Source organism: Tiliqua scincoides, chromosome 9 (genome assembly GCF_035046505.1).
Source record: "Tiliqua scincoides isolate rTilSci1 chromosome 9, rTilSci1.hap2, whole genome shotgun sequence".
Classification (NCBI taxonomy): Eukaryota; Metazoa; Chordata; class Lepidosauria; order Squamata; family Scincidae; genus Tiliqua; species Tiliqua scincoides.
In genome coordinates, this window is record NC_089829.1 from 22,260,474 (window position 1) to 22,519,648 (window position 259,175).

The following is a 259,175-nucleotide window of genomic DNA, read 5'->3' on the forward strand; positions in this document are numbered from 1 at the left end:
CGCCCCCGGGCCTGGCTAGGTCCGTGCGGGTCGCGCAAAGACTGCTCAGGGCTGCGGCCGGGCGAGCGCAGGGGAGCCGGCGCTGGACTCCTGGCAGCGGCGGGGACCGGGAGCACAGAGAGCGGACGACGGTGCCCTCTACCGGGGACGCGGCGCGGGAGTTCTCCGCCAGGGCTTTCTTGGCAGCTCCTCCCGAGCAAGCCGCTCTCTCCTCCCCCAAGCGCGCTCGTCTTCGGGATGGGGGAAAGGGGGACGCACTCCGCACCGCGCCCCCCAGGCAGACTCGCGACCCCCGCGCAGACCCCACTGCACAGGCAGCCGAGGGGCACCTTCGCGCGAAGAATCAGTGGGGCTGAGCGGGCCGGGATCCCTCTGCCCCCTCCCCCCCAGCAGGCAGCTGCAGAGGACGGGTGGCTCCCCGTCCTGCCAAGCCCCCTCCCCTGCACGGGCGACCCCAGGTTTGGCAACCACCTGGGGGTAGGAAATGGACCCTGGGAAGGGCAAGGAGACCGCCGCCTCCTGCTTCCAAGGCCGGCACCGGTTCGCTTGATCTCCTTCCCCCCTTACACCAGGCCAGCCACCTGTAAGCAGCCCACAGGCCCAGCCCCCATTGCCAGACCGCACCTGGCTCCCAGCCGGCCAGTTCCAGTCTTACAAATGCTCCCTGGGTTTTCCCCCCAAGGGTTGCTCTTCAGTTGTTCCTGGGGCAGTTGCTTCTGCCTCCTCTCTGGCCCTGGGCTGGGCTGGGGGCTGCACCTGTCCTCAAGAGGATGCCTCCAGGCCAGTCATTTTCAACCATTTTCATCTCACAGCACACAGATAAGGTGCAAAAGTTGCCAAGGCAACAGCATCACTTTTTTGACAACACACACCACACTGCTGGGATCACATCCCCCAATGGCTGTACTAATAAATGACCCACAGCACACACTCCCACTGTACACACCTGTGAACCCTTCATGGCACATCAACTGAAAATTGCTTGTCTAGACGCTGGCCTGAGCAGGAAAGAGGCCCCAACACAGAACCTCACAGATCTTTCCTAAAGTGCCCTAGACTTTGCAAGAGCCTCTCCCCCCCCCCCGCCTGCCCTTGCCTAAAAAGAGCAGGAAGAAAAGTGGAAGGAATGTCTAGACCAGGGGTGTCAAACATAAGGCCCAGGGGCAGGATGCAGCCTGTGGAAGCTTTTTATCCGGCCCTCGGGCTCCCAGCTGTTGAGCAGTGCTGAGGTGACACTGCTGAAAGGACAGCCTGCATGATAACTGGGCTCTCCCACATCTTGAAATAGATTTGCATATTTTGTCTTCTGCATTTGCAGCTAATGTGTCCCAAAGTGAGAAAAAAACTGCTTATTTCTGGTTATGACCACTTTAATGACATCACTTCCTGCCTAATGACATCACTTCCAGCCTTCAGCAGGCATCATAAATGCTATTCGGCCCCACTGTATGAAACAAATTTGACAGCCCTGGCCTAGACTTTTAGGCAGAGGGCGCACATGGCCTCTCCAGTCTTAAGGACAGTGGGTGGCGGTTGCATCAAATCCATGGGAAGAAGCCCAGTGTACCTTGGTGCTTTGGCCTGCCCTTCTTCCTGCTGTTTTCAGGCCTCATTCACCAGAAGTTTCTTCTGAGAAGGCCCAGACACATATGCATAGACGGTGGCCTGGCTGGGCTCCTGCACACCTCCATTCACTTTTGTGGGACAAGGGTACCAAGTCTTGGGGATCATACCTAGGTCTTGTTTCCTCCAGTGATTTGTTTCTTTGGTGGATGCTTAAAATAAGTGAGGCTTTGCACATGCGATGTTTAAAAAAGCTACTCTGCTTACATGCTTCCAACCCAAGTATTGATACAGAGGAGACAAGCAGGGTGCCTGGTGAGGACCCCCTGGGAGATTATAGAAGGCGTCCCCTTAGGTGCCATTTTCACCTCTTTAAATTATCCTTGCAAGTCACTGGAGGTTTCTTGTTGGACTGGTCATGATGCTGTAGCAGTCACTAAAGGAGAGCAGAGACATTTCCAGAGGAGAAAAGGAGAAATGCCCTGGGCAACCATGAATTCCAGGCCTTGGGAGAAACATGAAGGTGACAAAGGGAAAGGCAAGCCAGGAAGACAAAAGAACAATGGGAAACCAAATGAGGATAATATTCTGGCCTCTTTGAAGAGCTCTGCCATTATACTCAGAAAGGAGGGAAAGCAGCTAGTGCTGGGAAAGCCCAGGAACTCTGGGGAGGCCGAAACACACAGACAAAATCAGGCTGCAAGAGGCTGGAAGGGGGACAGGGGAAATGCCGACTGAGCGCCTAAACACCTCCAATGCTGCAAGAGAATACAGCCAGTTCACAAATGCCTCTTTCCTTGGATTTTGTCTCCAGATCACACAATCAGAAGTGTCATTCACAGCTCTGCTGTGCCAAATCAACCCCCTTCAGAGCAGGGAAGCTACACCTCAATCAGACCCGGGGCCCCCTAATGTAGCATGACCCACTAACTGCACACTCCTTTCACCAACACCTAGGGTGCTGCAGCCCACCCTACAGAAGTCTGGGAAGGAGAACCACACCTTTAAGGTGCTAGAGAAAGGCCGGCCAAGACTGCAGAAGTCAGTGTGCTCTCCACAGCCATTCTGGTCTCAGCATTCTTCTACAAGAGGGAACAGAGAGAGTGGATCCACCTAACCAGGGCTTCTTAATTTTGGCAGTTTGGTTTGGCTTATCGTTTAACCAAAGTTTTAACCATTTACATCAAACTGCTGTGGGGGACAGCCCGGCTTGGTCTCCAGTCGCCCCCCCCATCAGATCCAGTTAGACCTTGCGATGGATGCCTTTCTCGAGGCGCTGTACAGCCTGCTCTCTTGAATAAGCCCTGCCAGCACCTTTACTGAGGAATTTCTTTAGCTTTAAAGAGAGCCAGGCCACACATTCTCCTTCTGGCAGGGCATGTCTCTGAATGAACAGGCTGCTCTGCTTTAAAGTCCCACGACTGATACCAGAGCAACCAGGAATTCTGTTCTCTTTCCATTCATAAAATGGATGAGCTGCACGACAGGTGGGCTGGAAGCTGTACACTTGGTCATCACCGACATGAAGAGATGGTCAGCCAGTGCCTTCGTTAGGAAAGGCTACTGCAATCTTCCTCCAGGACTGTCTCTTGAACATCACAAGGGGAAGAGGTAGGGAGAAACAGACAATGGAAGCAGGACTAGCCAGGACCCCTTGCACCAGCGCTTTTCCGCATAGCTGAGAGCAAACAGGTTTTCTCATGGGGGGGGCACAACTCCTGTGTTTTACACCAGAGGATTTGAAGAGCTCTCCAGGCTCAGTGGCCAGGAGCTCAGGAAGTGGTGTCTGCTGTGCAGATCAGGGCCAGGCCCAATTTTAAACTGTTTACATTTCAGCTCAGAGATGGGCGAGAAGAAGATTGTTTCCCCCTCTTATTTGCCATCTTTCTCATTCAATTGATTGCCAAACTGAGTGCAATAACTCGAGTGCCACAGACATTCCTCGCTATTCCTATGGAGAGGACTCATCCCCTGCCAGGAACACCTGGAGCCTTCCGAGGGGTGAGCTCAGGGATGCCACACACTCCTGACCTTTAGGGTCTTACATGGTCCTGTTCTTAAGAAAGACCTTTTGTCAAAGCCCAACAGAGGAGGGGGGGCATGAAGGAGCTCAGGTAGCATTCACCCCTCCTCCCAAGAAATACATTTACTTTAACATCATGTAAAGAGTCTGGTAGTTGCATGTAGTTTATCCAGAAGGGTCCCAGGCCATTTCATTGTGACTCTCTGCAGTTCCAGGACTTGCCAAGTAGGAGACTTAAATGCTGCCCAGTTGCCCGGCATGGACTCTCATCAATGTCAGCTGGTGACCTTTGGTCACCAAGTGTGCCTTTCTAGACAAACATGGACTAAATGACTATTTTGGGTGAGGATCAAAGTGAAACGGAGTAGTGGGGGAGGGCAGGCACAATAGATCCTCAGATCTTGAAAGAAAGAAAGAAAGAAAGAAAGAAAGAAAGAAAGAAAGAAAGAAAGAAAGAAAGAAAGAAAGAAAGAAAGAAAGAAAGAAAGAAAGAAAGAAAGAAAGAAAGAAAGAAAGAGATTATTTGTTCTTTCTTTCCTTCTTTCTTTATCAGGGGATCTGGGTCTCTAAAAATTATTCAGCCAGTTGAGGGGTAGCTCCGGTCAGCCTTACAGATATGTCTCTAGACTAAACATTTTGCTTGAATCAAAGGACGGTTATGTTCACAGTTTCTATACCACAAATATAATAGTAAATATTTAAAAACAGAGTAAATATTAGCAAATATTTAAGAACTCAGATTAGGGGAATCTGAGCCCAAAACATTCAGATTTCAATGTCCTAAACTGAAATTATCCTTTGAAAAAGTATAGTGTTTTATTTACTGGGTTAGCGTAGACAATGCTTAGCTACGGCAAACGGCACTGATACCCCCATTGCACACTGCTGCAAATGATACATTGGCTGACGCACAAAAAGCACCCAGACACAGGCAGGTCCACAAAATCCTACACAGAGAGGTCTGAAAAAGTGTCATCTCGCATTTTTAGTAAGTAATACTGCATGAAAATACCACCATCTCCAACCCCGCTCATTACCTGGTGTACACTTCTCTGTACCCATCTTTGCAAGGCCCCCCCTCCATAGTTTGTCCGGAATGATGATTAGCACAAGGTTGAGAAAACATTTTTCAAGAGAAGGGGGGATGGGGGGTGAGCAGGAATTTCTCCTGAGAGAATCTGCACTGTTAGGAGTGACATTAGGGAAGGGGGCGGCTGTTTTGGGGAGGGAGGCATGGGTCCATTATAAATCTGAGATTATTCTGGGCCTCCTATAAATCAAGCTTCCTTTTGAATTCCCCCGCACAAGTGTTAAACGGTACCAGGCTGTCACAGCTGTTACAATACATGAACCACACTTCGGCTGAGATTTCGTTCCACATTTTTGTGGAGCAGTTTCCATAGTGCTGTGACCGGCTCTGCATTCTTCAGCCCCATTTGCTTTCTCCGCTTTTCTGGGGCTTCGGCTTTTTTGGAAAAGCAAAAGACCAGGCTGAGCAGCCCCGGCGCCAGCCTCGCACCCATGTTTGCAAACAGGAATGAGCAGCAAGGAGATGGCGAAGCAGCGTCTGTCGGGACCCAGCATGTTCCCCCCCCCCAGTTCAGCAGAGAGTGGGGTTTTTTTCCCCTTTTTACTACCCAGCTTGGTCAGTGCAGCAGGGTGGCCAGGACACCTCTTTGGAGTCACTTCCTTTACCAAATGGCATACTGAACTGACATCCAGCAGCACACAGGGATTCTGCAGCCACACCTGCTATCATTTCAGCAGCACAAGGGGGCATTTCCAGTCCCCCTTTGAGAAGGGGAACATCTCCTCCAAGGGGAAGGGCAGCTTTAGAGGAACCCAAGCAGAGGAGACGATAGAGAGGTGGCAGATTGGGGCCGCCCGTTGGCTCCCCAAGAGCCCATAGAAAGTACTTCCTTTCAGAAGCCAGCTCCTTATCTGTTGTGCCTGGTCTCCTGCCCAGAATTAAACACTGGCTGCCTTGCTCAGCTCTTGCCAGACAGTTTGCCTGCACATGTTCGCTGCAAGCCCAAAGCTCCAGTGGGGCCTGAAGAGGCTCCAGAGCAGGGGATAGCCTCCTGACCTGGGCCCTTCTCTGCAGCATTGCAGGGAGTGCCTGCATGCTGGCACCTTTGGTTCCAAGTTCAAGGCCCTCCAATGAGCCAATTCAAAACCAGTAACTTCTACCAACGGGTGTGACATTCAATCTTAATAAGAAACAGAGCCATCTTCCTTCCCTCTCTCTGTCCTCTCCCTCCCGCATCTCTGAGAAGGCTGCTGGTAAAAGGAATGAAAATCTGGAAAGAATTTGGGGTGACTGGCCAGCCCCCCTTTCATTTCCTTCAGATGTTTATAATCTAGCACCTTTCAGAAGACAAAAAGCACTGGTGGAGCTGGGGTCTTTTTCTCTGCCTTGACTGAAGGGTGACAGGAGGGGGCATAAAAAACTGATCAATGTAATTTTTTCTTCAGAAGTATTTGCCCATCTGTGGAATAATGTAATTTCAGGGTTGGGGTGGGGAGAACTCTTTTTATATGGCATTCATGATTATAGCCCAATCTGAAGAATTATTCAAATCTCAAATTAAATGTTCAGGAGCCAGCTGTGCTGTGGACACTTTTGCCCTCGGCCAGCTGTGCCTCAAACACCTCTCATTCTGTCAAAAGTGAATGGGGGACCCTTTTCAGGTGCGCTTTCTGGGTCACATTTCTAAGCAGTGTTTGGGTCGCCTACATTTCGTTTGGTACTGATTACCATCCCGGCAGTGGGGTATGCTTTATCTTACTGTAGGAAAGAGAGAGAGAGTGTGAGGAATGTACATCCAGTGAGCGTGCTCCATAAATTATATTGTATTTTATTATCTCGGGGCTTTGAGGGGGAAAAATTGGCTCTTAAGGAAGGTGGAAAAACCTTTAAAGTGAATTCTCCTGTTTGGCTAAAATTACTTTTGATTTAATATGATCCATCTGTAATCAGTACCTGACATACCTCCTTTTCTTCCCTGCTAGCTCTCCTCCCCCACCAGCTCCGTTTGCCTTCCTGTCCCATTCCTCGCCCCCCCCCCCAGTAAAAGCCAAGGGCTGAACATGAACATTTAAAAAAAAAAAAAGAGGTGAAAGAAAATGGCTAAAAGGAGCTGAATGGAAGAAAAGGGAATTTCCCCATCCAGGTAGAAGCCACAAGCTCCTCCATTCACTTTTCCTCACCCTCCTGAAAACCCTAACCCACCATTGGAAAACACACATTTTGTCATCATCCCCCATCAGGAGAGAAAACCAATTTGGAGAGCAGCCCAGCTTCTGAGATTAAGGTGCCCTCCATGTTCTCCTCCACACTGAGCAGACGCCACCACAGCCAGCCTGCCTCAAGCCCAGTCGAACAGGGCCATCTCACTGGCAAAGAGGCTCTACACGGAGGGAGCACAGAAGGAACAGGCTCCCTTTAGTACCCTTCTTAGAATTGTTCTTGCAGCCAGCCTGCTTTGCAGGACCTGACACTGAAATGCAAAGGTTGGAAATTGTGTACTTGAGAAATTGCACAGAGATTCACACGTAGCAATCAAATATTTTAAAAAGAAGGGGTGGAGGAAAGAAGCCCTGAAACCATTGTGAAATAAATAATAGCCCTTTGGAATGATTTTACAAAAAGACAGCAGCATCTGTAGGGAGAGGAAGAATTTTTTTTAAAAAAAGGCAAAACGAGAAGATCTGGTTCCCTCGCCGCCGAGAGACGGACTTTAATAACACTTAACAGAATGATGCGCATTAATGATCTCAGAAAGCACTCCTTATGCCTCATCCATCATGCGGAGGAGAAAATGAACCCTTCGACAGCATTAGGAATTATTCTAGATCTTGTCAGTAATTCGCACCTTCTCTGTAGCGTCCTAACACAAATTTGTGTGTATGAGACACTGACCATTAATCTAAGGGCTTTTTCCTCTTCTCTCTCTCTCTCCAGCATGCTGAGAACACATCAATTGTTTCATGGAGAAATTTCACATATGAAACCCACCCTAAACCAAACTGACAGATGGGCAGAGAGATAAACAGAGGGGCGATTTGTCATATTTAAAACAGCACCATCAAAAACCATTCAACAGCCTCAGGTCTCTAGCTGGCAAAAAATAAAGCCATCCAAAACTTGAAATGCAAAGTCAGTGGCACTCAAATGTTCTTGACAACCATCCTCTTCGCGATCCAATTTGCAAAGGTTTGGGGAAGAACTATCAGAAAATCCTGGATTTCCCACCAGAGAACGATGGATTCTCAGCCGTATTAAGGGGCACTCTTCACAACAAAAGGAACAACAGCCTTTGTCAACATTTATTTCAAGTGAAAACTCTGCTTGTAAAAATATTAACAACTGAAACATACACTCTGGAATTAGAAGAGTGAATAAATAGGTATCTATAAACTAACTGAAGTATGTTTTTAAAAATACACTCTTGCTGATTCCTGTCCCTGCAATGTAAAGATCAAAGCTTGCTGGGTGTATGCTGGCCTACAACAAATTAAACAGATTTCTCTCCTAATAGTCCCAGAGACCAAAGGGAGAGACTTGGGAGGGAAATGATCAACCAATTGTCAGATCAAATGGGAATCCCATCTCTCTAGAAGTGGACAAACCAAGCAGTCGCAAAGGATGAGGTAATAACAGATCATGCTCCAACCTCCTGAGATCCTGGTTAGTTCTGTTTTGTTTTTTTGTACTCCAAAAGGTGGTTTACAACCAAAACAGAGCCAGAGAACAGGGGCAATATGAATGCCTTCTAGCTAGCAGCAGGAAATTATCCTTTCCCCCCCACAACCCAATCTTCAGCTGCATTCACTGCATGGAGACACTGGGACTAATACTATTATTAGACTGGGTTTGAAAGTCCTGGCTGACTTGGTGGAGAAGAGGTGCCAGCAGGATCAATTTGGAAGACACAAACTACAGGCACCTACATCATTCCTCCAAGCCTGGAGACCAGCAGGCTTTGAGAGACTGTGAGAGCTTTTGACAAATTCCTCCAAGTCAAAAGCGGGTTAAAACAGCAGCCCAACTTGACCCCTGGAACTTGCAAGGGGGGATGCATGTGGGGGGGCCCATGGTGAGGGGGAGGGAGGCATGAGTGACAACAGAAGACCCACACAAAAAACATCTAGCAGCCAACGCACTGCGTTCCCCCCAGTTTTGCAGCCCCATCAAATGAAACCTGATGTGTCTTGCCACACACATCCTCATACAATACAGAAGAATGCAGGCATACATGGGGATACGCAGGCGGAGACCAGGTTGTGTTCTGCCCCCATCCAGCTGGACAAAACCACAGCGAGAGCTCTGGCCTGGAGCAGAAGCGCTTTCTAAGAGATGGGGGGCGCTTTTCAAACCACTCCAGCCATGCCAGAGAAAATCTAAAACTGTTGTAAAAAAAAACAGAAGATGATCTGGCATAGCTAAAGGGGGTGCAAAGCAATAAGTCTTGGAGTCATGGGGGGGGAGCAAAATGAAGGCGCACACCTCCAGGATGGCTCCAAAGGGAACAGGGAGAGGCCGCTTGCACGCTGCAGGGAGGCTCCCTGCAAGACTTAGCGCTTTGCATCCCTTCTGGCTACGCCACTGTTTGAAATGATCTAAGAACGGGACCCGAATCGCTTCCGACTCAGCAGGCTGGGAAAGGCTCTCTCGGCCCAGGGCGACCAAGGAACCTGCCGGGAAGGGGCGTTTTTGCACAATGTGCTTGACTGGGGAAGACCCCCGGCTGGAGCCAGGGGGTGGCTTCTTTCCCTGGTTTCTCCTGAGCTCCCACTGGCGGGGGGGGGGGCGGTGCGGACGGGCCCAGAAACTCCCTTCGAACTCAGTCCCAGAGGCGTCAGCAGCAGCAGCCCGATTTCGGACACAGCAAACCAAAAGGCTACAACTCTATCCCCACTTTCCTGGGAGTAAGCCCCATTGGCTATAATGGGACTTACTTCTGAGTAGACATGCCTAGGATGGGAGTCAAGTCAGCAGTGGGGCTATCTGTGCCCGAGGGCATCCTTTGCAGCCCGCCTGCGACCGAACTCCCGTTCCACTCATCAGGAACCTCCATGCTCGACCATCGAAGCGGGGCAAACGGGCCCGGCTTCCCCAAGAAAGTAAGGACCGCGGGCGGCTCCCTGAGTCGTAGCGCGCCGGGGGTGATGCCCGACGAGCCCCTGGGGCGGATCAATCGTCGCGATCCTCGCCCGCCCGCCTCTTTCCCTTCCCCGTTGGCCCCAAGTGCAGCCCCTTGGCCAGCCCTGCGGGGTCTGCAGCCAGACAGGCGCTCGCCCCGAGGAGCCTGCACGCTGCGCTCAGGCCCCTGCCCCGCCAAGAAGCGCTCCGGGGAAGCCCCACCAAGCGGGAGGGGCTGCAAGAAAGCGAGCTGAGCTGTCCACGACCCCCCCCCCCCGCAGCCCCTAGAGGCGGGAGGGGGAAGCAGCCGCCTTTCCCCTCTCCCCGCAGCTCCTTCTGCACGCAACACCGCGCGCCCCGCCCAGCGCTCCTCCCGCGGTGGGCAAAAGCCGGGCGGGCTCCGCACGGAGGGGAGGGAAGGAGGGAGGGGAGCAGACACGTGTCAGGCAGACCGCTCATTTGCATATTCACAGCGGCCAGGAGCTTGCGCGCCAGCCGCCCCCCCCCCCGCCCGCACGCCCTCTTACCTCGCGGGGCTGGCGCTGGCGAGGAGGTCCAGGAGCCCCGGCGGGCGGCTGCTGCTGCTGCCGTCGTGGCTGGCGACTCCGAAAAGAGAGAAGTCCATGTTCAGGCGACGGCAGCGGGGAGGCGAGGGGCGGGGAGCCGGGGGAGGAGGGGGCGGCGCACCAGCAGCTCCAGCAGCCTGGAAGGAGCGCACGACCCCAGGCGCGGGCCACACCGGGGCAGGGCCGGAGCCCCGCAGAGGAGGGTGTCCTGCGCTCACTCGCGCCTTCCCGCCCGCCCCCGCTGGCTGGGCAGAGTCGGGGAGGGATTCGGGCGCGCCCCTCCCGCGCCAGGAGTTCCCTTGCCCAGCTCCAGTCAGCTCTCCACGCTGCAACCCTGTCCACACTTTCCTGGGAGTAAGCCCTGTTGACTTTAATGGGACTTGCTTCTGAGTAGGCATGAACAGAATTGGGCTCCCAGGCCGGTGGGTCCCGCCAAGGGCCGGCACTCCCGCGGCCACGTTCCCCTCCCGCCGCCATCCCAGGCAGGAAGCGGACCGAAGTTTGCTACGCGAGCCCCCCCCCCAAGACTGCAGCAGGCTGCCAGCCCCGCCGGCCACCTGAGCGTCCCTTGCGGACGGCCAACAGTTCACCGGGCCAAAGAGCCGGCGTCCAACCCCCCCCCCCCGCGTTCTGCCCAGGTGCGACCGAGGAGGTCTGGGAAGAGCCTGGAGACCAGCAGACAAGCAGTGGCCGGGGAAGGCCACGGTCCTTTGGCTAGTTTGTAGCAGCGAGTTTCTCTACGTGAAAAAGCGCGCGCGTCACGTCTGAACCCGGAGTGCGCTTTCCCGGAGGGGGGTCAATAAGGCTGGGTGCTGCTGCCTGAGGCTGCAATCCTATCCACGCTTACCTGGGAGTGAGCCCCACTGGCTATAATGGGGCTTACTTCTGAGTAGACAGGCATGGCCTTGGGTTCTGAGGCACGTGGAGAGGGGCAGCGCTCCGGGTGCCCCGCTTGGCGCCTTTGGCCAGCCAGGGGAAGGCCCCACCGGGCAGTGGCCCGCGTGGCCCACAGAGGGTTGCGCGGAGGCTCTCCTTGGCATGGCCCGAGCTCCCCGGCCTTGGGGGCTCTTGGTAGGCCGAGCGCCCAGCCGACAAAGCCACACAATTGCAGCGCGGGGGGGGGGGGCGCCCGAAGAGCCGAGGCAGGAACAGGCCACGATTTCCATGTGAATGGACCGTGATGCCGAGCGCGACCGTCATCCCAGGGTCGCCTCCCGGCCCCCCGCCCGCCCCCCTCCCTGTAATAGAGGTCAGTCGGGCTGAGGAGCGGGACCCCGGCGCGGGCGAAGGCGAGCGCTCCTCGGGGTCAGCCGGTGCCTGGGCTGGCCTCATAAAAAATACATCAGCCGGCAGCAGAGCGAGGCGCTCCCTGCATTCATTTCGGGGCACTGGAGAGGGAGAGGCGGCGGGGGGAGAAGAGCTGGCGGGCCCGACCTGGAAGGGGGGCGCGCGTGGAGTGACGGCAACCCGAGTGGGCTCCGCAGCAGTGTGCCCCGGCTGGTCCTGTTGCTTCTCGGGCCGGGAGGAAGGGGTGTGCGTGTGAGTGTGCAAGCTGTAGGCACAGGGGCTTCAGTTCCCCACACTCTCCTGGGAGTAAGCCCCATTGACTGTAATCGGACTTACTTCTGAATAGGCGTACATAGGACTGGGCTCACAGGCTGCACAAGGCCACGATCTCGCCTTGGCGCCTGCAGGAGCCAGGCCACCATCCAAGCGGGAGAGCCTGGCTTCATAGGCATCCCCGCCCCGTGGCGTGCGAACGTTGGCAATGGAATGGGCGGCACACAGAGAGACCCTGGCGAAGGCCCCCCCCCCGCGCGACACTGTCTCTGTCTTCACTCACTCCGCCGGGGAGGGGGCTGTCCTGGGTTCCTCAGGACTTATGCAGACTGGAGCGCAGGATGAGGCGGGGGCACAGAAGCTGCCCGGGAAGCGCCAGCCAGAGGAAGAAGAGAAGCGCTCCCCAAACACTACCTGGAGACGAGTGACCCTTCCGGGGTGACCCGATGCGAAGCAGCCTGTAGGAACTGGTCAGGTGCGCGCCCAGGCGACTGGCAGCGCGGACACGGCGCGCCCCCAGCCCCTCTTCAGCTCTGCAGTTACTGCCCCCCCCCCCGCATTCTTGAAGAGGCGGCCAGCCTGCACGGAGAGGGCAGATTTGGCGAGGATGAATAACTGGGCAGGGGGTGGCTGGGTGGGCGAGAAAGGCCGGCCTGCGCTCAAGTCTGCAGGGTGAATCGGGGATGTTTCTTGCTGGAACCGAACGTGGGGCTTGGAGGAAGGAGCCCTTTCCTGTCGCGGACGAGCAGAGGAAGAGAGATGAGTGCTGGCTCCCCCCCTCCCGTAGTTGTGTGCGGTGGGTGGGGAGGCAGGTGAGGCAGAGCCTTCCCACAGGAATCCTTCGAAAAACGCGGCGCCAGTGAGCCACCCAAGCACCCACGATCCATGCGCTCTGCTCCCCCCCTCCTCGCTGGGTTGCGGGTGCTTGGGCGCCTCACGGGGCGTCGCTTTTCGAAGGACTCCCGTGGGGAGGCTCTGCCTCACCTGCCTCCCCACCCACCCCACGTTCCTGGTTGTTGCCCATGCGCAGCAGCACAGCCGACCCTTGTGCCCTTCCGGGCCCCCCCTGGAGACGACCTCGCGGGCTGAGGGCCCTTCCGAGGTGGCTCTCCGAGTCTCTGATTCCCCCCCCCGGGCAGGCGCCCGGGTCTCTCCCTCCCGCCGCTCCTCTCCAACGCTCCCCCATCGCCGCTCTTCCAAGGACAGGGAAGCCGCCTTGAAGAGCAGCACACGGAGTCCGGCCCCCTCTGTCCGTAGTGTCCATTGGCACCAGCAGGGCTCCGGGCAGTCATTGTTTTCTGCCCTGCCTGCCTGGAGTTGCTGCCGGGATCGAACCGCACCCTCGCGCGCGCCAAGCAGGCGCCCCCCCTCCCTGTCCCCGTGACCCCCTCTTGCCGCTGCCACATTTGATACAATGCTGAATGTGCGCAGGTTCGGGGCCAGGGCGGGAAGTCACAGATTAATCCCAGTGGGCTGGGTGCGCAGGGGAGTTCTTAGGATTCACGAGCCTGGAGCAGGAACTGGAAGAGGCCAGGAGGGAACCATCCACACGCAGGGAAGTGCGGTGGGTGGGGAGGCAGATGAGGCAGAGCCTCCCCACTGGAGCCCTTCGAAAAGCACCTCCATCACGTGAGGTGCTAAGGCACTCTCAACCCACCTGCTCTTGCTTGCGAGCCTCGGACTCCCATAGGGAGGCTCTGCCTCACCTACCTCCCTACCCACCACACATCCCTGTCCTCACAGAGGGACAGAACCCCATCTCCATTTTGTCTGTGTTCAAGTTTTCAGAAGGCGCAGGTCAATATCAGCCCGAAAGAGGGTCAGCCCTGGAAGTGGGGGCTGCAAGCGAGGGTCAGATGGAGCAGCTGCCATCCTTCCTAATGGCTCCGTCAGCTGGCCCAAAGCAGTGGGATGGAGAGAGCAGAAATGGGGGGAGGCGGGTGTGGTTGCCAGAGAAAAGCAAGGAGCAGAGGAAGGACAGCCATGCCGAGGGTGTGGGCAAAGCTGGCCGATTGTCATTCCTCCCCCATGGTGATGGGTTGATGCGAAAGGTGTTAGCAAACTTTTTTGGTGGACATTCTTTACTGATCGTTGCTCCAAATCTTAAGTCACAGTGTAACTTGGTTGTGGATCACTTTGGTCTGAAATGTTTGCCCACCCAACCCTGCTCAGTGAAAATAAGCAGGGTTTTGGAAAGTGTGAGACCATAGAGTGGGTTCTCACTTCAAGAGTGAGGCCATAGTGGGTTCTTTGGTGCAAGTGTGCCCTGAACTGAGCAGCTGTGGCTGTGACCAGAAGAGGGGAGAAGAAAAACAAGGGCCAAGGAGGCTGTCTTCTCACACACACACACACACACACACACACACCCCACACACAGGCAATCAGTGGCAACCAACAGTCTCTGTTATGGCAAGGCTGGTGAAAGAGGCCCCACAAGTGATCAGTCCCAGGTAAAGAAGCAAGATGACTGTTGGTGAGAACAACACAGGGGAAGGCCAAGGCCTGCTGGATCTGAAGAGGGCAACATAAGTTCACCCTAGAAATGGTCCAGAGCATTTAGGAAGTCTGTCCCATGCGGTGTGCTTGCACTGATATCTCGTCTACACAGGCAACCTGGTGAAAGGTCCTCTCAAGAGAGGCCAGCCAACCACCCCACCCACCCACCCCCGGCTTGTTTCCAGGTGGCAACCTGGTCTTTTTCAGAAACCTTCTGGGCTGCATTGATGCTGTCTCTGCTCTCTTAGGGTTGATTTTGCTGCTCTGCTGTGTAGATATATCTTCTTAACTGCTCTTTTGTCAAGTTTTCAATTAGCTTTGTTTTTGTTGCTTTTGTTCCTTTTGGTTTTATTGTGTTGATGATTGTTTTCGTAATTGTTATATGTCATCCACTTTGAGCTTGTCTTTTGACAAAGAAAAACCAGGATATAGTTTTTAAAAATAAAATTCATCCATAAAACCCTCCACACCTCAAGAAACCATGACTCTTAGGGAGAAAGAGAAGGAGTCAGAATGTGGTGCCCCAACACCAAACTTGTGGGATGCCCCACTTCAGATCACTTAGTTTAGCCCTCTGGAAGAGAGGGCCTGGGGCTCTGCAAAATACACAGCTTCCTTTTCCTCTCTTTCCTGCACCCTGTTTGAGCTCGAGTGAAGGTTTAATGTCCATTTACAAACCATGAAACACAATGTTTAAACAGGCCCTCTTGAGACCCAATTATGGCCGCAGTAATGAGCTCTCCTTCTTCTAACAAGGCATCCGAACTTAGGCATGAAAATAATGCTGCAGCTTCTGATTGTGAGGCTGCTGTTCTGCCATGTAATTCTTCACCAGTCTCACATAAGCAGAGGTGCGTCCTTGGCCACCCAGAACGCTTTGCCGGTCAGCTGGGGTGGAGGGAGATGATGAAGGAACTTGCACTCAAAAGGTGGCAGCAGCAGGAGTAAGGCCCTCTGCTTGACAGTGATCAGTTGGGTTTGCTGCTCCCTCAGAACACACCTCTCAATGCTACTTCCAGGCTGTTTGGTCCAGAGGCTGCCACCACCTGCCAGACCCTGCCATTTGTATCTGGCCCTCAGAACTCAGGGAGAGCCCTTCTGGACCAGCCCACAAACCCCACCTGGGCCAGCACTTGCTTCCCTCAGGAAGTACACAAGCAAGGTATAAAGCAGGATCCCTGCCCTGCTGCCGTTCCTCAGCAAGTGGTGCTTAGAGGTGGTCTTGCCCCTGAACCTGGAGGCTCAACAAACCTGGCAGGCAGGTGACGTGTCCTTGAGACTCAACCCCTACCCCAGTAGGTCATCATCTTTGTGTACCCCACACTTCACCATGCCCAGCTTTCTGCTTAGGCCACGGCAGCATCCACCTTCGCCCATCTTTTCCTGGCCTGGGAGCAGGGTCAATCAGCCTGTAGTGTAAGAAAATGGCTGACAGATTTTGTTTTCTGTAAAATAAAACATATGTTTTCATTCAAAATACCACTTGCAAGTAAAGGAAAAAAAAATCCTGACAAAATAACGCAAAGTTGGGGAAACCAGAAACAGGAAACAATACCTTCTCCCAGGCCAGCTTTGTTGTATAATTCAATTTCTTGAATGAACTTGAAAGCCCCTGGACCCCAGGCCTTTCTTTCAGGAGTGTGGGCTGCAGGGAGTAGTACACCCTCAGATCTCCTCCCCAGATCCAACTGCAAGGTTTCCCCACCAAGTCTTCTCTGTAGTGCTTTGGGAAGGATGCAAAACTGGGGGGCCTGGATTTGGGTGGAAGCACTTCTGTCAACTGCAGAGGATGTGAGAAATGTTGCCATAAAAATAGTCTGATGGGCCATGTTGACATGATGGCCACATGATAACCACTAGGTTCCATTGCTGGTGAAATGAGAAATCTACCCCCATGAGGAGGAGTGACTTGAGCCAAGTCACCATGCCAGGCAGGCAGTCTGGGGCATTCACACTAGGCTGATGCCCGGGGGGGGGGGGCAAAGCAGTCCGTCTGGGGTCTGGAGCAGGACAGCCAAGCCCTATGCTGAGGTCATTGATGTGTAATGGGGGTGTGTGTTAAATTTGATTAGAACAGCACAGAAAGGGTAGAGGTTTAAGAGCAATGGCCAATTTTTATCCAGTAAAACATTTGGCACCAAACCTCCATTGGGAATGAGAAACCCTCAGTCCTCCTTTTCCCATCGGATTCTGCAATGGTGAGAGCCTGAGTCAACAGTGCATCATGGTAGCTGTTGGACACCTGCTGGATTCCAGCTATTTGCAGGCCACCAAGGCTTCTTTGGAGGGTGGGGGATGGGCTTCATTTTTGTTCTGCCCTGGGCAGCATCCCACATTTTTGTTAGCCAGCCCCACGTAAAGCCATGAATGTAGGACTCAGAGCACACTGAGGTCATAATATGTTGGTACAACCATGTGATGGATGCTCCAGTGCTCCCTGTGAGCAAGGGGTGTCCTGTTGCTCTCAGTGTCAGCTTCCAGCCCATCTGCAACAGCTCAGCCTGCAGTGAGCAGAAAAGACAGAGACAAGAGTTCTAGAAGGCCAGATAGGCCCTTATTGGCTTCTTGGCTCACCTAACCCCACTGGGTTTGAAATCTGAAATACCCTTTTTGGCCATCTGAAGTAGTGGCATTGTAGAGCGGCAGAGATGAATCTGTGCTGTCCTCTGTCTATCAGCTGCCCGGACAGTGCAGTGTGCACAGCATCTGGTCATAGCACCATGCCCCAAGTCCTCCCACTAAGACCTCAAGCACCTGACAGGTGAAGACAGGACAAAGTCCACTCGAAACCAAGGTCTAAAGTCAATCTATTCTTGGGGGGGGGGGTGTCATTTAATCCAAGCCCTGCCTCTCTTGCATAGCAAAACAAATATGCTTGGCAAGGCACTCCCTTGCGACAGGAGCTGCAGGGGCACATTTCCCTCCCTCCGCCTTGTCTTCTTCTGCAGTTTGATTTCTGGTACACGCAAAAAGACAGAGGGAAGCCAACGTTGCACCAGAGCCTGACCGGTTGACTCTTCATGAACAAAGAAGAGCCCAAATTCATTTCTGTAGCCCAGGGAGTGGAAATTAGTGATGCTCAGGGGCCAATGATTACTCCAGCCTCCCCGTGTCACAGGCAACACTCATTTCTGGCTAGCTTTCCACTCAGCCTTTGTTTTCCCCCTACTGTGTTTGTGAGGAAAAGAGCCGGCTCCCCAGCCAACCTCCAGTGCGTGCAGCAATCATGCATCCCATAGGTGTTCTTCTCAGCATGCAGCAACAAGTGACAGTTTTGGCTTCTCTTATTCCACTCCTCAACTGAAGGCCACAGCAACTCTTGGCAAGAGAAGGCTGTTCCTCTTAGACCCAACCTGAAGGGCTGGCTTCCTTTTACTCCGGACTGTGCTGCACTGCCCTCCCCTCCCCACTGACAGCGGCTTCAGGAAGGGTTTTTTGGCTGACTGCATGGGGCAAGACATGGCAGCGTGGAAGGAAAATCAGTGTTTGTGTGCAGCTTCCACAGAGCAAAGTATCGGCTGGCAACACAAGTACCCGGCAACACAGAGGTGTCCAGAGCCTCTCCTGGAGCATGAAATATCTCAGATCATTTTGTTTTCCCTTAACAAAGATGCAAAGCCCAGGCAAAAGGACACACTTGCGGCAGAAAGAGCCCCTCACTCTTGGCCATTCTGCTGATTGAGGAAGGACACCACCTGGATAACTTATCTCAAAATATTTCCTCTTAAAGGGGGAAAGAGGAAAAATAATGGGTGGGGGGGGAGAGAAGGCATTTAAAAACAGATTTTACTGTCCCAGGGAGAGCATGACAGCAACAATTTACAATTTTCTGCCAACCAGCCTCCCTCCCTCCCTCTCTCCTTCCATGTGTGTGTGTGTGTGTGTGTGTGTGTGTGTGTGTGTGTGTTCGTCCCTGCCTCTCCCCATATCCATCCTCCATTTCCTGATAACTTCTCATCATGTTTGTTCATGCCTGGTATAAAATGGTGGAGTATAAGAAATGGAGTGAAAGAAAGAAAGAAAGAAAGAAAGAAAGAAAGAAAGAAAGAAAGAAAGAAAGAAAGAAAGAAAGAAAGAAAGAAAGAAAGGCTGGGGAGGCATTAAGATTGGGGGCAGGCAAAAGAGACAGATTGAGAGAGACAGAGAGAATGTCAGCGCTCAAGTCTGGCATTTGCCTATTTAAATTCAATCATGCAGCCCTCGCCGGGCTGAGAAATAGATGGCCTGTATTATGAATTTCTGATCAGACGACTGATAGGTTATGAGAGGGGACGTAATCCCATCGAGGAAGGCTTTTTCTCCGCACAAGGGCAAGCAACAACTGCCCTTCAGAGACAGCTCTGTGCTTTGCCCTTTGTGAAATTTCCCCCTTCCCCTCTTTTTTCCTTTTATAAAGCAAAGTCCAAATAAGTTCGTTTTTTATCACGACAAATATTCCCCAAGGATTGCCAGGGCCCAACTCTGTGCCTGCACAAATCAAAGGCCATAAAAAAGGAGTGTTTTGTTTCTTTTTCAACCTTCTGAGAATTCTCCTGACTCATTCTGTAGTAGCAACAGGACGATCTAAAAAGAATGTGGAAGCCGTGAAGAAGACCTCCAGGGAGACTGAGGCTGGAGGCTCTCCGGGGCTCTTGCAGGCTTTCCCTGCCTTGTCAGTTTCCTTTCCTCAACACTGTGTGTTCACAGATCCAAAGGAAACCAACTCCTGTTTCCCTGACAAACAACATGCATAATATCTGCAAACATGGAAACAACACCCCAATCATGTAACGTTTCGTGCTTCTGCACCTGCATACCACACAGCATATCTTTGAATATTAATTACAGGCCACGCCTCTTTGCTACTCCAAGGTTTTCATTATCAGCACCCCTCAGAAATGTCATTTCAAATGTATGATCAGCACTTTGATTTTAGTTCTAGAAGCCAAGCCCTGACAATGCTGCTTGCTTTTACTTTAAAGAAAATGAGAGAGAGAGAGAGAGGAATCAACAGCAGATCTGCGACTTGGAGTCAAGTATATTATCAACGCTGTAGCAACTCTGAAATCACGCCTAATCTCAATTGATGAGCAGAGCAAAGTCACCAGGGAGTGGGATCTGATTCCAGAATCACATTAGCAAAATGGAGAAGAAGCCCCAGCCTGGCGGAGGCTTCTGCAAACAATCCAGGGAGGGAAAGTAAGCCAAATGGGACTCAAGCGCTCAGCCCCTGGTGCTCAATGAGAGTGCCTGAGATTTTGGCTTCCAGGGAGCCTTGAGTGGCATCTGGCCAGCAGCCCTGGGTTTGACTAGAGTTCGGCAGTTCACAGAGAGGGAAAGGAGGGTGGAGAGGTCTCCTGTTTTCACTGTGTTTGCGGCATTTGTGGCAAGACTGACTAAGACTCAAGCTCATGCCTCTGCCTGCTGTAAACTGGTGGAGATGTGTGTGTTTGCAGAGCCAAAGAGCAGATATTCACTAGCATGTCTTTCCCAGTTCTGCTTTGTTATTGTCTAACACAGGGGTGTCCAAACATTTTGGCAGGAGGGCCACATCATCTCTCTGACACTGTGTTGGGGGGGGCGGGTAAAAAAAGAATTAATTTACATTTAAAATTTGAATAAATTTACATAAATGAATATATTAGAGATGGAACTTATATGAATGAATGAAGGTCTTGCAGTAGCTCAAGGCCTATAAAAGGCCTTGCACAATGCAAGGCCAGCCTTTCCTTCTCTGCTACTGCTGCATCACAGAAGTGAAACACCAAATAGTGGAGGGAGTCCTCGTCCCATAGCTCAGATGAGAGGTCGAATAGTCGTCCTCACACTGAGAGCAGTTGTGTCGGGCCAGTACAGGCTCCAGCAAGTCTCTGGAGGGCCAGAGGCTCATTGGAGTCTGGGGGCTCCCTGCGGGCCGGATTGGGAGCTCCCGAGGGCCGCAAGTGACACCCGGGCCAGGGTTTGGGCACCACTGGTCTAACATAAGAGTAACAGAATTCCTCCATGTTTCAAAGTAGGGGTCTTCTTCATTTCTGGCTTGCCTCAGCAACTTCAAGAATATTTCATTTTTCTGTTGACAACAGATTCACTGTAATTTGATAATTTCAAATCATTTATCTGGTAGGAAAACATGAATGTGCGTCATTTTGGCTGCCTCTCATCGGGAGGAAATTTTCTAAAAGAAAATGCAAGAGTCAAGGAAACACCCCATTCCAGAATCACCATGCACAGTCGCCTCTCAGCCAGTGCCTCCAGTGATTCCATGCCCTCTGCAGTATATGCATTTGTCAGTCCTGTCAGTGAAAAGTTTAATCTGATTCACTGCAAGTTTTATTTCCATTTGCCAGTCTAATTGAGAAAAAAAATCTAAATCTTTTCTAAACTGAGAAAAGTTCAAAGTTTTTCCTGCTCTAAACAGTTTACATAAAAGGTGCATGGAAACATTTTTTTTTTTTTGTAATGGATCATTTAATTTCCATGACTAAAGCTTCAGAGCAAGCACATTGAAGCACATTTTCTCATGTGTCTCTGTGGAAATGCTGCCCCCACACTGCCCAGGAGAGAAACTGCACTGCTATCCCAAAGACTTATTTTAAAAAGTCGCAACAGCTAACAAGGAAGTGGAGAATGAGAGCATAGCCACAGACTAGGCCCTGGGGAGCAGGGTTTTTTTTTTTTTTTGGAAAGCCAGCAATTGCATTTTGGAATATCTGGACCAGTGAGGCAGATTCTGTTCCAAATATGAGGCCCGCACACATGAAATGATTGCTGGCTGTCCTTACAAGTGGCACTAACAGCCATAAGAACATAAGAAGAGCTCTTCCGGATCAGGCCAAAGGCACATCTAGTTCAGCTTCCTGCATCTCACAATTGCCCAGCAGATGCCTCAAGAGGCACACAAGACAACAAGAGACCTGCATCCGGGTACCCTCCCTTGCATCTGCCATTCTGAGGCAGCCTACTTCTAAAATCAGGAGGTTGCACATACCCATCAAGGCTTGTAACCTGGGATGGACTTTTTCTCCAGAAATTTGTCCAATCCCCTTTTAAAGGCATCTAGGCCAGACGCAATCACCACATCCTGTGGCAAGGAGTTCCAAAGATTAATGACACGCAGGGTAAAGAAATACTTTCTTTTGTCTGTTCTAACTCTCCCAACACTCAATTTTAGGGAATGTCCCCTGGTTCTGGTGTTGTGTGAGAAGGAAAAGAACATCCTTCTATCCACTCTGTCCATCCCCTGCATAATTTTGTATGTCTCAGTCATGACGCCCTCAGGCGTCATTTCTCTAGACTGAAGAGCCCCAAACACTGTAGCCTTTCCTCATAAGGGAGGCGCCTTTTGGTCACTCTCTTCTGCACCTTTTCCAGTTCCACTTTATCCTTTTTGAGATGTGACGACCAGAACTCCGGGTGGCCTTTCCATTGATTTATACAATGGCATTATAATATTAGCTGTTTTAAACCTTTTCTAATGATCCCAAGCATGGAATTAGCCTTCTTCACCACTGCCGCACATTGAGTTGACACTTTCATCGAGCTGTCTACCAGCACCCCAAGATCTCTTGCCTGATCTGTCAAAGACAGCTCAGAACTCATTAGCCCAGTGTTTCTCAAACTGTGGGTTGGGACCCATGGGTCATGAGCCAATTTCAGGTGGGTCAATCTGTTTTGCCATGCATGTTGGGGGAAGAGTGCCAGAGAGGCAGTTGGCCCACTGAACAGTGAGGGAGGGAAAGGAGAGATGAAAGGGAACTTGGAGATTGGGGACTTCAGGCCTGGCTGGGCCTGCGCCCATCCTCAATCTGATTGCTTGTGCTTGCCCAGCAGGGACTTGCAGAGGCCATGCAGGTGGCCTCACCCAACACAAAGAGGAGGCGCCTCTGCTGGAAGGCATCTTCTGCTCCACTTCCTGTGTTTGTACTCCTGAAGCTGGTGACCCGCTATCTGGAGCCTCTTAAAGGTTGAGGGCTGCATAGCCTCTGTTGCCCAGAAGTCTTTCATGAGGAATGGCCCCAACAATGACAGCAAAGCCCTGCTTTGTTGCAAGGCTTCCTGGTTTTCCTGTGTCAGGGAACGGCAGCTTCCTCTATGCCTCATTGAGGAGGCCCTTCTCTTATGGCGCAACAACTGTTGTCCAGGAGCCCGACAGTACAACTTCCATCATAGTTGCAAGCAGGTGGGAGGAGCAACAGGGAACCTTTCTTCCAATGGATGCCTGTGGCACAGGCCCCATGGCCCTCATGCCAGAGTGACCTGCTTCACCTGCCTTGAAGAATGAGCCCAAGCAGCCCTCCTTGCCAATGATAGGCCCCTCCAGATGCCTTATGAAGGGTACCCATGGCTCCCCCTTGCTTAATATGCATGAGATGTGCACACGAGTCCTCTTAAATCCAAGTTCCAACCCCTGCCTGTTTAATAAATCTCACCAGCCCTCCACTATTAGACAGGGGATTAAAACTAATCTATCAATCCCAAAACCAAGCATAGAGTGGATTAAGATGCAGAACATAGGAGAGTATGGAGATGCCTCTAATGCTAAATAACAAACATTTCAATCACAGAAATCATTTTTATCTTCTTGTTTATGCTAAGTAGATACTATTAGACTTAATGTCTGTATTAACACAAGTGGGGGAAAGAAACAATTTTAAGAAGACCTAAATACTCGACTGCCCTGGTATTGCTCTCCAGCAGCATCCCCATGGGGGGGGGGGAGAATATGCTCTGTGGCATGTGGAATAACTGTGTTCTTCATGAGGTCAGCTCAGCCATGCCCGATCTTTCCTCAGGTGCTGGAACTCAGTGCTGGGCACTCCAGAGAGCCTTCATGAAGACAAACCAAGTACATTCAAGAGACCTGGCTCAGGACTCTGATTAGAATCTGGGAGCGTCCATGGCTTTTCGTCAGCACGTCAGCCTTGAGCCCTAGATAGTCCACTGGCTTTGGCCACAGAGAGACTGCTTTTCTATTTTGGAAGCAGCAGTTGACGTGATGCAATGATGGCAAGTGTAGCTCAGAAGGCCGAGGCTGGAGGGCCCTCATTTACTTAATCGCGCTTGACACAGGTCGGTTCCTACCAACGTGCTTCCACCGGATGGGGGCACCATGTGAGCAGGGTGTCAGGAATGTGGCTTCCCATGTCCTTCAATTCAGTCACATGGCAAGTCTCATACATTCCCCCGAGGCTGCACTGGAGACCTCCCAAGAGCTCAAGTGAGCTCCAAGTTGGGCTTTCACAGAATGGCCAAGAGGAGAGACATGTTTTCCACTCTGGCATTCTTCTAGGTAAGTTCTAGATTGCTTATTTTGCAGGGAGCCTTTTAAATGCTGCTTAAATGAAATGAACTGCTCAAAGTTGTCCCTGCTCCTTGTACTGGAGAAGCAGGTCCTGAACCCTTTGCAGGGTCACAGAGATTGTTGGGTGGGGCAACTGCAGCTCCTCAGGTCTGCAGTTGGCTTTTATCTCCTCACCAGGTGTTGCTCCGGTCCTTCTGTTGGTCCGCAGTCACCACTGCTTTTTCTCCATGCCCACTGAGCAAGGATCACACAGTTCAGGGGACCCAGATGCTTGGGGTCCTGAGGATGTGGTGCCACTTTTTTGATCAGACAGGGATTTTCAGAAAGGGGGAGGGAGAGATTTCACACAGGCACAGTTTGAGTCCGAGAGCCTTTTGCAGCAGGCCAGAGGTGCTCCCTGTCAGCCATTCCCAAGCATCATTGTTCTCTTCTCGCTGCCACTGACTCTCCGACGAACACAGTGTAGGCATCACTGCTGAGCCTGCATGCCACAAACTAAAGGCCTTGTCCAAAGGCATTTTGGGTTCAGAGTGCAGACGTCACGGCAGCAGGCGAAGTGGACCTAGAGTGCTTCTCAGTCCAGCCACAGCCCAAGCAGGTGCTAGATCTGTTCTTAGTGCTGCATTTTCATGTAACAGGGCTGAGGACAAAGGGGAGTGAATGCAGGCCAGCCATGTTGTTTCGAGATCAGGGAGAGGAGAAGTGTGTGGAGATTTATAAGATTAGGTCTTATCTCCCTGGTTGGCTCTGGGTCAAGGCAAGTCAGAGTTGTCACTCAACCAACTCTGTGGATAATCTGCCTTTATTACTAGCAATCACACTAAGTGTCTTCGGTCCATTCTGTGGAGTCTAACTTATGAAGGGGGGAGTAATTATTGCAGTGCCTGATTGCTGAAGAGTTGGCTGTAGCAAACTGCTTGGAAAAAGCAGCTGGGACATTTCTGCATTGATCATGACAAAATGTTTTCTCTATTGGGATGCAGGCGGCCAAGCAAGCATTTCAGGTGAAGGAAGAGGACTTGACTTTGTTCATTCTGCTCTTACCTTAAGAGAAGTGACAATCGTGGAGCTGGGTAAAATATCCCATATACAAAGAACATATTGCTTTTGAGCCTCTGGCTAACAATGGCTGCATTTTGGGAGCCCAAATGCTGGTTGCTATGGGACAGACACAGCCTCACAGATCTGCCCCTGCCCTGTACTACAGGACCCAGTCTCCTTTCCTCTCCTCCAGTGATGGATAATATGGCAGGAGATTTTGCTTGCTTTGATTAATTTCAGAGTATCACAGAGAAGCTGTATAATCCTGAAAAGAGCGTGGAGAAGGATGGGGGGTGGTGGTTTATGATGAAGTACACCATAATGGAGAAGAAGGGGCTGCTCTGCCTGTAATAGTCACCCCCAAACAAATGTGGCACTGACCACAAAAAGGGGCTTTTTCTGCACCCTGGAACATATTCATCAAATGGGGAATTTGAGTCATACAGAAGAAAGCCTTTCTAACAGGGAGGGAGGGAAAGGAAAAAGAACAGATCCCTTTTTCCCAGATCACAACAGTTTTTTTTATTTATAAAACCTTTGAATATGGAGGAGGCTATAATTTACCATGGTGCCTGGATGGATGCAAATGGCAAGTGATGGATGAGGGAGGCAGAGGATCCCCTTATTAAAGTGTCAAAATCCTCCCCTCTCAATATCAAAGGGGCAGCTCATCCTCCACTGCTCTCTCTTAATACACAAAATTCACACAAGCAAAGAGTGCTGAATATGGTTCTGACAGAAGATTAAATTAAAAAGCCAATTTTTACTGCAGGAAATATTGTTCATTTGTATATGCTATCAGAACATTTCATTCGATGCAGAGTCTTTCTGTGTGAAAGGAGCATTTGTGAAATCAACATGCACACACACAAAGCAGTCCACGTACAAACAGAACACACTTGATGTCACCCGGAATTGCAAAATGGTTCCATTTCAAATGGGCTCCCACATTTTTTGGGTCACTCATGCTTGGAGCCTGGTGCTCCCTGAATGCAGGCCCTGACTCCCTTTTGTCTCCTCTGTACAGAGAGCCCAGCAGAGCCAGCCAGCCAGTCTTCCTGCTTTTGTGCTGGCAGAGACAGAGCGGCAGTGCCCACTAGTGGATTTGCTGCACAGCTGGGCCAGCTGCCATCACTTCCCAGGTAGTACTAGCCTGGCACAGGTCCTCTTCCAGGCCAGAGTTGTCTCCTCAGCGTGTTTCAAATTCAATAGCTGGAGCTCACAGTACAGGAGAACTGGCATTTCTCTAACCCCTGGGTGGCCCACATCTAACCCTTGGGACACACTCCAAACTCCGTTGCAATAAGCAAGCCCAGCAGTGTGCTGGCAGAGTGTTCTACCCCCCACCCCCACATGGAGATGCCCAGTTACTCTCTGGTTGGTTTTGCCAGCCCACGGAGATATCTTGCTCAGGCTGTGCATCTTCATCATCCTCATCCATCTTTTCAGATGCATATTATAACAGCCAATTAAAAGCAAAACAAACAATTAAAAAAAAAAAGCAAAAGGAAAGAAAACTGGTAAGGAAACCAATAGAACTAAAACCAATAAAAGCAGTTTAAAGGGGCTCAGTTGTGAAGAAGCATTAGAGGCCCAGGGGAACTATGCCAAAGTAACCACGGCACCAGGAGCCTCTGCTAGCAGAGGGAGTGCTGGGGTTTGGGTGCCACCAGTGAGAAGACTCACCTGCCTCAGCCCCAGGAAGCTCCCTGAAACAGATCCATACAACCTCTCAGGGACAGGGACAGATCCTGGCCAAACCAAAGATTGAATTCCAGGCTACATTCCCTCCCAGGCCTTGAAAGGCAAAGGAAATCTTTCAGCCACTGCCCTTGTTCTGGAAGGTGGTTGGGATGCCGAAGGCAAGCGGTTGCTGGTACTATGTCCATCACATTAGCAAAGAAGAACCCTTTAAGAGAGCGGAGAAGGACAAGGAGGAGAGTGACAGGGCGGCAGCAGCCAGGACGCCTCAGCCAAGGCTTCACAGGACAAGCAGCTTTCCACCAAGGACCATTCAGCAGGTGGGCAGGAGGGCTCACACAGGGGTTCTCCTGGGTGCAGTGGCCAGGTTTTGTTAGGAATCATCACACTCATCTTCATCTTCTCAGGGTGGGCAGCAGAAGCACAGGAGAAGGGGCTGCTAGAGGGTGACTCTGCATGGTGCAGAGAGAGGAAGGTGAGAGGGGTAGAGGTGCCAGAGAGACATGGAAGCCTCTTCAGCATCAGCCTTGGGATTCGACTGGAGTTGCCTTCTCCAGTCTGCCTTAAAAAAAGAAAAGAAAAAAAGAACAGACACTCCCTTTCTGGAGACAATTTTCATCCAGGTTTTGATTATTGTCAAAATAAAAAATGTTTTCCTTTGGGGGGGGATGGGTGGATGGATATTTGTGTAGTATCTCAGAAATTAAACAAGTCCTGGTACCCATCACCATGTCAGGTTGATGATAACGTGGAATTTAATAAGTAACATCTCAAAATACCTTGTTCAGTGGTTTGCTCACCTGAGAGATCCATAACTTACCTTGGATCTCAAAAACAGAGATAAATGTATTTTTCAGCTTGCTCTCTGTTACCCTTTGCCTCCTGAAGCCTGTCCCCGCATTTTATATGGTCCTGTATCCCTCCAGTCTGTCTGTGCAGATAATGTACTAGTGATTAAAAACCAGAGAACTGAGCAGGTCAGTCGGTTGTAGAAAAAACAACAAAGTGTCTCCAAACACCTGAAAAACCAGCAGGGATAGAGACTGGCAGCAGAATAGCTCTGTAGAGCCACCAACTGTGACCTAATAATAATAATAATAATAATAATAATAGTAGTAGTAGTAGTAGTAGTAGTAGTAGTAGTAGTAGTAGTAGTAGTACAGGTATTTCTATACCACCTTTCTTGGTCCTCAGATTTCTCCTTAGACTTTATTCAAGGCGGTTTACATAGGCAGGCAAATTTAAATCCCTGTAGGAATTTTTACAATTTGAAAGAAGGTTTCTATCTTTCAAGAAACCACAACATTCAGGTGTTTCTTTCTTGATCTAGTCACTCAGACCTCAGAGGATCAGCTGCATTCGCTGGCCTCTCTTCTTGGCCAAAGAAGACCTGACATGAGACACCAGCCATGATATAAGACCCCTCACCATTGCTGTCTGGGTAGCCCAGAAATGGAATGGCAGCTTATCGCAACAGTAGCACACTTTTGTGGCAAAAGCACAACATTTGGTGTATGACACTCACATTACAACAGAGAGGCACTCCTCTGCCTTCTGTCAAGAGAACCTGAAGCCTAATGGACTCAGTGGGAGTTCCGTCTGCTGAGAACATTAGGAATGCACCCCTGTCTTCTTTGGTGCTTCAGAGATTCCCCCTTTGCAGAGGGCTAGTTTCTGCTTCTAAAGTGGTGGGTCTGCTGCGCTGTTTGCATCAAAGTCAATGTAATGTTGTTGGACATCCATACTTCAGGAATGACAGAGCAGATGGAGCTGCCTCTCTTTGGGGACCTAGACAAGATTCCCCCCCAATGAAGTTGGGGTCCAGTGTAGTGAAGAAAAAAGAGGAGGTGTGGAGCTTGCTGGGCACCAAATGAGCACCTTCATCTTGCCCTTATTGAGGCCACACCTATGGCAAGCATATCACCATTCCACACTGCACTGCTTAGTGGCAAATCCCAATTTTTCTCTCTTGGGCATTGGACAAAAGAGATGTAGGAATGTGGGAGAAAAGGAAACAACAACCCCTCCCCCCCACACACACATTGCACACTGCAGTTTACAGCAGTATGAAGGTCTGGTGCACAAAGATTTGCATTTAGTGAGGTCCTAACTTGGACATGACAGGGTCTAGTGACAACGCTGAGGCAGCAGGAGGTTCCATCACTCACAGGACGCTCCAGTCCTTGCCTGATCTTGGGTCAGGCGCCTCTCCTTGTGCACAGCCCTTACTAAGGTGCAAGACCAAAGACCCGGCCTGGATAGGCCCATTCAAGGACCAGGAAATGAGCATGGAGGCGCATGGAGCAGATGCATCCAGCCAAACCGAGCAGGCACAAGCACTCCATAGCAGCCACAGAGTTATCCATGGGGCCACCAATCCTGGTGGCGCACATGCTCAGGAAATGCCGAGGAATCACCTTCCCAACCATCACCCCTCCTCTGAAGAGGCCAAAACTACACAGAAGGCTCTCAAAGGGAAGGAAAACAAGCCTATAATTACACAATTATGCAGATAGGCTGCCGTTTCTCTTTTATGTGAGCTTTTGTATCTTTAAAAAGCAACAGGACAGAGCTGTGCGCAAGGCAACAGTGCAGATGGGTAATTTAATACCAAATTATAGCCATATTGAAAAGTTTACATGAAGTTGAGAGCAGACAGAGGTCAGGTTTTCAACGGGACTGTCTTTAATTGTGGCCATCAGTTTTTGCAATCCAGATTCCAGGATCAAAGACAGATGTAATGTGTTTCCTCGACACTGAGCAGTGAGAACAGGCAGCATGGCTGCTGGCACTGGAGCACACCACAAAGCTGTAAACTGGATTCCCCAAGAGAAACTAGCCAACTGCACACGTGTTAATTGCAGCCTGGAGGGAGTGGTGGGAAAAGATGCCCGTCCTGGCTGGGTGTGGAGTGCTGGCCTGGCTGCAGAATCTCAGGAACACACTCAGTAGCTGCCCAGACTGGCTCTGGCAAACTGCTCTTCTTCCCACAGAAATGCACCTCGGTCCTTTCCCCCTTTATGCCCAAGACACCTCTGAGTGGCAAGTCTAGCTGAAACCAGCTTGCTGGAGTCTCTGCTCCCCCCTGTAAATGAAAGTGCCTCGTCTTGGCCAACTCTGGAGTGGGGTGGGGTGGGGCGGGGTGGGAGGGTGAGAGGACAGAGGGGCTCCATTGCCGCCCTCACCCCCATAAGTGACCTGGCCCTACATCAGGAGACAGTGAGAGAGAGAGGCTGCCTTTTAAACACAACCAGCGACTAAATACAAAACACATTTTGCTTCTTATGAAACTCCTCCTGTAAGTGGTTCCAGGATCAGCCTCTTAAAAGAAGGGAGCTCAGGGGAGCCTCTGGGAATTTCTCCGGAGTGACTGGAGATGAGGCACAGGCTGGGAGTCTGTGTTGCTTTCATATTGCTTCTGAAGCACAGAAGAAATAACATTTTAAGTCATTAACGTTGACTTGAAGTGGTCCTTTCTTCAGTGAGTCCACCCCCTCCTCTGCCTCCTCTATTAGCCCCCCCTGCTCCCTGTTCCCTCTTGGGAGGATTTGCCTTCTGGAATTTCATCCAAGGGCCTGAACTGAGGAAATACCTAAAAAAAAGATAGGTCTGGCCTTTAGGTACCTTCAGTGGCTACAAGGGAAACCACAAACAGGTTTGTATTAAAAACAAGATGCCCTTAAAGTTGATGGTCTGTGGGCCTGTGACTAGCAGCTCAGCAGGGGATCCTGGAGTGAGGACACTGGAATGTCCCAGATTTTCTCTACTTTGAGTATCTGCTACGGGGCATTTCCATTTGGATCAGGGCCACGGTGTGGGGGAAAGGGGGAGTGTCATTCTTAAGTCATTATTTAAGGGTCATGGTGAACCACACACCCCCTGTAATGACTATTTGCTGTGGAGGTGACCACAAGTTCTCACCTCGAGGGCCTAAGAGCCATTGTGGTGGTGGGGCCCATTTAAATCAGGGAACAGGCACTGGACAAAGGGTTAATTGCCCTTCCCTTGTACACCTTGTTGCTTCCTTCCCTTTTGGATCATTTCCATTCTGCTCATGGTCCAACATCACACATACCATTGGAATTTCATCCCTTCTACATTTAGCCACAAACAAATGTAAATCTCTAGAACAGAGTTTCAAAACCAGTGGCGCTCGTACCACTGGTGGTACTTCGTGTCTGGTGGTACACGTGGGACTCCCAGACCCCCGCTGCCTGGTAGCGAGACTAGCTACAATGCAACAAGCAGCAATAGAAGGCTCAGCTCAGCAGGCAGAGCTCCAGTGAGCACTTTTTGCAAGCTTAAAAAAAGCCCTCCTGTCTGCTCCGAGCCTCTTACTAGTGTTTGTTGCACTGCATCTGATCTCCCAATCCAGAAGTAGGGAGTGATAACATCATTGCCAGTTACCTCCAGTGGTACTTCCAATGGGTGGACCATGCAAAGTGGTACTATAAGGGACAAACATGGAGAAATGCTGCTCTAGAACTTTTTTTTTTTAATAATAAGATGTGCTTTTATAAAGCTGTGGTTCAGAAGAGATTACCCAGCAGCAGAAAGGTGGGCAGGAACACTCTTTGGGGCTTGTCAAGGAAAAGCAGCATGTCTGTCACACTGTTCACAGCCCTGAGTGGTGGGAAGACATGCACCGCAAGGAGCCTTCATGGCTGAGGGCAGTGGAAAGGCAGCTCTGGCTGCAGGGCAGAAACCAGCTACTGCCATTCTGCAGGAAATGATGTCAGCTGCGGACATGACTGCCTTGATGGGTCTGCTTCTGTCAAGAGGTGATGCGTTTCGCTAGCATAGCCCAGAAATTGAACAAACAGCAACAAGCTCTCTGCAACAAATGGACATGTCCCACTATCAAAACCTCACTCTCTGAAATGAATGAGGGTTGAACACCACAAAGGAGCCGTTTGTTGACTGGGTATAAGACTCCAGTGATGGATGTGGTGCACACAAAGACCCTCCCTGGCACATGCTTCCTACAAGAGCCACTTGCCAACCACTTGCAGGTGGCTGTGGGCTACCCAGGGGGCCAAGATGCTGCTGCCAGTCAACAGGGCTGTTCAGCCTCTGACAAACCTGCTCCTCTCCAGGACTCTCATTGTTGAGAAGAGGGTTCTTGTCATGACGTAGCTAAAGGGAAATGTCTGGAATGGCTCAACTGTTTCCTAACTCTTGCAGGCAGAACCCCTTTGCCAGGTGTACATGACTGACACACAGACCACTTTCTGCATTCACTTGATTGCTGGTCATGTGAGCACAGGATGAGCAGCAGCAGCGAGGCACCTGGCAGTAGCCACCACCACCAACTACTTCCTGGGAGCCTAGTTTCAAGCCAATCTGACCCACGGCTGGTCAGTGGTAATGCTCTGCTCACTGTGCTGGAGCATCAGTTACAGAACAAAGTGCTGGCTGCAGCTGTCGGCGGTCTGCTAGCCACCCCAGTGCCTGGTCTCTCCAGGTGTAGGGTCCAATTTGGTCAAATTGGTGAAATTGCTAGCCCTAAAGCTGGCCCTGTCTGGCTCAGTGGTGCTCAGGGTATGCCTCAACCTGCAAGTAAGCATTACCCTTGGGGACCACCGCTGCCAAAAGTGCTGCTACTTTGGTCTCAGGATCCCAAGCAGGACTTAGCCCAACCAGGAGGGAAAGGCAACTGAGCCATGAGGGTTTGGATGCCTTTCTCTGCAAAACTGACTACCAAATTAAATTTTCTGACAATATTCATTATTGCTTTTAAAGAACACTAAGTTACGGCATAGTGTCCAGAGTTATTTATTACCTGCCCTGTGGTTTGAAAAAAAATTGATTTTGTTATTCTGCGCTGTCAAAATAGAAAGCACATCTGGTTCTGGTTGACAAAATTATGCCAAAATTCACTGTACTCTATGAAACTGATTGAAAAGTTTGCAGATGATCCTGGCCCTGGTTGGGGAGGTGGAGATTGGATTTCCACCAAAGACAGGCCAAACATTTCCCCCTCCCTCACCTGGTGCTTCATGGTGCTTCCATGTCCCAGCTTCTTCCTCATTGGACACTTCCTGATGGGCTGCAGCCAAGCGGGTATTCCATTGTAGATGCCTCTCCTGTATGGTTGGCCTTCCACCATATTCTGTTACACGGTTACAGTGAAGCTTTGCTTCGCACCTGAACATCAGGTGATATCCCAAGCATCAAGACAGATCAGCCCAAGTGGGAGCAAAAACACATTTGCAATGCAAGGGCTCCAGAAGAGTTTTCCCTTCAAAATGCAGGCTTACTGAATTTCTTTTTTCATTACATAGTTCTTGAGAAGGTGAGCACTGACAGAAGCCCAGGAAGGAGGGCGTTGAGGCAACACAAGCCTTTGCATTCACAGCCTCTGCTTAACCAAAGTCACCACGTGGAGGGCAACTTCTGGGGTCATTTCTATAGTTGCCAACTGTACACATTATTTCTCAAAACGTATTCATTAATGCATTTGAAATCCCATTCATCCCAAAACGTATTCATTACTGCATTCCAAACATTTGCAATTTCACATTCTCCAAAGCAAAAGAGACAGAAGAAGCAGAAAACATCTCCTTAAACCTTTCACAAACACTTTTGAAATGATCTGGGGGGGGGGGCATTGGCAGCAGCTGACCAGGGATGGCCACCCCCCTCGCCTCAGATTACAGAGGCCTGAATTCCCTTCCATTTTGATGATGATGGTCCCAGTTCAGCTGTGCCAGGTAGGCACCACCTGTGGCAGTGGCTCAAGTCCTTGGTAACGTGACATTACCGCACAGCCTGACAGCATGCCCACCCAGACCCCTCCCTGCCTTCCACCCCCCTCATGTTTAGCCCCACATCTACCCACTTTTGCTTTTGCCTTTGAGTTCTCCATCTGAAATGTTAGCAAGAGGGACAGACAGCCAGAGATAAGGAGGTGCAAGTGCTGCTTTTGGAGGACATCTGGACACTGGTAGCTCTCCCTGTCTTGGCCCAAACATGTTGATAAGTTTTCCAATATGGAATCCATTCCATTATAACAGGAAGCACATGGAAGTTGTGATTCAGACCTGGTCAGGACTGGCTCCTTTTTATCTTCAGGATGATTTGTGAGCTGTGGCCTGGGCTACTGTAAGATGATTTATTTGCGCCTGCTGTGATGAGAGCTCCTGGCTGGTCACCATTCCAGCATGCAGACCCCCCCCCCCACCCGTTCCACCTGCAAGCTAATGAGAGCCAGGCCTAGGGCTCTGCACAGCCCCCCACTCCCTCCGGAGCAGCTCTGGGGGCCTCCTGCCAAACCACTTGTGCCTGAACTCAACAGCGAGGTCCTCAAGCATGCCAGGGAATGGTAGAAAAAGGAAAGGGAATGGGATAGAAACAGGAGGGGGCCCTCGGAAAGGAAAGAGAGGGGTCCTAGTCAGAGGGCCACAGGCTGTGGGACAATGGCCTCTTTTCCTGCACAAACGAAGGCTGAGCAAGATTTCCTGTGCAAGGCTCTCAGAAATGAGTTTGTGCAAACTCCGGCTCTGACTGCGCTGGGATATTGTCAGTGTTTGAGGGTGGAGCCAGAAGAAGGTGAGAATTCTGGAGAGAAAGAAAGAGATACACTAAATTCCATAGCATTTGCAGCCAGTGGCATATTTTAGTCATGTCTAACTCTTTATTCTGCTTGTCTTGTTTGGTCCAAGGCAGTTCACAAAACAGATAGGCCAGGGTCTGGAGAGCCTGCTGAGTAGGTGGGAGACACTTCCACAGGTGTGGGGAAGGGGTTTGGAGTGTCCCTGAGTCTCTTCCTGTCTGCAGCTCCAGAGAAGGTACCACATTGGGGGGGGGGGCTGAAGGTGCAGCAGGATGGCAATCAGGGGCAACTCCCCCCAAGCAAGTGGAGGTGCCCTCGACTCACAGAGCAGGATATTTGTTCCATTTTCTGGTTCAGAGACTCCAGGAAGGTCAACAATGTTGTTGGCAGCCCTTTTGCCTGCCAAGATGCCAGGAGGTCTGTTCCAGAGTAAGGAAGAGTTCTCTAGGGGTTCCTTGGTGGATTCTTGGCTGCAGCTCTGCCCCGTTTGTCACCACACTTACTCAAGAGGCCTTCTGTAAGGCCAGATTCTTTCCCATTCAAACACTAACTGTTCAGGGTGATGCTTAAACTCAGAATCTCCAAGATCCTTTCTGAGTCAGCACTACCAGAGGAGCACAGAGCAAATTTGTTGAGGTTGGCACCACATGCCTGGAAATGGGGCATGAAGACAGCCAAGACAGTGGGTTTTTTTCACTGACTGAAACACTCCTGTTTGCTGCATATATATGCAGCGAACAGGAGGGTTTCAGTCAGTGAAAAAAACCCACTATCTTGGCTGTAGTCATATATATGACTGAGAAAGGATCTTGGAGATTCTGAGTTTAAGCATCACCCTGATATATGTATATATATATATTTTTAAAATCAAGTTCAGGTCAAGTACAAACCAAAAGCAAATGTGGCATTTTCAGGTTGTTTTAATGAAAACTCTCCAGAAAATTCTCCCTTCTGACCCTTCAGGGAGCAACAAGTGAACCTCGGCCTGGAAGGAAATCTCCTCTTGACTCCTGGCTCCTGCAGCTGCATTTTCGTTCAATTTTTATGAGAGTTTTGACGGCAGAGTCCAGAAAGGGGCAACTCCAGCCATATGAGCTCTTTTTCCCCAGGCAGGGACCAAAAGAGGCTCCTGACATTTTACAGGCAGCAAAATGAGCAGGTTTGTAGCACCCCCACTTCCACCCCAAGAACTGGGACCCAAATCTGCCACCCCACCAGACTCTGCCAAACTCCCATTGCTTTGAAACCACACAGATGTGGTATGCTAGGAAATCACAATGGCCCCAACCCTTGTTTAAAAATGAGAGGCTGTGCACAGCATCCAAGTGCCTGCATGCTCCTAGAGACAGAGCATCCTCTTCCTTTGAGTCCTTCACCTATGGGGCCCAAGAGCCTTGAGGCAGGCCCACTCTGGCAGCCCACATGGGCAGACTTCCACCATGTACCCTCAAGGAGCACAATCAGGGGCAGTGACATGTCAGGGCTGGGCACCAGCACACAGGGGCAGTCCCAGCTGGTAGGAGGGGTCAGAGCACTTGGAGGAGATCATTTGCAGGCCATGTGGGAAGCGGAGCACTAGTTCTTGTTTTTGTGACTTGGCTGGGAGCATATCACATAGTGGTGCTGGAAGGGAAGCCAGGGCTCTATCTCTGCATAATCCTTCCAGGGAACAAGCAATGCCAAAAGTGAGCACGGAGGAGGCCCTCCAGGCCTGAAGCTGGGAGTGAGGCCTGAAGAGAGGCATTTCCTGCTATCCAGGCTCACCCTGGACCCCACAATTGCCTCAAAAGGGCTCCTTCTGTGCAAGCAAACCTGTACACAGCGATGATCCATCCTTGGGCTCTGATGAGACATAGAACTTGGCATCTGACAAGGGCCAGCCCTTGGTGTGTGCTGAGCCATCCTGCCAAGTAACAGGGAATCCCACCGAGGAATGGCAGGTGCGGGAGGGTCTCCGCCTGGCATCACCAGGCTTACTCTGCGAGAGCCGGCAAATCTCAAAAGCCTCCTGCAAAGTTCTTAGGTCTGTGAATGAAAGGAGTTGCCTGTAAGTACTAAAGTGGTTAACGATAAAAGGAATTGATTTCCTGCCTGCAATGAGCTCCCTCGGCTCAGAGGGCTGAACGAAGCCAGTGACAGACCCCAGCCGCACACCGGAGCCAGGAGGGGACAAAAATGAGGCTGGGGAGTTTTCCATTCCATGGCTGTTCAGACCACCTGCCCCCCCCCCCCGGCCCAGATTAGGTCGGAGCTACGATTTGAATACTTCCTGGCTCCTCAGATCCTGTGGCAACTTTCATGGGCTCACAGTCTAAAAAGAGGTGCAGAAGAGATCTCTGGCAACAGTCACTAGAACAGACAGTTGCTGGAGTGAAGCAGGACAGTTGAACTCCGCTGGTATAAGAGGAGCACTACCTGACAAAGTTCCCCTGTGTGCAGATAGCTGGACAATGCTGGGCTGGATGATTCTCCCTTGCTCTGACACAGCAGCTGGGCTCTTCAGAGGCTCTGAGCCAAACCTCAATTCCATTAACCCCTGGCTACATCACTCAAACCTGGACATAATTGCAGCTCCAGCTCATGGCCAATGAAGGAAATGCCACCAGGTTTGCTACTGGCAAGAGGCAGCTGCTGGATGTGTGATACAGTCCAAACCAAAAGGTGGTGGAGGGACCACTTGCAAAATTGCTCCTGTGGTAATAAATTATATGTTATATAGTTTTATATTTAATAATAAATAATATAGTGTTTAAACTGAACACATGAAATCAATATACGAGTGTTTTTTGCTTTTATTTTGTCATGTCCTGCATTTTTCTTTGATGTCTTACATTTTGGGGTGTCATTTTGGGGTGTCTTATCCTCCTTTGCAGTTATTACATCTGGTCACCCTGGTCATACCTAAAGGGGACTCCTGCTGCATAGTCTTCTGGGACAAATTCAGTGGTAGACCAAGCATGGTCCAGCTGAACAGGACGAGGCCCTGAAGTCACAAGCAAGAGGCGAGTCACTGCTGCAGCCCAGAAGATTTCTCTGGGGCTAAGGCTTCTTCTATGTACACATTTAAAGGGGACAAACATCCTATGACTGAGGCTTCATGTCACCTCACTTGTGAAGAACTTGTGGAAAAGTTGAGGGGGAGAAGAATCTGCCTTTTGGATCTGCTTCAGATGCTGCTGGGGCCAGACAGGCCATCAAATTTCACACTGCAGTTCTCCAAAGAGAACAGCAGAGCCTGGAAAAGTGGCCTGGTTGACATAAAGCCATCTTCTTCCTTTGTTATATCTCCCCTTGCCTGCCCCTCAGAGCTGAATCAGAGACACAAAAACAGAGGTGGGGTCTCCAGCAAGAATATATTTCCTGTGCCTGGATAAGGGAAGGGCTTGGAGGGAATGGCTGGCTTCCCCCATTGTTCTCCGCTGCCATCCAAAGAGTCCACCTCTCTCTCTCTCTCTCTCTCTCTCTCTCTCCTCCCATTCTTTCCTCCCCCTTCCAAACCATCAGACACCCTCCAGTCTCCGTCTCTCCCCATCTTCCTGCTTATTCCACCCAGGAGCAAAAAAAGTAATTTGTCTGTTTTATTTATGATGCAATGAAGGTTTGCTGAACACATCAGCTAGCCTGACACTGGTCAACCTATCTGTCAGCAAAGAAGAACAGCCTTCATACTCTGGCGAGCGCATAATTTAACTATTTCCCTGCCACTGGGCAACACAAAGCCATGTGTCTGCAAGAGATTTGGTGGTGGTGGTTAGTGCACCCCTTGAAACAACAGCAAAATCTCCTTTTGCCACATCCTGCTATAAAGCTGGGATTTGACATCTTTCCTGTCCTTCTTTTACATGATTGCAAATGGCGATATGTAGAAAGGGCATATGTAACAAGTTCCATTTGCTCAAATACAGCCTCCTCCGAGACATCCAGATGAAAGCTGAGCCAAACCATGCAATAAAGAAGAGACCACATCAGCTCCCCCCTCCCCAGAACCCAATTCCAGGTGGATTTAGGACCCGGCTAGCACCGCAGGACTGGATGCCGGCAATTGTGCTGCTCAGAGTAATGCCTCGGGAGGCTGAGGTTCCCCCTCCTTCAACTCTCCAGAAGCTGCATTTCATTACCACCCAAGGAATGGTGAAAAGCTACGCAGGAGGAAAATGGAGAGCTAAAAGAAAAATGCTGCACATTAAAAGAAGGCGAGATGTTGCTGCTGCAGCAACAGGGCACTGCACAGCATGCAATTGAGTCAAGGAGTCCTTTTCTCCTGTGCAGGTGGGATGCTGTGGAAGCCAGAAGCCCAAGGCTTGGCCAGAGCCACACTTGCCCATGCCCCAAATTGACTCGTCTCCCATTCATTCCTGTTTATGCAGCCCCTGCCTAGGGTTGGTGGGGAGGGGGCCTTTAGCCACAGAGACTCTCCTACACACTTTGAAGCACCCTCCATCCCCAACGGCTTTGCCATCTCCATCCCACCAAGTCTCATTCCTGGTACTAGGCATAAAGAAGCATTTTGGGCTATCCCAGTTTCAGCAATTGAAAACGTTTTCAGGATTAGACCCGGAAAAACCTGAGCTTGTCCCCTGTCATCCTGCAGGGCAGTGTTACCCATGCACAAGTAATTGTGAGGCTTATGACAATATTCAGATTTTAGCAGAGTGCAGAGGAATTCTTGTACAAGAGGGTGAGGGAGAGAAAGGGTGCCTTCGAGATGTAATGTAAAGCACACAGCATGGAACAGAAACAAAGACCCAGCACACCAGGAATGGAGATGAATGAGCTTCGCTGCAGCTGATTTATTTTTGATACATTTCAGCATTTGCCTTTAATCTCCAAATGAAAGGAAAGGGGCAGAGGAAGGTTAAAAAATTGCACTCTCCGTACAAGAGCAATGAATACAGAATTAAACCGGGAAAGCGACATCGTTGGCAGCTGGGGGGGATTTGGACTGCGGGTGTCCTGGGGGTGAGGAGAGCGAGCCTGCAATGGAAATCAGGGGCTAAAGACCGCTTGTGAGCCTTCCTAAGGTCTGCGGCAAAGCAGACCTCAGCTGCAGCCGGTCAGACAGGGCACTGTTAGTTTTGGAAATGACGTTCCTGACAGTCAAAGTGCCCAGGACTGAAAGGCGTTCATTTTTATTGTCATAATATCCCAAATGGGTATTAAACAGCCTGCTTTTTACCTAGTAGGCCGTTATGAGCACTACTGTGTAATGACAGTGGCGATGAGGGTGAGGATGATGAGGATGCTGCAATAGCAAACATGAGCTGTTTCCATCAATCCAGCTGAGATTCCGGATGGGCAAAATCGAAACAAACACGGCCTTTCTCCCACAAGGCTTGCAACCTCTTCCAAAACATCATCAAAGCCCCACATTTTCGGAATATTTGGAAACAAATCTGTTTTTTCTTTTCCAGCCAGGAATCTTCGCTGGTCTGGCTTTCTCGAGGTTTTATTGCTGCACCGAGCAGCTGACTAGCACGCGAAGATCAGCTGTGTCCATGCAGTTGACGTATTTTTGCTGTGCTTTGTACCAGGGCTGTATTGTCCCATGGCCGGGCCCCTAGGCTTTCAGGAATTTTATTTATTAAAAATACATATAATTTGGAATAGAGATATGGACAAAAAAAGGAACTGGTAAACAATATGGCATTAAAGTTGTGTGTGTGTGTGTGTGTGTGTGTGTGTGTGTGTGTGTGTGTGTGTGTGTGTGTGTGTGTGTAAAAGGTGCAAAGAAAACACTTTGCTGGTGTCTCCATTTCAAACATACACGGATCATCTACATGTTCGCTGAACTTAAGCTGTGTTTGGGCTTCCCAGGAGCTGCTGCACTCTGTTTCGTGGGGAAAGGCTGCCCTCTGCAGGCTCACACCTTTCTTGGTGTGCTCAGAGCTCAACCACCCTGGAGTGGTGCACAGCAGGACCCCCGGTCCCTGCCAGGCTGTGGCACTCGTGCCTGGGCTTGGAATACACTGAGCAGCAACCCCTCCCTCTGTGACTGCCCCATTACAGCAGGATGCAGCTGGAGGGGTGCAACGTGCCAAGTTTTGCAGGGATCTCACTGCAGAGTGCAAGGCACCCCTCCACCTCTCCTTCAGTGCCATTATGGCGGTGGAGGCAAAATGGAGGCATTCGCCGCTTGTGGCTTGAGGCCGCTTGCACACTGCGATGAGGCTCCCTGCAAAACTTAGTGTTTTGCACCCCCTCTAGTTACGCCACTGGAGCCCCCACTGAGCATCCGTGCACGGAGTTGCAGGCCCAGCACCACAGCTTTAAGTCATTTGGGCCAATTGCTCCCAACTGGGCTCTGTTCCTAAGGGGCCCCTGCGCCAGGGTAAAAAAAATAAATCAATATTTTTACTAAATCATTTCACAATCAGTAAAATGTAACAATTTCCTTTTCAAAGGTAAACCACAATTTGTTGGTTGGCTGACATGTCTGCCATGTTATATGAAAATGTGCTCAGGTCCATTTGGTCCATTAATTCATATGCACTTTTTAAGCACACATTTTGATTGCTTTGTATTCTACCATAGAGATATAAACTATATAATACATTTTATTTATATCTCGAAGTTTCTACAGCCTTTGGCCCTTGAGTCACTTGGGTCAGTTCTGGGCTACGTCAAGGGTTTCTGGGATCCTACTGCCTGTTGGTTCCTACAATCCAGAGAAGTGCAGTGGCTGGGGGCATGGCCTTCTCCTTCTTGGAACCCACGAGACCTCTCTGGTCTCTCCCTTATTGCTAGAAGAGTTTGTTTCTGGTGAGTAAGAAAGGTTTACAACCTAAGTCTTAATAAACACAGTGGGCTTATTTCTGGGTAAGGTAAATAATACCTGTTTCAAAAACCTCTACTAACTGCCTTTTGGGGACTCAGGAAGCTGCCTCCTTCCAAGTCAAGCCGTTGGCCCATGTAGGCCATGATGATCAACACAAACCGGCACTAGCTCTCCAGTGTTGCAGGCAGGCAGGAAGTCTTCTCTGCACCACCCGAAGGCTTTGCCAGGGCTGAGCCTTCTGCACGCCCAGCAGGGGTGGCTCCGTCATTGAGCCACCTTGGGACAGCCTGATGCTGACCCTGTCACCCCCTCCCCCCAAGCTGTTTGGCCTGTCCACTGCAGGTTGGACTGTCTTGCTAAGAGTCTTCGTGTATTGGTTGCTACGTATTCTGGCTTTGTGGCTTCCTTTGCCTCCCCCTCTTCTCCTGTTCGATGTTGTAGTGTTGAAAGGGGGAAAAGCTTGCAGACACCTGACTTGGATCACAGGAAGTCTGTGTACTCCTGTTCAGCAGGGGAAGCCAGGACGAGAGGAGCTCCTTTCTATTTCTGGGGGTATAAGAAGGGCCCTACTGGATCAGGTCAAAGGCCCATCTTGTACATTTCCTGTATCTCACAGTGGCCCACCAGATGCCACACAAGACAACAAGATACCTGCATTCTGGTGCCACTCCCTTGTACCTGGCATTCTGAGTAGCTCTTTTCTCTTGCCACTCCAGCCCAGTTTCTTCCATCCAGCTGTAGCCTTTACATCCAGTTATTTTCTAGGTGCCACCAACTCTGCAAGCTGCCCAGTGGAGAAAGGCCTGTGGCACAGTCGAGGACATGCTTGCTTCTCCTGGCAAGAGCCGTGGAGCACCCTGGTGCTGGGGAAGAGTGCCGTGTCTCCCCTCCGCGGCTTCCTTTTTTATTCTCTTTCAGAAAAGAGGATCCGCTTCCTTCACAAGCTTCCCCCCCCCCCTTCAGACAGTATCAAAGCAGCAGGGGAGCTGATGAAGTGCTCTCATTTCTTTTCTTTTTTTTGAACATCACTCTTATAAATCGCTCTCCCCATTAATTGTTTCCATGGAAACAACACATATGGCTTGTGAGGGTCTCCTGAATTTTTTTTAATGGGCTTCTTAAAAATGTGCAGGAAAGGGGGGGAGGCAGCTCGTCAGCTGGTTCTCAAGATGGACCTGGCAGAAGTTTTAACTAAATGTGCAATTAAGGAGACTGCTTCTCAAATACTGCTGCCCACTCTGCATAACGAAAAGCAGGAAGCACCAGTCCTCAGCATTGAAGAGCCAGACCTGCCTACATGGCAGCATAGCGCAACATTTCCCAACATCCCCCAGCAAAACAGTCACAAAACCGTGACCAAATCACAGTGTTTAACACCACAGCTTTCACTAATAATTGAAGCCTGAGTGGTCCTTGAGAAGCCACCAGTACCTCCAGAAAATACTCAGCTGCTTCACAAATTCCCATGTGTATTTCTCAGTCACAGGTGTGAATGTGTGTGTGTGTGAGAGAGAGGGACAGACAGACAGACAGACAGACTGTTACAGACACCCTCTTTCCCCAAACACGTGTCCAGTTTAAACTGACGCCATCTTGGTTTCAGAGTTGGGCAGGCCTCCCTGAAGTGCAAAAGGGATGAGATTTTGCTGGCTCCCAAGGAAAGGCCCCTCTATGGTTGATTAAATCTGGGTGCTTGAGGTCTGACAAAGGATAGCTAGCAAGAACAAGCCCTGCCTGAATGTTAAATTGAATTACAATGGCCCAAATGGGTAGTTCCTTTTCAGACTCTAGGCCAAGAAGACCTTCCTGAGATTGTTGCAAGGTGCAAAAACCAAGATGTTACAAGGGATCCTAGAAGATAACACACTTTGCCACACCATTGTTCAGTAGAAACTTCCTGGATGGGCCATCAAGCTCTTTTCTGACTCAATCAAAGCCAGGAAGCCCAAAATGCATCATCCAAGAAGCTCTCCAAACTTCTTTGTCCTGCAGATATTCCTTTGTTTCCTTTGTAAAAAGTCATATAACTTCTCTGCTCTGGAAGCAGATTAGTACAAGGTAGAAGAGAGGAGCAAGATAAGAACTAGTAAACACAAGAAGGAGAGAGACAGACTAGTCAACACAGCAAGAAGAAGGAACAAGACACAAGGACAGAGACAGACAAGACACAGAGCAGAGTTTGTTCAACCTGGGAATTTTGCAGCCCTGCCTTGCTGTTCAAGAAGGACTTCACACTCAAGCAAACCAGCAGACTAGGATAGGTGATTCCCCCCCCCTTTTTTAAAATCTCTCTCTCACTCTCTTCCCCCAAAAGATTATTTATTTAATAAACTCATTTATTTTATTTTTATTTATTTATTTATTTATTTATTTATTTATTTATTTATTTATTTATTTATTTATTTATTCACATTTTTATACCGCCCTTCCTCCAAAGAGCTCAGGGCGGTTTACACAGCTGCTCTTCCTCTCTTTCTTGTCTTCACAACAACCCTGTGAGGTAGGTGAGGCTGAGAGAAACTGACTGACCCAAGGTCACCCAGGAAGCTTTGTGGCTGAGGGGGGATTTGAACCTGGATCATCCAGGTCTAAGTCCACCTCCCAAACCACTACACCACCCTGGCTCTCTTCTTTGAAAAACTCTGTCGTGTGGTTACTGTTAGCCTAATTTTTGAGGCACTTTGAGAATGATTGCACTGCTTATCCATGTCAAGGATCCCAAACCTTGTCACACTGCTAGATTTGACCTTTCGCTAATGTCCCCAATTTTAGTTATGTGCACATGACACGTGTAAGTCACACGTGTACATGTGGAGGAGCAGTGTTGGCAACAGATTGCCGGAGAATGTGGGCATAACAAGACAGACAGACAGACAGACAGAGAAAGAGAGAGATGGACAAAGACACTTTCTCCCTTCAATATATATATTGCTTGGGACAATTTTTGGTTTGCGTGGTTTATTTTTTGGTGCACGGGAATGCATGGGAACATCTGTATGAAAGAATGCAACATGCCATTAGATTTAATTTTGAACGTGTGTGGCTAAATACCCCTTCCGAACAGGGTTTGTTAACAGCTGCAAGGCAGGTACAGTGTAAAGTTTACTTTTCCTCATGTGTGTGCCTGCGATCTCTCTCTCTCAGGACATGATGCAGTCTCTGCACAGTGAAAGGGCTCTTGCTCCAACAGGGTTTTGGCTTGGGTGTGATGCTCCTGTGGGCTTCTTCCCAATGGAAGTTGCACAAGAGCCTGTTCTCAACCAGCAGGTAAAGCTAGTTATTGTGCAGAGGAGATGCTTTTCTCTGCCCCTTGCGCCCAGTGCATCACCAGTACTGGAAGGGCTCAGGGGTCAGCACTGAGGGGGGTGGGATCCAGGCCAGTGTCCAGCCCCTGATGCCACCCTGGCCCTGCTGGACTAAGCAACAGAGAATCAGTCTCACATTCCGCTTCCTTCCCTCAGATGCCTCTGTGAGAAGCAAGGAATGCAGGCCCCGGCTTCCTCTCATGTTTACTCCTCTCCTCCTGAGGTTGCCTCTGAGCCATCAATGATTTGGTGCACCAGGAATCCATCCACTCTTCTTTCAAAGTGATCTCAGCTGTTGGCTGTCACTGCCTCTGGTGGCCAGGAATTCCATTGGTCACCTTCATGTGACGTGAAGTTGTCCAGCCTGTGGTCTGTCAGGGGGTCTCCAGGTCAGCAGGAGGCCCCAAGGCCCAGTGTGATGAGAAAGGGAGAAGAACTGCTCTCTCTGGCCATTTTCTGGACAATGTAGCCCTTTGGTGACCTCTCTCATGCCTCCACCCAACCCTAGTTGTCTTCCTTCTGAACCACAAAATGCCACAAAACCACAAAATCCTCTTAGTGCAGCACCCACGGCTTGCAGAACAAGACCTAGCTACCTCCCAAGCACCTCCTGAAGCATTTGTTGCATGACACAGTGACTGAAAGGTGCTTCACTCATTCTTCCAATCTCTGAGCTGCCAGGAAGCCTGTCTTGTTGTCAGCCTGGCTGAAATGGCAACCCAGGGCAACTGCTTGCCACTGGACGTGTTTCCTCTGCCAAGTTGTCTCATTTTCCCCTTATGTCATGTAGATGCCCAAAGTCAGTTCCAGGCCCCGCTTGCATGTGAACGGACAATGCAAACCAAGCCCCCCCCCCCCCAAAGCGAAATGGGAGTGAGCCCTGCTCAACTCTGCTGCCGGCCTTCAGAAAAAGATGAATAATTGATTGACACGGCCCAGGCCTGGAATGGGCCCCATCAATATTTGAAGGCTTCTGCAATGCACTCTGTTCTTCACACCACTGTTTGGGGGCTCCACAGGGTCCCTTGAACACATCACCTGGTGGAAGGGCAAGAGGTAGTGGGCCTTTGTCTTCAAGGACTGCTGTCCCTCAAGAGCCTGTGCCAAGGCTGGACTGGATTAGAAAGGCCTTCCAGAAGCAGGTGTGGAAGATGGGAGGAGGACAGCCCTTGCAGATGCTCTGTGAATAGGGGGGTCTCCTTGAAAAAGGAGAGCATGAAGGGGGCTGTAGAGGGGAACCCCCTGGCTTGGAGACAATCTCTGTTCCTCCGCTGCAACCACACAGCTGGAAATGTTGGGTCCTGGCCTCCTCCTACCACAGAAATCAACGTACCAGGGTTGCCTCCATGAAAAGAGCCCCGTCCAAGTCGCACACACATACACAGCATCTCCACCTCCAAAGGGAGCTTTGCAAATGGCAATGAACAGTGATGGACAATGTACTGGTTGCTTCTTTTGGCTTGGACAGTTCCCCGACATGAGCCAGCAGATGGAGACATGTGCATGAGTGGGGGAGGTTGGGAGTGGCTGGGGGTTCATGTCCCTGATTAGCAGAAAGAAAAGTGTGTCCTTGACTGCTTTATTTACTCTTCATTGGTATAATGAGGCCGTTTCCTGGGAGCTTAATTACCACAGTGGAGATGATTCATTTCACGTTGCCTTTCCATACTTTAGAGAGAAAAGGCCCATGAAAGGGACAGGGATCCTGGAAGAGTGCCAGGCTGAGTGGTGGTGGCAGAATGGGGCTTGATGGGAATGTGTGCAGTTTCAGGACAAGGCCACGGGTGGGCCAGCCAAGGCAGTGACCCTTTGGCACGCCAGCATGTGTGCTTGTCCCAGCAGACATGCAGGCTTGATGCTCCAGCCGTACCTCTGAGCCAGCACTTAACTCAACCAGACAAGAGAAGCACTCGCGTCCTAACTCTTTGATCCAGCCCCTAAGAATCAGAAAAGGGGAACGGGACACTCCCAAGGAGGGCGTATCAAAATCACAAGCACATGATGAATGTTACAGAAAATGTAACTGGATCTGCTCATCATTTTGCCATTTACAGCTTACTAATGAAATTAGATACAGCAAAGAGGGTTGTTTTTTCATGTCTACAGGACATTTTTCTAGCACTAAATCAACATATTTTCCATTCTTCATTAGGCAGGGTTGGGAAATGTTCCTCTGCTTCTGGTGCTACTCAGAGCTCTTCCCACCATCTTTCTGTGCCATGAATCATCATTTGACACGCTGGCTTTACCTCTGTGGGCAGCGCAGGTGCTGGAGCACAGGGGTGGCACAGCTTCCGTGTGGTGGCTCCACTGGGCTCTGGGACAAGCTTTCCAGTCTCCAGCAAAATGCATACTGGGGGAAGCAGGCTCAGGCCACACAGCTTGCCTTCTCCTCAGGGCCACCCCTCCCCTGGGTAAGACAGCTGCTTTGGGCAATGGGCTGGAAAGGGTGCCCCTGCCTGCTGCCATCCTCCCCAGCTCATGGGCTACTTACCCAGTCAGCTCTTGACCAGGAGTGGCAGCTCCCAGCTGATGAGGCCATCACTCTTAACTTGGCCGAGATCCGGTCACTCTGGAGGCAGCTGTTGGTGCCTGTTTCCGCCAGGGCCTTGGGTGCCTGGGGACCACCCAAGAAGAGTTGGCGGCTGGAGCATTGGCTGGTGCAGCTGGCTACTGCTGCTGCCTCTTACTGCTGGGATCCCAGCACATAGATCCAGGAGAACGCATGAGAATGCACAGATCCAGTCTGCCACTGCAAGGAGACAGTCACACTGGGGCTTGAGCCAGGTCTTGCACCCCAGGGCTAGAGGAAAAGCTCAGAATATGTAGCAGGTGGCAGTGGTGCACGAAGAGAGTGGCTGGGAGCCCCTTGACCCTGGATGCCAGAATGTACGGGGGTGCCTAAGAGGCCACCCCAAGGTGTTTAAACTTCTTTTTCAGAAGAAAACTTATTTATTCAAAATTGTTTATTGGCATGATTATATATACAAAGTTACATATAAATATACAATCTTAGAAAACATCTATTATATATATACAACGTTCAATAAAAGGAAATGTTCACTGTCTGTGCCTCTTCTCTTGTCATTATTATTATTCATTTCATGTTATAACTGTTACTGAAAATAATTTTGCCATGGGGGGGTGCCAAGAATTTATGGGCCCTTGGTGCCAAATGACCTTGGTACACCACTGGCAAGCAGAATGCCAAGGATGGGAGAGCTCACCCTTGGCTGTATCCAATCCACTTTTAGTATTCCTGTAGGTAGGATGGGGCTGTTCACCTGATCGCAGTTTTCCCAGGTCTCAGGTAGAGAGAAGCCTCTCTTGTCAGCCAGCCACTTGAGTCCCCTTGAACTGGAGGTGTTGCCACAGCAAACTCTTCCTGGGAAGCTTCAGTCCCGACAGTCTTTGAGGATTCCAAACCCAACAACATTTAGTGTTCTGAATGAAAACATAAAAAGAAGCCAGTCTGAAATTCTGGCACAGCCAGATATGGCTTTGTTGCTTCTTATGGGACAGCATGAAGCATGCAGAATTCAGCATTGCTAGACTGCTTCTTGGAGACCCACACTGTAGAAAGGACTTCTGTTCATCTGCATTTTGGTGGAAGGGATGCAAGCAGAATGTCCCAGAATGAGAGGTCCAGCTCCAGCCCGGGGTCATAGTTAATCTCCGCGTGCCCCACTGGCCCGCTCTTGTTACAGGGGATGTATACAGGCTCCTTGCATATGCTCAGCAGAAATGACCAGGGGCTGTGCAACAACAGATCGTGCCCTTGTTCAGAAAAGGAATCCATGTACTGAGTGGCCCTGCAGTGATTCAGGACCTCTAACCAAATCAGAGGCTAAATTCATAATGGGGAATGTGGGTTACAGGACATGGCTGAGTATTCGGCATGTGCAAAGAGATGCATTGTCTTGTGTTATTACTTCAGTCAATGGAACCTGAACTCAGAAGACTGTCTCCCAATAAAAATTGTCTCTGTAAAAAAAAAAGAAGAAGGAGGAATTGTTGAACACTCTCTGCTCTTGTTTGTTTTTTTAGTTACTGCCAGGCCAGAGCATCTTCTGAGCCGTTTGTTGCTAGATTTGCAGCGACTGCTTTGAAACAGTGTGGTTCCTTTTAGAGCTGCACGTGTGCGTGTGCAATGATGGGTCCCAAAACATATTTTATATCCAACCTGATTTTTGATGGAACCGGAGCAGCAGGGGGCAACCTAACTTTAGGAAACCTGCTGTGCAAGCAGGGCCAGCACAAGCCAAGCTGCTTTCCCGGCCACTGGGAAAACTGCCACTTCCCCTGAATTGCTGAACATGGTGCTTATGTGTGTTGCAGGTGGGGGGGGGAGCACTGGAGGAAATGTGTTCAGAACAGCCAAAAGCATAGGTGAAGGGTCTACTCTGGAATAAAATAAGAGGAGACACAGGGATTGTTTTTAAACTTCGTGTTGGCAGAAAAAAAGTCTGTGAAGGCACAGTGACTTATCAGGCTGTTTGTGTTCTAACTTTGCCTGAAGGCACTTTCTGAGCCCAAGTAACTGGCAATCTGGGAATAACAGGTGTTTATTGATTTCTTGGGTTTCTTCCCAAAACAAACCAACCATGGTACGGCAAGTGAAGGATGGATGGAATACACACATGGGCTGCTTCAGATTGTGCTAAACCAAGTGACACTGGACGGATAGGCTGAGCAGGGGTGGGTGCGTTTTTAATCTGGACAGAATTCACTGGATGGTTGTCCAAAAAGCAGAAGACAGTGCAAGTGTGGTGTGGCATTCCTACAGAGGGGAAGGGCTCGTCTCACATTTCTTTTCAGCATCCAAATCTTCACCTTACACAAACATAAAACCCTTTCAAACAGCTGCAAAACTGTACCAGATGCAGAGGTGACAGACATTGCCCAATATTACCTCTGATAAATGGGTAACAACAGCAGACAATGCTATGCTGCTTGTTGCATTTCAGGAGATTTTGGCTTTTCATGGGACAGCTTGAGAAACCTGGAGAAAGGCTTGGCCGTCTATGACTAAACTGCAATGGGGGGGCAGGGGGGTCACCAGCCAGGACTGTCACCAGCTACCAAAAAAAAAGAGTGCTTCTGAGCATCTGAAAAGTCCTGTTCACTACAGGTTCTGAGTCACTTGAATAATCCAGGGATTTAAAAAAGAGGGAGGGATAATTGGGACTTACAAGTCTGGAGCCGACAAGAAGGCCAGTGACAGTGGCAGGAAATGTTATAAATGTTCAGAGGGAAAGAAAACTCTGGCCATGGGGGGGGGAGCCCCCACTCAAGGGGTGAACCAGAGTGAGCAGGGACTTCAAGGCATTGAACGAAGGCAGACGATCTAGCACCCTGCTGATGCTAAGCAGGGACGGGAGCCAGCCTGCAAGCTCTAATGCAGGGGTGTCCAAAGTTTTTGGCAGGAGGGCCACATCATCTCTCTGACATTGTGTCGGGGGCCGGGAAAAAAAGAATTAATTTACATTTGAAATTTGAATAAATCTACATAAGTTTACATAAATGAATATATGAAAGATTAATTTTTATGAAAGAATGAAGGTCTTGCAATAGCTCAAGGCCTATAAAAGGCCTGGCAAAAAGCAAGGCCAGCCTTTCCTTCACTGCCACTGCTGCATCACAGATGTGAAACAGAGAGCAGTGGAGGGAGCCCTCATCCCACAGCTCACGTGAGAGGTCAAACAGTTGCCCCCATGCTGAAAGCAGTTGCGTCAGGCCAGTGCAGGCTCCCACAAATCTCCAGAGGGCCAGAGTCTCATTGGAGACTGGGGGCTCCCTGAGGGCCGCATTGGGAGTCCTCAAGGGCCGAAGTGGCCCCAGGGCCAGGGTTTGGGCACCCCTGCTCTAATGGAACAAGCAATATAAATGGACAAATTCATCCATAGAGGCCAGAATTGGGTGGGGGTGGCAAAGAGAGGCCTCACCTGGAAGACAAGAGGTGGCCAGAAGAAAGCCACCCCAGTTCCAGTCCATTTCTACCTGGCAGGGCTGTGATGTCAAAGGAATCTGGGAAGAGAGAAAGGAGTGCTCTGCACCCTGAGCTCTGGAGATCTGCAGCAGGGACCTCCCCACTTAGGCTCCTCTTTCCTGGCAGGAAAAGTCATTGATGCATGGATCAAACCCTTCGTCATGGGCCCTAGTTGCAAATATTATGCTCTTGGGGGAAAATGGTTATTATTTAATTATTTTAAAAATCTCTACCCCAGCTTCCCTCCGCAGCATTCATGGCTGATTACAAAATTTAGAATAGCGTAAAAATAAAACAATGAAATGTCAAGAGCAGAAAAACCAATGCCAATTACACAACAAGGATAGAATAAAGCACAACACGATGCAACACAGCAGCAGAGAACAAACTGAACCAAAACACTGTAGAATGTCCCCAAATGCTCATAAAATACTGTAAATGGGTCAGCTGTTCCCAGAACATGGGCAGAAAAGGAGCAAATCTGGTGGCAGGGGGTTCCACAGACGGGGCTCTTCTTGAAAGGCTGTGGCTCTATTGGGAGAAAACATGCCATTCACTGTCCAGGGATAGGTTTCCTGCAGCACTTCTGGAGGAGACAAAGAGACTTCGAGTCTTTCCAGCTGCAGGGAGCCGCACCAGCCTTCAGAGACCCGAATATTCAGGCATAGTTTTCTCTGCCTTCCATTCCTGGATGCTTACCCAGCACAGAGCATTTCTGTTTATTGAATTATGATTTCCAGCAGTCACAAATAATGGAATTCAGCTTGCTGTGGCAGAGCAGGGTTTTCAGGGTGCCGTGAATAGCCTAGCCAGCCTTTTTATGAGAAGCGCAGAGAGGCACCCACTGTTCGCCGCCTATCCTAATCGCCGGCCTCTTGATGAAGTACTTCAGAGGGCTAATTAGATCTGTGCTAAAATAAATCTGTCGTTAAGGTTCAGTGCTCTGGGTGGCTCACTAAAAGCTGGTGCTGTGTCTTACACAGGACTCACACACAGTCAGGCTGTTCTTGCACAGACACCAACTTTGCCTGTTTCCACCATCTCTTGGACCTCTGCAGTGGGCACAGCAAGAGAGGAGGGAGAAGAACTGTGGGCTGTGGTGGTCTGGCTGTTTCTTGCCTCTGGGTTGTCTGCAGGCTGCAGAAAAGAAGCATTTCAAGAGAGGCATAAGAGGGACAGCCAGATCTGCCTGCAGCTGCATCCCTTACGTGGACTCGGTCAGAAACAGCAGATCCCCAGCAAAGGGCCTTGCCTTTACAATTTGCTGTTTTGTATTTGGGGCTGGATTTTTTTTTTCGGTCTTTGCAGGCTGTTCGGCGAGAAGTCTGATAATCCCACTGTTCCCGGCTTGCCTGACAGGCTGTTTAATCTAATAAAGCTATTACGTTGGAATGGATTAAAGCAACATGAAGCGTTTGTAATTTCGGGAGCAGTTAAGGGAGGTTAGCGTCAGCCGCTGGGCTTCCTCTCCTAAGCAGATTGCATCGGAGGCTTGAAAGGGAACCTGCTCTGCGCAGCTTACCAACTTTTTAGGAAAGCCAGCCTCATTTCTTTACAGACATTTTGCTCAACTGTTTGTGAAGAGCAGCTGCTGAGGCCACCAGCAGGAAGTTCTGCCATAACTTCAGAACTGGCAAATGGGTTGTGACCACAAGTGTAGTCATTGTCCCTCAATGCTCTCGCTGTGTGCCGATTCAGACCTAGCACATGAGGCCTCCTTAGATCAGGAAAGAAGTAAAGCTAAACTGGAACCCCCACTTCCTCTTGCCCTGTACAGCAAGACTGGTGCTACCCAGTCAGTGCCCTCCCTGATTGCACTTTGGAGAGTGGGCAAGATGGGCTCCTGCCTGAGAGTGGGGGAGACTGGAGTCAGGGCTCCTGACAACTGGATTTTTCTTGCACCACAAGTCTTCTGGCAGGGCCACTGCAAGGCTGGAGCCAGGACCCCCTGCTCCTGGGTCGGCACACTGGCCTGTCAGAGCATTTTGTTGTCTGACCCTTGAGAGTTGATCCCTGACCCAGGCCCTACATGCCCCACCATCAGAGCTTCCTTCTCAGTCCAAGTGACTTGTCTCTGGCATGGGAGGGGGCTGCCTGAGCTGTTCCCCACTTGGATCTTGAGATCTGACCTCCCTGACCCTCATCTGCTCTTCTGGAACCTGACCCTTTCACTTTGGGGACTATGTTTCTGCTTCTGCTCCATGGAGCTGAGACCCAACACCCTGGTCCAAATTCTAATTACCTGGAACTTCATTCCTGCTAAGGCCTGACAGATGGGCCAGCCCACCCACCCTCTTGGGCCACTGGTCATACCCAAACATCTCACTCTATCCAGCTTTAGCTGGATTAAGACCAAGGAAGGTTCCTCGATGGAACCACAAGCAGGCAAGACTTTCTTCCAGCATTGCTCATAGAACGCATGGGTTAAAAGAAGATGTTTTCAAGGGTATTACCAACAAACAACACAATCGACAGATACACGAATCTCTGCTTGTGCAGCTAATAAGCAAATATCGCAATTAGGATCTGCTTCGTTTGCCATTCTGTAGGTTACAGATGCCAAATTCTCAAAATGCCAGCACTTTGAAAAAAAAGTGCCTTGTCTTCGGTACTGGGAGAAAGCAAATGTAGGCAGGTTATTTACATTTCAAATATTCCTCAGATGTGAGTCACGGCAAATCCCTCAAGGTAAATGATATGTAGCAAACATTTGTGGATCAGGAAATGAATTTCTTCATTCAAAATAGATTCCATCTCCCCTCCCTCTATTGCAGAGCAAACTTGGATTTCTAGAACAACAGTCTTTCTGATGACCCAGCAAACGTTGCAATACAGATGGGAGCATTAAGGGGTCAGATCAATAGCACAAGAAGTGGGTCAAAGTGAGGAAAGAAGAGACGGGTGCTCATCTTTCAAAGCTCAGGAGGCAGAGGAGACTTGGGACACTGGAGGAGGGGGCACTCCCTCCCTTGTGAGTTTCCATGGCCAAAGCACAGGAGGGGTGGAGCAAAAAACAAACTCCCCTCCATCTCACAAAGCATAACCGATGACTTGCTCTTCCACACTATTAGTATTTCCATGCACTGTAATGTGAACGTGAAACTTCTGTGAGAAGTTCTGTGGACTATTTCCAAGGGATTAAACAGACATCCAAAGGGGTAGAAGGGAGTCTTCTGGGCCACTTCACATATTCCATTGCTAAGAACCCAGGAGGCTGCCCTAGAAAGAGTCAGGCTGCTATAGGTTCCTCTGCAACCCAGCATTGCCTACTTGGACTGGCTACGGATCCCTGAAGTGTCAGGGGAAGTCCTTTCCAGACCAATCTGGAAAAACTGCCAAGGATTAAATGCAGAAAGAACCTCCTGCAGGCAAAGCCTTGGAAAAGTTGCAAAAATCTCATGACTAGAGATCAGGTGGGCACTGTCAAAGTGCTCCCCTTCTCACCTGATGGGTTCCAGATACCCAGCATACACTTGTATAACCATTGGCCAATGGGGGGGGGGGGGTCCTGATCCGTGTTCCTTTTCTGCAGTAATAATTCTTTGAAGCATTTTTAGCTCTTTTTATTTATGGCCTGCACAGTGATTTAGAAAAATTTTAAGCTAATGGTAGAGCAAAGGCAAAGATGATAGACATGATTTATAGCTGCATTCGGGGATAAATAAATGATGAGAGGGAATGGTGAGGGAAGAGGAGCAGGCTGGGTGCTTCAGAGAAGCCCATCTGACTTGCAGATGTCTGCAGAGAGACCTCACCCCACTGGCCACCTTAAGGCAGGCAGGTCTGGGCTTGGTCAGCACTTGGACAGGTGAGAACACTGATTCCAAAGACTCTCTGCTTCCCGGATATAGCCTGGGACAGTGAAGGTAACAGCCTTTCCAGTGGATGCCTTTGGCTGAAACACAGCAAGGCCACTGCTGCTGCCAGATTCACATCAGTCTCAGGCGTGCACAAGGCCTGCCCCACACCACCCAGGGCTCGGTTTCAAGCTGGGTCACCCAAAGGCGTCACTAGGGTTTGTGTCACCTGGTATGAGAGCTCATTGTGTCACCCCCATGACAGACCTCCTCCCATACCAGACCATACAAAAAAAATTACACTATCATAGGCACAGCCTAAATACAGTGGCATCACGAGGATTGGTGACACCCCCATTAACTTTATTCATGTATTTATTTAAACATATATAGGTCACCCAGCAAGTCAGTAAGTAACAAAAAACCAGTGGCCAACTTGATGACACTCACACAACTGAATAAGAGTTCTGGTATTAACATGGAACAATATTGACTGGGTCAAATTGTGTTCTGGTCACGATAAGGAAACCGGATTTCTTGACGTGCTAAATGACTGTGGCTTAGAGCAGCTAGTCACGGAGCCCACCAGAGGACAGGTGACTCTGGATTTAATATTGTGCGGTACACAGGACCTGGTTAGAGATTTAAACGTTACTGAGCCATTGGGGAACAGTGATCATGCTGCGATCCGTTTTGACGTGCATGTTGGGGGAAGAATACCAGGCAAATCTCTAACATAAACCCTTGACTTCCAACAGGCGGACTTCCCTCAAATGAGGAGGCTGGTTAGAATGAGGTTGAAAGGGAGGGTAAAAAGAGTCCAATCTCTCCAGAGTGCATGGAGGCTGCTTAAAACAACAGTAATAGAGGCCCAGCAGAGGTGTATACCGCAAAGAAAGAAGGGTTCCACTAAATCCAGGAGGGTGCCTGCATGGCTAACCAGCCAAGTTAGAGAGGCTGTGAAGGGCAAGGAAGCTTCCTTCCGTAAATGGAAGTCTTGCCCTAATGAGGAGAATAAAAAGGAACATAAACTGTGGCAAAAGAAATGTAAGAAGGTGATACTGGAGGCCAAGTGAGACTATGAGGAACGCATGGCCGGCAACATTAAGGGGAATAATAAAAGCTTCTTCAAATATGTTAGAAGCAGGAAACCCGCCAGAGAAGCGGTTGGCCCTCTGGATGGTGAGGGAGGGAAAGGGGAGATAAAAGGAGACTTAGAGATGGCAGAGAAATTAAATGAGTTCTTTGCATCTGTCTTCACGGCAGAAGACCTTGGGCAGATACCGCTGCCCGAACGGCCCCTCCTGACCGAGGAGTTAAGTCAGATAGAGGTTAAAAGAGAAGATGTTTCAGACCTCATTGATAAATTAAAGATCAATAAGTCACCGGGCCCTGATGGCATACACCCAAGGGTTATTAAGGAATTGAAGAATGAAGTTGCAGATCTCTTGACTAAGGTATGCAACTTGTCCCTCAAAACGGCCATGGTGCCAGAAGATTGGAGGATAGCAAATGTCACGCCTATTTTTAAAAAGGGAAAGAGGGGGGACCCATAAGAACATAAGAACATAAGAACAGCCCCACTGGATCAGGCCATAGGCCCATCTAGTCCAGCTTCCTGTATCTCACAGCGGCCCACCAAATGCCCCAGGGAGCACACCAGATAACAAGAGACCTCATCCTGGTGCTCTCCCCTACATCTGGCATTCTGACTTAACCCATTCCTAAAATCAGGAGGTTGCGCATACACATCATGGCTTGTACCCCATAATGGATTTTTCCTCCAGAAACTCGTCCAATCCCCTTTTAAAGGCGTCTAGGCTAGACGCCAGCACCACATCCTGTGGCAAGGAGTTCCACAGACCGACCACGCGCTGAGTAAAGAAATATTTTCTCTTGTCTGTCCTAACCCGCCCAACACTCAATTTTAGTGGATGTCCCCTGGTTCTGGTATTATGTGAGAGTGTAAAGAGCATCTCCCTATCCACTCTGTCCATCCCCTGCATAATTTTGTATGTCTCAATCATGTCCCCCCTCAAGCGTCTCTTTTCTAGGCTGAAGAGGCCCAAACGCCGTAGCCTTTCCTCATAAGGAAGGTGCCCCAGCCCCGTAATCATCTTAGTCGCTCTCTTTTGCACCTTTTCCATTTCCACTATGTCTTTTTTGAGATGTGGCGACCAGAACTGGACACAATACTCCAGGTGTGGCCTTACCATAGATTTGTACAACGGCATTATAATACTAACCGTTTTGTTCTCAATACCCTTCCTAATGATCCCAAGCATAGAATTGGCCTTCTTCACTGCCGCCGCACATTGGGTCGACACCTTCATCGACCTGTCCACCACCACCCCAAGATCTCTCTCCTGATCTGTCACAGACAGCTCAGAACCCATCAGCCTATATCTAAAGCCTTGATTTTTTGCCCCAATGTGCATGACTTTACACTTACTGACATTGAAGCGCATCTGCCATTTTGCTGCCCATTCTGCCAGTCTGGAGAGATCCTTCTGGAGCTCCTCACAATCACTTCTGGTCTTCACCACTCGGAAAAGTTTGGTGTCATCTGCAAACTTAGCCACTTCACTGCTCAACCCTGTCTCCAGGTCATTTATGAAGAGGTTGAAAAGCACCGGTCCCAGGACAGATCCTTGGGGCACACCGCTTTTCACCTCTCTCCATTGTGAAAATTGCCCAGTCAGCCTAACATCCATACCGGGTAAGATGGTGGAATGCCTCATCAAAGATAGGATCTCAGAACACATAGACGAACAGGCCTTGCTGAGGGAGAGTCAGCATGGCTTCTGTAAGGGTAAGTCTTGCCTCACAAACCTTATAGAATTCTTTAAAAAGGTCAACAGGCATGTGGATGCGGGAGAACCCGTGGACATTATATATCTGGACTTTCAGAAGGCGTTTGACATGGTCCCTCACCAAAGACTACTGAAAAAACTCCACAGTCAGGGAATTAGAGGACAGGTCCTCTCATGGATTGAGAACTGGTTGGAGGCCAGGAAGCAGAGAGTGGGTGTCAATGGGCAATTTTCACAATGGAGAGAGGTGAAAAACGGTGTGCCCCAAGGATCTGTCCTGGGACCGGTGCTTTTCAACCTCTTCATAAATGACCTGGAGACAGGGTTGAGCAGTGAAGTGGCTAAGTTTGCAGACGACACCAAACTTTTCCGAGTGGTAAAGACCAGAAGTGATTGTGAGGAGCTCCAGAAGGATCTCTCCAGACTGGCAGAATGGGCAGCAAAATGGCAGATGCGCTTCAATGTCAGTAAGTGTAAAGTCATGCACATTGGGGCAAAAAATCAAAACTTTAGATATAGGCTGATGGGTTCTGAGCTGTCTGTGACAGATCAGGAGAGAGATCTTGGGGTGGTGGTGGACAGGTCGATGAAAGTGTCGACCCAATGTGCGGCGGCAGTGAAGAAGGCCAATTCTATGCTTGGGATCATTAGGAAGGGTATTGAGAACAAAATGGCTAGTATTATAATGCCGTTGTACAAATCGATGGTAAGGCCACACCTGGAGTATTGTGTCCAGTTCTGGTCGCCGCATCTCAAAAAAGACATAGTGGAAATGGAAAAGGTGCAAAAGAGAGCGACTAAGATGATTACGGGGCTGGGGCACCTTCCTTATGAGGAAAGGCTACGGCGTTTGGGCCTCTTCAGCCTAGAAAAGAGACGCTTGAGGGGGGACATGATTGAGACATACAAAATTAAGCAGGGAATGGACAGAGTGGATAGGGAGATGTTCTTTACACTCTCACATAATACCAGAACCAGGGGACATCCACTAAAATTGAGTGTTGGGCGGGTTAGGACAGACAAGAGAAAATATTTCTTTACTCAGCGTGTGGTCGGTCTGTGGAACTCCTTGCCACAGGATGTGGTGCTGGCGTCTAGCCTAGATGCCTTTAAAAGGGGATTGGACAAATTTCTGGAGGAAAAATCCATTATGGGGTACAAGCCATGATGTGTATGCGCAACCTCCTGATTTTAGAAATGGGTTATGTCAGAATGCCAGATGCAAGGGAGGGCACCAGGATGAGGTCTCTTGTTATCTGGTGTGCTCCCTGGGGCATTTGGTGGGCCGCTGTGAGATACAGGAAGCTGGACTAGATGGCCTATGGCCTGATCCAGTGGGGCTGTTCTTATGTTCTTATGGAAATTCTAATACATACATAGAAATGAGAGCTGACACATACTAACACCTTATTGGTTCCCTGATACATCATAACACCCCATTAGCTCTTGGAACAATCAGTCTCATTGGTCAGTTTTGAGTTAGGAAATCTACTTTTTATGATACAAGGCAGTTGTGTTTACCGTTTCTGGTTAATTGGCCATAACATTTGATAGAATAAAGATAATTCAACATCACCTGTACCCTCCTAGCGACACGTCTGGGGTCACCCTATCAGAAATGTCAAAAGTAATAGTCAGGGTAGTGCAACACGCAATGCTCAAACCCAAATCTGATATTTCCACATTTCAGAGGATGCTAAATAATGTATCTCTGGTGACTGTCAGTGCTACTGGAAATGAAAGACCCCACATCCTGACAATCAGGGCTCTCACCCACTCAAACAAGTCTGAGCCAGAGCCAGCTCATCCCACAGGGCACTTCCACTGCTGAACTCTGGGAAAAGACCAACTTCTTGCCTCTGAGACAATGGAAGGAGATGCGTTTATTCCCAGACTGCCAATCTTTGGAAAGAGGGACCTTGCTCTCCTCCTCCTCGCTCTCATGATTGCAGCGCTATCCATACACCTGGCACCTTACAGGGTCAGGTAAAAGGAGAGCCTTCCTTGATCCAAGGGATTAAAAGAGGCATTACTGTGGGGGAGCAACAGCCAAGGGAGTAGAGGGGAAGGGAGCATAACAGGGGCAAGGGGAACAGGGGAAGAGCAACACGCAAACCATTTTGCACCTTAGTGCCAACCAGTGAAAAGGACTAGGGTGAAGTTAGCTTTCCTCCATAATTTTACTGAATGGATGCACTTTATAAAATTTTCCAGTCATTCATTTCTTGCAATGCTTATTTTTATTTGATTTTTAAAACAAATCATCCATTTTTAGATTCCCATTTTCAAAGGGCAAAATTATTTTAGTTGAGAGACAAAAAGAGAGAGTGAGGATTGCATCAGTTACATCAAAGTCATATTAAACAACGAATGCCCACAAAAGTAGGATTTCAGTGTGAGGCAGAAAAAAGTGAAAAGGCTTCCTCCATTTCAATTAAGTGCAATTTCACTGGCAGGGAAGAATGACTCGAGTTGCTTCAAGTCATGATGACAAAAAATGACAAAACAGAACACAGGAAAACTGCTCCCCCCATTTCTTTCCCCAAACCTCATGGGAATAGATCCATCTGTATCTCTTTCTCCAGTATTTGGCCATTTGAGTGCATAAGAAGGACATGTTGATCAGAACCACATTGAGTTAGAATCTAACATTGACCTGGGGGGTGCAGTTTGAATTGACTGAATGATTGATTAGCACCCTTGGTGTACATGGTGCTGTACAAAGCACAAAATACTAGTTCCTGGTCTTGAAGAGCTGACAATCTAAGACTGGACACCGCAGAAGGGTAGGAGACAACACTTCCCAGCAAGGTGGTCTGATGAAGCCAAGCAGTCATGGGTGGGTGGGCCAGGGGAGAGACAAAGCAAGTCTTGTGTGTCAGGCTTATTAGGGAGGCCACCACACCTTCACAGCTGCACTTGGTATGACCCTGATTCAAGGTCCTCTTCAGGTAAGAGGACAGTCTCTGAAATGCAGCACCCAACTATAGTCTACACTAAATGTGCCTCTTTCCTCTTTCCTCCCACATCATCACCTCCTTCTGCAACTTCAACACTTCATCATTTCCTAGTGGAAGACAATTATTCAGAAGCAAACAGGAAACAAAGGCACCCGACCACAGGCTGTGCGGTTTAATGCTATTTCTGTCTATATAGAGTCTTTGGTAATTTGTTTACGACTACCAGATCCCGCCATAGATTTAGCAAATGCAACCCCATTTATGTTAATGCCCTCTCCCTTTTTTCAGATCATGTTCTGAATAAAAATTAGGCAAATACTCTGTTTTGAAAATATATAGAAGATGAGAACTTGCTGGAAAAATCCCAGCAAATGTGCTATCCTATCAACCACATTCTTTTTCCCCCCCACTTAATAACTTAAGTATACTGTTAGTGAAATTACAACCTGCTTGTGACACAATAAATTTACAACAAAATTCATTCCATAAATTATTCAATTTGCTGACTGCAACCAAGGAGAGAAATATCACCATGAGCGGGTGATTAGCATGTGAAAGGGAGCCCATCTCCAAACTGTCACCTCCATTTGAAGCTGCCTGGTGGAGTTTTGTAAAATTACCATTAAGAATACACATTTAAGGCTTTGTAGCCTCCATAAAAGCTCCAACTATTTGATTTACATTAGATTCATTTGTTCTTTCTTCAAATGTCTCCTTCTGCAAACCATAAACCACTTCAATAAATGCTCCCTCAATCAAGGGGTGCATTAAAACAAAAGAATTTAAGTTCTATAAAAGTGATGAATCAGAAACCAAAAGTTAACTTTTCCCTTCACTTTTCTCACCTCTTTGCAGCAAAACAACTGCTATCAGAACTGAAGGAGGCTAATGGGAGAGAGCTGCATCATTCAGCGGTTGACAAGAAGTTGTTGTGCCACATTTAGCTACAAGCATACCATAAACTGTAGAGCACCAGAGGGCACAAACTGGAGAAGCTGGCAGCATACCCCAGCAACACCCTACTCTCTGTGCCAGTGGGACAGCTTTCAGGTGGAGAAAATAGCTTTTCTGAGCCTTGCTGCTCCATAGCATCACCCTGGCCAGTGGCAGGAAGAGAGACAGCAGTTGGTCAGCCCTGAGGAGTCAGGTGACCTGGAGAGCCACAAGGGGCACTGCTGGCCTTATATGTGGAACTCTCCTAGGCTCCCTTCCTCCTGTTGGAGCAGTCAGCCACAGGATAGATACATACTTTGCTTGTCTTGCCTTGCTGTGCCCCACTGCCTTTTGGAATCTGACCACCTACTTGGGCAGGGCCACTTCCTCTGCCTCTGGCCTGCTTTTGGGTTGACCAGAGCCTGCCCTGGACTTCACTGTCTGCCTCCAACCTTGCTAAGCCCTGATGGCACAAACAGGTCACAGCACAGGATCCCAGCCTCCTGATCTGATGACACAAGGCCGCCATTGGTTGCCCGACACCCGCAAAGAATCATTACAGTCTGCCCTTTTCTCTTTCTCAGGCAACCCAAAAATGGAGAAGGAGCAGCCAAAAGCTTGCTCTGGGCTCCCAACTTGTGGGGGAGTGAAAGAGTCACAGGAGGTTTGGTTTTGAGTGAAATGGGGGCTCCTCTAGCACGCTTATGGCTATCGCCTTATTTCCCCACATGTTCAGTGGATGCATGGAACATGGGACCTTCGAGTGAAGGAATCACCCTTCCTCCACAGGGTGCCCTCGGGTGAAGGGCACCCTGGGGTGTCCACTGGGTAGGGACTTTTTGGATGTCCTGAAGCACCCAGGCTGGCAGCAAAGCCTTGGCACACCTCTGGACTCAGATAATGAGCCCTTGTCTCTGACACCAGGGCCAGTGAGCAGCTGCCTCCTCAAAGGGTGGTCAGAAACCCTCCCTGGGCCCCCCAGAGTGGCTGGCTAATTCCGCCTGACAGACAAAATCTTTCACCTCCTTGGATCTGGCGTTCTTTGTCAACAGTCAGTTCTGCTCCTTAATTCCTTCTCAATATCTGTTTTCATTTGAACTCAGCAGCTTACATAATTCATAAGGATAATCAGAAATATGCAGAGAGCCGGGGAGATGTAATGGAGAGGCCAGCTTGTTCCCAAGCAAAGGAGCTGGTGTTTCCAGAGGCTCACGACTTTCCCACGTATCTGGTTGCCTGGGTGGACCTGCAGTCTGGCTACTTAAGCAGCTCCAGCAAGGAGCAAAGTGGGGGGAGAGGGCAGCAGGACACCCAGGCTGAGCTTGCCGCCTTCTTGGCCTGGGACTTGGAGCAACGTTGTCTGCTTCCCTGGACCTTTTCTCTAGAACTGTAGTTTGGTAACATTCACATCGGCAAACACAGCACCTGCAAAGCAGACAGTGACTCTCCAGGAGCATTTGCTGAAGGCTGGGGGTGGGCCAGAGCTCAAGGCAGAAGACCCACTTTGTGTCCATCCCCAGCAGGCAGTGCTGGGAAGGCCTCTGAGCTGAAGCCCTGGAGCACTGCTGCTGCCTGTCAGTGTGGACTGTGCTGGGTTCAAAGAACCACAAGGCACACTCAGTGGGCAGCAGCTGCAGGTGTACAGAAAGCCCAGCTCTGCCAAGCTGTCTGCAGCAGCACCCGTAAACTCTGCACTCACGTGGCTGTCACTGATTCAGAGGCCAAGGAGGTGATTCTGGTAAAGCCCTTTTATTATTTACGTCCTGCTTTTCAACAACTGTACTAATGAAAAAGGGCAGCAATTGTCCAACATACACCTCAGCAGCTACAGTGTGGGAAGCGGCAGGCCATTTGCTGCACAGAGATTTAGTACCCATGTGTACTGGAGAGGATGCATTAACTGCCCACTCAGACAGTTCACTTCTCAAGAGCCTGGGGGGGGGGGGGACAGAAACCTGCACATGAGCAGCATTGTCTCTGGGCATCCTCAAAAGGCCAAAGAGGGACAGTGACTGAGCCCAGAAGCCACAGGCCACACACACGAAGGGCTTCAGCCAGAAAAGCACCACTCTCACCCCCCACAGTTTGGGAGGGGTTGATGGGCGTCTAAAGGCCATCAGGAGAAGTAGCCCCACCCCAGACTGTTCTTGGTCAGCTCCTGGATCACCCACCACAGGCATGTCAACAGGTCATTTCTGACCAGGAGCATGTAGTCCTTTGAACAAAGGCTGGCATCAGCCAGCATCTGGAACTTTTGGGCTGAGCAAAGAATTTCAGCCACAGTGACCTGCGCATGGGTCTGCTGCATATGGCAAGTGAGTCATGCTGCTGAGCTGCTGGGCCTCCCCATTGGGGGATGTTCTCTCCCCAGGAGCTGCCCTCGTCTCCCATTTCTCTAGCCTGGCTGGTGGTGTTACTTCAGGACTTCGCAACCCTGCCTGAGGCTGCTACTGGGGCCAGAACCTGCCTGGACCTCTCTGCCTGCAAAGCCCCTGAGCCACAGTGCTTCGCCTTCCTACACAGGTGCCAGTTCAGCTTTATGGGGGACCACCCTGATGTGGCCAAAGAGGACTTGCATGGGAATTCAAGCTGCCCCAGAGGGATGGCGCAGTGGAGCTGACACAGTGGAATCTCACAGCACAACCAAACAGGGAAAGTACTCCGTGCCATCAAGTCCAGAACAGCTCTGGCACTTTCAGTTGGAAGGCGAACGATGAATAGATGAGCGCAGTGATTGCTCGGATGCAAGGAGGGGACAGGAAGCTCTCTCTCTCTCTCTCTGAAAACAGAGGTCTGAAGCCGTAGGGGACTGGAAGGCCAGGCCTACCAGCACAAGGCTCCACTAAGAGCACAGTGAAGACTCCCATGCGTGGTGTGAACACGGCCTCACGGGAAGGGGGCAGGGTGGAGAAGTTGCCTTCTTTCTGCCCAAATTAATGAAAGAAGAGCTTGGCTCTGCTTTATCCTGCTTCTACCTCCAATCATTTATCATGCAAATGAAAAGCTGTAATGGAAAATGTAAAGAAAACAAATTTTGCAATATATTGAAACCTCTATCCAGCAAGAGATAAGATTGAATATTAGAAGGAAGGGTGCAGAAAATTAGCTGTCTGTACAATAACTGGGAGGGGAAAGCTGTTTTATTTAGCCTGGAGGGATTTTGGTCACAAACCGACTAAATTAAAATCCAGTCTATTAAATCCAGGATCATACTGGAAAATGCCTTCTCTTTGCACTGCTAGATAAATTTCCATTGATCTCATTTTATGCATGATTACATTTTTAATGAGTTGTGCAATATTTCCAAGCTAATTTTAAATCTGCGCTCTCTGTTTTACACCCCCCACCCCACTCCATACTTACTGCCTGCTGGATTAACATTTCTGATAAATTGTTGGACCAGAAAGAAGGCGCATTACCGAGGGGAAATAAATGACTTCCAGTCTCTGCAGCCAGGAAGTGATAATGTGGGGATACAAATGTCCAGTGTCTAATTAGGCCATCTTCCAATTCATTTCACAAAACAGTCATTGTGTTTGGCCTCACATTGCCCATTCTAAATAACTTTGAACACAATTGCGACAGGGGAAGGGGACAAGCCCCCTCCTCAGCACTGACCATGTAGAGTCCACATTCCCCTTTCCAAAGTTGGAAGAAATCTATGTGAAGATGATGATGATTTGAAATGAGATAGGGAAGAGCTGACATGTGATATAAGAGAGCAAAGTGATCTGAAAGGAAATCTAGTATCCAGTGCTCAGTAACACCTGCTGAAATAACTAATCCATCAAATAATTTTCAGTTGTACACTTTGGGGCTCGAGGCCCATAGATAACTGCTGCCTTTTAACAACTCATGTGGTCAAATTTCCCAAAACTCATAAGTAGATGCACAGAATTGAGATGCTTGCCAGGCATGGAGCAGGAGCAGACCAAAGCCATGCATTCCACAATTTGTGAGACACAGATCCTTCCACTGGACTTCAGATAAAGGAATGGCCTTATTGATCAAAACCACTCTGCCAAAAACTAGCACTTCAAGCACAGAGAATTCACCCAACCCTCTTCCTGATGCAGTGGCGTCACTAGGGAGGTGCAGGGGGTGTGGTCCGCACCGGGTGACGCGCACGGGGGGGGTGACGCGCACTTGGGAGGTGATGCGCTAAAATCGCAGTGGTTAGGAGTAACCCCATCATATTATATACTGTTGGATGTGGAATTTCAAGCGGAATGCAATGCAAAAAACCGGAGTGAAATATCTCCTTTCTATCAAAAGTTATAAAACCTGGAGAACAAAAATGCATGGATCGCTATGGAAAGTGAAAGTGAGCCATATCATGCGTTTACTCGCAAGTAGTCAAACTTGCCTTAGTCTGTCAGAGAGGGCAGGCTGAGAGGAATCCAATGACACCAGAATGGTCCTGATCCAATGAATGCAGCCCCCAAAGACACCTGAGAAGGAAGTCCCTTCCTCCAAGCAGATGAATGTATTAAGCCCTATGGAAAGCAAAACTAAGTCTCACGGTCGTGTTCACTGGCGAGTAAGCTAACGTGCCTTGGCTGGTGGTCAGGCCAGGCAAAGGGGAATGTGAGGCCACCAGAATGGTCCTGATTGGATGGGACTGGAGCTCAACAAATGCTCCAGAAGCCCCCCCCCCCCCCCCCCCACTAAAAAGGATCAAAACAGAGGCTTCAGCTGATAAGGTGAACTTTTTTGAGACTTGCAAAGCCAGGTGGATCCTGATAGTGGATCTGGTTTAAACAGAAGTTCTTAAATTGAACTGGGCACTTGGTAGGGCTGAAAACCTTACTGATTTTGGAGGGGGGTTGTTATTGCAGGCAGGCTACAGAAGAAATTCACTTGGTGGACCAGGTCTGGCTTCTACTTATTTAATTATTTGTTTTACTTTATTTATAATTATTTATTTCAATTTGCCTGATGATATTACTTCCACCAGGACTTCACTTCTGGTGGGTCTTGGACAGACTGTCATTCTAAAAAGTGGTACTCAGTGCTAAAAGTTTGAGGACTGCTGCAATAAGGTGTTAGTAAGTTGACACCCTGGGTGTGTGTGTGTGTGTGTGTGTGTGTGTGTGTGTGTGTGTGTGTGTGTGACACCACTAGTGACCCAAATCACTAAAATCACAGTTTGGAGGAATAATACCATCATGTTATATATCAATCAATGCGTCATTTCATGCAGAATGTTTTCTATCTTTGTTCTATCAAAAGGTACAGCCAGAAAACCAGTGGGGGCAGAGTGATGTTACATCACCACATCCACCACCTGGGGTATTGCCCTGCCCACTGCATGGGGGGTGAGGCGCTGGCGTCCCGCACCGGGTGACGCGAACCCTAGTGGCGCCACTGTGTTGATGTGTTTGTTTTCATCATACAGAGAACTTACAACAGACAAGAGCCCAACAACATGGGCATGGGGATGTCCTTCATCCAAGCCTGGGGAGCCGCTCAACATCCAGCCTGATTATGTCAGTGGCTCTTGCTCTCTGGAACTCAGGATCCTTCATGGTTGAGTGAGGGCCAGACTAGAAGGATGGCCTAGCAAGCCCTTTGTGGCTGAAGAGTTGCCTGCCTCCCCCTACTTGCTGGGATGCAGAATGGAGACATTCCTGCACAGTCTTATTGGGACTGTCTGGCCCTGATTCTGGCAAGACCCATCTCCTTTGGATTGCAACACAACCCACCAGATAGCAGACAGAGCTGTGGTCTGACCTCTCCTAGCTCCTGCAAAGACTTGTTCCAGGGGCCACCCCGGTGAGAGAGACAGGACATCACAGGCAATGGGATCATTTGAGCCCTAGAGGGGCTTTGCCATGAGGCTTTGATGAATGAAGGGACGGAGGAATGGAAAAAGAAGGGCTGTAATTCAATTACAGATCCAGTTACAGCACAAGTCTATACATGTTTACTCAGAAGTAACTCCCACTGTGTTCACTGGAACATACTCTCAAGCAAATGTACACAGTAATACCTTGATTTTCATCACTTTGCTCTTTCAACCACTTTCAATTATAACCACATTTCAAATTTCGTCCAAGTACTTTCCTCTTTCATCTGATTTCATCCACAACATTTGTCAACATTTTTCTCTTAATTTTTCTTCTTTTTGTATTGGCAACCTTCAGTCTCGAAAGACTATGGTATCGTGCTCTGAAAGGTGGTTCTGGCACAGTGTCTAGTGTGGCTGAAAAGGCCAATCCGGGAGTGACAATCCCTTCCACACCGGGAGCAAGTGCAGTCTGTCCCTGGTCTGTCTCCCTGGCTATGGGCCTTCCTTCTTTGCCTCTTAGCCTCAGACTGTTGGCAAAGTGTCTCTTCAAACTGGGAAAGGCCATGCTGCACAGCCTGCCTCCAAGCGGGCCGCTCAGAGGCCAGGGTTTCCCACTTGTTGAGGTCCATCCCTAAGGCCTTCAGATCCCTCTTGCAGATGTCCTTGTATCGCAGCTGTGGTCTACCTGTAGGGCGCTTTCCTTGCACGAGTTCTCCATAGAGGAGATCCTTTGGGATCCGGCCATCATCCATTCTCACGACATGACCAAGCCAACGCAGGCATCTCTGTTTCAGCAGTGAATACATGCTAGGGATTCCAGCACGTTCCAGGACTGTGTTGTTTGGAACTTTGTCCTGCCAGGTGATGCCGAGGATGCGTCGGAGGCAGCGCATGTGGAAAGCGCTCAGTTTCCTCTCCTGTTGTGAGCGAAGAGTCCATGACTCGCTGCAGTACAGAAGTGTACTCAGGACGCAAGCTCTGTAGACCTGGATCTTGGTATGTTCTGTCAGCTTCTTGTTGGACCAGACTCTCTTTGTGAGTCTGGAAAACGTGGTAGCTGCTTTACCGATGCGCTTGTTTAGCTCGGTATCGAGAGAATGAGTGTCGGAGATCGTTGAGCCAAGGTACACAAAGTCATGGACAACCTCCAGTTCATGCTCAGAGATTGTAATGCAGGGAGGTGAGTCCACATCCTGAACCATGACCTGTGTTTTCTTCAGGCTGATTGTCAGTCCAAAATCTTGGCAGGCCTTGCTAAAACGATCCATGAGCTGCTGGAGATCTTTGGCAGAGTGGGTAGTGACAGCTGCATCGTCGGCAAAGAGGAAGTCACGCAGACATTTCAGCTGGACTTTGGATTTTGCTCTCAGTCTGGAGAGGTTGAAGAGCTTTCCGTCTGATCTGGTCTGGAGATAGATGCCTTCTGTTGCAGTTCCAAAGGCCTGCTTCAGCAGGACAGCGAAGAAAATCCCAAACAAGGTTGGTGCAAGAACACAGCCCTGCTTCACTCCGCTTCGGATGTCAAAAGGGTCTGATGTGGAGCCATCGAAGACAACAGTGCCCTTCATGTCCTTGTGGAAAGATCTGATGATGCTGAGGAGCCTGGGTGGACATCCAATCTTGGGGAGAATCTTAGCGTTGTAGGAAAGCTGTTTGCCCGAGTTGTACTAAAGAGGCTCCAGGTACTTGCAGAGAGCGTCTATCCAGAATCACAGTGTGGATTCCGAGCCAACAGGTCCACCACTGATATGGTATTCTCCCTTAGACAACTGCAATTTTTCTTCTATGTCTGTTCATTTAGCTCTCGCACACATTCACATTTTTAAAAATAGTTACAGGTTGAGCCTGTTTATCCGCAGATTTTGTATCCATGGATCTGGCTCAACAAGGGTCCCCGGACCCTTGTTGAGCCAGACTTGGCCCAACCTGAACCCTCCAAAGGTGACCAGAGTTGTACTCCAGTTACCTCCAGAGGGCTTTCTAAAGGCTGCAGAGGACACGTGCATATGTCCGTGGCTTCTGCAGGCTTCAGAATGGCCCTTACAGCCAAAAACTGTGACTTCTGGTTTCTCTTGGAAAACGATATTTTAATGCCTTTTAAAGTATTCTGAGACCCAGGGAGGGCTTCCCCAGGCCTCAGAATGCCTTAAAAGACATTAAATATCACTTTTTGCCCACAAAGGCCATTCTTAAGCCTACAGAGGCCGTGGGCACTTGTGCGCAGCCCCTGCAGGCTTCAGAAAACCCTCCAGAGATGACCAGAGTGCAGCTCTAGTCAACTTCAGAGGCTTTAAAGGTGCCAAAACCACAGATTTGGTTATTCACAGTTTTTGGTGGGGGCTCTGAGAACAGATCCCTTGTGGATACCCAGGCACCACCTGTATTTATGCTTTTGGGCAGCCAAAATAAATTTGCAAGCTAAACAAGGCTATGCATTGACATCCATCCATTTTTTACTTTCGTCCATACTCTGGTTCCCAACTAGACGAAAGTGCAAAGTAATGCAGTATAGGACTGAGGTTATCTCAAATAAGTTTCAATGAATCAATTACAGTTTACTGAAGTGTTCAATTTTTCCTTGTTGTGAACTGTCTTGGACAAATTCTGTGGCATGGAAATTAGTGGATTGATTGGTTTAGTGGAAACTGCACATAACTATAAAGCCATCATTTTGAAGAGAAAAGGAGCCTCTTTCCTTTGCTCTGAGGCAGTGTCTGTACCTGGTGCAGAGGCATTATCTTGGAAGAGGCTGTCCAGGATCTGGCCCACTTGCCCAGGGTCGCCTGACACAGCCGGCCAAGCTCCCAACCATGGAGCTTTTCCACAGGGCTGGTAGCAGCAACATGGGGCCTCGCTAGCGGGGCCAGGCCCAAAGAGGCAAGAAATGTGGGAGGCCTCCCCCTTCCTCCTCAACTGCAATCAGGTTGGTCAAGCTACAGTCTAGGGAGAAGCCCAGTCAGGCAACTGATGCCGGTGGCAAGGGGGGTAGAACCACTGTCAGCAGGCTCCAGAGAAGCAGAGGCGAAGAGTGCTCACAAGATCTGGGCCTGGGAGGCTGTCAGGCTGGGCTTATGCAGCCTGGCCAGGAGGAAGGTGTTGAGCAAGGGAGTGGAGATGCTCCATATAACCCCAGACTAGTTGATGATGAAGTCAGTCTGGAGAAGGCTGACTAGCAGATAGGATGCTGGCCAGTCAGTGATCCTGAACAATGCTGCTGGCAGGGAGGAGGGTGATGGAACCCCACCCCCTGCCGCCTGTTTCTGAGGCTACTGGATCCCTTGACAAGCTGGAGGGAGACTGGCCACAACCTTCTCTGGCTCCAGCAGTGACCTCTCATGATGCCCCAATATTGTTAGCCCCAGAGAGGGCAATCCCTCCCCCCAGCAGCAACAACAGAGGCATCCCCTCCTGGGTAGAAACAAAGGGAAGAGATGCCTCTTCTAAGATGGTGCCTGCCAGGTCCACTTTTTACAAGTACCTATTATAACAAATAACAAAATTCACATTTTAAAAAATGGGTTATTTGGGGGTTGGGTTATATTTGGGGGTTGGGTAATATAATGGGTTATATTTCCAGTTGATTAAAAGGGTTTTTAGTGGCTTAATCTCATTGGTGAAGGATCGCAAGTGGCTGTTGAGAACCATCCCCAGTGTCAAGGTACACCCTTTCCAAGGAAACATGTTATGGAAGCAGTCTTCTGCACCATGAGAGGTCTCCTGACCTGCCTTCTGTAGTACCCACATCTTATCCTGCCACCTGGGATCCCCTTTCCACAATTCACTGGTGTGCTCCAGGGGCCTTGATGGGAAGTTTGATTCCTCTGACTGCCTGATCATGGATAACCTGGCACTGAATCCTGGACAGGCGTCATACCTTGGAAAAGAACACCCCAACCCAGAACTGTTCACAGCTTTCTTCCTCTTGTCTTTAACAAAGAGGCTACACACACACACACACACACACACACACACACACACACACACACACACACACACACACACTTTGTGAAATGCAGACCAGAAAGAAGGGGATGCACAGAAGGGTGCTGGCACCTGTGCTCCAAAGGTTGCGTTGAAGAGGGGTTTTCAGTTCATTCACAGAAATGAAAACACCAAGGCTGGGGGGAGGGGTGGAGGCAGATTCCTCTTTTCCCCCACAGTTGCAAGCGGGCATTTAGAACCACCATTGCCAAGCTGGGTGGCACTTTCATTTTTTCCCCTCCCTTCACCTCAGTGTCTCTGGCCAAACAGGTTTGCATGGTGCTTCTGATATGAGGGTCACACTTCAGAAGCCTGCTAAACCCATTCAGCCAGAGGCAGAGCAGGACAGAGAAGTGAGGCTGGATGCCACAGAAAATTAGGTCTCTGGCCTTGGTGGACTCTTGCCAAGCTGAGCTTTGGACTGGAGGCTCCAGGGTCAGAATACCCCCCCCACACACACACACACACACAACAGGGGCTGCAGCCGGTGGGCAACCCTACCTTGCACCCATCCCCCCAGATTGCAGGTTCCTGTTGACCGCACTCTAGATCAGGGGTGTCCAAAGTTTTTGGCAGGAGGGCCACATTATCTCTCAGACACTGTGTTGGGGGCCAGGGAAAAAAGAATTAATTTTCATTTAAAATTTGAATAAATGTACATAAGTTTACATAAATGAATATACTAAAGATGAACTTATATGAATGAATGAAGGTCTTGCAATAGCTCAAAGCCTATAAAACACTTTGCACTTCGCTGCCGCTGCTGCGTCACGGATGTAAAACAGCAAGCAGTGGAGGGAGCCCTCATCCACAGCTCACGCAAGACGTCAAACAGTCACCCTCACACTGAAAGCAGTTGTGTCGGGCTGGTGTGGGCTCCAGCAAGTCTCCAGAGGCCCACTGGAGACTGGGGGCTCCCTGAGGGCCGCATTGGGAGACCTTGAGGGCCGAAAGTGGCCCCAGGGCTGGGGTTTGGGCACCCCTGCTCTAGATGAACAACCAGGATTCACCCTCCAATTGGATTTTGGTGGTGATGGCCTCACTCTGCAGGAATGTCTGCAGCCTCTTCCTCGCAAAGCCATCTGCGTCCTTGGTGAACCAGCCCCTCCAGAGTCTGCTCAGTTGTGTTAGTTTAATAAATCCTTTGCACGCTTTCACCACAGTGTGGTTCACAAGACAAGCAGAGTTCAAAGGGAAAAAAGAGCAAACTAATAATGTTGCTTTAACTCCTGTTTCTCCAGATGCTAAAGCCATATTAGTTTTTTTTACTCCCCCCAAAGTCTCTCAGTGTAAATCTGAAACTCCTCCTGGATTTCTCCTCTAAGTGTATGGGCATGAAAATAACCACATATTGCCCCCCTTCTGCAGCATCGTGTCCCTCCCCCTCCTCTGTCACCTCCTCATGTCTGTGTTACATTGTGAGCTTTTCTGGGCAGAGGCCTGCCTTCTCTCCTACTGAAACAATACAACTGGCCATGTTGATGTCGCTAAGCAAATGAATAAATAATAAAAGGAGAGCTTTGCCGGGGCACCAGATGGGAGTCCAGAGGCATGGGTTCTATGCCTGTACACCTCTTCACTCAGTAAAGGGAGGTTTGGAACCAAGTCAGGTAATATGAATGACTTACAAAACTTTCTCGGGGTGACAGCCCTGCCAATCTCTTGCAGCAAAAACACAATGAGTTTTGTGGCTTAACAGATGAGCACGTTTATTGCCACAGAAGCTTTAGTGGTGCCAAAGCACAGACTTTTGCCTGAAGACTTTTGCCTCCCAGATTCCACCCTGGTAGCATCTTCAGGCAGGGCCGGGAGTGACTCAGAGGGGCATTCCAGTTGGTGCCAAGAAGACTCCGACTCATGACCTTGACCTCAGTGGGCAGCAGCAGCATGCTGGATTCAGCAGAGATGGCTGAAGTGCTCACATGGTGGTTTTTGACTTGTTGGGAAAATGCTGCTGCTGCCACCACTACACCTGGTTGCACACATAGCAATTCTTAACCTTATCACCAACGTTTCCTAGGCACTGTACAAAAAGTAACCTATAAGCCCCAGTTCAAGGAGCAACTGCAAAGCCCTCAGCTCTGCAAGTGTCCAGAAGGGCCCGACATGTGGCAGTGTTTCCCCCACCAGAACTGCAAAGGTAAGGATTAATTTCTCCAAGAGAAAAAAAAAATTTCTCCTTTTTTAAAAAAAAGTATTTCATTCAGTTTTATGTTGTGCACGTTTTCTTTTGTTGTATTCAAAAATGAATTAAACACCTAATGTTAATAAAACCTTAAGCCAAAAAACCTGGAATCCCACATATGGCACCCACATATGTTTGGAAAGCAAATGCTTCAGAAGCCAGCACCATGTGCTCACAGCATGTGGCAAGCCTAGCAGCTGAGACTCCAGCCACACAGCCGCACCATTCCGCCCTCATTTGCAAACACAACTGGGCAGGTAGCCGAAAGGACTTTCACGTGCAAGTCTCTTCAGTTGTGGGGGAGGGGGGCCAAGCCACATCACGCAGCCAGCCAAGTGAAGTGGCAAGTCTTCTGCTTCTGTGGCCCCACCACAAGGGTGGGAAGGAGCCCTGTTGGGCCAGAGCCCAGAAGTGAAGTGAAATGTGCCTTGAGAAGGAAGGAAAGTAGCAATGGAAGTTGATCATTTTGCCTCACTGTGTAATCTGCAGGGCTGGCCCATCCATGAAGCCAACTACAGCAGTTGCCTCAGGCAGCAGACTGGGAAGGGGGGGTGCCCATCTCTGTCCCCCTGCTTGCCTCCACTGCTCCTCCTTTCCTTTCCACTCCCTGGATTGGAAGAGGAAGAGGGCAAAAAGAGGAAATACAGAGGGGAGGAAAATGCTGAGCAAAGGGATTGAGAATGGGAGAAGCAAAGGCTGGTGCATCATCAGGTAAGGGGGGTTGCAGGTGACCTGCCACCACAGGCATCAGCAGGGCTTGGGTGAACCCTGAATTTATAATAACTTTCTTCAATTAAAAAACTTTTTTTTAAAGAAAAAGGCCAGAGAGAGCAGGGCTCCTGGTTTGACCACAGTAGAGGGGAACTCCCCTTTCCAAAGAGTCTGCTGTCTGTTGCAAATCCACTGGCTAAGAGGGAGCTCATATGCCCACACGGGAAGGGGACAAGCCTGGCAGAAAACAGTCCACGTCCACCGTCTTTAGAGGGGACATTCTTTGAATGAATCAGCTGTTGGGAGCGCAGACACTGACAATGCCCAGGCAAGAGCTCAGCCTAGAAAGCCCAGGGGGAAAGGGGGTTGTTCCTCAAGGGCTCCCCTCTGGGCAGTAGCCTGGGGTGCACCTGTCACGCTTGTCAAGTCAGAGAAGCAGAGAAGGGGTTGAGATGTCAGGTGGACGTGCCCCTTGTTCGGTCGTGGCCATCGTCGACTCTCACACCTTTGCAAGGCTGCTTCTGCTTTATCAAAATGCAAAATGCAGCTAGAAGTAGAGACACCAATAAATTCGTCTGCAAAAGTAGATTTTTTCCCCAAATGGCTCCCCAAACACTCCTGAACATAGCTCTCTTACGCGTACTTGACTCTAGTTAACCTTCTTCTGGCGCTTTTTAACATCTTCAAGTCAGGTACTAATATGGAACTAATGTGGGGTTTATGTTCCCTCCAGGAACAGCAGGGAGGGGGCTGCACATGACCACGATCATGCACAGCCCCCACCAGAAACGGCAGGACTTGAGATCAAAGCAGCCATGCTGGAGCACAGGAAAAGAATTTAATAATGACTGCAGAATGAAGGGTGGGCTGTGTGTGTTTTTTCAACACCAGACTCTCTTTATGGAATATTAATCCTGAACAATGTTCTTGGAAATAGGAGAAGAGCAGGAGAGGAGAGTCTAGGCCTCCTCAAGGCCTGACTTTCCAGGCTTTGCTCTTTGGGGCAACAGTGAGGATTGCCCTGAGCTAGACCTGAACCTGGACTCCCCCCCCCGCAACATGAACCAAAGCCACAGGATGGACAATGCAGTCATGTGTGGGCTCACTCTAACCCAAGTCTGGCCAACTGCTCCTATTGCACGGGGCGGCCATGCAGTTCTCACCTGCCCAACAGTGTCTGTCCCACTGCAATGATGACCCTGCTATCACCACCATCACCACCTGCCCCTAGCTGCAGCTCTCTGCTCATGAATGTAGCTGGCAGGCAGGCAGTGTGCTTTGGGAAGAGCCCCTTCCTTCACAGCTGATCCAAACATGGATCCAACCTGAAATTCCACCTCCCAGTTGGCTCCTTCACAGAATTTAAAAATGAATTTCTGGGTTGTGATAAACACCCTCACAGTGGATCTCAGGTGCCAAACAAGAGGTTGAGTACCAGCACTGGCAAGTACTCTCTGGAGCTCCAATTAGGCCCAGTGTTTATTATGGAGAGGACTTACGAGCTACAGATGTTGTGGATGGCACTTTCTGGCCAAGGATTGGGGGATTGGGAAGCCTTTCCAAGGTACTCTGCCATCAGGTATTTAATGGTCCCAAGAAACGCCCTTTGCACACAGCTGCCAAGAGGGGAGAGTCACTTGCCGGGGGGCGGGGTACAGGAAAGAGGCCACACTCCAGCAGGCCTTCATAGGGAAGCCTTTGAGGTCTGAGCCCTGTCAGAGTGTCGCAAAGTTAGGAGGTTTTGGGGTGCTCAGAGTTCTTGGTTCTCGAACCCTAAAGCCGTCAAGGCCCCCTGTTCAGTAGTACTGCCACCACCCTGTACGTGCCAGTGTCTCAGTCCAGGGACACTGAGACCCTCTAGGCTTAATTCTATCCCTTGCAGGCACTGAGCGCTTTCTCAGATTAAAGCTTCAGTCCTCAAGTAACTAGACCTCAATGAGCTCTTGGTAGCTTGCTGAACGGCTAGGCAGGATTCTGAACCTTTGTCCCCAACAGACAATGAAACAACTTAGTAAAAGAGATTTTAGTTTATTAAATACATATGGTTACATAAGGTTACATAAGGCAGCAAATGCTAGAGGCATAAACATCTAGGAAACGTATCAGCAATAAAATAATAAAGCTAGCTGGCTATCTCTATTAATCCCTATCTCTCACCTGGGTCAGTTACTCTTGTAGATCTTTTAGCTCCAGGCTATCTGTGAGGCCAGATGCCCATGGTGGACAAATGGAGCTCCCAGCGTGTAGGATGTTGCACCCAAAACCTCTGTCCAAGATGGAACCCGGACACTCCTTGCACCCTCATTATTATACTTCTTATACTAATAGTACTGAGGTAACTTCATACTTATTTAGACTGTCCAATCAGAAACTTTTGAGGACAGAACCTTCTCGAAGTGGGCCTGGTTGCTAGCCCTCTTAGTTCTTACCCCTCCCAACTGGAGATCCACAGCTGCATTTCATCAGCTTGATAAGGCGCCTTTCTGTCTGCAAAGGTGCTACATTCCAATGGGTTGTAATTCTTGTTGTCTGTCCTTTCTGGCCAGCAAAGGAGAGACAACTATCTTTTTGTTTGTTTACTCACATTCTTGCAGCTAGGAAGTGCTGGCCACTTCTCCATTACTGACTTAGTTTGGTTCAGGCTCCACATGCTAACCAAGGCCTAACATGTATATACTCACAGCACTCCCACTGACCAAGGAAGGCCAGGCTCCTCCATGGGCACCAGGCCACTCTGCATCCCCAAGCCCAACTGCCAGAAGTGGAGGTGGACTTTTGCCTTCCTGTTTTCAACAGAGCAAGTCAAACAGACAGCTTCTTACAAGGCCACATTTGTTTTCCCAGCTTCCCTGCATGTTCATTCCAGAAGACTCTTCCTTGCCAGTGGCTTGACTGCATTTGTCATCACAAATGCAGGGACTGCTCAGGGCGTCTATGCCTGAGATCCTCCTGGAGGACGGAGAGAAGATCTGACTCCATCAGCGCTGAAGAGGAAGCTGTTAACCCTGCTATTCCAGACAGAGTGTTCTGCCAAGTTGTAGAAGTGGAATGCGAAATGCCAAATATTTAAGACCAAATATTTAAGATCCTCAGAACAATAGCAGAGATGAGTGATGCAGGGAAGTCAGGCCAAAGTGAATCTCAAGAGGAGGGAGCTCCTCTTCAGAGCTGTAAAGTGACTTGCTGGGCTGAGGAAAGGGTGCCCTGTAAGCCCTCCCATGGAAGCAGGGCCTGAGCTGTGTCCCCCAGGTTGACTCTCACCTTTGTCATGAATTCTCAATCAGTAGCCTTAGGCAAGCCCTTCCCTCTCAGCTTCAGTCTCCCCCAGCTGCAATATGGGGAGAATAATAACATAAGAAGACCCCTCCTGGATCAGGCCCAGTCTGGGTTAGCCCCCTCCCCCCAAAAAGCTCCCAAACATGGCCAATTCAGATGACAGAAAAAAATTCCTACCCGGTCCTCAAGATGAGTGACCAGCTAATCTCAGACTGTACATTCCCCATCATGGCTTGTAACCTGTGATGGAGTTCTCCTCCAGAAATCTGTCCCAATCCCCTTTTAAAGGCATCTAGGCCAGACACCATCATCACATCCTGCGGCAAGGAGTTCCACAGACTAATTGCATGCTGGATAAAGAAATATTTTCTTTTATCTGTTCTAACTCTCCCAATTCGAGTGGATGTCCCCTAGTTCTGGTGTTGTGTAAGAAGGAAAAGAGCATCCCTCTGTCCGAGAGAAGAGGGCAGATCGAGTGGCGCAGGCACTCCAGGCTCTGCTGCAGCCACCACCACAAGGGCTGCCATGTATTAAGCGTCCACATGACTTCTGGGAGAGGCCCTTCCTCCTCCCTCGCCTCCGTGGCCCTTTTCAAGTCTTTTGTTGGATGTTGGAAGGTCACTACCCAAATGCTTGCATTGCAGCATCCTTCTGTTCAACAGCCATGAGCCGAAGGCTGGCCTGACAATGTGGGCAGGGTGCCCTCATTCCCCACTCCTGTCTGAATCACATTTCAAAGCCTCGCGCCCTTCCCCTCTGTCTTTTGTCTGTAGCTCTTGAGGCAGCAGGCATTGCATTCCGCCCCCCCCCCCCACCTCACAAGGCCTCAGCCGGTGGCTCTTTCTCCAGCACAAGCACCTGCAATGAGGCCACTGAGAACAGAGCCCTGCAAGTTGGAAGGGGTGAAGTGGCCTCCGGGTAGGACACTTGACTGCAGCACTGGAGCTAAGCAGCTCCTTGGCATGACCTGATTGAGGGAAGAGGTCAGGGCACTTCAGCATATGTCAAAAAGTGACAAGACTGGGAGGTGACAGGATAGGTGCCTGGGATGGAGGAAGCAAGGAAAACGCCCAAACCCCACACCCTCCCACAATTGGCCGTACAGAAAGGAAGAGGGGAAGGCCTCTCCAGGTCAAGGTAAGCAAAGCCTCTTGAGGCAGAATTGTGTTTCCCCAGCACAGTCTTTGATCTCTACCCCACAAAAGTCTCTGATCTCCATTATTTGGGGGGAGGGGGATACAATAGGACCAGGGAGTAAGACCCATTCCCACTATGGGCCTGGCTTCTATACTTGAACACAACACGTGGTCCAACCCACAGTCCTCTCTCCCCACTTTGGAGTGAAGAAGTGCAGATTAAAAGGGGAAAGTTCAATGTGTCTCACACAGACTAACTTTCCCAAGAAAGGACTTCTGCTTGGATCATCAAATGAAAAGCATGGAGGGGAAGCAGGGGCCGAATTGGTTGAGCTTCCTGATCAACACATGGTTGTCTGAAACGTACAAGGGACATGAACAATCAGCTGATGAGTTCCACTTGCACACAGGGCAAATCAGCATTTCTCAAAATGGTGAGACAGCCTCATCCTCTTGTCCACAGGGCGGCTGGGACTGACTCCCTGCAGGCTGCCAGCTCTCTGTGATGTCTCGTGGCTTGGCTCCCTGCCTCGGCCAAGCACTCCACAAAGAGGGCTTCTGTGCGAGTCTCAGTGGGGAGCCTGCATTCTACTCTCTGGAGGGCAGACTCCCATTATCATGAAACATCCCATCCCATCCACAGGACTGACCACTGAGGAGGTCCCCTCCCCATGTTGGTTCTGTCCCCACTAGGGAACCCTGCCTGGGAGTCGTTGGGGCTGCTTGCATAAAACAGCAACACAGCTCAGGATTCCACCCCTCTAGTTTTTAATAGAACCTTTTCAGTAGATGGAACTAATTATCACCATCTGCCATTCCCCGCTTCTATTTCCTCTCTAGCAGCTCATTCTTCAAAAACGCAGTAGCTTCCTCCCTTTACATTTGTAAATGCTGTTGACTATGGATAAAATCCATGTTTACTTTGTATTCGGGGCCTGTTTTAATCGTCAACAGATGTTCTGCTCCACTCTGCTTTGCTTGGCACTCAACCTCAGAGGGGAATAAAAGAAAAATCTTTATTTTAAATTTAAATTGTCGATTGTTGCAGACTAAATAAAATGCCAAATTGTTATTGGAAAGAACACAGCCGCTGCAATAACGAGAACTGACATTTGCTTTTCAGGCAATTACAATTTTGTTTTCTGGTGTTGTTTAACGCAAGATGGTTTCCACATTGGGAGAAGATTGGTGTTTTTTTTCCCCTCCAAAATGATTTGCAATGAGGCCACATTCATTTGAAATGTATTTTTATTTAATACTTTCCTATAAGTTTATGAAATACCAGGATTATTATATTATATACAGTAGATAGATTTTTGAATGCACACCACCACTACCCCCTGGACTCATATTTCAATACTTCATTATCCTCTTGAACCCAACCTCTCCATAAATATGCAATGTCTCCATGGACTGATTTGGCTGTACAGTCCTTTTTATCTCTGGTTTCTTTCATATTTATAGCCACCTTTGATGTCCAACATGCACAGCCGCTTCCTCTGGTTTTTATTTATCCACCACTTGTGTCCTTTGCAACTTCCATCAGTGGCAAGGAACGGATGAAGCTGCCCTCCAAAGCCTTTTCTGCTTCCCAGATTGCAGGAAAAAATTACATACAGTGAGCAGTTTGGATACCTGCTGACTAAAGTGGCCCTCTTGCTACCCAACTGCTGTCATTACTGGTTCAAGGGACATCCTGCAATTTCCAGCAGGGCTTGCTGGCAATTTGGCTTTCAGCGCTCAGGGCCATGGTGCAAACTGGGATCCTTTAAAAGCCAACAAATCACCATTACAGCTCCACCATCTTCATGCTGCACATACAGTACACACCTCCCAGTCAAATTTGGCTGCAGAGGGTTGTTTATTTCCCAGTACAACCCTATTTTTAACCCAACAGAAAGCTCCTGATTATCACATTCTGACTTATGGCATTCCTCAAAATGACTTAGCAAAATTACTGGAAGGGAGTCACAGGCTCTTGTCTGGCCGAGCTCCCGCCACCATTCACTGAACTTCAGTGGTGGCAGCAGAACATGGTCCCATCTGACCAAACAACAGTCATACAATGCAGATGGAGCCCTACCAAATGCATCAAGGGCCAAGGCTACATTCCCCCCCCCCCATTTGCCTCCCATTCACAGCACACTGTTGCTTCCTCTTCCAGGGAGCAGAATAAGCAAGTACCCAAATTGCTGCCTGACACACACATCACAGCCCTGTAAGAATCTTTGTTCTGGAATACCACCTCCACCCCTTCCCAATGAGATTTTGTGAGGAGCACAGCAAGTAAATGGCCCCCTACAGGAGAGGTCCTTCTTCCCCATAACCATCATCAGTGCCTCATCTCCAATACTGGGGGCAGCCCTTCAAGTTTAGCCCACCTCCCACCCTCCCACTGTGGACTCTAACCTGAGGAGCTGAGTCCCCTTTCCATTTCACATCTTCCCACCCTGAATCATTCAGGAAGGCAACTGGAGCAATTGCCTCAGGCAGCAGATTAGTGGGTTGGGCACCCACCTCTTTCTGCCTGTTTGCCTCCTTCCCACTCCCTGAATTGGAAAAGGAAGAGGAAATGTGAAGGGGAGGAGAGGTCTGAGCTAGAACACTGGGGAAATGGAGGGGCAGAAGCAGGCACCTTGGAGGTCTTGGTGGTCAAGACACCTTGGAGGTCAAGACCAGGTGGTCTTGGACTGGCCCTGATTGTCTTGCACTGCAGATGTGAAACGAACAGTTACCAGGATTCTCATGCAGATTACAAACACCTTTCTTCCCATTAGCAGCAATGGTCACATGTTCACAAGGGGGAGCAGAAGGTTGATGGAGCTCTGCTGGCAGCTATGGGTGACTGGCAAGGCTGTCCACCTTTTGAGAGTTCAGCAACAGCAGCCACAAGCAGGCTGCAGCCCTTTGCATGCCTGCTTGATCCATGGACAAGCCATCTACCTCTGAGCCTTCATAATTCTCACCTGCAAAATGAGGTTGTGTTTAAGAGGGTGCTGATGCTCTTCCTTAACTTGCTGCTGCTTCAGACTGAAGGAAAAGAGAAAGTCTGCCATGGCTGACCTGCTGCCAATTGCTCAGCTTAACCCTGTAAAACAGGGGTACAACTTGCCTGCCTTTGACCAGGTGTTAGCACCACCCTCTTGGCTGGTTGTAGAATCCCCTGCTTTTCAGTTATTCTGAGGAAGGTTTGGCTGGTTGTAGAATCCCCTGCTTTTCAGTTATTCTGAGGAAGGTTTGCACATTCAGGTCACCCAACTCTGGCTTGTGGAGTGCAGCATGCGCATAGCTCTTCTCTTGCATCATCATTACCTGTCTGACTCTGGCTTCTGCTTCTGGCTGACTGGTCAGGAGGGTTCAAGTGAAAACCAGCAGAAACAGTAGGGGGAAGCCTTTTCTCTTGAACATACTTGGGGTGTTTTGTGTGATGAAGCTCAACACAAAGTGACTGAGGATCACTAATTGCACTTGAAAGGAGCTCTGCTTGCAGGGTTCCATGAGACTTGGCCCCCTGTACTGTATTCAGAGCTGTGCCGCAGCATCACTTCCCCTATTTCAGATCAGCAAAGGTACTATGGTTCTCTTCAAGGTCCTCCTTTCTGTAAGCAGAAATGGGGGGCCTGAGAAGGAATAGATTCCATATCTTTATTAAACATGGGGAAGAAAATCTTCAAGTATAACCAAATGAAAACCTGAATGGAAAGACCACAGTTGTATTTCATATCACAGGTGAATACTGGTCTGCATTAACAGTTCATTAAGCAAAAATCTTTGCAAGCCTGGATTTAAAAAGAAACTCACAAAGATTGTCATATCTAATTTCCAGTCTGTGGATAAATCTACAAAGATGTCAACAGTCTGAGCTCTTTCAGAGCACCAAACAAACAGGTGCCTCTTGGCCTCCTGACCTGTGACATCAGCCACACCATAAAACCCCTCTGTTTGCAGATCGAGCCATTTGGTCTGGGTCTGAGGCATAATACCTGCTTCTTAAAATAAGGAAACATTTATAACAAATGCCTTGTTAAGTCCCAGGAGGAACCAAGCCTTACAATGCAAAGTATTCCCTCCAGGAATCTTGTAAATCATAGAAAAGTTTAACATATCCTGGGACAGGTTTGAAAATCTGTTTGTGGTTTCCAGTTCATTTTAGAACATTATATCTGGTCAAGCCACAAGTAGCAAAAGAAGCCCTCAGCATTTCTGTGCCAGAAGTTTATTTAAATGTTGTTGATGGGATGAATTTACATTCCAGACAATTCTGGTTTCCTAAAGTAAATTAACATTCTAGTTTGTAATATTCCATTTACTCTCTTGTTTGCTCTGTAACCTTTTAAAAGTTAGAAAACAAACAGGTCAGACCTTCCCCAGTCACTGCCTTGCACAGTTTTGTGACACCTTTTCCATGCAGAGGGATCATAAACAATTTCCTCTTCTTTTCTGATTTTTCAGTACTCTGGAATGTTGCAATATGATCAGGAATCTGCCTGGAGAGACAGATGAAGTGACTTTCATCCCGGTTCTACACATGCATGCTGTCCTAGCATAAGTCCTCTGTGTGCTGGTGGTGATACATTCCTCCCAAGCACTTGTGTGCACTAGTGCAGGAAGGAAGGAAGATGGGCTGATCCTCTTGGTGAGGACCAGGGCCCATGAGAAGAGGGTACAGGAGGTTATTTGCACCTAGCCCCAGGGTCAAAAGGGAGGCCCAGGTGCCAAAGAAGGGCCCCAGGAAATTTCCTGGAATCTTAATTTTTCTGATCTCATCTAGATTTGCTGCCTGCATGGGATGCTAGGGGTGCTACCGTGGGTGCACAGCAGCAGCTGCAAGCCATATGTGCCTGGCCAAGGAATGCATGTGTGACACTCCTTCACACAGTGTCAAATCTGGGAGGAAACTGGCCTACTACAGTAGCTCTTTGGCTTGTGGATTCACTTACCATGGAGGGATGTATAGGAGCTCAGGGACACAGCTATAGGGCTATAGCTGCTGCAGAAGTATGTTTTGGTGCACATAGGATACTTCCTTAGTGTGATCCTAAATACGAGTGGTGCCTGATCATCTGCAGATCTGACTCAACATGGGTCCCCCAACTTGTATTGAGCCCCAACCAGGTCCGACCTGAACTCTCTGAATGCAACCAGAACAGTGCTCCGGTTGCATCTGGAAAGTGTTTCCAGATTGAAAAGGGTTTCCAGAGGGTTGAAAATGGTCACTTCAGGTTTTCAGCAGTGCTCCGGTCATGTTCGGAGGTTTGGGTGCCCAGTCCAGTGATTATCTGTGGATGCCGAGGCCCGACTGTACAATGATGTTAATTTTCTGCAGTAATCTTCTATTTTAAAATATTGTAGAGAGACTTAAGAATGTTCCATATTACTGAATCTAGCTGCCAACACTGCACAGGCAGATAGACCTGGGCTCCAAAGATATTTCCGGCTATCACCACCCTCCCCCTGTCCTGTTTAGCTCTATTCACCCCCCCATTCTGCCCACACCTGTTGCCACCCTCCCCACCTTGTTTCACCCCTCCCCTTCCCCTCTAGGAATGAGCCCCCCCAAAACTTTGTACCCCCTGATAAAATAGAGTTGGAAGGGACCTAAAAGGTCATCTAGTCCAACTCTCGCCTATAGCAAGAAATCCTCCTAGAGCATCTCCTGCAGGTGCTTGTCGAGCCTCTGCTTGAAGATTTTCAGTGAGGGAGAATCCACCACATCCCTTGACAATCTGTTCCACTGTTGAACCATCCTTCCCATCAGGAATGGTTGGCAACCTTCAGTCTCGAAAGTCTATGGTAGAAGCCTACAGCACCCGGTATTTCCAGGCAGTCTCCCATCCAAGTGCTAACCAGGCCTGACCCTGCTTAGCTTCCGAGATCAAAATCTCTTATCTTGCAGTTTGTACCCATTGGATCTAGTTCTATTTTCAGAGGCAGCTGTGAACAAATTTGTCCCTTATGACAGCCCTTCAGGTATTTGAAGAGCACTATCATATCCCCTCTTGGTTTTCTCTTCTCCATGTTAAACATACCAAGTTCCCTCAACCTTTCCTCATAAGGCTTGCTCTCCAGCCCTCTAATCATCCTCGTCGCTCTCCTCTGAACCGCTCCAGTTTGACTGCATCTTTATTAAAGTGCCCAGAATTGGACACAGTACTCCAGGTGAGGTGAAACCAATGCAGAGTAAAGAGGAACCACAACTTCTTTAATAATTTCATTTATTAAACAGAATTCTATCTCCCTTTTACAATAAGGGGCCCAAAGCAGATAATCTAAAACAGGGGTGTCCAAACTTTTTGGCAGGAGGGCCACATCATCTCTCTGACACTGTGTCAGGGGCCGGGGAAAAAAGAATTAATTTACATTTAAAATTTGAATAAATTTACATAAATTTACATAAATGAATATATTAAAGATGAACTTATATGAATGAATGAAGGTCTTGCAATAGTTCAAGGCCTAAAAAGACCTTGCACAAAGCAAGGCTGGCTTTTCCTTTGCTGCCGCTACTGCATCACAGATGTCAAACAGCAAGCAGTGGAGGAAGCCTCATCCCACAGCTCACACGAGAGTTCAAACAGTCTTGCTGAGAGCAGCTGTGTCGGGCCAGTGCAGGCTCCAACAAATCTCCAGAGGGCCAGAGGCTCATTGGATACTAGGGGCTCCCTGAGGGCTGCATTGAGAGGCCTCGAGGGCCACATGTGGTCCCAGGGCTGGGGTTTGGGCACCCCTGATCTAAAATATAAGCTATGGTATAAGTTAAAAGCTAAGGCCCATGACAGCCTTGTTTCATTGTCTCCAGGCAGGTGAAATGCAAAGCCCATTTTGGAAAGTATGGTGTTCCTCGATCAATCTAAGGTAGCTCAGAAGAACCTTCAGCCACATTTGGAAGTCGTCCCTCAGGCTTTGCCTTTGGCCTGCTGGCAGCAGGATTCACATACACCACTCAGCTGCTTCTGCTGCCCTGCCCTTGTGACTTTAATCATGGCTTGGTCACAGAATGGCTGCTTCCAGCATGATCCAGTCCATATGCAGACTGTAACAAGGAATACACTTCTGTTACTGCCCCCCCATCATCTGTCCAGGGTCTTCTGGCAGTTAGGCTTCTTGCATTGAGCTGAGATGGAGATACTAAAATTCTATGGTACAAACTTCATTTTGTAGATTTTGCTCACAAAAGCCAGAGAACTGACACAAAAGGCAGATAACTGACTCAGGTATTGCTTGTTTCCTAGTTTTGTCTTAGTGCTTCCTTTCCCCCCACCTGGCCACACAAAATATAGGTGAGGTGCAACTAAAGGCAGAGGAGAAGGCCCCATGGGGGAGCCCCAACAGGAGAAGGAACAGGGGGTGACAGCCACATCACAAAGTTAGATATGTTAGAAGCATATGTTAGAAGCAGGAAACCCGCCAGAGAAGCAGTTGGCCCTCTGGATGGTGAGGGAGGGAAAGGGGAGATAAAAGGAGACTTAGAGATGGCAGAGAAATTAAATGAGTTCTTTGCATCTGTCTTCACGGCAGAAGACCTCGGGCAGATACCGCTGCCCGAACGGCCCCTCCTGACCGAGGAGTTAAGTCAGATAGAGGTTAAAAGAGAAGATGTTTCAGACCTCATTGATAAATTAAAGATCAATAAGTCACCGGGCCCTGATGGCATTCACCCAAGAGTTATTAAGGAATTGAAGAATGAAGTTGCAGATCTCTTGACTAAGGTATGCAACTTGTCCCTCAAAACGGCCATGGTGCCAGGAGATTGGAGGATAGCAAATGTCACGCCTATTTTTAAAAAGGGAAAGAGGGGGGACCCGGGAAACTATAGGCCAGTCAGCCTAAAATCCATACCGGGTAAGATGGTGGAATGCCTCATCAAAGATAGGATCTCAAAACACATAGACAAACAGGCCTTGCTGAGGGAGAGTCAGCATGGCTTCTGTAAGGGTAAGTCTTGCCTCACGAACCTTATAGAATTCTTTGAAAAGGTCAACAGGCATGTGGATGTGGGAGAACCCGTGGACATTATATATCTGGACTTTCAGAAGGCGTTTGACACGGTCCCTCACCAAAGACTACTGAAAAAACTCCACAGTCAGGGAATTAGAGGGCAGGTCCTCTCGTGGATTGAGAACTGGTTGGAGGCCAGGAAGCAGAGAGTGGGTGTCAATGGGCAATTTTCACAATGGAGAGAGGTGAAAAGCGGTGTGCCCCAAGGATCTGTCCTGGGACCGGTGCTTTTCAACCTCTTCATAAATGACCTGGAGACAGGGTTGAGCAGTGAAGTGGCTAAGTTTGCAGACAACACCAAACTTTTCCGAGTGGTGAAGACCAGAAGTGATTGTGAGGAGCTCCAGAAGGATCTCTCCAGACTGGCAGAATGGGCAGCAAAATGGCAGATGCGCTTCAATGTCAGTAAGTGTAAAGTCATGCACATTGGGGTAAAAAATCAAAACTTTAGATATAGGCTGATGGGTTCTGAGCTGTCTGTGACAGATCAGGAGAGAGATCTTGGGGTGGTGGTGGACAGGTCGATGAAAGTGTCGACCCAATGTGCGGCAGCAGTGAAGAAGGCCAATTCTATGCTTGGGATCATTAGGAAGGGTATTGAGAACAAAATGGCTAGTATTATAATGCCGTTGTACAAATCGATGGTAAGGCCACACCTGGAGTATTGTGTCCAGTTCAGGTCGCCGCATCTCAAAAAAGACATAGTGGAAATGGAAAAGGTGCAAAAGAGAGCGACTAAGATGATTACGGGGCTGGGGCACCTTCCTTATGAGGAAAGGCTGCGGTGTTTGGGCCTCTTCAGCCTAGAAAAGAGATGCCTGAGGGGGGACATGATTGAGACATACAAAATTATGCAGGGGATGGACAGAGTGGATAGGGAGATGCTCTTTACACTCTCACATAATACCAGAACCAGGGGACATCCACTAAAATTGAGTGTTGGGTGGGTTAGGACAGACAAAAGAAAATATTTCTTTACTCAGCGTGTGGTCGGTCTGTGGAACTCCTTGCCACAGGATGTGGTGATGGCGTCTAGCCTAGACGCCTTTAAAAGGGGATTGGACAAGTTTCTGGAGGAAAAATCCATTATGGGGTACAAGCCATGATGTGTATGCGCAACCTCCTGATTTTAGAAATGGGTTATGTCAGAATGCCAGATGCAAGGGAGGGCACCAGGATGAGGTCTCTTGTTATCTGGTGTGCTCCCTGGGGCATTTGGTGGGCCGCTGTGAGATACAGGAAGCTGGACTAGATGGGCCTATGGCCTGATCCAGTGGGGCTGTTCTTATGTTCTTATGACGCCAGTGCATGCTCCTTCTCTGGGTTCACCCGGAAGTGACATCACGTGACAATGGGATGTCATACCCCGGGCACCGGGGCTGTTAGTTATGCGTCTGACTGCACTCTTCTCAAAAGCCAACACGTTTACAGGAGGTTTTGGAGAACCGACATCTCCCTTTCCACCCCAGGCCAATCCATGTCACAGGCTTGGGGCCTTTTCCACTGCAATGTTTAGAAATTGATTCCTTCAAGATTTATTCCTCCTAACAAGCACTGCATGTCCAATAAAAGATCAGGTCCCTTCGAGCCGTCATTGTTGTCTTGGGGTTTATTTCACTTCCAAGGAAACTTATTAGAAACCTGCTATTAATGTAATTTAATTGGGGGGGGTGAGGGAGAAGCATTTGTTTCTGATTTTAAAAAATTGGTCGTTTTGAAATCCTGGTCTGTCAACATCAGTTAAAACGTCCCCATTCTGTGCCTCGGCGCAATAAATTAGATCAGCATTCTAATTGTGCCCATGCGTTGCGGTTCCTGGCAGGACAATAAGATCTTTTGTGGATGCACATCCCACTGAGTGATTAATTACCAGTCTGGAAGATATAAATATGCCTCTTAGAGAGGACAGTGGGCCTTCTCGAAAGGAAGCTCTGGCCTTTTACATCTCGGTAGGGCTCCTTTACTTAGCAGACATCGTTTTAATTCAAACAAGATTCCAGCCTCCTGGTCTCCAAGCAGCAGCACAACTGGACTCCTCTGCTGAGTGCCTCTTCAGCGTCACCTGCAAGCTCCGAGTGCAGCCCAGGCAAACTTGGCCACAGCTACAGAACTTCTTCCACAGCCTGAGTATTTGGAAGGGGAGGCAGAAAGGGACAGACAGCCAGGGCAAGGGCCCATTTTCTGAGAACAGTTTGCTCTGACTTTGAGGTACCCACCACTTCCCTGAGAGGCAAAGAGTACCAGAGGCAGGACTACGCCTCTGATTTCTTTCATGCACATTGGGGCAAAAAATCAAAACTTTAGATATAGTTGATTTCTTTAGGAGCCCTGGAAATGTGTGGTGTGCTTTGGGACATTTACTTTATGTACAAATATGCCAACCAATGCTGGGTGGAGGCAAACAGCAGCCCTCCAACAAGACCGTCGTCAAGACCCCTTCTCTTATCAGATTCCCCCAGAGCACAACGAGGAGACCTTTTCAGCCCAGCTCTCTGCACCCTCTGTCTGCCGTTTGCTGCCCCAGATTGTGGGGAAAAAATTTTTTTCTCCCCTACAAATTCAGGAGAGACAAGAGGCTGTCCTCCTTCATGCAGTGCATGGCTGGCCCATGGAATACTCCACTTCAAGTTGTGGTGATGGTTGATGGTTCCTGACTCAGGGGACGGGCTAAATTTGTGGACAAGGAGGAGAGGCCTGCCAATGGCTTCCATAAATGGTGTCCCCAGGCTCTGCGGCCATCTGTTCCAAATATCATTTACTGCAGAGCAATGGCAGAAGGGCGCTGCCTCCAGCTGCCACCAGGATGGGGTGGCAAGCGGCACGTCCCCAAGCTCTGGTGGCTCCCATCCAAGTGCCAAGAAACTGCCTTCCTATCAACCTGTCCCCATTAAGAGAAGGCCTCTTCCAGGGTATTAACCCAACAAAACAATTGTTGGTCAGAAGTGGCAACACCCACCTCCCTCCCTGACCCTACGTGGCACAATGACCAAACCTTGAGCATGACATGCCCAAGAGACCAAGTACAGCTGGCCAAAGAAGCTTGCTGGAAACCTTGTCAGTTTGATCACAATATGTGATGAGATTCCCATTGGTCCAAATACAGACATTGCCCCACTGCAGATAACAGTTTCTCTTCTCCAGATCAATCAAGTTGATGTTTTGTGAAATAAATTGCCCCACTCATCAAGTTTGAGTTCCTTTAAAACGCCATGCAGGGTTCCTTCCAACTTCTCTGCTTTAAAGGCTCGTAGCAAAGACAGAGTGACCAGACGTCACAACTACAAAAGAGGACAAGGCACCTTAAAACATAGGGCAGGCAATAAAAAGGTAGGGCATGACAAAATAAAAGCCAAAAACACTTGTATATTGATTTAATGGGGTTAATTCAAACACTGTATTACCTATTACCAACCCTAGAAGAACTTCACGTGGCCCTGGACTCCTTTGCCTTTGGCAAGGCACCTGGAAAAGACAGCATCCCTGCTGAAGTCCTAAAGTGCTGCAAATAGATCATTGCTACTGAGCTGCATGAAATCCTCTGTCTCTGCTGGAGAGAAGGTGAAGTACCTCAAGACATGAGGGATGCAAACATCATCACGCTGTACAAGAACAAAGGTGACAGGGGTGACTGCACCATGGCATCTCTCTCCTTAGCGTTGTAGGAAAGTTGTTTGCCTGAGTTGCACTAAAGAGGCCCCAGGTACTTGCAGAGAGCGTTTATACAGAATCACAGTGCGGATTCCGAGCCAGCAGGTCCACCACTGATATGGTATTCTCCCTTAGACAACTGCAGGAGAAATGCAGGGAAAAATGACAGCCACTCTTTATAGCCTTCATAGATCTCACGAAGGCTTTCCACCTGGTCAGCAGGGATGGCCTCTTCAAGATTCTCCCCAAGATCGGATGTCCACCCAGGCTCCTCAACATCATCAGATCCTTCCACAAGGACATGAAGGGCACTGTGGTCTTCGATGGCTCCACATCAGACCCCTTTGACATCCGAAGCGGCGTGAAGCAGGGCTGTGTTCTTGCACCAACCTTGTTTGGGATTTTCTTCGCTGTCCTGCTGAAGCAGGCCTTTAGAACTGCAACAGAAGGCATCTATCTCTGGACCAGATCAGATGGAAAGCTCTTCAACCTCTCCAGACTGAGAGCAAAGTCCAAAGTCCAGCTGAAATGTCTTCGTGACTTCCTCTTTGCCGACGATGCAGCTGTCACTACCCATTCTGCCAAAGATCTCCAGCAGCTCATGGATCGTTTTAGCAAGGCCTGCCAAGATTTTGGACTGATGGTCAGCCTAAAGAAAACACAGGTCATGGTTCAGGATGTGGACTCACCTCCCTGCATTACAATCTCTGCGCATGAACTGGAGGTTGTCCATGACTTTGTGTACCTTGGCTCAACGATCTCCGACACTCTATCTCTCGATACTGAGCTAAACAAACACATCGGTAAAGCAGCTACCACGTTTTCCAGACTCACAAAGAGAGTCTGGTCCAACAAGAAGCTGACAGAACATACCAAGATCCAGGTCTACAGAGCTTGCGTCCTGAGTACACTTCTGTACTGCAGCGAGTCATGGACTCTCCGCTCACAACAGAAGAGGAAACTGAACACTTTCCACATGCGCTGCCTCCGGCGCATTCTTGGCATCACCTGGCAGGACAAAGTTCCTAACAAAACAGTCCTGGAACGTGCTGGAATCCCTAGCATGTATGCACTTCTGAAACAGAGACGCCTGCGTTGGCTCGGTCATGTCGTGAGAATGGATGATGGCCGGATCCCAAAGGATCTCCTCTATGGAGAACTCGTGCAAGGAAAGCGCCCTACAGGTAGACCACAGCTGCAATATAAGGACATCTGCAAGAGGGATCTGAAGGCCTTAGGGATGGACCTCAACAAATGGGAAACAAATGGGAAACCCTGGCCTCTGAGTGGCCCGCTTGGAGGCAGGCTGTGCAGCATGGCCTTTCCCAGTTTGAAGAGACACTTTGCCAACAATCTGAGGCAAAGAGGCAAAGAAGGAAGGCCCATAGCCAGGGAGACAGACCAGGGACAGACTGCACTTGCTCCCGGTGTGGAAGGGATTGTCACTCCCGGACTGGCCTTTTCAGCCACACTAGACACTGTTCCAGAACCACCTTTCAGAGCGCGATACCATAGTCTTTCGAGACTGAAGGTTGCCAATACTGTATTACCTATTATTAAATTTAAAACTACATTACATATAATTTATTACATATCATTTATTAATTACAAGAAGGTTATGTGCTGCCTATAGGGGTCTGCTCACAGGGAAAAGGAGGACATTTAAGTTCTTTTCCAGAATATGAGGCTAAAAAGAGGACATGTCCTGGAAAAAGAGGACATCTGGTCACCCTGGGCAAAGATGACATGTAAACAGTGGTGTTGCTAGGGGTGTGTGGGCTGCACCAGGTGATGTGCAAAGGGGGGTTGATGTGCAAAGGAGGGGGTGACACCACTAGTGGCCAAAATTGCAATTTCTAGGAATAATACCATCATGTTATATACCATTCGATGTGTAATTTACAGCAGAATGCAATGAAAGAACCAGAGTGAAATATCTCAATTCTATCAAAAGTAATGCCCAAAAAACCAGAAAACAAAAATGCAACTGTCTTACGTAACAAAAAAATACATTTCCTTATTTCAAAACAGACAAATGAGATTGATTGTTCAAAGAGCCAATAAGATATTATTATGTCACAGCATGGAACCAATAAAGTGTTAGTAAGGTGACACCTTCAGTGGGGGGAATGAGACCACCAAAATCCCTAAAATCACGGCTTGTAGGAATAATACCATGGTGTTATATTAATTATTATTATTATTATTAACAGTATTTATATACCGCTTTTCAACTAAAAGTTCACAAAGTGGTTTACAGGAAAAAAAAACAACTAATGGCTCCCTGTCCCAACAGGGCTCACAACCTAAAAAGATGCAAAAGAACACCAGCAGACCACCAGCAGCAGATATATTGATTGATATATATCAATCAATGTGTATTATCATGCAGAATGCAATGAAACAAACCATGTTGAAATATCTGCGTTCCATCAAAAGGTTTTTTTTGTTTTGTTTGTTTTGTTTTGTTTAAAATAAAAAAGGTATAGCCAAAAAAAAAACCAGTGGGGGGGGCGGGGTGATGGTACACCCAGGGCATTGCCCCACCCACTGCATGAGAGGAGGTCCATCATGGGGGGGTGACACGCTGGGTTCCTGCACAGGATGACACAAACCCTGGTGACGCCACTACACGTAAAACACAGATAGCAAATGAATGCAAACAAGACATCGACCCTGTTTTGGTGAAAAAACTCTCAAGGAGAGAGAGAGAGAGAGAGAGATGAGAGGCCTAGAGTGGCCCTCTTCTCCAACAATGGCCAGTTCAAAACAATTTAGGGGTGAAGAGTTCCCTGACTGCTTGGGATGCAACGACAAAGACAGCAGCATGATGACCCCAGTCAAGTCATGCCAGATCCATGTAAAGGATGGGGTGGACCCAAGATTTAAATACACGTCATGAGGGGGAAAACCATTTCCCTCCCTTATAATGTTTTTCTAATTCATCCTTTCAGGGGTGACTTCCTGTCATCAAGTTCCACTAGAAGACAAGTGGAGGTTGGGAGGGGGTTGCGTTTGGGGGGGGGGAGTGGAATAAAGGAAGCATCCAACTGCCCCCCCATCAGCCCCCTGCTTGGCAGCAGTGCCCTGTACCTGGCATCCAGGGCTGCCTCTATCATCTCCTTTGCACCGTCACTCCCAGTTCAAGCACCAAATGGCTTCTTTATTTGTTATATTCAAACATGGAGCTTGTTGCATGGACATCCTTTGTGCAGTGTACACATTATTGTGTTATTGATCTCGCCACACATACAGTCCTTCCCAGGTGATGCTCCATGTGCGTACAGCAGGACATGTCATTTGTGCAATCTGTTCTCACAGAGTTGTCACTCCCTATTTTGACTTTTCAAATGGCTGCATATACAGACACACAAACTGGGTATGCCCTCACAGACACTTGTGCATGTGCATCATGTAATGTGTGAACAGTCCACTTGTTTCTCTCTAGCCTTAAACAGGCTGGCTATGAAGCGCTTTTGTAGCCATTTGTTTAGAATTAGTGTAGGTCAAATCATTATTAATATGAACTGGGGGTGGGGGGATCAAACGTAATCTTTATTCCTGGTGGCAAGTGAGCTAAAGGACATTCCCAGACATTAGAACATATTAAATGTCTCCCTCGCAACAAGCTGTTTTCCTCCTGTTTCCTCTTGGGGGAAATCTGCTTGGCGAATTCCTCTGCAGGCCAGGCACTGGCTGCCCTGGAGAGGGTGTGTCATTGTTCATCTGCTGGGAAGCTGCCAGCAACACTGTGGTTCCATCCACTGAAGACCAGCTAAGCATGTGAGCAACTAGGCAGGAAAGCGCAGAACAAAGGCCAGCTGGCAGAAGGCCATTGTGCAGGTAGCTGGCCTTGATTGGCCGCGATCAAGAACACTGCAGCTTCAAACAGGCAACTGCTTTATCAACTCCTATCATTATTCACATTGCAGAGAAATTCCAGGAGAGAACAATATTTCTGCATCCAAACTGCACCAGTCTGAGCGACAACCCCCCAAAAAGGAACATTCCCCCATTTGTACGGTTTAAGGTTTATTTCCATACCACTGGAGCCATCTGTGGCTGCAATTAGGAGGAAAACAAGAGGGATTTGCACTAAATCTGGGCTAAAGCTGAAAATTGTTCTGGTGCTCCTAAGCAAGTGTGCTGAATGGCTCGTTTGTTCCTGGGTGAGCCGTAGTTGTGGGTGGCCCCAAAGGCCTGAATGCGGAACGACAAATAGACTTTCAGCCGAGAGGTCCATTTGCCTCCATCTGTTACAGCTGGGCACAGTACGCGTTCTGGGGTCACGCTGCATTCCTGCTGTGAGCGCCGTGCTGCCGCTTCTAGTCCCTGTGCCAGGCCTGTCACCAGGACACTACTGCAAAGGGACTCGGGTGGTGGCGGCTGATGGGGCTGACTAACATCATTTCTGCCCTAAGTCCTTGCCACCACTCCCCGTCCATCTTAGCTTGACTGATGACATCTACTGGAGAACAGAAGCTGGAGAGATGGAGCTGAGCCACCCCTTCCTTCTGTGCACACATTTTAATTTCATGCCCTGCAAAGGGGGGGGGGGCAGGAGAAGGTGGAATTCCCATCAGGCTTAAACACAGTGTTGTGTTTTTCTTTTTTTCATCTTCCCCATTGTGTGTCACTTGCTGCTTTGTGGGCAAAACTGTCAATGAGGCTGCTGCTTGCCCAAAGAGGGGGTGACAGAAAGGAGATGAGGTGGGGTTAGAGCCTGCCCAGAGCCTGCAGGGATCATTTTAAACCCTGAAAAGAAACAAATACCAGATTGTCCAGAAGAGTTGGAAACAACACACAAATTGCTTCTTCAAATACGTTAGAAGCAGGAAACCCGCCAGAGAAGCGGTTGGCCCTCTGGATGGTGAGGGAGGGAAAGGGGAGATAAAAGGAGACTTAGAGATGGCAGAGAAATTAAATGAGTTCTTTGCATCTGTCTTCACGGCAGAAGACCTCGGGCAGATACCGCTGCCCGAACGGCCCCTCCTGACCGAGGAGTTAAGTCAGATAGAGGTTAAAAGAGAAGATGTTTCAGACCTCATTGATAAATTAAAGATCAATAAGTCACCGGGCCCTGATGGCATCCACCCAAGGGTTATTAAGGAATTGAAGAATGAAGTTGCAGATCTCTTGACTAAGGTATGCAACTTGTCCCTCAAAACGGCCACGGTGCCAGAAGATTGGAGGATAGCAAATGTCACGCCTATTTTTAAAAAGGGAAAGAGGGGGGACCCGGGAAACTATAGGCCGGTCAGCCTAACATCCATACCGGGTAAGATGGTGGAATGCCTCATCAAAGATAGGATCTCAAAACACATAGACGAACAGGCCTTGCTGAGGGAGAGTCAGCATGGCTTCTGTAAGGGTAAGTCTTGCCTCACGAACCTTATAGAATTCTTTGAAAAGGTCAACAGGCATGTGGATGCGGGACAACCCGTGGACATTATATATCTGGACTTTCAGAAGGCGTTTGACACGGTCCCTCACCAAAGGCTACTGAAAAAACTCCACAGTCAGGGAATTAGAGGACAGGTCCTCTCGTGGATTGAGAACTGGTTGGAGGCCAGGAAGCAGAGAGTGGGTGTCAATGGGCAATTTTCACAATGGAGAGAGGTGAAAAGCGGTGTGCCCCAAGGATCTGTCCTGGGACCGGTGCTTTTCAACCTCTTCATAAATGACCTGGAGACAGGGTTGAGCAGTGAAGTGGCTAAGTTTGCAGACGACACCAAACTTTTCCGAGTGGTAAAGACCAGAAGTGATTGTGAGGAGCTCCAGAAGGATCTCTCCAGACTGGCAGAATGGGCAGCAAAATGGCAGATGCGCTTCAATGTCAGTAAGTGTAAAGTCATGCACATTGGGGCAAAAAATCAAAACTTTAGATATAGGCTGATGGGTTCTGAGCTGTCTGTGACAGATCAGGAGAGAGATCTTGGGGTGGTGGTGGACAGGTCGATGAAAGTGTCGACCCAATGTGCGGCGGCAGTGAAGAAGGCCAATTTTATGCTTGGGATCATTAGGAAGGGTATTGAGAACAAAATGGCTAGTATTATAATGCCGTTGTACAAATCTATGGTAAGGCCACACCTGGAGTATTGTGTCCAGTTCTGGTCGCTGCATCTCAAAAAAGACATAGTGGAAATGGAAAAGGTGCAAAAGAGAGCGACTAAGATGATTACGGGGCTGGGGCACCTTCCTTATGAGGAAAGGCTACGGCGTTTGGGCCTCTTCAGCCTAGAAAAGAGACGCTTGAGGGGGGACATGATTGAGACATACAAAATTATGCAGGGAATGGACAGAGTGGATAGGGAGATGCTCTTTACACAATCACATAATACCAGAACCAGGGGACATCCACTAAAATTGAGTGTTGGGCGGGTTAGGACAGACAAAAGAAAATATTTCTTTACTCAGCGCGTGGTCGGTCTGTGGAACTCCTTGCCACAGGATGTGGTGCTGGCGTCTAGCCTAGATGCCTTTAAAAGGGGATTGGATGAGTTTCTGGAGGAAAAATCCATTATGGGGTACAAGCCATGATGAGTATGCGCAACCTCCTGATTTTAGGAATGGGTTAAGTCAGAATGCCAGATGTAGGGGAGGGCACCAGGATGAGGTCTCTTGTTATCTGGTGTGCTCCCTGGGGCATTTGGTGGGCCGCTGTGAGATACAGGAAGCTGGACTAGATGGGCCTATGGCCTGATCCAGTGGGGCTGTTCTTATGTTCTTATGTTTCCATTCAGAAACCATGTGATGCAGCAGCAATGGCTGGATGATTTCCCCTAATCCACCTCCTGCTGCCACAGTGTGGAGTTGGCTAACAATGGCTCCTGCCCCACACCACCTTTCGGGCAGGAGAGTTGCTGCAGCAGATGACAGACCTCAGTGGTGTGGAAGCTAATAATGCAGGGCCTTGACTGCTGCAGCCCCAGGTCTGTGGAATCCGTTGCCTTCAAAGGTATGCTGCGGCCTACCCTTCCCTGGGATTTGGAGGAGGCTCAAAATGGGGGAAGAACATGCTGTGTGTCACCAAGGGTTGCATGTTCCACTGCTGGCATTGTTAGTCGGGGTAGACAACACTGGGTGAGAGGGACAAATGCTTTCTCTGTGCGAGCACGAGAGGGCTTCACTTGAAGCACATGTTGCTTTCTTTGCACAAGCATTTCATGAGTTCCAGTGATTGGATTCCTTTTCATTCACAAGTTACACTCATATTTAACTGCAGTTTTATTTTCTCTTAGCTTATCTACTGTTTTCACCCTCTAAGTTGCCCTGATCTGATAGCAAAGACATGAAATAAATGTATAAGACAAAAGCCAGCACAGTCAGTTGTGACTTTTAAACAAAGGGGTCTAGCCTACCTGGAGCCCACACACTCCCTAAGTGTGGAAAACCATCCATACTCTCAGCCATCCACATGTGAGGCAGGATGCAGCTGACTCAGTGGCAACAGCAGTGGACTCTGCACATGGTCAGAGAAACTCACTCCTTTATCAAATGCTCCAGAACTGGGCACTGGCATTAAAAACAGGTCGGGTCCTTGGCTCAAATCAGTAAGAGTTGTACATCGATGGCAACGATCACCTCAAGGGGGTAAGAATGGTAGAGCAGTCTGTGGCAGAGGAGCCAGAGGGCCAAGGAAACCTTCTTGCTACCCGAGAAGTCCCTGTGAGAGGTCTGTCTACCATTGTGTTCTCAAAAAGGCAAATAAATGCATGGCTTCTGCCACTGAAGAGGTGTTTGGCTTTCTTGACTTGCAGCAGGTTCTTTAAAGCCCTGCAGCAGAATGTCCTGGCCCCTTGTGAGAAAAACAGACACCCACTGACTGAACCAGGCCGGTTCCTTCCAGAGAATGCCATTTGTCACTGGGAAGAGATGGCAGCAGCGACATCACAGTGACACTGTTGGGCAAAGAGATTTGGAAGGGGTTGCCTACCAGATGTCCTTGTTAACAGGTTAGAAAATGTGACAGTGTAATGACAAATTAGGGGGACCACTGGGACAGGGTAGGACAGGGCGGGCAGGCTTTGGGCTTCTCCAGTCTGCTTCCCTGAAGCAGATGCAAAATGGTGGCTCACGGGCAGAGCCATTAACTCTCTGTACCCCATAAGCCAGACACTTGGAGGAGCTGCGGAGCTGAGGGCATGTCACCTGGGATTCCAGGACAAAGCTCTCCAAGGCCAATGGAACTGCACAGAGACCTGATCTCAGGGCAGCCAGGTTGCTTTCCTCCCATGCATGTGAGACTGAGAGGTCCACACCAAGGCCAGCAATAGCAGAATTATTCTTATTTGCCATTTTCCTCCCTATTGCTACAATACTGAGTCAGAAACCGTTACCTATGCCTTGCCAACCTGGCATCAGGGCTAGATGCTCCAGGAGTCCCTTCCAATCTCTTTCATGTCACAAAAAGTCCACGTTTCCAGGAAAATCAGAAATGATAGTCGGAATACAGAGGCTGTCGAACAAGCTGGAACTGCAAGGATTTGGGCAATTGCTCAGCGGCCTTTCACTGAGCAAGTGAGATGTGATCTGCGGAAACTCGCCAGTCTGATGCATACTTACTTGAAAGAAAGTAAGTCCTGCTGGGTTCAACATACCTTCCTCCCAAGAACGCCCGCCCTTAGGCATGAAGCTGATGTCTGGAGTGGGGGATGTCGTCTTAGATGTGCGATCTGAATCGGCTGCCATTCTGCTGTGAAGTCATGGAAAGAAAAAATAAATCCAGGATTCCAGAAGGCAAGCTGCAGTCATTATTGAAGTTTATTGATCCGTCCACTTAAAGTGCAACAGTATCATTTCACCCCCTGAACTGCATTAAACATGCTAAAAAATATATCCCTGCTTTAAATAAGAATCCCATTGTGTGACTCGGGGCCACAGAACTGCAAAGCTTCGGGCCTTTAGATGTGCCAAGTGAAATAAATCAAAAGTCTTAAGGAAAATGGATCAAAAAAATAAAGTGAGCCATAAACAGATGGGTCTAAAAGAGGAACTTCCCCCCCAATGCCATGAATTATGTTTGAGTCATCTTTCCTTCCACATTGGCTGCTTTCTTACATCTGCTGTGTTCATTTAGGGTTGCCTTCAAAAGCGATTTCCATACACGTGCTGTCATCTATGTCTCCCAAAGGACTGCACAGCATTAATAAAACAGGTAGAAGAACGAACATTCTGCACAAGACCTGCAATGGAATTATTTTAATGTTCAACCGAAATGGAGCAGATTGGAAAATGACATGTGCACCACCTTCAGGAGATGAGCCTGTGAATGAAACCTGCCTGTCCTTCTGAGTGCGAAGGACAAAGGGGCAGGCAGGGATCTCGGACTCCTAAGTCATTACAGGGGCCTGCAAGCACATGCAAAGTGGAGAGTTTGAGGAACACGTTACAATTCAACAAAAGGGGCTAAAACACATTGGCAAATTTTTCTACCCATCTGGAATCTAGCAAGCCTGAGAAAGAGTTGTGTGTAATTGAAAAGTATGCACTTTCCCCAACCAATAGAAAATGCTACATCTCTTTCACAACCAGCCACACAATAGCAAAATGGGTTGTTACTTTACTATCTCTCTTTTATGTGTGTTGTCCACAGCAGCATTATAAAACAAGTTCCCGTTGAAACAATGTAGCGACATTGTCAATTATATTAAGCCATTCTGCATGATCTTGACAAAGTTGTGTGGCGGTTGGCAAACCACCTTTTGCATATTCAAATCCTTATGAAAGTGATATGCTAAGCTGGGAATTTGAGTGGGCTTCAAAGGAAAAAGGCAGTGATCTTGCAATCAGTCACCTGTGACCAGGTAAAGGATTTTATTTTTTTCAGTTTATATGTGGTAATGAATAACAAGAGATGAATAGGTTTGCAAACATGTAGATTTTTGTATCTGTATTCACAAGAAATGACACAATTTATCTCCAGTCAAATTGTTAGTTTCTGAAGTGATAGTTATTATTGATTAGGTTCTCTTTACAGCCCTCTGCGGAGGTTCTCTTTACAGAATCCTTGCCTCACAAGCCCCAAACAGCCTTGAATCACCATTTTCATCCCCATTTTGCAGATGAGGGACTGAGGTTGAGAAACAGCCATTTGTCCCAAATGACTGAACAAAAATGGCCACGGCGTTCTCTTCGCTAGATGTTGAAAGTGAAGCAGTACGAAGCTGCCTCTCATGTCAGCTGCTGAAAAAACAGGCCCTCCAGACGGAAGCCAACAAAGCAGCATCAAAATCCTCTCTCATTCCCAACCCCTTTGTTTTCGGCTGAATATTTCATGAGAGCTGATGTGGGGCAAATAAAATTTCTTTTTAAAAATGAATAATCAGGAGGAATCCACTGTGATAACATGCTAATAAGTACAGTGCATCCATTTGAGACCAAACACGGAAGCAATAAAGCAGGAAGGAAAATGACACAGCAGGGCGGGTGCTCCCCACACAGAGGCAGTGCTTTCGCCTGCTGTGCAAACGAGGGATTTGTGCCTGTGAATTAACACTTGTTCTTATTTGTTTTCTCACCTTTTAATGCAGCCGCTGCCTTCATCTCCAGTGCACATTAATAAGCAGCGCTAAAAGTCAGGCTCGCTCCGGCTCTGGGAGGCTGGCAGTTCTGTGGGATGCCACAACTTTGTTGGTGCTCACTCCCAGAAGGCCCAGGCTCAGTCTGTGGCAACTCCATTTTGAAAGGATTTCTGCAGGCCTGGGAGGGATCATGGAGAGTTGGTGGGAGTCCAAGGACACCACTCTGGACTGACTGGAAGCTGGTCTAGCTCCACTGCTGAGAAGAGGCCTTGTGTGCAGGGGGCCCAGATTCATTGCCTGGCAGCCCCACTTTGAAGACAAGGCAGGAGGTGATGGTAGGGGCCTCTGTCTTGGAGAGTCACTGCCAGCCGGAGTGGGCCATCCTGGGCAAGGTGAAGCACAGGAATCGATGCTGGCAGCCCCACAGACCCACACAGGAAGACCCACGGCTCAGCCTTCAGCTGTATCTCCTAGGAGCAGGACTGCAAAGGGCCCCTCTCTCTGCAGAGGGCCACAACCAGGCACAGGGGGCTGTTTGGAGGTGGCTGGTCCACGCAGCGAAGGAGCAACTTTTATGTTCCAAAATGCATCCAGCAATAATGAAAAAAAATCCCACTCATAAACAAATGTTCAGATTACACATATGACCAATTTTATCATTTCCTTTTCATTCTGAATGACCCAACTCCCAAGCATCGCAGAGACACTCAGCTTGATCCTGCTAAAAATTTCTTGTATTTTGGAAGTTACTATTACATTATTGGCCATATATTTTGCTTAAGAAGTCAATGGGAATCATCCATATTACTTGGCAATTTCACAGTGACATATTGTTTGTTCTACAAATCTAGAAGGCCTTAATTTGTTTTTTATCTTGGGATAAAACTTCATACAGCTTCCTCTGAATAAAAACATATTTAACAATTATAAATTAGCACATACATATTCTCTAAACCACTTCTGTGAATTGCTCAATGAATTTTCCACCATGTGCCATATTAGTTTTTTATTTTCAAAATACTAATAATTATTCCTATTTTCCTGATCGCACTGGAACTTGCAACTCTTTGCAATGATAAACACAACAACCACACAAGTGCAATGGCTGGTAAATTTTATGCTACTGAGAGCACAATCCTAACCAACTTTCCAGCACTGACATAGCTGTGCCAGTGGTATACACTGCATCCTGCAGTGGGGAGGCAGTCATGGGGGTCTCCTCAGGGGAAACAGTCAAGGGAGCATGTTTGTTACATTGACTTGGGCCTGCATTGTGGCTAAGTCAGTGCTGGAAAGTTGGTTAGGATTGCACCCTGAAACTATTAAATGCATCCAACTCTGGACACAAAGTGCCCTTGGATTCTGGTTTCCAATTCATCTTCCCAGGCCAACATCCAGATTTCACATTTTCAAACTTGGAGTTTCCCCACTAAGAACCCAACATTCAACCCTCAGAATTCCTGCTGAGAACTTCAGTTTCAAAAGCCAAGCAACTCAAATCTGAAAGACAAATCTTTTTTGTGAGATTTGCACTGCATTCCACTTGGATTCTCCTTGTTTTGTTCAGCATTTTCTTCAGCCTAATACACAACATTTTGCCTCTGAGCACTGTCATAAGCAGGGAGAAACAGGAGCCCACCAACTAATCACGTTTTCCCCCTGCACAGGTTCTGCTTTCTTGTTCATGAACAGGGTCAGGTTCTCTCGCTTCACAGAGACACAGTTTTATATGGTTTTACTACAGAGAGGGCACCAAAGCTTACTTCCCAGTGACCTCCTCAACTACTCTGCCCAAAATGCTTTCAGATGAGCCCAGATTGGCACCCACCATAAAAGGAAGAGCATCCATCTATCCCAAATGCTAGAAAAGAAGGGCTCTAGTCACAGGGGAGGAAAAGCCCCCTGGATGTTCAGCTCTCAACAATAACCAAACCTCCAAAGACCAAGTCTCCAGGCTCCTACTCCTTGTAGCAATGAAAGGAAAGGAACTCAGCATGCAGGCAGGATTCTGCTTAAGGGCTCAGCAAGAACTGAAGCTGCCCCTGCTCAGAAGCAGGAGGGGCCATCTGGAATAAACAACAAACAGAAGAACTTTCTTTTATAATAGTAAAAAATAAACATTTTTTATTATTTGAAATCAGGGACATGCTCCAAACACTGGGCAGAGTCACGAGCCGAGTATCAGCACACTCTGTTGCGACTTGTGAAAAATTTCAAGTCATTTCAAGTCGAGTCACAAGTCATTTTGAGAAGTAAGTCAAGTACTTGTACAAAAAAACAAAACAAAAAAAACCATAAGCCTAACTTCTTCCCTCAACCCCCCACCACCACCTCCAAGAACCACATACCCTCCTCCCACCACATCTGCTGCCGCCTTTGGTCTGAAGGCCGAGTTCCAGACTGTCCACAAGATCAAAAACATGAGCAAGAACATACACACACACTAGGTACTAAAGGATTTGAGTCTATTCAAGTCACGATTCTTTTCCGAGTCACTGGCCCTGAGTCTGCAGTTGAGCCAGTCAGTGATGTCCATGACTTGAGTCAACTTGAGTCACCACAAACAGTGTTTTTGGTGACTTGAGTCAATTTGTTTCGAGTTGAGTGCCCATCCCTGCTTGCAAAGCAGTTAACCCATTTCTGCCCAGCCCACAGGTGTACACATTTTATCCCTGTTGCATATAAGCATTGGACAGAAATGGCTTAAAGATCTTGAAATGAATCAGACCACCTGCATGAATGTTCTACAATAATTGCTGCCCCCAGAGGACCCCCCCCCATTTGGCTACAGGTCAACACATTTAGCTACAGGCCTGCAGAAGAGCCACCTTCCCAGCCAGTGTGCTGCGGCCCACTCTGCTTGCCCTTCCTCGGCTTTCATCAGCAGATGCTCTTCAGGGCTGGCCCTGGACTGCATAGAGCCCTGAAGCATCTGTGGCACTCTTTCTGTTTGGATCACCCAATTATTTCCACTGCATTTCCTTCACAACCAACCTGGAGGCATCCTTTCCATGGATGTTTTATCCCCATCATGCAGGTTGATACCTTTGCATACATGGATCTGTAAAATTGCATTTATTCATGCCACTGATGAGCAAATAACAGACAGATGTGTTTAATCTCAGAGAAGTTATTTTCATGTTGGGAATAAGGGGAATGCCTGATAAGCACACCCACACTCCCAGACCAAAGCCAGGAACCACTTGAGATGCCCACTTCCAGGTCCTGCTTCGCATGGCTGCAGAGCAGGAGATCAAGTGTGACACCAGCAGCAACAGGCAGAGAACATCAGGGTGATCCAACTTTGTGCCCTTCAGTTCTGCAGCAGGACAATGTGACCAAAAAATGCCACACACAACAAACAGGAATAAGAATAGTGTTTCCGTTCTCATTCTAAAACAAAACCAGAATATTTTTTCTACAAAAATATGATGACAGAAAGAAGCACCTCTGTAATAAGAGCAAAGGAAGGAGAAGGAATCCAGAGCACAGGAAGGGAAGAGTTTGGCCACCTGTGTTTTTCCCTGTGCAGTAACAGCCTCGAAATTCCTGGAATAGAATCACACCTTGTTTTGTGAACTTCAAAGCAGGCCTGTTTTCTTGACAGGGCCTGAACCTGAGCCACTGATCCCCCTTCACACATTTCCTGTCACATTCAAGGGGCATCAACAGGCACAGAGCAGCCACTGGACATGTGATGAAGGCTGAATGTTAAAAGCCAAGATGCGGGGCTAATAGAATCTGCGGCTGACCTTCCTGCACTTCCCCACCTGCCATAAATTTGAATGAATTGTATCATTTTATCTCTGTTCCCAACTTGCTGTGGTGTCTTCGCATTTTGAAATTAACTCTGCAGGCTGTAATCAGTTCACCTTAATAAACTAACTTACCAGGACAAATTTGATAAAATTATAGGACCCCCTTGTGGTGTTACCTTCATACCCCAATAGGACTTTTGCCTAATATTAGATTTTAAAGTTTCCCTCCACCCGGCTCAGTAGAGAACGAATTAACCTTTTCTAAAATCCAGCAAGAGCAAGGGGAAATTGGAAGGACTATTGCCAGCTTGGAAAATGGATGAGGGGGTTGACATTTCCCCACAAGTGAAAAAAGTCATCTCCAGGAGATACAGCGTGCATTTAGATATCAACAAAAGTTACATCCTTTGGAAAATGACACACATGCGCGGGGGGGGGGGGGGGAGAGAAGGCAGTATCTTGTCCCAGAACACACACACCATGTCAAACAAGTATTCCCCTTACCTCCTTCCTTTCGTTGCCCTTCCTTCCATGTCTGCTCTTTTTCAGTTGCACAAACACATTGAAGCCTGGATTTGACCAACACAAGGAACTCCCAGGGCCAAAAAAGGGGCAAGAAGACCATTTGGGGTCCAAGAGAAGTGACACTTCCTCTGATGAGTCACATCAGCTGTCTATGGTCCAGCCACCCTGCTTGGACTCAGAGACCTGAGTTCAGCTTAGCCCCAGGTTCACCACCCAGCATTGGAGTCTGCTGCAATTTTATGCATGAGGCTTAAAAGGCCCAATTTGTGACCCTCTGATCATGCACAGAATTCTGACCCAGGCTGGCCCAGTAATTTGCACTCCAAAGTGGTGAAAGCAAAGCTGATTTAAGCCTCAAGTATAGACAAAAGACACCTCCCCAGAGCTCAGTCTCATTTTCCCTTCTGAACCCTGAAGGCCTGGCTGGCCACAGTGGGCTTCGGGGAAGGTGATAATCAGTGGTGTCGCTAAAGGGCTGTGGGGGTTTAGACTTCACTGGGTGACACACTCAGGGAGTGGCACCGCTACTGGCCAAAATTGTGAAAATCTTGGTATGTTTGAAAAATACCATCATGTTATACATCATTTGATGCATAACTTATGGCAGAAAGCACTGAAACAAACAGCTTTGAAATATCTGTATTCTATCAAATGTTATAGCCAAGCAGCCAGCAAAAGAAAACACAACTGCCTTATATAACAAAAAGTGGATTTTCTTCTCAAAACTGACCAATGAGACTGATTGTTCCGAGAACCAATGTGGTGTTACTATGAAACAGCAGGGAATCAATTAGGTGTTAGTATAAGTCGGTTCTCACTTCCATGGATCAGAGCTCGTACTAGAACTCTTATTCAGTTGTGTGAGTGTCATCAAGTTGACCACTGGTTTTTTATTGGTTACTGATTTGTTGTGTGAGCTGTGCTGTTATATATTAAAATGAATAAATAAAGGGTGTGTGGGAGGGTTACACCAACCATAGTGATACCCCTGCATTTAGGCTGTGCGTATGATATTGTAATTTATTCTGTCTGGTCTGTTATGGGAGGAGGTCCATCATGGGGCTGATGCAATGAGCTCTTGCACCGGGTGACACATACCCTAATGACACCTCTGGTGATGACCCACCACCTCCCCATCAGCCATGCTGTGTGTCGCATTTACTATCCTTTGCTCTTCCCACTGAAAATTAGGAAAGTGTTGTGTAGAGGGAGGTGTGCAGGATGACAGTGCTTCAGAGCTGTCCCCACTTTAAAATGCCAGCAGCCTCAAAGAAGCTCAGCCACCTCTCACATCAGCAGCAGCTTCTCCAGCAATGAGTTCATTTTTTTCCTTTTCCACAGAAGCAGCTATCAACACATTCTCTCCGCATTTTTCTCTGCCTTACATATTCCTGGCAGCAGCAGCCTGGGATTCCACAGGCAGCCATGATGGTGAGGCAGCAGTGAGGAGGATGCTCCTTTGCACTCAAGAATGGTGCTTCCCCCCCCCCCCCCCATCGCTCTTCAGCCAAATCTCCTTGCAAAATACATTCTGGCTCTTCTTCTCTGAAATCTTTCCTTGATTAGGAGCAAACTCTCCAAGAGAGAGCTGCAAGGAAGCCAGATAACTGCCAAGGAAGAATGTCTCCCTCTTTCCCTTTTATCACCTTGCAGTAATTCACGGCTCAGTGTGACAGACCAGGAAATGCATGGCTGTCCTCCCTTCCACAGTGTGCTTCCAACCATAAGTGTCATCACCCACTGGGGCGGGAGGGGGAAGGAGTCCTCTTCAGTGTCTCTAAGCAAAACACTCCAGTTTTCAACAGCCGCAGACAAGTCATCAGGCAGGCAACTTTGTTTCCATTTTCAAAATCAGTTAGCAAAAATGGACTTACACAGTATTTTTCTGTTCTAGTCATAATTTTTTTGTTCTTGTAAAAGAAAACAAGGTAAAATGACAGCAACATCTGCTCTTTCCATTCTTGTTTGGCTACCTTGGTATTTTCCCATACATGACTAATAGGAAAGACACAAGACTAATAGGAAACATCCCTGCAACCTCAGTGGCGGCTGGTCTCGGCCAACAGATGGTCTTAAGCGATCCGACATAAAAGCATACATTTGTATAAAAACTGACCCCCAAACTGCTTCATAACGTGAAAGGGTTTCAGAGCTTTAAAAACTTTAAAGAAGTTATATGGCCTGAAAGAGGCCCTGGAGTACCAAGAACACTTAGAATTTCCAACTTAAAACATCAGAGACAAAGACCTTAACAATACGATATGCAACAGAAATAACGCACAATTCCCTGCACAGCTATAGAAATGGAGCTCCGTCTCCTGGCCAAATTTTTCCTTCTCTACATTAATGTGCTACCATAAAAACACAGTGAGCAGTTCTGAAAAGTCTCTGTGCCATGGTGGCTAAGACTCTCGATGGGCTGGCTGAAGCCTGCATCTGGCACATGCTGTTTAAGTGGGTGAGGATCAAGAGATGCTCTCCAGACTCCCATCACAACTGGGGCAGTGACATGCTCCAGTCCAGCCACCATCAATACACTGTGGTCCTCCAAACACTTCCTCCAGAGCAGCAGCCATGCTGACCGCAGGAGACAGGGCTGGGATAGTCAGGTGTGGGACCGGCTCTTGCAGGAAATCTCCTGATAAGACTGACCACTGGGCTTGACCAAACATCTCAGCTGCTGCACAGTCACTAAGTGTGTCCTCGACTGACGCAAGCACTGCAAAGCTTGACTGAGTTGTCTGAGATGAACTCTTCCAATTAAAGTTTAATACTTGCTAACTGGGCCAAGAGGCCCATTTCAAAGTAGTGTCCTCTGGTATTTAGCAGGGGAAGAGCAACTGTCCCTCTTCCCCCCAGCACAGTGTCTTTTCCAGGGGCTGTTGCTAGTGTCTCTTCCGTGCTATTTTTTTAGATTGCAAGCCCTTTGGGGACAGAGAACCATTTATTGATTTGTTTTACTGCGCGAACCACTTTGTGAACTGCTCTTGTTGAAAAGTGGTATATAAATATTCTTCAATAATAATTATAATAATGAGGAGCACTTGATCAACTCGGAAGCCTGCCAGGGCCCACTGGCTTTGTACCCATTTGTTATGTCAGAGCAACCAGGACTGAACAGCCACCCACCCCACCCAGTCTACAGTTTAAAAACAGGAGCCAGTTGTTCAGGTGCAGTTCTTTGATTATCATGAAAAAGACCCTCATGGGAAGGTGCGGGACTGCAATCAAGGCTGGAGCCTGCACAACTTTGTGTTGGTTGCTAAAGGCACAGAACTGGGAGTGCATGTCATTTCAGAAAGCCCTGCCTGCACTGAGACTGCTTGCTCTCTGGGCAGCAGTTCCCAAACCTCCATCTACACTGAGCCTTGTAAGCAAACTGGAACATATTTCCAGATGCAAGGACTGAGTGCATATATATATATGTTTATATATATATATATAAACATAAAGGCCAGGACTTCTGTGGCTAATATATATATATTTTCTTTTTTCTTTCCCCTTTATTTTCCTTTATAGTTTTTTATATACATATATATTTTTGCACTTTATGATTCTACCATTTGTATTACATAATTCATCAATAAAGGAAAGCAAAAAAAAAAAAAATTAAAAGGCTGAGCATTTTGTCCACACACACGCAAGACTCTGGCACGTCAGATGCTGTGATGCTGGCTGACATGTATAACTTGTTCACCCACAGACTAATGCAGGAGTCACTTGCCCTGACATTTTGCTTCTCTCATTTGCATCTGATGTATAATGGCTGTTCTCCCTGACACAGCAAAGCCAAGTCACAACTGTGTCAAAAATCCCTGAAAAAAGTCTCAACTAAGAAATCAATTTGCCAAAAATGAGACAAGCTTTGTGTCATGATGGAATGGCCCAATATGGGGAGTGTTTAGCCACAGTTGTTATTTGATATTGTATGGGAATCAGCCATTAAACTGTTATTGGATCTTGTTTTAAACAAAACATGCATGTATTTTTAAGAGCTTATTTCATGTTCTGATGAGCTTCAACTTCAGCCAGTTTACCTTTGGTGCAGTTACTGGGATAAAAGAATTGTTCCACGAACACATTTTGCCAAGTGCAAAGCCTGTACCAATTCAGCAATTTTCTGTTACCCTCCCAAGATATTCCCGCACCTGCCATTACTGGAGGGCAAGAATCAGAGTTATTCGCTACCTAAGAGACAGTCTCAAAATGCAGGACGATGGACACACAAATCAGAACAATGGGATGCACATGAGGATTTTATGTTATCTTAAATCAGAATTATCTGAGTTTTCTGAGGAAAGAAGAAGATGGTTCTCTCTCCCACCCAATTTCAACATGTCATGCAAATGAAATAAAAATCAAGAGCAGAGAAATAAACAAGGCTGGCAACTAACGGAGAGCAGAAAGTCTGTTTGCATCACTTGGAGAATCGGCTGCTCCAGATGCCTCGTCAGCACCTCAGGCATCCATCATTCAGGGGAGAGGGGAGAGAGTTGCAGGAGCCCAGCCTGGCTGCAGCCAGCAAAACCAGAACACACTTTTGAAGAAGGTTATGGAACAAAAGGACTCATTTTATCACTTGGCTTTACCGCTTGAGAAAATGGCTCCTGGTGCGCTGAACTGCATGATAAATGTGCCCCCTCCAGATCTTTATTGCCCCTGTAAATCACGGGACTGACAGCAGTTAATAAGAAAGCTTTTGAGTGGTTTTTGAAGTTTTGCTTTGTACAAATAAAGCTTCATATTAAAAATTTGCTAGTCCTCAAGCTGTGGAAAAGTTATTGCAAGGGAAATCTGTTTTTCAACTGCATGTTTTCTTTTTCGTTCTGGGGGGTTGGGAATTAGGTGTCAAGAACACAAGGTGACTAAATAAAAAGGCATTTCAATTTGCCTTGCAGATGGGAGCGCAGCCCCTCTCTCGGTCTGTGTTCTTCTAAGAACACAAAAAGCAAAAGAAAGCTTCAAATCCCAGAGAGTGTAACATAAAGGCCAGGACTTCTGTGGCTAAAATTGTGTGCAGACAATTGTGTGCTGTATCTTTTGTGACCCAAGCAAATGCTGGTTGTGCATCTATTACAAGTGGGGATTCAATTTACTAGTGGAGACCAGAGAGGATTACGAGGGCTGCCTGCTCACCTCTGGGATGGCGCAACATAACCTAAAGCTACAGAAAGGAGATCTCATTGCAGGCAACAGCCACAAGTGGACCATCCATATTCTGAATTTATATTAGACATCAGCCTTTTTCTAGTTATAGCCTCATTGTGGGCAACACAGAGGGGAAAAAATGGCTCCTCGATTCTAAAAGACATTTACCCCACTCTGGTGGAGGCAGACTACATGTGGAAATGGATTTCTGCTCAGAGATCAACTGCACCAGATGTGCAAACCTTGCTGAGCGGGGGGAGATGGACCGCAGCTAGCAATGTGGTAACATGACATGTGTAACTGCATGCATGGTCTCTGACACTTCCCTATGTGGCAGCTCATGTGCATTCCATGCTGTCATTCCGAACACATAAAAAGAACAGCAATTGAGAATATGACAGCTACTCGGTGTCAACATAGCCCTTCCCCAATCTTGATTAATAACCCATACGCTGTAAAAAAAATCATGGCCCAGATTCAAAGAAGCTCATGCACAACAAAGCATTGTGAGAGAGCAATGAGAGATGCATAAGAACATAAGAACATGCCCCACTGGATCAGGCCATAGGCCCATCTAGTCCAGCTTCCTGTATCTCACAGCGGCCCACCAAATGCCCCAGGGAGCACACCAGATAACAAAAGACCTCATCCTGGTGCCCTCCCTTGCATCTGGCATTCTGACATAACCCATTTCTAAAATCAGGAGGTTGCGCATACACATCATGCAGAACAACCACCAAGCGCAACAGTAAAAACCCCAGGTTTGGATACACATTTTCACAGGGAGGTGCATCATGGGAAATCACATTCTCCTACACCACAGCGGCTTTGCTGGGTGACATTGCACAGCTCAGAATGGACTGCATAGACAGGCCCGTGCCCCCAAACATGAGCCAGGGACTTCATTGCCAAGCCAAGTGAACTGCTGGACAGCATCCAGCCTGTGGCCCCCTGGACCTGCCCTTCCTTGCTCCACCACAGCAGGGTGCAGCATGGGCTTGCACAGGTAGAAAATCTGATTGCAGCAGGTAGGGCAATCTCTGGATCTAGGCAAGTCCATTTGCCTTTGGGCTGCTGAGAAGCAAGCAGTATTACCTTGAGCACACCGTCTGTTGATTCCCATGTTCACTCCTGCATCAGCATGTGCCTAATCATTAATTTCCCCTAAAGGGAAAAAAGAAAAGAAATCCACTGATGATTAAAGCTCTTGACTTTACAAAATCTCATCCCCTATTCTGGTTAGCAGTGAGGTGTTCTGCAGCCACAGAATCCCCGGGAACACTCATCCTAACTCACTTGCCAAATCATGTATCGGTATTGATGTTTGCTGCGCTATAGTTAAATCGCATCAGATGTCAATTTAATCATCTCATTAGCGGCTTTTATTGAGCTTCAAAGCTCACAACATAGTTTTGCAATTCTTTGATTAGGAGGTCTGGAGAGGGCTTCTGCCAATGGAGGAGCCCATGGGGCTGCTAATATGCTCTTCTTAAAGGGGCTCGGGCAGAAATCCCTCCAAGCACACTCAATTTTCTCCACTGGGGCAGAATGTCAGTACGCAACAGGATCAGCCATATTGCTGAGAAAATGGAACTCCCCATATTCCTAAGTTATGGAGCAATTGGAACGAGGAAGAGACACCGCAGGTCGTTAAAATATCCTTCGCCTCTCCCTGGATCGTACCCCGTTAGCAGTCCAAGGGGTTTCATCATCTTCTTTCCATGGATTCACTATATTTTAGACAAATTAGCAACATCCCTTTTCAACTGACTAGTGTTTAATTGTCCAATTAAAACACATATCCCAGTTTTCTCTATACAGATGACATTTAAAGAGCACCTAATGAAGATAATAATTCCTCCCATGTAATTAACACAGCCTAATCTTCTGTTCCAAAAACAGTAGCAGCACAAGATTCTATCATTCACAGCCTCAGCACCCAAAACCCTTCAGCCAAAGACAGCATTGATTTGTCGGATTTAAAACCTGTGTTTTAAACCTGTGATTAATGAATTAATCAATTAATGTGCCGATTAGGTTGACAAATGCTCTCCGCTGTGCTTCTAGCCAAAAACACTGATGTAAGAGCCCCAAAGAGAAGCCGGGTGTGACTGTCACATTCAGAGAGACTGCTTGTGAAAGGTCAGCCCAGCTTACTGGCAAGTTGGCCTACCGCTCTGAATTGTGTGTCTTTTTCTGTCCCTTGGTTATTGCCTGACATGATTTAACAACTGTAATTCCTTATTTAACGATGTCAAAGGTTTTTAGGAAATTGACTGTATTTCACCAACGATATATTTCTTCTTGATTACCGAGTGGTTAAAATGATTTTAAACCAAGACAGCAAAATAAAGCAGTAATAAAATCAATAGAAGGTGCTTAGAACATTCCTTCTATTAGGTAATGGCATTTAAAATATCCGTAGCTTGTAATGGCACTTAGGATATGCCCAAAAATCAATGGGCTAAATTACTTATTGAACTAGTTAATTTGAACATTGAGTTTTATATGTATATTGATAAAACAAGCTCCTCAGCCTGCCCGTGATGGCTCTGTTGTATGGTCAAATGACTCCCTCTTCTGGAGAGAGGCAGAAATTGCATGTGGAAAGGGGGTAGGAGGAGGAAGTGGCACTGGAGGTCACTGGCTCAACATGGGACCTTTGGCATCTGCCATGTGGCCTCGTCTTTCCTGGAGTTTTTGGCAATAAATCTTGGAAACAGCATATAGTTCAACAAGTCTGCTTTGAAGGTATTAAGGGGAAGGTCCAGGACCAAAGCACTGGCAAGGATCTGGGTTGCAGTTCTGCCATGAATTGGCAGGCAACAGTTAGCACTCACCTCCAGGCCTCAGGGGAACTGTGGTTTCAAGCCCTCATTTGGAGGCCACAAGCAAAGACTTGCTGCTTGCAAAATGCAGACACTGGTGCAAACCCCATCAACAGGACTATGGAAGAGGAGGACACAGCTGTTATGGCACTGAAATAGTCCTCTTGTTACAAATACCTGAGTAAAGACTTTTTCTTAATGGTGACCTTTCGTGACCAATTGGATGCAGACCATTCCTTGTTAACTGTAGTTTGCTGTTTTAGATGTCACAGCAAACTAGAGCTAGCAGAAGCCAAGAAGTAGAAGAGGGGACCTGAGGGGCAGAGGGAGCTACAAACCCACGGATTTCCGCATTACTGAACCATGACTTGGCATCATGACTGAACTGAGCCATAGTGTTTTCTATGCAGGCAGAATTCTAGGCACATTCATGTGCCCCGAAACAATAATGTCTTCCAAAATGCAAGTGCAGGCTTTACAAAATGATTGGGCTTGCTCAGAAAAATACATTGTTGAAGTTTCTTCTGCTAAAAAAAATCCCTCCAACCTCTGAAAATTAAAAACAACAACAAAGTTTTAGCCAACATCTCTCACTGTGAGGGTTTTTGAGTAGTACACTCACAGCCCAATCCTATGTATGCCTACTCAGAAGTAAGTCCCATTTGTGTCAATGGGGCTTACTCACAGGAAAGTGTGGATAGGATTGGGCTGTCAGTTCATAGCAGAAACTCATGTAATAACCCTGGAGAGTCAGAACGGTGAAGTCAGAGACATGAGATGCAGCATCAATACACTGCAGCATAGATTTCCTCACTCCCCTTGCTTACTTGCGTGCGGTGCATTGTACCTCCTTCCCCTGTTGGGGGTGGTATGGGAAAGGTTCCAGTCGGAGTCCTCCTAAGGCAAGAAACCTGAAACACGAATTCTGAGAAAAGTGTTAACAAAATATGTTGCTGTGTACATTGTGGGGGACGAGTGGTTATTTGTGCAAAGTATTCCCTTGGTGCACCTAGTGCCCTCTCACCAGGATTCCCATCACCAGAGGTCCCCTTTGTGGGACCCAGAGAAACAGTTCTGGGCTTTGCATATTCTCATCTGAGCTGCAGTCTCCCTGGTAGGTGCTTTAGTGCTGGGGGTGGGTGTGCTGTGGTTGGCTGCTAGATGTGATCTGTATCCACTGCTCCACTGTAGGAAAGTGTAGGCAAGGGTGGGGGGTGGCAGGAGGTGCCATTTCCTTTGCTTACTGAACACGGTCTCCCTATTGGAAGTACCACTGGAAGTAACTGGTGATGACATCCTTGCCACTTACTTCTGGGTTGTGAGGCCGGATGCAATGTGAGAAACACCAGTGAGAGGCCCAGGGAGGGCTTTTTTGCGCACAGAAAAGCATGCTTTGGAGCTCTGCCAAACGGGTCAAGCCTCCTGCCACTGTCTGTTGTGTCCTGCTCCTGGCGTTGCTGCTGGGCAGCAGGTATTCAGGGGTCCTGCAAGCACCACCAGACACCACCTCAAGTACACTGGTGGTGCCCGTACCTCTGGTTGAGAACCACTGGCCTAATGCGCTGCAGATCATGACCCGCCTGGAGTGTGCACCCAGAGACCTGCAAACGCCACCCTGACAAGGGGGGACAGCAGAAAACGACACTGGCCGACCCTGTTCTATTTCTTTTTCTGAGCCTAATCCTAGGCCTGTCTACTCAGAAGCAAGTCTCATTATAGTCAATGGGCTTACTCCCAGGAAAGTGTGGACAGGAGTACAGCCTCAGAGCCCCAGCCTATGCAGGTCTACTCAGAAGTAAGTGCCATTAGACTCAATGGGGCTTACTCCCAGTTAACTGTGGACAGGACTGCAGCCAAAACCGGGTCATTGTTCCTGTCTTATAAAATTTCACCTGATTCAGGCAGCAAGCCTTCCCACACTTACCTGGGAGTAAGCCCCATTGACTATAATGGCACTTACTTCTGAGTAGACGCATAGCCTTGTGCTCTCCTTTTTCAAGTCATCTTTAGCCACAGCTTGGCGGAGACGGGACTCGAACCTGCAGCCTACGAGCCCGGGCAGACATGCGCGGAAGCACTCCCGGCGCCGACCTCCCCAAGATGGCGGCTGGAGGCGGGCACAGCAGGCAGAACTTCCGGTAGAGACCTAGATCTCCCTCCCCCGTGCGAGGGGCGGGGCCAGGAGTCAGAGGGCTCAGCGCGGGGCATGCTGGGACGGAGCGTGCGCCTCCCTCAGAGCCAGCGGGATGCCGGAGTTGGCGGTGGAGCGGGTCGTGGTGCACCCGTTGGTGCTGCTCAGCGTCGTCGACCACTTCAACCGGTGAGGGAGCTGCGGAGGCGCGGGCGCTCGGAGGCGCGGGCCGGCTGCCTGGCGGGTTGCCGGGCTGCTGAGTCACGGCCGGGCCGTCGGGCGCCTGGCTGGCTGCCTCGCTGGGCCGTCTTGGCCCGCCCTGCGCGCGGTCCCGGCCCTCACTCCCTCCCACGGCCTCCGAGAGGAGCGTCACCAGTGTCTCTTGGGCCCCTTCCCAGAGGGGGCGGCAGCAGCCTGTCGGTGCCCAGGCCTACCCGCCTTCCCACTGCAGAGCCCTGGTCTACCCACCTGTGCGCCGGGGCAGAGGGGGGTCGTCAGCACTACCAGCTCCAGGAGGGTAGATCTGGGCTCCAGGCTGAGCCCGCTGGCCTCTGGCCAGGGTGTGCTGGGTTCCTGCCTGCACTTGGAGCCCAGGTCTCCCCATCTGGTCCAAGTCTGGGCAGGAGCCAGGTCTCCCCAGCCGCTAGACCTGTGCTCCCATTCCAGCCTGTTGGGCTGGTGCCTGCCTAGCGGGTGTTCCTCTAGCACCCAATTCCGCCCCCCAGCCCAGCATAAGAAGAGCCCCACTGGATCAGGCCAAGGGCCCATCTAGTCCAGCTTCCTGCATCTCACAGTGGCCCCCCAAATGCCGCAGGGAGCACACAAGACGACAGGCACAACCTGCGTCCAGGGCCCTCCCCTGCATCTGGCAATCAAAGGCTCCTGCCTCGGAAACCAGGAGCTTGCACATGCCTACTATGATGCAACCCCTAAGGAACTTCTCCAGAAATTGGTCTAATCTCCTCTTAAAGGCATCCAGGCAAGATGCCATCACTACTTCCTGTGGCTAGGAGTTCCACAGACTAATTTCATGCTGGGTAAAGAAATATTTTCTTCTGTCTGTCCTAACTCTCCCCTGTTTTCGTGGATGTCCCCTGGTTCTGGTGTTATGCAAGAGGAAAAGAAGCGACTTTGTATCCACTCTGTCCATCCCCTGCATGATTTTGTATGTCAGTCATGTCCCTCCTCAGGCGCCTCTTTCTAGACTGAAGAGGCCCAAACGCTGTAGACTTTCCTCATAGGGAAAGTGCCCAGCCCAGTAATCATTTTGGTTGCTCTCTTTTGCACATTTTCCAAGCGGGCACCCCTGCCTGCTGGCAGACAGTTTGGGGGTCTTGGATTCAGCCCTGCCTGTGCAGCATCAGCAGCTAGACACAATGTGGAAAACCAACACACTCCTGAGTCGCTCTAAAATCTTTTAAATATAGAAAACCATTGCAGAAAATGAGCATCATCTTATTGAGGCTCTCACCAGAATGGGCAGTGTTCTTGGTGTATCAAAACTTATTTCTGCAACTGTGTCCCAGAAAGGACTCCTATGAGGAGTATACACTCATAAGAGTATACACTCATATAACACTCCTCCATGGTTAGTTGAGCCACAAGCCAAAGAACTACTGTTGCAGGCCAGTTGCCTCCCAGTATCTTGGTATTGAGGCTCATACTAGAAGGGAAAGTGTCTTTGGTGTATCAAAACCGACTTCCGCAGCTGTCCCTGAGCTCCTATATACTCCTTCACAGTAAGTAGAAGGATGCACAAGCCAAAGAGCTGCTCTAGCAGGCCAGTTTCCTCTCAGATTTGACACTGTTGAGGAGTGGCTTGTTGTGCATATGCCTTGCAGCAGCAGCCCCTACCAGTGGTGCCCCCAGCATTCCATGTGGGTGTTGAGGCCAGGTGAGATAGTAATATGTAAGATCCCAGGAAATTTCTGGGCCTCCTGTTTTGGGTCCTGGGTCCCTTTGTTGACCTGGGTCTGAGTACAAATTACCCCCTTTGCTCCCCTCTGATGGGCCCTGCTTCCTTCTGCCCTAGGATCGGGAAGGTGGGCAGCCAGAAGCGTGTGGTGGGTGTCCTGCTGGGCTCCTGGCAGAAGAAGATTCTGGATGTCTCCAACAGCTTTGCAGGTAGGGATGGGGTGGGGGCAGGGGGGCATGCTGCCGTGCATCTGCCCAGAGGGGGCCCTGGCTGAGACATGGTCCAAGCCAGGAGGGTTCAGTTGGCAGCCACCCACTGTCACCAAAACCACTCCTTCAGGATCGTTCCACGGCAACCAGCCTTGGCTCTGAGTTGCTGGCTCCAATAGGTAATCTTCCTGCCTGTGACCTGGCAGTAAATTGTACTCAGAAAGCACCAGGTTCACTAACAGGATCAGGTGGGGGTACAGGGTAAAGGCCACCTCAGAGAGCTGCTGGAGGTACATGTGGGTTGTCCCAGGTTTGATGGACCAGTGTGCAGATTCCTTGTAAGGTTGATGCCTCTGTCCTTCTGTCCCTGCAATGCTGAGGCCACGTGCCTCTTGGACCTGCTCTGGGTGACTCACTGCAGAGTTGAAGCTTAGCCGTACAGCCACCGTCTTCCCTGGGGCCTGCTAATCTGAGCTGCAAAGTGACAAGCAGGCTTCTTCTTTCTGCCCACAGTCCCTTTTGATGAAGATGACAAGGATGACTCTGTCTGGTTTCTGGACCACGACTATCTGGAGAACATGTATGGAATGTTCAAGAAAGTCAATGGTAAGCAAGGCTTGGCTCGTAAGAGGCCCCCATTAGATCCTTAGCTGCAGAATGCTTCCTGGTGCCTGCTGCTCCCACCTGCGATGGGGCTTTTTGCCAACATTGGGTTGGTAAGGAAGTCCGTCCATGGAATGGGTCTGCTTGTCTGTTCCTCTAGGAAGACAACACCTGTTTAGATGGGAAACATTTGGGTAAACTGGTGGGATCTTGAAATGTCAGCACCCCTCATTTGGTGCTTCAGGTAGAAAACACCTTTCAGCTGCTAAGAGAAAGCAATGGGCTAGTCCACTCTTGATGTGTGTTATTTTGCTCAGTAATTGCACACAGTCTGCGTCCTTTACCTCAAAATTTTTCCCATGTGTGTCTCTGGCATATTTTCCTACCATTCAATCCACAGCATTCTATACCTGCAACTTTAATCCCTTAGAAACAGAATGGCCTTAGCAAGCATTCTGTATTAGCAGTGCAGGTTCTGATTATGACTGATATTAAGAATTGACATTCGTCCTGTACCTAATAGTTGTTGTAATGAGGCCTTATTTAGACCTTGTTTTAGTTTGAAAATTAAGCAGAATTTAAATGTCTTTTTAAAAAATGTCGGTGCACTGCAGTAACAACTAAAATCAGAAAATACCCACACTTCAAAGCCAAAATGTAACACAAGAAAGCAGCACAGGTGTCAAACCCCAAGGTGGCTGCAGGAAAGCCCATAAGCAGCCAACCTCAAATGCATGTTGGAGCTATTGTGTCTTTGTCTGGCACCTCCAACTGCGAGGGGACTGGAAGGGCAGTCTGTTGACACTACAGGTTGACATTACAACTGCAGGAGCCCTCCTACAGAGTCCCACTGGGAGAGGCCTATTGGCTCCAGGGCCTTGTTCAAGCCACTGTGTAGTCCTCTGGTATTCCAGCTGGCTTTCTTTCTTCCTCTCTAGCCAGAGAAAGGATCGTGGGATGGTACCACACAGGCCCCAAACTGCACAAGAATGACATTGCGATCAACGAACTCATGAAGAGATACTGCTCCAACTCGGTAAAGTCCATTCTAGGGACACACATGCCTACGCGGGACTTGTAAATAACAAGGGATTGTAATTAGAACTGGGTCCACAAGCTGTGGTGTAAGTGAGCGGGAGCTGCAGGTCTGCTTGCCCTGACAGAGCCTGTGGCTTCCGGGACAATGAGGGACTGTTGCCATGCCCCAGACTGTCTCCAGCTACATGCCTCCTCCCACCCAGACCTGCCATTCTGCAGATACCCCTGCGAGAGAGTCTCTACCTTCTGAGGTGACTTCTGAGAGGGTTTGCAGATGCAACAGCCCCCCACCACTATCTTGATAGGCCCTTGCAGATCTGCTGGGTTCTGTGTCAGGGACAGGTTGTGTTTGTGTTGAGATTATTGTGCTTTAGTTTGTTTTCTTGCGAGTCACCCTGAATCCTTGGAGAAGAGCATGGCAGGCATTTTTTAAATGAGCATATGTACCATTTAGGGGCCTGGAGTGAGCTTGTGCCCCCCTTGAAGCATGGCAGAGGCAGCCTGGGGGTCCCATACACCACCTCCTACTTATTCAGGGGGAGTCTTCCATTCTTGCTTGGTGTTGGAGGAGGGGGAGCTCTGCTGTGACTGACACTTAGCGCTCTCTTCCGAACAGGTGCTGGTCATCATCGATGTGAAGCCCAAGGACTTAGGGCTGCCCACAGAAGCCTACATCTCTGTGGAGGAAGTCCACGACGTGAGTATCCCTAGCTCAGGCGAGTCAAGTGGCTCTTTCTCTTTGGTACCCTGTTGGTAGTCCAGGTGTCTCTCTCCCTGTGACCATTCTCTGTCTTTGGGCTGCCCTGTTGCTACTTGTCACCAGCACAGCAGCCACACTCTGTAAGAGGCTGTTGAATCTGAGAGCTGGTGTTGCTGGGTGCAAGTCCATTGGTCAGTGGCTGTGCTGTGCTTGTACCATGCAGGAAGGGGCTGATGCTGTGCGGGCGGCAGTGCCATCAAGAATCCTGATGGCAACAGCCAGGAGCTGCCCCAACTGCTCCCGCAGAATCTCCCAGGAGGCTTTGCTCAGGATGATGCAGCTGGCCATTCCTGTCTGCTATGTAGAGCAGGTTTGCAGTGCCCCTCCTCCAGAGGCCAACCTGGGCCTGCTCTTCTCAGGGGACAACGACTCTTTTTTCTATGCATACTACATGCTTTCTGCCAAGAAGAACATTGGGACTTTGTGTCCATTTGGTACTATAGTATGTTTGTCCTGGATGATTGTGTTTAGGTCAAATGTGTCTGGGTCATTAGCATCCCTGGACATTCATGTCGAGTTTTTTTGCATCCTGGTTATTTGCATGTCACTACAACTGGGCAACAGACCCCATGTTATATATTCTAAACCACTGATTTCAGCCATAATCCTAACCCTTCTTTTGTGTTTTTAAAAACGAAAAAGTACACCTAATATAAATATACATATACTGGAACACGGTTTGGGATGCCACAAAATGTTCAATACCAGGGACACAGTTATCCAGGACACAGTGACCCTGTTGCTGTGTCCATTCTGTAGCCATGACTGGATGTTGTCTGCTTTGGCACCCCTCCTTAGGATGGGACGCCGACCTCCAAGACCTTTGAACATGTGACCAGTGAAATTGGGGCTGAGGAAGCGGAAGAAGTTGGGGTGGAACACTTGCTTCGGTGAGAACTTTCTGGTTGGCCTGCCACTTAAGGCACTCTGACATTGCAGCTATAATGGGTGGTGGGTGGGTTGGCCTTGTCCCTGTCTTGTCCATGAAAAGTGGGTGCAGGCTGCCTGCTGCTCCCATAGACTCCACAGCCATCTTTCGTGATGGAGCTGCTGCTGCTCAGGCTTGAGCCTCTCCGTCTCAGGAGCTGCCTGCCTGTTGCCCTTCCTTGGGCTACTGCAGAGGCATCGTGTCCTGTGCCCAGGTCCTTCCTATGCAAGGTGCAGTCTCTCCTCCTTGCATCTTTTAAGTTCCTTCATGGTGCAAGCAGAGCTGCAAGTGCATACACTAGAAAGGCCTCAGCTGAACTTGTCAGATATTTGTTTAAAAAAAGAGAACCCTTTTCTGGTGCCTGAGTCCTTGTGTTCTGCCTCTTTCCCTCTCCTGCCTGGGCTGCTGCTTCAGGGACATCAAAGACACCACAGTGGGCACCCTTTCGCAGCGCATCACAAACCAGGTGCATGGCCTGAAGGGCCTGAACTCCAAGCTACTGGAGATCCGGAGCTACCTGGAGAAGGTGGCCATGGGCAAGCTACCCATCAACCACCAGATCATCTACCAGCTCCAGGATGTGTTCAACCTGCTGCCTGACGCTAACCTGCAGGAATTCGTCAAGGCCTTCTACCTGAAGACCAACGACCAGATGGTGGTGGTGTATCTGGCCTCCCTCATCCGCTCTGTCGTGGCTCTACACAATCTCATTAATAATAAGATTGCCAACCGGGACGCGGAGAAGAAGGAGGGGCAGGAGAAGGAGGAGAGCAAGAAAGAGAGGAAGGACGAGAAGGAGAGGGACAAGGAGAAGAGTGATGCCAAGAAGGAGGAGAAGAAGGAGAAGAAATAGGACAGGCTTGTTTTTGCAAATTAAAGTATTGTTGAATTGGGCTCTTGTTGCTGAGGGCGTGTGCTTTCCTTTTGGGAGGCAAATAGGCCCAGCTAGAAAGGGATGCAGACTGCGGGATCTCTGTGTAAACAGGCCAGTTTGCTGCATGAGGTGAGGAGCATCACCACTGCGAAGAGAACTCTGTTGGCAGATGGGGAGGATCACAGCAGCAGTCAGCCCATTTGTGCCTTGACGCCTACCCCACTGGGGCCTACAGGCAGCTTGAGAGTCCCAAAGTCCTGCCACTGCTCCCTTGAAATGGGTAAGCAGTGCAATGCAGCGGCCTTGTGCCTGTGGGTGTTGAGAAGTGACACGAAAGACCAGTGGGAAACACACATTGTCTCAGGAGGGTCACTTGTGGGTTTGTGTTTCTGCCCTGGGTGTGGGGGGCAAGCACACACTGCCCCTGTTCCCTTGTCAGACTTGGTGCTACAGCAAGATGGTTGCAGTGCAGGCCTGGGTGAGACTACTCAGAAGGGTAGTTCCTTGTGTTCAGTGGGGCTTGCACCCAGAAAAGTGTGGGTAGGATTGCAGCCTAAGTCTGAGGCCAGGGTCTTGATCTTCTTTGCAACTGGGCTGGGCTGCATTAGCATTGTCCTAGCACTAGGTGGCAGCATTTGTTCTTACTAAGACCTGGCCACAGCAGCCAAGCCTCTGTTTTTCAGAAAGAGGCACAGAGGATGAATCAGATGAAGCTGACAGAAGTCTCCTGGTGCTACCTTCAATGGAGCATCAGGCACAGAGAGGGATCCAGGTGCCGAAGCTGCTTCTCTGGGGAAAGCAGGGCAAAGCATTTCCACTGGCCCGGAGAACACACTTTGGGTAAAATGGTCTGACCTTGATTGCATTTGGCCAGTCCACTGCCAACCTCAGCTAGTCATTCAGGGACAACATGGAACCCTTAGCTCCAAGAGGAGTATTTGTTTACTGAAAATATTTATACCTTGCCTTCCCCCACCTCCAATTAGTGGGGTGCCCAAAGCAGCTTCCCGGGCTTATGACAGTGTAATGGATAATAAGACAAGTCATCACCACAATAAAAAGTCAAATGCAATATGAGTACATTAAAAACATTTTGGAACTTTGGCAGCCAGAAACCATCCTACAAGAGAACCAGCAAACTGAACTGCAAAGGCCTAAACGGTAGCAAGCTGACAGGGACTTCCAGAAGAGTAGTGTCTCCATAGTGGTGACTTACCAAACCCCCAAAGTCAGACAGATGGTGAGCTGGGGCAGGGGCACATGGACTTCTGGGGCCCCTTAAAACACAGTGCCCCTCTAGACACACTTTCCCAGAGTGATTGCTGTCTGGGAGCCCAAGTATACGACCTGTTCCAGGGAGCTGTTTTGTTTAATGGTGGCAGAAGACCAAGGGGTGGGGCAAGTTTGGAAGGCAGAAAGCGCGTAGTGTATTGCACAGTTTGCCACATGTGCTTGGTTGCCTTTAGTGCATGAGTGTGTTTGTGGTGCAATGAGGCCCAGGCTCCTGGGGAAGAAGTTTGCACCGTTGAAGTAGCTGACCTGGAGAAGTGGAGAGATGCCAGTGGAGGAAACCTGAGGGTACCTGCTGCCAGATGGACAGCTTTGCTATTGTCATGGAGAACGAGTGTCATGGGGAAGGGGGGATCAGTCCAAGAAGGGGGGATCAGTCCAAGGAGGAGGGAGGTGGTCCTCCAAAAGGAACTGGCAAGATGGGGACATGAAATTCTGCATGGTGGTGAAAGCAGGACTAAAGGAGCTTTTCTCCCCCTCACAATATTTGAACCAGGGAGAGGGTCATCCACTGAACCTGAGGGGAGGGCAGCCTAGGATGAACAAACTGAGGTGGCACTTCATGCTGCACAGCCCTGGTCTGTGGAAGCCAGTGCTCTCCCAGGACCTTGGATAGGCTACATTTGTGGCTGCTTGTCTGTTGGTTCTGTAGTGTATGTTCAAGGCCAGCAGGCCTCTGCCTCTTCAATATGAGCTGGGGGGGGGGGCTTCCTTGCCTGCTTGTGGGTGCCCTCTGGCCTCATCCAAAGCAGGGTTTTCCTTATGTGAAGCCCCCAGGAGATCCAACAGGGTTACATGCCTCCTAGCCCTGCCAGTGACGCTAACCCAGCTGGGCACCCACCATGTGACTTTCAGCCTGCCATCTGCAAAGGTGCAAAGCTGCTTGACACCCGTGGGTTCCCCCCCCCCATTTAGGGACTCGAGGCAAGTGCTCTTTGGGGGAAGGGAGGGCTTGAAATTAGGAGGTAGCACTCAAGTGCTCAGCTGCTTGGATTGGACCCACTCGCCTGCTCTCCACCTGAGCTGGAGCCTGCTTAGTGGAAAGAAAGTGTGCTTGGGTGAGATCATCTGCTGCTGCTACACTTGAGAGGGAAAAGACAGCTTCTGCAGGCAACTTGACCCTGTACACAGTGGTACTTTTTTACACAGCTTGCTGCTTGGCTGCAGTGTTGCAGCCACTGAAGCTCTCCTTTTTGTGCTCTTGGCTTCCACGCAAGTCTCACAGGATATGCACTGCTGATGCATAAACCTGGAAGGATGGCCCCTCTGTGCTCCTCCACATGTTGTTTGATGGCAAGTCAGACACATACACAAGACAGCAACCAGACAGGGAGAAAAATGTGGTTACTTAAAATCTCCCCCCAGCTGCTTTTTCCTGCAAGTATCGTGGAGCTTCCAGGCTCTTGCTGGTCCACCAGTGAAACCAGAGCTTCCACATGTCCCCTCCCAACTGGCCAGAGTGGAGTCATGACAACAAGCTGTGGCAGCCCTGCTGATCACCAAGGAAAGTGCTGGCCATTGGGGACTGGCAAAGTCTGCCTTCCATGTTCCTTTGGCAAGGGTGGATGGAACTGTGGTACAAGGAGGACTTGTCTGTGAAGGTGGATGGAGCGCAAGGCTTGTTGGCAAAGATGACACTCTCTGCCTCCAGCTGTGGCCAAGCAGCTACAGAGGCACTGCTGGTGAATGGGTTGATGCAGGAGGCAAACCAGCTGCTCCTGCTCACCTGGAGCAAGACTGGGTCACACCAAAACCCTCTTGTTGGGTGCCATAACTGGCTTGGTTGATAAGTGAGGGGCGGTACAGAATGATGCCCCAGCACTGTAGGCAGTGTGCATGGTCTATGAATGGAAGGAGGTTCATGTGCACAAGCAACACATTGCTGGTGCAGATGAAGAGTTCAAAGCCAAGACTGAAGTGCACAGGTAGTAAAAAAAGGTGGTGAGGGGGGAGTGCTGGCCACAGCCCCCCAAATCAGTCTTTGCTGGACTACCTTGGGCACTGTCCAAGGCTCCAGCTGAACAAGACAGTCATGATGCCTGCTTGCCTTGACCCTGAAGTGAAGCCAAAACAACACCTACTGTGGAGAGTGGCTAGCCTTGCTCATGGGCACCTCCCACTGGGGAAGGCAGCAAGTTCCCTTCCAGAGCCAAGGCTGGGGTGCCATCCCCAGAGTCCAGCCTCACCATATACAGATTCCCAGCCACTGAGAGGAAGCAGAATGAGCCTGTGAGATGGGAACACCCCCCCCCCCATCTCCCACCATGCCAGAGAAAATAGCCTCACCTCCAGGGGCAGTGTGGGAGAATGTTCACAGGCCAAAAAAGAACAAGGGGGCAGGAACATGTGGCTCACTTGTTTCCCCCAGAGAACAGGGCTGCCTTCTTTCCTTGCAGCGGAGCCCCACGCCAGCCTGGGCCTCTTCGCCAAGCCAAACATGTTGTGCTGCTCAGCTGCCAGCCCCTCCCGCCCCACTACACAGAGCTGCTCTTAAAGTACAGCCCTTTCCACAACACCCCAACCCCTCCCCTCTGCCAATATTTCTGGCAGAAGACACAAACTGGCCAGATTCTCCCACCCCAAATAATCTCCCTGGCCATTATTGGTGGTGCTACCCTCGTGCCAAGACATGCTGGTTTGGCCATGTGGGACCAGCAGTTCTTCGTTGCCTAGCAGGGAATGTTATTTCAGTGGTTGAAGGTGTGTGAGAAATTATTGCTGCCAGCCAGCCAGGGCAGAGCCCTGGTTGAGAGCTGCCAGCAGGCCAAGCTGGGGGAGAAGTTCTGGTGCTGCAAGATGGAAGACAGTGCCAATCTTTTCTCAGTCCCATGTACTGGGCCAAAGACAATTCAGAAAAGCAACTAGGCAAGCAGCAGTCCTGCACACACCCCTGTCGCCCTGGAACTTGTTGCGCAGCAGGCAGAAAGCTTTGCAGCCTGTCTTGGGCTGCTGCTTTGCTCTAGACTGCATTGTCCAGCTGTGTGTCTTCTGGGCTGGTGATGCAGGGAGGCTAGCACAGCTTCATAGGTGGCTTACGTGGTCAGGTCCCCACCCACCACTGTGTCAGCTCAAATCAGAACTTGGGCCAGGCTGAGGAGCAGAAAGCAAGACTCTTGCTGGAGTGTGCAGCTTCCCTGCCCGCACAAGGAACAGGTTTGGGTGCAGGGGCATGGTCGCTGCCTTTCCCTTCAGCCTGCAGGGCAGGCAAGAGTCAGGCTTACCCCATGCAGGGCCAGCAGAAGGAGCCAGATCCAGACACAGAACAAACAGGCAGGCATAATTGAAAACAAGGGAGGGCACTTTCTTCCCCCACCCACTTTGGACCACCTTGGAACATCCGGACATGTTAAAGATGCAAAGAGTTTCCAAGACATTCATTGAAAGAGCCTCTGAAGCAGCTCCTTGGAATTCTGAACTGATCTCAGCAAAAACACACCAAGGAAGAGCCAGCCACCCTCACCAGTCCCCCAATAGCTGGTTTATTCCCCTCCTCAGGGAGGGGGTCCTCTTATGGTCCCTCCCCCTGGGTGCAGAAATGTAAGCCCTTGCCTGCAGGGGCAGAGCCCGCCCCATGGTCCTGGCCCTCCTGCCCCTGCCAGCCAACACCCAGGACCACAAGAAGCAGAGCCTGCGGCTGTCCATGCTGGCTGCCAAAGCAGGGAGGGAGTCACGGAGGCCACAGCTGCAGAGTTTTTATTGCACGGAAAATTGGCGTCACTGAGCAAGAGTGGTGCGGTACAAAAGTATCCAGGATCCCCATCAAAAGCTATTGCAGTTCTTTGTATTGACAGACATTTATATACACAGATCTCATATATATATTTCTATATACATACACGCAACACACACGCCTACAGGCACACGGATCAACAGGCTCTTAGACAGAAGCACAGCCAGACGCCATTCCCAGGGGCATGAGGTGCCTCCTTATCTCTGGCGCAGCACCCCCCCCCAAGTGGCATGTGCTGGAGCCTCAGCAATCACTTTTGCCTTGGACCCTGCTCCTGTCTCAAGCCTGCCAGTCGCAAACACTCCAAAAATCAAGAATCAGACCCCAATCATGGGGTTTGTTTTTTTTAAAAAAAGCACCCACAAATCAAAAAGTGGGATTCTTGTGTGGCATCCTGCACCCCCCGCCCCCAATGCTTCTTGCCTTTCGGTGCACACAAGTCCAGAGTCCTGCACTTTGGCGACTTTGCTTTGCAGAAATCCACGGCGAGGCCTCCATGCTGTTGCACAACCCTGGAGACCAGTATCTCCAAAGGAAGAAACCCTGGCTAAGCTGCTGCAAGACACAGAGGCTCCAATCCAGAGATCTGCAGAGTCTGGCAGGGGAGAGGGCTTCCACTCTCTTGCTTCAGGAGGCAGGGAGGGAGGTGTGGGGCAATCCCCCCTTGCTAGTTTTCATAGCCCAGGGCCAGAGAAAGTTTGCTGAAGACTGCCCTTGGCTCCACCCTGAATCACTCCCTTCCACACTATCAGGTGGGTGGCAGGAGGCAGCACACTCATACCCCACCTGATGCTCCCAGCTGGAAGTCAGCTCAGCTGTGGGGAACTAAGGCCTCACTTATGCTCAGCACAGGAAGCAGGGAAAGATCCCAGCAAACAGGAGAAGAGCTGTGGGGGACCCAGACCAGATTCCACCCTGGCTTCAGTTGGTCTCAGGCAGTTCCCCAGGCAAGCTGGAGCAGCCATTTGTGACATGCTCCACTGCCGCCTCCCACCAATGGCACAATTGCCACAGGAGAAGGAAGAGGGCGACGGGGGTGGGAGGGATTCTCCAAGTGTTCATCTTGCCCATGGCCAAGTGCTTTGTGGTTGAGAACACTCAGGAGATTGCCCTCGAGGGACAGCTGGGTGGCACTACAGGCAGCAGCAGCAACTGCAGCGCCCAGTAAGAGGGAAAAATGGGGACGCAGTCGGGAACTGGGTGCAAGAGAACCAGGGAACAAGGCTCATGCACCGCAAGTGCTGCTTTGGTGGAAAGAGCTCCCTGGAGGAGCAGCAGGGGGGGAGGAAGAGGAGAGCCCCCTGTAGCTTCCAGCTCTCCCACTGCAAGGTCTGGACCTGCATGCTCCCATCCACCACCTTCCCAGGATCCAGGGTGGCTTTCCAGGAGGGTCCCCTTCAGCCCATCCTCACTCCTGCCCAAAGCCCTCGGTTTCCTCCACAGCATACAGGAGCTTCTCCTTCAGCTGCTCATAGCTCTTGTAGGGAGGCAGGTCCAGGCGATTGAAGCTGCAGTGACAGAAGCAGCCAGTCAGAGCAGCAGAGGGCCAGCAAGGGAAAGGACAGGCCAAGCCCACCCCTCCCCCATGCAAAGTCCAGCCCAGGCCCCCCCCCCCCGTCTGTGCAGGAAGGAGCCCCAGGGCCAGGGCAAGCTCACCATGTGTGGCTCCGGGGCAGCCAGGTCTCCTTGCCAACCTTATCGATACAGAACTTCTGGGGCCCGTTGCTTCCTGTCGGGAAGGAAGAAGCACAGGAGCCTCTGTGAGCTCAAGGGACAGCAGCAGCGCATTGGGCACTGCCCACAGAAGCGAGCCTCAACACCATCCTGGCTGGGATGCAGAGTGGGAAGGACGCTTTAAGAACACAAGAAGAGCCTAGCTGGATCAGTCAAAGGGCCCATCGAGTCCAGCTTCCTTATCTCACAGTAGCCCACCAGGCGACTCAGGGAGCATACAAGACCACAAGAGACCAGTGTCCTGTTGCCACTCCCTCTCACTTGGCCTTCTGAGGTAGCCTACTTCTAAAACCAGTAGGTTGCACATACTCATCATGGCTTGTACCATGTGATGCTGTCACATCATCAATCTATCCATCTCCAATCCCCTTCTAAAGGCTTCTTTTTCTTTGGTCTGGTTTAACTTTCCTGACACTTTGCCTTTTGCCAGAAGCCAAGAGAGTCGAGACCACCACCCAGGATCCCAGTCCAGCACCCAGTCGTAGCACAGGAGCCCAGGGTTGCCTGCTCTCATGTGCCAAAGCTTTGCCTAGCTTCTCGGAAGAGGAATGGGGCAGGAATGATCCTGGTGCTGGACTCAGCTCAAAGGAAGCACCTCAGGGAGGTGCATAAACCTACCCATAGCTAGAGGCACAATGGGGTGGTCCAGGGCTGGGGTGCCCCTGAGCACTACCTGCTGGGGGAACAGCAGAAGCAGCAATGAAGGGTTTTGCCTTCGTGATCTGGTGCATCACTGCAGGACACGGGGCACTGAGGGAGATGACCCCCCCACTCACCAAGCAGGGCTCTACCCCAGGCCAGGGTGCTGGTCGGCCCAGGTCACAGACTGTTTGCTCAGTTAGGGAGTCAGGAACCCCCCAACCCCGGTGGTTAGGCCCCCTCACATACCAATCAACTCAGCAAATCCTCCAACTGGCAGCCGGCAAGTCCCCGTCACAAACTGGAGCAGCCGGATTCTCTTTTCATTGTCCATTTCTTTTACCACCTGTAACCAACATGGGTGGGAGAGGTCGGACAGGCTCCCCCTCCCCAAGGAAAGGAAGACCCTGGCTCCTGGACAGAAAGCACATGTTGTGGTGACACGTGAAATGTCCTCTGCATGTGCCCAGATGCAGTGTCTTCATCATTGGTCCTTCACATGCCTGAAGGTGAGCTTTCAGCAGGGGCCCACAACAAGACCCCCCTCCACAAAGCACACACTGCCGCCACCTTTACCAGCCGGGGAGCCCTTCTGGGCGGGGGGAGGGTGGAGGGAGGCTAACCTGCCAGAACCACTGGATCTGCTTGCTCGCCTTAGTGTAGTGCCGGTAGATGGTGTTCTTCTGCCAGTCGGTCATGTCAATCTCTTGCATGCCACACAGCATTAGCTGGGGGGGAAGAGGGGGGGCTTGGCCTGAATCCTCTGGAAAGGCCCCCCTGCAACAGGCAGGGGCGCTCTGCCAGTGGAATGGACGGCCCAGGCATTCCACTGCAGGAGCTGCACACTTTTTGAGCACACCGGTCTGCCTCCACCACCCATCCTCCCACCAGGGTCTGGCTAAGGTCACACAGGTCACAAGAAAAGCCATAAGCCATCGCTCAGAGGAAAAAATTTTTAGTCAATTTGCTACAATGCTGGTTAGTGGAATCTGCATGCGAACAAGGAGCTGCTCTGAACCGAGCTCTCTCTCTGGTGCAGCAGGCAGCCAGCACAGCAGGCATAGGGAAAAAAAGGTATTTCCCCCAGCAGAGGGGAACTCCTCTTCTGATCAGGTAGGTCTGCCATCCAGGGCTTTGCAAGTATGGTCATTAAAAAAAAAAAAGAGAGAGAGAGAGCCATCAAAAAATGAAAAGGGGACATTTAAAAGGGGCCTGTTTAAAAGGGGACATTTTCTTAATTGACTAATAAAATAAATGGCTACACTCCCCTGCTTCTACATAACTACTGGTACATTTTATTTTCCTCAAGTGTGTCCTGTTCTGGTTTCCTGAGGGGCTGCAGCCTGCAGATGCCACTGACTCCTTAACTGACAAGCCAGTGGCCCCAATTCCTACACAGCCTGCCAGCAACTGGCTGTTGCCTTTCACACCTGTGGGGTGCAGGTAGACTGGCTCATGGGCGGGGGAGGGGCTGCTGCGCTTCCACCCAGCCTGACTCACCTCGAGCTCCTTTTCATCAAAGTAGCGCAGCCACTCCAAGGGGGCCACCTCATTGAAACCGTCCAGGAAAGCTTTGGTTTGATCCTCCACACCCCGTGTGAAACGCCAGTCTGTCAGCAGCCTAGAAGGAGGGAGTGCCTCTATTCATGCCGGCCTTGAGCCACCCCTCCCCCGGATACTTTGGCAGAGGGGACCCACTGGCCGTAGTGGGAATGTAGCCTCTCTGCCCAGGCATTTCCAGAGAAAAAGGGGCTATGCAGAGCAGCCGTGGGGGCTGATGGGGAGCAGCAGCTCAGGAGTCTGCATAACATCCTTTTGCTGACTGGAAACAAGTGGGGTTGAAGGGCTGCATTCCTAGCACACAAGAATGTTTTTCCCCTCTCACCACTTCTGAGCCTCCCCACAAAGGCCCTGGCATTGCAATTATGAAAAGAGCACTTGTTTAAGGAGTCCTGATGCTTCCCCACCCTTGACCATATTCCTCCTCAGAGCCACCCAGCAAGGTGGCTCATCCCACCCAGCTCATCCTTCGTGTACCCATCATACAGACAGGGAACTAACTGAGCACCAGCTAGACTTGCCCAATGCTCACCCACAAGCTTTCCCACTGAGGCCTGAGTTGAACTTAAACTGGCAGCCTGCCAAACCATTCTGACAGCAGCCGAGCCCTGTGGCATTTGGGAAACTGTGCGGTTGGCAAAAGTGAAGCAGGTGATGCCATACCCTGCGACTGAAGGTAGCCACACCTGGCCACCTGTGCCCCCAAAAGGCTGACTGGACAGGTACTCACAGGATGTACTCATCCTTGTTCTCCTCGGTGACCCGGATGCTCTCACCGCCCTCCTTCAGCTCGTGGGTGGTCACCTTGCCAAGGATCTCCATGTCCTGGATGAAGTAGAGCTCCAAGCCACACTCCTCCAGATTGTTCTCTCTGCAGCGGGGGAAGAAACCCGTGGGACACTTACAGGACAGCCTGGCGAGTGGCTTCCTGCCAGGAGCACTGGCCACTGCCTGTGTCTTGCTCTGCCCAGGACCCATCACCTTGTCCTCTCTACATGTTCCCACACACCAGCCTCAAGCCCTCCAGGGGTGTGGAACTAGGTGCGACCACCAAGCGAGGTGGCAGTGCTGCTGCTGGGTGTTGCCATGGTGCCAAAACCCAGTAGTTTGTTGAGATTACTGTCACATGGCTGAAGGAGGGAACAGCCCTTGGGGACTGGAATGACAAAGTGGGGGTACTGACTTGATCCAGACGATGGAGTTGTAGAACTCGGGGTCAATGGACTCCAGGTCCTTCAAGGTGGGCCGCTTGTTCAGCATTCGCTTATAGAAAGGCAGCGTGAAGCCAGTATCAATGAACTTGCCATGGTACAAAGCCTGAGAGGCAAAGAGACCCCACCCCAAAGAAGACATCATTAATTGCCAGGACCTTCCCTCTACAGCAGTGCCTCATGGAGACAGAGCGAGCTCAGCACCCAATCCCAGCAGGAAAGGATCACTGAGAAACACACATGGTGATCCAGCTGGGCAGAAGTGACCAAGGAAGACCGAAGACCCCAAAGGGGAGCCAAAGCCCCCTAAGCAATGCCACTCTCGCCTTGAGGGCCCTGGGAGCCTTGGGCTTTGCTAGGGTGTCCAAGTGCTCCCCCCAGCTGGCACATGCTGAGAAACCCACTTGCAGAGCAGCACTTGCGGCTACAGGCCTGCCTTCTTGGAGCCAAGAATAACGCAGACGCCGATGTGCGTCTGGAGAAAGCAGCCTGCCAGTGAGTAATAGTCTGGGGTTTTGGTGGAAGGGAGAGCACAAAGGGAGAGTCTTTGAGCACACAGTCCCCTGGGAAGATCCCTCCACCCCTGAATGAGAGAGCACAACAATCCAGGGGGCAAGCCCAGAGACAGGCAAGGGACACATGAGGGTGGGACGGAGAACACAGTTCCTGGAGTAGCAGCTTTTCCAGGCCGGGGGGGGGGGGAGGGCAGCAGGTCCAGCTGCTCTGACCGCAGCCTGGTCAGACCTCAGCAAAGGGGCCCCTCCCTTTCCATCCACTAGGAGGGTCAAGAAGACACAAGACAAACCCACTTGTTTTGGTAAGGAACAACCTGGAATATTGGAAAAGGGGAAAGGAGCAATTCTGTGAAATCTTTTCACCCCCAAAGGCCACCTGACTAGATCCCCTTTCCCCAACAGCAGCTCTCCAGAGGAAAGGAGGTCACCTTGGCTGAAGAAGATGTTAAATAAAGATTTCAGATTGTGTTTTGATTTTTCTCCCAAAAAACCCCATTTCCTTTTCCAGAAAAGGAAATGTTCCTCCTCTCTGCTTTCAAAAGGTCTGATTATTTTATTTTTTCATAATTTCAACCAGCCGTTTACCATCAGTCCTCAAGTGTATGCATGTGGGGGAGGCAATGGAGGTCTTCTTACAAAGGACCCCAGGCTAGTCACAAGCTGACCTCCAAGTCCAGAAGGAGGCAGAAAGGTTTTCAAAACAGCAGCTGGGGCCTCCTTGGTAGAGCTGAGCCAGGAAGGGGTATAGAATCTCAAACATTTATGTGGCCCTCCTGCAAAGGAACACACTTCCCCCCCCCCTTCCAACACTTGGAAGAGCAGGGAGGGAGTTGGTTGTCACGGGACCGGGTGATTAGCAGCATGCTGCCATGGTGAGGGACATGCCCCCATTTAAACCAGGGCAAAAGGCAGGGGCTTCATTGGAGCATGCAAGCCTGCAACATCATCCCATTTCCTGCGCCATTCCCGACTCCCTGAGATCACTGTGGGTGGGGGGGGGGGCAGCAGCTAGGCCAGCAGAAGCTGGGGGCCAGTCGGCAGAAGCGAAGCAGGAAACGCATCACAGAAAGAACAAGAAAGGGGTCTGGGGCAGGGGAGGGAAGGGCACGAAATCTTATCCTCCCTCCAACCCCCGTTCTGGGTAATTGCAGGAGTGGAAGAAGCCAGAGGTCACTGACAGGAGATTCCTTGAACATCGCACTGCTGAATGTGACTTACAGTCACCCCAGGCCCAAGAACTCAGCAAGGGCCCCCCAGCGTCCTTCAGGCCAGCACTGCCCAAAGAAGCAAAGGTGGAGGATCAGTTGGATGCAAGAGAAGCAACCCCAATGCCACTCTAGCACAAATGCCTTCCTCCTCCTGAAAGTAGATAACCTTGCTGCCCCTACCTGTCATGAATATGTACATGTTAGGCCTAGGTTAGCATGTGGAGCCTGAACCAAACTAAGTCAGTATTGGGAGAAGTGGCTACCAGTTCCCAGCTGCAAGAATGTGAGTAAATAAACAAGAATTACAACCCCTTGGAATGTTTAACACCTTAGTAGATGGAGAGGCGCCTGATGAAGCGGAATGGAATGCAGCTATGGATCTCCAATTGGGAGGGGTAAGAACTAGGAGGGCTAGCAACTAGGCCCACTTCGAGAAGGTTCTGTCCTCAAAAGTTTCTGATTGGACAGTCTAAATAAGTATGAAGTCACCTCAGCACTATTAGTATAATAATGAGTGCCCCAAGGGGTGTGCGTGTTCCTTCTTGGACAGAGTTGGGGGGCAACATCCTGCACGCTTGTGAGCTCCATTGTCCAATATGGGCACCTGGCCTCACAGGTAGCCTGGAGCTAAAAAATCTACATACAAGAGAAGCTGACCCAGGTGAGAGATAGGGATTAATGGAGATAGCCAGCTAGCTTTATTATTTCATTGCTGATATGTTTCCTAGATGTTTATGCCTCTAGCATTTGCTGCTTTACTGTAACTTTATGTAACCTTATGTACTTAATAAACTAAAATCTCTTTTACTAAGTTGTTTCATTGTCTGTTGGGGACAAAGGTTCAGAATCCTGCCTAGCCGTTCAGCAAGCTACCAAGTGCTCATTGAGGTCTAGTTACTTGAGGACTGAAGCTTTAATGTGAGAAAGCGCTCAGTGCCTCCAAGGGATAGAATTAAGCCTAGAGGGTCTCAGTGTCCCTGGACTGAGACACTGGCATGTACAGGGTGGTGGCAGTACTACTTAACAGGGTGGCCTTGAGGGCTTTAGGGTTCGAGAACCAAGAACTCTGAGCACCCCAAACCCCCCTAGGTTTGCAACACTACCCCAGGTGCCCAGAAAGGGCAGCACAGCCAGGACTTGCTCACCATAGCGATGAACCTTCCAATGAAGCGAAAGTAGGTGAGGTGGTCGGGGTTGATGGAGGAGGCGGGGTTGATCTGCAGGCAGTAGTTGTTCTTGCCAGCATACTCAAACAAGCAGTACATGGGATTGAGCACCTCATGTGACAGGAGGAAGAACCACTCGCTGTGGAGGGGGAGAGCAAACATCATGAGGCCAGCCGGCCACTCAGCAGAGTGGCCCAGCCAGAGCAGGCAGCCTTTCCTGCCACCTCAGGCATCCCACGCAGGCACGCGTGCACAGGAAGGCCCCCCGGACACGTCTCTTCTTCGATGCAGAGGGTCCCCACATCCTGTCCGTGGTTCTACCCTGTGGTAGAACAGCATGACGTAACCTACCATAGGGTAAAACCACTGGCCGGACACAGGGAGGCGCGTTGGGAGTTCCTGCAGCAGCAGCAGCAGCAGCAGCAGCAGCAGTCGCCGCTGAGTGTCAGGCTGGAACGTGCTGGACTCGGAGCTCCTCCACTGAGACCCAGAGACCCCCCAGGCCCCTGAAACTCTGGAGCCATCATGCCCTCTCTCCACCCTAATGTGCTGCAATCCCAGTGCCAGGCCACGCTGACCCTGTCACTGCTGTCTACCGGTGTGGGAGGGATGGACTGGTGGCCCCCTATTCTCGGTCCCTGTCAACTCACCGGGCGATGCCTCCATAATCCAGACCCTCCTCCCCACGCATGATGATGTACAGCCGGCGCCGCAGGTCGTAAGGCTTCATGTTCATGATCTGAGCAGAGACAAGCAGCCAAGGGAGCCATGAAGACACATGTGGGCAGGCTGAACTGACACCACCCCACCCCGGCCCTTGCCCCACAGCTCAGGCCTCACCTGCTGGAACGAGTCTTCGAAGAGCGTTTGGCGTGAGACGCTGATCTTGACATGGCTGGGAAGCGCATTGGACTGCGGAGAAAAAGCCACCACCCATGAGGGGCCTGCTGGTGCCCGAAGAACCACCAAGCCCGCTTCAGCTGGGCTCATCCCTCCCTTCCTCAGGACCACCCCCCATCTCACACTATCCCCTCCCATCATGAAAGGCAGGCAGGCACTCACGTGGCAGAGGAAGCGGAACTGGTGGAACTTCCAGCGGAAGCTTCGGTCATACGCTCCAGGGGAGCCACCCTGCTTATTTCTGAAACAGCAAATGGGACATTGGCTGAACCAAGGAAATCGTGAGCCCCCCTCCAGAGCTGGCTCATCTGGAAAGCTGCCTGCAGGGCTCCCTGAACAGCAGCAGAGAGAGTGCTCCATTGTGAGCCTCCTCCTACTGATATTGTCTTGCAGTGAAAGGAACTGGGGCGTCATGCTCCTGGTGGAGGACATACCTTGGAGCATCCTAATCTGCGCTCACTCTGCTCCCCAGTGCGAATACTCCAGGCGCCATAGGACGCCTTCCAAGGACAGAGAGTCAGCCTCCCACAGTCGTGGACATCAAAGACCCCCAATGAGCTACAACCCTGCTGAGGTCCAGGCACCTGCTGTAGGAGCCCACCACCAAAGTGCTGTCAGGGAACCCTCAGCAAAATAAGCCTGCAGGTGGCGCCACCTGCACAACTCCCAAGGACAGGGAGACACCACTGGGGAGGGACTTACCCTGACTCAAACCCAGGGCGGGGGTCTTTGAATGTGGTGGTGCGGGTGTTGTGATCCACAAAGTAGCGCACCCGCTCGCTTGTGTACTTCATTTCCCAACCGGGGGGCAGCGCCGGCTCCTGGATCATCCTGGCCAGAGGAGGAAGGAGGTCAGTAGACATGCACCTCGGCCCAGCCCCCTTTCCTGCCCCACTTCATAGCAGGGAGCGGGGGCAGCCCCAGGAGCCTTCAGCTGGTTTGCCATGCTTTCTTCCCACAACAGCATTGCTCCTGTTCAGCCTCATGCAGCAACTGGGAGAGGCCCGACAGCCCCACTCAAAGCAGTCCTGGTGGGCACAGTGCAGAGCCTGCTCCAAGCCTCTTGAGGCCTTCCCTCTAGGCCAAGGAGATGACCAGTGACAGAGCCTTGCATCTCCGGCGGCCTTCAGGCACAAGGAGAATAGGCTTCATGCTCCTCACAGCTGCATCTGCCTCCACTGCAGAGGCCTGGTGGTATCCCCCACCCCACTGCTAAGCCTGGGGTCCCAGAGAGACTGCAGGTGAACCTCCTACCCCTGAGTGCGAGGGTCCTCCCATTGCGTGGTGCGGGTGTTGTGGTTCACGTAGTAAACACGCCCGTTGTCCTGTCTCTTTTCTGGAAGGAAAGGGATAAGGAGGTGAGAGGCAAAGGCAATGTGAGAGTCTCAGTGCTGGCCATTCTGCATACAGGCACTGCACTGCCACCCCCCCTCCCAGATCAGCCCTGTTGCGAGACCCCCAGTGCCATTTAGGGCAGGGCTCAGAGGAAGGCACAGGTAGATAAGCAGGCCCGCTCTCTCTCTTTCTCCTCTGCTCTGGCTCATCTCTGTGCAGCCACAGTGGGGAAGACAGGATGTCCCCTTCCTCGCTCCCACCCCCCCACCACAGTTCTATGCAACTTGCCACTTCCTGCCAACCCCACACTGTGAGCAGCATCACCTCTGGCCTGCTGGAGACCTCTGGCACCCTCAAATTCCCTGTGCAGCTGCTTCCTTTTGTTGCCCTCTGACCTACCAGCCCCAGTAGGGCTCCGGAACAGCTGCCCTGACTGGTCCCCTTCTACACTGTGTGCAACACCAGCCCCCCCCAAAGGAGAGGCTCACAGCTTGCATTCCCCCAAAGACTCTCCTTGCTCCCCACACCAAGAGGAGTGCTCACCCCCTGAAGTGTTGACTTCCAGGCCTCCACACAGCACAGTAGCACCTCCAACCTCCCTCCCGCCCATCTCTGCAAGAACATAGCCTTTGGCCAGTGCTGCTGCCCAAGGACAGGGACCCCCCACGAGTGCAGTCTAGCAAATCCAGCTGGCCCCTGCAGCTCCTCAGGGCTCCACCTGAATCCAGGGTGGGGGTGGTGATGGAGGTGACTAATCACACCCCTTGGTTTAATTCCAATTGGGCCAACATCCAATAGGAAGCAGTAGCAACACACACACCCCCCATTCCATCTGGATCACTTCACTCAGTTCTGGACACTTTTGACGCTTCTTCTGTTCCTCCCAACTCCAGCCCCCACCCCAAGTCTAATTCCTATCCACAGTCCCTGGTGCAGACCTCTGATCATCCCATCAGCTATTCCCCCCACCAGCAGCACGCAGCACCCTCACCCCCTCCAGGATGGTTCTCTTAGGTACACCAAGAACAAGGTCAGCTTCAAGGCAGCCAAATGAGAGACAGCAGGAGTGCCAAGACCTTGCAAAGAGCTCCTGTTAGCCCCCTCCCCCCCACACATGTAGCTAACTGAAAAAGGGATGAGGGTGCTGGAAAGTCTGGCACCCCAGAGAATTGCAGAGGACAGTGAGGGGCGGAAACCTCTGCAGCAAATTCAGGACTTGGAGCTTAGGCAAGCTCTCCTGTTGGCTCAGGAAACAGACTCGCCACTGTGCACCTGCCTGCAGTGGAAGAAGCAGCCCCAAAGGCAGACCCAGTGGAAACAGCTGGAATTGGGGCTGGTCATCCCAAGTCCCCCAAAGAGAAAGGGTACTTACCCCAGCCTGGAGGAAGAGGGCCAAGAGGGTCATTGTCAGCTGCGGTGCCCGATGACTAGAGGGGGTCAAAGGCAGACACAGCACCCCGTTAGAAAGGAGGGTATGGGGAGGCAGAGCAGGGGCCCATCTTCCTGCCCCCTCCCTGAGTTGGCCGACAGCATCCCAACTGCCTGAGGGGAGAGCAAATCTCTGGCCTGACTGCACCCTGCTCGGGGCAGGGCCCAGGGAGGACAGGCTGCTGCTGCTGCTCCTGTGCTGGCTGGCTGAGGAGACTGAGCGCCTGCCACTGTCCCACCTCCAGCCTCCTCCAAGAACCACACACCAGAGGGGAAAAAATATCGCAGGCCTTTCCAATGAAATCATTCCCACAAGCCCTGTCCACGCCCAGCGCTTCCTGGCTCAGGCAGGCCTCCTCCTCCCCCTTCACAGTGGGCTGCGAAGCTCAGCAAGCGACTTGCAGACTGAGGGTACATTCATGCTCCACAGACAGGCGCTCCCCCCACCCCACCAGCCCCCCACAGGTCCAGGCCCCGCACAAAGCACCTTTATGCGACTCCAAGCAGCTTGGGCCAGGCTGGGCCGGGGGACACACTTGGCTCTGGCAGGCCGGCTGGGGAGGGGGATGCAGCTCCTCACAGCAGCCTGGCTGTTTACATTAGCTCCCTAGCAGGTCCCTGGAGAGGGCAGGCCAGACGGAGCAGCTCAGGATCCCAAAGGCAGAACATGTGCCTGTTGAGCACTTCGCAGACTCCACAGCTTTGAGTTTTTTTAACATGTTGCCATCTCAGGTTCACCTCCCAACCCCCTTCAAAAGCAGATGTGGCCTTCCATGGAAAGGTTCCTCAGCTCTTGGTCATGGCCACCTTTGAGTCCATCATGAGACCACTTTGGCCACCAGTTTTGTGACATAAATGATGCTGCTGTAGCATAAGTGTCTCTCCACACAGAGAACGCAGCGAATGCGGAAGACCTGCATGGGGTGGATAGTGGTGGAAGCTGAGGGTTGTTCACCAGCCTCACTTAAACAGCTTGAAGGGAGGGTCATGACCAAAGCCACCATGTATCAGCAGCCACAGAACTGGCCACTATGTTGACAGGCATGGAACCACCAAGGCCTTGCGTCTCCTGCTGGTTGTGTGTGAGGCTGTCTGGGAGCCCCAGTAGTGGGAGATCTTTCAGGGTCCCAGGAGGAGAGGGACACAAAACACAGCCAAAGCCATCCCCAGGACAGGCTGACAGGCTCTCATGGCGTCCCTCTTAAGCACAGCACAGAGAGCTGATTTGGCTGGATTAGTAGGCCCAACAAGGTGAAAGAGGCCTTGGGCAGCCAGTTCCCCTCCCCATCTAGCCCAAAAAAGCCTGAGAGGAGTGGACAGGGCCACTGGCAGTAGACTGGAGTGGACACTTCAAGCCAACTCAGAAACAGATGCATTTGTAGCCAGGCCCCACCAACCACCATAGTGCAGCCACCTCCAAATGGGTCTGGCCCTTGGCCCATTTGCCTGAGCACTGTCTGCACGGACTGCCGGGGAGGGGGTCTTTGCCAGCCTGGCTTGGGGATGCTGCCAGGGACTGATCATGGGTCCTTCCACACAAAGAGCAGGAGTAAGTGCCAAGTCTTCCCACCTCTTTGGCGTTCCAGGTAGGAAACAAGATGGCCGACCAGCACCTTCTGGCAGAGTCCCTCTTGCCACCCCCACAGCCGCCCCAAGCCTCAGTCATGGGGGCACTGCTCGGGACTCGATCTCTGGGGTTGCCACAGTCACCAGCTGACAGGGACAGGCTCTGGAGGTTTCAGAACACACCTGGGAGGTTCAGGAGCCAGGACAGAGAAGTCCCCTCACTGCCTCTATCTGTCAAGAGCAGCAACTAGGAGACTCTCCAAGCAGGACCCCACAGTAAAAGGCTAGAGGAGTGCAGGCCCGGCTCCTTCCAGGGTCACCCAGGTCCTCAGCACTTGCAAGCAGCCCAGAGAAGGAGCGGGTGGCCCCTGCTGTCACCTATGGGAAGCCCCCCTCACCTGATAGAGGAATCTCTGGCTGAACTGCTGCATGGCACCCTGCAGCTGACTGCGCTGGCTTTGCCACTGCTCGTAGCTGCGCACATATTCAGCTGTGGGGCGCTGCCAGGTGGTGGTGCGCGTGTTGTGGTCCACATAGTAGTACCTGCCACGTGGGTCCACACGCTTCTCCCAGCTGCATGGACAAGACAAGCCTGGTGAGAGGGGCTGCCTCTCCCTCTTGCACATCCAAATCCCCCCCCCACTGCAACCTCCTGGAGCATTCCTATATGGGCCAGGGATGGTCTCTGAAGCCAGAAGGCGAGACCCCCACCCAACCCCACAGGTATCTTGGCCTCATCCCCTCCACTGCTTGCTATAGTACCCAAAGAGGCAATCCCTCCCGACCCACAGGCTGAAAGCAAGAGCAGGGCTTGGTCTCACACTGGCCATCACAGAGCCTCCTCCCCGCCCCCCTGCGCAGCTGAATGCTGACCTGCCAAGCCAGTGGCCTCCTAGGTACCAGAAGATCCCCATGGATCAGTCCACAGCAAAGGGCAGAGTTACAGTCCCCTGCTTCAATGTTATCTTAACTAAAGAAAAGACTCAGCTGGGGGGGAGCCACATGCCATCAACCCTCACCATCAACTCAACCCTTAACCTCTCCCATCCCCTGCAGGCTCTCCTGTTGTCCCTCCCATCTTGTCTTGTAGACTGAGAGCCTAAGGGGAAGGGGCTTCCGCATATTGCAGTTGGTCCATAGTATCTGTGGGAGATTTGTTCCCAAACCTCCCTGCAGATAACGAAGCCTACAAATAATTATATCCGCAGGTTGCAGTTCAATAGGGACTTCAGACACAACCAGAACCTTGTTCCAGTTGTGTCCAGAGCCACTGGACTGGCTTGTAGAGGCCACACGCAGACTCTGCAGGCCTCATAAAGGCTCCAGGACTCGACTGGAGAACATGGAACCCACAGTTAGTTAAAACCGTGGTTCTCAAATACATGTGTATGGAGCCCTGTATTTACTTCAGCAGAACACCAGAAGTGGGTCTTGGAGCACCTACCCTGGTGGAAGAGGTCTATCCCAGGTGGTGGTCTTAGTGTTGTGGTCCACGTAATACACCCTCCCATTGGACAGCTCCCGTTGCTCCCACCTGGAGGAGACAGATGTACACACACAGAGAGAGATTGAGAGATCAGGAGTGTGCATGTTGGTGGTACAAGGACAGGGAGAGACTCTCTCTCACTTCTAGCACATTTCAGCATCCAAAGAACATTTGCCCCTTTTCTCTTGTTTGTTTATCCCAGCAGCCCTGTGAGGGAGGCACAGTGCCTGACTCCACATGGCCCTATGGAGCTTCCCAGATGGGCAGGGATTTGGGTCCCATGTGCCTGAATCTCGGCTGCCTCTTCCCTACATGAGCCCAAGGGTGCCCATCACAGAAGGCCCAGCCCAAGTGAATTGGCAAGCGCTGCCTCCCTCTTCCTCAAGCAGCCTTAGGAAGGGCAAAAGCAAACCCCCCTGGACCTTCTAAAAGGCTGGGCTGTCTCTGGCTCCTGACCTTTCAAAACAAGCCACTCGTATGAGGTCTAGAAACTTGCTCAATTTTTAACAGACGCACACCGATTTCTGCGCATGAGACCAAACTCCACACTGGAAAAGCACCCTGTCGAAATGAAGCTTCTCAAGCCTCCCTGGCCAAACTCCAGGAGGTTCTGCAGAAGTCCACCCCAGGGTGCAAGGCATCTCCCTGTTATGTGCCAGGACCTGCCCTGGGAAGGCAGCCGCCTGGCCTGCTGCTGGTAGCTGAGCAGCAGCACTGAGGCAGCCTCGCTGGCCAAGCAAGACGCCCTGCCTTACATAAGGAGCCACAGCCCGCGCTTGCTGCCAGGGAGCATAAAGTGCCTCTTTGTGTGTGCGAGACGAGGCGCGAACTGGTGTGCACACCGTGTTAATGAGGACCGCTGTCCCCAACCAGGAGCACTGCTGATGGGAACCAGATGTGGGAGGAGGAGGCGGCAGTGGTGGTGGAGGTAGTGGTAGAGTCTGCTGAAGCATCAGCCCAGAGAGGGGTGTGTGTGTGTGTGCGCGCGGGGGAGGACAACAGGATGCTCCCCCCAAATCCCAGCCTCTCCCAGCAGCCCCTCTTAGCCCTGGCTCACAGCCCTCGCGCAGCTCCCAGGAACCCAAGCCTCCATCTGGAACGGCTTAGCCCCACTTCCCAGAGCCCCTGCATGCATAAGACCTTTGTGCTTGCCACATGGAGCACAGATGTTTGGGAGAGCAATGTGAGGCGAGCCAGCAGCCCCACAGCCCTGCATGGTCCCTGCCCCCCCCCCGGCCTACCTCTGTTTGTGCCTATGCAAATGGGGTGGCTTGAGGCATGCACTGGACAAAGCCAAACAAAACACTCCTGGGTTGCCAAATAAGAGGAAAGTTGGAAAAAGCACAGTGCGCGCGCGCACCCTCAGTGGGGTGGAAGGCACCCAGATCCTTCTGCAGTAGGAGGAGGAAGAGAAGCCAGGGAAACTTGACTTGTGCCAGCTTCTCCCCCTCCCCCACTACACAGTGGGGGGACAGTCAATGAATCACTTCCACAAGGAGGATGGTTGGTGCTGTGGATGGGTCAGCAAGACCCTGCACTTCTGGGGCCCTTGCATGATGTCAAGGGGATCCCCTCAGCTTGTTGACCCTCAGCTCGTTGACCTTATGTCTTTGAACAGACAGCCCAGGGAGGCGTTGGTTCTGGGAGCAAGACAAGGACAACAGGGCTGTCCAAGAGGCCTGGGCTTCTCCCACCATCTGTAGGCAGGAAGTGGGGGAGGGGCGTGAAGGTACATGCCCAGGAGTGCTCACACTGAGCCCCACAGAAATGACCAGTGCGCAGCTCACCCCAGCTGCCTTTGAGCAACACACACGTGAGGCCCTGATCCAAGAGCTTTTGAACTGCCAAAAGGAAAAACAAACTGCTCCTTTCATCAGTAATGTGGGAGGCCTTGTGAGCGGCCAGATGAAACCGGGAGCGCAGTGCAGGAAGGCCCTACAGAAGTGGCTCTAGAGTGAAGAGGAGGGAAGAGAAACGGGGGGGGGGGGTGTGCTTGTGGGCAACTGTACCCTCCCCAAAAAAGAGGCATGAGAGGAGCCCTCCAGAGCACCCCCACCTCTCCCCCCACTTACCACCTGATCCTTTTAAGTGGAAAAGCTGTAGGTCAGGGGATAAGCTGGGACCTTCTGCCCTCCCAGTTTCCCTCCCCACCACCCCAGGTCCCAAGTAACCTACACTCTGCTTTCAGGCTGGCCATCCTCTCATCATCATATCTCCCTTCCTTGTTTCATGGTCAACATTGGTCTACTTTCTACTCAGAATGACAGCACTTCATGAAGCATTCAGTGACTTATCTTTTCTTCAGCACATGAACTGCGTCACAGATCTCATCTCAGCAATCCGCACAACAGCCCTGTAAGGCAGGCCAGGCACAGACTGGAACAGCCTGGCCACTAAAGGATTCTAGACAGCCAGAAAGTCAGATCACTTGTGGCACAGACTACAACAAAGCCAAGAGAAGAGCCTCTGACCCGTGAATGCACTCACAAGCCTCACCTCCAGGCCCTCTGGCTGCTGATCTACTTACCCTGGGGGCAGCGCCTCCAGGGCCTGCACTGCTGGTTGAGAAGCCTGTCCCCCTCGGTTGGAGGCTGGCTCCTCTGCCTCGGCAGGGCCTTGAGCTATGCCAGAATCAGGGCTCACACCAGGAACAGCTGCGGACAGCATGGCCTGCTCCTCTTCAGCCTCAGGGGCAGCACTGGCAGATTCTCCATTCACTGGAAGCACAGAGTGGGTGGGGCTCAGGCCAAAGAGCTGTGCTCGCTCCCCTCCTCAGTCCCCTGTCCAGGAGCCCCCAGCAGCCGCCACCTGCCTCCCAAGCACTGTTGCCAAGACTGGAGCACCAGTACCCCTACCCATCCTGCCACTCCCACCTGTGCCATTCATGGCGCTGCCCTGGCTCTTCCCCGAGGGCTGGTGCTGAGCGCTGGGGCTGTGCTCCCCGTTTGTCATGCTCGGCCTGGCTGCTCCAGCAGCGGCTCGATTGGCCCTGCAGAGGAAATAGGCAAGAGGCGCCATTCACTTCTACCCCCACAGACACCCAGTGTTGCTCAGGGCCATGAGCAGAGTTCTCTCCCTCTTGATAACCCCATGGGATGTGACTGGCTTCAAGGTACCCAAGGGGGGATTTTGACATGGCCTCCCAGTTAGTGCCTGACCCTCTCTGGCAACTGCCCCCCCCCCACAATGAGGCTATGTGGCTGCCTGGCAGGGTTGCCACAGCAGTTGCCTGCAGCACTGAGCAGAGGGGCAATACTAGACCGATGTTCTCCAAGGCCCCTTCCAGTTCCCACAGTCCACAATTCAGTAAGAACTTCTTGTGCCCTCACCTCCCATCTTGCAGCAGAGTAGCACCAATCCTTCTGCTTGACTCAAAGGACAAACACCTGTCCAGCTGGCATAAATCTGATTTTGCTCCCATGAGAAGCTAAAAGGGAGGGGCCAAGAGCCCCACAGTTGTGGAGTTTCACCTCCTGATACCTGACAGCCCTGATCAGCCCCGAGCAACCTGGCTATCTGATATTCCACACACACACACACACACACACACACACACACACACACACACACACACACACCCATTCTGTCTGTGACCACAACTAGAGAGACCAGAGGCATGGGCATGCCAGAGAGGGAAGAGGTCAGGCAAGGGTCTGCATCCCTGGGACAGTCAGTTTGCAGCAGTGAGTGGAGTGAGGATAGCAGGCTTTAAGGCGGGGCTGGTTACTGCCCACCGCTCTGTTTTCAGACTGCCAGGAAAATCAAAATGTCAACATTCGCTCAACTCAGTCTTCATGTGCATGGTGTAACTGAATGCAAGTTTTGGCACAGAAGCTGTGCGGCCATCCCTGGGCCTGCGATGGGGGACGGCGACGAAGCCTTGGCCAGCCCAGTGCACCTGGGGGGGATAAACAAGTCCTGAGCCTCTGGGGGTGTTTTGAGAAAACCAAACAAGCTGCTTCCAACACTCAGGGCAGGCGCAAATTAGCAGTCCCACCAAGGCTCTCTTCCTGCGGGGCTCCTAACTTGGCACCGTCTTTTAATAGCTGTGTGGAAATAACCCAAAAGCGGTCACATGGCTCAGCCCATGGAGAAGTGCCGCTTAAAATAGGAGCAGGCAGGCTGGTGGGAAGGACCGACCAAGAGGGGCCGGGAGGAGAAATGGGGCATGTCCCCTGCTTAATGAGCCAGAAGGGGAGGAGGGCAGCCCCACCCCAAGGCATGCCTACAAACCTGGGCCTGAAGAGCAAGCCCCAGAGATGAGGGTGAACAGACAGCATGTGCCCTCTGCCCTCCATTCTTGGCCTTTTGCTGGGAGGGGAAAGGGAGAATGAGCATGGCATGGCATGGAGTCCTGCCCCTGGGGTGCAGCAATTTCAGGGGGCAGGGCATTTCCCATGGATCACCACTGAAGAGGGAGTCCCTGCTTTGGATTGTCGAAAAGGTCCCCACCCCCTGGTCCATTTAACCTGCTCCCACTGCAACTGGGATGGGTGGGTCAGAAAGCCAGCTGGTCCCAGGCCTAGCCCAGGTTAGGAACTCTCCTTTTCCTTGGGGGGGAGAGAGCTTTGCACTTTTGGTACCATACTTTTTTCCTGTGGCTCTTCGTGGCCACTGTTGGACAGCGTGTGCTTTGTCCTGGATTTTTTTTGTTTGCTTCTGTTCCTGGTCTGGGTCTCTGCTGGGGGTGGGGCGCAGAGGGAAAGGAGGGGGGCGACTATGTTCCCAGAGGTCACCTGAGGGACCCTCCTGCTTGTGCCACCACGATCTGAGTTGGAGGCAACAAGACGGTAGAGCTTTATCTGTAGTGCCACATTTATGTGAGCCCCTCCCCCCCGGCTGTCTTTCTGGTGGGATGCACAATGCTTGCTTTACCACTGCTGTCTCACTCTTATGATCTGTGGTTTTTCTGTCCACTGCTTTACTACTGAGGTCTTGCCACTACTACTGTTTAATTTTATAATCCAGTATTTTTTGGATCTCTATTGCCTTTTATATTGCTGGTAGCCTCTTGGGGACTTTTGCTGCAAAAGAAAAAGGTGGGAGATAGATGTTTTAAAAATAAATACTAAAATACACTGAGTGCCTGCTGGCTGAAGAAGTTGGAAGGCAAAATCCAGGTGGTTCGACCCAGAAGGCAGGGCAAGGCCCCTGCACCACAAGCACAATGTCCCTTGCCATGCATTTCATACACGCCTTCCAAAGCGGAGCTGCAGGATTCCTAGTTTATGTAAAGGGACCTTGTTGACAAAACAGCTCCTTCATTCACACAGTCCCTGTAAACCAGAAGTCCCACAGTGCTGTGTGTGAAGAAACCGAGCCAGGATCAAGGTCAGGAGGTGGGCGATCGGATTCTTGCTTGCCTTTTAGCAGGTGAAAAGTGGATCAATGCAGCTTGTGTCCATGGCAGGGGCAGAGTGAGTCTGGGCACCCTGAATCGACCAACCTCTTCACCACCACCACCTCCCAGCAATAAGAACATAAGAACGGAAGAAGAGCCCTACTAGATCAGGCCAAAGGCCCATCTAGTCCAGCTTCCTGCATCCCACAGTGGCCCACCAGATGCCTCAAGGAGCACCTAAGACAACAAGATGCCTGCATCCTGTTGCATCCGGCATGTCAGAGAAAGGATATCTCTAAAACCAGAAGATGGCATATACCCATCTTAGATTGTAACCTGTGATGGAATTTTCCTCCAAAAATCTGTCTAATGCCTTTTAAAGGCATCTAGACCAGATGCCATCACCATATCCTGTAATGTGAATCTGCTGCTGATGCACCCTGCATCATTTTGTCTTCCAAATGGGCAGAACAGAAGCCAAAGCGGCTCCCTGCTGGACCAGGAGGAAGGCCCCTCTAGGTCCAGCATACCACTCCTTCTTGTGGTGGCCAACCAGATGCCCCACTAGCAGGGAGCAAAGGAAATGACCTTCTGTGCCCAACCTCCAACAACTGGGAGAGTGCCTGTGAACTTGGAGGCTCCACTGAGCCGCCACAACTAGCAGCCACTGGTAGATAGACCGCTCCTTCACCAGGAATGTGCCACATCTCTTTTTTGAAGCCACCTCCACATCTAAGTCCCCAACCAGTATCACACTGGCCTTGAGGAAAGGCCTCATTGAACCGGGGAGCTGGGAAGCAGCAAAGGGTCAAGGCTACCCTGAGTAGTAGGGAATGCACTGGGGGTGGGGGGGAGACAGCAAGGAGGCTCCCCCTCTTGTCGCAGGGGAATGCTCAGGGAGCAAGCAGAGCCAGTGGGATTCATGAACGCCTGGGGCTGCTTGGACAGGTCTCTTGCCTCCCACCTGCAGTGAGGGGGCCCTAGCGACCCCCTTCCAGGACCATCCAAAACAATGGCCACCAAACACTTAGGCAGCCCCTGCACCAGTAGCACAGAACTGAGAAATTCATCCAATGTGTGAGAAAGTGAGGGGAGGCCAAGCCTGACCTGCTTTGATCCTAGAAGGCACAGGACCCTGACCTTCACTTCCACTTTGGACGCATGCCTTTCTCCTTCTTCTGCTTCCTGAGAAAGTCCTCTTCAAGACACCCATGCAAGGCCACCTCCACCAGCCAGGGCAGACAGAAACCAAACCTCCCTGAGCAGGGACAGCCTACCTGTTGAGCAGCAGATGCAAGCACCGAGAAAAGTGCCTGCATCAATGCAGAGGCTGGGCATGGACCTGGCAGAAATGCCTGCGCAGCCATGAAGAATGCTAGGTGACCTCACAGGGTAGTTCTGAGGATGAAATGAGCCCTCCCTACACCTGCCACACTGAGATCTTGATGGGAGGGAGGACCACAAATCACTGCCTCAGACCTTGTCTGTGAGCCCCTCTGGCCTGTTCCAGGCAGAGGTCAGAAGGCTGCATCGCTGGCTTGGGGAATGTTGCATCCCAACGCCAAAGTTTGCTCCAGGCACCCTTCCCCGCAAGGACCCCTCCTGATACTGATGAAATGTGTTCCAAGGGGCAACACCCCTCTGCTTTTCCCCAACAGGCTGTGCTAGCAACAATTAACACACTTTCCATGAAAGTATTAAAATGGGGGGGGGGGCAGAAAGGCGACCCCACAGGGGGGTGGGAGGTGCAGACCAGGTGGTTCCAGGGCTTGACTCCAGTCTCCACCACCACCATCACTCCAAGACCAGAAAGGCCCTGGAGACAGAAACTTGGTTTAGTCTCTTCTGCCACAAACCTGCCCCAGGTAAGAGGATCTCTAGGAGACCCTCCCCAGCCTCCTGGCACCACCTACAGTCTGGCTGGCTCTGCACAACTCCGTGCCTGCTCCGCTTGGAATCCTGTGGTGCTGTGAACAGCTGCAGGTGGCTGGCAAGAGCAGAGAAGGGCAGGGTAGGCAGAAGAGCCCCCTCTGCCTCCCTCTCCTCACCCCAGGGAACCCCACTCTCTGCTGTAGGGACAGAATGAGACACAAGCACTAGCACATCTCTCTAGGCAGCCCCTTGGGTCGGGGAGAGGGGAGGGGCAAGGGTGGGGAGCCAAGAACCCCTGCACTTGCAGCCTGCCATGCTCTGAGGAGGCACATTTACCAAGGTGGTCATTGCAGACCCAAACAACAGGTCATGTGAACCACACAGCAGAGTTGCGAAAGCCTGACTGGTCTCAGGCAGGGCTGTGGCTTGCAGGGAGATGGTGTTTCTCCACTAAAGAGCACACCCCAAAGCAGCTACGGATCCCTCGGGTGACATAACAATTGCAACGTCAAAGGTCAAGGAGCTCTTGCTGCCCCTGTGCCAGGACCCTAATGCAAGGCAGCCCCAGTATGGCTGCAACACATAGGAAAGAGACAGGTGTTGACTACACCACTAGGTGGTTAATGCAACAGACTTCCTCAGGCCCAGGAAGGGAAGAGGTGGCTCTGCTTGTGGGCAGGGAGCACAAGTCCTGCCTGCAACATCGAGGTGCTCCAGAAGTATTGGTGCTTCCCGCAGACCAGTTGTCCAGGGCTCCCAGAAGCAGCGAACCACCCCCACCACCTGCAGCCAGGAGCAGCAAACCTCGTACAGAGGAATATAGCACTGCAAGGTTTCCCACCCACCCACCATCGTCTGGCTCTGGCCAACGAGCAACTCTTTACTGTTCTTCTCAGCTTCACCTCTTGGCTCAGCTCTGGACAGCTCCCTATGGTCCCCCTTCTCCTCCCCTTCCCCTGTCCTGGACTCCATTGTCACAGCCTCTATGAAACACACCTTTGGACTAGCAACCCACCTCCCAGCGGCTTCTTACCTGGACCTGCCACCAAAACAGTTTGTGCTGGAGGCCTCGTGCCTGGTTTCTGGGGAGGAAGTTGCAACACCAGAGTCCCTTCCAGCCACCTGTGACCCTGAAGGGGCAAGGAGACAAGACACAGATCAAGACGCGACTGCGGCCTGCAGCAGTATCCAAAAGGCAGGCACTGGCAGGCAGTCCAGCCACCTGGAACAAAAGCTGATGGGGGAGCAGGTGCCTGGAGGCCTCCACACACATGTAACTGGGGAGGTGCAGTAGCCTCCTTTGTGCTATGCGAAGAGAGCATGAGGAGGACAACAGAGTCCAGCCTAAGGTCCCCAAGGAGCAGCACTCAGGAAGAGAGAAGAAGTGCCCTCCCTGAAATGGGTCCTGGCCTCACCTGCACAAGAAGAGAGTGACGAGGGCCTGAGCTTTGTCTCCAGAACTGCTTCCCATCCCAGAGCTTAGTCCTGGAGCCAAGAGTATCTCCAAGCACCTTCAGGATGTTTGTCCTTCATCACCAAGTTGTCCCCACTACACTAGATCACACTAAGCAGGAATTGGGGCAGGGGGCTTCTGGCACACCCACCCCTCCCAACTTGAGCTCTGACACCTTTCATGCAGAAGACCCAGCCTCCCAAGTCCATGATTCCACCCAAGGGCCACGTGCAGCGAGGCCCAGCCATCTCCCCTCCCTGTGGCACTCACCCTCTGCCACGACGCTGCCATTAGGCCTGCTTCCCATGTCAACACCAGATCCGTCCAGGAAAATCGTCACCTCCCCACCAGAGACAAGGCTGCCTTTGTTCTCCATCTGCAGGTCCAAGGTTAGCTGCTTGTTCTCCACTGTGAAGCAGGACGAAAACCAGGAGTCACTTACTGTGGAGAGCATGACTGCATTTGCACCCCTCCTCCCTCAGGGCCCAGCACTCCAGGTCTATACATCTTCACCTGGCCACCAATGGCAGAGCTGTGGCTCCACCCAGCACCATTTTTCTGAGCTGCACAGCAGGGGACACACTGCTACAGGGAGTCACGAGAATGGGCAGGGTGCCCCACCCCCCTACCCGGAATCATCTCTGCAACCGAGGAGCAGGGCTTCTTCCCAAGCATCCCCCCCCCATCAGCTGGAACCCATCAGCTGGAATAAGCTGGATGCTCTTTACACTCTCACATAGCACCAGAACCAAGGGACATCCACTAAAATTGAGTGTTGGGAGAGTTAGAACAGACAAAAGAAAATATTTCTTTACTCAGCATGTGGTTGGTCTGTGGAACTCTTTGCCACAGGATGCGGTGATGGCGACTGGCCTGGACGCCTTTAAAAGGGGATTGGACAAGTTCCTGGAGGAAAAATCCATTACGGGGTACAAGCCATGATGTGTATGTGCAACCTCCTGATTTTAGAAATGGGTTATGTCAGGATGCCAGATGCAAGGGAGGGCACCAGGATGAGGTCTCTTGTTATCTGGTGTGCTCCTTGGGGCATTTGGTGGGCCGCTGAGATACAGGAAGCTGGACTAGATGGGACTATGGCCTGATCCAGTGGGGCTGTTCTTATGTTACCCCTACTCAGCCCAGTGCAGTTCCCAGGACACTCAGCTTCGGAACTCTAAGCGACAGTGTGGGGGCAATGCACTAGCGCAGAGACTGAGCAGCAATTCAGGCCTTCCCTGGTTTACATTTTGCTTCTGCCATGAATCCTCAGAAGGAGGCCTAAAGCAAGCCAGTTCCTCAGACCCCTCTGTAAAAAAATCACCCCTTCATTGTACAAAGCCCCCATCTGTAAAATGGGAATAATGGCATGACCATCCTGTGAGTCAGAAAGGTCAAGAATACCCCTGGGAAGCATTTTGTGCACTCAGAAAGGCAGGACACAGGCTCCATATTCTTCCCACTGTTTATTAAGTGGCCCTTTCAGTCCCAACATCCATAGAGGGGGGTGAGCAACACATAGGAGGCCTGAGACAGACACGTCCTTGAATCACCTGTTGGCTTCCAGAAATGAGCACTCGTCATCAAGGCAGAAGCTACAAGCACAGCACCTGACTTGGAGGATACCAGCTCCCCCTCCTGCCCTGCGTCCAGGATGCACAGGGGAGCAGCTGAGGCTTGGCTAGTGGGGAGGTCCAGGCGCCACTTGCAGCCTCCAACACTCACACCTGGGTGGTTCTTGGACCTCCTTTTCACCAGCTGCACAAGGGACTCCAGGCTAGTGGCCCATGGTAAAAGACAGCTCCTGATGCTCTGCACAGCAGAGTAGGGGAGGGGGCTTTCTGATCCTGCAGCAGCCAGAGAACTCAGCTTAAGGTGGCCCCAGACCCTAGCCTCTGCCCTTCCAGGAAGCAATATCCCTTGGAAAGGCCTGCAGGCAATAGGGCCCTGCAGACGGGCCTGTGTTCATGGGGAGAGTCCCACAGACCAAAACTGGAATCGCAACAAGGCGCAAGCAGAGGTGTTTGACACCCCACAGAAGGTGCTGCACTGTGGGCAGAGCCCCTGGGGCACCTTTGGCTGCTGCCTGTGCACACAGACCCTCTTTGTCCCCTGGCAAAGACAAGGTGCCTGTGTCTCCAGGCGGGGCAGTGCACACCACTCCCCCTCCCTCCCCTCCCTTTAAGAAAATAAACACTCATGCGCCCCTCCACCAACCAGCCCAGCACATACAAAGGAACCTTGCTGTGCGGCAACCAAGGGTCTCTCTCCAGCCTGCCGCCACACACAAAGCTGGCTTGTGTATCCACAAGCAGAGCTGTTGTTATTTGGGGAGGGGGCCAGCCCAGCCTTGAATAAGGCCTCAGTTTGTTGCCTTCCCCACAGCACCAGAGCGCCCATTAGCAGGGTGCAGCACTTCCCAGCCAGAGCAGGAGCTGGGAGGAGATGACGGCAGCAACCAGCAGCTGCTACAGAGGCCTGTCCCTTCTACAGCTCCCACAGAGTGATACAAACCCAGCTGCCTGCCATACAGAGGCAAGGAGAAAATTGGGAAGAAGTGCATCAGCCGCCAAACACAGGAGATCCATGCTGAGAAGAAGGCTGTCCAGCACCCAAGTGGAAGGCGAGGGAGCAGTGGTCAGCTGCCAGGCACAGAGGGGTGCAACCAGGCTGCCCTTCAGCACACAGTGGATGGTGCAAGATGGTGCACACCAGGCCAGGGGCTGCACCCTCCGGGCAATGGTGCCTCTTGGAAAGGCTCAGCGGCACAGCCACTGCTGTGCAATGTACAGTAGGCAACCCTGCAAAATACTGCCAGTCTGAGCAAGTACTGAGCTCAGGGGTCCGAGAACCCGACTCCACAGAAGGCTTACCAAGGGCCACTAGGCTGCATGTCCCTCAGGCAATAGCTGCATGGAGCGGGATTGAGAATGGCTGCAGGTCCCCCTGCGGGGCCCACTCGTCCCCCACCCCCTTCACACATCCATGGGATGCAAAAGCAGACCCCAGCTTCTTCCAGGCAATCTAGGCAGATATGGCAGAGCCCCCTGCTCTTCTCTAGGAAGGAAGGCGAGGGTGCCACTTTTGGATGGTGATGGGAACGTGGGGAAGGCCAGAGGCCCTTCTCCGCTCCAGCAAGTTCACAGGCAGATCATTCTGGTTGCCCCTTTCTGGACCACTTCTGGATCTACAGTGCCGCTTTCTGGATGGGGCAGCCAAATATGCACACAATATTCCCATTACGGACGCACTACTGAAAGGTACTGAGGCACTGGTGACTCTACCCTCCGTTCCTAGTCATTCCTAGCATCAGAGCTATTCCAAGTTTCCAGTACAACCACTGCAGTGAGAGCTGGAGGCTTTCTTGGCATCCTCCATCACAACTTCAAGACCTCTTTCCTGGTTAGTGTCGTCCCGTGTCTCCCCCCCCCCCGGTTTCTACATGCAGTTCCTCGCATGGATAATCGCCATCTTTTCCCACATAAAAACAGCAGGGGTGATTCCAGGTCATTAAGGGGTGGTTTTCCATGAGGTTGAGCAGACCAACATAAACTAAGATGGAACCCCCATTTGTGCTCCCCAAGAGGGCGCAGATTCTAGGGGGCCAGTGTGGTCCGTCTGCCACAACAAGAGCTTTGCAACATCTGACAGGTGCACCTGGCTTTCTCAGACAGGAGAAGCCCACACTGTGTGCCTGAAGGAGTGGGCTCCAGCCCACAAAAGCACCTGCCACAGTACCCTGGCACACCTTTCGAGGTGCCACAAGTGTAGCCACAAGGTAGTACCATAGAAGAGTCTCCAGCCTGTGCCCAAGCTTCTTGGCAGGGGCTGGTGAGCTGATGCAGGCAACAGCACACTCCCCTTACTTAATGGACGAGCTCTGGAGAACCAGGACCATTACATATTTCCCCACCCCCAGGAAGTCAAAGGGGGAGGAAGCCCGCCACAATGGAGAGGGCGAGTCCTTCAGGTGGTTCAAGCCCCTCCAGAATGGGGGGGGGGGCACAAGAGAGGCACTGCCAGGGGGGGACGACTGCCCTTCCTGAAACCCTTCCCAGCTGGTGTGTGCAGAAAGAGCATGAGAAAGGCACAGGCACTGGACAGTGCTACCAAGCCTGGTTTCCCTGCATGTAGGCCTGAGAATGCCCCAGTGAGGGGCCAAACAATGTGGAAGGAACTTGCAAGGACGAGCAGTCCCACAAAGCTGGCAGTGCACTCCATTTGCCAAACCCAGCAGCAACTGCCTCTTCGGAAAGAGAGTAAGAGAAACCAATATTAAATTCCTGCAGGAATTCTTTGCCCCTGTAGCTCCAGCAGGCCTGCCTGGGGCATGGCAGGAGCGGAAGCCAAGGCATAGCCTCTGCTGGAGCTATTAAAGAAAGGGGTGGGGAAGGAGGGCTCCCTAAACAAGAATCTTTTAATGCAACCTGAGAACAGGGTGGGGGCAGAGAACGACACCTTTTTGCACAGCAGCTTGGCAAGCTCCAGGCCCCTCATCTCAGCACCCAAATGACACAAGCAGAGAATGACTCACTCTGACACCCACAGTTCCTTAGTCTCCTCCATCCTGACTACAGTCACAGTTTGGGTCAGGCTTCCCCAAGGACCTTGGCAGGGAGCTCTGTCTCCTTAGAAGACTCAGAAAAAAAACACAAAGCTTTGTTCATGTATGGGGGGGGGAGCATGAGGAACCCCCAGGCTCTGTGTGTGTGTGCTTCTAGCCCCATGAACAAACTCAGGAGCTGCAAACCAGGTGTTGGCCGGGGACCCAGACTGGGAGCAGCTCCAGCCAAGGCAGTAGCCGGCTGGCTGTTCTTCAACCGGCTTGCACCCCACCCTCCATCTCCAGGAAGGACCTCACCTCCTGAAGCCCAGAAGGGAAGGGACTGGGAAGACTCTTGCCAAACCCTGACTCTGGCCAAGAGTTTCTGGTAAGGACAACAGAGGGCAGAGGGGGAGTTCCCCATTCTGGAACACGCCCCTCAATGGAGGAGGAGTGATGAACAGCACCAAACAACACCTGAGTGTGACTGAGGGCAGCATGCAGGGAGCCATGGAGAGTGGAGGTAGAGTGCCCAGGGCCCACCCCAGCACTCCTTTGCAGGACCCTCATTCCCTCCCAACACGCACTTCTCCCAAGAGGCAAACATGCCACTGGCAGGCTGCCAGGAAGCAGCAGCAACTTCCTCATTCACCAGTGTGCCCAGGTCAGAGCACTCTGCTGGGCAGGAGGACATGCTGGTCTGTGTCTGGGGGGAGCAAGGGCCAAGGTCCCAGCCAGGCCTTTTCAAGTCATGGGTGTCTGCTGGGTAAGGCCACCTCAGCTGGACAAAAGAACACTGACTCTCCACTGCTTGAAGGGAAGAGTCCACGGCGCAATTCCCAAAGAAGGTGCCCAGGCGAAGGAGCCCCCCTCCCCCTCAGGGAGATTCTTTGAGAAAAGGCAAAGCTGCTCCTGCAGAGGCTGGCAAGCCCTCTTCCTGACTGGAAGCTTCTCTCCAGGGCTCAGGTGCAAGGGGAAGGGGTCTTTTCAGCACTCATTATGGAAGTGCTGCAAAGAAAGAAGTTGCTAGCAGGGAGGGGGACCTTCTGCATGTGAAATCTCTGCCAGAGGCTGGCCTGAGGCTACCTGCCTGCAGCTGGGGATGGGGGGGATGGACGCAGGCCAAGTTGTCATCTGCTGAAGAGGTGCCTTTCTATTGTGGTGTGTTTTGAAACTGAAAACTGCCTGGAGCCCCAGAGTGTGTGCTAAGCATGGTACACTGGTAAGACTCTTGAGTGAAAACCTAGAGTCCTGGGTTCAAATGCCTTCTCAATCATAAATCCCACCTGGAACTTCTGGGGCTGGCACTCATGGGAGGTTACATCCTAAGGGTCAAGTCCCATATGCCACCATGAGCTCCTTGGAAGAAGGGCAGGACCAGCAATGAAGTGCCTGCCACCACTGTCTGCCCACCTGCCCAGAGCAAAAGGAGCCGGGGGTGGCCCCGCTGGACACACAGCTAATGGAGTGCTGCTGAGACACACGGGGCCAGGGGCAGGGGAGCTGCTCCATGCAGTTCCTGGCCAGCCACACGCAGGGCACATAGGCCAGGAAGCCATCACCTGGACTGAGGTGGGAGTGCGATCCACCACGACTCACATCATGGCTGCACTGCAGCTTTAAGAAGCCTCCCCCTGCAGCTGGTGCCAGGGAAAATTCCGTCCATCCGCTTCAGTATCCAGGGAAGCCTTTTCCACTGTGTTCTCAAACAGCTTCGTGCCTCATGAAAGGGCCACTGTGTCCGGACAAGGAGATAGCAGCTCAGGTGAAGAAGAGCAGGGGGGCTTCAGTCACCACTGGCAGGTCCTCAGAGCACCACAAGGCTTTCAGAGAGGTGGCCCTAACCATACCTCCAGGGCCACCAAGAGACATGAGTGAGTGAGTGAGTGAGTGAGTGAGTGAGTGAGTGAGTGAGTGAGTGAGTGAGTGAGTGAGTGAGTGAGTGCGCGCACGGGTGTCGTAAACACCAGGAGCTGGCAAAAGGAAAGTAGACCTGGCTCAGCTGCAAGACTGCCCCCCCTGCAGGCAGGACAGTGCTTCAGTTCAGGGTCCACCTCTTGCTCCCCCCCCCCAAGCCTGTGTGCCAGGGAGCAGAGAGTTCCAGCGGTAGACCCTCCTGCAAGGGTGAGAGACTGAGTTCCGGGCACCAGGGTTCGCTCCTCATCCTCCACTCCCAGTACCTGTGTGTGAAGTATGCATGGGGGGGAGGGGGAGAGTGGAGAATGGGGTCTGGCTCGGAGGAGACGGACAGAGCCTTTCTCTGTTGGGAGCCCCCTGAATGGAGGCCTTTATGTAGTCCTAGCTGCCGCAGGCCACTCCACGACCACCAATGGCAGCGCTCAGCTAAAGACTCCACACTGCTGGGCAGGCTGCTCTCCACAGCCAAGGAAGGGATGGCCTCCACCACACACCAGCAGCCCTGGGCTCCTGAGAGGCCTCCTAGCCTCTCACAATCAGGGCTTGTTCCCTCCCCAGGCCAGTTCTAGCACCAGGTACCACCCTCACAGACAAGCACCTAACAGAGCAGCAAATCCTGGAAGGTGGCTGCCCCTGGAGAGGGGAATGCAGGGCCCTGCAGGAGGAGAGCACAACAGGGAAGATCATACCTTTCCCCCTGCCCTGCTTCAACACGTTGGCGAGGCTGACAGATGCTGTTCCCAGCAGCTCGTTCCGCAGTGTGTGGCAGCTCCACAGCTTCACATCCAGATGGCTCTGGGCTGCGACATTTCTGGAGGGGAACACACAGATTGGCAAGGCTGTGGCACTGAGCCCAAAGCACCCCACTTCTACCTCACCTACACCCCCCAGGCCTCCAATCCTTACAGCACAAGGTTCTCGTTCCAGAGCAGCTCAGAGCTTCCAGCTCGCTTCCCTGTCTTCTTCGTCTCACTGGGGAGCCCATCTGCAGCCACCTCCACAAAGGAGGTGATCCGAGACTGGCGGCCATGTGTCTTGGGCTTGGCTGACACCACTGGAAGGGGGAAGCAAAGGAGTGAGTGGTTGTCCCCTTTGCAGCCGAGGAAGCCAGTCCCGTGGCACAGACTTTGAGCAGCCAGACCTGCCTGCTGACCCAGAATGGGGGCTCTCCCGTCCAGCCCAGGCCGCTGTGTTCTTTCAGCCAGGAGGCATCAGGACGGCATCCATCTGCCCACAACATGAGCACCCCCATATCGCCACAAGAACAAGACACCAAACGGCAAGCAAGGCCAACACCAGGTTCTGTGTTGAAATGCGCTAGAAAGGGGCTAAGACCACTTCCCACTGCTACAGCCACAGGCAGGGGCCTCAAGACCCACAGGCTGAGAGGAAAAATCCAGCCCAGCTGCAGCTGTGTTGGAAATGCTTGCGCAAGCCCCAGTATTGAGAGCCCCCTGGTGGCACAGGAGGGAACTGCCTCTCACATAGTTGGCTAGAAAGGCCACCTGGGGGGTCCCCCACTCGCACCCAGGTGAGAGTACACCAGGAGCAGATCCAGTGTTTGTGTTTGACAGGACCATCAGCACTGCCAACTCTAGAACCATGGTTAACCAAGTGGGAAGACATGGGCTCTGGGTTTAACTTGAAGGCCTCCATGGCCAAGGTTTGTTGGGTGGGTAGAACTGAGCTCCCGTCTGGACTTGGAACCCAGATCTACTGGCTGGGTACAGCTGGGCTCCCATCTGGCTTTGTTGCCCAGGTCTACTGGCTGGGTAGACCTAGGCTCCCATTCCAGCCAGTATCGCCAGCACCCACCCAGTGGGCATTCCCCTGGTGCCCGATTTTACTCTCCAACCCAGAGGACACCCTTGCCTGCTGGCATACAGTTGGGGGGAGCCACACACCCAAGGTTCCCCCTTGGATCTGCCGCTGTGTGCAGACTGGATGGGATGCAGATTGGCCCTAACCAGGAAATGCCTAAACTCCAAAGATCACCATCTACAGGTGTGGTCAGAAAGGAGAGTCTGTTCTTGGGGGGCATCTCATGTTGCTGTTGTTGGCATCCTTCAGTCTCAGAAGACTATGGTGTCATGCTCTGAATGGTTGTTCTGGAACAGAGTGTCCTCTCCAGTGCGCGAAGCCTGGGTAAAGTAGGTATGGAGGATAGGCTGTTACCCATGCAGCAAATCTCCCCTCTCCACGTCGCTGAAATGGTCCAATGGAAAGGCAGAGGCCAATATGGTTCTTCCAGCGGCGTCGCAGGAGTTGCCAGAACGCGTCTGTGTTCAGCCATGAACTGCCTCAGGGACTCCGGCTCCGGATTTTGCCTCGAGGTTGACTCCTGAAGCCTTTTCCATAACTGGATGTAGCCACAAGGCAGTGGAGGTTTGGGATTAGAGTTTTCCTTCTCTCAGATGAGCTGCCTTCCCAGGCTGATGAGTCCCATCTACCTGGTGGCTGTTTAGTCGCCTCTTACGACAAGTACAGCCAAAATGAGAGCCTATTCTTATCCCCAGCCCCCAGGGGAACTCATGTTGCTAGTTCACTATAAACCAGAAAACAAAACAACAATGCCAATCCTGCATATGTGAGGACAGGATTCAAGCAGACTCCACTTAGCCCATCTCAGAAATGGTAGGGGGCTGAGAAGAAAGCCTTGCTCAGTGCCCTCCTCAGGCCTGGATCCAGGGCTTTCTGTCTCATACAAAGTTCTGCTTCTTAGGGGGTGACAGCAGGGAAACTGTGGTCCCCCTGCCCCTCCCCACAGAGCAGCAGCACCAACAGGCTTGCTGCCCACCTTGAACTGGCTCCAGGGAGCAGATCAGGAAAAGCACCCCCTCGACACCACACAGAGTCACATGCAGCTCCCACTGGCTGGTAGGGATTTCCCCTACAGAAACCCATGATAAGGAACCAGTTAGCATCTGTCCAGAGACGGTGAAGTGGTATTCAGGTCAGGAGTGAAGAGGATGGAAACATGCAGCCAGGAAGGGAAACTGACTAGTTCCCCAGTGACAGATGTCAGGCAAAATTTCAAGTTATAAGAGCTTCTTCTTCAGACAAAGGGGCTGGAACGAGGAGGATGAACACCACAAAGGCTCAAAGGAGTGAAGTGATCTGCTCCTCATGCATCCCTAATGTGCACGCTTCTCAAAGGGATATTGGCTTACATCCTTTTTGCACCCTGCCTCTTTCACATGCTTGCATCCAGCATTCTGAACATTTCTTGAACCAGTAGAAGGAAACATTTTACTCGTTTTGTGGGCCAAATGGGTTCATAACATGCCAATTTGAACCTGGCTGAACACCACTCCATGACTTCCAGCTCCCCACAGCCAGTCACTGCCACAGATAGAGGGAATGTTCCAGCAAATAGAGCCTCTTCCCTCTCTCCCCCCCTACCTCGGCCAGAAGTGCCACAAGGGCACAAACAACTCCAGCAAGACACCCTGGGGCTCAGGCACCCAAAGGGATGTGCCCTGCCATGGTGCAAGCCAGAAAGGCTGCTGCCCACCCCCACAGCACAGAGAGCCACCCCCTCACCTTTCACAGTCAACAGAGATTTCTCCCCAGGCAGCCCTGCAGAGGCCATTTCATCCTTGGGAACCTGCAATGGAAAGAGACACAACGTGTTGCCCTCAGGGAGCAGGAGGGGAGACTGCTTGAGCTCTTCGGCCAGTCTGCCACAGCTGGGATCATGAAGGAGGCAGCGAGACCCAAGTCACCTTCTAGCTCTGGGCCACTAACATATCCCCCAGGTGTTGATCTGATAGCTTAGCCCAAGAGATGTTTTGTTCTGTGCATCTCACACCCTCCAAGGGAAGGGTTTCTAGGTCCCAGGAAGGGCAGAGCCCCCTGGTTACAATCTACATAACCTGCAGCTGAGCAACAGCTCAGTGGACAGGAAACACCATCTGATGCCACTAGCTGAGAGAGCAGACAGAGGAGTGGAACAAGGTGGAAGAGGCACCAGGAAGAGGAGAGTGCCAGGGTGCAGCTGCCAAGAAACAAGCTACAAGACAGCTTGGATCCCAGCAGTTTGCCACCCACAGCAAACACCAATGAAGTGATGGAACAAAGTGGGGGGGGGCACCTCTGTTTAGCTATGAAAAAATATACATACACAAACATGCCTCTTCAGGCTTGAGCTGTCAAGGTTTTAACCCTGAGTTTCATTTTTAACAAGACTGAGAGTGAGTGTCATGTGCACTAGTGAGATTAGTACAAGGAAGGAGAAAGCTTCTTCCCAGCTGGGCTTCCTCTTCCCTCCATGAAAGATAAAACTGGTAAGAACACATTGGCTCTGGCTCTTCAGCAGCAGGCAAAACTGGCACATAACACAATACACACACAGTCTGGCAACAAGGCAGCCTACTGGGAACCAGCCAAACTAATCCAGTTAATTGTTAAGGCTTTCCTTCCACCACTGACCATTTCTCCTTAATGCTGAGCACAGCCTCAAGGTGATGTGCAAAACAGAGGCCATTGCTTTCTCCCTGGTTGTTCCAGGTGCCTTCCAGACGGAGCCTGAGCCAGTGGCTGACTTTAGCAGTATGGAAGCAGTACAATGAGAGGGGAAGAGGTGCATAGCTACACCTATGCTTGGCGTGGGTTCAGATGTACCTAGGGAACAGCAGCACTAATAGGTCCTTTTTGAGAAACAATAAGGAGTTCAGAAGGCCATGGCAGGCAGCACCACGGACAGCTGCAAGTCAACAAAGAGCTCCCATCTCATCTTTGCACCAAGATAGAGCAAGACAAGAAGAGCAGTTTTGGTAGAAAGAACAAGCCCCAAATAATCACAGAGACAACCAGATGAGCAAGTGCTTGGTCCCTTTCAGTTAGCCTTGAGAAAGCCTTGGTGCTCCTCAGCAGAGCCTAGTGACAAGGACATACACCCAATGTCTCTATCAAGGCTTCATCCCAGTTTCCAGCAAGGGCTTATGGAGCAAAGAGACTGGAAAACATGCAATGTTTGGATTCAGAACATTGCATGTTCTGGGCTCAAAACATAGTAGCCCCCCCCACCCCCACCCCACGTGACTGGACAGTTCCAGGAAGCTCAGTTCTCCATGGGGCTCTGGCTCCTACACTCAAAGAAGACAATGATAATGGAACCTCGATTTTGCAAGACAGCAGACCACCAAGTATGAGGGGGGCATCTCGGAAGCAATAGCTAAAGGATGAGACGGGCCTCTGGCCTGTCCCATCAGGGCTCTCCCAACACGCTCCGGAAAAAGGTCATGAGGACTGCAGTGGCCTGTAAGGTTTGAAAAAGCTTGGTCTTGTGTTATCACCACTCTGTGACTGACTCCTGCCCACCCCTTTAAGGGCTCCGCACTCCTAACACCAGAGAGAAGCTTTATTCATTCACATGGTTCCATCCTGCCTCTCACGAAAGGGTCGCATGGAGGACAACGAGAGCATGAAAACTTAAAATGGTCTAAACATAAGAACAGAGCACAGAGTTTGAGAGACAGGGAAAGGGCGGCAGAGTTTCACCAGCACAATGTCTTGTGGAGCAGGAGCATTCCAAGTGCCTCTTCCAGGGGAAAGGGGGGTTGGCAGGAGCTAAGAACATCAGAAGAGCCCTGCTGGATCAGGCCAAAGGCCCATCTAGCCCAGCCTCCTGCATCTCACAGAGGCCCAACAGATGCTGCAGGGAGCACACAAGACAGCAAGAGACCTGCATCCTGGTGCCCTCCCTTGCAGCTGGCATTCTGAGGCAGCCCACTTCTAGCACCAGGAGGCAGCACATCATGGCTTGTAACCCTTGATGGGCTTTTCCTCCATAAATCTGTCCAGCCTCCTTTTAAAGGCAACTAGCCCAGGTGTCGCCACATCATGAGGCAAGGTGTTCCACAGGCTATTTCCACGCTCCTAAACTCCCCATTGCGGGGAGGTGTGTGCGCCCTGGGGGGGGGGAGGCAGACTCTGCCCCGCAGACCCCGCACAGCAGAGGGCGGGAGCGCCCGGCGGTCTGAAGGGGACGAGGAGCGCCGCAGGCCTTCCCGCTGCGAGGGCCATTCAGCGACTCCAGCGGGGAATGGCCAGGCGCTTCCTGACACCACACACCGGCCAAAGACTGCCCCCTCGCGCGTTCCGGGCTGAGGGGTCCGGTCCGATTCAGACCCGCCCACCACTTACCGGCGACGGTTCGGCTTCTCCCACTTCCGCCTCCTGGAGTTGTCGGTCATGTGACACCCCCAGCCCCACCCCTTAGATGAGTCACATGACACACAGCCGGAATCGGAATGACCTTAGAGAGCAAAAGGCCCAAGACCGTCAGCAGCACAGAGCTAGGCAGCGCCCAGAGTGGCGCCTGAGTTGTCTCCATGGGGCACTTGCGAGGAGCCGTTTTCTTCCTGCCCAGTCCAACTCGGGAGATATTGTCAAAGTATTTAGAGCCCGAACCTACGGCTGTCTACTCAGAACTAAGTCCCATTATAGTCAATGGGGCTTACTCCCAGGAAAGTGTGGCTAAGATTGCCGCCTCTGTCCCTCTCCAGGAAGCTGCTCGCGCCTAATAAACCCGAGTTGGGGGCTTTGGTTGAGGGGGGGCGAGGACACTCCCTGCAGCCGCTGTCCCGTCCCACTACATGGGAAAAAAAACCTAAACCTCAATGCCTCTTCGGTTCCCGGAAGTCCCGCCTTCAGGCAACGAAATGGTCAGTCTAGTGGTATTATTATGTCTATAGAGTAGGCGAACTAGACTCCCAGGGTGCCCCGCGCGGGAAGTGCATGAACTACACTTCCCGGCGTGCCCCGCGAGGGGAGTCCTGGCTCTGGGCAAGATGGCGCCGGTGGAGCACGTCGTGGCCGATGCTGGCGCGTTCTTGAAGGGAGCTCCGCTTCAGGTAGCGGGTGGGGAGGCTGACAGGGTTGACTTCCGACGGGCGGACTTCCCTCAAATGAGGAGGCTGGTTAGAAGGAGGTTGAAAGGGAGGGTAAAAAGAGTCCAGTCTCTCCAGAATGCATGGAGGCTGCTTAAAACAACAGTAATAGAGGCCCAGCAGAGGTGTATACCGCAAAGAAAGAAGGGTTCCACTAAATCCAGGAGAGTGCCCGCATGGCTAACCAGCCAAGTTAGAGAGGCTGTGAAGGGCAAGGAAGCTTCCTTCCGTAAATGGAAGTCTTGCCCTAATGAAGAGAATAAAAAGGAACATAAACTGTGGCAAAAGAAATGTAAGAAGGTGATAGGGGAGGCCAAGCGAGACTATGAGGAACGCATGGCCAGCAACATTAAGGGGAATAATAAAAGCTTCTTCAAATATGTTAGAAGCAGGAAACCCGCCAGAGAAGCAGTTGGCCCTCTGGATGGTGAGGGAGGGAAAGGGGAGATAAAAGGAGACTTAGAGATGGCTGAGAAATTAAATGAGTTCTTTGCATCTGTCTTCACGGCAGAAGACCTCGGGCAGATACCGCTACCCGAACGGCCCCTCCTAACCGAGGAGTTAAGTCAGATAGAGGTTAAAAGAGAAGATGTTTCAGACCTCATTGATAAATTAAAGATCAATAAGTCACCGGGCCCTGATGGCATCCACCCAAGGGTTATTAAGGAATTGAAGAATGAAGTTGCAGATCTCTTGACTAAGGTATGCAACTTGTCCCTCAAAACGGCCACGGTGCCAGAAGATTGGAGGATAGCAAATGTCACGCCTATTTTTAAAAAGGGAAAGAGGGGGGACCCGGGAAACTATAGGCCGGTCAGCCTAACATCCATACCGGGTAAGATGGTGGAATGCCTCATCAAAGATAGGATCTCAAAACACATAGACGAACAGGCCTTGCTGAGGGAGAGTCAGCATGGCTTCTGTAAGGGTAAGTCTTGCCTCACGAACCTTATAGAATTCTTTGAAAAGGTCAACAGGCATGTGGATGCGGGAGAACCCGTGGACATTATATATCTGGACTTTCAGAAGGCATTTGACACGGTCCCTCACCAAAGGCTACTGAAAAAACTCCACAGTCAGGGAATTAGAGGACAGGTCCTCTTGTGGATTGAGAACTGGTTGGAGGCCAGGAAGCAGAGAGTGGGTGTCAATGGGCAATTTTCACAATGGAGAGAGGTGAAAAGCGGTGTGCCCCAAGGATCTGTCCTGGGACCGGTGCTTTTCAACCTCTTCATAAATGACCTGGAGACAGGGTTGAGCAGTGAAGTGGCTAAGTTTGCAGACGACACCAAACTTTTCCGAGTGGTAAAGACCAGAAGTGATTGTGAGGAGCTCCAGAAGGATCTCTCCAGACTGGCAGAATGGGCAGCAAAATGGCAGATGCGCTTCAATGTCAGTAAGTGTAAAGTCATGCACATTGGAGCAAAAAATCAAAACTTTAGATATAGGCTGATGGGTTCTGAGCTGTCTGTGACAGATCAGGAGAGAGATCTTGGGGTGGTGGTGGACAGGTCGATGAAAGTGTCGACCCAATGTGCGGCTGCAGTGAAGAAGGCCAATTCTATGCTTGGGATCATTAGGAAGGGTATTGAGAACAAAACGGTTAGTATTATAATGCCGTTGTACAAATCGATGGTAAGGCCACACCTGGAGTATTGTGTCCAGTTCTGGTCGCCGCATCTCAAAAAAGACATAGTGGAAATGGAAAAGGTGCAAAAGAGAGCAACTAAGATGATTATGGGGCTGGGGCACCTTCCTTATGAGGAAAGGCTACGGCGTTTGGGCCTCTTCAGCCTAGAAAAGAGACGCTTGAGGGGGGACATGATTGAGACATACAAAATTATGCAGGGGATGGACAGAGTGGATAGGGAGATGCTCTTTACACTCTCACGTAATACCAGAACCAGGGGACATCCACTGAAATTGAGTGTTGGGCGGGTTGGGACAGACAAAAGAAAATATTTCTTTACTCAGCGCGTGGTCGGTCTGTGGAACTCCTTGCCACAGGATGTGGTGCTGGCGTCTAGCCTAGACGCCTTTAAAAGGGGATTGGACGAGTTTCTGGAGGAAAAATCCATTATGGGGTACAAGCCATGATGTGTATGCGCAACCTCCTGATTTTAGGAATGGGTTAAGTCAGAATGCCAGATGTAGGGGAGAGCACCAGGATGAGGTCTCTTGTTATCTGGTGTGCTCCCTGGGGCATTTGGTGGGCCGCTGTGAGATACAGGAAGCTGGACTAGATGGGCCTATGGCCTGATCCAGTGGGGCTGTTCTTATGTTCTTATGTAGGGTTCTCTCTGGCCTGGCCAGGTGCCCTGATGGGTAGACTGCCCCTGGCGCTGGAGGCTCGAGAGAGGGGACGAGGGCTGAGCGAGGAACCTGGCAGGGGCCCTGGAGGCAGCAGCGGGCCACTCGCAGCCCGTATGCCGCGTCGACGGATGCGCCTGCACAAGATGCGGTAGCTTTAGATGGGCTCAGAGCCCATTCCTGTGCACGTCTGCTCAGAAGTAAGCCCTGTTCTGGTCAGTGGGGCTTCCTCCCAGATAAGTGTGGCCAGGGTGGCAGCCTCAGAGTCCTCTCCTGTGCCTGTCTACTCAGAAGGAAGTCCCATTATAGCAAACGGGGCTTACTCCCTGGAAAATGTGGATAGGATTGCAGCTCTAGAACCCAATTCTATGCACGTCTACTCAGAGGTAAGTCCCATTATAGTCAACGGGGCTTACTCCTGGGAAGGTGTGGATAGGATTGCTGCCTCAGACATGTGCATGGAGGAGAAAGGTGATCACCGGCTGTCAGGCACAATGGCTAAATGGAGCCTCTAGGCTCAGGGAAAGTCTACCTTTGATTACTGGTCATGGAGGGGCTGCTGAAGAGGTTTATGCAAAGAAACAGGGTCCTGGCAAAAATGGTCGTGCAACCTAACCCCGCAGGCTCCGTCTTGTGATCTTGTCTGCCTGCAGAAGCCTTGAGCCATGGAGAAGGCCACCACAGGGGGAAGGCCAGGCACCTGCATCTACAGTGTTGCAGGGGTCTTGTGAGAGGGCCTGACCAGCTCATATCCGTGGCACTCCCAAAAGCACCCATAGCCCCAGCTGGGGCACTGTCTCTCACCCAGCCGTCCTGAGACCTCTTGTCAGCAACAGGGAGGGGTTTGGGTGGGCAAGGAGGCGGTTTTGTCACAATGCTTTATTGGACTGTAGCCCAGTGGCAGAGCCGCTGCGGCTGTGCATGTGGATGACTCCAGGCTCAGTCCCCAGCAGCATCTCTAGGCTGGGAAAGACCCCTCTCACTGCCAGTCAGCATTGTCGCCAGCTGGCGGCTTCTGCTGTGTGTTGATCAGTGGCATAGCTAGAGGGGGTGCAAAGCACTAAATTTTGCAAGGAGCCTCACTGCAGCATGCAAGGGCCCTTCTCCTTCAGAGCATACACCTCCATTTTGCTCCCCCTCCCTGCTGCTTTCTCAGTGGACCCCTCAAGCCTCATTTGCATTTTCTAGCATCTGACCCCCTCGCAGCAGCTCTCACACCTCTTTTCCCCGCTGGCAGGAGATTGGCAGGAACATCTACACGATTCGCGAGGTGGTGACCGAGATACGGGACAGGGAAACTAGGAGGCGGCTGGCAGTGCTGCCTTATGAGCTCCGCTTCAAGCAGCCTTTCCCAGAATATGTCCAACTTGGTGAGTCGCTTGCACTTCTCAACCACCCTGGCCCAGAAAGTGGGCTATGGAGCTTGTGTGCTATGTGGGCCTTAAGTCCTGAGAAGAGCCTTGCAGAATCAGACGAGATAGTCCAGCTTCCTGTTTCCTTCAGTGGCCTCTGGAAGCCCACAAGAAGGAGAGCAAGGCAGGTCCTTCTCTTGCCAAGGCTTCTCTGACTAGTAATTTAGAGGCATAGGCAGTGGGACCTGGTCCTCCATAAATTTGTCCATGATACAGTCATGACCTGGCCTGCATAGGCAGTGTGATCCAGTCCTCCAGTAACACGGTCCTCTGTGAATTTATCTGGTCCCCTTTAGAGCCATTCAGCCATCACCACCACATCTCACAGCCAAGATTTCACTGCAAGAAACCTGCAGTGTGCACCTTTTGTCAATCCTAAATCTCTACTTGACTGTCTGACCCCATCCCAAGAACCTAACCCCATGCTTCTGAAGCCTCCCTATGGAAAACACTGCATCCTTTCAGGACCTGGGGTGGTATCCATCAAAAGCGGATTGTCACTCAGATCAGATGGGGAGCACCTGGGGCCTGGTGTGGGTTGCCTTTGCCTGCTTTTCTGGGCTTCCTGGGGCCACAGTCGTCTACAGGAAGTGCTTTCCTCCAGCCATCCCTTCTGCCTGTGGGCTGGTTGATGAAACCTTCTTTTACTGCTTCTAGTGACAGAGTTTTCCAAGAAGACTGGAGACTACCCCAGCCTTTCAGCCACCGACATCCAAGTCCTGGCCCTCACCTACCAACTGGAAGCAGAGATTGTGGGTGCAGCTCACCTGAAAAAGGAGCCTGAACAGAAGGTGGTCCTTTCTCTTGTTTGATGCATATCTTCTCAGCACACATCTCTTTCAGTTAGTTAGGTTTAGATTTCTGATCCGCTCCAAGGCTCAGGCCGGGAAACATAATGGAAAACCACATTCACTCAAACCCAGCAATGCAATGCCTCTCGTTCCTCAGTCAGTGTTCCTGTACTCTATACTGAGAGAAAGCAACTGATCAAGCTTGCCCCATGAGTGAAGGATTTGAATCTGGGTCTTCCTGCTGCTAGTTCAACACTCTTAACTACTGCAGCACAGTGACTGTGTTCAGCTAAGCACTTTATTTATAATGAGAGTCCATCAGACATACAGATAAAAATCTCTAATCTAATTTAGGTGTCAAGATATAAGTCAAAGAGGAAAGCACACAGAAACAGGAAGGATAGGACAGTGGAGGGGGAGGGCAACCACAGACCTGATTATGGTTAATGAAATTAAAACTAAATTAGATGGTGTCTGAATCAAAATTGCCCTCAATGTGACACTTTGCAAGTTGTTCTTTCTGAGCGACATTGAATGTTGTTTATATGATTGGAGCGTGGGGGGGGGGGAATGATTTGGAGTCCTCTGGCCAAGTTGCACATAAGCAGCATGTTCAGCTTTTCTTGGTCTCATGCAACCCATCTGTCAAAATGCATCAGCTGTACGTACTGGCAGCCTGTGACCCATTTTTTCCTCTTTTTTGTTGCTGCTGTTGGAGATAGCACCAGATTCAGGAAGAGGGGGCAGGGCTGTAGCTCACACTTGCCTGCAGGAGGTTTCAGCATGTTCAGTCTCTGACAGCACCTCCAAGCCAGGCTGGGCAAGGCCTTTCTTGACCTGAGACCCCAGAGTGGTGCTGCCAGTCCAGGAGTGGACAACTGAGCTTGTTGAACTTGGCTGTACTTGGGAGACAGGAGCTTCATGTTTTCATGTCTTTTCTTTGTGAATACTTGGGTTGAGCGGTATTCCAGAAAAGCAGTCTACAAACAACTGAAGGGAAGAAAGGTGGGATTCTTGGGGAGGCTGCTCCTAGAAGCGGGGCAGAGAGCAGGCCCTGATGAGTGTGTGTGTGTGTCTCTCTCTCTCTTCCCGGATCCTTGCAGGTAAAGCTCAGCTCAACTAGTCAGCACCCTGAGGCCCCTGTTCACGTGGCTGGCTTCCATCTCCCCTCCAAGGTAACTGCTGTGCTTCTCTTGGGTGGGAGGGAGAAGAGGAACATCACTCCTCCAGTGTGGTCGTGGCTGGCCATGTTCTTGCTTGCAGGGAGAGGGCAGCACAGCTCCTAGGGGTTCCTGAGGTGCCCTGGAAACCAGAGTCCTGGTTTGGCCTACGTGGTGGGTTTGACTGGCAGCACGTTGTCTTCTCTAGTGATCATGTGGCTGGGGGAAAGGACAGGTGGGGTCTGTTTCCCCCCCCCCCCCAGAAGGCCTAGCCTGGTCCTCTCTTTTAGCACTTGACACTTTGTTTTGCATCTTCAACCCTAGAGCAAGTGCTCAGAAGGCAAGAGGCACCCAGTGGCTTCAAGAAGCAGAGAGTGGTCAGACTCGGGTGGCCCCGAAAATGTGGAATTTGGCTCCTTCCTGTACTGGAGGAATCCTCTGCCCAGTATAGAGGAGGACCTGCAGGAACTGCTGGTGAGAGCTGCCTCCCACTCTCCGCCCTCCCTGAACAGTGCAGACTCCAGTCTTTGTCCACAGGTGCTCAGTCAGCTTGTCTTGCAGAAAGCAGATGCCGTCTTCATTGAGCCAGAGGCCAGCAAGAGGCAGGAGAGTGACGAGGAGGAGGAGGCCGAAGGTGACAGCAGTGATGAAGAAGGATGGATCACACCCAGCAACATTCGGCAGATCCAGCAGGACATGGGCCAGGACGAGGAGGAGCCTGCTGGGGTGCAGGTTGGCTGTGTGACCACTGACTTTGCCATGCAGGCAAGTGTGCTGCTGGCCTTGCGGATTCTCATTATCCTGTGTTTGCTTCTTGTGTTTGCGTTGCAAACTTGTTGCACTTGGTGGCAACTGGTTTAGTGCTTTCTAGAGCACAAATATGGGATGAGGCAGGAAGGGAACCGTGACAGGTTCTCACGAGTCCTGGTGGGACAGCAGAAGAGCAGGAAAAAGTTCAGGGTGGGGCTCTTGAGGGGGGGTTATGGAGATGGCTGTTGCAGCTTTGTTTGGGCAGCATCATGGGCTCTGTGACATCTCTTTCAGTCAGCAAATAGTACCCATCCGGCAATAGGAAAAAGAAGCCAGCAGTTTGTTCATTTTGTTCTAAAGGCAACAGTCTTTACACCAGTATTGGCTCTGTCTCTGTGCCCTGAACCACAACTCAGGCCAGTCCTGAATGCCCAACGTGTGGGCCATCAGAAGTGTGTGGAGCCCAAGCATGGGTCTCCACCCTGCCCATCTGGCTGCCAGTGGCTGGGGCCTGCTATGCTTGCCAGAGTTGACCAGGCCTCTCTCCCTCGTACAGAATGTCTTGCTCCAGATGGGACTGCACGTGCTGGCAGTGAACGGCATGCTGATCCGGCACACGCGAAGCTATCTCCTCCGCTGCCATGGCTGCTTTAAGTAAGTGCTTACCCTGGGTCAAAGTTGCGGCTCACCCGCTGGGGTGGGTGGTGGCGGCGGTGGCAGCAGCAAGGCCTGTACTGAGTCCTACTTGAAAGCCACTCAACGTGCTCCAGCTTTTGCTGCTCCTCTGCAGCCCCAGGGCACCAATCCAGTTTGTCTCCCCTCTCCAGGACAACCTCAGAAATGACCCGGCTCTTTTGCCCACACTGCGGGAACAAGACGCTGAAAAAGGTGGCAGTGACGGTGGGCGATGATGGCAGCTTCCACCTGCATTTTTCCCACAACCCAAAGGTTCTGAACTCCCGCGGCCTCCGGGTGAGTAGTGAGCTGCTGCTGCAGCTTTGGTTGGCGCCCCCCCAGGCCCTGCAGTACCATAGCAGACTCTCTCTTCCCAGGGCTCACCCACTATTGTTCTTCTCTGCTGCCAGGGCCCACACCCAGCCCTACCCTGCTTTATCTCGCCGGGCCTGTTGATTCACGCCCGGCCTGTTGCAGTGCCCTGAAGGCAATACCTGAAAAATTTCCACAAAACATAAGCACAGCAAGTAAAAGGACAAGTTAGCAACCAAAAGTCCATGTTAAAACTGCCCTTTAAGAGCAGTCAGATACTCTAGACCAGGAGTGGGCAAACATTTTGGCAGGAGGGCCACACACGGTCTCAACAGGAAAAAAGCATTAGTTTATATTTCAAGTTTGAATAAATTTACATAAATGAATATATTAGAGACAACTTGAATGAATGAATTTTATTGAGCTTTTTTATAATATATATGAGAACTATAATACAGGCATGTAGAACAGCATGAGAACTACGAACTGTTTGCCACACACCTCTTGCACAGTGAAAAACATACAGACCAAGCTAGAAACATATGGAGACATAAGTTGTTCAGAGGCAATTGGGGGGGGGGGTTAAATAATGCCCAGGAAAAAGCAGAAAACACATGGAGACTATAAAAGACCTTGCTCTGACTTGACCTGCAGCTCACATCTGGTGGTCGAAGCTGGCAGTTGTGGGTCAGCGCAGGCTCCAACAGTCTCTGACAGACCAGAGACTAGGGGCTCCCTGCGAGCTGGATTTGGGATCCCTGAGGGCCACAAATGGTCCCCAGGCCTGGATTTGCCCACCGCTGCTCTCAACCACCTTGAAAGGCCCAAAAGGAGAAGTAGCAGGGAAGGGACTGGTGATGTGTGCCCTGGTTGGGGGGAGGATTCCATGGGTGTCTCCACAGAGAAGATTCTCTCACAGGGAGCCTACCTGCTTGATCTCCAAAGGCTAGGACACCCTGAGAAGGGTCTCTGGAGAAGCTCTGAACTAATGGACAGGTTCATATGAGAGGAGACAGTGTTTGCTTGAGCAGTTCAGCTCGTAGGAAGCAGGGCTGCTGTGCCAGGGGTACCTGTAGCTGTCTGCATTGAGTGGCAGTTGACGAATGGAGGGCATGAGGTTCAGCACATCCAGCGGGAAAGCACCCCCGTCCTTTAAGGCAGACTGCTGAATGGAGCTGAGTTTTAGAAGCAGAGGTGTATTAGAGAGCAGGGGAGCGCTTTGCAGGAACCGGCCACCTCTGTCAGTAGAGGAAGGGGCCCTGTTGATGAGAGGGCTGTCTCTCCCAGTATGCATCCTCCAGCGTGCAGGGATCTTGTGGTCTTGTGTACTCCCTGAGGCATCTGGTGGGCCACTGTGAGATGCAGGAAGCTGGACTAGGACGGGTCCCCTTTGGCCTTCTGATGGGGCTTTTCTGATGTTCTTGTGTCTCTGTTTCTCCCCTCAGTATTCTCTTCCTGCTCCCCAAGGGGGCAAGCACGCCAGCAACCCTCACCTGACAGAGGACCAGTGCTTCCCCCAGCAGCGGCTCTCCCGCAAGGCCAGGCAGAAGACTAACGTCTTTGACCCAGATTACACTGCAGGGACCTCTCCATTTGTGGAGAATGACATCTACAGCCGGGCTGCCAACCTACAGATTCGAGATGCAGCGCTGGGTGCAGGCCGGAGGCGCCTGAACCCCAACACAGCCATCAAAAAGTTTGGGAAAAAGAGATGATGTCACCACCGGGCCATGTGGTCACCCACCTGGCCGGGGACGCGAGAAAGGGATGCCATTCTTGTGCTTCTGAGGGACTTGAGAAGTTAGGGCTGAAACACTGGGTGAGGCTGTGCACCCCAGGCAACAGGCTGCACTGTGTTGTGAGCGAGGAGCAAGAGCCATCCCTCTGCAGAAGGAAGTGTGGGGACTGTTGGGGGTCTGGAAAGGAAGTGTTGCAGACTGTTGGTCTGGAAAGGGAGTTGTCCATGGACTTGACCAAACTCTTGGCCATGATCTAATAAACCCTGGTTTCTGCATTGTGTGTCTCTTCAGCAAAGTGAGAAAAATGTTTGGTTGCACTGCTGCTGCATGGAGGCCAGTGGCTGTGCCATGTGGACTTGAGCAAATAAACAGCTCCATCTGGCCAGCTCCTCCCTTCAGTGGCTCAGCTGTCATGTTTGCTGCTACTAGGCCACTGGGAGGAGGGGAGGCATCCTAACCTAACTTGGAGCAGTCAGGAAGATCCATCTTGGCTTAGAGAGCACAATCCCAACCTTGTGTTGGGCTGCTGCTAGTTCTTTGCGCCAGCCTTAGAGTGTCACAGACATGCTGTAAGGCTGGCCTGATGTAAGGAGGTATACATCCAGCCTCTGCACTTGCCTGAGCAGGTAAGGTTGTGCCAGCCTGGGGATGCCAATGTGGGGGGAGGGGGGTTGGGGAGGGTGGATTGGGGGCATTTTGGAGATGGGAGAGGGAACATGGCGGTTGGGCCACTAACCCCCCCTCCCTTGAGTAGCCAGGCATTATACTGGGCTGCTTGGAACCATGCCAGCTATCAGTAGCCCCATTGAGGTGGTTGGGCAGGGCCATTACTTGGAGTAAAGGGATAAGCCTTCTTGCCCATTCTAATGCAGGTTAGGATTGAGCTGTTAGTCCTTTTCTGTGCAGCGAGCTGGTTGCAGTGATTGCAGAAGGGCCCTTTCAATCTGATCAGCTTGGGGCTAGATCCTGCAAGCTGAGATACATAAACTCTTCTGCAGAGAAAGTCCGGTGAAGTGAGAGAGAGTGTATGGGTGTGTGCACACAATACTGCCTCAACTGCCAGATTCAGGTTAATCCAAAAATGCTTTGCTCCACCCAGTTAATATGTGCAAAAGTTTATTGTATTGTGAGTGGCTATTAGAGCCTGGGGACTATGCATGCCCTTTCCCCCTCCTTTCCTCCTGCTGGGACGTGTTTGGCTCTCATTCCTCTGAGCTGAAAGAAAAGAGGCCGTGAATTTGCATAAGCCTGGCTCAGTTTGCATTCCTTGTGACTGCCCTGACCTGTACCACCAAAGCAGCAAAATCTGCTGGCAGAGGCCTGAGATAAGCTGTATTTGCAGGGTAAACAGGCTGCTTTCATCAGCCTGCTTTGTGGTGCCAACAGGGCCCCTCCCTGTCACGAGTCACTAGCAGTGCAAGCAGGTGCCTCCACCAAAAATCAAACCTGGGCCTGAGCTTCTGGAAAGGAAAGTGAATAAATTTTGGGCTTTGGTGACAGCATGGCCTGCTCTGCAGCAACCCTTTTGACTTGCATGCCCCCAGAATCCCCTCTGCCAATCACCCTGGTGCAGTGTGGGTACTACAGCAGCTGAGTATCTGAATCTGCCCCACCAGCACAGCCCCTCCAGGGGCCACCTCAAGACATTTTGCCATGCAGTCCAAGCGGTGTGGACAGCAGGAATGGAGGCTGGCAAGTTGGGTCAACCTGAAATTCCATGTGTTTGTGCTGCACAAGCTGAGCAACTAGGAGCCTCTGTGTGGGCTGCTAAGCACCTAATTAGCATGTTTGTTCTCCTTGTTATTACCGGACAAAGGAGTATGGCAACATTTGGGGCTCTGGGGACCCCCCCCCCCAACATCTCTTGTTCCTCACCAACTGCTGTCAACAAGGTTTCCCAGCAGTCCAGCCGTCCCTTGGTAGGCACCTGAGCTGAGTCACTGTTTACTTCCTTTGCCTTCTCCCCATTTCCATTCCCCACGCTCAGGAGAGGAAGCATGCTGGTCTGTGGGTGCTCTGTTGTGTGTGCCTTTCATGAATATGCGCCTAGTGCAGTGCAAGCTGCCTTTGTGGACTTTTTTTGTCTCAAAAGCAGTATACAAATATGCTCAATAAAACAAGGCAGGTGTAGAGCCTTGGCCCTTGACAAGGGGTGTGCAGGCAGCCATGTAGCCCCTTTACCTGGTGACCTGGTTTGAGGCCTCTCCCACCCAAAGGCCCTTGGTGAGTAGATAATGGGGAAGGCCTGAACCTGCTGGTCGGCAGAGCTGCTGCCTGTCAGGAGTGACACCAGTGGGCTTGAATAGGAGGGTATGGCTCTGCAGCTTCCTATTGTTCAGGGATGGGCAAACTTTCAATATTAGGGATCCTAGACCTCTAACAATTGTGTAGGATAGAGAATTTCAGCAGGTGAAATTTCATCTCACAGATGACACACTGCACCTGATGAAACTCCCCTGCTTCTATACAATTGTTAAAGGTCCAGGGTCCCTAATACTGAAAGTTTGCCCATCCCTGTACAGCTTTAAGCCCAAGACCAGCTGGTGGTGCTTGCTTGCCTGCCAGGCCAGCAGACTGCATATGGCAGGTTTTTGCATTTTCCACAGCTGGGCACAAAGTCAAAATGCTGCATTGGACTGTAGCCTAGTTGCAAAGCTGCTCTGGCTGTGCATGTGGCTGACCCCAGGTTCAGCCTCCAGCAATATCTCTGGGCTGGGAAAGACCCCCCCCCATCCGCTTGCCAGTCAGCATTCCGTTGTGTGTAGACCAGTGGGGTAGCTAGAGGGGGTGCAAAGCACTAAGTTTTGCAGGGAGTCTCACCTCAGCATGCAAGGGGCCCCTACCCATCCAGAGTGTACTCCTCCATTTTGCTCCCCCATGACTGTGGAGGGTAGGGGGCCCCTTGCAGGCTGCGGTGAGGCTCCCTGCAAAACGTAGTGCTATGCACCCCCCTGCTAGCTACGCCACTGGTGTAGACTGTCCGAAACTTAAATTCGCTTTAAGAGCCCCTCTTCTGTGTTCGCCCCCTACTTGGCAGCTGGGAGCACTGGTCTGCGGCTCTGCTGCTGGGAGCGGGGCAGAAGCCCGTTCAGCGCTTCTTCTCTGCCCCCATCCAGGCAGTACTGCGGGGCCCGGTCCCTCCGCCCCTCGCCAAATCCCAGTTGCTCTCGTCCCACCAAAATGGCGCAGCCCACAGTGGTCCGAAGAGCGCGCTGCCTCCGCCGCGGGAAGTTCCGCTCTCCTGGACCGTGCTCGTGTGCATGTAAGGGGGTCCCAGTCCCCCCAGCCTCGGGGGCACAGGGAGGCCGCTGCAGCGTCCCGGTCTGCAAAGAGTCGCTTACCGAGACCGCGACCGGCCCAGTATAGTCAATGGGGCTTACTCCCAGGTAAGTGTGGATAGGATTGCAACCTCTGAGAGCCCATTCCTGTGCTTGTCTACTCAGAAGTAACTCCCATTATAGTCAATGGGGCTTACTCCCAAGTAAGTGTAGATAGGATTGCAACCTCTGAGAGCCCATTCCTGTGCTTGTCTACTCAGAAGTAACTCCCATTATAGTCAATGGGGCTTACTCCCAAGTAAGTGTGGATAGGATTGCAACCTCTGAGAGCCCAATCCTGTGCTTGTCTACTCAGAAGTAACTCCCATTATAGTCAATGGGGCTTACTCCCAAGTAAGTGTGGATAGGATTGCAACCTCTGAGAGCCCATTCCTGTGCTTGTCTACTCAGAAGTAACTCCCATTATAGTCAATGGGGCTTACTCCCAAGTAAGTGTGGATAGGATTGCAACCTCTGAGAGCCCAATCCTGTGCTTGTCTACTCAGAAGTAACTCCCATTATAGTCAATGGGGCTTACTCCCAAGTAAGTGTGGATAGGATTGCAACCTCTGAGAGCCCAATCCTGTGCTTGTCTACTCAGAAGTAACTCCCATTATAGTCAATGGGGCTTACTCCCAGGAAACAGGGCACGACTGCTGCTGCAGTCGCAAGCTGGGGCTGGCCGGGCGCCTTCCAAGGCTTTTGGCTGCCTGCCAAAGCGAGCCGCCGCGGGCAAGCAGCTGCTGGGGCGGAAGGGCTGCAGTGCCAGCCCCGATGACTCAGCAGCTCGGCGGGGGCGACTCCCTGGGTAAAGGGCGGAGGGGAGCGGAGCGTCTATAAGAGACGCCGCTTCCGCCTGTGCCTCCCTCTCCAGAGCAGCGCCATGGCCGGTGAGTGGCTGCCGCGAGGGCGGCTTGCTTGCGCGGGGGGCCCAGGAGCGCTGCTGACCGACGGGCCGCCCCGCCGCCCCTCTCTCCCTCTCCCTCTCCGCAGCCGTAAGGAAAGCCCTGGTGGTGCTGGCCCACCCCGAGCGCGCCTCCTTCAACTACGCCATGAAGGACGCGGCGGTGGAGGCGCTGCGCCGGGCCGGCTGGAGCGTGGCCGTCTCCGACCTCTACGCCATGCGCTTCAACGCCGTGCTCTCGCGGGCCGACGTGGCGGGTGAGTGGCAGCCCGAGCCTAGGCGCGTTTGCTCAGAAGTAAGTCCCGTTAGGATCTGTGGGGCTTACACCCAGGTAAGGGTGGGTAGGTCTGCAGCCTTCTCAGGAGTAAGTTTCATTATAGTCAATTGGGCTTATTCCCAGGTAAGTGTGGCTAGGATTGCAGCCCCAGTAAACTGGTGGGCATGAGAGCGAAAGGTGGCACCCTGCCCCAGGGTCCCCCCCTTGGGCCAACCACCCCCCATGCACTACCAGCTTTCCTCCCTCCACCAGATGCTCCTGAGGACGAGACCAACTTCAACTACGGTGCAGAGACAGGGCGGGCGTGGAAGGAGGGCCGCCTGAGCGCTGACATCGTGGCTGAGCAGAAGAAGCTGGAGGCTGCTGACCTGGTCATCTTCCAGGTGGGCACAGGCCAGTGCTGGCAGGTGGGGAGGGGGTGGCAGGGGGACTGGGAGAGCCTAAGGGGCAAGTGGCACTGGCACCTCTGCTTGCCTTACAGTTCCCCATCCAGTGGTTCGGCTTGCCGGCCATCCTGAAGGGCTGGTGTGAGCGGGTCCTGACGTCTGGCTTTGCCTATTCCTACGCAGCCATGTATGACCAGGGGCCCTTCCAGGTGGGTATGCGCTGCAGCAGCTTGCTGAAGGCAGTGGTACTCTCTTGCCCCAGTGTCTGGCCTTGCAAGTGAAGCCGCAGCCCCTTCCATCGCTCCTCTTTCGAAGTGAGGAAGGAGGGGGGGGGGCGTGCAGCTCTGCTCTCTCAGCCCTCCACAAAGCCTGCACTGGGGCTGCCTGGCTGCCCCAGGCTTCCTGCTTGCATTTGCTGCCCCTAAGCAGAACATGACTCAAAGGTGTGGTTCCCTGCAGAGTAAGAAGGCAGTGCTGTCTTTTACCACTGGTGGGACGGGCTCCATGTACACTCCTGAAGGCATCAATGGGGACATCAATATCATTCTGTGGCCGATACAGGTAAGACAGAACTTGTAGCTAAAGGCTTAATCAATGGTAAGGCCACACCTGGAGTATTGTGTCCAGTTCTGGTCTCCGCATCTCAAAAAAGACATAGTGGAAATGGAAAAGGTGCAAAAGAGAGCAACTAAGATGATTACGGGGCTGGGGCACCTTCCTTATGAGGAAAGGCTACGGCGTTTGGGCCTCTTCAGCCTAGAAAAGAGACGCTTGAGGGGGGACATGATTGAGACATACAAAATTATGCAGGGAATGGACAGAGAGGATAGGGAGATGCTCTTTACACTCTCACATAATACCAGAACCAGGGGACATCCACTAAAATTGAGTGTTGGGCGGGTTAGGACAGACAAAAGAAAATATTTCTTTACTCAGCGTGTGGTTGGTCTGTGGAACTCCTTGCCACAGGATGTGGTGATGGCATCTTGCCTGGGTGCCTTTAAAAGGGGATTGGACAAGTTTCTGGAGGAAAATTCCATTATGGGGTACAAGCCATGATGAGTATGCGCAACCTCCTGATTTTAGAAATGGGTTAAGTCAGAATGCCAGATGTAGGGGAGGGCACCAGGATGAGGTCTCTTGTTATCTGGTGTGCTCCCTGGGGCATTTGGTGGGCCGCTGTGAGATACAGGAAGCTGGACTAGATGGGCCTATGGCCTGATCCAGTGGGGCTGTTCTTATGGGTGGGGCCCATTGAAGAGATTGCCAAAAGGCAGGAGGCAATTTGCCAGGTTACACAGAACCCCTTCTCCTAGTTGCATCAGAACACAGCCATTGTCAACCCTGTTAAGTCAACAGGTTGCATTTGAAACAGCAGGAGGCCCAAGAAACATTTTTGGCTCACTGAATTAGAACAACAAGCTTAAAACTGTAGCCAAGACTCAAAGTTTAGGTGCTTTCAAAATGTTAGAGCAGTAGCCTCCAAACCCTAGCCTGCAGGTCTGATGCAGCTTTGCTGGGCCTAGCAGAGGCTTTCTGTTCCACATCACATCCTCCCTCTTTTGCAGCCAGTCTCTTCGGGAACTCACACTGGGCAGCTGCTTCCAGTGCCTGTCACCACACCAAGCTCTGCAACCCAATTTCCAGGCAGAAGTGGCTGCCCAGCCCGAGTTTCTGAGATCAGCAGTGAATTGGGGGGGGGGGGGGTGCAGTGCAGAATGGAAAACCTCTGCCACTGCTGTGCCCTGCCCCATGGGTAATCTTGCAACACAGTGGTCTGCATTGTGGAGATCGCTGTTCTAGAGTAACAATTGAGGGAACAATACAGGGAGGCAGAGCAGTTATTAGACATGATTGTGTAGCTCTTTCCTGGCCCAACTCCCACGCTGCTCAGGTGTTACATTGCAGCTCTCCAGAGTTATTTGAAGTAGGTGCTGAAATATGCTCTCCCCCTTCCCCAGAGTGGCATCCTGCACTTCTGTGGCTTCCAAATCCTGGAGCCCCAGATTGCCTTCAGCATTGGGCACACACCAGCAGACGTCCGCTCCCAGATCTTGGCAGGATGGAAAAAGAGGCTGGCAACCATCTGGGAGGAGAAGCCTCTGACCTTTGCCCCCAGCAGCAGTTTTGAGCTGAGCTTTGCAGGGGGCTTTGTCCTGAAGAAAGAAATCCAGGAGCAGCAGGAAGACAAGAAATACGGGTTGACAGTCGGCCAGCACATGGGGAAGCCATTCCTGCCCAACAGTCAGGTTAAAGCCCCATAAAAATAGTCACTCCAAGTGGCCAGGTAGTTCGGCCTGTGTATCTAGCATGCCTGGCTTCTGCTTAGGCGGAGCTGGGCCATATGCAGGGCCCCGTGGGGGGGACTTCCAGGGAGGAGCTTTCCAGTGGGCTGCCAGGAGGCTCCCCAAAAACAGACTTCATTGGCTGGGGCACTTGCTTCTTCTCTAGGGAGATTTTCCAACAGCTGACCCAGCCACTGAGGTGCTGGTGGGAGGGGAAGATTACCCAATTGGGGGCTGTGTTCCAAATACAGGGCCTGGCCTCCTCTTCTGGGATAGTAAGGATAAGCATCAGCTTTTAAACCCTCACCTCTGTGGCCAGGACTGAAGACTTCCTCTCACATTCACTTCTTTGGAGAAATCTGTTCTCTTTTGCGGTGTAAGGATTAAACTTTTTCTACAGCGTCTTCGGAATGTATGTAGTGATGCTTCTCTTATGCACGTCTGTTAGCATGCAAAACACTTGCTATTAAACTTCTTTTGCAAACACTATTTTGGACATTTGTCTGTATTCAGTTCTGTTCTCTGCAGGATGACATTTCAACCACAATGGTATGACAGGTTGATTGCTGAGCCTGTGCCTGATTACAATGCCTGGTACATGCACATACCAATCAGCTCCTCCATCAAGTGACAACCGCAACTGGAATGGCTGTCTTCAGGCAGAAATTATGTGTGTGCCTCCTTGTAAAGAGATGGACAGACACCCCTTCCTTGCAGCTGCTCCTGGCTAGCAGATTGCCTGCTGTGGGGCATCTTTTTATGGCCGCAGCCAGGCTTCAGCATTCCAAGGTAGTGTGCATCAGATGTTCATAAAGGACACGAAGGTAGAGCAGCGGTTCTCAAACTCTCAGAGTTTGAGCCACACTTAGTCTGGGCAGGGGTGGGGGGAAGGCAGCGACACAGTGTGTTAGATCATGCCACTTTAGTGGGGTACAGGGGCTTGCTGCCCCTTACCATAGCTTGCAGCAGCCTGCCAAGGGTGCGGGGAGCCCCTGTGCCCACCTCTGCAGGGCTTCCCATGCTGCAGAGACCCTAACAATTGCGATCATGACCACTTCTGGTTTTGCATTCATGAAACCAGAAGTAGTCATGCTCGTGATTTTGACTGTCTTTGCATGTTGGGGAGCACTGGAGGCTGGAACGGGCTCCCTGCACCCCCGGGAGGCTGCTGCAGCCTATGGTAAGGAGCAGCAAGCCCCTGTGCCCCCCCAAAGCGGTGCTGTCTAGCGCATTGTCATTGCCTTCTCCCCTCCCCACCCCTTAAGGGGGCAGAGGCCAGGGCTCTGGCTGGGGTGTCGTGACACCATAGTTTGAGAACCACTGAGGTAGGGGTAAGCAGTGAGATGGACAGGTTTGCAAAGGATACAAAACTATTCAGGGGTGGAAAACCCAAACCAATAAGTGCCCTACTTTGGGACCACTCCAAATGGCAAATGCAGTTCAGTGTCAGTAAGCATAAAGTAATGCACAATGGAGCAAAATATTCCAGTTTCAAATAGACAGCGACAGAACCTGAGGTGTCGATGAACCAGGAAACATCTTAGGAGTTGTGGTAGAGCTCAGTGGAAATGCTGTGTGTGGCTTCCTGGGAAGAAGGGATATCTCATGCAAGTCCTTGAGAAGATGCTACATTGTCTCCATACAGATCTGTAGTCACATCTGTAATATTGTGTACCGTTCTGGCCACCGCATCTCAAGGAGGCTGTAGAGCTCCAGGGAAGGCTACAGCAGCCCCCTGGGGCTGTCATGACACCTTGTTCCACTGATTCATTCTGCAGGTTGTGAAGAAGGGCTTCCTTGTAGTTGTGGCAACTGCACAGAAGCCTCTTGGACTGGCTCTACCATTGGGTGGGCAGGAGTTTGTGCCATCCAAGCACTGCAGCAAATGCTCAGCTTTCACCAAGAAGCTCTGCTCCCTTGTGCCACAATCAATCAACTTCCAAGTGCAGACTGTCAGCGAAGTCTGCACGCTGCCCCTCTGGGATTGCACTCTGTCACAGGCAGTAAAAATCTGAGCTGTTGGTCAGATCCGAGGGTGATGAAGCAAACATCAGGAACCATAAAGGAAGCATGCAGCACATGAGGTCTTGAATGATCCAAAGAAAAGCAATGGCTATGGACTCCCTCAGGCTGGACAACCCTGAGCCAGATGGACTACAGCCGCAGAGTACATTTGCTTGAAAACACGGGTCTTGGAATTGGGTTGGTGGTGGGCACTGGACACCTGCTTTTGCAAGAGATGCGGGGAAGGGAGGGAGGGGCTGGGTGCTGAGCAGGTCAGAGCTAAAGCCACTGCACCCAAACTATACTCTGAAGCATTCAAGGGCACCATTCTTGGTCGGGCGCCTGAGCAGCACCAGACTTCCAAAGGAAGTGCAACAGAAAAGCAGCAGGGCAGGCAATGACCATGTGGTCATTAATCAGGCTTCTCCCATGTGGTTCAAATGGGCCAGACCAGTTGCCCACTCATGGCTGGCTGCCAGGATTTGAACCTGGCTCATTGGATTGTGAGCAACAAGAGCAGGAAAAGCTCAGTGGCAGTAAAGAAGGGAAGAGGCCTCAGATGCAGCCCCTTTGGGAACAAGCCTCACATGCCTCCAAGAGGCAACCTCTGAGAACCACATGCCAAACTCTGGACCGGAAGACAAGCCTGCAGTCCTCCTTCCGGTGTGAAGCACCTGAAAAGTCCAAGCAAGGGGCTGCGATGGAGATCCAGAGCAGTCAAAAGGATCCCTAAGAAGCCATCCCCACATCTTGTTCCCAAGCCCCGCCCATCAGGGAAACAGAGGGTTGCACAATGAAAACTTTCAAAGTTTTATTCTTGACTGCAGCGGTGTACAGAAATATAGTTGCAAGTATACAAATGTCCCAATAGAAGCAAAATATCTTTTCTTTTTTTAATATTCAACAAGTTATCACAGGATAGCTAAAAACAGATGCAAATGAGACCCCAGCCCAGCCCACCCTGCCCAATAGAATCAACAAAAACCTGGTATCAGTGCTCTGAGAAAACCCCACCAACACAAGCCAGAGACACACAAACACAGGAGGGGCCATCCAAAGTCACATTGCAGGGTTCTGGGAGGGGCTGATCAGCAGCTGGTCTGTGTCCTGCTCTAAGAGGGTTAGGCAGGCAAGGAAACCACCCTGGAGAGGAGAGGCAGGCACACCAAGAGCCACAGAAGTCTGGTTTTGCGCTGCTGGGAGCTTATGCTTTGCAGACAGTGAGTGGGGCTCTGAGAAAGCCTTCCAAGGGGTGGGCAGCTGGGACAGAGAGGTGCAGAGCCTCTCAGTGGGGCTAAGGCTGTGGAGCATCCTACATTCTAAACAAGGTCCAATGTGGCCCAATGTTACACAAAAGACAAGCAGGATTCCACAGGCCAGACCCCACACACACAAATGATGGCTCTGGTGGAGGAACAGTGACCCCCTATTGTTCAAGGGCAGCATGTGCTGCTGCCAGCTTCCTTTCCTGGCCCTGCAGCACCTCTGCAACAGGATGCATCTGTGGCAAAGGGGAGACCAGTGTTGTGGGGGCACAGGTCAACACCAAAGCACTCATTACCAGAGCAGGGAGACAAAGCCATGAATCCACTTCTCAGCCTGTTAGCTCTGCTCCAATGCCCCGAGTTGGACAGCTGTTGTGAACTTGCCCTCAGGATGGTGCCCCAGCCATGGCAGGCACACCCAGGAGGGCCTTGCTCTTTAGGGTGGCATGGGAGGCACAGAGCAGATATGGAAGGGCCGCCTTGTGACAGATGGCACTCTTCAAACTCCCAGGGCTGCTTCTGCTGGGCATGCACCTGGGAGGACAGGCCTCATCTCTGCAGCTTGAGCCCCTTCCAGGGAAGTGCTTGGGTGATCCCTCCTTCCTGCCACCTACTGGCCCAACTGCCAAGCCACACTGAAAGCAGCCAGATGTGGACTGAGGCGGTGCAGAAGAATGGATGGATACAGAATAAGCTCCAAGCAGCCAGGCAGAGGCCAAGGAGGTGACAAGATGTGCAGTTTCACAGGTCTGCCAAGCGTTCACTGCCATGGAACAGCCATTGCAGGTCCCACTACCCAGGTTTCTCCCCCCCCCCCCAGCTAGAGGCAAGATGCAGCACCAGCCCCTGAGCAGCCTCCATTCCAAAGACAGACAGTTTGCAACCAGATCACATATCCCAGATGTTGCACACTCAAATACTGACCAAAAATGGACCATGAAACATGAAAGATAAGACCAAAAGATATGAACATCACAATTCCAGGCTGAATAGGAGAAGCAGCCCTTGTGACAAACCCAGCCAGGCGTCAGGCAGCTGGTGGTTGACAGGGAAGCAGGGCAAGGGGGAGCCAGACAGCAGTCTTGGTGCAGGAGAGAATTGGTCCCTGGTGACTTGGCTTGGTTCCACGTCACTTTGGTTTGAGGGCAGCCTGGCCACTGGAGTCAGCAAGACACAGCCACGCAAAGGTCAAGCTGCCCCCTACCCCTAAGCACACTTCACCCCCTAAAGCCACAACCCTGGTGCCTTTTCCAGAAGCTACCGGTCTCCCTCAGGTACAGCAGAAGGTCTCCTGCAAGCAAGAGTCATGGGCCCTTCACTAGCTCTGTCAACTTCTTTGTGACCCCACACACAATTCATAAGGAGCACAAGGCCTCTCCTTCTCACCCTTCGTACTCTCTTGGCAAGAAACAAACCTACTGCAAGATAAGGGTGCTCAGAGCAGCTTTGGACACTATGACACAGGAAAAGCAGGTTCTTCCAACTACGAATTCTTGTAGTGTTATAAATTAAGAAGCTAGCAATAAAATATTAAACATAACATTGAGTAAAAGCTAAATGGCTCACACTGAATAGAACCCCAACAAACTGCAGTGAAACCCCTGTCACACTGCAAAGTGAGACGATGCAATGCTGTCCCTGCAGCCAATCAGCACAGATGCTGCCAGGTGGAATGGCCAGAGATGAATCAAATACACAGGCCTACACACATTTTGCTGTCATAAAAGTTAGACCTATTCTTGGGTATAATTTGGGGTGATGAATCAAAAAATGGCATCAGTGTTGCCAAATTGATTCTAGTTTGGGGGATACAGCATAGCCACCTTATATGCTGTTTCAACCAGCTTCCTTGTGAGGAAGCCATGGTGTCTGCTTCCTCACAAGGAAGCTGCTTGAATCACCATATCAGGTCACTATGCCATACTCACAAAACTAGAGCCAATTGGGCAAAACTGATGCAATTTTTTGATTCGGCACCCCAAAAATATCCAAAATTTGTTCAAACATCCTTGACAACTAAAAAAGGGGTTTTTTTTGTTTTTTTTTTGTAGGTATGTGTTATCTATGCTGCAAAGAAGGAATTAAATACAGTAGAACCTCCAAAGTTGACCACCTCTCTATAATGACCACCTCATTAAGTTGATCTAATTTTCTAGAGCCTTGGGTTTTTCTAGACCTAATTTTCTATAGCCTTTTTTCCCATATGCTGACCACCCCCCTATGTTGACCAATTCCTCCAGTCCCTTGGGTGGTCAACTTAAAGAGGTTCTACTGTACTTTATAAAGACTCAGCACCCACCCACCCCTGTTACTAGACACCGGGAGAACAGACGATAAGCTCACACATTTACCACAAAAATATGTGGCAAGAAGAATGTGTGTGTGTGAATATATATTTTATATTTATGCCAATGTACTCACTCAGTACAAATAGCAAAATAGTTAACCATTTCCTAAATACAAAATAGAGCTTTCCAAAAAAAATGAAACACACATTAGATATAAACCATCCAAAACTTGAACGATTGAAAACTGTATTCAAAATTAAATGACCTCAAGCAGGTCTCTTTCTGAAAAGTTCCCTTCATATCGGCAAAATAGCCTGTACTACTGAAAACGTAACTCAAAGCCTCTCCAGGAGAGATCAATAAACAGACAGAACGACCCACCAGCTGCAAACGTCAGACACGGACTGGCATTCGACAGGACAACAACAGAACACGAAAACCCCAGCATGACTCTACGGAGCTCAAGGCGGTGTACAAGATAGAAAAAACACACATGGGGGAGCCTATAAAAAAACCGTTTACAGGCCAAGTTATTCTCTACACAAAAAAGTAACAAAAAATGAAAACCAACACGTACTTTAAAAACACACAACCCCCAAGGCCAACGAGAGCCACAAGCAGCACTGGACGTGCAGGAGAGAGAGGGAAGAGGCGCACTACTCCAGACAAGAGGCTGTGGCAAGAGCATCTTGGGGAGCACCTGGACCAGAGGAGGGCTGGGAACACATGGCCTGCAGGCTCCGACTCCAAGGCGAAGTTGAGTGGGAATTCACCACCACAGCCTGTGCTGTGCCCCTCCTGCCTCAAATAAGTGGGTGAACGGGGGGGGGGCACAGAGGTGCTGTGCCAAGACCCAGAGGCCTCCTTCCTCCTCCACAAACTGGGTGTAAACTAAAGACTTTACAACAGCTTCAATTAAAAAATGATGGACTAGGAAGCAGACCCCAACCTGACTACACACACACACACACACACCCTCCGGCCCCACTCACAGATCAAAGTGGCCCCCACCCAGTTGGCACTCCAGTCCAACAGCAGTGGCTGTTTGCATCTCCTGCAAAATTAGTTTGGGTCCCTACAGGTGGCAGCATAATTCAGAATAAGAGGAAGGTAGAGGGGGGTTAAAAGGCAGGCAATTCAGCTCATGTCCTGATTTGGGCTGTCAAGACTCAAGGGGGGAGTCAACTCAGCCTCACCACTGTCCCCTTTCTAAAAGGAAAAGGTGGCAGAAAACAAGAAAAACCCTCCCCTGAGGAGCAGCCCTCCAGTTGGCATCCTCAGGCATGTGCCTGGATAGAGAGCCCCCACGCCTTCACAGGCTCTCCTCCCTCCTTCTGCCCTTGTGTGACACTTGCACACAGAACCCTTCCACGGGGGGGGGGGGGCGTTCACAGCTTTCTGTTTCAAAACACTCACAGCAGTTTCTGCCTCAAGGCGAGGCCCACCCCACACTGGTGTGCTCATTGCTTGATACCCACCATGTTGCACAGTGCTGTACACATGTGAAACCCAACACTGCAGGCTGCAGGTTGAGCACTCCTGTCCCTTCCTAATGCCTCAAGAGAAGACACATCCATATTTGAACAATAGAGCCATCAAGTAACACGCATGCCTGAGTATGAAGCAGTCACTGGACTAACCAAATGCCGGTAGTCCCTGGGTGCTTCACAGCCTCTCTGAAGAGTTGTGAAGTTCAGGAGGGGAGGGTGCAGTTCCGAGTTCTTTCCAAGTCGAGCTGCCATGACAACTAAGCAGCCATGCTCTGCATTACCAAGGCAGGGCTAGAGGTGGGGGCAGCTGTCCAGTCCAGGCCTGGATTACACAAAGCACAGCCATTCAGCATCTCTGATGCTCTCACTTGGGAGGTGCAGCTCGAGGGCTCTTCTGCTGTAGCAAGCGTGCCGGCTGTCTCTTCCCATGGGTCCAGGCGATCTCTTAACAGGGGACACGTCAAGTCCAAATACCCCAAATTCCAGAGTCACAAGAGCTAAATAAATCTTGCTGTTCTGCTTTTCCACCCCAGGATCTCTGAAGGGACAAGCTAAGGGGGGAGGGGTGGGGAAAAAAAATACTGTCAAGCATGATGGAGAACTTCATCCTTCTCTCATCTCTGCAGCACCCAACCCCCTTTGCTGGCCATTTTGCTCCATGCTGAAGCTAAACATGACTGCTGCCTCACTCTGGACATCATTGTGCCCCCCCCCCCGGCCTTCCACAGTCAACTGTCACAGTCCCCACCACATCAACTGGGGAGGAGAATATCTACTCTGAAGCTGCACCACTAGATCACAGCAGTAGCACAGAACTCAGTGCATTGGAGAGTTTCTGGGCTGCATCTTAATTCTCTCTTGGAACCAAGAAGAATTGCTGGGCAAGAATCCCAGTCATCTGCCTTCACACAACATACTGGGCTGCAATGCAGATCATTTCTGCACATGCAAATGGAGTCCTGCTCAGGACGCTTTGTGGGGTAGGAACTGACCTGCATCCAGTGAAGCTCTGGCATGGGTGATTCCAGCCTGAGCCCTTTGGTTCAAGGCAAAAGGCTACACCGACATCCCACAGTCTCTGCTTGGATTCGGAGCAACGTCATTTGCTGGCAGCTGACAGGCCTTGAAACAAGGCTCAGTGATACCATGGCAAGTAACCTCCGTGCCACCCACTGACTGACAGGAGGAGTGGAGACCGCCAGGCCAGGCCACGCCTGAGTTAAGCAGAAATATCACCCACTCTCAATCTATTGTTATGCCCAGTCACAACAATATGGGGGTGCCCAGACTGTCCCCTGTGGGGTAGAATCCCACTTACCTGGTCAGCTAGAAGGAGCCCGCGATGTTGCTGTTGCCCTGGTTCTGCAGGGACACAAGCAGATCGTCGATCTTCTTCATATTCTGATTGGTGGTCAGTTGAGGACTCTCTGACATCTGCTGTGACAGGAGAGTGGTAACCGATGGCTGTGCCTCTCCCTGTGGCTGACTGATGGTGATCATCTGATCAGTCATGGCAGTTGGCCCAGATGTTAAGAGCTGGCCACAGCCTGTAGAGGGAGGCAAGAGTCTGTGAGAAGAGTCTTTCAGGTCGAAAGAGGCCCTGTTCTGCAACTGCCCACCCCCCATTCAGAGGTAGGACAGGTGGGGACAAAGGGTAGATGCCTTTCAGGGAGCCCTACCAAGCCTTCTCTGCCTGCCTTCCAACTAGACTCTTCAGGCTTAGCCTTTGAGCTCAGCTAATATGAGCAGCAGTTTGATGTGCAGACATGCACATTTCTCAAGCAAATTTCTTTTCAAACCCTGGCCTCTCTCACATGTCAAGTCATGCATATGCCACCCTCCTCACCCAAGGTATTTGGAAATCTCACAGAGGCTGTCAGTAACAAGCACAGGAAACATTTTTCCCCACACAGATGCAAAAGGCGACAAGCCTTTTGGGTTACCCTCCTTTGTCCAGCTGTACATGAAATCAGAACACACAACCAGTGCTGCCTGCCCAAAAGAGCTACTCCTCACCACATCATGCCTCCTTTATGAGCATGCTTCAAAAGCATGCACAACAGAAGAAGACACTCTGCTGGTCTGAGTGTCAAAGGGTCAGGCCAGTGGCCCATCTTGCCCAGTACGGTGCCCTCCTGGAGCACAGGCGCAGCTCTTCAGTAATAACGTGACCCTGTCGTAAATTCGCCATGCTGAGGACTGGACCTGGGGCTCTCTTCAAGCAAAGCATGTGCCTTCCCACTGATGTCCTGATTGCCCACTTGGCCCCTCCCCTCAAAAACTCCCTTCTTCCAAAACCTTACCAAAACCCTAGGAGGAAATGCAACTAGATTGAGTTGAGTTACCAAATGCAAAAATGGCTTTGCACCACAACATGGACTATCAGCACTGCCCAACTGGCACCATTTCAACAGCCTGCCCTGAAAGGCACCAGCTCCTTGCTGACCTGCTGGGATGATCCTGTTGCCCCTATTTTGCACTGAGATAAGGAAGCAACCTCCAACACAGGCCTTGTATCTCTTGTCAATATTGCTGCAACATCCACACTATGCTATCACATTCTGACAGAAGTTGTGACTTAGTTTTATTGGCTTTCCATGATTTGGCCTGGAAAAATGAGGTCCTAACACATAGAAAGGCATAAAGGCCATGTGGGTGGGGGGGACCACAAGGAGACTCAAATGTTAAAACCTGGGCATGCCATACTTACTGTCTTGGATGCCAAAGAGGAATATCCCAGAGGTCTGTTGAGATGAAGCTGATGAATTCTGCAGCTGGTTCATGGCCCCTCCGGGCGAATTATGGAACAGAGAGCCACCCTGCTGCTGCTGCTGCTGCTGCTGCTGCTGCTGGGGGGGCGAAGTAGCACTCTGAAGGCTAGCCATGCTGCTCTGAGAGGAGTAGAGGGGGGACTGCTGCAAGTCCGGTGGGCTCATGCTGTTCTGCAAGGCAGACATGGAAGCCGACGATATGAAGAGGGTGACAGACTGCTCCTGTGAACTGGGGGATCCTTGGACCAATTGGATCTGAGGGGAGTTGTGGAATAAAGTGGACTGCTGAGCCTCAGCTTGGGCAGATCCTGGGCTCTGGTTCTGGAACTGCATGGGTTGCTGATCTGGATTCAGTGGTGCCATGCTGCTTGGGGGGTGAAAGAGGGGCTGGTTCTGCTGCTGCTGCTCCTGACTAGTCATGGAGTTGGGATTGGAGTTGAACAGGAGAGTCTGCTTCTGAGGTGTCAAGGGACCCATTGCATTCTGGCTGAACCTCATGTTTTGCTGCTGCTGCTCTTGGGAGGGGGCGCTGTTCTGAAGGGCCACCATTGATTGTGGGGACTGGAACATGGCTCCTTGCTGCCTGGGAGACCCCCCAGTGGAAGGGAGGGTGCCCAGGGACACCTGTGGCTGGAACAGGCCCTGTTGAGCGGTTTGGGGCTGCTCTTGAGTAAGCAGAGGGCTCTGGAGGTGTGAGAGCTGGGGCTGCTGCTGCTGCTGGAATGAGGACTGCTGCTCAGCACTGGCAGGTGCCTGTAGAGGAGACATGGAATTCTGGGTAGCAAAGAACGGCATCTGTTCCTCCTGCGTGATGGAGCCACTCATTGAATTCTGGGAGAGAAAGAGATTGCCTGGCTGCTGGTCCTGCACCACTGAGCTGCTCTGTAGGACTCCCATGGTATTCTGCGAGTGGAACATTGGGGACTGCAGCTGTTCTGAGGAAGAGGTGGAAGTGCCCTGACCATGAAAGAGCGAGCTTGGCGGCTCCTGGGACATGTTTTGGGCCTCTCCAATGGAACTCTGTGAGTGGAAAAGCTGCGCTTGTGAGTGGGATGCCTGCTGCAGGAAGCTTCCAGGCTGTAGGGACATCATCTCCCCGCCCTGTTGGAAAAGACCACCACCCTGCTGCTGTGTTCCATTGCCCTGAACACCCATCATATTCTCTGAGGAAGAGAACATGCCGACCTGCGGCTGACTCTCCCCACTGTGCTGCATCTGGACCATGGTCTGAAAAACACTGCTCTGCATCTGCTTCACCTGGCCTGACACCTCTTCGCCTTCAGCAGCGCCAGAAGACTGAAACAGTGTAGGGCCACTGGCAGGAACTTGCTGCTGCTGCAGTGGAGGAGCTGCTTCACCACCAGGAACGCTGGGGGAAGCAAACAACTCACACTGCATCTGCATGTCTTCGCTGGTCGATAGCCCGCCCATCACATGCGCGGTCTGCTGGTACACTGGAGACTGTTGGAGGGCTCCATTTCCCGAGGAGGGGGAGGAGAACAAGTCTGACGGTATCTGGCTGGCAGACTGGCAGATGCCCTGCTGCATCTCAATGACCATTGCTGCAGAGGTCTCCATGGCCTGCTGCTGCTGCTGACTGGACAAAGGACCTTCAGGCTGCGAGTGGGTGTTCTCGGCCCGTGAGAGGACAGTCTCAGAAGAGGAAAACATCCCTGGGTTGACTCCATTTTGGATCTGGCTGACCTGCTGGAAAATCTCTGCATTGAGTTGCTCTTGAACATCCTCACTTTCCGGCCCAGAGAACAAGACAGATGACAGCTGCTGCTGCGCTTCCAAGACCTGCTGGACCAAATCAACGTTCCCACTGCTGCCACTGCTGCTGGTGGCAGTGCTGGCCTGAAAGCTCCCCGCCTGCAGCTGCTGGATGGTGCTCTGCAGCTGATTCACCCCACTAGCTGATGAGAACATGCTGGATGAGATCTGCTGCTGCAGGGCCTGTGCCGATTCCTGCTGGGAAGCCTCAGTCAACTGGGACAAAGTCATGACTGTTGTGTCAGACTGCAGTACCTCTCTGGACTGGGGCTCTCTGGAGGGAAATTGAGCTGCCTGCTGCAACAAGGCCTCACTGTTCTGCAGCTGGCTGGGAGCAGAGACTGCTGGGAAGCTGCCAGGCTGGGCAATGTCTGGGGTCTGGAGGGGGGGCATTGGCTCTGGAGTGTACCCCTTGGGATGCTGCTGCTGTTCACCCTCCGAAGCCAAGTGGGAGGCAGAAGAGGAGAATGTACCATTTCCCAAGATGCTGGACATGCTGGTCTCCAATGCTACTTGCGGGGTCCCAATTACACTGGCTGTCTGAAGGAAAACACACAGGAGAAGGACAGCCCATTATTTTGCTGTATAGGTTTGCAAACATCTGACCCAAGCTCAAGACACAGCATATTACCTGCTTTACCTGCTCTGGCAGGCCTGGTGAGAACTGTCAATAGCCAGGGAGAGCTGCTATCTCTTGTGGCAGCACTCCCAAAATTGCCACCAACAAAGGGCTCCACATGGCTGTTGGTGGCCATTTTGCAACAGCAGAAGTATGTTCAATTGTCGCAACACACTGCAGTGTGTTGGATAGGATAGGGCTGTCCAAGAGACAAACATACTTCAGGCTACCCAAAGGGCTCTCCTTCAAACTACATGTTAACTGTGTCACATTCCACTGCCTAGAGAGGAAGTAGAATCCATACCGATTGGAGCATTTTCCTAGGCTAGCTGCAATCTCTGTGTCAAGACTATATTTAATACTGTACATAAAACAAACTCTGCATCAGAACCTGGAAGCACAAGCAGACACAGCACCTGAAGGAGTCAATCTCTTTACCTTAAAGCCTGGTGGAGACCTTTTCTCAGCTGCAAGTTCCATCGGAGCAGCCTCTTCACTCTTAATACTGTTCGGCCTGAGCGGAGTTATCAAGGCACTGGGAAGAATGTTTACTTTGTCCAGGTTGCAGCCACCAGCACTCACTACAGAAGGTCAACACACACAGAATTAGTGACTATCCCAAAAGATGGTTGGTTGAAGGCACAACTCAGAGCAGGACAGTGAGGAAGGGACCCATCTTGGGGGCGAACTCTCCTCCTAAAAGGCAGGGGCGGCAATGACCATGACAATGTTTTATCCAGACAACAAGTGCAGCAAAACGGACGAGTATGGGGGCATCTTAAAGACCAACATGCTTACTGTTGTAGATTGTTGCAGAAGCCCATGTCCCGCAACAAACATGCCATGTTCGTTAGTTTAGATTTCTCAAGGCGCCACAAGGAAAAGGTGGTGCTTTCAGTTTTCTTCATTCATTAAGCTGATTACAGGTAAAACCCCAAAGCCAGTTCTAAAGTTTTACTAATTTGGGATCCTGCTACATCATCCCCCCACCACTGTACAACTCCACTATCACGTGAGTAAGATAGTTCTTGCCAAAAGTGTCAACCTTTCCAGTCTTCTCTTACAGACCACCTGCATGGTGCAGATGAAGTCGCAATGAAGAACAATGGCTACAGATTGCCTGAAAAGTGTGAGATTTCTATTAAGAAAAAGAGAATAAGACTATATCCCCACATTAACATCTGTCATCAAGCAAGGGCTTGAATAAACAAAACATCTAAGGAACTCGAACCGGGAACTGGATTAAACTGCTGACTCCCACACAAGGTGAGATGAAAAAAACAGGAAGTGCAATGCAGTCACTTTTCTTGTCTAGCTCCGCACCACCATATTACCCAAAGCCCTTTTCAGAAGCCCCCTCCCACACACACACAAAAGGGCAATGCCTGCTGGACTCATTTCAAACATCAGGGGGATCACTGACCATGCTCCTGACATCCACATGTTCGACTCAACACATGGAAAAGACACAACTGATGAACACGCATATGTGTCCCTTTTTGCCTTTGTCCCAACACAAAGAGCCTGGAAGGGCAGAGCTGGCAAGTGCTCTTAGGCATGTGGTACCGAGGCTGGAACTTGTGGAGAGTCGCACAGTTAAACTGGTCAAAGGATGGCCTAGGAAGTCCCATGTGCAAACTCTAAGCCCGCTGTAGTTTTCAGCAAAGTCCTGACAGTCCCTGGGGGCTTCCTCTTTCCAACACTCTGCTTCAGTACATTTTCCTGAGCAGCTTTGGAAGCATGACCCGCTTCAGCACACTAATGTGTCCAGAACAAGGCAAGTCACCACCCAATTGGACCAGCTGCTGCAGCACAGAGTACCAATTTATTTTGCTATGTTAACAGCAAACAGTATGTGAATATATTATATGATAATAATAATGCCAAAAAACCAAATGCTGCAGATGGTTTATTATCTACAATAAGGAATCTTGTTATTCTATTTGTGGTGTGCAGCACTTTTAAATGGGTAACAACTCCCGACTTTATTATTCTCCATAAGTCAGCTTAACTAGTAACTTGCAGCACCTTCCAACTTAGGCAGAGTCCTGGCCACATTTTGTCACCTAGCACTGCTGTGTCATTTCTCCCAAAATGAGGGGAGTGGGAAAATGTGTGCACAGGGAGGCGGAACTTCTAGCATTTCTGCCAGATATATCACTTCCACTGTTGCATCTCTCCCTACTAATTGTCCCAGAAATAAGGCTGGCACTGATATATTTAATATACATTAAAAAATAAGAAAGGCGCACTGTTTTAATAGCAAGACTAACCCTCCACCACACACACACACCCTCCCTCTGTGAAAAGGAGTCTTATCACTCTGAACTAGGTAATCGCAATGAAGTATTTAGAAAAAGTCTTTCCCTGGAAGGTCTGTAGAAAGGCAATGCTAGTCAGAACCTGAAGATTCAGGTGACTGCTAAGAATTACCTTTGATAGCTTCATCGAAAGAGCAGGGCTGTGTTGGACTGGATATTTCCTGCTTCACATTCACATTCAGAGTACCAGCTGTGGGTGCAAAAGTCATTGCTGAATTTCAAAACAGATGTAATGTCAAGGGTTCCCATAAAAGGTGAGGAGCACAAACTTCCCCATTTACAGGGAAGAGAGTCCACACTGACAGCAATGGTCAAAGTTTCGCTTGGATAGATAAAAAAGCAGCCCAAAGCACTTCCTCTTCCCATGAGTCAGTCAACTTCAGTGGTTAGTTTAGGTATCTCAAGTGGGGCCAGCCAGCCTGCCTTCCCTGGAAAAAGGTGAATCCCCATGAGCCTGCCCTCCCTTGCTGTGCTGGTGCAAAAGGATCCCCTCACACACACTGCAGGCCTTGCTGTCTCTCTCAGCCTCTTCCAGATGTGGAAGAGAAATGAAATGAAAGACGAGAATGACTGTGCAGAAACAATTGCCAAGCCCCCCATTTCAAGTTTTCTTACGTACATGTGTCTGGAGTGTATGTAAATGGCTGTATGTCATGTGATCTCCCAGCATTGGTCACCACATAGATCACCACGGAAACAGGTGCAGTTATTTGCTGGTCATGATATGGTGGCACCTTCACAATCAGATGATTCTGCAGCCAAAAAGAGAATTCAAGTAGCATTGGCATGCCGATGATTAAAACACCACACAGTCCATTCATGAGATGTAATGTCCCTACGGAGGACTGAGGGGTTCTGGTGGAAAAGCTTCGCTACTCAGTTATTAGGTGACTTTGGCGTTTGTCCCAGGACAGAGTGGAATCTCTTGGGCACACCCATCAGTAGTGGAGACACAAGGGTGATCCCTGCATTACATGTCCTTCTCCTCCACCTGGCTCCCACGATCTTCTTCACTTCAGAGCACCCTCAAGTACACAGTGCTGCTCAGTGTCTCCACCATCTTCACTTCACCGCAGCTTACACAGATCCTCCACCACCCACCCACCAAACCACTGGCTGGTTTACTACAAGCAGTGGAAGCCATGTAAATCTACAGGCTAGAGGACAAAAAGGCACCGCAGAGGCCAGGCCAAAGCAGTGCTTTCAGCTGCAGGCACAACCATTGTCTTCTGCCAGTACAGCACTTGGGCTCCCTTCGCCACACTGTGCCGGTCACAAATACATCAGAAATGATCCCCTTGGCTAACTGGAGCTGAGGCTCAGTTTAAGAGTCTTGGTGTCACACCAAGTTATTGATAAGGACATTAAGTAGAAATGGGAACATGTCGCAAAGACAGTCAGGCAAGGGGTAGCAGAGATCCTCTCTACTGCAACAGGGTCTGCTTTGTCTAACAGAATTACAAACTGTTTAAGGCAGCTGGGACAAAGAAGCCCATTTCTCATTTCCCCTCTCTGAAAGCAAAAAGGTTCAACAAGGTGAAGGAACCATCAACTTCTTGAACGGACATCTTTTACTTTTCTGTTCCTCAGAGGGGAGTGTGACACGAAAGGTACCAACATTAAAGCACAACAGGTGAAGGACTTGTTACTATAATCTCTGTATCAAAGACTATGATAGTCGCAATGGCATGAAGGTTGTAGAGGATGCAAGATGCACTACTACTACCACCATTTAAGATGGGGACACACACACAAAAGAACATATGCAGGGCTCTGCTAGTGCAGGCCAAAGGGGCCCATATAGTACAGCAACATCCTGATTGCCACAGTGGTCCACCAGATGCTTTCGAGAAGCTCACAAACAGGCAAGGAAGGCAGACACCTCTCCTGCCCTTGCTTTTCTGCAATGGTTATTCAGAGGCACGCTGCATCCGAACCTGGGAGCAGTTTCTAGCCATCCTGATGAGTAGGCATTGACAGGCCCGTCCTTTGTGACTTATCCAAATTCCTTCTTAAAGTAATCTACGCTAGTGGCTGTCACCACAACTTGTCAAGCAGCAAAGCACTGCAACAGGATGAAAGCTAATCATTTGTGGCCAATTTCCAAACTGACAAAGAGGCCACACTAGGCAGATATACCTCTGTCAAATTATCTGCTCAAGCATATCAATTCAGTCTACTGTCCATGTGACAGACAAAAGGTCGACCACCTGAAGACTAAATAGATTCATTTAATTGAAGAATAAAACATTTTAGACCCTTCATACCCAACAGATAACACAAGGATCCTTTCAGCAAGTTCTCAGGGGATACTGTAAGGAACAAACGGGGAATTTTACACCAACTACAAACAGGAGAGTTTTTGCACCTAGATTTCTGTGCACCCAAACAGCACATACCTGGTGAAAAAGCTCCATGTCAATTTCTGCTTCTGCTTTCCAAGAGTTTTCGTCTGTGTGAAAATAAAGAGTTAGGGCACTGGCCAAGTCAGGCTTATGTGTTGTCACTGAGATAGACCCAGGAAGCAGCTTTCTTTTCAATTACCCCCAGAAACTAGGAGAGAAAATCTTAAATGTGCCCTAGAAATGTTTATTACCATCACAAGGCCCAATGCATATCAAGGAGACTCTTCTTCAGAGGCACTGACAGAGCAAAACAGTTTTCTCTATTGCCCTAGAGCAGCCATTTTCAACCTTTTTCAGCTCGCAGCACTCTGACAAGGCACTAAAATTGCCAAGGCACACTATCAGTTTTTTACTTACATTAAATCGCTACATTACAGTTAATCTTGAATTAATAAAATTAATACAATTAAATCATTACATGACAAAAAAAATTGACAAGAAGCATGGAGAGGGAAGTATAAGCGGTTTCTGAAAAGGAGGAAGAATTCTATGTTCAAATTCTTATCAAAAGTGCTAGAAAAGTGTTGGCAAAGACAGGGCAGGTTGATCACATAGTGGAGAATGTGGGTGAGGGGCAGTGAGGAGACATGATTGAAACAAAGTGCAGGATTAAACTGGGGGTGGGGGAGAGAGAGAATGTGAGGCAGTGATTCTGTATCTTTGGAAGGTGCTGACAAGTGAGGGGAGGGACAGTAAGAGAGTTGCTGTGAGATGGGGGGGAATATTCCTGGGGAAGGGGGTGGGGTGGGGGAGAAGAGGAGAGAGAAGTGCCAATTGCCTGCTTGTGTATTTGAGAAAAAAGAGTGCAACCAAAAGCCCAATCCTATGCATGCCTGCTCAGAAGTAAGCCCCATTATAGTCAATGGGGCTTACTCCCAGGTAAGTGTGAATGGGTAGCACCCCCAGAGCCCAATCCTATGCATGCCTGCTCAGAAGTAAGCCCCATTATAGTCAATGGGGCTTACTCCCAGGAAAGTGTAGATAGGATTGTGGCCCAGCACCCTTCCTCTAAAAGCCCCAAAGTGCAGGGAGGGTCGCTTTGGGGAGTTGCAGGCAATCTGGCAAAGAAAAGAGACTTTCAGGGACCCTGAAACCTTAGGTTGGGGGCCTCAGCAGACTCGCTTGCTATGTACCTGCTTCTGGCTCCCTCTTCTCACTCACTCCACAGCTCCCACCTCCTGGATCTTCCAGGCTTCTCTTGTTGGCCAATCAGCAGGCAGGCAGGCAACAACCTCCTTCATACCCAACCTTATGCATGTCTATTCAGAAGTAAGCCCCATAGTAGCCAACGGGGCTTACTCCCAGGAAAGTGAGGATCAGGTTGCAGCCTGAGTCATGCTCAGTAGCAGGAGCAAGCTCCAAGCGGACTCTTCAGCTGCTGCGCGGGATGCAAAGCAGCCACGACTAGCCCCTTCCCTGGCTGCTCCCTTGCTTGTGCTGCCTGCCAAGGGAGGCTCAAAGCAGCCGCTTCTCCTGCATGCGGGCATGCAGCTGCTGCCTGCCTCCTCTGATCCTGCGGCACACCTGAGGCAGGTCACAGCAGTTGAAAACTGCAGCCCTAGAGTAACTACACAAAGTATCTCAGAGCAATCTCAAAGCAAAGGCTGCCTCACTCCCTGTGCCTGTGAAAACTTGATTATTATTAATTATTAACAGTATTTATATACCGCTTTTCAACTAATCCCAAAGGATCTCCTCTATGGAGAACTCGTGCAAGGAAAGTGCCCTACAGGTAGACCACAGCTGCGATACAAGGACATCTGCAAGAGGGATCTGAAGGCCTTAGGGATGGACCTCAACAAGTGGGAAACCCTGACCTCTGAGCAGTCCGCTTGGAGGCAGGCTGTGCAGCATGGCCTTTCCCAGTTTGAAGAGACACTTTGCCAGCACTTTGTCTGGCCAAAGGTGCCAGCACTTTGTCTGAGGCAAAGAAGGAAGGCCCATAGCCAGGGAGACAGACCAGGGACAGACTGCACTTGCTCCCGGTGTGGAAGGGACTGTCACTCCCGGATTGGCCTTTTCAGCCACACTAGACGCTGTGCCAGAACCACCTTTCAGAGCGCGATACCATAGTCTTTCGAGACTGAAGGTTGCCAAGGTTTCAACTAAAAGTTCACAAAGCGATTTACAGAGAAAAATTAAATAACTAAATGGCTCCCTGTCCCAAAAGGGCTCACAATCTAAAAAGATGCAAATGAATACCAGCAGGCAGCCACTAGAACAGACAGTGCTGGGGTGAGTGCTTGATCTGGTGCTTGACTGGACAGTGCTTAATCCACTTGAAATGTGCCATTAATCCACTTGAAATGTCTTGGACATCATTTTGTAAGAACACTACATGTTTCTAATGCAAATCTGAGATTCCTCCCCGATTCCTGCATGCTTTCCCCCTTTCTTTTCCTCTGTACCCAGGGACTCTGTCATTAAGCAAAACTCCTTCCATGCTGGCTCAGCCTAGGTACTCACCAGACACATTCTCCTGGAAAATGACCTTCGTTCCCTTCAGAAAGTTCTTCCCGATCAGGAAGACCTCCTCTTCTCCTTTCACTGAACAACTGTGTAGGCTTTTCTTTAGGATTTCTGGAACACCTGCTGGTTGAGCTGCACAATGGGGGGGAAAGAAAAGAGGAGGTGGTGGTTTCAGGGAAAACATGCCAACCATTGGCAGCACTCCCACCAGCCTCCATATAAAAGCCATCCTTTGGCTAGCTTGGAATGTGGAAAAAGAGGAATGTGGCTCTGACATGGGCAAAGCACATTCCAATTTCCAGGAAAGTACGTCCATGCCTTCTACAGTCTGAAATCAGCACAGCTCCCCTGGTAGCTGGCACATGGCTGGATCCTACCGGAATCGGCTACAACAGTCCTTATTACATCAGCATGAAATGTCCCTCACCAAAGGCTACTGAAAAAACTCCACAGTCAGGGAATTAGAGGACAGGTCCTCTCGTGGATTGAGAACTGGTTGGAGGCCAGGAAGCAGAGAGTGGGTGTCAGTGGGCAATTTTCACAATGGAGAGAGGTGAAAAGCGGTGTGCCCCAAGGATCTGTCCTGGGACCGGTGCTTTTCAACCTCTTCATAAATGACCTGGAGACAGCGTTGAGCAGTGAAGTGGCTAAGTTTGCAGACGACACCAAACTTTTCCGAGTGGTGAAGACCAGAAGTGATTGTGAGGAGCTCCAGAAGGATCTCTCCAGACTGGCAGAATGGGCAGCAAAATGGCAGATGCGCTTCAATGTCAGTAAGTGTAAAGTCATGCACATTGGGGCAAAAAATCAAAACTTTAGATATAGGCTGATGGGTTCTGAGCTGTCTGTGACAGATCAGGAGAGAGATCTTGGGGTGCTGGTGGACAGGTCGATGAAAGTATCGACCCAATGTGCGGCGGCAGTGAAGAAGGCCAATTCTATGCTTGGGATCATTAGGAAGGGTATTGAGAACAAAACGGCTAGTATTATAATGCCGTTGTACAAATCTATGGTAAAGCCACACCTGGAGTATTGTGTCCAGTTCTGGTCGCCGCATCTCAAAAAAGACATAGTGGAAATGAAAAAGGTGCAAAAGAGAGCGACTAAGATGATTACGGGGCTGGGGCACCTTCCTTATGAGGAAAGGCTACGGCGTTTGGGCCTCTTCAGCCTAGAAAAGAGATGCCTGAGGGGGGACATGATTGAGACATACAAAATTATGCAGGGGGTGGACAGAGTGGATAGGGAGATGCTCTTTACGCTCTCACATAATACCAGAACCAGGGGACATCCACTAAAATTGAGTGTTTGGCGGGTTAGGACAGACAAAAGAAAATATTTCTTTACTCAGCGTGTGGTTGGTCTGTGGAACTCCTTGCCACAGGATGTGGTGCTGGCGTCTAGCCTAGACGCCTTTAAAAGGGGATTGGACAAGTTTCTGGAGGAAAAATCCATTATGGGGTACAAGCCATGATGTGTATGCGCAACCTCCTGATTTTAGAAATGGGTTAAGTCAGAATGCCAGATGCAAGGGAGGGCACCAGGATGAGGTCTCTTGTTATCTGGTGTGCTCCCTGGGGCATTTGGTGGGCCGCTGTGAGATACAGGAAGCTGGACTAGATGGGCCTATGGTCTGATCCAGTGGGGCTGTTCTTATGTTCTTATGATTGTCAGCCTTAGAAATGGGCAAGTGGAAGGACTTGCAGAAGTCAATCAACTGCCAATCAGCTTGTTGCGTGATGAAGAGGCCTGCGCTGTTTCTCTCGTAAAGTGCTGAGCAGCTGGTTTGGGGCTGCACATGCCACTCTGACATAGTTTGTGTGATGGCTCCAGCACTGCCTGGGGATCCAGCACTTTGCCCAGAGGCAAGAAGGCAACCACTTCACCCTGATCATCTATGGTTAAAAGGATGAAGGAGGATGGAGCCACTGTAGGCAGAAGCCACAGGTAAGAAAACCTCATAAGGTGGAATAGAATTGCTTGCCAATATTGGGCCCAAAGAGTTTCAAGAAATCAATTTTGAGATAAAAACAAGAGCACCTCCATGACCCTGAGTAACTACTCAAAATGTGCTGGCTCCAAGAATAAAAAAATGTGTTTCTAGAGCACCTTGGAGGCTTTAATCTCCTATTGTTTATATACCGCTTCAGTGAGAAGTAGCTCACCTGAAGATAGGAGGAATATGTCATTCTATAGTGCCAGGCCAGCAGTTTGCTTTAGCAGAGACACTGCATGTAGGCCACTGTCCTGCTACAACAAAATATTGTCCTCCAGTGTGCTGTTAAGTGCCATGAAGCTCCGGGCTTTTCCACAAAGGTTTTGCTTGCTGCTGGCTCCAGCATTTGAACAAGTCAGAAATAAATTTACTTTTGCTTCTCAGCCAAAGGGAGAGTCCCAGCAGTTCCAGCCAATGAGTTGCACTGAGTACAGCTTTTTCAACCACAAGAAGGAAGAAAAGGCCCCTTGTAGCCAGCTCACTGCAACCAGGGCTTGCCTCCTTAAGCTCTCGAGCCAAGTGGTTGTTTAGGGGGCACGGCTGAACCAGTGTGCAATCCGAAGGGGCTCCCCCCCCCCCAAATCCGGACAGCACTGCCAAGAATGTGCTGGCACAGCTCAACTACACACACATCCTATTTCAAGGCAATAAGATATCCCAGCTTACTTTGCCGGGAGTAAACTGAAGGGTAGTTTGAATGCACAGTCCTTACACTTTACCACTGCCCTCATTAGAAGCAAGTTTACTTCTTGGCTGATGATGACTGAGGGGAAGGACCGTGGCTCAGTGGTAGACCCCTTATTGGCACACTGAAAATCTCGTGCCCAATCCCCAAAAGCAACTACAGGGAGGGGAAAGAACAATTTCTATCTAAAACTCTGGAGAGCCAATGACAGTCACAGGGTCAGGCAATATTGAGCTAGATAGCCAAACGGTCCGACCTGGCATGGGGCAACTTCCTAGGACCCTGTGAATGACAAAAGTACTAGCGTTCTGTTTATCTGTCTGAAGTTGCTCATGGCACAGAAAGCTCAACAGCAGATACTTTTACACCATAAAGGAGGCTGCAGTAGAAAAAAGTCATTTCACTGCAATTGTATAATAAGGTTTTCTTTTCTTTTTTTTCAATCAGTACATGGACTCCTTGTAAGACAGAAAATGATAATAGAGTGTTGTTTTTTTGAACTGTGGGCAATGATTTCAAACATTTACTAAGATAACCTCAGTTCTATGTTTAATTTAGGTCACTGGTTTATTTGGATTATTTAGCTTGATCAAAAGAAAATCTATACTTTAGAGCAGGGGTGCCCAAACCCGGCCCGGGGGCCACTTGCGGCCCTCAAGGCCTCTCTATGTGGCCCTCAGGGAGCCCCTAGCCTCCAATGAGCCGCTGGCCCTCCAGAGATTTGTTGGAGCCCACACTGGCCCGATGCAACAGCTCTCAGCGTGAGGGCAACTGTTTGGCCTCTCGAGTGAGCTGTGGGATGAGGGCTCCCTCCACTGCTTGTTGTTTCACGTCTGTGATGCAGTAGCAGCAGGAAAGGAAAGGGCAGCCTTGCTTTGTGCAAGGCCTTTTATAGGCCTTGAACTACTGCAAGACCTTCATTCATTCATATAAGTTCATCTTTAATATATTCATTTATGTAAATTTATTCAAATTTGAAATGTAAATTAATTTGGCCCCCAACACTGTGTCAGAGAGATGATGTGGCCCTCCTGCCAAAAACTTTGGACACCCCTGCTTTAGAGACAAGAGAGAATGAAACAGAACTGCTGAATGAGGTGACTGTGACAACCACACAGCGTGCCTTTGCCACTTACTGCACAAAATGGGAGAGGACGGCGTCTGTAGCGTCAAAATGGAGCCATCCTTCCGAGGGATATTCACACGAAACACCAGCCTGGCACGAGTGCTCTTCTTTTTGGAGCCAGCAATGCCTATCCGAGCTTCAACATCTGCATTCCTCAGCTTCAATATTCCTACACAGTCCACCCTGGGAACACAAGAACAAGTGGTTACCTATTCATCCTACGTGCCTCCAGCTGGGAGGTTTGACTCTTGTCTATATGCAAAAAGCAGCCAGCTTCTAGCCTCAGGACCTTTCACATTCTAACAGTGAACCCAGGTTCCTTCAAACAGAGCCATGGCTACATGAGTGTCCAGAGGGTAGAGATGACAATAGCCTCCAGAGGGAAGAGATGATGGGAGCAACTACAAAATGACTACAGCCAGAAAGTATGCCGTATGCAGAACATTAGATGAACTGGGAGGAGGGCATCAGCATCCCTTTCTTGTCAGGTACCATGTTGGTTGGCCTCAGGCAAGTCCTTTTCAGTCTCACTTTCCCCTCAGTTGAAGGGGGAGTACAACGACCACCTCACAAGTGTTCAGAAAACACCAGCCCTCACTTGGCACATTAATCACACAACATAAAATGGACATTAAGCTAAGTTATGGAGGCAAATACATCCAAAACTGCCGGTTACTACAAATTATTTGTCTTCTACCCAATATGGCTCCAGGCACTATCAAACAGGAGAACAGCAGAGGGCTCTTGGAGCACCACATACAAATCACATTTCTGTGGCAAGATAGTAATGCAGTTTGAAATGTTTCAACTAGCTTTACATTCAGTACTGATAAAGCCAGGATCTGTGACGAGGCTCTTTTCTGGCCAGCAGTTAATTCTCACCGATACTTTCAAAAATTATTTATGCTGGAACTCAAACAATCACTTCGCATACTGGGTGAGGCTGGGGAAACTAAACACAGCAACACTCACTGTAAAAACCCCTAGCATTCTGTGAGCTGAAGCTGGTTTCTGTTCTTCCCACTTCACAGGTGGACAGCCAAGTCCAAGAGACAGTGCCCAGCCTAAAGCTACCCAGTTGGACTAATAGCAGAAGAGGGATTTGAACCAAGGTCTTAGTCCAGCACTGTACCCCCTTCCTAAACCACAGTTGCTTTTAAATTAAAAGGCTGGTCTAGTTTGTGGATGGTGCCACAATCCATATTACCAAGCCACAAACCACCCAAAGCTTCCAGGATCTGAGGCACAGACATATTGCTCTGTTGGACAGCCACAGCTGACAAGAGCTTCCTGGAGGATGAAAGGCAACACAGCTGAACGTTTCAGAGCCAGCACTGAAAAGGGACCTCATCATAGAATATTCTGCTAACTTCAGATAGCAGTTTAGTTGAGGAGCTGCAAGAGCACAGTTGATGTCTGTGTGTGGGCTTGCCACTGGTGAAAAGTTTAGAGCCAGAGCAATCCAAGCTCACTGGTAGCTTCTACAGCTTCCTGGTAACTGGAAAAGCGTATTTTTGTCCTCTCCTACATCAACTTATCACTTAGAAGCACATTATACAAAGATATGGGGGAGGGGGAATCAGAATTTTCCAGAAAAGTCTTCATAGTACTCCTAATTCATACAAAGAGCACTTGAGTAGGCATCATAAATTCAGGGTAGCAGAAGCTTACCTTCTGCACTAAACACCAGCTAAAGTGAAAGAGGTAACTTTGATGGGAGGCAGAGAACTGCTGCTGCCAAAGAAACATTAAGCTTCTCCATACCAGAGTATAAACGTACAATTACTAGAGCACAGCAGTTGTGTTTGCCTCTCCAGTGCTGGCAAACAGTCCAAGGCTATTGTAGGAGAATTATTTGAACATGCAGATCTCCAGTGTGTAGAGAGAATATCTGCTTCTCTTTATTGGCACAGCACTCGTCAGCACAGAAACAAAAAGTCAGTTCCTGCTTGTAAACGCAGCGTACCTGTCAAAATAAGATCCACAAAGCTTGATTGTGGCTGGGGTGTGAGAAACAGCAACTTACGCCAGGGACATGTTGTTGCTTGGATCCAGGCCCACCTCGATGACAGTGGTGCCCTCTATGTCCACCTCTTTGCAGGGTGTGGTGTTCCGTCCTGTGACCCGGCATGCCTGATAGAATCCATGAGGCTTCACCCGACCAGAGTCATTCCCCACAAATACCTGCAGCGTCACTGGCTCGTTGTGACCGTCCAGCTAGAAGCAGAGAGGTGAGAATTTAGACTCAAGCAGACTGCACAACCCATTTGCAGGTGCTACAGTACAAGGGTAGTTTAAACACTGAATGAGCCGATGCAAAACCCAGCTCTGTAGAGACAGTCTGCTCTCCCAGCAAAAAAAGCAAAGTCATTAGATGCTAGAGCAGTGTTTCTCAAACTGTGGGTCAGGACCCACTAGGTGGGTTGTGAGACAATTTCAGGTGGGTCCTGTCATGAATATGTACATGTTAGGCCTTGGTTGGCATGTGGAGCCTGAACCAAACTAAGACAGTAACGGAGAAGTGGCCAGCAGTTCCTAGTTGCAAGAATGTGAGTAAACAAACAAAAAGATTGTTGTCTCTCCTTTGCTGGCCAGAAAGGACAGACAACAAGAATTACAACCCATTGGAATGTAGCACCTTGCAGACAGAAAGGCGCCCTATCAAGCTGATTAAGTGCAGCTGTGGATCTCCAGTTGGGAGGGGTAAGAACTAGGAGGACTAGCAACCAGACCCACTTCAAGATGGTTCTGTCCTCAAAAGTTTCTGATTGGACAGTCTAAATAAGTATGAAGTCACCTCAGTACTATTAGCATAAGAAGTATAATAATGAGTGCCCAAGGGGTGTGTCCTGTTTCTTCTTGAGCAGAGTTTTTGGGGGTGCAACATCTTGCATGCGGTGAGTTCCATTGTCCACCATGGGCATCTGGTCTCACAGGTAGCCTGGAGCTAAAAGAGCTACAAGAGAAGCTGACCCAGGTGAGAGAGAGGGATTAACAGAGAAAGCCAGCTAGCTTTATTATTTTATTGCTGATATGTTTCCTAGATGTTTATGCCTCTAGCATTTGCTGCCTTATGTACTTAATAAACTAAAATCTGTTTTACCAAGTTGTTTCATTGTCTGTTGGGGACAAAGGTTCAGAATCCTGCCTAGCCGTTCAGCAAGCTACCAAGTGCTCATTGAGGTCTAGTAACTTGAGGACTGAAGCTTTAATTGGAGAAAGTGCTCAGTGCCTGCAAGGGATAGAATTAAGCCTAGATGGTCTCAGTGTCCCTGGACCGAGACACTGGCACATACAGGGTGGTGGCAGTACTACTGAACAGGGTGGCTTTGAGTGCTTTAGGGTTTGAGAACCAAGAATTCTGAGCACCCCAAAACCCCCTAAGTTTGTGACATGGTGGCCTAGCGCTGGGATTTCGACTGAACTTTGTTCCCAAAAGCGGTTACACTTAAGGCAGAGGCAAACCTCTACCGAGATTTCAGTGGGGTTTTTTTTGGCAGTAAGGGTTGTTCTGCCTCAGCAAGGTTAAGCAGAACTAGCATAGGGTAGAAGACAGCAACCTGATGTTCAGAGATCAGTTGCTTGATTTTGAAGAGGTGGAGGGGGCTGTGGGACCAATGCCAGTCAACATACTGGATTCCCAAACCCCAAGCCTAGTGGAAAAGGCTTACAGATCTGAGTCTGTACCACCTATGACCATGGAGGATGAGAGGCCCCCGAGAGCACACTCAGGGGTGCGCCGAACTCAACTCATGGAGGAAGAGAGACAGAGGTTCAAAGCATGTGCGTTGTGGAGTGCAGAGAACCAGAGCAATCCACAGAAGCACAACATGCCAAGTCCGGCTGCCAGCAGGTCTGCTCTCAAATTTCAACAGGAGTTGGAGTGGACTGATGAAAGTGATGCAGAAAGTGATGAGGACCCTTGGATGTTGCCAGGCGGAGGCTCATGGCAAGGAACTGTTGTAAAAGGACAAAAGGATGAGTGGCCTGCTGTGCAGAAACCAGCATCGCGTTCCACGGTAAGAGCACAGCCTCCTTTACAACTGTCATCGGAGCCCGCTGTTGTGAACCCTGTGTGCCGGTTTCCACACCTCCTCCACCCACTCCTGCACCAACAGCCCCACCATCAGCACAAGTAGCGGGGCTTGGGAATGCTGCTGGAGCTTCCCCAGGAACAGCAATGCCCTCAGCAGGAGACTGGGCTAAAATTCTTGCCATGCAACAGCGCCTTATAGAAATGCAAATGGAGGATCAGAGAGGACAAAGGAAGTGTCTCACAGAGCAATGGGACCAACATGTTTCCAACATATGCCTGTGATGGGGATGCGATGTCCTATCTTGCTATGTTTGAACAAGCATGTGAGGACGAGCAAGTTCCTAAGAAGTTATGGTTACATGTACTCCGTACAGAATGTGTGGGTACAGAGCCAGTGCACATACTTGCAGGACTACCTAAAGAACAAAGACACAGTTACAAACTGTTTAAGTCTTTAGTCAAGGAGAATCTGGCCATAAATGAGCAAATGGCAAGGCAGCAGTTCCGCCATGCAGAAATGAAGCCGGATGAAATGTAGACTAATTTACAGCTGCGTTTAGAGAGAGCTTTAACCACTTGGGCCGAGTTTCTGCAGGAGCAGAAACTGTGCAGCAGTGGAGAGAGTTGATGGCGAAAGAATACACACAGGGTGGTGGCAGTACTACTGAGCAGGGGGGCCTTGAGGGCTTTAGGGTTCGAGAACCAAGAACTCTGAGCACCCCAAACCCCCCTAAGTTTGCGACAGGTCCTTATTCAGGAGGTCTGGTCTAGAGGGTAGAGCCTCCATTTGCCTGAAGATTAACATCCACAAGGTCGCCAGTTCGAGGCCACCAGCACCGTGCGACCTTGAAGCAGCCGGCAAGCTGCAGCTGAGCTATTCCATCTGCTCGGAGCGTGGGAGGATGGAGGCCAGAATGTTAAACCAGATCGGAGTGTAACATCTTGAATGTGGTGGTTCTTGAAAGAGAGAACCTTCTTTCAATTTGTAAAAATCCCTGCGTGGATTTAATAAGCCTGCCTGTGTAAACCGCCTTGAATAAAGTCTTGAATAAAGACCAAGAAAGGCGGTATATAAATACTGTATATTATTATATTATTATTATTATTCATTTCAATATTTTATTTTTATTATTTTTAATATATTAGACTTGATGCTACCATGGTATGTGACTGTATTTGTGGAAATATTACAGATCTGTACTTTTAACAGGCTACTGTGTATATGCTTTAAATAATAGTCAATGGGACATTCCTGGGTAAGTGTGGGTAGGATTACAAACTAGGACAGCTAAAAATTTCCTGCTTGATGATGTCATTTCCGGTCATGACAACAATTCCGGTGGGTCCTGACAGATTCTCATTCTAAAAAGTGGGTCCCGGTGCAAAACGTTTGAGAACCACTGTGCTACAGGTTAGCTTCAGCCACCAATACAATACAAACAGGAACAAGCATTCTTGTTTACAAACATACATGTGGGCCTCAGTATCCACAAGAAATCCTTTTTTGGACCAGCGGTGGATACTGAAAACTGCAGATAAGGAAATTTGCGGTTTAGTCCCTTGAAACCCTCTGAAAGCAATCAGAGCTGCGTTCCAGTCACCTCCAGAGGTCTTTCTAAAGCTCACAGAGGCCATGCACGTCTGGCTTCTGCAGGTTTCAGAATGGCTGTTATGGTCAAAAAAATTCTATTTCCGGTTTCCTGAGGGAACTGGAAATGCCATTTTTATTTCTTAAGGAATCCTGAGGCCTGGGGAGGGCTTCCCAGGGCCTCAGAATGCCTTAAAAAGCATAAAAAGTCACTTCCGGTTTTTCTCAGGAAACCAGAAATAGTATCTTTTTGGGGGGGGGGGCCAAAACAGCCATTCTGAAACCCGCAGAAGTTGTGGGTGGACGTGAGTGCCCTCTGCAGGCTTCAGAAAGCCCTCCAGAGACAACCGGAGTCCAGTTCAGAGAATCTTCCAAGGGCAGCCAGCAACAGCAGAGTCATTTCACAAATATTTTCAGAATCAGGGATGACCTTGTCAGAAATGGTTGGCAACCTTCAGTCTCGAAAGACTATGGTACAAGCCTACAGCACCCAGTATTCCCAGGCGGTCTCCCATCCAAGTACTAACCAGGCCTGACCCTGCTTAGCTTCCAAGATCAGACGAGTTTGGGCATGTGCAGGGTAACAGTTGCTGTCAGAAGAACTCCCTAAAAAACACAGAGTGTTATTCCTGTCTGAATTCCCTGCTGCATAAGGGAACTGACATAGGTCATAGTTGTCAGAAAAGTTGTATTTCTGCTTCTACCAACTGATCACAAAACACTAGTCTGGTATGACATAAAACCTGCATCTACTACACTCCTCATGCCTCAAGACCAGTCGCCAGAGGGTTCAGGCTGGGCCACGTCTGGCTCAACATGGGTCCAGTGGACCTACCCTGAGCTAGATCTGCAGATATAAAATCTGTGGATAAAGAGGCTCTACCTGTATCAAATCTATAATCTGTTCACAAATCAAAGTCAGCTTCGATGTGCTCAGATCTCAGTTTTAATGCACTTGTTAGTCCTTTAGGAAATAGGAGTATTTTTCAAAAGTCTACCATAAGAGCTGAATTGACTTTTTAAAAATAGAGCTAACACACACAGGCTATCACAAAACAATTTCAGATTTTAATACAGTTCTTTAAAAAGCATCTGCAATCTGAAAAATTTAATTGCACCAATCGTATTAAGTGACAAGGTCTTTAAAAAATTCAGCATTTCTCAGGAATAAAGCCACAGAAAGAATTAGAAGGATCCGTAGAGATCACCTAGTCCAACTCGCTGCTCAGTGAGTGTGTGGTTGCCATCTCCTCAACCCAGCAGTTGATTCATCCTTGTTTCATCTTGCATAATCTTGATGTGTCAGGCAGAGATCTTTTCCATCTCCTGTTACCTGATCACTGCAGAGCTAAATAATTCAAATCTTTATTTTTTAAAAATCTACTTTGATCTGTTCTCTCTCCCCCTCCAATATTAATCCACACTATGTTTTGCTCAATTAGGTAAGCAACATCAACAAATGTTCCAAGACCAACAGAGCCAAACACAGTAAGATGCATCGCTTTTGGTGACTGTTCGTTTGTCTGGGGTAGAAACACACAACATATTTTGAGATTATTATTGAGCTATAAAGCAACCGCTGAAAGATCTGCCCAGTCCTCCAAGTTAAAAACAACATTTAATAATGCTTTACAATTTAGGCTCCACTGTAACACTGTGGGCAGCACCTTACCGATAGCTTCCTCACACCATTTTTGGGGCTCTGGTGCACATGTGCATAGAACAGTTTGTCTGGTCTCTGATGAACAGCCTCACAGACAGTGCTCTGTCCATTCATTTAAGTATTAAAAGTGGATGGAGTGTAACTCTTGGGCTATATTTAAACACACCTCCACCAGGCAAGAAAGGCTTCCCTGTACTCTACCAAGAAACATCTAGTTCTTTGCTCTTCAAACAACAAAATACCCACTGCCCTGAGAAATATGGAAGGAACTGCATACACAAATTTTAATTTACTGCCCTTTAAAACTGAGAATGAAAATATCAATACTGGAAAACATGACATGGTCTTGTACAAGTTTTCTAGCACAGGGAAACCCATGAAGGCCTGGGGGACCAAGACACGTTCTGCCTGGCAAACAGACAAGATTATCACTTTCTGCCATCTGGAATACCTTGATGGTGGGGAATCCTTGTTGAGTTCTGTCTTTCACCGAGCCCCGACTGCCCTCTGTTAGATAACGAGCTCTGTGCTGAGTCTCTGGTTGCACCACTATCTTCAGCTCCTTGCCCTCACTTTTGCTAGGATACTGACCACATAATGTGGGGTTCTTCTTTCCTCCAGCTGATTTTGGACCTTCTGATGTTCTGAGAAATCAAAGCAAAGCAGTGAACACAGGTTATCAAGGCTCTTCTCCAAAAATGAACAAAGCTCAGGGGGAAATGGCAAGTCCTAGGCCAGGAGTGTCAAACATAAGACCCGGGGGACGGATGCGGCCCCTGGAAGCTTTTTATCAGGCTCTCAGTTGCTGGGCAGTGCTGAGGTGTTACCACTGAAACAGGAGCCCACATGAAAATTGGGCTTTCCCATATCCTGAAATATGATCAAGATTTGCGTATTTTCTCTTCTGTCATTTGCAGTTAATGAACTTCTATATAAGAGCAAGGTGCTGATTTCTGGCCATCAGCTGCTTAACAATGTCACTTTCTGCTCCTCAGCAGGTGCCCTGAATGCTTTGGCCCTCTGTATGAAACGAGTTTGACACCCCTGTCCTAGGCCATGTGTAGATCTGCTCACTAAGCACAGAGCAGGCCCCCTCCTATGGATGAAACGTGGTTACTTCTGCTCTCCTCACAACAGGAAATTGCTCTGTAACTAAATAGCCTAAAACTGAAATCCCTTTGAACTTTTATTTAGAATTGCTAAATATATGAGAAGCGTTCACATTTAATTAGGTAACAACACAGGCATAACTCCAAACAGCCAACAAGAAACTGCACTTACTTTGAAACTTTGCTATTCATTTCCTCCTTAATTATTACCATTTGAAGCCAATGGGGGCCACTGCATATTTGCAGAGGCTTCCTCAGTTAACCCCCATCCAAAACACTAAATTATGTTGATTCTGACTGCTGTGCAGAAATCACACTTCGAATGCAAGATGTTGAACCCTGTATCTTTTAAGCCTTACATAAGTTGCGAGTTGAAATGGATATGGTTAAGTCACAATAATAGAATTATTGACTTTAAAATTATTAGAAATATACTAGCATTCTATTCATTGTGACAACACTACATGACCCAGGAGTGCTTGGGTGCTCTTTCAGACCATGCAAATACTGGGTAATATTTATTCCTGTTCTAAAGGAATTTTCTGCCTCATTATTCACTTTTGATTTATATATAGTCAGTACAATCCAGTACTTGGGTTCCACTGGGACTCCAGTGGGACAGAATCAAACATATACCTAAATCTCCCAATAGAGTAAAATTTTCCCAGTTTTAACCTGACTGTGCTTACACTTTTTCTGTTTAAAACAAGTAAAATGAGCAACAAGGAAAAAGACTTATTTCATCTCACCAGGCTGAAAAAACAATATAGAATATTTTATTACATGCTTCCTGATGTAGCGAGGGTTCCTCATGGGATGACCCATTTAAGCACTCGTTCCATTTACAATACATAGAAAAAGGTCTCTGCCCTTTTCAGAAGCACACAAGTCAAAACTCCATCTAGCTGCTCACAATGTACATTCTAGATGAACTTCAAGGTAAAGCAACACATTTCCATGCTCAAGGAAAGCAGCTTCCTGCTACCTTTGGTCTCGGCCTTGCAGCAGTGCAAGTACACAGTCACACTATGGTGATGGGTCAGGTAGGCACCATCTCTCTTGAGCTGCTGTGCCTGTATTACCATACCAAGGGGGCTCAGCCAACCAGCAGTTTTGTCTGAAACTGCATTGTACAGTCAGTTCCATAATTAAAACCTATTTGAAGAAGCCCTCCAAAGTACATTCTCTTTTGGCCATCCCAATGACATTCAGAGAGTGACTTGTCCAAGCTAATGCAAGAGGAGTATTTGATAAATAGTAAGTGGGCCAACCCACATTTCCCTAACTGTCAGGATTGGAAGAAAGATGAAAAGCCTCCCTTAGCCAGGTTTACGACCCAAGCATGCCAGTCGCCTCAGTGCATAAGAGCTCACCAAGAGGGTTCTCACTCCCTACCCCTGCAGTCCAGACATGCAAAGAGCTTCAGGTTGGCTCCTATCAGCCATGTAGCCTGTTCAGTTCACATGTAGCCTGCATCCATGCTATGTGTCTGTCTTCTGAACAAGGAGGTCCTTGTTCTTGTCCCCTTTGTGCTCCCAGATGTACATCGAAGCATCAAACCAGAGGCACAGAAAGCACTAAATACTAATATAACACAGCATTGTGCAAGGTGACTTCAGAGTAGATTTAGACCCATTTAGGACCCCAGAAGCTCAACCCAAGAGGGCCTGGAGAATCTTCCAAGGGCAGCTAGCAACAGCAGAGTCATTTCATGAATATTTTCAGAATCAGGGATGACCTTGTCAGAAGAACTCCCTAAAAACACAGAGAGTGTTACTCCTGTCTGAATTCTGTGCTGTGTAAAGGGAACTGACACAGGTCACAGTTGTCAGGAAAGCTGTATTTCTGCTTCTACCAACTGAGCACAAACCACTAGTCTGGTATGCCATAAAACCTGCATCTGCTACACTCCTCATGCCTTAAGACCCAGCAAAAATATTGAATCCTACTTGCCACCCATAAGCCTTCCCGTTAGTTCTGCATGAAGTGCATAGACTGAAGTTGCATTTCAGGACTAAGTTTACTATCTAGGTTCCAGTACTGCATGGATTACAATTCAATACATTTTCCATGGCTGCACCATGAATGAAATCCAAGAGTGCAAAATCTCGCAAGTATTATTATCATCATCACTTAAGGTATTTTCTAGATTGATGTACAGACTGGCTGTGCAAAAGACTCTTTGGGCTTAGTCAGTTCTTTCATCCAAGGATGACTTTTGAAAAAAGGAGGCTTTCATCACATCTGGGAAACCATGCAACTAGGTCAAGGCAAGCCACATGCCTGGGGTGCAGACATCCAGAATCTGCATTTATAAAGCCAACTCAGTAACAGTATTTTAAATGTTTTCTCCATTTGCAATTATTGCTTTATCATTTGTTCCTGCATGAGAACTGCACGTGACTTAACAGCAGACGGCAATCATCCTGTTATCCTTCAAGAAGTTCATAAAAGGCTCTTACTCCCCCAAATTCTGTACTGTATAAAAATACTGAAAGCCTACTTGTCAACCAAACTGACACTCTGCTACACAATCTATAGTGTAAATGAATACACACTTCATTAAGACTCTGCTACTTAACATCAGCCCCATTAGGTTACACTGACACTTAAACCCAGTGTCACATAGGCCTCCAGCCGCCACAGCAGGATACTCCACTGTGCATCTCTTGCCTCTGTGATAGCTGCGCTTCCAACATCACTCATCATAAGCCCGGATTTCTGCTCTGAGTAATTCATTGGCAAGCTGCAGCAGAGGTTCTTGATTCCAATGTGCAATCACCCAGTTGATTTTACTGGGTTTTAGACAAGAGGCTCAAATCTTTGAATCATTCTGAAGTTCACTGGGCAGACCTCAGGGAACTCGCTTCACCTGGTTGTTGTTAAGTACTATGCTAAACTGTAACCCCTGAGCCCCTGTCACAGGGTGAAAGGAATTTAAAACACCACCTTCAACAATGAACTCCAACAGTCATTTGCCGCCAAGTGTTACCCAATACCAGAGTAATTTTGTTCTAATGCACTGAGTGGCTCCTTATATCTGCCAGGAGAGACTGTGCACTATCTGATTGTGAGCAAGAGTTTGGCAATACTTGCCACTTTGGGGAACTGCAGGACAACATTCTTCTTTAATTCTAATTTTGTCCTCGTAAGAGTCTTTATCAGCTTTGCCTGGGGAAAAGAGGCAACAGAAGATTGCAGGTCATGCTGAGAAGAAAAGGCTACCCAGTCATGTCTAAAAAGGTTCTTTGGCAGCATCAAGAAAGCCACTCTGGAGAGTTTCTTATTATCTACATTTGCAAAGTGATATTTTAAGTATGGAACTGGAACAACATGGGGAACACAAACTGAAGGTGCATTTCCTTATTAAAAGCGGGAAGTTCTCTCTAATCACACCATTTAATAGTTATCAACCCTAGGATAAATACAAGAATATACCACAGACATGTACAGAATGTAAAGTCAGTCCACCATTTTGATTATGAGCCATAAGAATAAATGGCACTGTAAACAACTGAAGGATGGCTTGGACCCAAATATCCTCCTGGGGGAAGGACCTTGCCTTAGGGCAAGGGCATATTGCTGAACATTCAGGCATCTACAGCCTGCGCATATGCACACACAGACACAAAAAAGCTACTCTAGGGGGCCCCTGACCTCCAAAGCCCACTTTAGGGAGCAATGGGGGGCTGCAGACAGGGAGGGAATCAATAACACAAGTGCACACACAAACACACCCACCCCATATGAGTGGAAGTGTCTACTGCTCATGAAGCTGGAACACAGGATCCAAGCCATTATTTCAAGATTGAGATGCACTTAAGTGAGGAGTGTGAAGTGAAATAGATGAGAAACCACCACCCAGGCATGACCACAGACAACATACACACGCACATACACACAACCGAGAAGCACACAGCAAAACAGAATTAGAGATTTATTTCTGGAAAATCAAATACAGAACTGAAGTGACACAGAACATAAATTTGGTTCAGCACAACTTAACATTTTTAGTAAGTGTTAATATCACATGATCAAAATCAGCTGTCTTTAACTGATGGAGTTTGTGAAACAGGAGTAGGCGTAGTGCAGACTTAGCTCCTCGCAAAGCGCTTTGTACAGTACTGTTGAGGTAGCCATGGAGCAGCCGATCTTAACTCCAGAGATTATGTTTTTAACAAAGTTTTATTGGAAAAAGCTTTCTATCCACTAGTTAGGTTCCACAGGGAAGTGCTAGACAGCTATTCCCGGGCTGGGTAGTTCAATGGTTGCTCAACTCAGCCTAGATCATATCCTAACAGCACAAGCATGTAGCATCTTGTGTTTTATCACAAGAAGAAACCATTGAACTTGGTTCCACATATCAGCTCTCCTGAATTTCGGAATGAGAGCCTGAGCTGAACATTAGAGAAAAGTCAAGGTCATGTTTTTAGCTTTGGTTTTTTAAAACAAATGTTGAAAGAATGTAAAGGCAGATACCAACCCATTTCCTGCTTTCGAGTTGCTTTTGCTGTCCGTGCTGAGCTGAGAAAGGACATAATGAGGTGCTTTGGCACTGTCAGCATCAAAGATATCCATGGTCGATTCTTCACAGTCTCGCCGTTTGATTCCCGGCCTCTGCTTTGGGTTTCGCTTACGGGATTTACGCGGCACCTCAGTGTTATCATTGTAGGAACTGGTGCTCATGTTACTGAAGTTGGAGGGGGTGTCCTCCATCCACATACTGCAGCTCTGCTCCGACTCCAATCCACACCCCTCATCCTGGCAAGACATCCGGCTGTTGTCCAGCAAATCCTCCGGAGGTGGCGAGATGTACAGGACTGTGTGCCTCTTCGGCGTGGACTGTGGCTGCTGGGCTGTGTTATCGGTTAACTGCTTGTCACTTACCCCTCGGGTACTTACCCCCATGGCTAAGGAGCAGCTCTCCACTTGCATAGCTTTGCTGTCAGTGACTGAGGTAGAGTAAATGGTGGGGCTGGAAGAGGTGGTAAAGGAGCTGCAAGCACCGCCCATGGAGGAAGAGGAGGGAGCTGAAGAAGCATCTGCGGTGTACAATTCAGAAGTAAATACAGGGTACATGATTCCAACTGTGCTGGCTATAGCAGTCCCTTTGAAATAATGTGATTGGTGAACTGATTTTTTCCCCCAAATGAATATTTTGGAATTTGGCTTGTTTTGGAATTTAAACTCTTCAAGCAAGGCTTAAGCAATGCAGAAGTTTTTGGAAAGTATCCAAATGGTACTTCCATTTTTGTGTGTGTGGCAATCAGACTCTTTGTTTGTATCTTTAATTTCCTTTAAGTCACAAAAAGGCTACAAGCAAACAAGGGCACTTTTATTGCCTCAGCTGGACTCAAATTCAAGCCATTTTATCTGAAGTGATAGAAACCCCAAGACACGACCTGGGCTTTGCCGGCCACATGTAAAGCCAAATTAGTCAATGTTGGAATTTTTTCAATTTTTTTTTAAAAGGTGGGACTGTGCTTAGCCACAAAGTATTAAAATAAGTTTCTAACCTATGAAGCAGAGAACTACAGGTCATTTTTAATGCAGACACTCCCTGCTTCAGAGGCAAATCCTGGAATAAAAATATGAGAAAATAAATGAGAAAAGAGCTGCTGATTATTCCAGATATCAAATATCAAATGAGAAATGAAATATAAAATTAACTGTAATAAAATGAAACTGGTATCAATAACTATTTATGGCTTTTTGTATCAGCAGAGATTTGAAATCAATGCCAGGCACTAAAAGACAAGAAAATGGAAAATATAGAATCCAGCCACTTCCCTAAGAATCTGTTAGTGGGATCCCTTAGAACAGTGGTTCCCAAACTTTTATGATTGGTGGCTCCCTTGACCTACTGGGACATTGGCTGCAGCTTCCCATTAGGGCTACAATCCTATACATTGAATAGAGAGGGGGGTGGGATTTTCATGAGAATTCCACAGCTCCCCTGGCTGGTTTCCGCCATTTCCCTGGGAGCTAGGGCTCACAGTTTGGGAACTACTGCCTTAGAATAATTAGAGTCAAAGGAGACCCTCACAGCACTAGGGAGTGCTCCATGCTGCCACAGAATTAGGGATCGCACTGGGGGGATTCTAAAGGGCTCTGCCACAGACTGTGCTGGAATTTCAGAGAGACAAACATTTGTAGGAGATTGCAAGGGCTTCTCAAAAGCAGCTGCAGCACTAAGTCCTGAGATTCACAGTGACTACCTTTTTCTCAGCCTTCATTCTTCAACAGCCCTCCTGAAGTTCGAGAAGCTGCCCTAACTCAAGGAGAGTGCACACTGAAACCCTCTGCAGCTATCCTGGAACACCACACTAAGTCCAGGACCAAAAGTGGCATTGATGGAGAAGAACATCAGAAGAACCCTGATGAATCAGGCTAAAGGCCCATCTAGTCCAGTTTCCTGTATCTCACAGTGGCTCAGGAGATGCCTTTAAGACTTCAACCTATTCCAGAATAATCAGCCATCTAGGAGCTGTTTTCTTTATTAAATTCTGATGCTAATATCCCCTAAAAAGACCAAAGAAGAGACTCAGGTGATGAGTCACTGAACTGACACAGAAGAGATTTGGGAGTACAAAAGCTCAATTCTATATTCTGGCAGTTGAAAATTTCCAAAGGTTTTTTTTTGTGAAAACACATTTAACGGGAAACTGTGTCTTAAAAATATGCTGACTTCTTGGCTAAGCAAAAGTATTGCTTTAAGAATCCTAAGAGATGTGGTCAAGGATCAAAGCAGAGTAAACTTCATATATAGCTTTGGATATGGAGTTTTCATGAAAATTTGTCAGTTGGGTACCATGCATTGTTCCCACATAGTCACACCCCCCCCCTCACATTCCACCCCAGCCAATCTCTGAAATAATCTGGAGCCATAGAGTGATACCAGTTTCATTTTCCAGTCTGTTCCTTGGCAAATGCAGTGGCTGACATTGGAAGATTTAGTCACTCAGAACTGCATTTTAATTAAAAAAAAACATTTTTCAAATCCTTTTTATCATGCATTAATGCAGTGTTTTCCTTAGAAAGATGTAAAATTTGCTCATTTTAGTGACTATATTTACAGTTGCTGATTTGCAGCCACTTTGAGTTAAAACAGAGTGCTACTAGACATGGGCTTTTAAATAACTAGCTTTGTTAAAACAGCACAAGTTTCCATTTCGTTCCTAATCACTCAGTCACCCAGAAATACAAGTATGCAGCTCGCATATATTAGGTGTACTACATGCATTGTGGAAAGTATCAATCATGCAGGAAGGATGCTGCAAACTTGCATTCCTGCAGGCAATGCTCCTTCCCCACAACCCCCCAAAAGGAGCCTGCCATGCAGAATATGACCATCTTGACAAAGATGATCATAAGGATGGACAAGCAGGCAGGTTGCCTTATCTTTGATGCAAGGTGCAAAACACGACTAATCCACTCAGCCTGGGCATTAGGGGCTATCCCACTATCCTGGTACACATTCCCTTCAGGGGAAGGTGTGGATAAAGCTTTGTGCTAGCTCTGGCAAAAGAGTACCTACTGAGAATGAAAGAATTTAGCAGGCACTCACCAGTCTACAATGGGGCAGGAGGGAGCTGATATGAAGTTAACTCCCATCAAGAAAGTCAATTACCGGCTCATTTTATTCAAATAAAAATACTGTATTCACACAAAGCTAAAGAGCTGAAAATCCTTTATAAATGAACCACAACCTCCTCTAAAGGGAATTCCCTCCAACGAATACTTCATGAAAAATCTGGAAGGTTCTGCTCTTAGAGAGCATCAGAGTCCCACTTTCCTATTGCCAGCCCTGTGAATCAGCCATGAAGATTGCAACCAAGGTAAATCCGAGTGTATTAAAGCTTTGCTTGGCTTACTTAACAGTCACAGTTTGCCAGGTGATAGAGGCCTTCAAAGCTTTAAAAAGAAAGGCAAGTTTAAGAGACAAGAGGAACTGGTTATATTATCTTTGTAAAAAATTAAAAACAGGATAATCCAGAGGTGACATCCTATTGCTGTCCTTGAAGTCTGCAGGTAAAGTTCTGACTTTTGAAGTGCAGTCTTGGCCAAACTTAAAAATACACACAAATTCTCTCTTTGTCTCAGTTTCCCTTTCTGACACAGGGACATTTCAGTCTCTACTTCTCCCAAGCCACCAGCCATTAAGAGGTATTTAAATCCAAGAGAAGAAGAAGCTGGCTTGATCTAGGAAAATTGCCACCAGAATTTAACCCTTTGCCATCCCACCAAGCAACCTTAAACTAGGCAGCAGGCACAGAATCCTCCCACTTTAAAGCATTTCTCCACTTCTAAGACCAGAGAGAGAGAGAGAGAGAGAGAGAGAGAGAGAGAGAGAGAGAGAGAGAGACCCACACCCCAATAAGCACAAACTCAGTGTTGGGGGAAGGTTGGATATTTTTACTGTATTTTGTGAAATGCAAGTTTACATGCTAACAAGGATCATCAGTTATATCTTAAAGCCAAGTTAGAATTACAGTTACATGCTAAGTATGTTCTATGACATTCTCCAGGGTTTGGCAACAAATCTGCAAAGCAGTTGCTCATTTGAGGCATATTATAATAACTCATTCAAGATCCAAATAGATCACACTGGAAGCTAAAACATCTTTTTCTGATACCTGCAATATTCCAAGCTGAAATAAAACATGCAGTTTAAGAACAGAGAGTAAGCTCCTGTATCTTTATGGACATTTTCCAGATTAATAATTAACTGTTTCAGGTCTCTGGTTAGAAACTGAAGGCCTCAAAGCACACCAGCAGAGTACCGTGCCAAGTTAGACAACCTGCTGCTCCTCTGACCCCCAATAGGCCTAAATGTCCATGTCATTTTTCTGGCAGAGAAGGTTTTCTGGCAGTTAACAGCCTCTGAAGCAGAATCAGTAGCTGAGAAATTGGGCTATTCAGAAAGGTGATGCAGTGACAGTGTCCTACAACTGTGGGAGAACAAGGCTGTAAGCCGTGAAGTCCTTTTAACATGTTCTTTGTCCCTCCTTAGCTCACTGCTAAGGGATCTGCTATCTTTAGACAGAGACAGGCATTCTCTCAACACAAGGTTCTTCAGGGCCACAAAGCTTTTCCAACAGGAAAAAAAGTGTTGGTCCAGTGATGAGAAAGGAACTGGCACCGATCCTGCAGTGCAGGTAGAGAACCTGAGAGACCAAGAGCCTGGAGTGCCTTTCCAGTCTCCATCACCCGCAGACAAGTTGCTTTCATGCACAGGCAGCCCATGGAAGGCCTCTCTGCTTCTCAGAACCTGGTTCACTGCTCAGGAAACAGAATGAAGAATGGAGGAAGAGCTGGCAATGCAGGTGCTGGGATACTGATCTCCATCCCCAAAGCCTGTCCCTAAATAAGTGTCATTTATGAACCTTGCTCTTTCCTATTCTTGGCAGATAGCCTCCAGTACTGCCCAAATCTTTTCACGAGTTCATTTTGCAGCACCAGTGAACAAAGAGAGACAGTTTGGGAATACAACAGAAATACAGGAGACTCTGCCTTTATCACAGGCAGAACAATGAACCAGGTCATACAAAGTGGCTGCAAACCTGCTTCAACACCTTACATGCCAACTTTGGCTTTGTACTTTTCTTCAGCTTTACTTATTTATGTACAAGTCAAAAACGTTATTATAACTTCAATCAGTCAATCCACTATTTAGAACAAAAACAAAAACGAAAGGAAAGAGACTTATGAAGAAGTCTGAAAACAAGACCGACCTATACCCTGGGTGAGATTGGATGGGTTAAGTGTCTCTGGCACTATTTGTCTTCACTATTGACAGACACTGTCACACAACCCACCACACGATGCCTGTCTCTGAATGGCGGAGCTAGAATGCAAGTTAAGTGTATTAATAGAGAAAACAACTAGCATCCCAGCACATATCATTAAGCAATCCAATTTACTTTACAAAGTCGGTTGGTTACTTACATTAAACCCCCAAACATTTAATTCCCCCTTACATTAACATGCCAAACAAACAGCTTTTAACAGCCTATCGATGGATTTCCTGTCTGTCAGAACAGACTGAATCCTATCAATTAACACTCATGTTTACAGATGCACAAGTGGTTATTTCTTACCTGGAACTTTAGTTGGGCAACTTCATGTTCACCAATTCAGACTAGGTGGTCTGCCACTCAACAATGACCATCAGGTGCAACCAACCAGCAAGCTGAAATTTAGGGTCCTCACATCTATTTCTTTCCTTCTCAACTTCTCTCCCAACAAAAGCAGGTTAACAGTGCTGTACTGCCTTGATTCATCAATCAGAACATTTTTCCAGATGAGGGAAATGCCTGCCATCTCAGGCCCAGTCCCTGCCAAATTGAGACACATGCACACCAGCTTGCCATTTGCTGACACTACTAAGGGACAGATCCATGTTCATAATATCTCAGCTGGATGGATAATATCTATTCAAAATTCTAACTACTTCTCAGTGCAAGTACAGCTGAACAGCTCAGAAACTAATTCAAAACAGAGCCCCAACAGTATCAAACATGTTTTAGGAGCTTAAAGAACAACTATTTTAAAATTTAACCATGGCAAGCAACAAGAGAAGAGAGATTGCTATACAGGACAAGAATGAGGACACAAGCAAGCCACAGGTTTGTCATCACTGAGTTCAGATGACACAAAAGAAAGGTGCACCATTTATTACAGGGGCCATTCGGCACACTGTACACTTGCACGCCAGCATAAACCTAAGACTACCAACACTGCCCAAAGTGTCATCTGGATCAGACAATTCCAGATGTTACAACAACATACAGGATGCACAATCTGCCCTCAGGAGATAAATCACTACCTAACAAAAACTGGGCTTGAACCCCTTCCCAACAAATTTTCAGAATCAATTTCTTAAAAACTACTTATCCCTAAAAGGACAGAAGTTAATACTTTTGCAACCATTCTTAGACATGCTCCCACCAATCATGAAACAAACTCCACTACAGAAGATGCCATAAACAAAGGCAAATTAAGCAATGCTTTTTGCTGCAGTTTTATCTCTATACATGCCAAGAAATGATGTACCTCTGGCTTTTTCTCCACTTTCTGAAAATGATGGCCTTTTTACATGGCAAATTTGAAAGATCTGTTTCCATGGAAGGTTTATATTATCTAATGAAATACAGGTGTGTGACAGCTTGGAGATCAGTCCTTCCCCAGTCACATTTTCGCAGTGCTGCTTCTCCCACAATTCACGTCATTGGGACACTGCTGTAAAGTGTTCAGACCATACTCCACTTGCACCTCATCCCCTCCACACAGGCAGGGCCCTTTGCACAAGCACCTGCTGGGGCTATCACCATGTATCTGGCCTCCAAGAGGCAGGAACCTCTTCTCCTACCCAGCACCACTATACACAACTCATCAGGAGGGCAGAGAAGTGAGCCAAGGACTACCCAAATTGCTAGTTGGTTACAAGATTTTCAAGGAAGCCACCTCAAGTTTGGATTGATGAATACAAAACACACCCTTTAAGTTAAAATAATCAAATGTGCTCTTGAAAGACCAATTACCAAACTCAGTTTTAAGATGGTTTAGACAGGTTTGCAAATTGGAAGCCAAAAAGGTAATAGCAGAACTAGCAGTCTGTTCCTACAGGCCCTCATACCTGAAATCAGCCAATCCCGTTCCTCCAGAAATCTGAAGTTAACTGCGGCAAATCTTTATGTAACCCGTTTATGTGTCCCAGAACCTCAGATCAAAGCACTGAAAGACAGAACTGGGGGCAATCTGATTTGCAGCCAGATACTGTGTCACCCTGTGGCTAGGGAAGCAGAGAACAAATGAGGTTAAGTCTTAAAATGAAAAAAAAAAAAAAAGATTTTTCACCAGCCCTCACCTCTTAATCTAGTCACTGGCACCAGCACAGACAAGTGCGTCAGAGAGCTTAAATGTGGGAGGGGGAAGTGGCACAAGCAGCCAAAATACAGGGCATCTCCTTCACTCTCAGAGAAAACTGCAGCCAACTTTAAAACGGGTTGTCTGAAGGAACAAATTTTGATTCCCACCATGATCAAATGCTGTCACTTTGGGAGAAATGTATGCAGGTCAGGTATGAGAGACTGACACTAGTGAGGGTGTCTTTTCAGACATACAAGGCCAGGCTGCTGCGGTTCCAAGTGTCCAGGTCACCTTCTCCCCCCCCCCCCCCCCCCGCCTCTTGATAATGTGCCCAGCTGGAAGGAGTTCCTTGAGTGCCTGCTAGGACCACAAGCAGTGAAGCGCAACCCTGGGTCCCCTTTATCAGACAATGCAAGTCTCACAAGCTCCTCTCCAAAAAAACACAACTCAGGGGGAATATTCCAAGCAGAACATTTTTTGGGAAGACCTGGTACTATAGCTCTGCTGAGACAGAAAACCAGTTTAAAAGCTGAAGGGCTTTTAAACTGTGGAGGCTGACCTGAGCTCTGCTCACCACCCAGAAGGAAATCCTGGAAGTGGGAGGCAACCAGAGCCCGCTCTGCCAGCCAATCATTTGACAGCTGGGAAGTCTACCAGTAAGAGAGAAGAGCAACTGCTTTCTCAAAGGAAGAAGGGGAGCTGGGAGGGGCACACAACCCAACCCATTCAGAAATGGCAACCCCTCAGATAAGAAGCACCAGTCTCTTCAGGAGAAGAATGGCGCATCCAGTGCTACAACAACACCTGTGATCTCTAAACTAAGGTGACCAACCCACTCACTAGGAGTTTCATCAGCTCCCCCGCTTATTTTGAATGGCTTGCTCCTAGTATGGTCTTCTCATACCCCTACACGTGATGCAGTTCTCCTCAGAATCTTTTTAAAGTGCCTGGAACTGATGACCTTATAGGTCAAGCCATCTGGATTCAAAACTCCAGGTCAAGCCCATACGGCTAGCCAAGGAGAATCACCTCACTCCCTTCCTAGGCCTGCTCATGTCTACAGGTTATTTAGTAGACGTTATTATGCATCTTCACAGGAAACTGTCTCATGCCGAACCATGCCGTCTCATGCCGAATGTCTCAACGGCCATTGTTTGTCACCCAGGCTGGGAGCAGCTCTCCAAACTTTCCAACAAGAATTTTTCTCTGCCCTACCTGGAGATGCTGTTGGGGACTGACCTAGAACCTTCTGCATCCAACGCAGAAATGGTTCCAACATTGAACCACATCTCTTTACCCCATTGTCCTTAAGGCTGGACATCAAGATGGTTTCCAAGTCATCCTTTTTGCAGTATGACTAGCTGACATGCAGACACCTGGATCTGGAGTTTACCATGCCTAGACCCAGCAACTGCTGCCATACAAACAACCATTTTAAAAAAAGATCTTGTTACTTCTCAATTTCACTTCTTGGAAAAATGGCTACCATGAGAATTGGAAATATGCACCACTACTTCGGGGGGGAGGAAGCTTGATAGGATGCAAATTACAGCAATCCAATATAATTCTTTAGAGTCATTTAAATGTTTGTTTTTTAAAGAGAAATCGTGAAGCTGTATTATGCAAGAGAAGGAAGATAGCAGGATATTATGAAAGTAGTATTGAAAACTCCTTTGGATTCATGTAATATGATCCTTACTATCAACACTCTTGTACCATAAGCTAATTTATTTTGGTTTTCTTCACTGTGAATTCTCCCCATGCGTTCAGTTTTTGAAAGGAAGTGGATTGACTGTCAGACAACTAAAGCCTAGAAGTAACAGACACTTAGTTCTTCTTATCAAGTCCTTCAAATGCTTGAAAATTATCCCAAAGTACAAAAATCAACAGTAAATGTCTATCTGTGGATTTAAAGTACCTGCAGTTTTCAAAAGATCTTGCAGTTGGTGCTAACTAGATTAACTTTGAAGCACAGAAGCAAACTATAATTTGTAATTGAAGCCACCTCAATCTTTCATAATGCACAATTAAATCCACAGATTTCTTTAGGAAAACTCTTCCAATATATCAACATTGAGCAGTGCTGTAAAGTTTCTACACAACAGGTTAAGCACTGTGCTTTCAGATTAGGGGGCTCACTTCCAGCGCTATACTGTACTATCTGGGGAAAGGCACTCTGACACCTGGCATGCACTGTTCAGTTTGTCTCAGACAACAGCATTATGGGAAATGCCTCTGTCTTTACAAGCATCTGATGTTCCTTGACAAGACTACAAGCAAGAGTCAGTCACAGCCCAGGAGGTAAGCCCCTGACATACATCTGATCATGAGAGCACTCTCAAACTCAGGTTGGCCTGGAGCCACTTTGGATGTATAGCCAGTGCTGACAAGAGCTCTAGTACTAAGCCCCCAAAGCAGGTTTGCCACCCTCCTTTTTAGAATTAAAACTTTAAAATGGACAAAGTGAAAGAGCATTTAGGTTCAGCTAGGAAGCCTCTTAAGTTAAGAAGTTCCATAAGCTCTCTCTCTCAATCATCTTGGAATTTCTAATAATTTGTTTCAATTTAAATCTAAGTTTAGTTGATATCAATTGCTCCTTCATATCCCATGTAAGCAATTAAGGGACTAAACAACAAAAACTACGGCTTAGTCATAACACCACCTTCAAGCCATGCAGAGTAAAAAATCTGGAATTTGTCTTCACACAGCACAGCAGAAACCACAAACTCCAAATGCCACTGCAAATTCCATGTTCTTCCTAGTTTGCAAATCAGTTTTCTAGTATGTTTCATCCTCTCCCCGGCTTCTAGATTGTAACTGTTGTATCCAAAAAGAATGCATCTGGGGAGCCAAATAACCCCAATGGGGCATAAAGTAAAATGTGTAATTAAGTGTCATTGACCTCTAATCCTTCCCTTGCAAACTTTTCCAGCACTGCTCATGTTGGTCACAACATTGATATGCATCAAGGCTTAATTCAGCCCAAGGAAAGTACTTACCAGCAGCAACTACGCCCGGAGGGGGCGAACCTGCCTCGCCTCCACTTGTCTGACTCATAGATGCCACAGAGAGTTCCCTGGAAGGGGGCAATTGCAACTCCTTCGGGAGAAGATCATAGACCGATTCTAAAAGGTAAGACAAAAAAATAAGAACACAGATATTTAGGGTGAGGATCAAGGAAGGGCACCATGTTTCAGAGATTCCATACTATTATTCTAACATAGTACACATCGCACCAGGAATGTCAGAGATCTCCCATCTCACACAGGAAGAATCAAGCTGATCAATGACCAGCGCTGGCAACACATTTTAAGCCCATAACAGACACTGTACTCTAACCTGGCTAACTGGGCAGAGAGGCACCTTTCAAAGTGGTGTCCTCTTAAATTAGCAGGGACAGAGCAACCAACCCTCTTCACCCCAGTAAGATATCTCTCCTAGTGGCTGCTGCTGGTGTCTCTTCTGTATTTTGTTTAGAATGTGAGCACAATGGAGACAGGAAATCATTTCTTGATTATACTATGTAACTGATTTTGTAAGCTGCTGCTGTTTAAAAATGGTATATAGATTTCATCATCAGTACTCCCCTGCATTACGGATAAAGGCCTCAAAGCACTTTTGACAGGGCCACAAAAACTTCAGGAGAAGGCTAAGCCAGACTCTCAACTCTTTAATATAGTAAGTGCTTCACCATTTGGCAATACATTACCACCACAATAATTGTGGTTATACAAACCAAACCCACTGGTGTTGCTAGTTGGGTGTGGGAGGCGCAGGCCGCGCCAGGGGGGTGACGCACCCTGGGGGAGGATGCGCTAACTTCATGGTGTTAGGAGCTACTGCATCATGCCATACACCGTTGGATGCGGAATTCCTGGCGGAGTGCAATGCAAAAAACAGAATTGAAATAGCTCATTTCGTTCAAAGGTTATGGCCTAAAAACCAGAAGGAAAAAATGCATGGAGCCCTATGGAAAGTGAAAGTGAGTCGTATCGCGCATTTACTCTTGTGTAGGCGTACTTGCCATAGTCCATCGGAAAGGGCAGGCTGAGAGGAATCCAATGACATCACAATGGTCCAGATCCAATGAATACAGCCATCTAAAAACACCAGAGAAGCTCTCCCCTCCCAGCTGCGAGTCTGAGCCCGAAAACAAAGCCACGTGGTCACGTTTACTCGCAAGTAGGTAGACTTGCCTTAGTCAAGGCAGGCTGAGAGGCAGGCTGAGAGGCTCCAAGGACATCAGAATGGTCCAGCCCCCAAAAACACGAAGAAGGAGGTCCCCCCTCCCAGCTGCCAGTCTATGGAGCCCTATGGAAAGTGCAGCAGCCTCATGTCGTGTTTACTCACGAATAGGCAGACGTACCTTGGCTTGTGATCAGGCCAGGCAAAGGGGAATGTGAGGACACCAGAATGGTCCTGATCCAATAGAGCTGGAGTGTAGCAAATGTCCAGAGGCAGCCTCCCTTCCCCCCCCCAAAAAAGGACAAAAAAGTGGCTTGAACTGGTAAGGAGAAAGTTTTCTATTTTGCACTTGCAAAGCAAGGAGGGTCTTTATCTTGATGAGCCTAAAATAGAAGAACTTTAAACTGGGCACTGGGGAGGGCTGGAAATCTCACTGATTCTTTTTGGGGGGTTGTTATTGCAGGCAGACTACAGAGTAAGCCCCATTGACCACCATGGGACTTACTTCAGAGTAGATTCACTTGGCGGAACAGGACTGGCTCCCCCTTATGTAATTATTTTATTTTATTTTAATTATTTATTTTAATTTGCTTGATGTTGTCACTTCTGGCCATGACATCACTTCCAATGGGTCCTGGACACATTGTCATTCTAAAAAGTAGGTCCCAGTGCTAAAAGTTTGAGAACTGTTGCAATAAGATGTTAGTAAGTTGACACGGGGGGGGGGGTGTATGTGTGAGACTCTACAAGTTTTCAAAATCACTAAAATCAGAATTTGGAGGAATAAGACCATCATGTTATATATCAATCAATGTGTAATTTCATGCAGAATGCAATGAAACAAACCAAGTTGAAATATCTGTGTTATAACAAAAGGTACAGCCAAAAACTGGTGGGGGCGGGGCAATGTTACATCACCATGCCCACCTGGGGCGTTGCCTCGCCCACTACATGGGGTGACACGCAGGCCTCCTGCACCGGGTGACTCGAATCCTAGTGACGTCACTGACCAAACCCACACATCTAGTTCCATGGACTCCAGTACAACCACCACTACTACCACAACACAAGCAAGTCCTGCTGATATTTTGCATGTGGGTGGTGCTAGTCTGCTATTCAAGGATCTCTCATTGAACAAAACTAGGCCCACTAGCATTGTTGCCCCACTACAACAGCCATAGATGAATGTCTATGGAAAGTATTACAGAAAATGTCCTGAAAAAATCCACAAACAGGACACAAGTTCCTTGCTGGTTTCTGTTCACAGAACATTGGTGTAAAATTCACAGGAATTTCCAACTCCATTAAATTGTTGGAATCTGGTTCTTTACAATAACCCAAAGACTCTCATTCCCAAAAGCTTAACTGTACTCTGCTCTTTGACTTATCCAGCTTCATAAAATCCAAGCTCCGGTAATGCACTCTTTAGTATTCAAGCAAGTCTACAACTAGCTTCCTGTTAAAGAAGATATAGTTTTCTAATTCAGATTATCAATTCTTTTTATTTTGATCCCATATACAAAAACAATTTTTAAGTTATCTTTATTTCTGACGCACTGCATTCTGGCTATTTTCATTCACTTTATTCCAGTTGTTCCAAAACGGGTGGGTAGCGACCCACCAGCCAGGGAAGCACTTGTCCCTGCTTCATAAGAATGTAAGAACAGCCCCACTGGATCAGGCCATAGGCCCATCTAGTCCAGCTTCCTATATCTCACAGCAGCCCACCAAATGCCCCAGGGAGCACACCAGATAACAAGAGACCTCATCCTGGTGCCCTCCCTTGCATCTGGCATTCTGACATAGCCCATTTCTAAAATCAGGAGGTTGCACATACGCATCATGGCTTGCAACCTGTAATGGACTTTTCCTCCAGAAACCTGTCCAATTCCCTTTTAAAGGCATCCTCAGGTGCCTCTTTTCTAGGCTGAAGAGGCCCAAACGCCGTAGCCTTTCCTCATAAGGAAGGTGCCCCAGCTCAGTAATCATTTTAGTTGCGCTCTTTTGCATCTTTTCCATTTCCACTATGTCTTTTTTGAGATTCCTCAAAAGATGTCTTCTTTAAGGTTCAGGGAGGGGGAGAAGGCAGTAACACAATCCCCAGGATTGTGCTGTTGCTGGGGATGGGAGGGGTTTTTTTCTCTCACTGGCAGCCAGTGCCAGAGTCCTGGGAAGTCCTGTAACAGCAAACATACTAAAAAACAACAACAGACACTTCCAGTTTTCCCACAAAACTGGAAGTGCCCATTTTTTTCTTTTTTACATGTCTATAGGCATGGGGAGCCCTACAGAGTGCTCCCCAGGCCCCCCAGGACTCTGGTACTGGCTGCCAATAAGTGAAAACACCCCTCCTGTCCCTGGCAGCTGCGTGATCCTGGGGATCATATTGATGCCATAATCCCTCCCCTGCACACTTTTACAGTGCTCCCAATTCTCTTGTAGGAGTTTGGGAAGCACTGCTTTATTCAACTTGTGCACATGAAAGTTATCCAGATAAAATATAAGCTCGTGTGTGCAATTTTAATTTTTGACAAAAGTGTGCTTTGCTTCCTATAGGAAAATGAGCTGGTCTTTAATTTCCACTGTCACAACGCATCCCCACTCAGACACATCTGCTATGACTGTATTCCGTCTTTCTTTTTTGGACTGCACAATTCTGCACAACAGCTCTGTTTGTTGCCATCAAAAACAGAGAACTCGGAACCAGCAAGGCAGAACACAGATACGTAAATCAGATGGCTGACTGAACAACCACAGAAACTATAATCTAAGCGTGTGCATCCAGAGTCAAGCATGGTATCAATTTAAGTGCTACCATGCAACAATGAAGCCGCTGAAGTCAACATGGGATCTGCAGACAGTTAAAAAGACAACAGCTATCAAAGGACACAACAGAAGACTACTATGAATCAACTGACACTCCCAGCTTGGAGGAAGGAAGTTCAAAAATCTGCTCTTCATTCACAAGAAAGTGGCGGCCTGCTTGGAGGCAGGCTGTGCAGCATGGCCTTTCCCAGTTTGAAGAGACACTTGGCCAACAGTCTGAGGCAAGGAGGCAAAGAAGGAAGGCCCATAGCCAGGGAGACAGACCAGGGACAGACTGCACTTGCTCCCAGTGTGGAAGGGATTGTCACTCCCGAATTGGCCTTTTCAGCCACACTAGACGCTGTTCCAGAACCACCATTCAGAGCGCGATACCATAGTCTTTCGAGACTGAAGGTTGCCAAGAACAACTGATGGTACATCTAGACCTTTCCAGATGGTGTAAACACCTAAGAACTGCAGCAAGATATTATGGTGCAACATGCCAGAGGTTGTCTTGTCTGATGTTATCTAGATTGTAACATAATGTAACTGAAGACATGGACTGAAGTCCACAGAAGCCAATGCTTTTGTTTAAGCACACTAATTATGCTGCAACTGCTTAAGGTGCCACAAGGCTCTTTGTTGTAACAGATGAAGATGGTTACCCCATGGAAAGGGTGTATATTTTAAATAACCCAAGTACAAATAAGATAAAGGACTGAGCACTTGGGCACTGCTAGAAATAAGAAGCCTTGCTTGGAAAGGGAGCCATAGCACTATTTCAGAAACTTGGTCTTACACAGCAGCCAAAGTTGTGCCCCAGTGCTTCTGTCAGCATGGGACAGCACTGTTGCAGCTGGGATGGAGAACAGAGAGTAGCAGATGAGAAAGGGTACAGCACTGCACAGACAGGTGAGTTTTCAAAGCTGGGGGGGGTTATTTATTGGACAAGTCTTATCTGAACTTGAAAAATTAAGCTGAAATTAGAGTATTACTAATACTCTAATTTCATACTTATCATACTGCGTTATTAGAACAACTTGCACCAAATCAGCCCCATGCTACAGCCCATGTAGAGAACTAGCCTTGTCCATGTAGCTTATTTTGTCAGGAAATTGTGTCACAGGCCACTCTGAATACAATGGCAGTAATAGATTGCTTTCTGATCCTGTGAAGAGGCTCCCATACATCTCCTCCACATCAGCAGCTTGGGTTTCAACTGATTTCAAGAGCACCTTAATGTAATTCATGCAGCTTACAGAATTCAAGTCCACAAAGTATGGCAATAGACACTAGGTAGGCAGCTTCCAGTGTTTTATTTTCAACAAGCAAAACCATCTCAGCGGCCGATCTTCAGTTAGGAATACTGATTGTTTAGGAATGTCTGTTTCTGTCACGTAAAGCGGCAGCATTCTTGCCCAGTTAGCAAGGCTTCAAGCTTCAAGATGACTGGCAACTCTGCTAGAGAATATGCAAGCCGCATACGCATTCACTTTCTAAAAGATTATGACAGCCAACCACAATTCACAGTGCTCTGTGAATAAACAGCAACTTCCAGCTGGATGAGTTAAAATTTTACAGTTATCTGGCATGCTGATAGCTTCAAGGGATAAGACTTTGCTCCAAGAAGGAATGACACCAAAGTCTCCAATCACCAAGTAGTGGTCAGAGTTGTACAGATACGTTAGCAGGCCATCCAATGCTGCTAATACTGTATAATGCCTTCTTTTGTTAGGCCTGAAAGGAAACAAATGGTGCTTTATTCCTTAATTATATTTCCACTTGATGCATATTTTTATTTGCTTGAAGGGCTCAAACGAAACCCATCCCTTTGGATAAAGGCCAAATATCTGCCATCTAGTTAAATAATCTGTTCACATCTCCTTTGTTCCAAGAGCAGCAGACCGAGCCAGGTAGTCATCAGTCTAGAAACACAAGAACTAGGACCCAAACAATTGTACAATCTGTTGCATGTGCTTCATGTAACAGAAGCCACCATCAGGCCACAAAGTAAACCTTTTCTAAAACTGAGAAAACTTTCAAAAGCAGTTTGAAGCATCATGGGAGCCTGGGGGTTCCAAATCCAACTAAGTCTTACACAAGCCCTTAGTATGTCTAAGAAAGCTCTTTCAGTCTTTCCCAATATTGCTGATATATTTCCTTCAAGTAAAATAATGCCCAAGTATAACTTTATGTATAGATACATCTCTGCATATTGGAACACTCCACAAGTTCTTCAGAACTGTGACACCCTCTCACTGGTTCTGAAGGAGAAGCAAAGTTTCATGGCCAGGCAAAACCCACTGTCCTTGTTACTAGAGCTCATTTGATTCATCTATACATTATTGTACTTCTTACACTGAACTTCAGTTGCAAGTTTGCTTGGTAAAAAAAGTCATTCATTTATAACAAATACAAATGAAGTCTGAGCATTATATTAATGGAAAGCCAGAAAGCCACTGTCAGTCTGTTGCCTGCTTTGTGAGGGAACATTAAACCTACTTTTTTCAAGCCAACACACACAAGCTAGAAAGTAGACACTGATTTTAACAATGCCCCCCTTTCTTTCTGTGCTTAAACAGAAAAAAGCAGTATTAATACACTATTATGTGTTTTAAGCTTTTCACAGGCACCTGAACCTTTAATCAAGAGTGTTCCTTGGAAGAAAGCAAACCAAAGCAAGCACTGGAGCTTGCTATATCCTTCCAGTCAAATACAGACCAGGCCAGGCACATGAAAAAGTGCAATGGCAAGAGATCAACAGGGACTGAAGCAGCAAGAAGTGCTTTCAATGTCAGAGAGTTACCCGTTGGCCCTCCTTGCAATCTGCAGCTAGACAGACTCAACTGCTTAGACCTCTCATTTAATTTCTGGTCTTTACATATGCTTCAGAAACAAATTACAGGAATTAATTTCTCTTACTAGATTCTTCAGTTGTAAACACTAGAAACAGCCCACACAACCAATACTATAACAATACTCTATCAGATTTTACCAGAATAAAGCAAAACTCATCATTTGCAGATCACTTCTAAAATTCATTCTAACCACACTAGCTTTTCTTTATTTTGCAGAATTCAAAATTATTTCTAAAGAACTAGGCAACAGAAAACAAGGAAGGAAAAGGAAAAGGGACAGGCAGGGGAGGCCTGGATTTGGAGCTAGAGCCCTGATCTATTAGCTTTTCTAATAGGGCCACTCTGGATAGAGGTTGGCAGTCCAAAATCCAGCTCCCCTGTTCAGGTTAGCCACTGACATAGTGCACCTACTCTCCAAACCCCTCTTTTATTTCGGAGCTGGTAGCTCCCCCCTGGGGGGGAGGGGCCGGACCTAGGAGCTCTCAGTGAACTCCCAGTTGCTGTTTCTATGCTCAAGTAAAGGAGTGTCAGCTCTACTCCCAAGCACCAAAGTCCTGCCTGAGGCGGCCCTTGTTCTCTGAGCAGGCCAGCACACAACATCTTCTTCCTTCACAACTATGGGCGCTGGAGCAAAGCAGACACCAAGAATCCCAGAAAACACAAATCCTCATACAAGGTCATAATCTGTGGGTCTACAAATATTCTCTTACTAGAAAATACTAAAAAATATACTTGAGCACATAAAGAATATAATTGCCTTTCCACAAAGCCAGCCTGCCCCTACCCACAAAGAGCTAAGGAGAAAGAGTTACAGAACAGAGAGCAAGTCTCTCTCCACAAGCCCAAGTCCCTGGACAATAAAACTCAATCCTGATTTTTCTCTAGCTTTCATCCAACAGTTCTTTGTAGTTAAAGGACTGCTTTCTTCCATACCGGCTCTTGCCATAAGCAGGTTTTTCATTGTTGCTGCTGAAATTTATGCGTTTTGGATTATACCTGTTTATAGGATGCATGCTGGCTTTTGTCTTAAAATATTTTAATGAATGTCATGAGCCACCATGGGTGCCCCATTATTGGGGTAGGGGTAGGGGCGGGCAAGGTATATATCCTTAAATAAATAAATGTTCTGCAACCATCAAGACACAGAACTTGATTTGTGCCACAGCACAGTTCAACAAGGTTCTTCTGTTTATCACTAGAGCTGAAAAGATTAGCAGGCACAGTGCTTCCCTCTACAACAGTGTTTCTCAAACTGTGGGTCGGGACCCCACTAGGTGGGTCACGAGCCAATTTCAGGTGGGTCCCCATTCATTTCAATATTTTATTTTTAATCTATTTGACTTGATGCTCTCATGGTATGTGACTGCATTTAGGGAAATGTTACAGACCTCTACTTTTGACAAGCTACTATGTATATGATAGTCAATGGAACTTACTCCTGGGTAAGTGTGGGTAGGATTGCAGCCTAGGATTGTGATTAATTTCCCTGCTCAATGATGTCACTTCTGGTTATGACATCAGTTCCGGTGGGTCCCGACAAGATTCTTCTTTCTAAAAAGTGGGTCCCGATGCTAAATGTGTGAGAACCACTGCTCTACAAGATTAGTTCATTCCAGGTTTGTGTGCTAGCCCATTCCAAAGCAACTTTTGGGAGAAAACTTGTGGATCCTCAGAGGTTTTCCCCCACTTTAATCAAAGTAAAAAAAAACAAGTCCATGCAAAATCTGGGATTTCTTCTCCCCTTCTGGAGAGGGAGAAAGTTTGCTACACAGAACCCAATGCTTATGCAGCAACACAGAAGTTCACAGGACCCCATCCTAAAAAAAAAAACAACAACTTTGCTACTCAGTTAAGTGTGGCTTTCTATGAATGCATTTTGCTCACTTGCCATGCTTTAAAGTTTTTTCTCTGGTGTGTACATTGGATGGACATGGTATGCAGGGGCTGTGGAGTCGGTACACAAAACCTCCAACTCTGATAATTTTTAAATCCAACTCCATCATAAAACCTCAGCATGTATGAATAATGGTAAAACTACTAAAATGGCAAATGGAACCATAAGTCAACTGCAAGTATTAAAAAAATTAGAGTGTACATTGCATCCACACAAAAATTGGTTGCTTGTTGGCTGTTTGTATTCTTAAGCTACTGGAGTCAACATTACAAAGCATTATTCCCACATCATGTGGCTCAACACATTACTGAATCTCCCCAAGCATGAGGTCAGTGGCAAACAGCAACAAAAGTGTTAAAATTTTCTTATGTTTTTATATCGAGGTTGGTTGGAGTCCGAGCTGGTACATTTTTACAGACTCCACCCAAAATTGCTTCCAACTCCAGTCCTGGTGATATGGAATGGGAGGGGAAATGAGAATTGCCTGACAATATTAGGGCAATATCAGGGCAAGAGGGAGAGCAGTTTTGCAAGCACTGGAATGGTGGAAGAATGCCCAGTCCCACTGAGGGAGAAAAACCTCTCTTCTTTTCTGTCCCCAAGGTGTCCGAGAAGAAAAGGAAAGAACGTTTCTGTTATTCTGTGGCTAGGCTTTTGCAGGATGACACAGATTCCTTTCTTTTCCCAAAAAAATCTAGGCCTGGTTTTTGCAACTCTTATCCGGCAGTAGTGAGAGGAATGTTTCACTGCTAGAATCCCTCCCCCAAGACAGGCCACAGAGTTTTTTGGAGACTAGTAACTCAAACCCTTGCCAGATTACAGTCTTTTTCTGTGTGATAGTAAACACAGCCCACATCAGCAAATCCATCAATGCCACTGCTTTAGTCTGCCTGCCAAGTCAAGACTTGGTTGACTTAGGATATCCACAGATAGGTGGCACGTGTGTGATAGTGGTCAGTTAGGTTTACTTTATCATTCCAAGTACATAAAACTAGTTGCCAGTTCCTTTGGAATGGATCTGGTTCATCAGGCAGTTGTGTTAGAACACCTCTGCCAAGCTTAGATTTAATTCCAGTTTATTAACCCTCTTCTGTAGCAGGCACCAATTCAGAACATATACAGACTCTATGGCCCCAGACAAAAAGGAGAAATAGAGGTGAATGTCATCCACATATTGAGGGCACCCAACTCCAAATCCCCAGGCAACCTCTTCCAATGGTTTCAGAAAGCCGTTCAACAGAATGGGGGACAAGATGGAAACTTACAGGACTCCACAGGCAAAGAGACAAGCAGTCACCCATAACTACCTTCTATGACCACCCAACAGGTAAGAGCGGAATCACTTTAATACTGTGCCTCCTAGGCCCATCCCCATCAGGCAGTCTAGAAAGGTGCATGGTCAACAGCAGCATTCCATCTGCACAGACCCTTTCCATGGTTGTGTGATGGTGCTTCTGCAGCGCTAGCAATGATGTCAGCATCACAGTGGACTTCCAGGAAGCCAAGCTCTGTAGCCACGCAGCTAGGCGGGAACACCGGTCAACAGAATCACAAGTCGATGAGAGGTGCAGTCCAACCAACCGAGAAACACTCTTCCTGTCCTGTTCCTGGTGCAGACTGTTGACCAGGATGGCCAAGGCCATTTCTGTCTCAAAACAGAGCATGCACTCTGATTGAAAAGGATCAAGATACTCTGTATAAGTCAAGAAAGCCTGAGTTTAACCATCGCTACAAGCACAATCACTAAGCCCAAGAATGAAAGAGATGGGCTGGTTGTTCTCTAGAGTGGTGGGGCTTAAGGATTCCCCCCCCCCATAAAGGTCTAACAACTGTCTGCTTCAGTGATAGTGAAACCTCCCCTATTCCTCAGGGAGACATTCACTCTCTCTACCACCCAACCAGCCAGCCCCTCATTGGCTGCTTTAATCTATCCATATCTTCATATCTTCTTTGATAAGCGTTTCTTCTACTGTAGTATGTCATGGCAGTCAGTGGCTTCTGTATTATGGGAAATGATACTTGAGGGTAGTTTATTAAAATAATTTACTTCTTTGCACATATTTATGAGTTTTGGGGAACTGTGGAAACTTCTGCCCTTTCACTCCAGTTGAGAGTTTACCTAGACAGGTTGAACAGGAGTGGTCAGCCAGCATTTCAGACAGGAAGCCTCAAGCCGCACATCTCCCACAACAGGCTTCTCAGAGTTCTCAGGCTGGTGAATGTAAAGCTTCGTAATCACTTTTTGCAATATTTACAGGTAAGTTTTATTTGCTCGTTTCCCTTATTTCCCCCACCCTCTCTCTCACACACCCTCCTTTAGGCATAAACAATTGCAATGTACGTGTGACAGGAAACATCAACACCCCACTCTCCTTAAACACTGCCTTGCTCTGTTCCCTATGCGCAAAACATTTTTTAGAGATAAATGCAGCAGACACTGTGCACAGAAAAACGTTCAGGGCAAACCAAGCCCTGTCAAACAAGCAACCCTAAATCCTATAGACAACTCCACTGCAATCACCCTCAACGCACTCCATAAGCAGTTTAGAATACTGTATATGGAAGTTACGTGCCAATTACTGCCCACATGAATTTAACAAAATATACCAAATGCCTCAAAGACAACTGTGAACCAAACAAGATCCAAAAAATTTAACAGTAGCTTGTCACTTGCAAACATCACCACATCTTCCCAGACTTCAGGGCTTATAATTATGCTAGCCTAGCAGCATTGATTTCTGAAGAACTGAATATAAGAACAGACAAATGCTGGCTTCTGTAGTCACTGCAAGAGTCTGTAACCACAGCAAAAATATACTGTGTATTCAGAGACATGAACACATCACAAATACCCTGAGACTCCTCTAGTTCTGGTGAACTGCAAAATCTAGTTGTGGCAGTGGTGACAGAAGCTATACATGATGAGGTGGCCATTATCTTCCATCTCAGATTTGGAATCCACAACTTGCATACCTGCAAGCATGACTAATGCAATACAGTACTATATGAGGCAATGAGGCTTCATGATTGATTGGTGAGAATACTCCAGGCAAATTCCCATCCCTTTGTACATTAATATTTTTCTAACTTAAAACACTATTCAACTACAGTATAATGACTGCTTAAACTACTACAAAAGGGCAAGTTAGTTATTATATGAAACTGCAGCTTCTTTTTTTAAAGTTACTATCTGCCAAAAAATTAGATCTCAAATACTCACATTCAGGAAGCAGATGCAGTTAATGAAAATGTCATGAAAAATAACCAAGTTCTAACTTCTTTGTGACAAATAAGTTTCTAACTGCCTTTGGAAAGTTGTACACTTTTAAAAACACATAAGAAAAGGAAGAAAAATCTTCAGAAATGCCTCAAAGTAGCCACGTTTAAGTAGCAAATCCAATTTCAACATAACAGATCCAGACAGTTACTCTACAATAATAATGGGAGATTTCAAACACAAGTTCAATGCCCATGTTCTAAAATAATTGAGAAACAATTATTCAAGGGTGACATTCTCCTGTAAGACTCACATATGCAAGCAGTGTCTATTGTCGATTTAATTTCTGCTCAATGTCGCATATACATAACAGGGACCAGATGTGTACACCTGCGGGCCAGGCAAAAATGGGTTAATAGCTTGTACCTCAAGCACAGCACTCTCTCTTATGAACAAGTGCAAAACTCAGCACAATACCTGCAAATCACATGGTTTCATTCTTACTGTCTCAGCCAATATGGACACATTCCAATTAAAGATTTCTTTCCCTGGCTTACTACTGTATTTCTGTGACCCTTAACAAAAGCCTGCAACCCTCCAGCTATAATAAAATTCACTCCATAAACACAAAGTTGTACTGCCAACCATACAAATAATTTCATAAGAATTACATTCATAGTTCGATACAAGTTTGTTTGGCTCTAAACTCCACTTGATTTTATTCAATTTTTACAATAAACACCAATGCTCATAATTCCTCACTGCTTCTATAGCAAAAGATGTGTGGGACCTCTCGCCTACCAAATGAAAATACCAGAGAAGGTGATTGTGGTATAACACATCACACAGAGCTGCAAGTTTTAACTGGTAGATCAATTCACAAAAGCTTTGGTTGATTAATTGGTGCAAGCAAGTTTTTACTTGTTCATCTCTAAGGCTATTTTGTCTCTGGTGTGTTACTACAATGGGAAGTGAGAATATTAAAAATAGCTTTTCCTTCTTGCAATGAGGGGCAGCCCTATTTATTGTAAGTTAAGAAGTTCTATAAAATGCATTGCAAATGTTTTTAAACCAACATCTCCTTTACTTCACTTGTAGATCCTTTGGTAGTACTACTAGATTGCAAAATCAGGCAAAAATGGAGAGATGATTAGCAACACCTTTGAAATAATGGCTTTGTAAGGTATGAAAAGTGGAAGGTAGTTATATGAAAAAAGGCCACACAAGAACTGCCCACAGAAAAAAATGCCTTAACCCAGCGATTTCCAACCTTTTTCATTTCAGGTGGGTCCCTATTCATTTCAATATTTTATTTTTAATATATTAGACTTGATGCCACCATGGTATGTGACTGCATTTGGGGAAATGTTACAGACCTATATTTTTAACAAGCTACTATGCATATCAGCCATTTTCAACCACTGTGCCATGGCACACTGGTGTGCCACAAATAGTCCCCAGGTGTGCTGCGAGAATTTGGGAGAGGGCCATTTATTAGTAGGGTCAATGGGGGATGTGAGCCCCCACTGACAGCATGGTGTGCCTTGTGAGTTGTTAAAAAACTGATGGTGTGCCTTGACCATTTTAGTGCCTTGTCAGTGTGCCATGAATGAAAAAGGTTGAAAAATCACGGATCTATATTCTTTTAATAATGACAGTAAACGGGACTTACTCTTGGGTAAGTGTGGGTAGGATTGCAGCCTATGATTGTTAAGAAATTTCCTGCTTGATGATGTCACTTCCAGTCATGACATCACTTTCAGTGGGTCCTGACAGATTCTCATTTTAGAAAGTAGGTCTCTGTGCTAAATGTGTGAGAACCACTGGACTATGCTATTGTGAAAGTAGCTGAATTGATTTTCAGCATTTTTAAAGACATGTTTCTTTGTCTTTATAGTATCATGAATATTTCTCTGTTATAATAATGATGTTCCTATAATTAATTTTAATATTTCTGCAATCTTAATCAAAGTTAGTCTTCTGTTCATGCTATTTTATCCTGAGAGGACCTGTTCCTCAGAGCTTTTAAGCAGAATTCATCATAATGCTAATATATTCACTTAAATATTTAAAAATTGTACCACTTAAATACCTACGTGCAACCAACATTCTCAATTACATTTATTTAAGTGTGTTCCGTTTGAGTAATATTTGCCATCACTCAATCAAAATGTTTTCAAAAAGCAAACACTTTAAGATTAAGGTTATTTGCTTGGTCACAACCACCAAGTACTTCATGTATATAACTGATATAAGAGCCCTAAGACAAACAAACAACAATTATCCATGGGTATTTCAGAATAAGTTTACCAAAGATTAGAAACTGCTAGTGAGTATCCTGGAAGGATGTTACCTTGGGGGGGGGATTCATACCCGAAGGGACTAAAATTTGGCTTTGAAGGGCTCATACAATGCAAACAGCTCATGCCTATAGAATAGATAAAGCTGGCAAGCACTACTAAATCTGTTTACAAAAATAAGATTTGATACAGAATCACAGAAACACATTGCACATAGATGTTTTGTATCTAAACAAAGAAGAGATTACAAACAAAGACAAGACACAACCGTAGCCCAGTAAATTAGTGATACTAGCCAAAATCCCAGCACACAAGGGACCTCATAAACCCAAGACCCTGACAGCAAGACTTCTAAACTCACCAAAATTCAAGATGACACCCTTTGGAATGGCTGATACATTAACAGCCCACCTTGGATCAGATCTCAAGTTGGTGCTGGGACTGGTAAAGCTATTGCCACCAGAATATTAGCACCAAATATCTATTTGAATAGAAACCAAGTTCATTTCTCAGCAGAACAGAACTTGAACATATCAGTTTTACAGTTGCTCAACATTATCATGAACCCCTGGCAAGACTACCACATAAGAGTTCTTATACTTTGGTGAGGAGGGGCCAAGCTCAGGGCAGATAAAAAAACAAGACCAATGTCATGCCCAAAACTAGTTTTTCACAGGAAATAGCATTCAAGTACCTTCAACCTGCTTGGACTTATTTTCCAGCCTTGTCTATTTTTTTGTTTACACTCTTGAACCAAGAAAATTGAAAACAAAACTAAGCAGATAAATGCCACTGTTCTAGTCATCTGTAGCTTTACACATCTTTCTTAAACCAATCTCTCTTAATTCTGACCTTTGGCATATTTTGGCAACAAAAGTCCATATTTACTAAGCACTTTTTTTTTGCAAGTCATGTACCTGTATTCTTCTCCCCAAATGTCTCCAGTTTCTAATTACAAAGTAGAGCAAACGAAAACTTCTGTATGATGCCACAGGATTCCAACCTCAGTTAGTAGACAAGCAATCCCTCCATTAGCTGCTGTCTGCACAGAAGATGGCTTTCAAAGCCAACCCTGGTTAAGGAAGAAGTCAGTCTGCTCATTTCACCCACAGCTCTAAATAACAGTAAGAGTAAGAGAAGTTCAATCACAGCTTCTACTTCTAGCTCTCATGGTAGGTGAAATCCCATCATGCTAGGGATGCCAAAGGAAGACACAGCTTAATATACTTTCCATTCAGAGACTCATCATGTCTCATTTACCTTCTAAGTAACAGTAATGCAATAACACACAGAGTTTCCCCACTGAAATGAAAGCATGGATGATGCAAACTTCTGCTTTCTCACTCAAACTGGAAAGAGCTCACCCCCAACCTCAACAACTGTCCATACTTTTTACAGTAGTCCTCAGTATATTTTAAGAGCCACAGACCTGTTTTATCACATCAGAACAAACAAACAACAAAAGTCAAATCACATGTTAAAAGTTCACAACAACTGAACTAGAACTCTCTTATACAAATTACGGCAAGGTCTGAATGCCCTGTTTGCCCTAGCTCTATATTTTTACCCCAGGGCTCTCCATTAGCCTTTTGGTGGCATTGCTCAGACATTACAATCTACATGTGAAAAATACAAACTGCATGAACTGACATACACTCACATACACTCACTCACTGTCTGATTCACTGACAACAGGATTTCAAATGCATTAAAGTTCCAGATTCCACAAGATGGCGAGGCTGACCTATGCTCCTAGTACACTCAATTATGTTTTCCTTGGGTGCATGCATGGAAATAACTCCTGTATGTTGTGTAGAAAAAAGAAAAAAAAGCTTAGGTAGTAGTCTAGAGTTTACAGGTGCTTGTTTTGATACAACAAAAATATTCTTACTTTTTAGTTATTCTACTTCTTGTTATGATACATTGTAGATTATGGAGCTCTGTAAGCCACCTTAAGCAATTGCTTTGGCATAGGAAAGGGAAATATAATTTTTTCAGATAAAATAAATAATATTTTTAAAAATACTTTTTGTAGTATGTACTAAATCTTATTTTTTTATATTTTAAGAAAACCTACTGGATTTTTATTTTTTAAATTTCTACTGCATGTCATTCAAGGCAAGTATTTTTTTTCATAAATACTACACAATGCACTCTCTATTTTTCCAGAAACATAGCCTGGGGGGGGGGGAAGAGAAGTGTGGCAATTTGGTTGGATGTGTCAGGAAACTGACACTGACTGTTATTTTGGGAATAGCACATTTTAAGAGGTGAGCTCCATGGCCTCACTCAGTGCTTACTTGATCCCTCCCTTGATGATCAGGGAGGAAAAAGGGGGGGTCACCAGGCACAATGAGAGAGGCAGCAAGAGCTGCACTACAAAGCCTGCATTTAGAACATTTTAGGGAATCCTTTTTCCCCCTTTTGAGAGCCCAAGTTAACGGGGCTTACTCCCAGGTACCTGTGGCTAGGATTGCAGCCTCACAGCCCAATCTTATGCATATACACTCAGAACTAAGTTCCATTATAGTCAGTGGGGCATACTCCCAGACAAGTGTGGATATGATTGCAGACTCAGAGCCCAATCCTATGCATACGAAGTCCCTATAAGAAGTCCCATTATAGTCAATGAGGCTTACTCTCCAGTAAGTATGGATAGGATTGAGCTCTTGTCTACAGAAGTAAGCCCTGTTACGGTCAGTGAGACTTACTCCCAGGTAAGTGTGGACAGGACTGAGCCCATGTCTACTCAGAAGTAAGCTCTGTTACGGTCAATGGAACTTACTCCCAGGTAAATGTGGACAGGACTGAGCCCCTGTCTACTCAGAAGTAAGCCCCGTTACGGTCAGTGGGACTTACTCCCAGGTAAGTGTGGGCAGGATTAGGGATACAGCCCTAGTTGTCACACCCTCCTGAGAGGAGCCCAGGGCGACGACACACCAGCTGCGCCCGAGTCTCCACAACCACCCTGCAAGGTAGGCTGGGGCGAGCGGCCCAAGGTCACCCAGTGAGGCGAGGGCGCCGCGAAGGGGGGCAGGAGGGGAGGGGGCGGGTCCGTGGGCAGGGAGCCCCCACCCCAGTCAGTGTGAAGGAGGTACTGCTGGTCTCCAGGAGCCCCCACCGGCGCGGGGCGGGGCGGACCGGGGGCGCCACCGCCAGCACAGGGAGATGCATTCCTGGGGGGCGGGGAGGCAGGCGGGCGGCCCGGCCCGGCCCGGCCCGCCGCGCGGCTCACCCTTGGAGTAGAGGGACTTCGGGGACTCGAGGTCGAGGTCGGCGCTGAGCAGAGAGATGAAGTCCGAGGGCATCGCAGCTCCGCGACCCGGCCCGGCCTAAGGCGGCGGCAGCTGAGGAGGCTTCGGACGGCCTGAGGGGGCCGGGGCGCCGCGCGGGGCCGGGAGGCTCGGGCTCTCCGCCGCTGCTGCTTCTCGTCGCCGCTCCTGACAGGAATCCGGTGGCCGTCGCCGTTGCTGCCACCCAGCGGGACCGCCCCCTCTCTCTTCGGGCACTGCGCATGCGCCGCTCGGCTCCGAAGCAGCGGAGAGGGGACCCGGTGAGGGGGGGAGTAAAAAAAAAAAAAAAACCCGCGCAGACCCAGTGTGCGCATGCGCAGATCCTCGCGGCTCAAGAGGCTTCAAAGGGGTGCCCACAGAGGTTGGCGCGTGCGCAGTTGGCGAAAGGTGTTCGGTGGCAACACGCGAGAGCGATGGAGCGGCGCATGCGCAAAAAATCATCGGCTTTTCAGGAGCGTTATGCGCATGCACAGCTTTTCCGGCCCTTCTTGCACGGAGGAAAAAAGGAGTGACTCACAGGGCGCATGCGCGTGCCTGCTCTACTTGTAGCTATGCAAAGAACCTGCTGTGATTGTTTCCAGTTTGGATTATTTTTTTGCTCCCATGCCTATGCACGTCTAATCAGGAGTAAGTCCCAATTATACTCAATGGGACTTACTCCCATTATAAGTCATAAGACTTATTATAATTATAAGATTATTATAAGACCATTATAATTGACAGTTGGCATCCTTCAGTCTTGGAAGACTATGTTGTCAAGCTCTGAATGGTGGTTCTGGAACAGAATGTCCTCTCCAGTGCGCGAAGCCTGGGTAAAGTAGGTATGGAGGATAGGCTGTTACCCATGCAGCAAATCCCCCCTCTCCACGTCGCTGAAATGGTCCAATGGAAAGGCAGAGGCCAATACGGTTGGTTCCAGCAGCGTCGCAGGAGTTGCCAGAACGTGACTGTGTTCAGCCATGAACTGCCTCAGGGACTCCAGCTCTGGATTTTGCCTCGAGGTTGACTCCTGAAGCCTTTTCCATAACTGGATGTAGCCACAAGGCAGTGGAGGTTTGAGATCAGAGTTTTCCTTCTCTCAGATGAGCTGCCTTCCCAGGCTGATGAGTCTCATCTACCCGGTGGCTGTTTATAATTATAAGACCATTATAATTATAAGACTATTATTATAGTCAATGGGACTTACTCCCAGGGAAGTGTGGCTAGGATGGCAGCCTTACAGACCAAGCCTATGCATGTCTACTCAGGAGTAAGTCCCATTATACAAAATGGGGCTTACTCCCAAGTGTGTGTGAATAGGATTGCAGCCTGAGGCTACAATTCTATGCACACTTTCCTAGGAGAAAGCCCCATTAAACATAATGGGGCTCATGCTTGAGTCAGGGGCCCTGCATAGGATTGGGCTATAAGCACGCATGTTGCGCTGCAAGGCATCAGCAGCAACTCCGGCTGTGCACATCTCGATATTCATTTGGAACAATAACTGGATACTGTATTTTTTTTTAACTGGTGTTTTGAAATGCGTGCTAGACTTGCAAGTCAAACACCATATTCCAGGCTCCTCGACCTTGGTACGTGCTCTGCCCGAAGAGGTCAGACTGGATCTCAGGAGCCGCTTTATTGTTTTATTACCATTGTATGTTTTTAGCCTTCTAAACCAGTGGTTCCCAAACTTTTTAGCACCAGGATCCACTTTTTAAAATGACATTCTATCGGGCCCCACTTAGGTTTACCAGACTTTTTTTTAAAAAAGGAGATCTAGAAAGAAATATTTATTTATAACTAATAATAACCAGAAAAAAGACTCTCAAATATTTATCTCTCTATATTTACACATGCTTGCAAACTCTTGCAGATTTTTAAATAGCCTCATGGCTTGAGGCAATTCGTTATCTGATCTTTCCATCACCCTTTGGTGACCCACCAAAAATCAGGTTGCAACCCACCAGTGGGTTCCAACCCACAGTTTGGGAACCACTGTTCTAAACCGCCTTGAGCTCCCTTACTGGAGAAAGGCAAAGGTATACAGTACATTCATTAAATAAAACCCATCATTGATGAAAGTCCAGAAAGATCCCACTCGATGCAAGCATGGGAGATACAATGCGCAAATTTGGAAGTGAGGGGAAATTGGGGGGGGGGAATAAAATTGAGATTTACTATGGGAACCTAAGTTATTTCAGAAAGGCTGGAGGGGATGTCTGTCTCCCAGAATCAGTTTGGTTATTTTGCTCATAATTGTTAACGTTGTTAAGTAAAACAAAAATTATTTCTAATTAGGATTTTTTAAAGTATTTTACTTTGTAGCTACCAAATTTGTAGTTCTGTTTTAGATGTAGTTCTTTGTCTACACAGAACAGTCTTAGAACAGTGTTCCTCAACCAGTGGTACGGGTACCACTAGTCCTACTTGAGGTGGTGTCTGGTGATACTCATGGTACCCCTGGACCCCTGCTGCCCAGCAGCAAGACCAGGAACTCGACACAACAAATAGCAGTAGAAGGCTCCAAAGCATGCTTTTCTGCACTCAAGAAAGGCTTCCCATCCACCCTGAGCCTCTTACTGGTGTTTGTCATGTTGCATCAGGCCTCCCACCCCAGAAGCAACTGGCAATGATGTCATTGCTAGTTATTTCCAATGGTATTTTGAATAGGTGGACCGTGTGAAGTGGTACGGTGGAGGACAAATGTTGAGAAACACTGCTTTAGAATCTACCATATTTGGCTGGATTTTTTGGGAAGAGACTTTAAATTGTGTTCTAGAAATGTTTGTCTTGTGGTAGTGTAAAATGAATGATTGAAATTATTTCAAATGTCCCTCAACATTGTTTTTAAAAAAAATGCAACATAAGTATTAATACTGCAGCCTTTTTCTGTTCTCTGTCAGAGAGAAGGGAGGTGGAAGAGGGGGAAAAGTAAGGCAATGTTAACCTTTTTCTTCCTTTTTACTCACTGCTGCTGTTTTGTGTAGTTATCTTTAATTGTGTATGCTGTAACGTCTTTAGTTCAAGGGGTTTTCCCTGAAAAGCAGCATAGAAAACAAGAAAGGCAGAATGGTTGGATAGGGTACCTTCTGCCCCAGCCCTTAGGAAAAAGAGGATGCCCTGGCACACTTTCTGATGAAAGACTCTAGCTTGGTGGAGTAGCACAGGTTTTATGTGCTCAAGGTCACAGGTTCAAGCCCCAGTTTAAGAAACCAACCCACTCAGGCACTATCTTTGATTGTTAAAAGTTGAACTGCAACAGTAAAGCTATAACTTTTAAAACATCTCAGATAGTAGATGCTGGGAAGGCCTCCCCCTTCTTGAGACTTGCAATATTGCTGCAATTTGGCGGCCTTCGCCCTGAGCTACGCAGCCCCCTGGCTCAATTTGTTTGTATCGTAGCACGGAAAGGAGGAGGAGTCTGAAGGCTCCCACCTGTGCCACTCTACCTGGCAGGTGCTGGGGAAGCAGGAGGCAAAGAGCCAGAGGCTCCATGGCACAGCTTTCTACAACCTCTCTGAAGAAGACGAACAGAGTGCCTGGGCATTGAGCAAAGGGTATCACCTTTACCCACTTCTGGGGTTGTGTGCAATCATCCATAGAGCAGGGCAGCAGGATGGCTGCTGGTTCCAAACATGGCAGTCAGTTTTCTTCTTAGTGTGAAATACTGAAAAACAACTGAATATGATCAGGTTTGTTTGGGGACTCATAAATTGCCAGCGCAGATCCATCTATTGGAGTGAGACAGGTCAGCAACATTTCCCTTTGGGCCTCTGTGCTCCTGGTACCTCAGCTCTACAATTATGTGTCACTTTAATATCACCAAATGAAGCAACTGCAGTGTGCTTGACAGGGGTGGGAGGGAGGGGATGTGCTTTCTAACCCTTCTGGTCCATACGCCCCAAGACTGCAGCCAGGCCAACCCTCACCTGTCCCAACTGCAGACTCCTGGACCAGACAAACCGCATGCTGTGCATGCCTGACTCGCCCTTTTAGGACCTGAGAAACATGGGGCACCTCCCTTCCCTCATGTCCTGCATTTTCATTGAGTCCAAGAGTGCAGGAAGTGTACATGGGCCTTGGTTTATAGGCGCCATCCAGAACATGGCAGCATTCCCGCTCCTTGCTCTTGCCATCTGTGGACAGGTCCTGGAGTCCAGCTCTCCCTCAGCTACATCCTACAGGCATGCATTTGTTGCATTCCAATTAGGCGCTGTGGGAAAAATATTTCTTTTTATCTGTTCTGAATTTGCCATTATTCATTTTCTGTGAACGTTCCCACGAGCGTAGGAGATCAGAACAACAATTGGGCCTAATCAGTTTTCTTCATACCATTATTTATTTCAGACTTATTTGTATCCTTTCTAAAAGAAACAAATCCAATCTTTGCAATCTGTCTTCATCTGGGAGGCTTTTCATTTTCACTGCTTGAATCTCAACCTCCTCCTCCCTTGGGTACATGTAGGCTGCATTTTTTTCTAACTGTCCTCTACTTTCCTGATTGCTTGTTTTGAAGCTTTTTTTTTTTTAAAGACAAAACAAAAATAGAGGGTCTTGGGTATTTGGAACTCCTAGGGAAGCAACCACAAAAATTGTGATTCTTAGCAACATAACATCCTAATGCTGTTGAGATCGCTTTTTCCAGAGGGCAGTGGAAAAGTTCTACTATTACTGGCATTTGAATCTTGATTAGGGGATATTTTTGTCTTTGTGTAGATTGGTGTCTCATGGGGATCTCAACCTTAAAGTTTATAGTCCACTAATGTTAATCCACTGATGTTAATCTAATAGCAAGGGCCCCAAGTGATTCTAAATTCAATGGAAATGCTTCTCAAACATATTACAGTCCTACCAATCCGGTTAACAGCAAGTAACTAGAAGGGAAGGCAGTAGTAACCCAAAGAACTGATGAAAACACACAAAGCCAAGTCAGGTCACTGTTGCATTTAGCCTACCTAGTCGCTTGGCAACTGATGAAAGCAGCTCTCCAAATTTGGAGGCAGAGCTCTTTCCCAGGATCTGCTACCTGAGATTCTTTTACTGGAGAAGCTGGTGCTTTCTGCATGCTCTATTGAACTGCTGGCCCATCTCAACATGCAAAGCAGCCTTGGTAGCCGAGTTAAACCATTGTTTCATCTAGTCCAATACTGTCCCCTTCAAGTAGCAGCAGCTCTTCCAGGTCTTAGGAAAGAGGAGGCCTTCCTTGGTCCTGCCACCTGAGCACCCTTTACCTGGGACATTCAGCAGGCCAGTGAACTACAGCCCCTCTCCTTGCCTGCCTTGCATCAAAATAGTAGATCCGCATTATGCTGTACAGAGAAGCTAAACAAGATGAACTAATTAACTTTTTAAGCCAGTAGTTATTTTAACCAAAGACTGTGAATGTTTGCAGGGGGGTAATAGGTAATCTCACATTGAAAGACTATTCATGTCATTGTGCATGCTCTGTAACAATACTAGAAGACCAACAGCAGGAAAACTACAAAACTAGGACCAACAAAAAGCATTCCTGGTGTGGGCGGTTGGGTGCAGGGATTAACAGGTGCTTCCCTAATACGTTCGTCTCAATCTTTGCAAACCCGAGTGCAGTTGTTGATTATTTTCCGATGACTGTTTGGAAAAAGAAGTCAGAAAATAATGAGATTCTGTCAACAGCTCCTGTGATCCCAGGTCAAACCAGTGCTTCCTGGTTCGTTGCTAAGTTAGCAGAAACTTTGTATGGCTTTTTCTCCTGACAGCATCCTTAGAGAAGAAAGAGTTGTGACACTTTGAGGCCAAAGTGAACTACACCTTTGAGCCAAATCTCCAAGCCGCCATTATCACCCTGTGTTTGGAAAAGAAACCTATGATGGTCTGCCATGACTCTGTTCATATTCTATATTCCAGACATCAAGAACAGGTGTTCTCCTCTGTCTTGCTAACAAGCACCTGGAAATATTCCAGGCAAAGGAGTGTGGGTGATATTCACCAAACTGCTCCTTCTATTTTACAAGGAAGAGCAGGGTGCAGAGCAGAAGACAAAGCCTGGAGGAGAGAGGAGTGGTGGGCTAGAGCAGGAGTCTCCAAACTTTTTGGCCAGAGGGCTGCATCAAATATCTGGCATAGTGTGGAGGGCTGGAAAAAAATTTAAATATAAGATTTAAATAAATAAATTAGAGATGGAACTTAGATGAGTGAACAAGTGAATGAATGGGCTCATTCATTCAACCTCTTTGACCCTCAGAACACCTTTCAGACATAATCAAGAGCACAGTTCTGGTCATGTTCAGTTGAGTGGGCCAGAAGCTTTCAGGGGACAAGAGGTTGGCTGCAGGCCGGAAGGAGGCTTGCTGTGGGCCGCATCTGGCCCCTGGGCCAGGGTTTGGAGATCCCTGGGCTAGAGTGTCAGGGATGGGAAGCACAGCAAAGGCAAGTGGGTGGAAAAAAGTAGCCCCCCCCCAAGTTGGCTTCTTGAAGCAACTAATAATAATAATAATAATAATAATAAACTTTATTTATACCCCGCCCTTCTCCTCAAAGGGACCCAGGGCTACTTCAGTTGGGTTCACGGATGGGTCAGCTCTGCCAGTCCCCATAGAAAGGAGGCTTTGTGTTGCTTTTCCAAGTCCTTAGAGTGCTACCTGCTTTTGACTTTTCTTTCCATGAAATCGGTTTTTTAAATATCATTCATCCAGAGCAGGGGTGTCCAAAGTTTTAGGCAGGAGGGCCACATCGTCTCTCTGACACTGTGTCAGGGGGCCATGGAAAAAAAAGAATTTATATTATTAATTATTATTATTAACAGTATTTATATACCGCTTTTCAACTAAAAGTTCACAATATTTAAAAATTTGAATAAATTTACATAAGTTTACATAAATGAATATATTAAAGATGAACTTATATGAATGAATGAAGGTCTTGCAATAGCTCAAGGCCTATAAAAGGCCTTGCACAGACCAAGGCTGGCCTTTCCTTTGCTGCCACTACTGCATCACAGACGTGAAACAAGCAGCAGTGGAGGGAGCCCTCATCCCACAGCTCACGCGAGATGTCAAACAGTCGCCCTCATGCTGAGAGCAGTTGCATCAGGCCAGTGTGGGCTCCAACAAATCTCCAGAGGGCCAGAGGCTCATTGGAGACTGGGGGCTCCCTGAGGGCCGCATTGAGAGGCCTCGAGGGCCGCAAGTGGCCCCAGGGCCGGGGTTTGGGCATCCCTGATCCAGAGGGAGGTATGGCTCCTCTTTGCCTGGCATTGTTGGTCCCATGATAAGTAGCACTGTCCAAGTGCACTTTGGCTCTGAGGTGCTTCATATGGAAGAGCCAACTGCAATGACAGCAAGAATGCCACAACTAGAAGTCATTTACTCCAGCAATTAAGTATCCCGTCAGAGATGGGTGCTGGTGCTGGCTCACAGCCATTCCAGTTCTACAAGGACCCTATGTTCATCCTCCCCTTCTTAGATTCCTCCATCACCCCCATTTGTGCATCTTGTGACATCCTTGCTACTCTTCTCCCTCAGGCTGGCGCCCTTCCATTCCTTGTTGACCTGTTAAGAAGGCAAGAAAAGCCCTGCTCAACCAAACCAAAAGGTCCATCAAGTCCAGAATCCTATTCCCAAGCAGATGCCCCCAGGAAGCAAGAGCATGAAGAGTGCCCCCAGCAACTAGTATTTAGAGATAGACTGCCTCTGAGCATGGAGGTTCCATTTATCATGACCACCAATACACTTCTCACCATGAATTTGGCTAATCCCCTTTTAAAGCCATCCAAGCTTGTGGCAATCACAACATGGCAATCCGTTCCCTAAATTATGCCCTCAGTGAATTTATCTTCACATTGTGCACATGTTAGTGGAGCTCAACCCAGGTGCCAATACCACACGTAGGGTGCAATCCTAACCAACTTTCCAGCGCTCGCATAGTTGTGCCAGTGGGACATGTGCTACATCCTGCAGTTGGGGGGCAGTCATGGAGGCCTCCTCCAAGGTAAGACAATGTTTGTTCCCTTACCTCGGAGTTGCATTGCCCTTACCTCAGTGCTTAAAATTTGGCTAGGATTGCGCCCTAAGGGAACTAACCTCGAACCACAAGCTGAGTTGTCTCCTGCATGCCATTTTGAATCCTATGGCAATACTCTCCGGCTGCTGTTATCAACTCTCTCCAAACAGTGGTTTATTAGGGCAGAACTTTAAAAGTTTTGCAATACCTGCAAGCCAACTCCCCGCCACTGCCAGCAACATTCCTTCTTAACAGTCTTTGTTTAGTGCTTTTTACACCTTGATGGAGGCTTCCTGGTTCTGACGCACAAAGCAAACAATAAAATCCAAAAGTGGTGGGATGGCATCGTCTGACATAAAGGAAAACATGACACTCCAGAATCACAGGCACCTCATCCCCTCCCCACAGTCTGGAATTGCTTGCACAAGAGTAGGGCTGCCCCGGACCACTAGGCTAGATAGGTTCCTTGCACACACAAAAACCAATGTCACTCTCCCCATGCAAAGCCTTTATGGGGCTCCAGATCCTCCCCAAAACCCTGCAGACCTTCCCACAATTCCTTCCTCTGGGGTCAATCAAAAACATTTTGCAATCCAGAGCAACAGTACTACAATCCACCTGTATCCCTTGCATAAGGATCTGGACTCTGTCACTCTTGGATGTACGTTAAGACAAGGATGACACAGTCTGAATTCCACATAATAATCAAAAGCCATCCTTAGCCTGAATTTTCGATAGGTACCACTGAAGTAAGTACACATGTGGCACATGCAACAAGGCTCATATTAAAAAGAGTAGAAACACTGCAGTTATGTGTGGTTTAGGCAACACCTCTCCAGGGGAGAAAGGTGGGATAGAAACACACACACACACACACATATCCTGGTGCCCAATAACCACTACAGTAAAATTCTGAGTTTCCTGATTTGTGCCCTGAAACACCCTTTCCAGGTGAGGCAGGAAATGATCTTTACAGAAAGACAGACGCTTCTCTTTGGCCTCCCTATGCTCAGCCATTGATGATCCAAGTGTTGTGCTCCAGCATCCTGTGAACATGGCAAGGAATTCTGCAGTACCAGTCTTGGTCACAGGCACCTTGAACAGTCATGCTTGGTAGTAGCATCAGCTAGGTTGAACTCTGGCGTCGCAGGTTAAAAGGATCAAGGGATTGGAAGGACATCCCCTGGAGACAACCCTGGCTTAGATGGCACAACAGCCTGGCTCAGCATGGGCCACTTCAGGCGGCACACATCCATTCTCACCCCTCCAGTGAACCATAGCCAGCCACCCCTTCCCCACCCAAGGCCAAGTGAATACAGACCAGCACTGGCCCTTGCACCATACCAAGCAGATGAGGCTGCCTTCTAGCGAGTGGCGGACTCCAGCTCAGTCTGAACTCTGGCAGCTCTCCAGGCTCTCCCCTAGGGTGCTGCCCAGCCATCCCTGGAGACGTTACCAGGGACTGAGCCTGGAACATTCCGCACAGCAGGGGTCTGAACCACATCTGAACCAAAGGCTCCTTGGGGTGGCATCCATAGGGAAGCCCACTACTCTGCCTACTGGCTCTCAGAGAAGTTCTCCTTCTCCAGAAAGGTGGTGCAAATGCTTGCACTTCTCACTCAGTCCTCGTGTCCAAGGTGTGAGCAGCAGCTGTTCCTGGCTGTAACTTAGGAAGCGAAGATTTGCACAGAAGCATCTTGGGAAGCAGAGTGCTGAGCACCTCCGGGAAGACGGTTAGTGGCTGCATCGGTGTTTGAAAGAGGAGTGCAGAAATATGCCGAACTGCCTCCCCTGAGCCCAGTGCCAATCACAAACACACAGACACAGGAGCCTCAGGATGTCACCTTTATTTCAAAAAGCTCCAAAGAGAGTCGAGGGAACATTTGCTGGTAATGAAGGGCCTGGTGCTGGCTGAAGCAGGCATATGCTGGCAGGGAATTATCCGGGGGGCAGGCTGGCTTCCAAACTACAGCCTTTGACCTTCTTGGGTGTAACCTGATAGTGCAAGATAACCCTTGATCATTCTGGACAATTTTTTCATTATTACTTATCGTTCTCTGAGGCAGTTATTACAGGATATTTCAGAACACTGATCTAATCTAAACAAACCAGAATGCCTATGAAAAGAGAAATTTTTCAACCCAGCATCCCCACAGCTGGTTGTCAAGTCAGGTATTGGCTTATTTGTAGGCTGCTTTACCACAATCAATTACATCCCCAGTGACTGACAAAGAAAAGAAAGAACAAAAGAAAATAAGACTGCTTCTGCGCCACCTAAATCCTCTGCATATGTGCACATCTTGTTCTCAGAGCCCAGATATACTTGGTAGTGTCAATCACTCCTGATGGTGCAACCCTATGCAGGTTTAGTTGGAGGTATAGGTCATGCCTCATTATCATTATCCTCATTATGAGGTCATGCTCATTATGAGGTCATGCCTCATGCTGTTGACTCACCACTGATGTTGGAGTCTGCCTTTAAATGCCTTGTTACAAGGAAAAAAAGTACCAAAATCCTATTTCTTACTTTTGTACTGGTAAAACTGCACTGATTGTAAGCTTCTCAGAGTTAAAAATGGCTTTAAAGACCCATGACTGGGTTTCTTGCTCCTCCATTGTTGCCCCAGAATGCATCAGTATAGAGCAGTGGTTCTCACACATTTCGCACTGGGAACCACTTTCTAAAATGAAAATCTGTCAGGACCGACGAAAAGTGATGTCATGACTGGAAGTGACATCATCAAGCAGGAAATTTTTTAGCAATCCTAGGCTGCAATCCTACCCACACTTACCCAGAAGTAAGTCCCATTTACTATCATTGTTAAAACAAAATACATAATAGCTTGTTAAAAGTATGGGTCTGTAATATTTCCCCAAATGCAATCACATACTATGGTAGCATCAAGTCTAATATATTAAAATAATGAAATGAATGGCCACTGTGCCAGAGGATTGGAGGATAGCAAATATCATACCAATCTTTAAAAAGGGAAAGAGGGGGGACCTGGGAAACTATAGGCCAGTCAGCCTAACATCCATACCGGGTAAGATGGTGGAATGCCTCATCAAAGATAGAATCTCAAAACACATAGACAAACAGGCCTTGCTGAGGGAGAATCAGCATGGCTTCTGTAAGGGTAAGTCTTGCCTCACAAACCTTTTAGAATTCTTTGAAAAGGTCAACAGGCATGGGATGTGGGAGAACCCGTGGACACGTATATCTGAACTTTCAGAAGGCGTATGACACTGTCCTTCACCAAAGACTACTGAAAAAGCTCCACAGTCAGGGAATTAGAGGGTAGGTCCTCTCCTGGATCGAGACCTGGTTGAAGACCAGGAAACAGAGAGTGGGTGTCAATGGGCAATTTTCACAATGGAGAGAGGTGAAAAGCGGTATGCCCCAAGGATCTGTCCTGGGTCCGGTGCTCTTCAACATCTTCATAAATGACCTGGAGATAGAGTTGAGCAGTGAGGTGGCTACGTTTGCATATGACACCAAACCTTTCCGAGTGGTGAAGACCAGAAGTGATTGTGAGGAGCTACAGAAGGATCTCTCCAGACTGGCAGAATGGGCAGCAAAATGGCAGATGTGTTTCAATGTCAGTAAGTGTAAGATCATGCACATTGGGGCAAAAAATCAAAACTTCACATATAGGATAATGGGTTCTGAGCTGCCTGTGACAGATCAGTAGAAAAATCTTGGGGTGGTGGGGGACAGGTCGATGAAAGTGTCGACCCAATGTGCGGCGGCAGTAAAGGACAATTCTATGCTTGGGATCTTTAGAAAAGGTATTGAGAACAAAACGGCTAATAATCATAATGCCGTTGTTCAAATCGATGGTAAGGCCTCACCTGGAGTATTGTGTCCAGTTCTGGTCGCCACATCTCAAAAAGGACATAGTGGAAATGGAAAAGGTGCAAAAGAGAGCAACTAAGATGATTACTAGGCTGGGGCACCTTCCTTATGAGGAAAGGCTACGGCGTTTGGGCCTCTTCAGCCTAGAAAAGAGGCACCTGAGGGGGGACATGATTGAGACATACAAAATTATGCATGGGAAGGATAAAGTGGATAGAGAGATGCTCTTTACACTCTCGCATAACACCAGAACCAGGGGACATCCACTAAAATTGAGTGTTGGGAGAGCGAGGACAGACAAAAGAAAATATTTCTTTACTTAGCATGTGGTTGGTCTGTGGAACTCCTTGATGGATGTGGTGACAGCATCTGGCTTGGATGCCTTTAAAAGCAGATTGGACAGGTTTCTGGAGGAAAAATCCATTACTGGTTACAAGGCACGATGTGTATGGGCAACCTCCTGATTTTAGAAATGGGCTATGTCAGATGCAAGGGAGGGCACCAGGATGCAGGTCTCTTGTTATCAGGTGTGCTCCCTGGGGCATTTGGTGGGCCGCTGTGAGAAACAGGAAGCTGGACTAGATGAGCCTATGGCCTGATCCAGTGGGGCTGTTCTTATGACCCATCTGAAACTGGCTCACGACCCACCTAGTGGGTCCTGACCCACAGTTTGATAAGCACTGGTATAGAGCAAGTCATTTAAAGTCATTTTTCCACTGATTTGGTATTCACTGATTTTTTTTTTAATCCACTGTGGTTCTGTTCCAGAACCGTCAGTGGATAATGAGGCATGACCTGTAAGTCCTGCTATTTTAAATGGGGTGCACAGGACTCAGCAGCCACAGGACTACATGCACTCCTTCACACAGGTGTTGATGAACAGGACCGAAGGCAAAGTTGTCTGTATGCCTGCCCCTGGAGACTTGGCCCACAGCAATCTCCTGAACAACAACAACAGCTACAAGATTTAGGGCAAGCCCTGCCCAACCTTTGGCCTAATACTCTTCACAGCCCTGTCTTGCCAAGCTGCTTTGGCATGCAGTGCCAGAATAGAGGCAGAAGAAAAGAGGGAGGGGGTCCTTACTGAGATTCCCAAGGTCCAACAAAGGCTCCCCTAATCTCAGCCAAATCGTCCCATCTCCCCCTCCTCAAAACAGTAGCAGAGGTGGGCACAGGACTCCTGGGGTCTCTCTGCACCTGGAGCACTAACCCAAAAACCCACAACCCGCTGGAACGTGTCGCTGCACTTGCAATGGAAAGGGTGCAGCCTTAAACAGCTATAAGCAGCCTTATAGGCTGGAGTCGTGCGGGAGGGGGGGAGACTTCAGGAGGCCAGAACACGGAAACTTCAGGGACATGCGGTGGCAGAGCCTTACCGCTGGAGAACTTCCAAAAGCACCTCCGCCGTGGGAGGCGCCCAAGCACCCACAACCCACGCGCAGAGCGTGATCCCGCACCCCAGACCCTGCAGAGCGCGTGGGTTGGTGGTGCTTCTGTGCCTCCCGCGGTGGTGGCGCTTTTCAGAGGACTCCTGCGGAGAGGCTCTGCCTCCCCTGCCTCCCGATCCACTGCAAGTCCCTGGGAAGCTGCCCCTGCACGCCAAGCCCGGACCTGCAAAAGGAGCCCCAGCCTTCCAACCCACGCCTTCCGCCAGTCTGGTTGGCCGGAACCGCGTTTTCTGAGGCGTCCAGCCCGACCCCGGGCTCGGCTACTCACATCCGGGCCCCGCTGGGTTCAAGGGGACCAATAACCCAATCCTATGCATATCTACTCACAAGTAAGTCCCATTACAGTCAGTGGGCCTTACTCCCAGGAAAGTGTGGATAGGATTGCAGCCTCAGAGCCCAATCCTAGGCATGTCTACTCAGAAGTCCCATTATGGTCAATGGGGCTTACTCCCAGGGAAGTGTAGATAGGATTGCAGGCTGTGAGCCCACTTCTATGAGTATCTACACAGAAGCAATTCTCATTGGGTTCAATGGAGCGTACTCCCAGGTAAGTGCGGACAGGATTGCAGCCCTTCTCCCGCCCAGGCCGGCGCGTGGGGGACCCCTGCAGCCTGTGCTCGGGGCCGACGAGCCTTCCTTTGGGGCCACGGGGCGAGCGAAGCAGCCCCGGTACCGCTTGCTTCGAAAGCGTTCCGGGCGACCAGAACTTGGTCCGAGGACTCCGAGCCGGGCGCCCCCCGACGGAGCGCGCAGGGTCTGGGCAAGAGCGGCAGATCTCGGGTGCCTCTCCTGGGCCGCCCCGCCGAGGTCGCTTACCTGGGGCGACGGCAAGTCTCCCTCCGACGGCGCGCCACGGCCAGCTGTACAAGGCGCCGCCGTCGGCCAGCGTGGAGCGCATGGCGGCCGGAGAGGCAGCCACCTCGTGCCGGAGGCGCCCGCGGGGCTCCAGCCTGCTCGCCTGCCCGTCGGACGGAGGACCTGGAGGCGCGCCCTCGTCGAGGGGTTGCTGCTGCTGTTGCTGCTGGAGGTGGTGATGACAGGCCGGCTGGGGCCATCGATCCCCCCAGGGGAGGGGAGGAGCTGCGCGTTCTCTCGCCTGCCTGACCTTCTTCCCTCCCTGCCCAGCCGCAGGTATTTATTGCACGGCTCGCCGCCCGGGATTAGCTACGACTCTGCGCCAGCGCCGCAGGCCACAGCCAGGAGGAGGGGAAGGGTCGGCTACCTCACGTGGCCACACCTCGGGGAGGGAGGGGAGCCCCGCGTCCGCTGCGCCGGAGTGCGAACTGGCGCCGCCTCGACGGGACGGACAGGACGGGAGGAGAGCTAGAGCCCAATCCCATGCACCTCTACTCAAAAGTAAGCCCCACTATAGTCAATGGGGCTTACTCTCCGGTAAGTGTGGATAGGATTGCAGCCCTAGAGCCCAGTCCTATGCACATCTACTCAGAAGTAAGAAGCTGCCACAGCACCTCTGGATCTTCGCTGAGGACCTGGAGGGGCTTCCACTCCAGCGAGCCCTGTTCACAAGGTTGCAGCCCCAAGCTGGGACAGGCACAGCATCCAGCAGACTCTCACCTGCAGGGCCCCAAGTGCCTTTGCGCAACAGCTCCTGCAAGGCCTGCCTGGCCCAGTGGCGGTGAGCTGCTGGCTTTCAAAGGGGGCTGCATGCTGGTCTGTCCAGGACAGCACAGCAGACCTCCATAGGGGGCCCTATCTCTGAATACAACTTGGTGGGAGGCAAACAGCAGCCAAGGGTGGCAACTGTACCCACTTGTTTGAGAGTGTCCTGGAAGGAAGCATCAGACTGGCAACAGAATGCTGGACTGCATGGGTCTTAGGTCTGAACTAGCAGGGCCACTCACTCCAGAACCAGCTCCTCCTTTCTCTCTTACACTTGCTGCCAGAGAGCATTCACTTTTGTCCCGTGGCATGCCAAGACATTGCCTTGTTCGTGTGTACCAGCAGAAGCAGCCAAGCATCCCAGGACACCTCAAAGGCAGACTTGTCCCTTGTGGCAGAAGCCTCCAGCACTCCTGCTCCTGCAGTTTCACCAGGTTGCTCATCCCAAGCCCAGGCAAGATCTGCATTTGATTCATCCCCACACTCTTGGTGAGCTGACGAACTCAATCACCCCTTTCCCAGATGACATTTGTGCGGGGGGGGGGTAGCAAACCACTGAAGAACAAGAAGGCAGAAGTTGCCCAGGGCCTCAGCAGCTTCTACCTGGCCTTTGGGCAACAACACTATTGGGGGGTGGGGGCTTGGCCCTCTATTCAGCAATTAGCCACAAGCTCAGTAGGTTGCAGCTGGAGACCGAAGGTAACTCTCTATGGCAGGGGGAAGCAGGTTGCTGGATTGTTCAAAGGATGTCCTTCGGAGTCTCAAAGTCCCTGTTGTTTAATAGTGGCAGCAACTCAGGTACGTGGTCCTTTTTCTCCCAAGCAGGCTCTCAGGAGTCCCTGCTCTGTGTGGAATTCCAAGGTCCGCTTGCACTCTGGTCTCAGCCAGCAATCTGAGGCCCAGTGGTGGCCTGTCACAGGACAGGTGGTGCTTGGCCACCCTGTCCTGGGGACTGTATGATATCACTCTGTCCAGCCTGGCCCTGCCAACAGAGGAGATGGCCAGGCTGGCAGAGCCCAGCAAGAAGGTGCAACTGTGTGGCGAGCCAGCCCTGCAGAGTGGGAAAGGGATCAGGAGTCTCCATGACTGGGGAAGGTACTCTTGTGCTGAGCAGCTGCTTCTGCTAGCAGCGGTGGGGCTTGTACTCATCTCCAACCTCTGGCACAGGAATATGTGAGGAATTGACGCTACGCCTAAGAAACACTTTTGCACCAAGCTCCCGTTGGTGGACTTCAGGGTTGCAGAACAAACCCCAAATGGATCTCATACACCTCCAGTCTGCCCCCACTGGCTTTATGCTTACTAGTCCAACAGAATCCCACTCTGGCACAGGCGGCCTCTCAGACCTGTTCTAACATACAGTGGGTTAGTCATTGCTGCCAACCTGCTCAAATGAATGAGCATGGCCCTTGAAACGCATTGGTTTCTTCTGAGTGGCCACAGGAACACACGGATTGCCAAACAATCATTAGAATACACCAAAGGCAGGACAGGGAGGCTGGTTGTTTACCAAGTGTGTTTTAAGGGACCATTCCCAAATGACCAAATAAGATTATTGGCCCAAAAGGCAAGAAGGAGGGGTGGATGGACAGGCCAAGGCAGAGGAGAGGGCATTTCTGCTGCTTCCATGATGTGAAGGAGGCAACCAAGCAGCCCCCCTCCCCTCTCTCTAGCAGTGGCTTAGCAGG

At 49.3% G+C, this 259,175-nt stretch overlaps 5 protein-coding genes and 1 pseudogene across 10 annotated transcripts; 3 read left to right on the top strand and 3 right to left on the bottom strand.

Annotated features, from left to right (window-relative positions):
* Window positions 1-114,193: 114,193 nt before the first annotated feature.
* Window positions 114,194-120,487, top strand: PSMD7 (proteasome 26S subunit, non-ATPase 7). Its single transcript, XM_066637077.1, has 7 exons — window positions 114,194-114,330; window positions 116,174-116,265; window positions 116,779-116,871; window positions 117,807-117,904; window positions 118,523-118,603; window positions 119,465-119,556; window positions 120,009-120,487. The coding sequence occupies exons 1-7, from the start codon at window positions 114,257-114,259 to the stop codon at window positions 120,445-120,447; spliced, it is 969 nt and encodes a 322-aa protein (XP_066493174.1). The 5' UTR covers window positions 114,194-114,256; the 3' UTR covers window positions 120,448-120,487.
* Window positions 120,488-125,447: 4,960 nt separating this feature from the next.
* WWP2 (WW domain containing E3 ubiquitin protein ligase 2) lies at window positions 125,448-161,551 on the bottom strand. 4 transcript variants are annotated; one of them, XM_066636890.1, is made up of 24 exons: window positions 161,507-161,551; window positions 158,903-158,966; window positions 156,266-156,413; window positions 156,049-156,170; window positions 149,173-149,310; window positions 148,483-148,579; window positions 143,110-143,225; window positions 142,764-142,953; window positions 140,195-140,284; window positions 139,149-139,323; window positions 137,129-137,183; window positions 135,676-135,757; window positions 135,124-135,252; window positions 134,584-134,662; window positions 134,362-134,433; window positions 134,172-134,260; window positions 133,501-133,660; window positions 130,605-130,738; window positions 130,152-130,292; window positions 129,362-129,482; window positions 128,485-128,589; window positions 128,111-128,207; window positions 127,145-127,217; window positions 125,448-126,996 (listed from the first exon to the last, which is right to left on the bottom strand). In XM_066636890.1, exons 2-24 carry the CDS (start codon window positions 158,949-158,951, stop codon window positions 126,897-126,899), a joined length of 2,562 nt encoding a protein of 853 aa, XP_066492987.1. In that variant the 5' UTR covers window positions 158,952-158,966; window positions 161,507-161,551; the 3' UTR covers window positions 125,448-126,896. The 4 variants fall into 4 exon arrangements, with proteins under 4 accessions (XP_066492987.1, XP_066492988.1, XP_066492991.1 ...); XM_066636891.1 differs by lacking the exons at window positions 142,764-142,953; window positions 143,110-143,225; XM_066636894.1 differs by lacking the exons at window positions 156,266-156,413; window positions 161,507-161,551.
* A 585-nt stretch (window positions 161,552-162,136) lies between these two features.
* NOB1 (NIN1 (RPN12) binding protein 1 homolog) lies at window positions 162,137-171,676 on the top strand. 2 transcript variants are annotated; one of them, XM_066637234.1, is made up of 9 exons: window positions 162,137-162,216; window positions 165,800-165,932; window positions 166,632-166,765; window positions 167,869-167,940; window positions 168,250-168,399; window positions 168,487-168,690; window positions 169,232-169,329; window positions 169,503-169,647; window positions 171,108-171,676. In XM_066637234.1, the coding sequence occupies exons 1-9, from the start codon at window positions 162,154-162,156 to the stop codon at window positions 171,375-171,377; spliced, it is 1,269 nt and encodes a 422-aa protein (XP_066493331.1). In that variant the 5' UTR covers window positions 162,137-162,153; the 3' UTR covers window positions 171,378-171,676. The 2 variants fall into 2 exon arrangements, with proteins under 2 accessions (XP_066493331.1, XP_066493332.1); XM_066637235.1 differs by having other exon boundaries at window positions 168,487-168,657.
* A 3,790-nt stretch (window positions 171,677-175,466) lies between these two features.
* Window positions 175,467-179,059, top strand: NQO1 (NAD(P)H quinone dehydrogenase 1). Its single transcript, XM_066637037.1, has 6 exons — window positions 175,467-175,608; window positions 175,712-175,879; window positions 176,152-176,282; window positions 176,381-176,494; window positions 176,745-176,846; window positions 178,247-179,059. Exons 1-6 carry the CDS (start codon window positions 175,602-175,604, stop codon window positions 178,547-178,549), a joined length of 825 nt encoding a protein of 274 aa, XP_066493134.1. The 5' UTR covers window positions 175,467-175,601; the 3' UTR covers window positions 178,550-179,059.
* A 4,685-nt stretch (window positions 179,060-183,744) lies between these two features.
* Window positions 183,745-242,791, bottom strand: NFAT5 (nuclear factor of activated T cells 5). Of its 2 annotated transcripts, none has more exons than XM_066636907.1 (14): window positions 242,544-242,791; window positions 225,049-225,174; window positions 214,662-215,220; window positions 209,521-209,713; window positions 203,809-203,999; window positions 201,793-201,965; window positions 197,973-198,107; window positions 195,501-195,553; window positions 193,721-193,853; window positions 193,214-193,291; window positions 191,219-191,361; window positions 188,328-190,701; window positions 186,936-187,164; window positions 183,745-186,168 (listed from the first exon to the last, which is right to left on the bottom strand). In XM_066636907.1, exons 1-13 carry the CDS (start codon window positions 242,614-242,616, stop codon window positions 186,944-186,946), a joined length of 4,452 nt encoding a protein of 1,483 aa, XP_066493004.1. In that variant the 5' UTR covers window positions 242,617-242,791; the 3' UTR covers window positions 183,745-186,168; window positions 186,936-186,943. The 2 variants fall into 2 exon arrangements, with proteins under 2 accessions (XP_066493004.1, XP_066493005.1); XM_066636908.1 differs by lacking the exons at window positions 225,049-225,174; window positions 242,544-242,791 and adding exons at window positions 215,695-215,756; window positions 219,913-219,950.
* Window positions 207,885-208,004, bottom strand: LOC136660766 (5S ribosomal RNA; annotated as a pseudogene).
* Window positions 242,792-259,175: the final 16,384 nt, after the last annotated feature.

What these genes read in the sequence shown, in the direction of transcription:
- PSMD7 (XM_066637077.1), top strand. Translation starts at nt 114,257, where the DNA reads ATGCCGGAGTTGGCGGTGGAGCGGGTCGTGGTGCACCCGTTGGTGCTG. An exon ending in GTCGTCGACCACTTCAACCG is followed by an intron (nt 114,331 to 116,173) that starts GTGAGGGAGCTG and finishes CTTCTGCCCTAG; the next exon opens with GATCGGGAAGGTGGGCAGCC. An exon ending in GGGGTGGAACACTTGCTTCG is followed by an intron (nt 119,557 to 120,008) that starts GTGAGAACTTTC and finishes CTGCTGCTTCAG; the next exon opens with GGACATCAAAGACACCACAG.
- WWP2 (XM_066636890.1), bottom strand. Translation starts at nt 158,951, where the DNA reads ATGGCCTCTGCAGGGCTGCCTGGGGAGAAATCTCTGTTGACTGTGAAA. An exon ending in GATAGACCTCTTCCACCAGG is followed by an intron (nt 139,324 to 140,194) that starts GTAGGTGCTCCA and finishes TTGTCCATGCAG; the next exon opens with CTGGGAGAAGCGTGTGGACC. An exon ending in AGGATTTGCTGAGTTGATTG is followed by an intron (nt 127,218 to 128,110) that starts GTATGTGAGGGG and finishes CCTTCCCGACAG; the next exon opens with GAAGCAACGGGCCCCAGAAG.
- NOB1 (XM_066637234.1), top strand. Translation starts at nt 162,154, where the DNA reads ATGGCGCCGGTGGAGCACGTCGTGGCCGATGCTGGCGCGTTCTTGAAG. An exon ending in CCCAGAATATGTCCAACTTG is followed by an intron (nt 165,933 to 166,631) that starts GTGAGTCGCTTG and finishes TACTGCTTCTAG; the next exon opens with TGACAGAGTTTTCCAAGAAG. An exon ending in TGAACTCCCGCGGCCTCCGG is followed by an intron (nt 169,648 to 171,107) that starts GTGAGTAGTGAG and finishes TTCTCCCCTCAG; the next exon opens with TATTCTCTTCCTGCTCCCCA.
- NQO1 (XM_066637037.1), top strand. An exon ending in CTCGCGGGCCGACGTGGCGG is followed by an intron (nt 175,880 to 176,151) that starts GTGAGTGGCAGC and finishes TCCCTCCACCAG; the next exon opens with ATGCTCCTGAGGACGAGACC. An exon ending in ATGACCAGGGGCCCTTCCAG is followed by an intron (nt 176,495 to 176,744) that starts GTGGGTATGCGC and finishes GGTTCCCTGCAG; the next exon opens with AGTAAGAAGGCAGTGCTGTC.
- NFAT5 (XM_066636907.1), bottom strand. Translation starts at nt 242,616, where the DNA reads ATGCCCTCGGACTTCATCTCTCTGCTCAGCGCCGACCTCGACCTCGAG. An exon ending in TACATACACTCCAGACACAT is followed by an intron (nt 193,292 to 193,720) that starts GTACGTAAGAAA and finishes TTGCACCCACAG; the next exon opens with CTGGTACTCTGAATGTGAAT. An exon ending in TTTCGATGAAGCTATCAAAG is followed by an intron (nt 191,362 to 193,213) that starts GTAATTCTTAGC and finishes GACCTTCTGTAG; the next exon opens with TGAGTGCTGGTGGCTGCAAC.